Source organism: Aythya fuligula, chromosome 3 (assembly GCF_009819795.1).
Source record: "Aythya fuligula isolate bAytFul2 chromosome 3, bAytFul2.pri, whole genome shotgun sequence".
Lineage (NCBI taxonomy): Eukaryota > Metazoa > Chordata > Aves > Anseriformes > Anatidae > Aythya > Aythya fuligula.
In genome coordinates, this window is record NC_045561.1 from 24,915,616 (window position 1) to 25,163,027 (window position 247,412).

General features: G+C 39.7%; 6 protein-coding genes across 12 annotated transcripts; 4 read left to right on the forward strand and 2 right to left on the reverse strand.

The window, feature by feature from the left end:
- Positions 1–7,239: 7,239 nt before the first annotated feature.
- On the forward strand, positions 7,240–32,986 carry GPR137B (G protein-coupled receptor 137B). Its single transcript, XM_032183693.1, has 7 exons — positions 7,240–7,731; positions 16,460–16,509; positions 21,458–21,680; positions 25,395–25,544; positions 27,390–27,518; positions 30,050–30,174; positions 31,214–32,986. The coding sequence occupies exons 1-7, from the start codon at positions 7,363–7,365 to the stop codon at positions 31,323–31,325; spliced, it is 1,158 nt and encodes a 385-aa protein (XP_032039584.1). The 5' UTR covers positions 7,240–7,362; the 3' UTR covers positions 31,326–32,986.
- Positions 32,987–36,988: 4,002 nt separating this feature from the next.
- Positions 36,989–68,026, reverse strand: ERO1B (endoplasmic reticulum oxidoreductase 1 beta). Its single transcript, XM_032183760.1, has 16 exons — positions 67,940–68,026; positions 63,871–63,990; positions 60,566–60,649; positions 58,237–58,278; positions 50,838–50,920; positions 48,917–48,990; positions 46,182–46,302; positions 46,050–46,096; positions 44,941–44,952; positions 43,024–43,050; positions 42,348–42,440; positions 41,939–42,185; positions 41,179–41,248; positions 39,911–39,997; positions 38,517–38,650; positions 36,989–37,640 (listed from the first exon to the last, which is right to left on the reverse strand). The coding sequence occupies exons 1-16, from the start codon at positions 68,024–68,026 to the stop codon at positions 37,580–37,582; spliced, it is 1,389 nt and encodes a 462-aa protein (XP_032039651.1). The 3' UTR covers positions 36,989–37,579.
- Positions 68,027–76,644: 8,618 nt separating this feature from the next.
- Positions 76,645–91,891, forward strand: EDARADD (EDAR associated death domain). Its single transcript, XM_032185062.1, has 6 exons — positions 76,645–76,675; positions 80,606–80,664; positions 82,368–82,407; positions 85,445–85,533; positions 88,576–88,621; positions 91,117–91,891. The coding sequence occupies exons 1-6, from the start codon at positions 76,645–76,647 to the stop codon at positions 91,491–91,493; spliced, it is 642 nt and encodes a 213-aa protein (XP_032040953.1). The 3' UTR covers positions 91,494–91,891.
- A 3,864-nt stretch (positions 91,892–95,755) lies between these two features.
- On the forward strand, positions 95,756–108,700 carry LGALS8 (galectin 8). Of its 2 annotated transcripts, XM_032184022.1 has the most exons (10): positions 95,756–95,818; positions 98,044–98,181; positions 102,136–102,224; positions 102,947–103,157; positions 103,811–103,927; positions 105,257–105,313; positions 105,389–105,415; positions 106,425–106,513; positions 106,912–107,077; positions 107,429–108,700. In XM_032184022.1, the coding sequence occupies exons 2-10, from the start codon at positions 98,140–98,142 to the stop codon at positions 107,576–107,578; spliced, it is 948 nt and encodes a 315-aa protein (XP_032039913.1). In that variant the 5' UTR covers positions 95,756–95,818; positions 98,044–98,139; the 3' UTR covers positions 107,579–108,700. The 2 variants fall into 2 exon arrangements, with proteins under 2 accessions (XP_032039913.1, XP_032039914.1); XM_032184023.1 differs by lacking the exon at positions 105,257–105,313.
- A 26-nt stretch (positions 108,701–108,726) lies between these two features.
- Positions 108,727–148,328, reverse strand: HEATR1 (HEAT repeat containing 1). Its single transcript, XM_032184021.1, has 44 exons — positions 148,187–148,328; positions 145,851–146,067; positions 144,759–144,900; positions 144,141–144,242; positions 143,417–143,557; positions 142,727–142,938; positions 141,388–141,521; positions 140,429–140,537; positions 139,944–140,054; positions 139,389–139,506; positions 138,085–138,192; positions 137,554–137,649; positions 136,369–136,457; positions 135,847–136,058; positions 135,448–135,569; positions 134,754–134,951; positions 133,382–133,565; positions 132,939–133,087; positions 129,913–130,105; positions 129,233–129,405; positions 128,241–128,408; positions 127,106–127,348; positions 126,249–126,380; positions 125,563–125,669; positions 124,325–124,468; positions 123,416–123,534; positions 123,011–123,132; positions 121,533–121,661; positions 120,857–121,087; positions 118,796–118,922; positions 117,778–117,944; positions 117,174–117,220; positions 116,615–116,738; positions 115,563–115,703; positions 115,059–115,348; positions 114,244–114,394; positions 113,772–113,930; positions 112,869–113,003; positions 112,549–112,653; positions 112,287–112,455; positions 111,400–111,554; positions 110,886–111,044; positions 110,071–110,179; positions 108,727–109,663 (listed from the first exon to the last, which is right to left on the reverse strand). Exons 1-44 carry the CDS (start codon positions 148,326–148,328, stop codon positions 109,575–109,577), a joined length of 6,474 nt encoding a protein of 2,157 aa, XP_032039912.1. The 3' UTR covers positions 108,727–109,574.
- Positions 148,329–163,818: 15,490 nt separating this feature from the next.
- On the forward strand, positions 163,819–231,194 carry ACTN2 (actinin alpha 2). Of its 6 annotated transcripts, XM_032184722.1 has the most exons (22): positions 163,819–163,982; positions 186,017–186,131; positions 187,271–187,390; positions 193,893–193,979; positions 195,054–195,141; positions 197,179–197,257; positions 200,650–200,731; positions 202,840–202,925; positions 205,630–205,722; positions 206,791–207,021; positions 208,115–208,262; positions 209,885–210,035; positions 215,647–215,755; positions 216,583–216,723; positions 217,093–217,275; positions 219,012–219,146; positions 219,603–219,782; positions 220,729–220,875; positions 227,024–227,101; positions 228,196–228,261; positions 229,281–229,439; positions 230,848–231,194. In XM_032184722.1, the coding sequence occupies exons 1-22, from the start codon at positions 163,848–163,850 to the stop codon at positions 231,004–231,006; spliced, it is 2,772 nt and encodes a 923-aa protein (XP_032040613.1). In that variant the 5' UTR covers positions 163,819–163,847; the 3' UTR covers positions 231,007–231,194. The 6 variants fall into 6 exon arrangements, with proteins under 6 accessions (XP_032040613.1, XP_032040614.1, XP_032040618.1 ...); XM_032184723.1 differs by lacking the exon at positions 228,196–228,261; XM_032184727.1 differs by lacking the exon at positions 227,024–227,101.
- The last annotated feature ends 16,218 nt before the right edge of the window (positions 231,195–247,412 follow it).

Genomic DNA, 247,412 nt, shown 5'->3' on the forward strand with positions numbered 1-247,412 from the left:
TCAAAGTCTCCTTTTATCTTTCTTTCACTATTCTCTCTTTCCACACTTCTACAGTCCTCTGCTCTGTTCCATCCACTAAGCCAAATTTTCCAGCTGGGGCATTTGAAGTTTAATGCATTCAAAGCTCTGTCGCAGTATAAACAAACATAAACAGTCTGCACAATCGTTAAACTCATGAAGTGATCCTCTTTTCTTTTTACTGTTAAAAGCAGAAGTAGTTCCATTTAGAAACATATGATATATTCTTGACCTTTTCCCCAAACAAAAGCAACATTTTGTTAAATAAGCTACTGGTGACTATTTTTCACATATTTTAATGATGTTAAAGAGGATGAGATACAGCTCAATTTCTGCCCCTGAGTCACGGTTTATGAACACATAAATTCCTTTAGAAGTAAAAAGAACAAAAAAGGGGGTTATTTTGATCACTGCTTTGCAACAAAAAGTAAATCTGGAAAAGCTGCTGGTCTAACAGGAAGCTGCCCGTCTGAACGCAGCGAGCTTAAGGACATGAAGCTGTGTAACGTCTTCTGTCTCCTCCAGGAGAATTTTATGCAGAAAACAGACATCTTCACAGGCAATACGAAATAATAATAAAAAGAACAGATGTTCTCGAGACACGCAAAGCCAGAGGAAAGAAGAGAACTGTGATCTCTTTCTGGTCAGCCCGGCTGCTGAGGGGGGTGAGGAGAGCCCACGGGGCTCGGGCTCTGCCGTCATTTTTCAGCCCAAGCTGTGATGCTTGCCACGCAGTGCCTGAGCACAGATAAAAAAAAAATAAAATAAATAAGCACGAGAGGAATTTAAAGCCATCGATTCGCTGCTGCTGTTCCTCGTTTTCCTCTCACGGAGCGCTGCCCAGCCTCGAGCAGAGCCCGCAGCCCGGCCACGCCGCCCTGTCTCGCTGGGAGGCGCCATGGTGCCGCGGCGGTGCCCGGGCGGCGCCGCCATTTTGGTGGCGGTAGCAAAGAGGAGTCCGCTGGCTGTGTGCTCACTGCTCCCCTTCAGCCCCTTCATGTCTCCAGCTTCCCCACACACGGCCCTGCACCTGAGGCTTCTCCCTGAGCGGGTGGGCAGGGGGAGGCAGTGGCAAATGGAAGCTCAGCTGGTGGCCCAAGCTCCCTGCATTGTGGCAAATGGAAGCTCAGCTGGTGGCCCAAGCTGAGGGGTCCCAGGCTGCCTTCACCTCCCCGCTGATGGAGAGGGTGAGGGCACAGCTTGGCCGGGGGGCTGTAGGAGCCCTCCTCACATCACCCTAGCTCTCCTACATTCCTCTGCATTGAACCCCCTGAGGAGCAAATGGCCAGTGGCCTGGGCAAGCCAGCTTGTGGCAGGACGGCAATAGCACGAATGCCTACCTACAAACACGCAATACAGCACGCAAAACATACATGCATATGGAGCAAGGAGGGGTGCTGTTGGCCAAGTCCTCTGTGTTAGATGTTGAATGCGCATTTGTTGTGAAGGTCTGTTTACTCTTTGGTCTTAGCTTTGAAGTTACATTGGTCTCTCAGGTTCTTGCAGATGTCTTAAGAACAGATTCACTGGTAATCACAGAAACCTCATCCTTCAGGAATCCATCCCTGAGCGGTAGGCTTGACCTGTAGTTCAGGAGTTCGCTATAGAGCTACATCACCTTGAAATCCCAGACACGATCCTTGCTTCCAGACAGACTGGTTGCCCCTTCCTGCCCTACACATGTATAAAAAATATATATATTTTTATATCCCAGAAAGGCCAGACTGGAGTTCTGCAGGCCTCTCATCAACAAGAAAGTCTTCATCACTATTCCAAGGCCAGTGCTACAGCTGAACAGTTTCTCCTACACACATTCAGCAAGATTCAGTACCTTTTCTTCCACAGCTGGACTTAAGCTGTTTGAACTACAAGATAATCAGGGCTGAAGCAGGTGATCTCTAACATGTGGGTCTTTATTAGCTGTGAGACAGATGCTTCATATTGTCGGAGTATTAGAAGCCAAGGAAAGAAAATAAATTAATTTCCTTTACTGGTTGTGGCTAAAACCATCCCTGTTTAAATGGGCTTTCCTTCTCAAGGTTCCTATGAAGAGAAAAAACATTCCCTGCCAGGATGCGTGGTAGATGATACAAAATGGCAGACACTGGAGCAAGTGATCCTTAGCACTCAATCCACCTCCCTCTTTTTTCAGTGTACATACAGTCCCTTTTCCAGTCAGCTCATACCCAGCTGACTGAAATATCTAAGGGGATTCCCACCGAAGAGATACTCAGCTGCTTTAGTTCCTCTTGTAAGGGTTTTTTCCTGTGGGGGTGGGAAAGGGTGCACAGAATGGGATAAACCCTAAGGTAGAGGAAGCAGTGAAGGCCAGCAGAGAGGAGGGTATATACTACTTGAGCTAACGTTGATTTAAAGTATCTGTCTGAGTTATCGAGGCATCCAGGAAGCTGAAGACCATAAAGACCTATTTAAACAGTGAAAAGCAAGAAATTCTTTTCAGTGATTTATAATCTCAGATCTGCAGATTGCTGAGTCTTCTTTTAAGCTCCGAGGAACGTGCAACATGGACAGAAATTTCAGGGTTTTCAAGACTTCTTTCAAGTCTGGAATGCAGACCGCATCTTCAAGCTTGGATCTGCTCTTATTGCACATTGTGCAATGGGGAAGTCTGCAGAAGAGCCTGAAATCAGTTTATAACTATCTAATAGAGCCAAAACTTCAAAATGAAACAGACTCAGAAGCTCAGAAGTTCTCATATTTCTGGTTCACAGAATCTGTCTGCTTCCGTCTTCCACTGAGTAACATTTAATTCTAGAAAATTTTCTTCTGGTCAAGTATTGACTGAAGTTATCAAACCATTTTTTTCTTTTGAGCTACTTTTATTACTCTGTTTAGTGTGTGAGGCTGAAGTCCTACCTTTGGTAATGCATAGGCTTTACTTTATTTGAAGCCAGTGGAAGCTTTGGCTGCCTTAAGGATTATAGGTTAGGGCCCTACATTTGTACTGTTGTACGCCACTCTATGACCTAAATGAGATTAGAATAATAAATCCTGATTTATTATGAGGGCTTTATTTAGCCATGTTTTGAATATGAGGTCTGTGTCAGGATTAATAACGATATCTAGCATGCCCCAGCATGGAGAAAGCTCAACAATGAAAGGACATTTTTTCCCTTGAGAGCACCGGTTCCCAGCCCTCTATTTGCTTTTTGTCAGAGTTGCTAAATGCTGAATGGCACAGAGATGCTGGATCCCAAAGGCGGTGACGTAGGCCATGACTTGGAGATAAGCCCACAGTAAGCGAAGGACGGAAGTATCCCATCGGCAGCATTTTCCAAACCTAAGTAATCACGCTCTGCAATGCAGTAGCATTCAAAAAAGCTTCCAATGCCAGGTTTTTGGAATCCAGGGACAAATGATAAATTACATTTTCAGGATTTCCTGGTTAATTCATCCATTGTGTTGAGCAGGCTCCAGCTGAGGTACCTACCCTGGAGTTAAATCAGATTCCTGAACCTGTTACAAAGGAATGTTCATTCTTTTCAGCATCCTGGCCACCTTCTCTCATCAGGAAAGCTGGTGTCTTGTCATGATGTGCACCAAATTGCAGTGACCTTAGTATTAGACACAGAAGGTGTGTGCTTATGCAAAATAGTTAAATTTGCCCAGCCTAATAGCCACACTACTAAAGGCTTCAGAGGAATTTGCCTTTCCAAGTAGTTATTTAGCCAGAACTAGGGAAAAAATGAAGTCGGTGAACTGCAAAGATGTGGGCTGGTATTCCTGTGGGACACAGAATAAGAAAGAGGACTTTTAAGTGTTGTGGCAAATTCAGGTGAATGAAATCAACATGAAATCCACAGGATCTTTACCTTTTCTCTAAGCCCTAATACTCCCACTGTTCATCAGCTGGTTGACTGATCTTGTTCGACAGCAGGTTTCTGTCCCACTTGTTCATGGAGTAGATTCTTTATTCAGTGCTCAAGATTCAAACCACAAGAACCAGCTATTGTAAGAAACAGAATCCAAGAAATCAGGAAACCCTGAAAGGATGAAAAGCCTCTCAGTATAACTGAGGACAAACTCTCTGAACTGGTATGCTAGAGAATCAAATATGAAAACAGTTCAGGATCTAACAAAATGTAAAATTACAATTTTTATTTTTTATTTTTTGATTTCCTAGAAGTGCTCCTTTCTAAAACACTTTTAAAAGTATACACTAGATAGTGAGAGTCTTTGGGTGCAGAGCAGCACACACTGATTCATTTACAGTCTTGCCAGCAAATTCTTTAAGTTCAAGTGACATGAAAGATGAAAACCCTAGACCTCTCTGTTCAGGAGCAGGGCAGCACTTCAGCTTGAGATACTTTACGTTATCTTCTTTTGATCATTTCAGGTCAAATAGCAGTGTGACAGCCTAGCTAAGCAACTTTTGGAGCCCTCAAGTTCCACTCAAGTTTATTCCCTTGGACACTGACCCTTCGAAAGAAAACAGTAACACAAACAAATCCTCTGGAGTTTCCCAACATCCCTAGACAGCAGGAGCATGATGAAGACCAAGCAGTAGCTGAGCCGGAGATCTGCGCGGGAAGTTTGGTCTGTTCAGTTTCTCATAACACTGCGATGCAGAGTTTCCCAGCCAACCTTTGTAGACTTACTGGCCAGGCCACAAATCTGTGATGCCGTCTGTGCAACCACTGTTCTTTGCAGTCCCTCTGAACACCCGACCAAGGGAGCAGCAGCTCTCTTTGCTTTCAGCATGCTGGCCATGAGTCGTGAGCTGGCAATCATACCCACAGGGGGACTAAAGGAAAACTTTGTTGGGTAGAAATGGACTTCTGCTTCTCTGCACATTTTATAGGATATTTTGGGCACGTGGCAATTAGCAAATCCTTGTGGTTTTGCTGATGTCACATCATGGAAGCCTTCACCCTCATTTAGCAGGTTAAAGTCTTATAGCACAAGCTTGAACTGTTGTTATAAGTCACTGATAAAAAGCTATAGCGGGCTCATGGCCGACACAGGTTAGTTAGCCACAAGCATAATCAGAAAGTTTGTGCTGAGAGCAGAGAGGTGGTGTGTAACCCACTGCATTTATTATCACTGTACTCTGGCCTCTAGATAGTGTGTGTGCACTGGGGTTGTGGAGAGCAAGGAATGTATACGGCAGGCCTATTAGTGGGACTGGGAAAGGCTTGGAAGAGGTTTTCCTTGTCCTCTAGAAGGAAGCATGTATCCATCTAGGGGAGACGTTTTCCTGGTCTGGGAGACAGAGCCTTCTGTAGTATGTATTGAAATAGTTTTTATTGTACTTATTCTGTTTGCTGTACCTATTGTCTAAACTCCTGTCCAGGCCATTTATCTTACCCATCTTTGCCTAATGAATGTGATAGTCCGAGTACAGACAGCTTCGCTAACAAACTTCTTTCAGTAACTGCTCAGTTTTCTGTGTTCTACCCTGCTATTGAGTCAGGTTTATTTTTTATTTTTTCCTGGGAAATATGCAGGATCTAGGAACAGGTGCTAATTTAAAACAAAGTCTAAGTTATTTATGCTGAAGTCATAAAATTCTCCTTCCATGCAAGCTATAACATATCTCTGTATATGTATATGATTCTTAGTGTTTTGACATTTCTTATCCTCACTCCTCTTTCCCATCCCTCACTGCGTGTCTGTGTGTTTCTGTATTTAGTTCATCTGACAGAGCCACCCGGGGCTGTGCACCACCCTGCTCCCATGGGCTGCTCATCCAGCATTCCCAGAGCTGCCTGCTCCCGGTAAGCTTCTTAATGTCATGTCCAGGCACCTTAGGAGACGTGGCCTGAGTTACAGAAGCAGTGCGAACCCACAGATCTCCTCCCAGTCAATGGGAGCTGAGTTTGCTTGGCACCTTTAAAATCAAACCACTTATACATGTATTTCAGTACCCAAGCATGGATTTTGGGGCATAGTTTTAAGTGGCCGGTATGGGTATTTTTAGGGCAGGATGGGCTTCACTTAAAAAAGGCATTATCCAAATTTATATACACTGTATTTATATTAATAAGCACAATTATAATAATTGCCTTTTTCAACAAAATACTAGTTTTCAATCCCTGTTATGGCGAGGCATGAATAATTTAAATAATTGCCTTAGTTAGTACTCTGTGCCAGTATCAGCGTCGCCCTACCCTGCCCCGAACATGGTGTGAGCCTTTTCTGCGTGGACTCTTTCACTGAAGAAATCTTTTTTTAACCGGGGTTCTCCATGGGGATTGTTCCAGGTAACAAAGCAGTTCTTGCAGTCGACTTACTATAATGCTAGCACAGGACAGATCATGGCAGTGCTCCTGCTGCCGTGTGGTTATCTCTCATGAAAACTTGTTATTCACTTGTCTATGACGCTATACATGACCTAGAGATACGTTAAGCATTTCCACCAATTTCCACCATGCTGCAAAGATCTAAACCACTAAGTTTCAGTTCTCGCTTCTCACCCCATGAGTCAAACCCAGCAGGCTGCAATAGCACCTATTAATTTATAGACTTAATCCCAAGGGCACATCTGCATGCTTGGGAGAAGGCGTGTCTGGTCAGCTGTTGCCACAGCGATGGCACAAATAGGCAACAACCAAGAAGAAAAGAACCTGTAGCTGCATGTATGCTTTGGTGAATTTGGGTATTTAGGGGGTTTTATTTGTTCCCGTACACAGCATATTTGGAAGCCTTATGTGCTTTTTTTCCCTGTTCTAATTAAAAGTCTTTTGTTAGAAGAAAAATAAGATATTAGATGTGTTAGATAAGCCGTGCAAATTTTGCATTTTGCTATAAACATCAAGGTTTCTGCAATGCAGAGCTGAACTGTTAGAGGTTATTACAGTAGTTTGAATCTCATGAGGAGGTTAAGGTGCTTAAAATTATTCCTAATAAAATGCAGCTAAATTAAGTACTCGTTAAATGTGAAACAAGGCAAAAAATCCTACAAAGACAGCATGTGGCTGTCACTGGGAAAATGCTCAGTACCTGCTTCTTGCAGAAAATAGAACATTACTTAAATAATTTAAAATCCAGATTATTTTCTGTAGAAAAATAATCATCAGTAAACCACTTAAGGGCTGGTGCATTTCTTTCTTTCCTAAGGATGGTAGAGATTCGTGCACAGACATCAGCAAAGGGCAGCTTTCTGAGCTGTTCCCTGCCAATTGCTGACAAAGGCAGTCCTAATGAATCATTCTGAATTGTGATCATGTGCTACCAGCCCACAGTGAGCTGCCAAAGAGGAAGTGCAGCTTGTTTTCTTTCATTTTCTTGATTCCTATGCTGTAGGAAGATGAAAGGAGCAGGAGGAGGAGGCAGCAGCGGCAGCCAAACTTAATAAATAATTCTGACGATTCCAGATATCAAATGGAGGCCCCTGAGTGGGACCCACTGAAAAATGACACCCTTCCGCCGACCCTGACGCCAGCTGTCCCTCCGTATGTGAAGTTGGGCCTGACCATTGTATATACTGTTTTTTATTCACTTCTTTTTGTGTTCATCTACGTTCAGCTCTGGCTGGTCCTGCACTACAGGCACAAGAGGTTCAGTTACCAGACTGTCTTTCTGTTTCTGTGCTTGTTTTGGGCCTCTCTTAGGACTGTGCTCTTTTCATTTTACTTCAAAGACTTTGTCACAGCAAATTCTCTCAGCCCCTTCATCTTCTGGCTCCTCTATTGCTTCCCAGTCTGCCTCCAGTTTTTTACCCTGACCCTGATGAATCTTTACTTCACACAGGTAAGCAACAGATATTTGGTTGATTAAATATGACAGAATGATAAAGCATTGTTTTGTAAGATTTGTGCGAAAGATGTAATTTCCTAATGTGCTTTGGCAAGGCAAAAAGCAAATTTCAAGTTATTTAGCTGGGAATTTTAACTTTTGATCTCTGTGCAAGTGATCAGTTTACAGTGAGACGGGAGCCTAAAGTGATCATTTCAGGAATGGCAAATAATATATCTACTGTCCATTAAATAGGTGTCATTTGATATAAAGGTAGGAGAAAAACGTACAGGAGAGCTGGAGGGCTTGAAGGCTGGATAACCAAAATGCCGTTCTGTTATTATTCTTTATTATTGTTCTTAGTGCTGTTATTAAACCTCATAAGCCTCCTGGCTTAGCAGACCTTGATATCCGTGTGCTACCAGAATTGTAATTTGTAATTTTGCAGGCAGCCCCCCCCCCCCCCCCTCATTTTTTTCATAAGTTGATTAAAATGTTTCTCAGTGAGATTTCTGTGCTGTGTATCAACAACTGAAAGTGTAGATCGAGCCCTGCTGCCGGCTCCCATGCTTACAATGATCTGTATTACAAATAGCAGTGAGTCTGGGCCCCGGTAAGTGCTGGCTGCTGTACAGAGGTACATACACCCTCTGTTTCAAGGACACCGTGATGTAAAGGTGAATTAGCCATGTAGGGGGGTGAAGGGAACAGTCTCCCTGTATCATTAGGTTGCCTTGAGAATATGTCTGCTACAGACAGCTAGGAAGCCAGGTAAATTAGGGTGCACAGAGCTCCGTGTTGCTGCAGTTAGATTTGCTTGGAAGTATTTATGGTGAGCTTGGGTATCTGGTCACTGGGCTGCAGGACGGGATGTTGGCATGCTGAGGCACAGAAAGGCTGCTGGGCTCGCCTGAGATCTCACAAGAAGCTCGCAGGAGAGCAGGGGTTGGGATCAGTATCTCCTCAATCCCACTACCGTGCCAGGAGCAGGAAGCCCAGCCTGCCCTCAGCTGACCCTTGTCAGAGGCAGCTTTTCCAGGGCACAGGTGGCTTGGCCAGGGTAGCACCAGCCAGCCCTGGAGCACCCCCAGGCAGCGCTCAGGATGTTCTGCATGTTGCTGTGTGCCCCTCGTGGGACCAGCTCAGTGCCCGGGTTTGGATGCTTCTGTAGTGCCTGCAGTGCTTACCGGGGCTCTGTAGTGATACAGGCCTGTGAGTCCTGAACAGCCAGGCTGTCGAGATCGGGCTGCTTGTGAGAGCTGCTCTCCCAGAGCTGAAAATGTGGGGATTGGAAGCATGAAAGCTGTAAGAGGATCACTTGAGTCGCAGTGGGTATTACATACTTAGAACCACGTACACAGTTGTGCACTTAAGTTTGCTTTTCTGGATTCAGGGGCTGAAATGCCTGTAACTCGCCCGCTCGCTCCCCAGGACTTGAGATGCATTAAAGGATTACAGGAACCTTTCATCTGCATGCTGCCCAAATCTGGCTCAGGCATGTAGTGACCTATGCTTTATCCCACGGCATTTGAGAGCGGTGCAGCTCCCCAGGGGCAAACGTCCATCATCACGCAGCCCGTCACCATCACAGGACTAAACCATAGCCCTGAGTGAGGTTCTTCCCTCAGACACGCAGGTAGGGCTGCGGTGGAGGTCTGGAGGCAGACTGCAGCATCTTGGCTCTCACCCAAGAGCAGCCAAAGCTGAGGGGAGCCCAGAGCACGCACGGCGGCTGCGCTCCGTGCATAGGGTGCCAGCTCTGAGTGGCTGATTGCAGTGAGCAACCGATTCCTCTTGCCGATGGAAGAAGTGAAAAGGGAGCACACGGAATGCACGGATATGTGCTTTTAACTAATTTTTGTCAATGCTGCCTGATATTACTAAGGAGGCATGAGGCACTAGTTGGAAACACACAAAATGCTAAGGCTGTTGGTTCTGCCTTTGACACGATTTCTGCTTTGTCACCGTGAGTCCTCACAATCTTCCTCTGAGCCCCCGTATAAAAAAAAAACAGCTAATAGTTACCTGCCTTGAAGTGCTGTTGTGAAGCTTTGGAAACATTATTTGCTTTGCAGTTCGGAGTTTGTGCTATGTGTCATAATCTTTAAAGACTGTGAGCCGCTGTAGACTGGCACATTATGAGCAGCGTTGTTTGCTTTAGAGCTGGTTGCTCCCATTGAAATCTTATCTCAAATATCTCCCTAGCCAAAACAAAGCCTTAAGAAATCTAAGCACAGCCACTGTAGAGATATAATGTAGGGCACAGAATCAGTGCACATATTTTTAATTCACTGTTATTAATTCTCTATTTCTAAACATTAAAAGGTGGTTTGGCTTGAAATTCAGCATCTTCTTAAGACTGTATGTTTAATGTGCATCTAGCTTTCCACAGTAGGCAAGCAAGAACTAGTGTGAAAGGGGTGGGGAGAGAGAATTTTGTTTTCAGTAATACCTTATAACTTCACAGACCTGTTCAGAAGCAACATTTACCCTTTTTTCTCTAGAAGGAAGGAAAGAAAAGTCTGCAGCTGTGTCTTGTTGCATAAAAACCATGCTATTTAACTGATGCTTAGCTTCAAGAAAAAGAAGTGTTCTACATGTGGTATGGGGACAGGGGACAGGGAGAGACCTCATGGGTCTCAGGACTTTGCAGGTGTTTACCTGCTGCCCAGCACCCAGCATTTCTAAATGTGGCATTGCAGAGAAAACCTGGAGACGCAGAGGTGAGAAGAAAAAGTGATTCCAAAAAGATTGCAAATGCTTCTGGCCCAACAGAGAAACTCATTTGGCAAGTGCCCGAGGGCATTCTTTAGAATAATGAGCACCTTTGAACTTGACAGAAAGTTAGCCACAACTATTCTCTTTTTAATAGGTATCCCAAAGCAACGAGGACACACATTTGGACTGCTTCTTATGCCTAGGAAGACAAATAAGCCAAGATGGCGTCAGCACAGCGGGGGTTATTCCCACCCCTGGGCAGCACCATCAGCAGATACAGGGGAAGCCAATGCGCTGGGCAGGTTGCTAAACCAGGGGACCTGTAGCCAAAAGACAAGCTACAATCAAAGTAGTTTTGATTCAGAACAACTCCTGAGAGCTGAGAGCTATTCTTTGGGTTGAGAGCCAAGTTCAGGGTCCTTCGCCATGGTCTTGATGGCAGAATAAAAACGGTGCTGTAGAAAAGGCTTGTGTAATATTACCTGCGCTCAGAAATCACACACTGCAGCAAATACATGTGATTTTCTAATGAGAAACACAAATTTATTAGAATTTATTAGCTTATAATGTCTGTATTCATCCTCCTGTCTTCTAAAGGAGAGAAATACTGCTAACTACCCTCTCAGGATAACCCTCTGTCTCCTTAGAAATGATTGAAGTAAATCTCCTGTGGAGCTGAGATCCATCCCCGACCCATCAGATAGAGCTGAAGAGTGCATTTCCACCGGCAGAGACCGAAAAGCCCACGGATACATTTGCCTCACACCTGCACCTCCCACGGGTGTATTTTGGCTGCTTAATAAAGCAAAGGCTGCACATGGGCAAATACCGTATTTTCCACTTCAGCTGAATTCAGCCAGAGAGGATCCCAGGACTCGAGCACTCTTTTATTTACGTCCTGCCTGGCCAAAGCTCCCATTCTTCCCTGCCCCTGACAGGAGGAGGCTGAGATGAGTCCTCAGGCTTTACGCTCAGTGCCCTGGGCAGAAGTTTAAGGAGGCTGTGGGAAATAAAATAACAAGTTGTCTTTTTTGGTATGGAGGTGAGCAGAGAAGGGCTCGCTTCACTTTGTTCTGTTTCTTCTTTACATTTTCCTGGGGAGCAGGATACAAATGAAGGAGGCAGGCTAGCATGGAGGGTTACAGGCTCAAAACACAAGGTCAAGGTCAAAGGCTGTGAGCCATCGGTGATGCTGGAAATCCCAGTCCTCCCCTGTGGCCAGGCACACTGAGCCACTTGGTGGGCTGCGGGTTTAACCATTAGGTTGGGAACTTCTCCAGGACCTAGAGCTAGCAGGTGGTGCTGAGCTAAAGAGCTGTGGGGCTGTACAGCTGGAGGAGGGCTGGTAGCTGGATTTTCCTCTCCTTCCTCCTCCGTAACCATCTTCCCTTTTCTCTGGCACTCAGATGGAGGAGCTTACCCTGCCTCCCAGGCAGGGCTGATAACATCAGGGACTTTCAAATGAGGAGAAATTGTGCAGAGTAAGGCAGTTCGGAGAGGAGCAAGCCGTGCTGGAAGTGCCTGGCAGGGTGGGGTAAAACCTGCATGAGGCTGTCGGAGAGGCTGCCCGTATCTGTGGAACCGGGGCACGAGTTATCTGTGAGGGAAATGAAGGGGGCTTCTTATGCTCTAATTCCTCTGGACAGGACTTTGACAGTGATACCACCGGTGAGAGAACAGAGAGGGCTTTTTATTTAGTAGCAACATTTATTGTTTGATAAATATGAATACACCGTATGTTATAAAGCTTGCTATTTGCAGCATGCTTCAGATGTACACAGAGCTACAAGAGTCCAACTCGAGATGGTGAAGCGTCAGCAAATACGTTTGGCTTAAAACATTACCCTTTGGATCCGTAGGAGACAAACTGGAACTGCAGACTGGCTGGCTCTCAGCATCTGACATGGAGAACGGCGTCATTTGGTTTGGATGGTAATTGGATAGGAAAGTGCAGAGAGCTTGCTGTGGCTGCCAGCCCCACGATGGTGCCCGTCCCTTGTTTCTGCCAGCGCACCTCAGGCTGACTGGCAGGGGTCTTGTTGCTGGTGTCAGGAGGCTTTACAAAGCAGGTAGGGTTTAGGGAGTAAAGGGAGAACTTGGCATGTTTGGGGGGAGCTGATCCAAATGCAGGAACATTTAACATGAAATAATGAATAAGGAGAGAAAAAGCAAGGTGGGACTGCAAAATACACGGCAGAGGAAGGGTGTACGCACTGGCGGTGAGGGGCTCTGGGCCTGCATGAGGCTGTGGCCTATTTTCAGGGTGCAAAGAAGTTTGCACAGTGACAGAGGGAGAGAGGGGCAGCGGTGAAAAGGACTGGGAGGGGAAAGAACACGCTGTGCTCCACGTATAGTTCTTTGAAACGAGGACTGGTAAATAAAGCTGAACTTCATTCCTCTGCGGAGGGCCGGCTTGAGACATATGCAAGCACTTAGCACATACCTGAGGCTTTGTGGTGAGCTGAGGCTCCTGGAAAAGTGAACTGATCAGCCAGACCTGGAGGTATGCGGGAGGTTTGTGCCAGTGTTCCCATCAGCTCAGCTAAATCAGCGCGAACTGAGAATTGCTCCAGTGAGATTTTATTTTAGTGCTTCTTTTGTTCTGGGAGCGTGTAACTTGGCTTTGACACCTGCTTCATTGATATTTACAGGCCCAGAGCGGTTCCTGACGTTGCTTCCATTACCCATAGCTGGAACCCCCTGAAGCCTCAGCAGCCTTGCCCTGCCTGCCTGCCCAGCAGCTCCACAGAGCTCCCTGCAGCCAAGCTGCTGAGGGACTCCTGTGCCATCCCCGGCTCTGCTGCTGGGGGCTGGTAGAATGCCTTTAAGGTCAGCTGTTTACATCACTTGTTGCAACAGAGGAATTTTCCCTAGCTGTATTAAGGGCTTTTTTGGAGTCCTTTTGTACTGCTGCCCTTCTATATGCCAGACATACACCTCAGGGGAGTAGAGGAGGGAGTGTGAGAATCTCATTTGAGGTTTCCAATCCTTCAGAAAAAAAAGAAGGAGTCAAAACAAGGTATTTCTCCTTAAAAAAAAAAAAAAAAAAAAAAAAAAAAAGTGAAAGGGGAAAAAATAAGAAGGAAAAGTAGCCCTTTGGACATTGGAAAATCAGCAAGGAATTGCACTGAGTTTCCCTGGTTCCTATTTATCCTGGGGATCTCTGAAAGGCCTCTTTTTAAAAGTTTGCCTTCTGCTTGCTGCTTAGTCTGTTCATAGGAAAAGCCTGGTTTGCTCTGGTTTGCTGGAAGACTTGCTGAGATGACTCAGATACTGACTGGAAGCTTTCTCAACACTGTTGCGGGGAGGGGCCATTGAGCAACCAGTCTTTTCTTCCAGCGTGCTCTTGAGTGAAATGAGTGCTAAATGCAAAGAGCTGCACCCACACATCTGAGGTATATGCAGATCAGCTTCAGACATCCCTACTGCCACTGAACAGCCCTTTATTCACTGACAGTCATACCACTTCCAGTAAAGTTCCTCATGAAATAAAGCACCATCAGGATAAGCCAAGGTGGCAGAACGTGGCCGCCTGTGTTCCTGTTTAGCAGTGACTTTGTACGAATGCCGGTTCTTGTACTAAAGCTTTCATTCTATGTAGCATCCATTTTATGCTTAGTATCAATCTTCTTTCTTAATGGTCATTTTGCTCTGAAAGAATCCAGAAGCATTTGCCTGCTGGGACAGCTCCACCAAATGCGGGATCACAACGACACGGCTGCTCCAGCAGCCTCACACCTGGAGATGTTGCCGTGCATTTTATCGGCAGCAGGAACGCCACGCTTGGCTTTTGATAAGTTAGCCGTGGAGCCTTTGCTGAGCAGGACAGCCCTGGGCTGCTTGATGTGAAAGTAGCACTCGGTGACATTGTAGGGGTGGATGGATCCTTTCTGGGGAAGCACAGGAGATGGCATTCAGGAACTTGTGAACCTCCCATGCTTTGTGGACCCAGCACGACTCATTGCCCACCGGGAATTGTCTCGTGCAGTTCTTTGCACAGGCTCTGAACACCTCTGTTCAGTGCTCCTCCTGTCCAAATTAACGGTACAGCATGGGTGAGTAAGTACTGCTCAGCACAGCTGAGGACTGTGGAATGGCCCTAGAGACAAGTTTTTCTTGTTTAATTTCAGTGAGCTCAGGAATCTGCTCCCTCCCCACTTGCCCACGGTGTTTTCCAGAATAAACAGGGGAGGTAACATACCTAGTACAGAACACATACAGAAAGGATTTTGAACCCCAACTCTTCTCTAAAAGACTGACAGCTCCTCTCTGTGCGCCACAGGAACACAGAAATCTCACAAGCCTGTCATACCTCTCCGCTAGGTAGCAAATAGGTAAAACAACATAAAACATGTTCCTGAATTCCTGTGAGAATTGATGATCTAGGAATTTAGAGAATGAATCCCCCAAATCTTCTATAAGGGATACTGCCAGAGATGTTAACTACTTGAAAACAGTGCCAATGGTCGCGGAATATTTTTAGAGGTTTCCCTCCCCCGGCGTTTCAATTTTATTCTCAGCTGTTATTTTTCTAAGGCCTACTGAAAGGCTCAGTCCTCTCTGCTGGTTCAGCTAGTCCCAAGCAGACCGATGTGTCATAAAAATAATTTCCAAGTCAAGGCAGCTGCTTGTGGTGAATAGCAGTTAAATGACAAGTTGTTCCAGGAGCACTGGAACAAGCAAAGCCTGATTTTCTCCAGATCTGTGTCTCATGCTTGACTTTGAGCTGTGACCGGGGCTGCTTCTATGACTGGGGCACTTCTTGTGGTGCTTTGCTATGTGCAGCCTCTCGTACCTTGTGATGTGGGGTCATTAGGCAGGATTCTCCTCACATCAGATGCACTTAGAGGGTCCCTTACTTCTGTTGGGTCATTGGTTTTCAGGAGGGTGATAGAAGGATCATGTCTTTGACTCTTATTTTGCAGTCAGCTCTCTGACCAGAGTATTTTGAGATTAGTGGGGGGACAGATAAACAGCTTGACAGGCCAGACACATGCCTGTACACACACAGTGATCATGTCATTCCTGTTTCCTGGGGGAAGCATGATAATCACAGCAAATATTATGCAAGCTACACTACAGGGCATGCAAAACCAAATTAAATGGATAAGGCAGGGTGACTTGAGAAGGAATCAGTTAGGCAGCAGCCCGCAGAAAGTCATGCAGCATGATTTTTGGTAATTTCAGCAACCAGTGGGCTTCAGTGTTGGTTGCTGAGCTTAAATGAACCTTTATAAATTTTTATAAACTGAGTGTGTTTAGTAACTGTGATAGCTTACGAAAACGCAGTGGTACTTACCTAGATTTGCTTTTAATAAACAAGATACAAAATATGCTAATATATTCTTGTATAATTCCTGATGGTGGTTAAACACCTGTGACTGATACCACCTACCTACATTGTGGAAAATGTGTCAGTATTTTGTCTCTCCTGTTTCAGCAAGGTAATTGATTTGCCTGAGCTCTCTCTGTAAAAATACTTACTGCTCTGTCAGTGAGTCAGTAGAAGCCAAGTAAACCTCAGAGTAAACCAATTCCTTTGGGTCTTGATGGCATCCTTTTGTCAACGCAACGTAGATATACAACCTTACATATCTGATTTCAGGCCAGGGCACTACGGTGAGCTTTTGATATGAACAGAGCATCTGACCCCAAAAGCCAGCATGAGCTGGTGCGTGTGAGAGACGTACTGATAGGACGTGTAAGAGCCTAATAATTACTTACCTCTTTGATTATACTGGCTCTTGTATAAAAGCTGGTATAAAACCTTATTCCCAAACCAGAATAAGTAAAAATAATGGTGGATACAATTTGTGTACAAGTGCATCATAATCTCTTGCTGAGTGGTTTTAATACTTTGTTTATAGCTTGCCTGCCTCAGATAAGCCATAAATGCAAATCTATTGTGTGAAGAAACCTAGCATTACATTTCACGTGACGTGTGAGGCAGGATTCCTGTGGATTGCAGTGTTTTTCTTTACTCATGTGTATTCTAGGTCTGATGCAATATTTTTCTGCTTTGCAGGTGATTTTCAAGGCTAAATCAAAATATTCCCCAGAGCTACTGAAATACAGGTAAGAACTGTGCAAATATTTGTTATGGTAAAGAAAAGTAGCCATGTACTTTGAGAAACGCTACATCTCTGATCATTTGTGGTGCTCATATCTCTGCTACTCATATTTAAATCCCAGTGTTTACGATGATGGTTCTGAGGCCAGCTTCTTCCTCTGACTTTTCAAAGTCTGTGTCATTTCCCAACACAAGCAACGTTTTCAGCCATTCACATATTTCAAAGGCAACTATTTCAAATACAAGCAGAATACGTTGACCCTGGTGATTTGTCTACAAAATTTGTTTCGCCTATGTGTTCTTAAATAAAAGCTTTGTATGTTAGGTGAATCCAGATCCAGCACTTTGGTAAAGGTAGCAGGGTGGTGTATTCATTTTCACAGGAAAGAGTGAGACTGGTTATTTCTCAGCCCAGAAATGAGGTCAGTGGTAATAAAAGACTCCAAAGTTTCGGGAAGCTGAGACAAGTGTTATGAAGGGAAGGAGCTAGAGAGAACGGATTCAACGTGATGATGTGTTTGGGAGCTCACAGATAGCTTTCCACAACTCCATAATGTTGAGGCTATGGTAGCTCTGCATTTAGGTGGTGAGATCCGTTTGGGGTCTTGTTTGAGCAGGAGGGATTGTCAGAAGCTCCCTGAAAGCTTTCTGAAAGGCATAAATGACCAGAAAGCTGAGGAAGAGCTCAGAAAATTGATGTTCACTGTGGCAATTCCTAAAACCTTCAATCAGGGGCAATGTTGTTTAGTTAGGGTGAGAGAGCAAGAGAGGTTGTCTCCTTTCTAAACAAAGGTTTACAGTTTGAAGTCAGGATGGGAAAGCAGAGTAATTTGCAATTGAAATCTGACTCCTTATTTGCTGACTGATCAGGAGAACATGGAACTGTATCAACAGGTCAGACATTAATACTGTCCTTGCTCTGGACAGTGCATTATCTGGCTGGGTTTTGACACAGCTGGAGCAGCGATCACCCAGTGCAAGTGCATGAGAGACAGAGATGTGCAAGACATGTTTGGCAGAATGGCAGGACAACGAGAGCAGACTTGGGGTGAGCAGTGCATGGACTGGTGAGCAGTGAGGTATGAGACAGGCAAGGTGTGGATGCTGACTGAGGGATGGGGACTCCATGCTGAGGAGCAGCTGATGCAGGAACAGTGAGGGTGAGAACAGAGAAGGCTGCGTCTGTTTTGGTGGCCCCAGGAACGCTTCCAAGCTAGTGGGTCTGTGTGCATACCTTGGCTGCCTCCCAAACCTCAAGGGGCAAGAGCCAGATGCTCCCTGGTGAACGCTGCGGCATACAAATACCTACATCCCCCTTTGGGCTCTGGTTTCTGTGGGAAGGAAATCCAGGAGTATGGGCTGGCAGACAAGCACAGCACACACCAGCCAGCCCCCAGCAAGTGACAGAGCCTGTCGCTGATGGCACACATAGCCAGGAGGAGTAAGGAGGAAGGCTTTGCACAACACCTGAGCTGTAGGTTCTGCTGGTATAGGGAAACTGTGAACATGTTCCTGGCTGTCTTTAAAGGTGAGAGAGAGACTTTGAACCTTGTCTGTTACTAGTGTTTGTGGCAAGGCTTTATTCATGAAAAAAAGCACAAAAAGTTATTTCTTCAAGCAAAGGGAGCTTCTGAACTTGTGTTATTTGTTCAGTGTCCATGAAGTGACCGCATTATTGTGGGCAGTGTTTCTCATGTACAGACTGCTCTGCTCTCAACAGATCAACGCCTGCCCCGACTCTTGCCCTCTGCATTTCTAACACAGGTCACTCTTGGATCTGGTCTAGCCTTTTGCTTCTTATTCAGCCCTCTTGTTAAAGGACCACAGTAGTATCTTGTTTTAATATCTAGAGCGATTAGCATGAATGTGGTTAGCCTGTGTAAAAGAGCCAAATAAATGAAGCCGACCTCATTTCCTTTCTTATAGAGGGCAGCTGAAGTGGTGTAAATACACGCACACCTGCAGCAGAGGTCCTCTATCTTAATCATAACAGGCTAGTGAAAGACGGATGATTTGGGCCTTCATACAGGGGTGGAGTCAACAGTTACTGAATTTGATTTTTTTTTAATTTTATTTTTGACTTTTTCACATTTTTTTAATAAGTGGCAGACCATATTGCCTGATGTCATTTCTGCAGCACAGCAGGAATGGATAAGGGCAACATGCGAAAGTCAGCAGAGAGGTGGGGATGCAGTCTGTATATTGACAAAGGTCTCAGAAATCAGAATCATTTCAGATAAGGGAAAAATTGATGAAATCCTATCAGAGAGCTGTAATCTTAAGTAAATTTTACTCAGCATAGCCTTCATGATATTAGTCACTGTGGCAAAAGATCTCACGGCCAAGCCTGTACTAGCCCAGCTTTGTATTTAAACAGCCTCCTTCTGCATCTCCCTGGGCTTGGAGAGTTCTTGCAGTCCCTGGGTTTGAATGAGGCTTGCTGTGCTGTGTGTGCATGTGTTGTACACACAAACCTCAGACGCTGTATGGTTTCTGAGGAAACCACATACAGAATGTAGTAGTTTCACCCAGATTTTCTCATTAAACAAGGCAGAATTCACGGCATTCAGCTGAAATTTGGTGTTAAGCTTAAAGAAAAACTTCAGAGGTGCATCCAGCCTGACACAGAAAAAAGAGAACAACCTGACATGTGCCTTCCCTGGCCAAGCCAGATTACGCACAGCTCCGCTTTAGGGACTGGCCTCAGCATGGGGATTATGCACAACAGGCTGTTTGAACAGTTGCTGGTGTAATGTGGAAGCACCTCTCCTGTCCAGCTTTCTCTGTTCTGAAAAAAAAAAAAAAGCTTATTCTTTCCTTCTAGGTGCCCATGTAGTTGAAATGTAGGGGCGCATTCTGCCTTTAAGTGAGGCTGTAATGTTTTCTGCAGCTGCAGAGACCCTAAAACTGCCCAGAGAGACACAGCCTCCATCTCCATCAGTGCTTATTCAGAGGTTCAGCAACAATGCTTCCTTTGTCAGAACAGGCAGCCGCTTCCCCAGCCACATCATGTTAATAAGGGGGATGGAAGCTCATTATGTGAAGAGCTGCACAACTGACGGGCCATGACAGCTCACACTGGTACATATAGCAGTGTGTGGGCATGAGAGCATGACAGTGCTTTGCTGGTGGTGTTTTTTTGGCTAAAACCTGTCAAGGAGGAGCACGGTCTGGAAGCTTTGCTGTTTGTGAGCCAGCATCTGGGGCATGCAAGCTGAAGCAGAAGGTCCCTCTGACTAAGCAGAGCACAAAGACTGCACGTACTTACTGTCCCACACATAGGCAGTGTGTCAGTGCATATCTTTCCTCCTCAGCCCCAAACCCACAGATGTATCTTACTTGCGCTGCAATGGGGGAACCATACGGGTGGTGGGGGGAGCAAATAGGCTGTGGGAGGGCAAGGAAAGGAAGACACCTGACCATAACATAAAGACTTTTGGAATATTAATAAAATCTGTAAAGGTTCCACCACTTCAACCAGGAGCTGCGTTCTCCAAAGGAAGCCGTGTGAGAGAGGAGAAGCTTCAGGACTGTGAGGTTTACAGGAGCTGCCCTTGTGTATCCTAAGAGCAGAGCCCTGCCCTGGAAGATTATGAATGAGCACAATCTTCCCCCCCCAGAGGGAATTTCCATGACTGGCAAGGAAAAGACAGCAGACTAGCTCACTGCCAGATATAGCTGGGAAGAAGGGCATTGATTCATAAACACAAGCAGAGAATTACAGGCTTTCAGTTCTCCCTGTTACACATCTAAAAGGTCTCAAAGGTGTACCCTTTCCTTTCCTGCCCTCTGAAAAGAAGCCAGCTACGCTTGTGTTTTGTGGCTGGGTTGGTGCCATCCCAAAACAATATGAACATGTGAAAGAGAATTATCATCACTGGGCAAAAGTACTTTTGAACAATACAAATTTGATTCTTCAGAGACAATCTGTATGTTTGCTATCAGCCAAATTCAAGATTCTCAGCAGGCATGAAGGGCTGTGAGCAAAACCTTATGTTCTGTGACTGTAGATTATAAACCTTATCAGAAATTGCCTCGGTCAACAATGATAATGAAGTAAGCAAACACTTAAAATGGAAACATGCTTCTTTTTATTCCTTTTTTTTTTTTTTTTTTCTTTAAATGAAAAACTCTGCAGCTGTGTGTAGGAGTAAAGAGAAGCAGCCTTCCTTGACTATATGGTATACTTACACTGCAGGTATCACTGCTGGGTAGGTAGGAAAAAATACAAATGGGGAAAACCAGTCCAACTGCTAGGCTCCTGCCACATTCCTGTTCCAGCTCTGCTCCCGTGGTTGTGCAAACAAACCCTTTGCCTGGCATAGATGGCAAAATGTCAACCCATAATCGATGTGCATATTTAAATTTCTCTCAAGAGGCTTCCCATAACCAAGATATTTAGGAAAAGGGACAGAAAAAGATGCTGGGGAACCAATAACTCAGAGATTTCCTACAGTTAGACATTTCCCTAATTTAATGTGAAATCTGTCTACAAAGACTGGCAGTGATGTTTTTCACAGCAGTGATGATGTAGTAAAACCAGGATCAACACCAGCCCATTCCAACCAACTTGACCTTTTGTGAGGTTTCTCCTGTCAGCAAATAGTCAGAGGGTTTGTGCTGTATGTGAAGTGCATGCCTTAAGACGTGTATTTAAATGATTTGTAAGAACTGTGCCACTATTTCTGCTGCAAACACTTTTCCAAGTTTTGTTGCCTGACATTAGTTTCTTTACCTACTGCTTGTTCTATAACTTCAAAAAAAAAAGGTTTGAAATAAGCTGTGTTCATCTCTCCAGTGGTCTAGAGTACTTTGATTTTGCCTTGGGTGGCTGCTCACTCCGTCAGCCTGGCAGCCCAAGTGTGGCTTTCAGTGCTCAGAGTGCAACTTCCATCTCATGACTGACACTTGCTGAACAATGTCGCTAAAACTGTTTTCTCCTCACTCTCCCAGGTTGCCCCTCTACCTGGCTTCTCTTTTCATAAGTCTCCTCTTCCTCTTGGTGAATTTAACATGTGCAGTATTGGTGAGGACACAGAACTCAGAGAGAAAAGTCATTGTCTCTGTCCGGGTGGCAATTAATGACACGTTGTTTGTGCTGTGCGCTGTTTCACTCTCCATCTGCCTGTATAAGATTTCCAAGATGTCTTTAGCCAACATTTACTTGGAGTCCAAGGTAAGGTACATTTTCAGTTCCTTTTAAAGTACCTTCTGAGAGATGTGGGCAGTGCGAAGTGAAGGCACAAAACTCTGTTGATCCCCCAAGAACTAGAGGCCTTAGACTTCATAGCTTACACTTGTCCATCCTGCTCAATAAATTAATTAAATACTAAGCAAGGGTGCTTTTGGCTAACAGCAGAAACCCCAAAATACCTGTCTTTAGGACAGAGTTTATAGATCTACTGGCTGGAGTTTCTCAGATGTTCTTCAGATGGATACTGCTTTCTCCAGAACCATGTCTGACGACCACTTCATTTCTGTACTGGTACATAGAGGTACTTTAGGATCCTTCAGCTTGTCAAATTATTGATTGATTATTTTAAACGTTTAAGGTAGCAGCTTGCTGATTGTAAGTCAGAAATAGGAATATGAATCTCCCTTTATAACTTTGCATACTGTCCTACAGATAGTAAGAATGTGTTTTAGAAGACTTAATGCATTAGAAATTCATCCAGGTGGGGAGAAGGAGGAAAAATGTCCTATCACTCTGCAAAATGTTCTTTCAAGAATTTTCATTAGGTTCACAGCTTTGGTCAAAGGGCTGGTTTCATAGGTGACATCATGTGATAAAAGCTAGCAGTGTTTGTCATAAAATCAGTGATGATGTTTTGTACCTATACATAATGACACTTGTATTCACAGTACATGGTTACATCTTAAAGTAAATTAGTTTAACCACTAGAGCATTACCACAACAAACCTTCCAAAAACGTAAGTTTCAGCTGCTAGTTAGAAAATCTTACAATAAAATCCATCTCTCCATTTAGTTAATCAGATGAAAGGAACACTTTTCCTCTTTAATCAAATCTGGCGATACTGCACAACAACTGAGAGTTCATGGCTGAACAAAAGATTCAAAAACACGGCTTAGTTTGTTTTGTTTCTTTCGAGTCTGTCATTTGCTGACCAAAGGGCATGGGCAATGGATTATTTTTACTAGGAAGAAAAGTTTTTCTACTGCTGCAAATCACAGAAGCGTAAATCTCTGTAACAAAGCCGTGTTAACCTACAAGAGGCTTTGGTAGATTACTTTGTTCCGTTTCCTCCTTCTGCTGGGAACCCGATCTTCTTTACTTTAAGCTATTTCACAAAAAAAACAAACAAACTGCAGCAGTGCTGCAAAGAGGAAAAGACAGGACACTGAGCCATCAAAGTCTGAATGTTGAAATGAGAATTAAAGAGCTTTGCTCTTTTCTGCTGACCTGAGGTGGGAGTCCCTCTGGGGACCTCCAGTAGGATTTCACTGCACATATTGCAGGATACAGAAGGCTGGAGCCAGCAGTGAAAAAACATCCTGGTTTAATCTGCTACTGCTGTGCTGAAAAAACTAGCTAAAGAAGAAAAAATTGTTCTTCATGGTGATACGATAGAAGTATCATCAGAGATAATGTCTGGGGCGTGTGTAGATAGGGATTGCTACCAGCAGCCTTTTATTTGTATCTCCCTTCTGCCTTCCGACCAGGGGTGAAATTGCTGGTGGAGATGCTGCATCCACCTTCCTGATGTGGCATGGGGACGGACCTGGCTCTCCGGCCACAGGTCGGGCAGCAGCAGGGAGGTGTGCGGCCCCGCCGTGAGGTGCGAGGGGCTGACTTGGGACAGTTCTGTGCTGGCCAGAGGCTTCCTGTGCTGGGGCACTGCCAGCCTGGGGCTGCCCCCTCTTCTACAGAGACACCTTCTGGCTCTGCTCCTATCTCTGCAATCTCCCTTCCCCAAGCCACCACACGTGACTGGCAGGGAGAACAGGACAATTTGATCCCCTTCTTTGCACTTGGTGGCAGAGTTTGCTAAAGCTGCAGCACATTCAGCTCTTAAAGAAAGCAAAGTTATTTAAGAACGACAGCCCTGTGGGGAAACTGGTACAGGGAAATGCCAACCCCATTCTGCTCTTCACTTCTGTTTTTGAACGCTGCCACTGAAGGGGCTGAGGTACTGAGGTACGTGCCCCTCGGCTCGCTCACCCTCGGTTTCCATGGCAGCGCCGCTGCTCGTGCAGGAGGAGAACAGAGAAGTGCCCAGCAAACATTTCCTCTTTCTGGCATTTCCTGCTCGCTCGTCTCGCCACAGCTTTCACCGCCTTGTGCCGGGTGCCCGGGTCCCGTTCCCACACAGAGCAGGCTCCCGGCTCGCCCCCGACATGGCTGCAGGTTGTGGCCTGGTCGGCAGCGTTTGGAGCGGGAAGTCAGTCAGAGAGACTGGCCGCGCTGGGGATTTTGTAACACCCCTGAGCTTGACTGGTCTCTGAATCGGTGTTTTTTGCTGGGAAAACACACAAGCTCGTTTCCTGCAGGCTTTTCTGACAAGTCCCTGAGCTCCTTTTAATTGACTCTCCTCAGGGATGACCCAGGCCAAGGAGCTTGGCTGGCAGAGCCGCAGGACAGCAGCTGCCAGCACAGCACAGAGGGGCCCTGAAGCTCAGGGATTCAGGACGTGGTGACTCGGTGACTTTTCTGATGCTCCAGCAGCTGGTTGTGTTATCTCTGTGCTCTCCGGTGCTCTGCTCCTGGGCTGCAGGTGTGGAAGCAGAGTTTGGGTGGAGGGGACAGGGTGCAGGCCCGCCTGTCCCTGCACTGCCGCGAGGGGTCCTGTGATGGGAGGAGCAGCTTCCCTCTTGGCTCATCTGTCCCAGATGGATTAGAGGAGCCCATCTGCATGGTGTGGGTCTCTGCCAGGAGAGGGAGGGCAGGGCTAGTGAAGCAAATGGCTGCAAGGTGTTTTGCTCCCCTGCAGCATGGTTCTCTATAGCATTCCTCTTTCGGCTGTGAAAAGCAGTATTGCAGAGCTGACTGCACAGAATTTACATCGAGTTTCTTCCTTCAGAGGCAGTCCCCTTTTGGTACATCTGCTGCCTCCACACTCAGTCTCACACTGCTCCCTGTAGCCATGGCTCCTTGATTCCTACCTTTGGAAGTTGGTGCTGCTGCAGCAACTCCTGTGCTGCTCCCTCAGCCCCCTGCATCAAGTGGCCGGGATGTCATGTCACACTTTTTCCTCACACTGGATGAGGCTCTGTCCCCTTCTCCAACCATTTCCTTCTCTAGGACTCAGGAGCTATCTCAAATCCACACTTGCAGTCTCATTGCTTCCCTTGTGCCAGTGTCCCACTCCCAGCTTGCCCTGCCATGTTCACTCTGCCTGTAGGCTGTGCTTCCTCGTTGTCTCCTCCATGTTGACTTTAGGTAAGGCAGGATGTTCTGTTCCTCTGTGGGCTGTATTTTACTGCTGACTCCTATGATCTGCTCAGTACTTGGAAGGGAAAATAGGTGCACAGCAAGCAGTTATAAAAAGATGTAAGGTTGCATCATACTAGTAGTCAGCACCTGATATAGGATGCTCAATAGCTAGTGCACAGCTGGAAGCTGAATTCTCCTGCTCCATCTGATATCAAGTGTTGTTCTCATGTACTGTCATTGCTGTGAAAATAGTACTTGTACAACAGTCACAGGAGTTAGTCACAGCCCATCTTGGCAGGGGCTGGAATTGCTACCATTCCCTGGAAACCACCATGCTGGTAAAATATAGGAATACACATCGTATAGGATGTGCTGATGAAAGAAGGAAAGTCAATCTCCTTAGGCAAAGTAGTGTGACAACCCCCTGAAGTCCATGCAAAGCGATGTTCTTGTCAACTTCCCATACAAATAATAACCTATGTTTAATTCTCTTCCAGGGCTCATCTGTGTGTCAGGTGACAAGTATAGGAGTGACTGTTATACTACTTTATACCTCACGAGCCTGTTACAATTTGTTCATCTTATCATTTTCCCAAACCAAGAAAGTCAATTCTTTTGATTATGATTGGTACAACGTATCAGATCAGGCAAGTATGAAAATATTTGCTAATGAGAAAAACTCATTCTGCATGTGACGGCTGATTTCCTAAATGATATGGCAAGAGGCAATAATATATTAAAATTCTATTGCTTTTTTTTTCTTTTATTTGATGCACTAGAATTGTTTTGCTCTAGGAATATGAAGAAAGGAGGGAAAAAAACAGCACTGAAAGAAAAACTTAATTAAATTATCCTTTTATATCGTGTATTTTATTTACTTTGATTTTATTAAAAAAAATCATTTTATTAAAAAAAACACAGGTGTTTTGTTCATTAGAAAGAAAGTACTGTGGTTACAGGAGAAAAATAGTGCTTGATTCCACTGAAATGCCAAGTTCTAAAGTAATTGTCAATTCTCCCATTGCCTTCTAGTGCTGTGGAGTTATTTACCATAATTCTGTCAGTAGCATGATACCGTCTGTAGTTTTAGGTTCAGACTATGATTCCTTTCAACTTTTAATTAAGACAACGATTAAATGACAATTCAGGTTGAAAACTAGGAGTGGTAAAAACACTGAAGGAAATAAGCAGGTGATTCTTTGAATTTTGTGAAATGTGGGCATCCAATTCCTTTCTCTACTCTGAAGCATGTAGGTAGGTCCCAGTAGTTTTCCAGCTCTGTCAAGGCTCAGCAAAATGGAAGGCCTGGGTCTGGACCATGACTAAATATTTTTTGGCCCCAAAATCCCAGACACATGACGCTGCCCCACCACCCCAGCAAGCACTTGCTGAGCAGAAGCCGTGTTCCCAGACATGCAAGCACCTCATAGTACCAGGCTAGGCTAGCAAACCTGGAGCCATTATCATTTTTTTGTTGAGTAGTAGATAAAATTGTAAATAAGATGTAGGTAAACAGCAGGGGAAGATTGCCCAGAGGTTCTCATTAAGAGTTATTTGAGCAGGGTTTGTCAGGGGATCACTAATCTCCCCTGCTGCTGTGTGGTTAAGAGGAGAGCAGCTAGGTGGTACCACTCTGTGTAATTAGAAGACACAAGTTTCAGATGGAAGGGCACTAGGCTGTGATTCACCTCCTGAATCCAACTTTTACTCCCCTGTCACTGGGGCCTGCAGCAGATGCTGCTGACCCCTTGCAAGGACGGGAAATCTATGGCCAGAGTATTGGGTCCAGTTTCCCACCTGGAGGCCGTGGTTGGTGCTAGGGAGCTGAGTGAAATGCTTTAGGCTTGTGGCACTGCCTCAGCTCACCTGTCACAAACATTACCCTTATTTCTTCTGTAGAAAACACACAAAAAGACAAGATTTGCCCTCTGCAGCTGTGGTGAACAGTGGAATTAAATCTAGAGAGGAGTTCAAAGCTAATGCTAGAGTAACTGCACGGTTATTCAAGCTAAAAACATGCACCAATTTGAGGGGATCCAAGCATGAATTTTAAAGGTCACATTGCCAGCAATGCCCTTGAAGACCTGGGCATTGAGTGTTCCTTCATGTGTTATTCTCAGCTGGGAAAGGACTAGTTTCTCATTATGTCAGTTTTATCCCTTTCTTCCCAGTCTAAGAGCCTAGCCTGGCAAGCGGCCACTGAACTTTGATTTTCCTGAAGCAAAGATAGAGGCATGAGAAAGAGAGAGGAGAGGAGGTAGAAGGAAAGGGAAAGCATGTACCCGGCAACATAGAATATTGATTTTTTTTTTTCTTTTTAATATGCCTTTAATAATTAACCAGGTTAATCCAGCTTTACTGGATATAGTTTCTGGCCATGTTGTTCAGCCACTTAAGTATAGGTCTTCATAAGAAGACATGTTGCCTCTTGTACCTTCTAAGCAAGCCGCAGTTTTTGTTTGTGAACATTTTTCTCTTTGACTTTTCAACAGGCAGATCTGAAATGTCAGCTGGGAGATGCAGGTTACATAGTGTTTGGAGTGATCCTTTTCATCTGGGAGCTCTTGCCTACTTCCTTGGTGGTGTATTTCTTCCGTGTCCGAAACCCTACAAAAGATCTAGTGAGTGAAATCTGTTAATACATTTGATAGCATGATGTCCTGGCAGGTGTGGAGGGCTCAGTTTCTGAAGGAACTTTTGCTTCTTTATGTTTTGACTTATCTTTTTCAAGGTGTCCTCAGCAGAATAAAAGCAACTCAAGCTTACCACTTTGTTATGCTAAAGTTTCATGAGAAAATCTCATCATATTTACCAAGAAGAAAGGATATTTCTTGGGCAATTTACCTTAAGAAACAGTAGTCTTAAATTTAGGGACATGTTCCTTTTGGGTTGATATGGCACCATACTAGAGTCAGTGAAAAAGAAGTCGGCTTGTTATTCAAACCTGGTATCTTTCATTACACAGTAAAAGTCATTCTCTGCTAACTGTTCAATGGCATATATGAAATATATTGAACTCTTCAAGCTTTGTGCCTGCTGAATTGTTTCCATGTCAAAAGCCAATAGCCACAGTAAGCGCTACTACCATTTTTGTTTGCTATTTCAGCAGAGCAGGGAATAAGGTGTGAGTTGTAAGGGTAACCCCCTCTAAGTACTCTTAATGTCTAGGCAATTAATAGATGGACTATCATTTAATAGCTGTAGGCAGCATTCCCAGGTTAGTGTAGGATATGCTGGCTGACAGGTACATGGGGAATATCAGCCTTGGACTAGGATCACTAAGGTAATGTTTCTATAGGGCCAATCCAGTCAGCTACCCCAAGGAAGACATAAATGGTAAATTCACATATAAGAGAAGCAATTCATATGTTTTTTTGTTTGTTTGTTTGTTTTTGTGTTGTGTTTTTTTAGAGGACACCATGATTTTTATCCGCACACACAGATTTCAGAGATAATAATAATGCCAAACTGAGCGAGGAAGTAATGAACCTCCACTTAAATAAAACTCTTCTTAGTGTTCATCTGCGATACTGATTTCCTGCTAGAAACCTACCAGTTAGCCAGTGCGTACATCACCAAAAAAAAAGGAAAAAAAAAAAAAAAGGAAAAGATCGGATCAACTCCTGCTTAGGAGTCAGCCAGGATAACTGCAAAGAAAAGAAATTAAATGTTTTAGTTTTGCTGTTGCTCTTCTACAAAGTGACTAGAGAAAGAACTGCAAATGATGTTAGAAAGAAAAACCGAAGAGGCTGTGTAGCAAGGCAAGACTGAACTTCAATGCAAATATGCCACAAGAGGGAGACCAAGGGCCACAGGACTTTAGTCTAAAGTGGTCAGTAGACTATTAGAGCAATAAAGTATTAGAAAATGGTCCTTGGCAGAAAATACTTGCCCAGAAAGCATGGGATTGGAATTAAAACAAACCCTCTTTTTTTTTATGTTAAAAACATAAATCTTAACAACTTCGATTTATCAGAAATCCAAAATGTACTTTATTTGTGATAAGGAAACTTGCCAATGAACGGTTGTGGTTTGTTTTTTACACTTCATTCAGGACTTCAGAAACAAAAAGCTTGAGTGAAGGCAGCCTGCCTTCAGCATTGCTCAAATGTAAAGCTCCGTGTGACTGATCCAGCCTGGATCACGCAAGTTGCCTGCGTGCTTTGGTGCTGCCATGGGGTAACTGCAGTGCTTGGTCCTCTGCCTTGCTGTAGCTTCAGCAAGACCAATGTTGGAAATGGAGAAATGACAGAAATTGACCTATTTTTAGTTCATTTATATTGAAATTATTTAACATCTAAAATACACTGGGAGGTTAAACTGCTCTCCTATTGAAGGCCAAGGAGAAGACATCATCCTGGCTTATCCATGGGTGCAAGGAGTCCTGTTCCCTGGAGAGACAAGCAGTGGATGAGTCAAAGAGGCTCAGCTGGGTCCTAGATGTCCCTACACACTGGCTTCAGAATCATATGGACCTTTCGAATCTCGTGCACTTTCCATTTTGATTCATAGGGAAATAAAGGCAAAGTGTTTTGTAAATGAGGGTGTTACAGGTACACCCCATTCCCTATTTTAGTGAGGGACATTTCCTTGGACTTTGGTCCTCACAGCACTGAGTAGATACTGACATTGCTGAGGACAGTCCCAGGGAGCCTTTCAGCTGTGGTTTCATGAAGCAGGGTGCCAAGGTTCAGTGTGATCAGTTCCTGAGGCAAGGGAGGGAACTGCAGGCGGAGGGTTACAAACAGGGACAGGGGCTACAACCAAATCTCCTCAGATTCTTTAACGTCCTGCGGTTCCTCAGCTGCCTTCCTACTGCTCACTTCAAGCCAACTGGCTAAAAGCATAAAGCATCCAGGACAGAAAATTCAGCTGACAGGCTGAACACATCCTGAAGGGTAGTTTCAGAAATGGGTCATATCTGTTAGCTGCAAGGCAGGAAGAGGAAAAACTGTTAAGATCACAAGACTATCACTATGGTAGTAGAGAAAAATACAGAAAATATGAAAATATTTCTATTGTCTACAGCAAACTGAAAATTACCTATTTTATCTTGGAAGCCGGGAAGTAAATTTCCAGTGGCACCTTCTAGAAGAGAGGCAGCAAGCAGTTTATGTGTTGTACTGACTGAGGTTTGTTTCCCTTCCTTCAGGCCAATGCAGGAATGGTCCCAAGCCATGGCTTCAATCCCAGATCTTATTTCTTTGACAACCCTCGCAGATATGACAGCGATGATGATCTGGCGTGGAATATTGCACCACAGGGAGCCCAGGGCAGGTAAGATACAACAGGTAGTAGCTGGATTCCCATAGCAGAAACAGCTGGAGGAGAAGGAAGCCACACACTGCAGAATAACGTAGATTGTCAAGCTCCAATTGTTGCTTAAATGATAAGGGGCAGGGAGGAAGCAAAGGGGAAAGCTGATGTGGCAGCACTGAATGACTGTAGGGATCCAAGGGCCCCACAGAGACTACAAGGACACAAGAGGTGTGTCCTTGTGTAAGTGTGTCCAAGTGCAAGGCGCTGCACCTGGGTTGGGGCAACCCCAGACAGGAGCACAGACTGGGAGAACTCATTGAGAGCAGTCCTGCAGACTTGCAGGTTCTGGTGGATGAAAAGCTTGACATCAGCCAGCAGCGTGTGCCTGTAGCCCAGAAGGCCAACCGTGTCGGGGGCTGCATCAAAAGCAGGGTGGCCAGCAGGGCGCGGGAGGTGATCGTCCTCTTCTGCTCTGCCCTCATGAGGCCCCACCTGGAGCACTGCGTGCAGCTCTGGGGTGCCCAGCGCAGGAAGGACAGTGATCTGTTAGAGAAAGTCCAGAGGAGGCCACAAGGCTGGAGCGCCTCTCTGATGAAGAAAGGCTGAGTTGGGGTTGTTTAGCCTCACGCTACTCATGGGAGTAAAGCCAGTACGCCAGAGCTGCTGCCCAAATCCAGGCCCCTTGTGCACAGACACAGGAGGTTTAGCTCTGTCACTGACAGTCCATAGCAGCGATAGGACTCAGCATGGAGTAGAAGCACTAACAGCACAGCACTAAGATTGTCAACCATGCTCTGGATTAGCAAAGCAGAAAAGGTAGAGTCTTCAGTGAAATAGAAGAATCAAGAAACAGGTAATGAGTCAAGAATGCTTGGGCTGAAACATTTGCCAGATAAGAAACAAACTGCAGCCTGAAGTCACAGCCTAAATGGCTGTGGTTTTATTTTGCACTTCAGTGTGAGAAGTGCACCCGTGGAACTGCATTTTGCACAAAGTAACTAGCCAGGCATTTACACAACCACCCTGCCAGTCACTAATTCCTGTTTTCTTTTTTAAGCTTCTCTCCAGACTACTATGACTGGGGCCATCAGAACAACAGCTTCATGGCTTACATCGGATCCCTCCAGCAAGAGGCAGCATTGGACACAGAGCGGCCAAGCCCCATATAACTTCAGTCACCTACAGCATTCCAGGACATTCCAATATTAAAACAGATGTTCTGAAAAACAAAGCTTAGCAATTCTTCGTCACGCTTTGGTTTTTAGAAGTGTTCTATGCACAGATAAATGAAGAACTTGTCTTTGCCACAAGCTTTTCACAGGTTAAGGAAAAGTGTAAGCTAATGATTTAGACTTTGAAGACTGTTTAATTAATGCCTTGTTCTAAGCCATGATATTTTTGGCTTTGAATAGAGTTGTTAGGGTATAATTTAATCATTTTATGCTCATTTTAAAGGAGCAAATTTCATGAAGGTAAACGGCAATTATTTTTTAAGTATTTTTATTTTTACACTGTATTAGGTTAGAAATATGTGATTATGATGAATATACTGTAAACACATGAAAAGGTTGCTCAAACGCATGACAGTAGGGATTCTTACATGCACGTAACAGCCTGTAAGGGAAAAATGTCAACTCCATTAAATATTGTCTTTTCAAGTTATTACTACATTCTTGGAGCACAATTTACTCTGCATCATCACTGCTTACTCAATGTGGCAAGATAGTTGGAGGCTAATAATATTTATGCACTAGTTATGATCTCAAAACACGGCATTCCTCTAAAAATAGAGAAATTGTATCTTAGCAGCCATAGAAACAGTCTTAGAATGGAAGAGAGAGTCATCTGCTCTGGTTTGGGCATTTTGAACTGTGAAACAGGCTGAACACCTCTAAGTCCGAAAAGTTAAAGCTATGTGATCATTTTTGTCAATCCTTTCTAGGTACTTTATGTAGAAAAGTGATTCAAATGCCTAGTCAATGAGCAGAGAGATGGATACATGTAGTATTCCTTATTTTAATATGGTAAGTCTAGTCCTCCTCCTGTCTTCTAGATAGGAAGAGTTATCACTGGTTTGATAAAACATGTTATTTATAAGGCATCGATCTGAACTCTGTGGTATTGTTAGATACGATTTTTGTTCCGTTGGAGAAAGGAGCACTGCAAGGTGCACTGACATCCTGAAGCTCATGGCCCTGTTAGAAAGCAGCTTGAGAGACTACCTGAAAATCTGGAACAAAGCTGCCAGTAGCAGCAGCTAGGGGAAGGAGAAATTAACCACAAACATAGCAAACCTATAGCACAAGTCTTACCCACAAAGGGGAGATAATAGAAATTTTAGGGAAAACCAGAAGGCACAATATAATCAGCTGCAGTACCAACATTGAACTGCTGTTTTATAAACTTTAAATGAGGTAATGCTAGTCTTTAGCGCATTTCCTGACTGAAAATGTTCATAAAGATTAAATGCTAATTTTTTAATACTCTGAACAAAGAATTTTACACAGAAGTGTAAGATTCTGCTCCCAAGATGACTGGGAAAGGGAAAAAATCCTTCCAAAGAAATCCAGGCTTGAGTTGAAGCCTCTGAATTCAAAGCCAGGAAGTTTCTATCAAGCACCCTTCGCTTCAACGCAGTGCTCAGCCCCACAGGGCACCTCCCCTCCTGTGAGGGCACTCTGCCTCACCTGCCCCAGCATCTGCAGGGACATTGATCTGAAGTCATGTCTCAAACCAAAAACACAACCACCACCTCTGTGCTACAGTTGCTGTCAATGAATTAATCCTGCATTGGTTTATTAAAGGACAAAACAGCTGTTCTTAAAGCATATATGGTGCCTGCCTTCTCTCTGAGACAAACAGTAAACTGCTCTGCTGGTGGACAAGCAGGTACCACTTCCCACTGCAGTATCTCTTCCAGGTTGGTGTGAGCACATTCTTACTGTCTTACTGTTTTCACCTGGGAATCATAAGCACTCCTGGTTACATTAAAACTTTAAATTTCTCCAAAGGTGGTTGTTATGTCAGATTGGAATGGGAACCCTGTGGAGTTCTATCATGTTGGAACAAAACTACTTGAAAGTCTTTCTAAGTGTGAAGAAAATCTGCAGGATTTGCATTTTCTTCACAGCAGATACAGCTGCTCTGCAAAAATTTAATTAGGAGAATTCTGCCCTTAAAACAAGCTTAATCCCTATGTGGCTGTATGTATAAAACGTGGAATTACAAGTTACTATAGCCACAGTAACAAATGAAATACTCTCAAATACAACAGATTTAGATGAAAATTTCAGAGGTCAGTAACTAAGTCACTGAATTATCATTGGTATAACAGGTACTTACCCAGGTCAACCAAAGACAAAATGGGTATATATATCAACAACCAAATAGGTAGTAATGTAATTTGTTAAATACATGCATGGAATGAAACGAAGCTGAGGAAGCCTTCTAGGGGTAATAATTTCATGTGAAGAGCCCCACTGTGTTAACAGCCATAAAAAAAGTAATTATAGAAGTTTTTACAAGCTATGTTGAGAAAGGGACAGGACAGACTGAACTTCCTTTCAAAATAAGCTTTTTGCCTCTTAATACAGTGGGACTTAGCCAGTGGCTAAATTTAGCCATATTCATACAGAGACATTTTAATTCTGCCACACGGATTTCTGATGCACTGGTGTATGGCAGTGCACTGTCAATAGCACCAGATATGCAACAGCCTTCCTATGAAAATCCAGAAGTTACATTTAACTTTTAAACTGAATTAGTGATAATGGAATCTTGCTCATCATCTTATGCTTAAATGACTGACACAAACAATTTACACTGCATGATTTCTAAAGTGTAGTTGAAAAAATTGCATTCACAAAAAATATAGCAGAAAATACTTTAATTTGTATTTTATAGATTCAAACATAGCAAAGATTCAGAAGTGTTTAGGTCTCAGTAAGCAGTTCCAACATGGATTTTGATTTTAATAAATATTACATTTTAATAGGCTAGATATAGGAAGGAATTGTAAAGTGATGAATTGCCAGATTGCTAGTTTATAAACGTAAGCATCTAGATTATTTACAACATATTACAGGTAATTTCCCAGGAAAGCACAAAGCAAGGTCATATAAAGGTGACCCAATCATCAAAATACAACTCTAGAAAGTGTGGCACAGTTTTTCATGCATATACAATGACATATAGCACAAATCACCAGCTGAAGTAGTAACACACTTATTATTCCAGCTCACATAATCTGTATACTTCACTGTTTTAAAACTGCATTCTCATCTTCCTTCTCTGGCACTTAGGGGCAAGTTGTTCAGCAACAGTGCCCTACGTGTTGCCTATGCAGTTTGGACCAAGTCTTTTAACGTTTCACTCAAGTCCTCATGACTTCAGAATGATGAAACATTCGTCTTTGTCATCTTGCTACCTCTGTGATTACAATCATTGTGTCATTTGTACAAGGAAGCGTAATTTAACTCTGAAATGAATGGCAGACAATGTTGACAAGCTGATCTCCAATAGGCTGGAATTTAAAATAGTTTACAGCTCAGGGACAGTGTAACTAACCTTATTCTTTAGTATAAAAACAGATCTGTAATTTTCTGAAACTTAATTTAACATATAAAGACCTATGTCATCCAACTCACGTGGCAAAACCTCATAGGCAGCATAGTCACAGAATGTACATCAAATACTGTAAAAAAAGGTGACAGGAAACTTGTTTCAACTAGATTTGTAACAGGAAAAGATCTTGTATTTCTACAACAGTGAAGTGAAATGCCTTCCGTATTTGATCACCAAGTGCAATGTACCTTCAAATGCAACAGAACCTCTCTGTACACAGAACTACCTGGTTCAGTTGCACTCCTGTTTTTATCATGACAAAAAGGAAGAGAAGAAAAACTTCCCATCTCTTAGTCCTCACCCAATGGTAAGAACCTTGCTGGATTATGCCAATGAAATCTTTACAGAGCAGATGGGCAGGATCTGTATGTCTGAATCTCTCACCTGTCCCATAAACAAGTGCATGACACTAGCATGTGATGCTGCTTCAGTGTCCATGGATTTTAGCCAGGCACAGGTGGAAGAAAAGAATAAACTGCATCCCCAGAAGGTTGGAAGCAATTCACTTTCCCCAAAAAGCAAGGTGAAGGGGAAAGGAAAAACTGTTCTAGACTCATGTCCTTCCTGGTGTGTTGTAGACTTTTTTTTAGCTAGAAAATCCTGCCTAAAGCTTTAGGCACTATGATATATATTACAGTTAAACTTAGCTGTAAAGGATTCTTCACACGAGTGAGCCTACAGGTTCTAGCCCTTGCAGGTCAACCCGAAATGGAAGAAATAAATGACCAGCTGAAAAAAATACATTCCTTCAATATATATATGTAACTCAGAAGACTTCGATACTCAGGGCATACATAACTCGTTTGACCAAACATGGCTGTTCACATTAAAGCAAAGACCTAGATTTTCATTTCAGTTGAATAAAGAAAAGAAACTCCAGGGTGCAAATTATGGTATCCTAGAGTATACAGATACTACAGATACCAACCTTAGAAAAGGTCAGGCAAATCCACCTGGAAATCAGCTGCTCTCCTCCTCTAACCAGAAAGGCAGCCCATGGTGACTTGCTCAGACATGGGTGCCCACAAAAGCACGAGAGGCTGCTGGGTCAGAACATAACGTCCCCAGGCTGGCGTTACCTTTCTCTAACACCACACTGATTTTATCTACTGGCTTATATAGGAACTACAGACTGGGCAGTTGCCAATTTGTGCAACTACCAATTTTTTTTTCTTTCATTTAGCTTAACCCAGTTTGACTCAAGAGGGTTTACTTTCTCAGGAAATGGTACTCTTATAATAAGTGCCAGCAAAATAGTCTCTCATTTCCAGCCTGGTAGAAATTTGAGGCTTGTCTAGAAATGAAGGACAGAGTATATTCCATCTTCCAGGAAAATCTCTGCTGTAAAGGACCACATTATGGAAGCCAGTATTGTTACAATAAATTATATAAACAGGTCACTGAAGATCTGGTAGAGTGAAAAATGTTTAAGAGCACTTAATTTGCTGATTTTTTTTTTTTTTTTAAATAACAAAAAAAGGTATCTACACTGTACCAGCACTTCCTACATTCGTAACTCCTAACTATACTTTGAAATACGCTGGCTTTAAAAAAACAAAATTACTTCATTTTAAATTTAAACCAACATTTGGTTACTACTAATCAGTAGTACTGCTTCTGAATTATGTCTTGGTCAATGATAAATTATCATTGACATTTGTGGACTGCGATTACACAAGTAATTTCATATTTTATGAAAGTTACATTATTAACATACCCGTTTTATTATGCTGAATATCCTTTTTAAGAAGGTACAGTTAGGGATTGCATAGATAGAGTATGTGATATTAAATGTCAGTATGATTATGAATTTTAAAAAGCCTTTTTTTTTTTTTTTAAAGTGACTATAAAAAAGTTTCTTCTTTTTGCACTGACCTTTTAATACACCACTAAAACATAAACCATTACAAGCAGATCTAATTCCACTGCTCAAAGAGCAAGATGTGCTATTTTTAATAACTTAGACATTAAAAGGACAATTTCTGGAGACTGAATTTGTGATTACCATCCAGAAGATAAAATGGACTAGATGCAAACCTGACTGACAGACTAGCAATGCTCCACTAGCCATCTCTCCATGCCCTTCCCTCTCACCCCTGAAGTGCATGTAGGTAGCAAAGGGGCTGAAGAAGAGTCACTTACAACTGTGCTGTATCAGAGAGAAGGTGGTCATTTAAAAAAAAAAAAAAAAGAATTTATGAAAAGCAGCATGTAAAGAAAAAAAAAAAACATTGATATCAGTATATTACAAAGGAGCTTGGTACAAAGTAAAATTTTCTGTTCAGTAAATTACCTATTTTTAAAAGTTTCATAGTTACAGTAAAACAACAGAACTCAACAAGAGCCCTATTTCCTTTTCTGGTTTTACTTTTAGACAGCCAGAATCAGCATACTCAGTCCTCAGAACTTACTGAAGCTCAGTACTGGGGAGAGGTGAGGGGTGAACCACCTCACTTAGGACAGGCCAAGTCAGGATCGAGGTACCTGTGTTTTCATATAAAACAACTGTCTCAAAGACAAGAAAATAAAGAAAATTTATGATGTGTCAGTACAATAGAACTGTGAGCAGAGAACTTAAAAAAATTAAACAGATTGGCATAATTTACACATTTAAAAACTATATACTTCATTCATAAATATCTTTTCTAATCAACAACCATTCCTAGTTTAAACATAAATATTCAAGTTGGTATTTGATTTTACTTTTCATCAGTTCATACGAGTCCTGTAAGGATCAGTTCCTTCTGCTCAATGCAGTCCTGTAAATGGTCTTCACTAATGGTTTGTGCAAAGGCCTTCATTACCTAGTTCGTTGCAATAAAACTTTAAAATTCTGCAACTCTTTTATACTTGTGGAAAGCCTGCAAAACAAAACAAAAAAAAAACCACCAAGTGTTAGTAGGTCAACTGTGACAAGAAGTGCAAACCACTGTCTTCCGTGGGAGCTTTTTTTTCCCAATAGAAAAAGCACCACACAATTCTGTTCCAGATGTTAACACTTACGATACTACTTTCCCCTCGAGAGATCTACTATTAGTCTCTCCATTACATTTAACATGTTACAGGGATTAAAGTTTGGACATATTTTAAATAGTCCTGATTTTATTCAAGATCTAACCAGAGGTAATATAAAGTGAATTCTTTTAAACAGGAATAATTATGTTCAAGATCAGATGAATTAGCATGATGCACATGACAAATTCTACAAGTCTTTTAAAGCTGTTAAGTTTTACTTCACCATTTGAAGAGGTAAAGTTTTTGTTGTTCCCTCCAAAATAAATCAACATTAAGTTTTAACAAAAACAATTACATCACACCCCAAAATCCCAAAGCATAAGGGCTAAATGACAGCATTGAAGAAAAAAGAAACCCTCAAATATTTATACCTGAAAAGGAGGAAAAATATTTAAAACAGAAATATAAAGTATACTTCTAGAAGAGCTGTAGTTATTGTTCAAGAAGCAGGAGACAGTCTAATGCTTAAGATTGTTTAAGAGCCTTATGGAATTCATGAGATTTGAGATACAGGCTGAGTTGGGTCCCAAAACAAAATAACAACCAAGGTTAATAATCAGTACCCCACACTCTGTTTGATGGTACTGAGTTTATCAGTATCACTCACTGAGAATAATTCAACCTTTAAGAGCTACATCTACATGCCTTTTCTACAGACCTTGAGTGTTGACACTGAAATTTTACTTAAAAAAATAAAAAATACACAAATTACAAAACCTTACCTTCCAAAGGCATTTACAAGAGCAACTATTTCTTGACGCGTGAGTTGAAAACCTTTTGACGGGCTATTCTCAGGAAGGTTCTGTATTTCTTTCTCAGAAAATAAAATCTTCAGAGCAGTTCCTAAGCCTTGAGTCTACAAGAAAATCCAAATGTTTTAATGCCAATAAGGTCACTCTTTTCAACTTAGAAAACCATTAAAATGTTAACTACCGTTGCACCCAAAACGTAGTACTAATTATTTTATACTGACACTGTCTCAACACAAATAGCTATATACAATCCAGGACACCAATGCAAACACATACCATCAACTGCACACCAAGTTCATTCACTTATTTAAGAATATTTGTTTCCTCAGGTATACTAACTCTAAATCCTTATGGTTTTAACCTCTTCCTTTCCCATCTCTTTTCTTCCTAGCCACACCAGAGGCATACAAAACCATGACTGTCACAACACCTCCATCCCTTCCCCACTGTATTAGATGCCTCACTGTTGTGGGATCTGTCAGATCAGGCTTCCCCTTTCCTTCTCTTCCTCCCTCTTCCAGGTCAAGCTAGGTTTTTGTAATGAGGTGTCACTTTTTTTTTTTTTTTTTTTTACTTCCTCCATCTCCAGTCCCAGTGGCAGACATTCTATGTGTTGGGTGGTTTTTTTTTGTTGTTGTTGTTTTTTTTTTTTGATATAAAATTGGGTCTGAAACTGTATCAGAAGCAGCTAATCTTGTTCCCCCTTTTAATCAGGTTGAGGAAATGACTGGATTTTGACAGTGGTTGAGATTGGCTACAAGGAAAAGGAAATCCATCCCTCTTTCATTTTGCACGAGAAGAAAAAGTGGTAATAGATCAGAAGTATCAACTGGTAGAGAATAGGCAGAACTCCAGAAATTTAGCAGAGACCACCACATTTTCTGTGCTAGGAAATTATAAGAGAACTGAACCCTAATATACTTAATGTTATACAACATTACCATATAGTAGGCACCCGGAATTACCAACTGTTCTCAGACTACAGTTAATATTACCCTTAAGGGTTAAAAACTTGTTCTCAATAAAATAAAGACACGTCTCCAGAAACAGACTGGTTTTCAGTTGTCAGCTTTACTGTGCATCTTGCAGTATTTTATAGCGGTGAAAATCTGAATTACTTGTTTTTCTTATGCCTCAATTTATGGAGTTAAAGCTCATTAAGCAAGTGGAGTATTTCCATTACGGCTTCCCACAGGTGATTCTACAAGATTTTGCATTGAATTATCTGCTCTAAACCAAAAAGTAATGTTTGAGAATACAGACAGCTGTTGACTAAAATTAAATGATATTCAACAAAAACATCAAAAACAACGTATGTTTATTTTTTAATATAGAGGTAAGGATATCAAGGACCTAAACTGTACCTGCAGTTTGCCCCACAGCCTGCATTTATCACATCCAACACAATCCATTATGCGGGATATGTTCTTGAAATGCAATCTGAACTCTTCCTAGCAGTTAAAAACAAAGTTTAAAAAGGTTAATTTAAAGTATCTCTTAGCTTTACAAAGAGTCATTTATTACCACTAGAATATCAATCCTCTGCTACTAAAATTGAACAAACTCACTACCATACAGGGTCAGGTTATAATAAACGTCCACATATACCCAGAGTTTTGTTTCCAAGCATTTGCTAATAGTTGATGCCTTGAAAAACAAAAATATAGGACATGCAGAATAGCGCTGGAAACAGTGTACGGAACATAATCAACTTGCTCAAAAGTTTCTGAGCTGTAAGTATTGTGTGTGTCAATGTCCAATTTTAATTCCATTAAGTTATTCAAACCCTTTTTGAACCAACCTACATTTTGGACAACAAGGCAAAAAAATGACAATTCACAAAAGGCATTTCCTACTCAAAACTACAGGCAGATTGTTGCTTTGCAGCTTCAGTCAGGGTGGAAGCAATTACAGTACAGAACTAATTAATGTTACCTAATGGTACCTAATGTTACCTTTTCTGACATTTAAGGTCAGAAAAACACTAGCAGGGCTGATAAACTACTGGTACCACCTTTCAAAAAGCATTCTTCCTAATACTGATCATAAAAAAAAAATCCAATGCTACTACTGAAATAAGTATTTGAATACTTACTAATATTTTTTAACAGACCTTTATTGCTATTAGCCACACTCCAGTTGTGGAGTTCCAGCACATAATCTGAATAACACTGATATTTTCTAGATAGTAACAGCATTTGCATTAGGATCTTGTGTCAGAGAACTATACTTTTGTAATGTTAAGTTCATATTCTAATTCACCAAAATGTGCATAGATTACCCACCTGTTTTTTTTGTTTTGTTTTTTACCTAACATCACTTTATTATTGGAGGGAATGCCTATGTGAAGCTGACACTCTATTTAAATAACTATTTGCTTGCATTACTAATACCATATCAACTCATTTACCTCACAGCACAGTCCCATTTCATCTGCTTGACTTGGAATAACACCTTGAATTCATTTATTGTAAAGGAGATTAAGAAGCCTCAGTTACAATTCTGTAAGATGTCATCCCTGTCTTCTCTAGTCTACCTGCCATAAGCATGCTGCTGAGAGAGGTTTTTCTAAAATAACGCAACATAATTCCAAAATGGATATTTTGGATGTTTATTAGAGAAGCAGCTTCACCTTTAATGACTTGGCTCCTTTTTTATCTCCAGCAAACATGGACTTTTCATCAAAGTGCATATGGAAGGACCTAATAAAGACAAAATACAAAGAACTCAACAACCCCAGTGTGAAATACAGTGTACCGTCAATACAGCGTAATGTACGTTACAGTGTAAAATGCTTTCCTGAGTTCCTACTTGTTCCATTTCAAAGATATCCTTCAAATGGTTGCTATTCAAAAATTTACTAAACAGTATTGACTTTACCATTCAATCACTATAGCCTGAAAACTGTTCCAATTTTCTGGAGAATGTTCTTGATCTCCATTGATCAGGACTTCTTTCTAATACAAATTGAGATTGTCTTACTATTTGCCTTTCAGTTGATCAGTTGTCTGACCACATCTCAAATACCCAACATGACTATGACTGTGACTAGAGGCAACAGATGAAGCCATGCAGCACACAACTGACCACAAAAAATAGTGAGAAGATAAGCAAAGGAATTGGACTAGAGAGCCTTACAGGACCACCAGAAGGAAGAAGGATAAGCATATGAAAAACACGGGATTAGTCACTAAAACATTAAAAGAATATATGTAGCATTTTCCTTTTCAAAACAGATCATGCATCTTACACTGAAGAATCAGAAAAAAGCCACAAATGGGGAGTAGCTAAGGGTGGTGATTTTCTCCACCCCATTTTAAAGAAGTCATCTATTCTCAGTGGAGAGCATAACTAAGAATTTCAAGGTACTGATAAAAAACCTCATGCCTTACTTTGTATCCCTGAAGATTTCTAGTAAGAGAGCTTTAGATTCAGCATCCTCATGGCCGTTCCCAGTGTAAAGGTCAACAACTGAACGCTCAAAGTACGGTGCAACCTTTGATAAAGCACGTAGCTCTATCAAATACAAGAAATATAAATTTTTAAGCCTTCTTGGTCCTTCTCCTTTTGTTTCAATAGGGTCAAAGCGGCGAGTGAACTCTTTCACATTCGGTCCCCAGCTAGGCTTCCCCCACGTTTCTACATAGAAGAAAAAAGGAGGGATGGAGCTTAAGATCATATTTGGAAAATAGAACAAAACAGACAAGAACCAAGTATACACAAAATTATTTCAGAAAGAAAATAAATACAGGATACAGACGTAGTATTCCATTCATCAACTTTACCCAGTCTTAAAATTACCTTCAAGAAGATAATTGGCACACAGATGCAAGTTGATGCTAGCATGAAGCCCAGAAATGAGTTTATAGAACACTCTTTTCTCAAGGCAAAGACCTGTTGAGGAAAAAGAGAAAAGCAAATCCCAAACTAAGTACTGGAAATGATGTATTAAAATTAATGTATCTTGACATGCCTCAGTGACATGCCTTCACCATTTAACTTTAAAGAGTTACAGTCACAGCACTTTATCATTATTTCTATCAGTACATCTAGTAAGTACCTATATCCATCATAGGGAAAGTACACCTCTTATTTTTGTACATAAAGTACCACCAAGAATGACATTTAACATTTATTTGATGTTTGTGTTCTAATAAATGCAGTCAAATAACCATCTGGTCAATTAGCACAGATAAATTGGCACGCAGAAGTAAGATGCTTATATTGTTTGAACAATAGATTTGAAATAGTCTTTAATTTTGACAGTCTGGAAACCAGACCTATACTGTGACCCATCCTAGACAGAATTAAATCTATCATTGAATCAGAGATGTGTTCTTTCAGGAGGAAATCAAAACCACAACGCTTCATGGCACTGGGAAACAGTTACACTATGAACAAGATTTGGAGAGTAAAAATTCTAATGCTTTATTTCTAGTGAATTTAAATTATATTAACCCCATCCCACGAGGATTACCTTCTAGCCATGTGTAGAAAGATTCTCCTGTAAATAGATAATATATAGTTAAATTAAGAGTATTATTTTTTATCATTACAGTACCTTTACATTACTATGTGTACTAATATTAGCTATCATCTGGACATAAAGCTAAATAATTTAACTATTAAAGTGAGAATAAGCACCAAAATGGCTAAACTTTGAGGTTAGTTTAAATCTGTTGGGGTCAGAATAAGAGAAATACAAGAATAAGTGTAACTAAGGTACTAGTGAGGGCATTCAACAGCAAGTATAAGCACAATTATATGCACTAGTGGTTGAAGATATGATGAAAGCGTATAATTGAGCAAATAAGAGTATCTGTGGAAAGGCATCTAGTTTACATTCCCTGCATCCATCTATGATCGTGTATTTTTAAGTCACTAAGAACATTTCCAAGAGCAAAGAAACTACTAAATCTTGGTTTCCAACAGACACCAGCCTAGATTCCCTAGGTTTAGCAGAATGGGTAAGGGTCCTAAGTCAAATACCTCACTACCAAACTTACTGTTGGTTATACCAGTTCTTTACTAGACATACTCTTAGACTAAACCTACAAAGACATTATGCTACTACTGAGTTTCAGTAGATGCAGCTTCATGTCAGTAACAGTACCCTTTATGCACTACTTTTCTGCTTTGGACATGGTTAATGACAACCAAAGGCAATCAATCCCTGTGCTCATATTCAAGCAGAGAAACACTTAAGACAAAGGTATGGAATTCTGTCATCTCACAAGACATCTAATCAATCTGTCAAACTTTGTACAAATAGTAACACAAGCTCTAAAGCCTTGCAATTTTAGAAAAAAGATCTGATGAGCAAATCCAGCTGAAAAATTTAAATTAGCACAAAAAGCAACTGTATACTAATTGATAAGCATTACCATCAAGGTAGTGCTTTAAAGCACTATCAGCCTTTTAACACTTAATAGAAACAGTGAACATTACTCATTCCATCAGACAGAAGTAAAACGTTCATTACTACCTCTAAACAATGATTCTCTGGAAAGTCACTATCAAAAGCAGAAGAAAACCCTGTAGTGATTTCACAATGACTTCCTACAAATCCTTCTCTGTTATGCGCAATAAGTAATTAATTCATGTCTTTGAAACATAAGGTGGGGGAAAATATCCTACCTACTTCTTTAATCCTAACCCATAAAGCATCTTCTCTATAAGCATTACTTGTATGGACACAAAAGAGAGCTTCTTTGGTTCAACAGGTCACAGGAAATCACTAGTAATTGGCATATAAACAAGACACCAGAACAGTTTTCTGCTTTTATATTATTGCCTCTATTAATTAGCTTTCTTTTTAACTAGCTTTTTTTTTTTTTTTTTTTTAAACTAGCACTTCCATCTTTCCTCCGCATCATAACTGGTAACCTTTACCTTAACTGCTACTGCCTGAAGGTTTCCAGTAGGATTAGAGCTTTTTACCTGAGAGATCTGAGTAACCAAAAAGAGTATCTCACTGTAAACAGACCAAGTGCTTTATCGCCTCAGCTTCTCCCCATCTTCCTGGCAAAAAAGCAAATGAACTCCTGTCCATCTTCTTTTAGGGGATCTGATATCAATATCAATAGGGCTCTTCTGGAGGAGACCCAAGAATCCTTTATACATCTCCACTTATCTTGCAAACAGTATTATCACAACAACCGTTAGAAAGATAAGAACCAATAACACAACTCGATTTTGTTCCTATTCACCCCTTCTCCTACTTGACCTGAAGGAATTGTCCCAATAAAAACATTTTCTGAATAACTGATTCTCTTCATAAAAACAAAATGTCCCTGGCCTCTAATACTACAGCACTAATGCAAATAAATCAAAAGTTCACAACTGTACAATGCTTGCTTAATTGTTGCAAGTCAAGCAAAATAAGATGACTTACCATCATCTCCTCCTGGAGGGGTAGAGGTGGAAGAAATAAAAATCCATGAGCATTAAAAACATCATTTCCACAGCAAAGCAGTAATGAAACACAGGCTTTACTATAAAAACTGAAAAAGTGCAAGAAACTTATTTAATCTCCCAGAAAGCATCATCTACTTTCCATCCTCTTCTTCCTCCTCAAGACAACCTGAGACTAGACACTTTATAATAAAGAGAGTCACTAAATTTAAACACTTAGTACCAGTTGATTTATACGTTCCTGAAGGCCATTTTTAAGCTTCAGACAGACAGTAGTCTTGTTCTTCAGTTCACATTATTCAAGGATCTGACCACTGCTCTTCTACCAAAAATTCTAATCTATGAGTTAAGCTACTCTTTCAATCTTTCAATTCTTTTTAGTTGTATATACCACTAATGTATTACCTCACTATTTGTGATTACCAAAATTCCTTTTGAGCTTCTAATATCTGGTAGGGGGACAGGGGAAAGCCGATTCACTTAGAACATACTGTTATAGTTCTCAGTTTTAGTTTGAAAATATAAAACTCAAGTATTTGGCATATTTTTAAAAAACCAAATACCTGAGCCTTCCTAAGTATCCACTCTTTCTTAAGACAATGCAATCATTTGCACACTTTTAATAGACTTTGTTTATAGAAAACATACAGCTACATTATACTAGGATGACTATGAGTTAAAGGGATTAAATTAAATACTCTAGGAAAAAAAGACAAGGAAAAAAACAGTTGTGGTGAAAGTTGTGTTGAATTCAAAGCCCTTCCCACCTACACTAGAAAGTCACTACTGCGACTTCTCTATTGAATAGCTTTAGATATACTTGAATTGTCAAGTCTGCTCCCCTGACGATAAGCCTGTTGCTTAATAAGCCCTATGATATTGGCTGTGCTTTCAAATGCTTCAAAGTAAGTGCATATGTAATCAAGTATCACAAACCTAAGTCTAGATATTCAAAGTTGACAACTGCCTCTACACAGGAAATTTAAAAATCAGAAAGCACACCTAAAGACTGAAGACTATTATTTTTATCACTTATACTGCAGTCACTATGTTAAAAATCACATTAAAAATAAAATAGAAAAAACCCACCCCTACTAGGTGCCAGTGGATTTAAAGGGCGATAGACAGATCGAGGCCTAGAAAATAAATTAGAAAGCACAAAATCAGTTTTAAGCTAAATTGAAGCACAGGTATAAGAATAGGCTTCTCCCTCCTGATTACTTGAAGCAGTTTTCTTCATAGATGCTGTTCCACACTCTCCAAGCAGAGGGCCCTTTGTAGCCAGTGTAACGTTCTGGGTTCAGCAGCAAATCCACGTACTGTGCATCTGGAGACCTCTCATCTAAATAAGAATATGTAACAAAAGGTTTCCAACTGATCATTTTAAAAATACTTAAATAAAAAGCCACAGGACTACATATAAATAAGAGGTCTACTATTATTTCTCCAGCTGGATTCTAAATGCTATGTACACAGAAATATAGCAATATACTCACTAAGCAGAAAACCCCAAAGAACAGAATCTATTCCACAGTCTCTTATGCCACCAAAATTTCCACAATGTCTGAATACTTTTAAGTAGCTTCTTCAACTCTGCCATAAACACTTCTCCTGCAGTGTGTTCTCCTGACATATACTTGGACATAAACAGTGTTTTGTTTTAAACAGGCTTCAAACTCAGGATTTAATCATTCAGCAGTATTCAGTGCAAAGAAGGGGAGAGAAGAGTTGCTTTTTCGAAATGGGTATGCTGCTGAGGGAGCTCCTTAATACCTGGAAGATTTATTTATTAGCTAAATCACTTATTCCTCACATAAGCTTGTATGCTGGCGCAAAGTACGAATCCTAGTGCTTAATTGAACAAACTCAGCATACCCCAGAACACAGAGTTGGTTACAACACAAAACAGTATTTAAACAGCATTTCAACAAGTTGCATTCTCATCTCTCATCTCGCTTCAAATTCTGGCAACACACCCAAAGTAAATAGCTAAACAACACTCTTTCTGCTTGAAAACTCTATTTATATAGTGTAAGAATAATAAACTGGACTAAGTTTTCCAATTACACTCAGTAAAAAGCAGGAAGCGCTCCCTCTCCTTCTCTTTGAAATTCCAGGTCAATAACAAATCATGCTTAAGACCTGCATACAATGCAAGGCAGAAGTCCGTAGACTTATTTATGGGAATAGCCCAAGCAGTGCAACTGAGCATTTCCTCAGATGTTGAAAAAAAAGACAAAGAAAGAATGGAAACTGCTCTGAAGAGATGATTCCACACGAGCAGTTAAGCATCACTTCAGCAGTAGCAGCAAAAACAAAGAAAAGAGACAGACAAGAACACAGTGAGTGCCAGATGGAATAACGTCAAATTACAACTTGATTTCTTTGACAACATGGCTAACCCAAGCAGTTCCTACACTTCCTGGTCACTTCAGCTCTCTGCTTTGTTCTCATTATCCACATACAACTGAGTCTGTGGGGCAGCACAACAGAAAGATAGAAAACTGACCTAGATTAAGCATTTTTTTTTCCAGCTAGATCACCTCCCTTATCTACTCGATCATTAAACCCAACAAAACATTAGTAAGAAGTAAAACTGAAGATACAGCTTTGTGCTACAGCTGAATGAATTAAGGGCTCTGATGTCACCAGGAAGAGAGGTAATGAAGAAAAAAACAGTTTCTCCCTCCTCCCTGTCACTCCCAGTGCAGTTATCCTCTCTCTCACCTCTCCCTGCACCAGCTCAGGGACTCATCTAACAAGCCAGTTCACCCCAGCAGTCTGGGAGATGGAAGGGAGATGTCAGCTTTCCTGGTATTCAACTAAATTGCAATCAGCTTACCATGCAGTGAGAAGCATGCCACAGCCACTGCAAAAAAGGCACTGGAAGCACGCAGTTGAGGGTAGCACATCATCTTTCAGAAGGACACAAAGTAGGGAGATGGTACCAGAACTACTTAAGCTAATATTACTTCTAAAAGAAATGCTCCTTAACTATACCTTTCCCAACTGAGTCCTCTTAAAAATATGAGTGTGCAGCCTGAAGACAGTAGGGATTGCACAGCTTATTGCTTAAGCAGCAGCATATTGCACAGAACAGCTCAGATCTACAGTAACGCTCACCAAGTATTACAGAAACAGAAAATTTTCATACAGAAAATTGCACATATAAGATGCAGTACTAGTGCTCAAAGAACCGCAACTGGTAAGTCCACTACAGCTACTTTCTCAGGTAACACCAGGTTTTAATCTAAAGGTAGATTAAAATGTCTTGCACAATACCTTGCGTCTTAACAACATAGAAAACTTACTAAGGTATTTAATAAAAATGCTTTTAGCAGCCTTCCTTGAACATGACAATTTATCTGTTTATGTGTTTATCTGAAAAATACTCCTTTAAGCTTTGAACATTACATGCAAATAAAAGGACTCATGTGGAGCAGAGGGAAGACAATTTAGAATCCTAATGTGTTAACAAAGTCTTTACAAATAAGGGTGAATTTAGTGCAGAAATTGTTTGAAACAGCAAGGCTGGAAGGACATTATCAGCCCAAGCATAGATGACAGAACAGTAGCAAAAATAATATGGCAGTAAGAAGCTGAATCAAGTGCAAGTATTTGTCTTAGATTTGTGCCAGATACTTCTCCTGTATAAGCATCTTTTTTTTTTTTTTTTTTTTTTTATAAAAAGGCAAAATCCCTCCCATTTAAGTTGTTTATTTCTGTAAAAGTCTCTTGTCCATTTAGTAGCAGGAGGTAACAATAAATGTAGACTACTAAGTGCTCCTTGTACAAACTGCATTCTCTGTGTGTAAGATGGTATGAACTGTCACATGCCTGCTTACCACAAAATTAAAACCTTTAAAAAATGGTTATTGGTAGAGCAGCTATAATATTCTGTGTTGTTAAGAGACAGTAAATAAAACAAACACTCTGAAAAAGCTTAAATATTTTACCATCAAGTTCACAAAAATGATCCTGTGAATCATCGTATCTTGCCCAGTCAATGAAAGCCTCCTTACTTTGGTTACTGAGGGGAAGAAAATACATTTGGTTTTAAACTTTTAAATAAACAAGGACAACAAGAGCTACTCAAAGACACAATCAACACAGTAATTAACTTGGAATTGAAATCCAAATTACTTTATCTGGCACACTAGAATATATGGCATTACCATTAGCTGCACAGAGGAATCAACTTTTAAAAGTCAATTTTATGTCAGATACCAAGACAGATTTCACCATCATTATTTGAACAAACTACACAGGCAGTGACTTCGCTCCCTTCAGTAAAAACTTGGTAAAATAATTCCATACCACATTTTTAACACTTTCTCAAGTACTTCAACAGCTGTCAGTTCAGGAAAAAAAGATGATCTTATTTTCTTAATCCGTACTTCCAGAGCAGTCTACAATACTTAACCTTGCTTCTGAGTAGGAGGCTGGACTTCTAAAGGCCTGTTCCAGGCTAAACTACTTTAAGAATGATGTAAGTCTTTTAAACAACATTACTCTGCTCACCCTAGCAATTTGAAGTACTTTGAAGTTCTCTCACTATGAAACACAAACAGTGCCACAAGCTGAATGTTTCCTTCTACACATATGTGCAGCACAGGACTACCAATGCCACACTACTGACAGTAAAATGTAAGCAACATTAAAACGGGAAGTCTGCTCCAGTAAAGTCCCTGGAAAAAATGAAAACAACCTATTTCATTTGGCCAGATTAGTACTAGCTCAATTCTACAGATGCAAACCTTTAACTAGATACATGTTTAACCTTCTGCCAACTCAAAACTTAAAACTTCCCCGATGTCCTTCTCCAGTAACTATGGGCACACAAGATTTGATAGCCACAGGAAACACAGTTTATAAAGGAAAATAACCCTCGACCATGAGCATTTTGCACTTCTAGGTATAGAATTGGGAGGTTTGCCTACAAAACAAAAACTCTTCCTTCACTTGGAGGATCCTTTATCTGACCTCTGCCAGCTTTAATCAACTGCCCTAATCTGATACAAGGCCTTCTCTTTAGCTTTCTGTACACGTACTCATCCTCATTCTTTCATCCTACAGAAGTGGAAGAGTGTTAATGGCTTACTTCCCCCAAAACACCTGGACAAATGCTCTACCCAGTTTGGTTTAAGATACTACGTATCAAGCAGCAGCATTTGCCTCCCCCCTCTTCAAATTGCAGTCCCATTTTGTTTCTAGGCAGGGAAGTCTCTACATTTTCATCAGGTAGAACTGCTGAAATCTATGGCCAAAGGTGCCACACCTTTCCAACAACAGTGAAAAACTGATTTTTCTATTGCTACTTCTTAAATGTGAGGCATCTAATCAACTGCAAGTTTTTCTAAGTGCGGTTCTCCTCTTTCTTACGTAGGGGCAACACTGTCCTGCAGAGTTCTTCCCACCCAAGCATGACTGTGCCATGCAATAAGCAAGATCAGGGAATTGATGGAAGCTAAAAATAACTTTGCCAACAGAAATAACTCGCAAGCTCCCTGATCTGGTTCACTGAATGATCACAAACAGACATGTCAGTGTAACACAGGGACAGAGCAGGTCAGAACTCCTTAATTCATCACAGTCATCAAGAACAAAGACGGTTGATACTTGTAAAATGCAGAAAAAATACATTCATTTGCAAACTTTCTTCATCTTTTGATGCTGCAAGATTTCAAATAAAATCATAGTATACTTTAAAAAAAAAAGTAACGAGCCTACTTAACACTTTTACCTTCAGATGTTCTTGCATCATTTCACATTTACTTTTTAATGGGCTATGGAAGAATGAAGAACAAAAACAAGGCAGACAAAAAGGAACACCCCTTTGTTACTATTTTTATACTACTGTTGTAAATCACAGCATACCTTAAGGTACTGTTAACTGCTCCCAGTTTGTTAGCTTGCTCACAGTCTTCCAATTCTTTGGAATGATTTGCTGCTTTTGAGTACTGTAAGAAAGGTTACATTCAACATATAAGTGAACTAAAATTTATTGATAGCAGGTGATGTGAGAAGTATTTCTAAGCTTAGCATTGAATCTGACAGTATCAGGGAAAAATCCTTATATTCTGGAAGTGGCAAGTAACTGTGGAACACTTTCTCCTCCCCCCCCCCCCCCAACTTATTTTTGTCAGTCTATTTTCACCCTGTACTTTCAACTGCCACAGAAAATTCAGGTAAATGTGTCGGATTTTTTTTTTTCTAAATAGAGTTCTGAAATATTTCTGATACTTGTTTACATTCTTGCAAACTGACTTTGGAATACAAGCAATGGGATAGCTGTAAACTTAACTTGGGGTATGATTATGCTTGCTAAACACAAGGTTTGTCCATCATTCCTGTGGGAAAGTTTATCAGTTTTGGCCGCTTTCCCCATCATGTTTTATTTAATCTTATTCACTAGAATGATTTAGATAACACATAGGTCTGGAAGCGAGGTCTTTTGATCTGGACTCAAACTGGTTGTTTCAAAGCTAAGACTGAAGTCTTTAAGCTGAATGCCAATTCTAAGCTGCCTTTTTTTTTTTTTTTTTTTTTTTTTAACATAATCCAGTGAAATAGGAGCTGTTTTCCTTATCGTTCTGCTAATAGAAGAATTAAATTAAATTCCCTTATTCTACAGTAATATATAGATGTCACCAGGAAATCTGTTAGCTTCTCAGCTTATAGCTCAAAAAACCCTTCTAACTGTTTTACAACATAATACAGTATCAGCACCCTCCTAAAAGATAAACAAACCCAATTTCCTCTTTTGTTTGTTTTGCAGACTGAGCCTTTGGTTTACACAGATTTTTACCTTATCACAGCCTTTAAGAAATATGGAAAGTGATTTGATGTTAGGCAACTGTTATCTTTTTGTAAAGCTGAACTGCTGGCTTCTCTTACTCTGGGGCATATACTTACTGGCAGGAAGGATTACTATCCAAAATAAAACCAGAAATTAAAGACTTCAGTCAACCCTTCAGCAACAGCAAACAATAATTGTAATAACAGAAGTTTTAAAGAAAGAGGATAGCTTCTTTTTTTCTTTTTTTTTTTTTTGAGGATGGATTTGTGGTCAAGATGTCATACTCCAGTTATTTCCCACGCATATTTAGAAAAGCTGCAGGATTTTTTATTTATTTATTTATTTTTTACCTGCAATGCGTATACCATGGTATTTCTCAAAAAAAAAAAATTAAAATTGTTTAGACAAATAGGCAAGACAACTTTAAAATTACACTTGCTACCCCTTGAAACCGTCACTACCCCTAAAAACGCTAATCACAGAAATTCAACACTGGCAAGGTCTTCACACTACATTTTGTACTTAGTGATAAAAGGATTTATTCAACTCTAAATGAGTTAACATTTTACAAAACTTAAACTAAAATATTTAATAGGCTATACACAATAGAAAAGTCTTTTACTATGCTGTTTTTCTTCTTAAGCTGGTCATAGTTTTTATCTTTGAATACAGTGGTAATTCTGCCCAACGCAACTGGAATGCTGTTACTGAAGAGAAGCCTGAAAGGGTTGTTAAGTGCCCTTTTTCCTTGAGGGCTCTGTACATGGATAACATAAATGCCCGTCTTCCAGGTTCAAGGCTTGTGTCATCTGAAGGAAGAGTTAACTCCTCCCTTCCAAAAAGGGAGTATTTGTCAAATACAAAGGCACATGGGAATAAACAGGTAGCCTCCTCCAAAAAGGCTGAGCTATCTGTGATCCATGTTCCAGATTTGGCAAGGCACACCTGCATAACCTTGCCTCAAACTTTTGAGTAAATGGTGAAGTTTGTGAGAAAGCCATAAGTAAATGTGTAGACTGGAGCCAAGCAACATGAAAGTAAGACTGCCAACAGAGGTAAGATCCTTGAGATGTGGATATGCAGCAGCTCATGGATTTAAGAGCAAAAGCTCTTGAATCACTTGACAAGGTATGAAATCATTATTGAAAACATCAGAATATTGCAACTGAGCACCCCACACCAAGAAGGAAGGGAGGTTAGCACCTCCCCACCTGACAGCTACCAGGCAAGCAGAACTTATTAGATACCTCATCACACCAATATTAATGCTTAGCCTAAAAGCTTGCTAGTCCAAACTAGCTATTGTGCACATTAGCCAGTTACTTTCATGTCTATACAGCTTGCAGTCCCTCTGCACACTCCAGAAGTTGTCTACAACAACCACCGAAAGAAGGATTATAAAAAACCTTGCATGTGATGCCCTGTGTTATCCACTAAGGACAGAAGGCTTACTTTGAGGAACGAGATGAAAGCCTACCGACAACATTCATTTTACAGAGTGTTTTTACAGGTTTCATATTAGCTCTCACATCAAGCAACCACGTGGTCCAACAGAGCAAAACAAACCTATACATTTGTTGTAGGACAGATGACTAACAGGCCCTTCCACTCACTTGTACATATGGAAAAGGAGTCCAAGTACACACACAAAAATGAATGATGTTATGAAAATCTGTTGCAATGAAATTCAGAGGAATGCAGTGGGTTGACACTGGCCAGCAACTAAGCATCCACTGGTCACTTGCTCACTGCCCCTCTCCCTTCCCCTGCCAAGATGGGGAAGAAAGAGTTGGATGAGCAAAGATGTGGACTAGTGGCTTGAGATAAAGGCAGATTACAGAGGGATAGAGCAGAAAACAAATAAATACAAAGTCATGCAAAGGCAGTTTACTTGCCAACTCCAAGAAACAGACCGAAGCCCAGTCAGAAACAGGTCTTTTGGACAGTCTGCCTGCGTACCCGAACTATGTCATACTGAGCATGTTGTTTATCTCTTTGGTTAGTTCAGGTCAGCCATCCCAGCTGCATCCCCTCCCAGCCTCTTGGCCACCCCTAACCTGTTCTCCTGGGGGACAGACAGAAAAGCAAAGTGATAAACAGGGAAGATCTCAATGGCCTGCAAGCACTGATCAGCAATAGCTAAAAAACTGTTTTGTTATCCACACAGCTTTAGTCATGAATCCAAAATAGAGCACCATATGTACTGCTATGAAATAAGTTACAAACCGCAAAACCTACTGAATACCAAAGTAGTGAAGGAGACTAAGAAGTCATTTAGACATTGTTAGGGAACTTGCCCACATGTATTTATACTAGACAGAGTTTCTTGCTCAATTTTCTTGAGTTTGCTAGGTGTGAGGCTCATTCTTTCACATCAACGGTTGTTAAATGGAAAAATGTTAACAGAGAATACACCTGACCTAGAATGAACGAAACAGATACTGCTGATGAAATAACACTGAGATGAACGTTCAAGTCTGAAGCGTTTCCAGGCTTCACAATTCTCCAGTGCTTAAAAACAACAGATATGCAACCTCCTTTGCTCTTAGACCAAAGACCCACCGCTGGCCAGAGCTGAGCTAGTGAGTGACACTGGTTGGGCCTCTCTGAATGCAGATTTAAGGGGAAAAACAACCGCTTTGCAACAGCAGCTGGGAGAGTGAAGAGTGAGAAGCAGCCCTGCAGACCCCCAGGTCAGTGCAGAAGGAGGGCAGGAGGTGCTGCAGGCAGGCAGCTGCAGTTCCCCTGTGGCCTGTGGAGAGGCCCCTGGTAGAGCAGGCTGTCCCCCTGCAGCCCACGGGTCCCACATGGAGCAGATCTCCACACTGCAGCTCCCCCATGGGTAGAGGAGCCCCCAGTGGAGCTGGATGTGGCCTGGAGGAGGCTGCGGCCCATGGAGAGCCCCCGCAGGAGCAGGCCCTGGGCTGGAGCTGCAGCCTGTGGAGAGGAGCCTGTGGCAGAGCAGCTCATGCCTGAAGGACTGCACCCTGTGGTACGGACTCATGCTACAGTGGTTTTTGAAGAACTGCAGCTAACAGGAAGCCCACATACGATCAGTTCAGGAAGGAGGGCATCCTGTAGAAGGGATCCCATACTGGAGTGGGGGCAGAGAGTGAGGAGGAAGGAGCAGCAACAACCAAGTGTTATGGATTGTCTGCAACCCTCACTCCCCCGTGCAGCTCAGGCAGAGGAACAAAACATTTTTAGTTTACATTTAGTTCTCACTCATCTGTTATCAATTGGCAATAAACTGATCTTCCCCAAGTTGAGCCTGTCTTGCCCAAAATGGTAGTTCTCCTGGGATTTCCCTACCTTTATCAAGAAAAAATAAAGAGACTGGTTGAGATAGTTTCTTGCCCTGTCCTCTGAAGAACAGGAACACAACAGCGGTATGCTGGTGCTTAGCTACCTACCGGTGTTATGCCACCAGCCTACTACCCAAAAATGTTTTCACTATTCAACTGAAGTAAAACTATAGAAAGTGAAACTACTTTGTGACTTTCCAGCACCATCTGAAGCTTACATTGGTGCCAATAATTTAAGAAGAGATTCTCTGTTGCTAACTGGACTTCTGTGAAGATGCTATACCAGCGTAACGCTGGTCTTTGTGCCTAGCTGATCTTCCAAATGCAGAACTGTTCTCCCCGCAGTAATTAAGAAACCACAAAATAAAAACAGAAGAACAAAAAAACCCCGGACTAACCACCAACAAAAAACCCTTGGCAAAAAAAACTTCTGCCTAGAACAAGGCAAAAAGCCACAGAAGTGTGAGATACAGCTACAAGTTTAGCAGCTCCTCTACGTTAGGAGAAATGCACAATAGGAAACTGTGCAGAAGCCCAGCACTGAAGTCACAGAAGACTTCTCCACAGAATTCTACCCTGGGTTTATCTATCCAAGAGTATAACTTGCATTATTTAAAGATGTCTTCAGATGGTTTCACCTTTCTAAGGCACATCAGGACAAAAGAGAGGAATTGGACAAGTATGTCCCCCGAGGAAAACCACTTTCTTTAAAATAGTGTTTTAAGGATAATCTACAAGACACAGGACTTTCTCAAATGGACCAAGCCAGTATTTGTATAGTCCTTGAAAGAAGTTATCCATACCAAGATGAGTTTGATGCTTCCTTAAAAGGGATATTAAAGGAGATTGTACAGGAGATTCCCAATTTTTAATTGGCTTGAGGAAGGAATTTTAACTTAACCAAAAGATGTATGAAAATGGCATAAGATTTCTGCCAGTCCTGGTGTCATCTTTCCTGCAGACAAGTAGCAGATGTAAACCCCTTGGTTCTACTACTGATTAAAGTGGCAGAATTGCCATACTTCCAGTACTGTAGCTGCTTGTAACAGCCTGCAAGGCAATTCAGATGAAACAACTGTAGCACATATACCAGCAAATGATAGCTCCCTGAAGAAGTTTTCACTCTTCCTTTATTGTAGAGAAAAAAGTGGCTGATGTTTCCTTAAGTCCAACTCAACATCATTATGTGAAGTAGTATCTTAAGACCACCATTACTCTTCAGTTACTAATTAACATCTTAATTATGGCTCTCAGGATTAATCAGAAGGCTCAAACATGTACTTAAAGAATCTTTAAAGACTAAGTTTTAGAAGAGATGAAGTTAAAATGCCTGTAAGAGTCATTACGATATTTCAGTAGTCAGTTTCTTTACTTGGAAGAAAAGAAACTTTACTTTCTTACATTTGGAAAAGATCAGAGTCAATGAAAAGACTTGCCAGCTAAAACTCTAGGTCTTCTATCCAGAGAAAGTACTAAAGTTTTCCCAGTACAACTACTGCATATGCTGAAACACATTCAGTCATGTCAAAGAGCCGGGAGTTTTTCTCTGGCCACCGGAAGCCTTTAAGAGAATGGGCACACTTCAGAGCGAGCTTGCCACTAGATACATGTAAACAGGAAATGAGACTTCCTCTTGAGCTAAAGCTTGGACAGACTTGTTACACTGATCAAGACACAAATTACTCCATGATAGCTCTCAGCTACCTTTGGTGATCTTTTGTGGAATACAGTTTAAACCTAATACCAACCATCATTTATGATATTGTAAGTTACACTGAGGTGAAATACACAGTAACTATGGCTGGCTGTCCAGTGAGGTGAAAAGTGCTGGGAAGGATGGAGACAGAGTTAAGCAAGAATAAGTATGAACCTACAACAGAGCCATGGCACTATCCTGGTTTTGGATGGAATAGAGTTAGTTTTCCTCCTAGTAGCTGGCATAGTGCTATGCTTTGGATTTAGGGTAAGAATAATGCTGATAACACAGTGAAGTTTTAGTTGTTGCAGAGCAGTGATTACAGTAAGGCAAGGACTTTTCAGCTTCTCACTGCCCTGCCAGCAAGGAGGCTGTGGGTGCATGAGGAGCTGGGAGGAGACAGAACCAGGACAGCTGACCCAACCCAGACAAAGGGATATCCCATAGCATGGTGTCATGCTGAGCAATTAATATGGGGTGGCAAGGACTGCTGCTTGGGAACAGGCTGGGCATCAGTCAGCAGGTGGCAAGCAATCACATTGGGCATTACTTGCTTTGTACATTATCATCATCAGCATCCTCCTCCTCTTCCTTTTCTGTCCTATTAGTGTCTCATCTCAACCCTTGAGGTTTTACTTTTTTTCCTCTCCTGATTCTCTCCCCATCCCATCAGAGGTGAGTGGGGTGAGGCAACAGCTGTGTGGTGCTTAGCTGCCAGCGGGGTTAAACCACACCAGGCACTCAACAGTAAGATCTCTTATTTGGGCCTCATAGATACTCTTATCCAATCAACTGCTAAAACCTTTTTTCTTGGCACTGTGTTTGGGATTTGGGAATGGGAGTTTTGTCTTTCTGCTCTGACCTCTCTTCTAGGTGTATATACCTCTTTCACTTTCTTGGCTGTGCTAAGATCACTTGATGGCCTGCGAAGGTTGGTTTGGACAAAAGCAAAAACCAACAGCACAGACTGACTACTTAAGCTGGCACAGATGACTTAAGCCTACATCAACTTAAGGCTCATGAGCTGTTCAAGATTAGATGCATCAAAACTACATATAAATGTTCACCTTTTTTAAAATATTACAGGTAGTGTTTAGATATGATTCTTACAAAAAGACTGCATTGCTATTCATCTCAGCTTATAGCTTCACAGAGGGTGGCCTATACTCAGGAAGGAGCACAGAATTTTGTATCAGGCATTTGGTGGCCATGCGTCGCTGTCCCTGGTCATTCACTGATTCTGTCTGTACCGAGTCTCAAGCTGTTAAAGACTCAGAACGGCGCAACGGTACCAGCAACATCAGGAACACTGTTACTCGTACAACAGAAAATGCAAAGCTGCACACAGGAACTGTTATGTTAACAGTTGCATCATGACGCCAAGACTGAAGATTTGCAATAAAAAGCCAAACATCTACTGTAATGTTAATATTACAACAAATGAGATGGAACTTAGAAAAATAAAGGACTACTTACCTTATTAGAGCTCCCAGCTTTAATTCCAACAGGTATTTTACTCTAAAAACAAAGATAATTCAGTTTTTATACTGCTCCTAGAAACAATCATGCTTGATATAGAAATATTTAATTCCTAGATTTACAGGAGGCCAAACCATACTTGTTTTACATAATTAGATTGTTCCTTTCCTTCCTTGGATTTATTCAAAACAGTACTACATCTTTGACAGACTTAAGAGTTATTTATGTTAGTGGTAAAATGATTAAGACCTTAGACTACTTTGATTATATTTATTCTTTCAAAATAGTTTTGTCACCCTTTTACTTAAATTTAACTAGATTTGTTAGTAAAAATTCTGAACTAATATGAATTTTGTTAGCTGGTGACTGATTATAAGTATAGATCAGCCTTATAAACGAGCCTTGGTATAGTTAAAGAATCAGTATATACTTCAGAATAGTTAAAAGTCTGCCAAAAACAATTTGACATTTCTCACAAGTCAAGGACAGACTACCTTTTGACTGAAGATGCATGATTTCCAAACAGGCTAAGAACCAACCCTTGTCTCTTATGCCTTCTGAAAACGCAAGGCGTACATTATATACCTGCCCCAATCAATAATTTGGGTGACAACAGAGTGCCAACTACTGTAGGCTCTAGTCTCAGACGTGAAATGTCAAAAAAGTGACATTAAACATTAGAAGTGACTTGCAGTTTATGAAATCATGCAGTTCTACCACTTATTGCTTTGCATCACTGCTCACTGAATGCATGTTGTAAGTCACTGCATAGAAGACATGGTAAATCCAAGGAAACAAAGACCTCAATACTACAAATATATTGTTGGGACTTGGTATACATAAGAACCTTAATCACACCTACCCCCAGTCTCTAAATATTAGAAAATGAGATGACTACCTCTAGGAATCATTTTCTCTCCCCCCAGGTAAGTTACCTATTTCACAGCTGTGTTTATTTTGAAAGAATTAATGTATCAGTGACAGATTTTGTCTAAGATACTCTTGATTTTATCAGAGAGCTGAATCAAGCTACACATGGATGGGAATACATCGCTATAATTGCTGACATACTAATAATTATTATAGCACTTCACTTAGAATCACAGAACCATAGAATATCCTGAGTTGGAAGGGACCCTTAAGGATCATCAAGTCCAACTCTTGACACCGCACAGGTCTACCCAAAAGTTCAGACCATGTGCCTAAGTTCACAGTCCAATCTCTTCTTAAATTCAGACAGGCTCGGTGCAGTGACCACTTCCCTGGGGAGCCTGTTCCAGTGTGCAACCACCCTCTCTGTGAAGAACCCCCTCCTGACGTCCAGCCTAAATTTCCCCTGCCTCAGCTTAACCCCGTTCCCGCGGGTCCTGTCACTAGTGTTAATGGAGAAAAGGTCTCCTGCCTCTCGACACCCCCTTCCAAGGAAGTTGTAGACTGTGATGAGGTCTCCCCTCAGCCTCCTCTTCTCCAGGCTGAACAGGCCCAGTGACCTCAGCCGTTCCTCGTACGTCTTCCCCTCCAGGCCTTTCACCATCTTCGTAGCCCTCCTCTGGACACTTTCCAACAGTTTCATGTCCTTTTTATACTGTGGTGCCCAGAACTGCACACAGTACTCGAGGTGAGGCCGCACCAGCGCAGAGTAGAGCGGGACAATCACCTCCCTTGACCTACTAGCGATGCCGTGCTTGATGCACCCCAGGACACGGTTGGCCCTCCTGGCTGCCAGGGCACACTGCTGGCTCATATTCAACTTGCTGTCTACCACGACCCCCAGATCCCTCTCTTCTAGGCTGCCCTCCAGCGTCTCATCGCCCAGTCTGTACATGCAGCCAGGGTTTCCCCGTCCCAGGTGCAGGACCCGGCACTTGCTCTTATTGAACTTCATGCGGTTGGTGATCGCCCAGCTCTCCAACCTGTCCAGATCCCTCTGCAAGGCCTTTACGCCCTCATTTGAGTCCACAACTCCTCCAAGTTTGGTGTCATCAGCAAACTTGCTCAAAATACCCTCTATTCCTACATCCAGATCGTTTATAAAAATATTGAAAAGTACCGGCCCTAAAATGGTCCTAATGGCCCTAAAAGCACTTACATTCAGTGCTACCATTTCCTCGAGGACATTATACAGCCTGGCTGGAAAATAGATTTATTCTAAATGAGAGGAAATAATAGAACCGTATCTACTTACCATTAGAACTATAAAGTATGTTATTACAAAGATCTTAAGTTTACTATAGTGGAAAAGTAGAGCATACAGCATTACTCACTGAAAATAAGGAAACTGCTTAGTCAAATGACCCTTTCCTATTTTATGTTATTTGATCCATACCTCAGGACAAGGCTCTACATGACAATCTTTGATAGAACAATGGCCATCGTCAGCCCAGAATGGGCACGGTCTCTTCAGATTGACCTAAACACACAAAAAACAAAAGGTTACAATCAGTATTATTTAAAGCAAATTTTAAAACAGAGAACTCCCACTATCAAGTCCTTTCAAATTAAAAAAGATATAAAGAAAACGGTTAAATTTAGTACTGACATATAAAAACATACGTTGAACTACTCTCCCTCAGAGCTGAAGCTTGGTGCATTGGAGTTGTTAATAATGGTACCAAGTGGACACAAACACAGAATAGTAAAGCCCAAATTAAATCTGTCAGTTAATGTAACTTAAAAAAGCAGTAAACAAAATGCTAAAAAGAAGGCAAACCAGACACATACAGCTATAAAATGGCTGCACTTAGTTGTATTTGTACTAAACTGATCAAGGAAATATATTTCATGGAAGACAGGAACTAGTACAGAAGTTTATGGTTTAAATTAAATGCTTGGAGGATTTCAGATTCCAAGCAGTAAAAAATGGACAAATCACTACTACACTTCATTGCTCTAGTCAAGGAATAATGGGTATCAAAATATTAATGGACTTAAAGAGCTGATGTTGTACAAGTATAAATAACTAAGAGAAACCACTTCAGAAACATTACCAGCAAATCCAGTCATGTTTTCTTGTCAATGCTCCTATTTGTTATTAAATGGCAGAATAACACACATACTAGAATCTACTACATAGCAAGAGACTCAAACACTTTGCGATTACATTTCATGCTGATTGCCAATATGAAAGTCAGTTCAAAAAAAAGTTTTATTTTGCATTAGCCACACACACACACACACGGTAACACACACTTGGACCTCATTGTTCCTACACTGAAGACTACATACTTAAAGTTTTCTTGCACGATCAACCAGAAACACTGTGGAAATACACCATCTTTGAAATCTAAAATTACAAGTAAAATACAACACAATTATCCTCAGAAGCTATCAACATTTTTGGATAAAAATGAAGACACACTTTTACAACTCTCAAAGTAAAACTATTGTTTCTCAGTTTTCCTTTAGCAAAGTCTGTACTAGTTTCCTTCAGTTTATAAGTATTATTCAAAGACATTAAACTGAAGTCACTACTTATATCAAATAACCTGCTTAAATGATTGGAGGTTATTACTTTATATTTGAAACTTTTGAGTCCACAGTTGGACACAGCAAGAGTTCTAATAAAATGCACTGTAAAATTAAGCCTAATACTCCAAGGACAGCATCAAGTCCTTGAACAATTTCAACACAAACTTAAGATTTAAAAACATGCTCACAATTATTATTTAGGTCTATACATCTTAAGCCAGAAAACTAATCCACATGCTAGCTCACAAGAAAAGACTTATACAAGATGTACATCAAATGGAGTCGTACACTGTAACAGCATTCCTGTTGTATCTCATCACTACCACCCCAGTAAGAGCTGCTACACAAAACATGCCCTCACACCAATTTCTACCAAAAAAGCACACCCAAACCAGCTAATACTGTTAGGATACAACCTTCTTCAAAGTAAACCCTAACACACTTAAGCAGCCACGAGGGCCGGTGTGCAGTCCACCCATTGCTACACAATATTTACTAATTCTAGAGAAGAATTTGTCAGAAAATCAAGCTGAATAAATTGGAAAGTTTTTTATCTGTTCCCTTCTGAATAAGCAGCAGGTTTTTTGTCCCTGCACAGAATCAAGGAAGTGCTATGGAGTCAGTGCATAATCGGTATTGATTAAAGTACAAAGACTGTACAACCTCAGTTGGGCTCACAAGTGTGCTTTGTGTGTGAGCACAGATACTGCTTAGTTACTTGGACCTTGCATCTTCCTGTTAGCAATAACAGCAATGCAAAAAAAACTTCAACTCCTGACTATCCCCCAGCTCTATAGGTTAACACACTGCATTTTGCTGTCTCAGTTCTCTACCCACTGGAAGAATACACGTATCCACTGAGGGTGAATTAATAATACAGATTCCAAAATAATTTGTATTGGTTTGGTTCCTGTCATGCAGGAAAATTGTAAGCATTAACTACTGTTTGTACACTCAAGCATACAGTCATTTGGATGAAATCAAAACTGTATGAAAGATGAGGTAGGATTATAACAAACTGTGATCCGCAGACTCCTATTAAAATTAAGATAAAACCTCAATTTGCAGGACGAAATTACTATTGTATAGTTTGTACAAAACCTTGTATACATGCTAGCCCTCTCTTTGAGTTCAATCTTCCTGTTGCCTCTAGAGAAACTAATGAACAGAACCAAGTGATATTCGCCCTCAGGTCGCACATACCTTGCTTCTCCTGAAAACTCAAGTTAGAACTGCGTCATGTAGCAGGAGGAAATTCAGGATGAAGTTACATATTATTGCTTGCTCAGACTACACAGGGAAGACTCTAGTGCTTCTCCTGTCTCACATTTATAACCCCACCTTAAATTAACTTAAATATTTGTCTGATACCAGACCAAGTAAATAACTTACTGCATCCTGAAAACAAAAAACCAAAAAACAAACAAAAAAAAATCCTGAAAAATTGACCAGGTTAAAGGGAAGCACTGGCATAACACACAGTCAGACAAGGCCAAGATATAAAAGCAAAGGAACAGAGATGGCCTGCTCTGAAGAGGAATCTTTTTTTTTTTTCTCTCCAGTGGCAGGTAACCATCTGATAAGCTCACACAAAATGTAACCTCATTTTCAAGCTAAACATATCTGAAAATAAGAGTCTTATTTCACTCAGAGTCTAACAGAGAGAAAACAATTGTTGAAGGACGTGAGTGGTATCACAGACCATTTGAAAAGTATTTGTTCCTCTTTTTCAAATAAATAAAAGCTCTCTAGATGGCAAACACTGACATCAGAACTAAGCTGGTAAGAAAAAGAAATAATTGTAATATTTTAATTTCCAATTATACAAGTTACTTCGAAGACAAGTGCTGCATGCTGTCAAAAAGCTACTAATATACAACCCTTTCCCAGATGTAGCCGTCCAAAGACATTGCCTTGAAAATTACCACTTACACGCTGAATGAAAGCAGTAGATTTGCTGTCACGGACTCCAGGATTAACAGAGCAAACACAGGACCTCCTACCAGTATAAATTCCAGGGACTGAAAGCCTGCTATAACCAAATGAAAGAACTCTACATTTCTAAAAGACAACTTAATGCAGCCAAGTTGGTTTGCTCAGTAATCTTCCCTGTATTTTATGGATTTCATTTAAATTATTCAGGAAAAAAGTCACTAATTGTACCTTGTAATATCTGAAGTAATCACGTTCTTGCAGTTTCTGTATTTTGGGGAAGATCTTGAACGTATTGAAGTCATCGATGCTTTCTATATCACATAAGCAATCATCTAGGACTCCTGTGAGCTATAAAAAAAACCAAACATTGTATTGTTTTTTAATCAAGAAATGCAGCATTAACTGTGGAAAAATCCTCTAAAAAAGATAAGTCAAAAGAAATAGCAGCAAAATGAAATTCCATAACAAAAAATGTATTTCTCATTATGTAACATACTTTACACACCCAAAATTGGGAAATAACAGACCTTTGCACTTTTTAGCTTAAGTCCACCTTCAAACACAACTCTGAATCAATGTTAGACTACCATTTCCAGCCCTGAAATTTGTTTTTACAGATTCAACGTATAGAACGTTCTGCAGAACAAACAGCAAGATTTTCCAAACTACAAATACACGTTATCTTAGCACAGAATTGCAAACCAAGTATTCAACTAATGAGCATGCAACAGAAGAATTCCCCCAAAAACACAACTATGCACTGTTATCCTATTTTTTTCATTTCTTCTTAAAAGTACAAAAAATTCTAGATAGTTTCTTTAGCAGTATGGGAGAAAGAGGCATCGGTACTTTTCTGCCTAAGAAGTTAGTAACTTCACAGTTAAATTCTACAAACAAATGCAGGTGTCTGCACTTGTTTTTCCTAATATTACAAGGCTGTAAACCTATTGTGAAATTAAGCCTGAACTTCCCAGGCTCCATCCCTCCTGTGCCAGGACCACAAGCTTGCTGGCACTGAACTAGCCCAAGACTGTCCCTGCAAGAAAGCGTGCACAAGTGCCGAGGCAGCCCAAGCGCTGCCAGCACAGGAGAGGAAGTAGCAGTGCACAAGTAGCCAAGAGAGGCCCCAACAACTGAGCAGACTAAGCTATGGCAACAGTTTTGCTAAGACCCTGACAGCACCTTAACGAGAGACGAGAACAGTGAAAACGTGATTCTGTGAACATTTGTGACATAAATTGAATGAAATCTCAACTACTCCTCAGCTTCTTCACCAAATAGAAGCACCCTTGAAAGGCCTTTCAAGCTTATGTTTGAAGGCTTTAGTCCATATCTAAATGGATGGAATCAAGCACTGCTGCTAACTACTATTATTCTTCAGCCAGATGTGAAATTTGTCAGCATAACTGATGGCCTAGAAAGCAAATAAAATAGGAAAGCTCGCATATTTTGTATCTTGTGTAGGCTTAGAACTTCTCAGTACTAAAAGGCTGCGTGCGAAAGGAGAAGAAAAATATTGTGTTTTTTTCTCCATAGATTTCACAGCTAGATGAGATGAGGTTATGAAATCTTCTAATCTGTTTTATGCATGATAAATCACTCCACTACTTTACAGCAACGATACCGTTATATAACCAAGCTTGATATAAAAAAAAGTCACCAGAAATCACACTGTAGGCTTCCGCTCTTATGAAGAAGAAAGGAAGCCCAGGAAGTGGACTCCTCACCACCCAAGAGAATACAGCGAGGTTATGGCAATAAAGCATTTTAGTAGGAAATTCCCCTTACATAGATCTTACTTTCCCTGACACACTAAATAGGCTGTCGCAATTCTGCAGGGTAGTTATGGTAATGAAGTAAAACACAATTAAGGGAAGCAACTTCACCCTAAAGTCTTCCATGCTGTTACACTTGCTTTTGTTAATGTTATTTAACTTCAAACCTGGGCAAACAGCTCTGGAAGACTGTATTCATTAACAGGCTTTTAAAAAGCCTAAAGACCTCACAACCCACATGACTGCCAAGTTCTAAGCAAGAATACAGAAGTTATTATCAACATTTACAGAAGTAAAACATCCATGCACTTTAAATTTATGATTTCATTGCAAAACTCAAGTTTTTGTATCAATCACACATAGAGAAAGTAACACCTTACCACTAACAAACAGTTCGCACATTCTGCTAAAATACAAAAAGGCAGAAAGGTAACTCAACATTTTGCTCACATATTATTCAACTATATAACAGAGTAGCTACGTAAAGAACAGTAACGTATTAAGATGAAAGCAGAGTGAGGAGGAGCTGAGAAATTTTCTTTGGACTTAAAGATGAAGAGTAGGAAATAATTCTGATGCTTGCCTCCCACTGCTTATAAAAATATTTAGACCATCTTTGCAAAACCAAAAATGCCGCTCTGGGGGAAAGCGATCCAAATCAACAAGCTGTACTTACAAGCAGTATCAAATACCCACGGAAAATAAAGCTGCAGTCCTTTATTTAACCAAGATAACAAACTAATTGAAGTTACACCTTTGCCAGGTGTCTCTGATAACACTTTCATTCTAGGAACACCTTTCACAATGTAGTGCATTTTACTCAGAAAAATAAGCAGTGCCAAAAATAATCTACCCCCCAAACTAGAACAGGGCTCAAATTTTTTAAGAGAAAAACTAATATAGGGTAGCAAGAGCAAGCAAGCAAAACTCTCAATTTCATTCTCATAAGCTTTACAAAACTGAAGCAGTTGGCTCCCTGAATACATAAAACTGGAAAAAAAAAAAAAAAAAAGATGTTTCCTTGGAAGGCACGTTCTAAAATTAAACAATGCTGTATCTGTACCAAAATACAATTTATGAAGTCCTTTGACAGCCCATATGAAAAGCCAATACTGCACAGGAGCAGCGTCAGTTCATGGCATGCTAACTCCAGCCGCCCTTGTCATTAGTGCCAGTAAAGTCTTCAGTGCTTAATGACAGACCGCTAAGAAAATGCATGAAACTGCTCTGTTTGTCAGCACCCGGATCCCCCAGTGAATTTTCAATGTGAAGATATGAAAATAAGGACAACATATTTCACAGTTAACACTACCTATTGAACGACCTACTTTGCTATCCACGCCACTCATTTTTTGCCTTTTTGAGCTGAGCTGCACTAGTTAACTTAAACCACAAATACACAGCCAAACTCTACTATAAGTTAGCACAACTTCTGAACTGTACTAGAAGTTACCACCACCAAGTATCAGGCTTCCTTTTCATTTGTCAATTACTTTGAACTTTACGATAAACTCTAGGAGCATTAGTCTAACATAAGTGTGATCAAAGTCAGACACAGACTAGTTTCTATTCCTTATTCCCAATATGCTTATCAAAGCATTCCCATGTATCATTAAACTTAGTTTAGTTTTTGTACAAGTATCAGCTGTGTTGGACATGTCAAACTGCTCCAAGATAAACTAAGCTTTCACACAAAAAGGTCGGCGTTTAACCTGAATCAATTTCTCCTTATGAAAGGCCGGCAAAGAAGTGTACTCAGCACTTCAACGTTATCAGCAACCCGAACAAGTGCATATACTAACAAGCAGCATATTTACACCAACCACCTTATTAGTGCTATCAGGTTGCTGCACTTTAATTGCTCCAACAATTAGAAGACCACCAGGGACACCGCTTTGCTCCTCAACGTTTCACTCCGCCAGAGCTGCAGAACAAGAGAAGAACTGCAGGTAACACAACCCCAAGGGCTAATGGGCAGCTTATCTTTCCTCGGGGCAAGTCGAGCCGTGGCTGTTTAAGCTCTCAGCACAGGGTAATAACAGTCCTACAAACAGCCACCCCTCTGCCAAGGGCTGCGAGAAAGCCACGACAGCCTAACACCTGCGTTAGGAGCTCCAGTTCAGCCAGCGTCTCGTTATGCTGGGATAACTGTTAGGCAAGGGTTTTTTTTCTGAAGCCTCGGACAGCTTCAGGTTATAACCCCAAACCGTGGGGTTCCTGAGCTCGGTTACTCCCCGCCTCGGGCCGTCAGCCTCCACCCCGCACATCAACTTCAGAAGACGCAATAAAAACAACACCCGGGGGCCGCAGGGGCGCTCCGCTCCACGTGCTCACCGCGACGCCCGGGGCCGAGCCGCAGCCCCCCCTCCCCTCCCCTCCCCTCCCTCCCCGACACGGGGCTGCCGCTCCCCGCCGGCTGCCTGAGGACGGCGCTGCCCGGAGGCCGCGGGCCGTGCCCGAGCCCCCGCCGCCGATCGCCCCCCCCCCCCCGGCCGCCCCGCTCCCCCCGCCGCGGCTCCCACCTGGGCCTCCGCCGCGAGGACGCAGCCGAGCGCCGCCAGCAGCCGCAGCGCCGCCCCGCTCCGCCCGGCCCCGCCGCCGCTGCTCATGCTGCTCCCGCCGCTCCGCCCGGCCGCACGAAGCGGGCGAGGCTCGGCGAAGCGGCGGCGGCGTCTCCGTCTCCGTCTCCTCCTCCTCCCTGCCCGGAGCCGTCGGGCGGGGGCGCCGCGCTCGCCTCAGCCCGAGCGCGCGCCGTCCCCTCGCGCAGCACCCGCCGCCCGCGCGGCCGCCCGGCTGCCAGCCCGCCGCGCCGCACGCCGGGACATGTAGTCTGCGCGCGCGCGGCGCCCTCCCGCTGGTACTCCTCCTCCTCCTGCTGCTGCTCCTACTGGTGCTGCTGCTGCCCCTCCTCCCGTCGCAGTCCAATGGGAGCGGACCACGCGCGCCTCCAAAACAAGCGGCGGGCGGGCGGGCGCCGGCTGCTGCTGCTGCGGCCGCGGCCGCTCCTACTGCGTGTGTGTGTGAGGGGGGCGCAGGCGGCGGTTGGCGGCCGTTAGCGGCTCCCTAGCCCCGGCCGCTGCGTGGCAGGAGGTGGCGGCCCGGCCAGGGGCAGCCCGCTCGCCTGGCGCCTCGCAGGTGAACGGGGGCGAGTGATCAGGAGCGGGGCTTTATTTATTTATTTATTTATTTATTTATTCATTTATTTTTCCTCAGGTTAAGCCGTTTCTCTGAGCGGGGCTTCTGAATAAGAAGCCGTTTGTATTACGAAGTAGGGAATATTTATATTCCCTCCTGGAAGTCGGGAAATAAGAGTTTATTTACCTTACCTCGTCTCATTTTCTTATCTGTAGCTAATGAAAAAGCTTTGCGGTAGTCATTCACTGGCTTCAATGTCTTTTTAATTTCAGTTGTAGACAAAAACAGAAGCGTAGGCACAGGCTCCTGTGTAGGAAGTGGAAGCCCACAGGACCTTCCAGGTGTAGGTTCACCTCACAGCTGGGCTAAGGAAATCCTGAGTGGCCTCAAGAGGCAGTCCTCCAACTCCCTCTCTTCCTTGTTCCCCATCCCATAGCAATCCTGAAGCTGCATGGTAAATCAATTCACAAGGTACTTGAACTGTTTTATTTATTTATTTTTCAGGGATAGTTTTCTGCCAGAGCAGCCCGCTGGGCTGACACACGCTATGGCTGCTCCATCACTCAGTCTGATCAGGGGAAGAGGCCAGGTCACGCATCCAGAGAGGAAGAGAGGGTAGGACCATCCCTTCCAGTGTCTGCTTACTGATAGATCAGCTAATTCTATTTTATTATTTATTAAGTATTTACTGGTTCCTTAGGGCATACTGGTTGGCAGCTGAGAGGTTGAAAGCTATTATATTGCATCAGTTGAATTTGTGAAGCTTTTCCAATAGGTATGGGAACTGATCTAAAACTTACTGCTGCTTCTTTTCAGTTCCTTTTAAGTGCTTTTTTGAAAAAAAAAAAAAAAAAAAAGCTCAGAAACAATCAACCTTTGGTTCCCAACAGTTATCTGCATGGCTGTAGTTGACTTGCAGGCTTGCAAAAGTTTGTATTTTTGTGGAGAAACATGAGTATTCCCCTGATTTCATGTGCAAGGTTGCTGGAACTAGGATTCTATTTTTCATCCATCCGTTAACCCAGGTTTGTCTCATATTCGCTCTATTAAAGGATAATATTCCTTTACTGGAGTATGGAGACAAGCACTAAGGTCAGGGAAACTATTTTTGTGAGCAAGTTTTTAAATTGGCTGTGGTTATTTACATTTAATTACAAATTCAAAATAGTTTTCCATTATCTTTATCCTTAAGTACCAGTATGTCATGGTTTTTTGCATTGCTGAAAATGGGTTGAAAAGGTGAAGGTCTGATAGTTACGAATTCCAGAGAACGTGAAATGAAGTAGGCAGTAGTTTTATAGTTTGGTCACTGAGACAAGATGTAACATACAATTTGGAAAGGATAAAATTATAATCTCTGTCTACTTTCAGCAACAGTGACCAATATATTTGCTAGATATTTGAGAAAAAATGGCGGAAGAGCTAATGCTGATGTTTACGTGGCCACAACTGGCTCACACTGTTGCTATTCCATGACTTATTGCAAGTAGTTTGTATTTCTCGCAAAGGTACGGTTTCTGTTTGGTAGATCCAGGTGAATTTACTGTATAGGCTTTCATTTTATAGGTTTTATAGGCACAATTTTAATAAGTAATAAAACAGAAAAAAAACACACATTAGAAGTACAAAGTGCTTGCAACTGCCACACACCTGCACTATATATAGGACTATGCAAATTAGATGTAAACTCCTGTATTTTCCAAGTTCACTCAGTTGTTAGTTCAGAACATTTTATGTGAGTTACTGAAAATACTTTATTTCTTCACCTCCAACAGTCTAATCCTGCTTGTGTTGAAAGTTGGTAACAGTTTAGTTTTTGACTGCAGTATCAGCAGTATAAAGCGTGGGCCGTAGAAGTGTACAAAGAGTAATTGTAAGACAAAAACAAAATGAATTCCTTACAGAGTAATTTTAAGACAAAAAAAAAAACTTATTTGCATATGTATTTACTGTATCAGCTGAATTTTGCTTACTACTATTTTCTAAACTCTAGCGTATATTCTTTTGTTTTTGTGTTGATTTCAACCTTTGAATGTTATTTTGGTAGAGTAATGAAGCATGGAAAAAAAAATCCTAACAGAATTTTTTTGTGAAATCAGTTTCAGGAAACATCTGCAGGAGAAATGGTATTATGATTGCAAACAATGTTACAAAACTGGGCATATGTGCTAAGCTCCTTTCCTTTAAAGAAACTTGCCATGATGTTACAGTATTTTAGTAGGGGCTGAGAACAGGCCTTGCTGGGGAGACGGTTGATCATGCCTTCTATCCAAATAGCTTATAGCATGCTGGGTTCATGGAGAGAGTCTGGACTATATATTTAATTTTTCAAGGCACATGTGTGTTGCTTAGCATAAGAACAAGCATCTTCTGTGATTTCGCAACATGCATTGCTGGTAAAAATGTTTTCTTTGCAAGCTCTACTATTTTCTTTCTGTCTGCGAAAAATACAGGAACTGAAAACGTTACTCTGTAGTAGTAAATAAGAGTTAAATAACATACATCAGTCACCTCTTCTCCATCACAACACAGTTCTCTAGAGCGGACAGAGATCTGGGTACACAGAGAGAGAGTAACAGGAAGCCTTATAATGGATGCAACAGATCTGCAATTACACGGCCTACCTGGCCAAGCTTGCTTATGGTTTTCAGGGAGGGCACAGTGGGAACTGGTACTGATGAAGTTCTGCCACTTTTTTTCTGCTAGTTCACTTGGTCCCTTTTGGTCAGATTTTATTTGCCTGAATTGAGCTCATGCACTCTGGTTGTACACAGAATTTGTGTGTGGTCATCTGCCATGTAAAAGCATATCTTAGAAATTATTAGACTTAAGTGAGCGAACAGGCACATTTCACCTTATGAGAAGCTGGGTAAATCACAGCTGCTTTGCCAAGTACATGAACTAGATTTCAGTAACCTGACACATGGCTTTCTGGAATTTTTTTGCCCTTGAAACTTTTGCCTTTACTTATTTATTTTTCCAAATTAACATTTGAATGACTCATTTCTAAAATTAGCAAAAGTAAACCAGAGGAATCAATACGTCACAAATTCCTATTCACGTCTGGCAAACACCAGCAGTGAGAGCGCAGTGTCTGTTGGGCAATGGAGTATCTTACGGTAGGCTAACTATGAAGATCTGAGGATACAGTAAGGCAACAACTTCTGGTAAAACATCTGATGTAAGTACAAAAAGCAGACAAGATGTGGGGCGTGTGAGTTCTGTGGTCCATTAGGACCACTACAGCTGTACACCTGAAAACCTGTTTTTTTTCCAGCTGTGTCATTAAGCCTACTACAAGTTTTTATATCTCTTTGCAGAGAAGATGCAGATTCCCCATCCCTGGAGGTGTTCAAGGCCAGGCTGGATGAGGCTTTGGGTAACCTGGTCTGGTGGGAGGTGTCCCTTCCCATGACAGGGGCTGGAACCAGGTGGTCTTTAAGGTCCCTTCCAACCCAAACCATTCTGTGATTCTGTATCCTGTTCACACCTACTGGTGTCTGTTGTTGCAAATAATTTTTCAAAGTACCCATGGATGTCTAAATAAACAAGAGAAATGACTACAGCCTGTAAATGGATGAAACAGTGTAGGTCCAATGTAATACAGTGATAAAAAGGGAAATTCCTAATATAAAAATAGCATACAGCAGTATCTTCACAATAAGTATAAGAAAAGGGGAAAAAATAATTAAATAAAAATAAAAAATAGCAAAATATAAAAGGGAGCATGCTTAAAAGAAGGTTTTTGTAGGTGATGGAAAAATTAACTACACATCTTAGCTATGCACCTGTACCTTGATTCCTATGCTTCCTATGAATGTATTACTGCTGAATGCTTACAAAGTGCTTTTTGTCATGTATGACAGCATCACCACAGTCAAAATTGTAGATGTAAAGTAGTCTCTGGTGGCTTACTGTCATTCCTGTAGCACCTGTCATTTCTGAAGAAGGAGTATTAAAGAGATGACTCTACTATGTCAAACTTCTGAATATAGCAGGTGCAGATGAATGTAAGTAATCTGGTTTCCAAAAACACCCCAAGATTTATGTACTTTGTGTCCCTGCTTATCTGTCAACAAACCTGATGGTGAGGCATGGGTGTCAACTCAATTATTGTATGTTCCATAAAAACGGAGCAGCCAGGCAGGAAGCTCATGCCCCTTCAGAGGGGGTAAACTGCAGCCTAAGCCAGTCATATTATGCTCACTTTCAATATTTTCATCCAGAGAAAGCAAAGTTTGACTGTTTCTGTGGCTCGTGTTTGACTTGGATGCAGCACAGCCTCCGGAGTGGTGGGAACATTCCTGTATTGTGCAGGCCTGTAAGGCAAACAGATTATCTGTAGGCTTACATAAGGTGGTCTAGGTACGTCATTCCTTATCTTCTCTCCATATACTGCTGTTGCTGTCAAGTAAATGTCTAAATTGTAACATTCCTGTGCAACTGTAAAAGAACAGACCAATACAATCACTGGCAAAGGAAGTAATTTTAACTTTTTAGCTGCTGGTTAATTATTCCTACTCCAAAACAGCCTGAGAATTTTAACAAACTGGTCTAGCAACGTATTGAAGCTGCTGACAATTGAAAGTTATAGAGGGATACCTGGGAAAGAAAATACCAGGATACGTTTCCTAACTCTACTGAAATATGCTAGAGCTGACAAATTTATGTTGAAACAGAAGTATGCTACTTAATAAAAACTCCCTTAAAGATTATTGACATGTACAAAGCAAATGAAGAAGAGTAAAGAAGGTTGCCTCACAGTACTGGCAGGCCCACAGCTAACATCATTAGCAATTATTAGCAATATACTAATTATTAGCAATCCCTCTCAGTGAGGGGAAGATTATCATTTCATTATGTTAGTGATGTGGCAAAGCAAAACAAAACAAAACAAAAAAACCATTGAGGATCAGTTAGAATTTTTTTTTTAACATTTTCGGGGGGGAGGAGTTCGCAGTAATATTTTACTGGACAGGGATATATTCTCCATGGGTGGAAAAAAAATTTCATTGCAATCTTGTGCTCAGAAGACAAGAAACCCCTTTGTGAATGTGAGTTGTTATTTCAAACACTAAGCGAACTGGCAATCTGTTAGATTACCAGATGATTTGAAGACCTTTGGGAAAAGTTTTGTCCTCATCAAAGTTTTGTTTGCTTTAGGGCTGGGGAAGGGATGAGAGGCATGTGTAGCCTTGGTTTGTAAAAACAATTTAGTAATATTCATTTCATATTTGAGTGTAAATTTACAAAACCCTGAACTCTTTACGTTATCGTTAATTGCACTGAATTTAGCAGCTTACAGGGTTGCAGCAAGATAAGATATAGGTTGTCCTTAATAAAAAAAAAAAAATGGTTAGAGAGCTAATTCGCTGTTTTAGAGAATGCTATTGCTTATAGTTATCTTACTGTTTTTTTTTTTTTTTTTTTTTTTTTGTGTGTGTGTGATATGGCTGTATTTGTTTTTTAAAAATAGTTTCTGTTTTTCTTGACTGGTCATTTAGTTAAGTAGCAAAGATCTTTGTGTATCTCATTAAAGTATGATACAAGAACAGGCATGTAACAGCCAAATGAATCTGTACTGTTGACAGTGCATTAGAGATATTTACTTGTAATTGCAGAATCTTCCTTAAGTAGTAAGTAAAAAATGTTAAATTATGATTAGGTTTTGAGGCAGTAATGTTGTCTAGAATATTGGCCTCTATTACCATATTCCATTATTTTCAAGAGTGCTTTACAAATAACTTTAAAAAAAATCTAATTGAAAAGCTAATCTGATTTACGGATACACTTAAAAAAATCAAACAACAACAAACACATGATTTTTAACAGCATTAGACAGTTTTGACTGCTTGTACAGGTGTTTTTCTTATAGAATTATTGTTATTGTTTAATAAAATCATTCCTGAATACTAATGTGGGAAGATTTCAGGGTGTAAGTTATAACTATATGTGCCACGTTGTTGGTAAAACCTGGCTTAGCACCTCACACCAATCATTAACACGTTTCCCTAGTTTACAGCTGCCTATGTAACAACACTACCCTAGGGATATTTTGAAGGATGTTAATGGATACATTTTTATATAGTTTATACACACATTCCTGGATTGTGTTAGTAGTCACAGAGCATATCTGCTTCTGGGGTTAAGACCAGAGGTCTTCAAACAGCACACAGCGACAATATATATATATGCAGGTCATCAGGGCAGATATGGCACTCATTTTGTTGAGGCCTAAGCTTGACAAGTTTAAAACCCAGAGAATTCTTAGCTCTGCTGTGGATTTGTCATTGCTTACAATTTCAGGAGCGGCTCCAATTGTTACTCCAGCATTTCTGCAGATCTCTGTTGGTAGGCACACTTTTTCTGCTCAGTGTCAAACTAATTATCCATCACCAAAAACATTGCCTCTCTAAGGAAATCCAGGGCGACATACAGAATCAGCAATTTTATTTCTAATTAGGCTCAGGGATACTCTTTCAACATAAGAAATGCCTCCCTTTGGGAATGAGTTTCAGTATTAACATAGCAGTCAGTCAATCCGTACAGTGAACAGCCAAACTTAAATGCTAGACCTAAAACAAAAGTTTCTCTGGTGTCTTTTTTACCTATTATGAATGACAGAATTGTCAGTGATCTGTTAGCTCTACTTTGCAAATTAGGGTATCTATATGCAGAGAAAGATTTGTATGCGTTTGCATATGTGTAAGACTCAAAGGCAAAAACTCCATTTATGTCAGGCCATAAAAGTTATCCTCACAAAAACTTCTTTCCTGAGAATTCACGATTTCACAATTAACAGAATTATTGAAAACAAAAATTCCAGGTATTAGCAAAAATCCAGAGAGCAGAATGAGCTGCTGTTTTAATTTATATTCTGAATATAAGAGCAACTTAATCATTATCACTTTTTTTTTTTTTTTTTTTTTTTGAGTTGTAAAATGCATGAGATAGAAAATGAACTGTGCAGGAACACTCAATTTGCAATGCTTTCCTGACCAAGGCTACTTGTAGTTCCTCCAGCATGAGCTGGTTGCCAGAGGTGAAATTCTGCTCTATTGACGCTGCACCTTGAGTACTGTGTTCAGTTTTGGCCCCTCACTACATGAAGAACATTGAGGCCCTGGAGAATGTCCAGAAAAGAGCAACAAAACTGGTGAAGGGCCTGGAGCACAAGTCCTGTGAGGAGCGGCTGAGGGAATGGGGGGGTGTTTAGTCTGGAGAAGAGAAGGCTCAGGGCAGACCTCATTGCTCTCTGCAGGTACCTGAAAGGAAGGTGTGAGGAGCTGGGGGCAGGCCTCCTCTCACAGGTAACTAGTGATAGGACTAGAGGGAATGGCCTCAAGTTGCACCAGGGGAGGTTCAGGTTGGCAATGAGGAGACATTTCTCCTCAGAAAGAGCAGCCAGGCACTGGGACGGGTTGCCCAGGGAGGTGGTGGAGTCACCGTGCCTGGGGGTGTTCAAGGAAAGGCTGGACATGGTGCTTGGGGACATGGTTAGTGGGATGGTATTGGTGGTGGGGTGATGGTGGGACCAGGTGAGCTTGGAGGGCTTTTCCAACCCTGATGGTTCTGTGATTCACCTGTGAAGTGACCTCACTGATGACAGGAAGGTAGCTAAGATGCACATGTAGCCTGCATAATGACATGCTGACCGATTTGGTCAGATTTGCTGGTTTATTTTGTGTGTATTGTACAGTATTGAACTACCTGATCTTTCTTACTTAGAACCTAATTTTATGCATGGGCCCCACTTAAGCAATTTGTATTACTGTAAGCGTAGGGAAGCCCTAAGCGAGAGAATGTGGCGGCGGTGGGGACCTAAACCGCTGCCATCAAAGCACTGGGCATCAGCCGGGTGTCGGAGGCGCCCGTGGTGCAAGAGGCCGGCCTCCGGCTGCCCGCCACACCCGGCGCGCTCTGCGCCGGGGCTCCTCGGCCCCGTCCCGGCGAGCCGGGGTCTCCCCGCTCCTCCTCCGAGCGCCTCCCGGGCCGCCCGGCGCCTACCTGCGGCAGGAAGGGGGCGGCGCGGCGCGGGGCGGCGGTTCCGGGCACGTCGGCGGGCGCCGCTCGCTCCTCGTGCTGCGCCCCCATGGCCGCGCCGCGGGACCCGCTGCCCCCGGGTGAGCAGCGACGGCGCGGACGGGACGGGAGCGGGGCGGGCTGGGGCGGGCGGCGGCGGCCCCCCCGCGGCCGCTCCCTGCCCCTGCGGCCGCTCGGGGTCGCCGCGGGCGCTGCGGGCCGCGGAGCGAGGCTCGGGCCGTGCGGTGCCGTGCCCCGAGCCGGGCACCGCCGCGCTCCGCAGCCCCGAGGGGAGCCCGGCCCGGCGGGGATTGAAAAAGCAAAAAGTCGAGGGGCTGTCGGCTGCTCCCTTCCCCCCACGCACGCTCATTAAGCTCGGGAATAATTTCTCATGGGCCGCGCTGGTGTGATTTAGTGCAACTTGTCTTGTCAAGCCTGCGCCGGCGTTTAGGGTGTTAGTCGGGCTTGCTAGCAGCGCCTTAAAAAGCCTTTCTTTATCTTTCTCTCTCTCTTTTTTTTTTTTTTTTTTGAGATCCCAAAGTGGGTGGTTAGCAAGGCAACACTTCTTAACTTGCATGGCTAATGGCACTTGCAACTTCGGAGTGCCTTCTCTCAGGTGTCTCATGCCTTTTCTCAGGCCTGCCCGTTTTAACTTACCTGTCCGCTCATGCAGCAACAGAGTTTTGAGTAGTTACGGGTAAACAAAAACGCTCAAGCTTACAAGCTTGCTGCACACACTTTAGATTTTTTTCAGAGAACTGAATATTCTAATACGACTTGCTGTCTTTCCTCTTCTTACTCAAATCTGAAATTAATGTGCTTGCTGTCAAAACGCGGTTGTTGATTTGTGTTTAATCAAAGGGCTCATCTCAAGCTGGGGTGATTGCTTTGTTTGAGTTGTACTTCAGACATGTGTGTCCTGTGTTGGTGTGGAAGAAATCTTCCATGGGTATGGTTGGCTCACAGAACGAAGGTAGGCCTTAAGTTCTTTGCTCGCTGCTGGTGGTGTCCAGGTTATGTTGCAGGGAAAAAAACGTAGCGGGGAAATGTTGTATCCACTATGTGGTGCTTTGTGAGCCTCCTTCTGCTTAAAGGTCAGAATTCTAGGGTCTCAGAAACTTGCCTTCAGGCTTCCTTCCCATGTGCAGACAAAGAGCAGACATAGGGTTGGAAATTTGCAGGTGTGTGAATAAAACTGACACGCTGTTCACACCACTCTCAGTGCACAGCGCTGCGTCCCTGTTAGGGTAGCAGTACTGAACAAACCGTGCTGACGGGCACAAGCTGGCTGCTCCCGTTGTAGGCTGCTTGCGCTGGACAGGCTCGGGCAGAAGAGCCCCAACAGCTGCTGGGCAGCTGGCATCAGGTGCTGGGAGCAACCACTGAACCTGACCTGTGTGCATCTGGGTTGATTTACGTGTGAATTGTGGGGAGGTAAATGCACACCAGTGGCTGAATGCTGTCAGCGGGGAGAATGGTGATAGTGATTTTTTTGAAGGATCCCAGAAAATGACGTTAAGTTGTCAAGGTAACTGAAATCAGGTGGCCTGCTGATATAGTCAGCTGATATCTTTATTTCTTGTCAGCCTTTCAACATGCAAAACCATGGATATTTTACATTCGAGATAAACAGAGAACTTTCCTCCCTGCTGTTCTGTGCACCTGCATCTAGCTGTATGAAATGAGTTGCAGGCTACCGTTGGAGATAAGTGTGGGAAGGAGAGAGGGGACACGGCATTTTAATTGCCTTATTCAGAATTAAACATTAAGTCTGTGGTTCTCTAATTATCCACCAACTACCAGTGGTCAACAAGACCGTGGTGACTCACCTGCAGCCAGCATACAGAGCATTTATTCATAGGTACAAATCCTCATATGTGTTCATGCCACCTGTAGAAAATGTTGGAAACTGGTAGTGCTCTGCAACCTAAAAAAAAAAAACAGGGAACTTAGAGTTCTTCATAAAGAGCTAGAAAAACAAGAGGGAAGGAATTGAGTCATAGGGAAAGCAATACAGTTTTTAAAATATTTTCCAAGATGGATAAGCAAGAAAGGTGCAAGTCAGTATTGCACTTGGTGTGTTTCTGAGTGAGACCTAGGAAGCAGGAGTCAGTTAAAGGCACCACCCAGCACCTTACCACCTCTTGTAGGGTCACCCTGGGGTCTGCCAGGGCCTCATTCCAAATCCCTGTATTCTCAGACCTTCACCCATTCGCTCGGTGCTTCCCTCTGAATCGTGGAAAGTAATATTTAGTGGTGTTGCAGTCTACCTTGGCTGTATCTCAGAGGTGCAATGGCAGATAGGGAAGGAAGCTTTCTGTAGTTACAGGAGCCACTGAGGTTCACCAGGGCATTGACCTTTCGGGGAGTCTGCTTCCATCTACATTAAGGTTCCCCTTAAATTATGAGGGCAAAAGAAAGTGTTTTTTGATTGTAGGCTTTTTTTTTTTTTCTTTTTAATTTCATCCAAAAACTTGTAAGGAATAGCTAGCTGTGAGGCCTCCAGAGTAAACTGATGATAAGGGACTTGTTGGGTCTTCACAGACAGTAGAAGGAACAGTGAGACTTTGGATGTCTTTGGCTTTGCTTGGCTCTCCATGCCCCCATGCCTTTTTCCATTCTCCTTTTCAGGGTGGGTCTCTCAGCTGTTCTCTTTTCCTCAGCTTCCTCCGCAGCTCCCCAGCACACAGTTCCTACCTGAATCCTCTGCTTTTGGCCCAACTCCAGCAGCACCTTACTCCAGCTTATTGTCAGACTCCTGTCCCCGTCTGACTCTCACCCTCCCTACATTCAACGTGGGAAGCTTACGGCTGTTTGTGCTGGCCCCTGCTATCAGGGCAGGCTTCATGCAGAACGACGTGTTAATGCCATGCTGCTGGAGCAGGGACTTAATCCCTAACAGGGCATGTGTGACAGCAGTATGGCATTTTGGGTTGGTTTGGTTTCCTCTTCTGCACGTGTTTTGCATGCTAAACTTTGTGCTGCAGCGTGCTTATAGATTTAATAGATGCCTTTTAAAAATGCCTTTTAAAAATGTTTAACGCATGTTTGTACAGAGGATGTGCTCCAGACTTGTAGAACTGCTAAATTTGAGTTAAAGTAGGGTCTGTGTAACTTCAGTGCTATTTGGGGGCTCAGTGTTTATACTGTGCATTTTAATTTCTGTGTTTGTGAGCTGAAAAAGATAATCACTGAATGTTGATCTAAAACACATCTTTCTGGTTGAGGCTGAAAGCATTGTGGTGAGTATAGGAGTGAGAGTGACAAAAATGGAGTGAAAATCCTATTACATCACTTAAAATGCTTTTCATAGTTTTTGAAAACATGATACTTAGCAACAGAACAGATCTTCTGTGAGGGAAGGAGATGAAGGTGCTAAATGAAGGAGTGCTGTTGTGAATCCTGGCTTGTGTATGAGATTTGTTTCAGGTTCTCTCTGATTTTGGTCACTATATCACTATTATTTGTCAATTTAGACATCAGCGTAGAGGGGTTGACAGTTAATGATTCACCTGCAAGTGCTTTGAAGATTTATTTTTATATGTTTTTGATGTTAATATAATTGAAGTTTATGATTCAATTGTATAAAAATAATTGATGTTTACCTCAAATGGGGCAGTGGATATGTTTACTGTTTGAATTATCCCTTTAAGGAAAAAAATGGAGTGCTGCCACTTGGAGAATGAAACTTACCTTTTAGCAGATTTGTTGGGTTTAACTCTTTACTGCTGAATTGCCTTGTGAATTACTTATTTATTTTTACTAAAAATAATTTGGAATTTTCATTTCAGTCTATCTTTTGTTAGCTTTGAGTTGGATTTCCCTGTTGCACGTAGTTTCTCATCCCTGTGCTAGTGTGTGTGATGTTTTCTACCTTGTCATGTTTTCTTGTGTAAATGAAGCTTGACATAATGCATGTAATGGCAGTGTAGCTATGCTTTGCTTTGGTCAGACAAATAAGCAAAATATGAATTTCCAGACAGAAATATTTTGAGGATTATGCATTGATAAATCTTACTTATTTCCAGCAGATCACGGAGCAAAAGAGCCAGTAGAGGATACAGATCCAAGCACTCTTTCCATAACAATGGTATGTGTTTCTGCTCTAACAAAGTTAAAATCATTATAGTTCTCTACAGTTTTGCAATACAGAAATTAGTAAAATATTTAAGAAACTCTAACCATGTGTGTAAATATATATAGGGTTTTGCTTACCTGTATAATTGTGTTAACTTACTAACCCTGTACATTTAAAATGTGAATTAAAAAAATGGGAATAGGTGTATGAGCTGAGTTTGGTGGTATGAGCTGAGCTGTCCATTGGTTAGCCTTTAGAGAGGCTATGACTACCATTTTTTTTCATTTAATAAAAGAAGAGAAAGATTGGTGCTGACCTTCTTCTGTCTATATGGATTGGAAGAAAACCCAGCTAAGGTTTAAAATGTAAATTGTATTAAGCTATTATTTCTTCCTGTACCTATTTTGTCTGATGAGTTCAGGTGATGGAAAGATTAAACCAAAAGCTGGTGCCTTAGAGCAGACATGGGTAAATCTAGGGAGAGACCAAACAGTGCTCTCTAGTGCTTGCTCACAGAGTAACACCATTTATGGCAAACCTTTGTCGTATTATAAGCTGTCGTTCCAGCAATATTATGCTGGAACAAGGACTACATCAGGTAAAGGGAATATGAAATTCTGAAAAGTTTTGTAAGAGGAGTTCTTTCTGAAGTTGCTATGGATTACTTCCTCTGAGTAACAGTGCTGTGTACCCAAGAGAAGACTGTTCTCTAATGGAATTATATAAACAGATTCAAATGTTCTGGTTTATTTTATGGATGATGACTGAACAAGCTATTGCTTTCCCTTGGTGCTTTCTTCTCATTTTGAAGCTTTTCAGCAGGGAATCAGCAAGAAACTTCGAAAATTTCACTGGTGCTTTAAATGCTGGTCCTTCCCTGGGATCCATTATTGCAGTCTGTGTGCATGGATGTGTATTAGCAGGCTTTTGCAAAATATACAGGCTTTTGTGACCGGTTTTGTGGGTTGACTAAGTTAGAAGCTGTTTTTTTTATTTTATTTTATTTTTGTTAAGGGGAATATTTAAAAGGTGGGGAAAAGTTTGAAAACAGATGAAAGTTTGTTTATCCTTACCCCCTTAAATTAATATGTCTTTAATCTGAATGCTTGGTTATCAACTTCTATGAAATGTTTCACCTATTTTTATGTAAAGATAGGGGTCACAGGGAAGGAGGTGGATTTTAGGCTTAGTAGCAAGTTATAACAGATGCCTGGAAATCAGTAGCTATCTCCTTAGACTCAGAAACAATAGTTTTCTTTTGCATCTTAATCATCTTTTTAATTTTAGAGCAGAAGGGAATGAGATTCTTTTTCCTTCAGTGCAGTAACATTTTAATAGAGGTTTATGTCTGTTAAAGAGCTTTTGAAATAGTCTCTGTTACTCCTCATTTGCATTTTTTTTTCTAGATTGCTATCTTGCTGTTTAAATGCAAAATTCCTTTTCCAATCTCTGCTTCTTCACTGAACTGTAATACCTTTAAAAATACTGTAGCGAACCTGAAAGCTATTACTTTTACTTTTGCATGCAGTAATCAGTAGCAGTGGTAGTATCTCAATTTCTGCATAAGAAGCACATTACTCTATCTGACTGTAGATAGATCAGCTAGTAGCAATTTTAGAGATACAACTATAATTATGCAGTTTTTATACGCTGTTTCTCCAGCAGAATTACATTCAAGATAACAAACATTTGTGTCTCTTGTCTTTTTGTGACAGACTGAAAAGTATCCCGTCCAAGACACAGGAGTACCTAAAGGTAATCAGTGTGAATTTTGTCTTTTAGGTTATGTGTCGTAGATCTGTGTTGTTATACACACTAACATCATCAGTGTTATCCAGAGGATTGAAATACTCTTATTTTTTCCTAGACGTTTATATTCTAAATGTAATGTGTCATCTTCTATATTTTAAGATTACCGGGGTATATATTACAGGTTCTGAATTTTTCTGCCCCAGTTTGGTTGTGATCTAAAAGTCACAACTATCTTAAGAAGATAGGGACTCAACATGCAAGGAAAATATAGTGGTGCCACCAAAAACACGGTGTTCAGAGAACAGAGGGTAGAGATACAACAATGTTAAAACATGGCTTTGAAGAGATTACCAGTGCTTTCAGATTATTGGAAATGTAATCCAGAAATACCTTGGAGTTCTCTTGCTTCCAATTGCATCCCCAGCCCTATAACCAGTTAACTCTTTATGCCACTTTTTACCTTGAGCAGCAGGTATGAATACCATCCAGTCTGGAACCTTCACGTCCTGTGCAGGTTCTGTATCGCACTCAAGTCAAATACTTTAGACTGTGTCAATATCCCTTTTATAGATTCCTTGACACGTGTTGTTTTTTGTTATCCCTGTCTTTGCCATTGGCTGGATTGCATTTAATTATTACTGTGCAGCTGAAGTGTTCTGCACACTGCATTGCACAGCACGTCTGTGCTGGGGCAGACACAAGAAACAAGGCAGAAGCTAGTCACAATGGAAACTGCTGGGAAGCGTGGGCAATATACCACTGGGGTTAAAGAAAGGTTAGAAGGTTATTTTGGGGGCTTAAGGGAGCCAGTCAGAGAAAATGAGCATCTTCTCAAAGTGCTCAGTGGAGAAGTAGAATGTGGGATGAAAACTAATTTGAAATTATAAACTACTTCCTGTTTAATTACAGTTAGCTGGTTTGTTCCTTCAAAACGGTTCACTAACATTAAAGAAATTTCTCTGTAATCTTCTTTTCCATGACATATTCTTAATTCCACCATGACATTAGGTCCCCCTGAGAATTAATTAGATAAATTCCTAAATTTCTAATATTGCCATGCTTGTTTAAAATCCAACATTGTGTGTTGTGAATGCATCTAATTTAAAAAGGAAAGCTGAAAGGGAGTGGAGACTTCAGTGCTTTTTGTAGGAAGGAGGTGGACTTGGTGTATTTATAGTTTTTTAATTTACACTCTTGCCAAGTGTAAAGAGATGTAAATACTAACATAGCTTAAATAGATGTGAGTACTAATATAGCTTGATATTTCCTCTTTAGAGTAGGAAGTGTTAAAAATATCTCTTAATACTCTGTTCATTTCCAGAATCTATTTTTTCTTAATTATTTTTTTCTTGACTTTATTTTTCAAAGTATGTCTTCTTTACCATGAATTTTGAAACTTGTATGACAGTGCTATATAGTAGTATAAGTGATACCTTCTCAGTTTGCTCAATGAGAAAGTATTTTCATAACTATTTCTATAAAAATAAAGACTGAGAAATATGAGCCTGTGTGCTAAAAAATATCACAGATGTGCAGGCTTGATTCTGTGTAACACAAAATTCTGTTTGCTTCAGATTTAATGGTTGAATAAACAGTACGTTGGCCTTGAGGAATGGGGGGGACGGTTTTGTTCCTTTTTTACTCAGTCAAGGGACCATTTGGGGACCAAACTTACCCAAGGTCTTAGCACCCTCTACTGATGATGAATTAAAGGTGAGTTGAGTGGCCTTCTCATCTTGCAGAATTAGGCTTAATGTTTATGTTATGCTTTGACTATAATTCTTCTTCCACTCAAATCCTGAACAAATTCAGCACGTAGTGTTTCTACACAAACAAAGTGGAATTTTGATGCCAATAGTTAGCTTTTTCAACCAGACTTCTGGGGAATTTTGTTCGTTGTCTCTAGACCTATGGTTGTGAAGAAAAAAGGTGGTGCTTATTAAACATTTACCCTGCTGGCAGTGGAATGCTATTTGGCTTTTAATTTCAACAGTCTTATAAAAGAAAAAAAAAAAAGAGGAGAACCAGTGTTTCTTTTTTTTTTTTTTTCCTCACAAGTGTAAGGTTGACTTCTTTGATTCAGATGAATTTCTTGAGTGAGATAAGGAAATGCGTCTTCTTTCTGTTACCTGACAATTCATAAAAGTAATAGCAGTACTTCCATGAGATCACACCTCTTAAACAGCAAGAAGAAATGTACTACAGATGCAGTCTCCACCATGGAGTGTTCAGATATGTGTAGAATATAACCTCTTTCAAGCTCCTCTTAATGGTTAGTCAGCACCTGACCCATGGGATTTGTGCGGATGGTTTGATAACGAGGCCCTTATTAATCACGCAGAGTGAAAGTATATGTTTTCATGAGGTTCACAGAAGGTTTATGCATCCCTTGTATCCCATTTTGAGGGCTGAAATGAAACTTGAAAGGTAATCAGTTTGTGTAGTATTGAGGAATGTTGTGTTTTTCAATGGACTACCAAGGCAGGTGATAAATGCACTTTGAAACAGATTATTTTAGTGTTTCAGGAAACTCCTGTGTTGTAGGGATAAGTAGGATGAGCCTAATTCACAAAGGGGCAGAAGAAAAAATACACATTTATGTAGTACATATTTCAACAGTGATCATTACACTGGTGATGAGAAAAGCAAAGCAAAAAGGATTATACTGACTTGGAAGTCTTCTTAAGTCTGCTATGATGTATCGGCTCAGTTAATATTCTCTTGGTACTATTCCTGGTCAGCTTTCTGAAAGAATATAACTCTTGCCTCAAAAACAGTATGGCGATTGTTTTTTAAGCACTAATACACTAATATTTGATCTCTGCAAGGGTTGTTTTTCTTCACACAGTCATGGACTGCGTGACTCTTGTGGTCACTGCCATTTTACTGGTTTGGGCTTTTTGATCCTGCATCTCCTAGTGATTGATCATGATGTGGAATTAAATTTTGTACGCTGGACACCTATAATGAGTGTTTGATAATCTTACTATTTAAGTTTGTATTTGGTTGGAAGACCAGTTTTTCACAATCTTTGTCTTAGATGAGGAATACCTCACAGATCAAGTGACACTGGAAATCGCATCTGTGAACATCAGGAGTCTTACATCAGATACTGGCCTAGTCCAACAGGTAAGAAAAAATGATATATGTATGTAAACTAAGTTATTGCTGTTAATTAAATGTTAACAAATGAATATGTTTTCAGACTGTATGTGGAGCGCATGGAATTACTCAGTAAAATTGACCAGAAATAGGCTTCTTTTTCCGGAGTTCAATGAAACGAGCTTTTGAGGAGAAAAGTAAAAGAAAGGCTAAATAATTATTAATGTTTGCTTTGTAGTTTAACTAGGCTTTCATTAGCATATAGATGCTCTGAAGAAGAGCCAATGCAGAGTCAAGGCTTTGTCTTGCATGCTCTCCCTCTTCCCTGCTGAAAATAGAGCCAGAGCAGAGAATAAGTAAAGGAAGATGAATCCTGGGTTTTGGACTCCTTGTGTCTTGTCCTAGGGAGGCATTTGATTGTTCTGCTCTGACTTTGGGACACTGCTCTATCCGTAGTGGAAATAACCTCCATCGAGTGTAAAGTCTTACGTTGCCATAGGGTAGGCAGTGCTGAGTGACCCCCATGGTTACCGTGATGCTCCATGGTTACCATCTTTCAGGTGAATGTTATTTGCTGAATTTCAAATTGATTCTCTTTGGGTTGAGCAGAAAACTTGGAGAAGAGAAATGAATGAGCAATGCCCAGCGAGAACAAGAATTAAAAGGAGTTCCTTATGCCAGAGTCCCAGCTGACTTTCATCAAACAAACATGGGTTTGGTATGCATTTCACAGATGATGGAGGTAACTGTTTCATTCCCATCATCAAGAAGAGAGCATTTGTTGCCCACTTAGAGTTACTATAAAGATAATTCAGCATACTAGGCTATTAGTAGTTCTACAGAGCTGGAAAAAATTCTGCTTACCTTCAGACTGTACATAGGCTTATAGCTTTCATTAAACCTGTAGAAGTTGATTGAGTTTTAATTGTAGGCAAAAAATACTCTTGCCTAATACTTTCATTTTATGGACAGTGACAATACATTGTCGTATTGCAATTATATTACAAGATAATAATCATGAGTAAACCTGAGTGCATTTGGCTTGACAAAAGTGGATAGTAACTGATCAGTACAAATACCAATTTTGGAAACATAAGAATGGCACAGGTAAGTATCCAAAGTATTTCTTTGTACTTGCTGCAGTACTAGCCACTCCTGTTATTTTTGTCATGAGACATGAGTATAATGGCATCTCCAAGAGGCATTTAGGTATTAGCTTTCACCATGAACTTGGAACCTGCATGAATTCATAGTCTGGAAAAAGTTATTGAAGCTCAGAACAGCAACTGAGCTATTGTAAACTAAGTGAAAAATACCTACCACTTTTCCTTTTTTTTTTTTTTTTTTTTTTTTCCCTTTGATTTTGTTTGTTCCTCTTTAAACAGAGAGCTGAGAAGGCTGATCTGTGATGGGCAACTGCTTGTTCTCCCAGTAACTTACCTTTATGGGGATTTGCTCCTCAAGACTCAATACTGTTCTACTTTTAAAGAATTAGAGGAAATGGAGACAATGGCTATAATTAGGATTTTTGTATCAAATTTTTCTTGAACTTTGGGTGCTCACGTGGCAAAAAGGCCAAGATCATGAATTTAAAAACCTCTGTCCATGGAAAGCTTACGTGGTGTCACTGGAAAAGCAAACTTCTAGAAGATAATGGCAAGGATGATGCTGTTGCAAGCGACATGTGCAACCTCAGATCTCTTCTAAGCAGAAATCAGTCATTGTGGGATGATTTGATGTTGCACGCATGTCCTTGCAGTTTCCAGGGAAGAGAAATGCTGAAAACAACATGCACGTTTTTCCTTTCCTGACAAAGTCTTTAAATATTTTGGGGATAACGTGCCTTCTTGATCATTGGATTCTGTATATATGTATGTTTCTCTACATCAGCTGAAATGACCTATATTCTTAGTGGATTTCTTAGTACAGAAGATTTAGTAGGTAGGAATAGACTGGTGTTACACAGTGGTCTTGTGTTTGCATGCACAGCTTGCAAAACACTAAGAAGCTTGCTGTGATAGTTTTGAAAGAATGATGCAATACAAAAATCAAAATGCTTTATTGCAGTTATCTAAGGGGAAAATCCCCTTCTGCTTTCATCTTTAAATCCTCAATAGAAGAAAGCTATTTCATCTGGTTCCACACCCGCATAGTTTAAGTACGGGCAGCTGCAGTTTCCTGCAGTCCTAGGATCAAGGTGCTGGCCTTCCAGTTTTTAGATGTTGGTTTCTATATAGAAGAATTGAAGTGTTAAAACATGTGTTGCAGTCTCAAGCTGCTGAGTATTTTTGCTGTGTTTAATTTGTGGACAAAAAGCCCCTGAGGGAATGTTTGCTTCAAACAAGAGGATGGTTAGATGTGAGCCAGCAGAAATGTTCAAGCCCACCTGCTGTCCAGAAAAAATTTCTATATATGTAAAGAAGTTTGTTAAAGAGCTTCTCCACTTATACTAGATCAATGAAGCATTCCCTCACTGTTGCATGTTACAGGCAAAGGTCTCAGGTTTCTTGTTATAAAACTTTTAAATCTTTTTAATCAAACTACATTAATTATTGAACAGCTTTGTACGTATGTCAGCAAAAAAAAAAAAAAAAAGCTATTTTTCAAGTGTACAGTATTAGTTGTATTTCATAACTGTGTGCAGCAAGGTCACCTTGTAAGAATTGGTAAGTGCCCAGACTATAATTTTTCAAACAGCAAGGGCTGTAATTGGTGTTGAGTTAACAACAGTCAAATAAGGAAAACTAAACAAAGGTGAAAAATGTGGACAGGAGGAAAGAGGGAGTAGGAGCATATTGTTCAAAAGATGTAACCCCATAGCATATGATTAATAAGGATGACATTCTTCAGTAGATAAAACAATCCAGGCTGTTTTGTGAGACAAAATCATAAAAATGCTGCCTGAAAAGTCTGCAGATTGTCTGTAATTTCTCATACCAGATATGTTCCCTGTCTGACAGGTAGCTTGGGATTCTTCTAAGTAATCTCCTGCCACTTATAAATTAGCCAAATAGTTATCCTGATGTTCAAATATGTTGTTTTGATTTATATTTATTCTCTGCTTTGTAGCCAGAAAACAAAGACACGCAAAACCATACTGATGAATCCCTTTCAGGTAATATATCAGCTTTACTTTTCTACATATTTTATTCCTATATTTTCTTTGAGAGGACTTTATTAAAAACTGCTATTCATCATAACCTAGAACTTCCTGGATAATCAATGCTTGTGCTCATTTCATTACCAGTGTCATTTACATCTACCTCTGTTTTAAAGGTGGTGGTGATCAGTAATGCAAACCATACAAAATATGTAAGTTAGGCTGTCCAACTGCATCTAGTACATCCACTTTGGAAAGAAATCTGTAAACAGCTATTTGGAGAGAGCAGAAGCTGGCTGTGGGGGCTTATCCCACAGGGGTTTCAGCTCAGCTGGAGGCAGACTGAGGGGTGGTGGCCAATATACGCCCCAGTTGATTTAACAGCGAAGAACTGTAAATCAACATTTGGTTAAGAAGGTTCTCGTGTCATGTAACATTAAGATAATGGAATTAGGTAGGTAGGTCATCATTTTAACCAAATGCAAAGCATTTTAGAAAACCAGGATTCTGTATAGCCCTATTGATAATCTAGTACAGCAAGTACCAGAAGCAGGTATCTACAAGAAGCAGGTTGGTTTAATTTTGTTTACCTATAGTTGAGCCCTTTGCTTTCTTTACCCTTTCTTCCTTTCTTCTGTTGGAGGATAAAACATACTCTGGCATCCTTGCAAAGCAAAATAAAATGAAATTAGACAGGGCGTTCTCCTGCCCTTTGAGCTCAGCCAGAACTTTGGATTACATTCATTTTGCCTCGTTGGTGTAAGTAAATCCTGCTATGAGTGAAGTGAGCAAGTTTTGTCTCACTTCAGCAAGAGTTTAGAGTGCACAAGAAGAGCAGAATGCCTAATATATACATTTCTTAGAGGACAGCTGTGAGGCCTGTGAGCAAAGATGTTACCAGAACACGCTTCCCTTTAAAAGGGAATCTAAGCGTTTGTATGAAGTTATTTGTCTGCAGCAGTGTTGTTGCGGCATGTCCTAACTTGTTGAAAACTTAAGAAGTTTTCTTTGGCCTACTTCAGAAAGCAAGCTGATGAGCAGCATTACAAAAATAACAGTAGCCTGTTCTTCCCTTAGAAACAAACAAACAAACAAAGTGCACGCAGAAGCTGCATTCAGCTCAGTTGCTTTCATCAGCACCAGTATTCGGCATAAAAAGTCACTTTCTGAAGGTCTTTCTGGAATTTACACACAATCTTACAATAATTACTGCAAATGGAAAAAAAAAAAAAGTTAATAACATATGCTGTTATCTGTAAGAGTAGGCAGCACTGACTGCCAGGTTTGCCCTTTCCTAGGGATACAGTTCAGGTCCCTTGAACTGGCACTGATCCAGCACTTCTACATCAGAGTCACTGATTTATTTATTCACAGTCATTTGACACCAAAACACTCTGATTGTTTCTAACCAATCTTTTCATTTATATCAGTTTTATTGTTGGAGCTTTCCTTTTTCAGAGAGTTTCATCCTAAGTAAGATTATACTTACTTCCCTATTTCATGCTCTACAACGAGGCCAGAGGGCAAAAGTTTTAGGAAGTGCTTCTAGGCTGCATCCATTATCCATTACTTTTTGGACAAATCAAATTCTCCCTGCCTTCAAAAAGTGCTGTTTAGTGTCATATCTGCAGCCGAAATGCTGAAACAACGCCCTAGACTTACTGCAGTGCTAAAGGTGTTAGTATTTAACTGGAACCATAGCTAGAACTGTTTTCTATATGCTTTTACAGGTTATTAATACATAATACATAGTACAGTCTGATGGTACGGCATTGTTCTTGGCACTGGGCAGATACTGTGTGGAGGAAACCTCTAAATGGCAGTTTTTGATATTTCATGTAGAGTTTGGAACATATCACCACCTACTTCCAGCAACTCGATAATCTTATTTTTCTACATGTGGAGGAGTATGCTCTTTACTTCCTTCTATAATGTACATTTAAAATAGGCTTGCTTGATATAACAGGGGCAACTTTTATTCTAAGAGCCCTTGCGAAACAAAGGAAAACAAAATACTTCTACTTTGTAGTCATGTAAAGATTCTCCTGGTGTACATATTTCATATTGTTATGAAAGCAGCAGCTCAGAAATGCAAAACCTTTGCCTTGATCCTGCAACATATCTATACAAGATGTAATGTGCACATGCTCCTTTTGGTGATGTATGTAGTAGGGGTTATGGCAGATTGAAGGATGCAAGGTAGTTCCCAAAAAAGAAAAATGGAATATCCCAGCTTACGCTAGAAGGAACTGCACATCTTTTCTGTAAGAGGATAAATATGATGCTTCCAAAAATAATGTCCTTTTGATTATAGCCCATGAACGTAGCCAAGAGAAGTTTTAGAAAGTTAATTTCGTAAGGAAGGGCATTAATATGCCACTATTCTGACTTTTTCAGAAATGATTCTGTGAAACGTAATGCTCTTCAAACATTTGTGCTTTTACATTTGTTCTTGGTAAAACCACAGCAACAAATCCTAACTTCTCTTCACATAATGGTTTTAACTGCAGATCTCAAGAAAAGCTGCAAAGAAAATGGCACCTGCTCCTTGTGCTTATTTCGTGCACCAACCATCAGCGACATGCTCAATGATGAGGACTTGTTGTACACAGTGAGGCTAAAGCTGGATCCCTGCCATCCAACTGTGAAAAACTGGAGAAACTTAGCAAGCAAGTGGGGGATGACTTATGATGAATTGTGTTTCCTTGAACAGAAGCCCCAGAGTCCTACCCTGGAGTTCTTGCTACGGAATAGCGACAGGACTGTGGAGCAGCTGATTGAGCTCTGTAAATTTTATAAGAGAATTGATGTTGTGAAAGTGCTGCTGAAATGGGTGGAGGAGGAATGGCCCAAGCGAGGAAACAGAAGTTACCAGAATGACTTGTAGGTCAAAGAAGGTTTAGTCACTGCTTGTGAAATGTTGGGACTAGCTGCCACCAGTAGATGGGAAGCTTCCCTTGTGAGAGAGAGGCAGAAACTGCATGGACAGTTTGTATACCGTGTAAGCTTTATGTACTGTATACACATATGTATGGTCTGTGCCCTCAGGGCTGCAAAGATAACCTTTCAGAAGTGGATGGAATAATGCAGGTTGTGTTCTTGAGTCTGCAAATGCTTCCTAAGGAACAGAAGAATGAAAAACCTAGACCACCAGTTTTACTGCAGCAGTTGCAAACCATGTCAGTTGTGTGTTGTTGCTACTGGGGAAGCCCCAATTAGAAGGCAAGTCTGCCTTTCTGGCAGCCCTTCCACAACTTTTGTGTGTTTTACCTGTTAGAAGATGAGAGGGTGTTTTTTTTTTTTTTTTTTCCTGTTGTTCTTTTTTTTGTTCTTTTTTTTTGTTGTTCTTTTCTTCTTTTTTTTTTTCCCTCTTTTTTTAAGCGTTATGACACTGTTTTTGGCACAGGAACACTTTAGTGTTCCAAGTAGCAGTTTGGATTTGCATATTTGAATTAATTCAATGTTTGAACATCACATTCAGGTGGTAAAATTAAGTTTTGGATCTCTTTTACGAACAAGACTAGACATTGAAGTAAATGTATACTCATACATTATAGGGCGTATATTTGCTATGAGAAATGCGATTCAGAGAGACTTTCCAGACCATAAATTTAGGGATTAAAAAACACAAACAACAACCACAGAAGAAGAAGAAAACAAAACATAATTAAAATATTTGACATTTAAAATTAGTTTTCATAGTTTTGAAGAAACTTCGAGTATTCTTATCTGTTTGTCTCAGATGTCTCTCCTTTTGCAGTGTGAGGTGACAGCAAATGCCTCACCAACAGCATATCCTTAGTTTTGAATATAACTTTTCTGTTTTTGAACTGTGGTTTCTTCAGAGTCCTCCTGTGGGCTGACCTACTTTCTGTCCTATACCAAAGTAGTTGCACACTTGCATGAACCTAGCACAAGTTTATGTACTGATTAAAGCCACTCTAGTGGGAAATTGACAGGTGGATTCACCTACAGCCTATGTGGATGGTTATTAAAGCACTCTATGGGTTTAGACTGATGTATCTCAAGGGATTTTGATACTCTGAATTACACTGTTTACATTCAAAATATTTTTAGAAACTGTTTGTCTTCCTACTGTTCTTCTGTTTTCTAATGTCTTTTTTTTTTTTTTAAAAAAAAAAAAACTCCTGAAAAATCAGTTATATCATAGGTTGTATAAAGTAGACAATACTAATATTTTCATAGGTGTAGATACCAAAGCAATGGTGAACAGTGTTTCAAGATGTTGGGCAAAACTAGAATGAGGTACAGGTTGATGCACTGCTTACTTCTCTCAAGTAGAAACGACCAATTAAGAATTGGTAGCAAAGCCGAGGGAAGTCTAAGTAAGGTTGCATTCTGAGTTTCTATAAGAGAGTGAAAAGGGACCTCTGCTAATATTATACTGTAGATACTGAGGGATGTGGTTACAGCAGAGCTAAATGTAAAGACTAACATTTTCAATTTCAGGCGCTAGTGCTGGGGATGATACAAATTAGCTTTACTGCAATGAGTTCAAGAAACTGAAGGTGTAGTTTCAAAGTGAAATAAGTGCCCTAAATTTGAGATTTGATTATTTATTATTATTTTTTAAACCTTGTAGAAGACTGTAGTTTTATCAACTTTTTAAAATCTTCCCTCAGAAAAGCTGCAGCTCTTCAGAACAGTAAGTTTTCTAGTCATATTTTAAGGCGGAAGTTGTATTGCTCATTCACGTAGGAGCTGCAGTTCAAATGTCTCACGTTCCTCTTCTGTGAACAGAGGTTTCCTGATAGAGGTCTGTGAACTCAAACTTTTGTATCTCGTTTTCTATCTTTAGTTAGGGGCTTTAGAATCAGCTTTGAGGGGTGCTGCTGTGGCTGGGCTCTCTGCTATTTTCAGCTCATATAGCGGCATCCACTGTGTACGTGCAAATAGCTCATGTGCAGCTTGTCCAGCATAATCCCCATAGCTTGGGCCTACCACATGGATGATTGAGGATCATGTGTCTGTGTGTTAAGTTGTTCTTCTGAGTGATGAGTGCTGGTATGTGTGCCAACAGCTTTTCTCTACTGTAACACACCATAGCTGTACGTGTGTGGTGGTGCACTATGCTTTGCTGTGGTAAATCCAGTACAGCAAGAAGCCTGGCTGGAGCCCTCACATGACGACTCACAATGGGAACACAAAACAATGCAGTGGCATTTCTGAATCAAAAAGTCCTGCTGAAATACCCCTTTTCCTGTTTTCTGGCTAAGATTTTTAAGGTTTTGAAGAAACACTGTTGTTTAATGGAAAAGAATTCTTATCCCCTGAAGCTCTTGAAAAATCAATATCAGTTCCAATGATTCATCATAAAAACAAAGCTGCTTTTGAGAGTTCATATGTGGTTTCCATGTAAATTCAGCACTGAAGGTTGAAAATGTTAGCCTTAATCTTCATTATACACTGGATTACTAATTTGTATACTTGAAATATTTTTTTCCTTTTTGTATGGCATGAGTTGAGGTGTACACTTTTTTTTTTTTTTTTTTAGTTTTGTTTCTATTTACAAGATACCGGGTTCTGAGTGTTCAATTTAAGTATTCTTATATCTTCTGATTTAATGTACACTATATTTAGAAGAAATACAGATTATCCATTTTCAATTTTATTGTATTTGTTTTTATTCCTTGCAGCTAGGAAAACAGCTGTTTTCCTTCTCACCAGCCACCTTGGAACTACTTAGAACAACTACCTTAACTAACTATCTACTACTTAGAACAACTAATTGTCAATTAGTTGTGCTGTATAAGAATATCTCATATGCAAGATCCATAGCTTCTTACAGCACCAATGATTGCAGCAGATAGTGCTGTTGAAGAAAGGAAGATGCACTTATTTTTCATATGGGAAAAAGAAGAATATATTGTGATAAGACGATGAACAAGGCCATTTATCTAGAAAACTCGTAATAGAGTTACGAACTACAGAGAGGTGTAGAACCTACACTGGGTGGACTCTTCCTGAGTTAATAATTAATCTGATAACAAAGGTTAGAGAATCACGTGGACATTGTAAAAGCTCTGCTAGACTATCAGTTTTGTTCCATTATATTTCTTCTATTCCCACGTTAGACCTGCTGTTCTTTCAGGGATTGCAATTTTTTGGCTGCCATCTCTGTGCCTGCAGGATAATCAGTGGACTTTTCCACCCATTTTAGCTTCATGAAGATGTCCAAACTATACTATAGTCCTTAGTTTCTGCAGCTTTATCTAAGAGATAGCTTACTGACTGTTCTTCAGCAGCATTGCAGGAGCATTTAGTTTTGCTGTGAGGCCAACTATATATGGGGCATCCCTGAAAAATCGGACTGGCAGTATCCAGCTGCCTTTTATGGGTTTGGGGCTGTCCTTTGGAAGCCTACTATAAAGGGCAGGGTAGTCAGTGTGGCCCAGGGCGCTTGCATGGAAGTATTTGTACAGAAACTCAAAACTCGCTTATTCCTGAAGCGCTACTGAGCAGCAGAGCTGCAGCTCAGGCTGGGAACTGAGTGCCAGAGACCTTTTCCCTGTCTGGGGCTGACTGCCTCCCACAGATGCAAGTCAAGCTGTAAGCAAGTGGAAAAAATGTAAATTGGGCCTTATGGTAGTGTACCTGAGGGTAACACTATTGACGTGTGGTCAGACAGAGTTGAAAGTTAACAGCAGAGTTGTGTAAGGAAGGTCAAAGCAAATTCATGGCGTTTATACTAATTTAGAGATCAGCCTACTACTGTATTTTTTTTACAGCATATCATGGCCTTCCGCCCTTGAAGGAGAAGTGAATAGTTATTCACAACATTTCAGATATCTTGTAAGTCGTCAGTTCAGGACAGTAATAACAGCAGGCTTTTTGCTAGCTATTGCAGCTGCTAGTTCTCGGTCTTCTCTCGGAGCCCCGTGTGACTGAAAGGCACCTTTCCCCAAGCCATCTTTTACGCGAGCCCTTTATGAACGAGTCCTTCACATCTTGACAGCCCGGTGTGCCCTCCCAGCAGGTGGCTGTGCTGCGGCACGGCTGTCGTGCCCGAGCACCCTCCTGACCGCCGCCCTCAGAGCCGCCCCCGCCCCGCCGCGGCCGGGCGCTGGGAGCGGGCGGAAGGCGTTGAAGCCGTTGGGCCGGGCCGCGGGGCGGTGACGCCGGGGGGCGGGCGCGAAATGGCGGCCGCGGCCGGTGGCAGCGCGGCGGCGTCAGCTCGCTGCTAGGCGCCGGGTGAGTCGGGAGCCAGGGGTGGGCTGAGGGCTGGGGGTCCCCACGCGTCTGTCCGTCTGTTTGTCCGTCTGTCCGGCCGTGGTGGGGGGGACGGGGCTCGCCGGGGCGCCCCGAGGCGGTAGCGGCCGGGGTTTGGGGTTGGGGTGCCGGGGAGGCGGCTGCCGGTCGCCCCGCGGCTCCGGGGGCTGCAGCCCGGGGACGGCGGCGCGGCTGGGCTGGGTTTCGCTGCCTGCAGGCACCCGGCGGTGCCCTGCTCGCTTCTTTGCCCCCTCCCCGCCGGAAGCCATGTCTGCCGTAGGACGGGATCCAGCCCCAGTTACCAAGTCCCCACGGACTTCTCTAGAGGAAGGCGTTTTCTGTGGGTCATAGAGCCATAGCGTAATAGCTGCCGCCCTTGCTGTTTCCTTTTTTTTTTTTTTTTTTTTTTTTTCTTTCCTTTTCCTGAACTGTGCAGTGTGAGATATCAGGGCAGTAATACATAGCTGTTTCGATTCTGAACGCGTAGTTGAGGAACCATATCTTAGTGTTGCAGACTTAAAATTTGGCATCATAGAATTATAGAATACCCGAGTGGGAAGGGACCCACAAGGATCATCGAGTCCAACTCCTGGATCCCCAAAGGACAGCCCAAAAAATCAGACCCCCTCACATTCGCTGACAGCGGTTCTGCGACAGAAAGTTACAGCAGAGCCCTGTGCTTCCTTACCCAAAACCTGCGTGGCCAAACACAGCCTGACTCGCAGCTTCCCCTCATTACTGCGACCCTTTCCATAAAACATACAAACAAATCGCTTTGCCACAGTGCCCCTGGTCTGCCAGGAGCAACAAGGGTGGGCAGAAGAGCTCAGGCGTGTGCTGCTAGATCCTAGATATGGTCCTGTCCCATACCCTCGTTTGGTAAGGTGCCGATCTCAGTCACGCACCAGGGGAAGCTTGGTAAGCAGGCTGCAGGGCACAGGTCTGTAGGTCTGGGTTTTGTTTCTTTGGTCTGCTATTAGACTTGTCAATGCTGTAGTCAGAATTCTTGCTTATTGTGATCTTGAGTTCCTAATTTTAAAAATGAAAGTACTGGAAGTTGCCTGCTTTGGCACGTTCCTGTTGTGAATTGACAATGGTATCCCATGGGGCACATCAAAAGGTGCAAAACATTTGCATGGTGTACGCTGGGCGTATAACACCTTGTGTTTTCCTAAATGCACTCTAGACCCTCATCATAAGGAGAATTACTGGCCCACGTCGCCCACAGGACTAGCCAGATGTTGCAGTGGTCTGCGCTGCTGAATCATTGCAGAAGGTTCATCCCAGGTCTCTGTGGAATAGAGCACAGACTTTTTATTTACTTTTTATGTGGCTAGCAATTTTCACACAATGACAATACTAAAAACATCTCCTTTGTCTTTTTTTTTTTTGCCTGCCACTTTTCACCACCCAGTTGGCTTGCTACCATAAGGTATTTCTCCAGAATATGCAAGAAATAATTGCCTAGCAGTTTTGGAATTGGCCCATGAATTTTGGTCACTTCGTTAGAAGACTTGATGAAGAAATTACAGTGTAGCTGGATATACTCATAAAATGTTTTTTTTTTTTTTTTTTCTTTTTTTTCCTTTTAGTTCTGTGCATTTAATGCAGGTTTTGTAGACTTCTGTAGTTATTTGTGGAGTTCAGGGATTGTGTGTGTTGGAGGAAGAAGCAGAAAACACTCTGTGCTTCCCTGCTGTGTCTTTGGCTGGTATCCCTTATCTGTATGTAAGATAAAACTGGAAAAAGCAAGTTCAGCCACTAGGGCTGGTTGCCCTTGAGCAACCTGGGAATAGCACAGGAATTGGTAAAAGAAAGAGAAATGGCTGTTTACTTCAGGAAAATGTGTTTGTGCTTTGTGTCTTTTCGCAGTCTACAGGCAGGTGTCAGCTGCAAATGGACAGTTGACGGTCACCGAGTTATCAGTGTTGCCCTGTGCAATAATGGTATTTACGTGGGATTCTGCCTCAATATACATGACCAGGAAGCATCTGATAAAAACGTGTATTTATGTGCACTGTCCCTTCCTAGGGTAGCATGTTTTGTCTTTAACCAAGCTTCTAACTTTGATATTTGGAAACTACATCAAATTTCTTGGAAATACAGTTGCATTTTTTCTTATAGATTTTAACATTATACCTTGGAGGGTTTTACTTCCTGTAGTGTCACTTTGTTTCTTTCTAATTAAAAGTTTTGGCTTTTCAAAGGGATTCCTGCTTTGGTGCAGCCAGATCAGCGGACCTCTAAATACGCTCTGACAGTGATCGCCACAGGACTGACAGACTTAAACTGGAGGAGGGAAGATGATGTCCTTGGATGGGCCGCAGAAGACAATCATTAACCCGGTAACTCTGCAACTATGTCAACAACTTCTCCCTCAGGAAATAGGATTTTGCTGTTTTATGCCAGTAGTTAGCAAACACTCCTGCTCTTTTGTACAGTGAGGTGTGTTACTGAGAGCTGTTGGTGTTGCTCAGGTATTTGAGGAAGAACCTCAGGGACGGCTCTGATATTCTCTCGTATTTCTCTAGTATCCTCATGCTCTGGGACAGTGGCATCAAGCCAGCATACTTTTCACTGTGTCTTTAAAAATGTAGTTCTTTTGAGTCTACAGGAGATAGCATTTTAACGTTCTGTCAGAAATACCAAAGTCTGCAAAGAATCTCTGTGGAGAGTACTGTACCACACACCTGCACAGAACTTCCATGTCTGTTATAGCTTGTCATTGATACAGTCCAGTGCCTTCAGAGTGTCTGATTGTTCGGTCCTGCTGCTTGCTTGTTGCTAGCAAAGTGGACAGACTTAACGGATGATGGGGGAGTAGATTCAGCCTTCCTTACAAGAATCACACAATCATTTATGTTGTAAAAGGTCATCATCAAGTCCAGCAGTAATCCAGTTTGGAGAGGAAGGAAGGCTGTGTGGAGATGAACTAGAAGCTGGAAGGACTGAATTGCAAAAGCAAGGGGAGGATGGAAGTTACAGATGGGGATTTTGGTGGAGGTGGAAAGGAGGTGTGAAGAGGAGGTTTAGGAGATGTATAGGTGAAATTCTCAGTGTAAGGAAAAGAGGAAGACTTCATCAGAACTGGATGCCTGCAAGGGGACTGATGAGTGTGATGGGTAACAAGACCAGGCTGGAGAATTCAGAGGGATAAAACTAGGGCTTAGTGGTCAAGAGCCTAGGATGGAAATAAGAGTGATCATTTTGCATTGGAATGTGGAGACAGAGGTGGGACAGATTGTGTAGATGATCTCCGGACAGCCTTTGGGCAAGGTCCTGAGCAGCCCTCTCTAGCTGACCTTGCTTTGAGGAAGGCGTTGAGCTAGAGACACCAAGGTGTCTCCAAACCTCCTCTGCTTCTTCTGAACAAGCTGAAGGGAAAGAAGTAGGAAGGGGTTTGTAGTGCAAGCGGGGAGATGAACAAAATGGACTGTGCCCGTGACAGCAAACTTGAAACAGGACCTAATTGTCTGTTCTTCATATATGGGTCATACTACTTTGCTGTTTGTACAAAGTCTCTTTAACTGGCTGGTTCTGTCACTGATGGACTGTGTGAGCTGTTGCATGTGTGATGCTCACTGAGCTCTAGCTTCAGACGTGCTGTTTGGCTGAATGTGTACCTGTGTGAAGCCACCAGATGCGCTTAGTAGCGCTGTGACTATTTCACTGTTTGAACAAATCATTCCTTAAGTTGCAAAACTGAAGAGCTTTTTTAATGAATTCTTATCTTAGGCATATTTCTTCACTAATGGACTGTTTTGAATCATCCAGAAAATCCTGCTTTCCCCTTTATGCCTTTTACTCAACCCTGTTGCAATAACAGGTAAAGAAGTTTGACAGGACCTAAACCCCTTCACATTCCAGCTTGCAGTCAGATATCAGAGGGGCTGGGGATGGCTGGGCTTAGATTCTGAGTGATGCCCAATTCAGCACTATAAGCCTGGTGACATTCAGTATGCTGAATTACCATGATCGTGGATGCCAAAATAGCACGATACACCTTCAGTCTGGTAGATTAATGACTGGTGGCATTTATTGAAGCAACAGAAGTACAGGTTCTTTTGGATTGCAGGTGATAAATACACAGTTTGCAAAGCACATGCAAATACCAAGGATGTGAGTAACGCAACCAACTACATATAAGGTAACTTGTGAAACAACTCCATAGGGAGTGTTAGGTTATCTGGGGAAGCACTGGGTATAACCGAGGGTATTACCAACTAGGCATCCCTGCAGGGTAGGGAAGAGAGGTTCAGCCCATCAACTGATCCCAGAGGTCAGCGATGTCCTCCTGACTTGTCTGTGATGCTGTCTTCCCTAACATTGTTCCTCTCAAGCCATTTTTATGCCATTTTCTTACTTGTAGGTGGAGCTTGAGTGACTCTAGTCACATGTGTCTACATTGTGATTGCTATAAAATTTTCTCTTTTGCTTTAATGTTATAGTCTTAGGGAAATTCAGAGCATATACTTAGCGAGAGGTGGTTGCACCTTGGAGGCAGGTAACCTTTGGGATGGAGGTGTGTTTTGGCACTATAATGGGATTATAATGAGCAAAGGTCACCCAGAGGACATGAATTGGTTATCAGTTTGACTGGGGGTTGGACATGTAACCTATTAGTTCCATCGTACCATCCAGTTCCCCCTCCCTGTGGTGATAGCAGAGAGCCTGGCCGTGGTGTCTTTCTTCACTCTGCTCTAGCCTCCATGCTGTTTCTCTCAGAGTCAGCACGCCAAGCTCCCCTGGCATTGCCAATACCTAAGGTTGCAGGCTGTGTTGCCAGGGGGAGCATCATGGAACAGATTCCTTGCATATCTGCTGCACCCCACCCTGGAATTTTCCTCAGTGCTGAACCTTCTCTTAGGATGTGGACACACAGTCTCAACAAGTCACCTTCAGCAATTATTCCACAAATCCATCTGGCAAGAAATGTGATGCCCTGTGTGATGGGACAGCTGTCAGCTACCCAGCGAGGTGGATGAAAGTTGTGTTATCTGTAATCTGTTGTTTCGTTTATGAAAACTGGCAGATTTTGGAAGCAACTTGATCTTTGAGACATCCCAAACTGTGTTGATGTTGTCCAGTTGGCTTCAAAGGAAACTTCGGGAGGTTTGTAAGAACGCTGGGGTGATGATAGATCCTTTGGTATTGCAGGCATTGCTCTTAACAGGTGAGGAAAAATTGGCAAGAATCTTGAGACATGAAGAAATGACAGGCATGTCCTATGATGACAGAACCTCGTTAAGCCTGTAGTATTACACCCAGGAACTGCTCTATTATGGCCATGCAGATTCCATGTCTGAGCTTCTCAAGAATGGGTGGTCAACATTCTTTTCTATTAAATGCATCCTTTTGGATGGAAAGAATGCAGTCTTAGATCTTTCCTCTCAGAAAAGTCTCCTGTCATCTTCCACGGTTTTCTGTTATGGTGCTCCCTTTCCTCCCATAAATTCTGGGTGCTCCAGCTGGTGGTCAAGGTAGGGCTCCCGTCAGCATGTCTAAACCTTCGCTGTGGAGCCATTTTGGGGTGTTTGAGGCTTTTATTTCAGCTGACGTGTCCCCATAACTGGTTTAACAACTACTACCATGTTGCCATTTCAGTTCAGCATAATGTACATGTGTGACCTTCCCAAGCTATTGATAAGGATGAGGAAATAGGGTAGGCTTTGAGATAGATTGTGTGCTGCTGGTATCCTAAAGACTATGACCCCTGAGCAGAGTTAGTTCAGTGCACCTTGCTGTTCCCAGCTCATTAGGATATTTTGTAGTGTATGTTGTGCTGTTCGTATTCAGATGCAACTCTGCTCTCTGCCATAGTTGCCTTTTTTTTTTTTTTTTCCCCATCGCTGTTTTTCACAAGGGAGTAAGAATGAGCGAAAAGACAGCTGCTCTAGTCTGGTGTTAAAATCTAGTGGAAGGTTCCTCCAGCTACCAGCAAAGGGCTGACTGTTGTCATTCCCTTGGCAATGACCTGGTTTGAAGTGAATCTCCTTTTATTAAAAATGAGGCAATAAAATATTGTCATTATTCTTTTTAGAGCTAGAATGAAGGCTGTAACTATTTATTTTATTTTTATCTGAGAAGCTTGGTCTGCAATGATGAAAATCTGTTTTCTATCTTTCTGTTGTGGCAGGTATGTAATGCATTTCCAGCGTTTCTTTTAAATGAGGTGCTGGTTGTCTTTCTTTTAATATGCTAGTGCACCACTTAATTGAGTATTAGAATATGATTTTAAAAGCTATATATTTTGCCTCCATCACAAAATGTTATTTCTATCTTTTTTTTCCTTCTTCCAGGTCATTCCGTATGTTGGGACAATTCTTGGTGGCCTCGTACCTGGAGAGCTGATTGTGATACATGGGAGCGTTCCTGATGATGCAGACAGGTAGTGACTACAGTATCACTTCTTGAAATGTCACCAGGTGAACAAGCATGTAATGAACAAACTGTTTCTAGGGAACCTATTTGGGATAGTAAACAAAGGCTTCACTTAAATCCTTGTGATTGTGTCACGGTGAATACAGCGAATTAAGTGATTAATGAAAGTTCTGTGATGAACACTGGAGGATAAACTGATTTTTGCTTTCTGCTGATCCTCTTTCCTCTGTTTTTGCTTTGCCTGCTTTGGCATTTTTTCCCTGTCATAGCATATATCTGTTTATCTGAGGAGGTTACCTGAGACTAACAAAAGTGATAACTAAATGTCTCCCTTGAAGGAATTAGCTTACACCTGGGGTGAGGAGGTGTGAACTAGTGCTCACACCAAGTATGTAGTTTCTGTTCTCTGACTTCCTGACGTGGCCCAAGGTGCATTCAGTTATTCTGCTGAAGAAGATGGGAGGGAAGGTGGTGAAGGTAGTAGGTGAGGAGCTCAGGTGATATGATTGATAAGCATTGAGTAAATGCTTAAATACTGTAATTCATTGCAAATTGTGAAAACTTTTCATAAATACACAGAAGTTGGATGAATATATTTTTTTCCTTATCCAATAGCTCATTCCATCTGCATGTTCTGGGGTTCAGCAGTAAAACACAAGTGTATTGAACTTGTAGGTCATTTCTTGACAGACTGAGCTGAGTGTGGTTTGTCTTATTTTTTATGTTTAGGTTCCAGGTGGATTTACAGTGTGGCAGTAGTATAAAGCCTCGAGCTGATGTGGCCTTTCATTTCAACCCTCGCTTCAAAAGGTCTGGCTGCATTGTTTGCAACACACTGGAGAGGGAAAAATGGGGCTGGGAAGAGATCACCTATGAGATGCCTTTTGAAAAAGGGAAGTCATTTGAGGTTGCCATCATGATTTTAAAGGATAAATTCCAGGTGAGTTTGCGTTGTTCAACTCAAGGGGCCTTATTGGCCAGTTGTCAGACCAATAAATGTGAGGCATTTTGCATACATACAGTATAATTGGAAGTCGTGGTTTCTGTTTTGTAGGTACAGTCTGATTACACAAAAGATTACAAGCTTTTTTTAAATAGGTGATAAGCAGATCAGACCTCTCATTTTGCATGGTTCCCTTCAAAGCCGCATGAGTAGACAAGTAACTGTCTGGCACAGCTAATGGCTATTCCACCTTCCCATACTTACCTGCAAGGGCTGACCATAACAGTAAACCTGTTTTGTGAGTAGTGTAGGACAGTATTTCCTCCCTCTTGGAGGAAACAAGTGCGATGTAGTTCTCTTGCTCTGTTAGACTGCAATAACAGATTCTGTTAGGTTGGTAAAACCACATTCATAAGCGGTCAGAGAATAAAAACAAAGGGTGTGAAAGGTAAATAAATCAAATAAATCTCCCTCACAGTAATGGAAAGAAGCTGATTCATACATGTAGATGATCTGAACTTAGTTGCTCTGAAGTTTCCAGGACATTCCCAGCTCCTGTAACAAAGCACCGTAAACCAGCTGCATGCATACAGTTTGATACATGGATGGTGTTTAATGTCATTTTCCTATTTTTTTCCCTGTCCCTTTAGGTGACTGTAAACAAGAAGCACTTGCTGCTCTACAATCACAGAATTAGCCTTCAAAGAATAGATACTCTGGGAATATATGGCAAAGTGCACATCAAAAGTATAGAGTTTGTTTCTAATGTAAGTTTTATAGACAGCTGACTGTCAAGATTCCATTTCTTTGTCTTACTAAACTACAATTAAAAAAAAAAAAGGCATCTACACAGTCTAACTTCGGTAACAAGGCACTTCCTCCCCGCTCCTTCCTCTCAGCTCCTAACTCTGCTGGAGAAAGTAAACCAATAGAGAGGAATTGAACAGTTTGTTTTCTCCCCATGCAGAGGGTGAGAGCCTTCTGATGTGAAAGGGTGAGAGAGCAGAAACAGAAGGTGGTAAATAACCAGGGAGGTACAGAACGTAAAAGACTTGTCCCTTCGCTTGTCCCTTGACTCTTCTTCCTTCCTGCCAGTCACTGAGGCAGCCTACCTGCTTCTGTGCAATATTCTGTCTCCTCTGCTCAGTCATCACTATGCTGTGGGCAAAGCTCAGGTCTCTTGCTGCTAAATATCAGGTTTGACTCAGAGCAGCAGACTAATAAACTGTTTTGAAGGAAGGTGGAGATCTGGGCCTGGACTAAATAGGGTCCAAGCTTTAAAGATGTGTCTACTCGCTGATTGCTTGTAAAGCATGTGTACAGACTTTTTTTATGGGCCCTGTCACTTGGCCTTGGATATGTTGCTGCAGGAATGGTGCTTCAAAGCTATCTGAATCCTGTTGTGGAGGACTGACTTCAGGAATTGCTTGGGGGCAAGGAGGTGCCATAGGTTGATTTCTGTCCCAAGCACAAAACAAAGGAGACTTGCTTTAGTCTCTGGTTGCAGATGCTGAATCCTCTGGGGAAGAAAGGAGGGGAGTAGGGTGGTTGTTTCTTTTTTGTCTTTACTTCCAGTGTGTACTCTTCTGAGGAGGAAGAGGGAGGTTATATTGAAATAAACAAGATGAAGATACAGTCTGCCAGAGCGAGGCAGGAATTTTATCTGCGCATGGCCATGTTGTTCATACGATACACAGCAGGAAGGGACAGCTGCCTAGAATCCTAAGGCCCCCCTCTGCCCCATCTCTGGGTGACCTGCCCTGCTGATGCTCTTACCCTGGTGAGGAAAGCTGAGTGGATATCCTCAGATGCTAAGGGTTAAGAGTGCTCCAACTGTAAGATAAAGATTCAAACTGTAATGAGGTAGTGTTTGGAAAACTCAATTTGTCTTTCAGCAATTGATTTTCAGGACTTTTCCTTGGTTTGTAGGGGTTTGGCTGTCTTTTTCGTCACCATAGCCCTAGGTTTCCATGTTAACAATTTAAACTTCAAAGCAGCACAGATCTGTTACATTTCTAACACACCTTTATGTTCTGTGGTGCTAGCAATGACATCTAAATATCTCTTTATATCTCTAAATATCTCTTTTTCTGCAGTCTGTACAAGGCTCACAGCCATCATCTCTAGGAATAACAAAGATAAGCACAGAAAATGTACGTATGTTTGTAGAAGACTGAGTCTCCCGGTTGTCTGAAAAACTAGTTAATTAGGTTTGTTTTCTTTTCTAGGGGGAGATGCCAGATGGTTCACAATTTGTAAGTATCTCGAGTAGACTTACAGCAAATGTGGAAAAAAAAAGAAATAAAAACTTCTCAGTTATTGAGGAAAAAATATGCACAGTACATAGGACTTGAGAATCTACTGGGAAATGATCAGCAGTGAGGTTTTATAGAGATCAATCCTCTTTCTTGCTGCTAGTAAACATGAGGCTATTTGTTAAGGGATACAGAAAACCCAAAGAGATAAACACGGCATCCACAGCCATGAACAGAGGAATAAAAAGTGGGGTACCTGAAGCTTTAAAGGACCAAATCACATCAAAATAAGATGTGATGCTTATTTGTTCAAATACGCATGCTTAGTTTTCATGACTTTACCTGCAAAACAAGCTTGTGTTAAAAGCATTCTGCAGTTGTATTAAGCCAGGTGGCCTTACGTTAATGGGTGTATCTTAGAACTTGTCTGGCTATATCTTCCTCATGGTGATGGAGCCATGCTTACACTGCGTGTACTTAATCTAGTGTGAGTCTTATTTTTTAAAGCATAACAAGCTATCGGAGAGGAGAGTTCAGTGTGTCTGTACCTGAACGACTGTGTGATGCAAATTTAAATCAGTGCAGAGTTTCATGCTGCTTATTATACATTTACTCAAACCAGTTGGCAACTCTCAAATGCATTAAGTTGTACAGTGGAGTGTCTGGTGCCAGATCAAGCTTAGGTTTCCTCAAGACACTTTTTTGGTGCTTACAAGTGGCATGACTCTGGATTAAGGCATGTATAGTAGCAGAAATAGCAGTAAATAATGCTTATTTTGAACCCAAGTTTCTAGTTAAAAAAAAAATAAAAATGACATCGATACGTTCATCTCCATATAACTTTTTCACTACAGTTTCAGTATCCCAGATTGTATTAGTAGAAAAAAGCTGAGCTGTGAGTGCAAACTGGAAACTGTAGGCCAAATTTCTTCTTGCCATAGTAAAGCTCAGCTTGTATGTTGAAAAAAGTAAGTCACAGTCAAGTTTTTCACTGCTGATGAACTTCCAGGGTGTTCCTTACATTGGGAAACTTGATTCTGCACTTCGTCCGGGATGCACCATTGCTATTAAAGGAGAAATGAATAAAAACCCAAAGAGGTAAGTGTTAGTGATTTTTTATTATTTTGTTTTGTTTTATTTTGCTATTAACTGAGCTGCTTTTGAGAATTTGTAGGCTTTTCCATTGCCTCAGTGTATCCTTACTCGCAACTTTGCATCTGGAATCATCTGAAGCTAGTGTGGTTTTCTTAGGAACCCGCAGGATGTTGTTTTAGAAAGGGCTGTTCTTTTGAACAGCTCCACTGAGAAAAATCAAGGTAAAACCTGATTGTCTTTCCTGCTTAATCTGCATCCTTCACAAGGTTGCATGTCTGTTCTGGATTTCCATTGTGCATGGCATGCAAGCACAATTGGCTAAAGTCTTGGTAAATAGCACGGAATACTTGATCATGTTTATAAACTGTTGGTGTAGTAAAGTTTTAAAAAATATCTTCCAGCTTTGCAATAAATCTGAAATCAAGTGAGTCAAAGGACATAGCACTGCATCTGAATCCCCGAATGAAGAATAAAGTTTTTGTGAGAAACTCTTACCTTCGTGACAGCTGGGGAGAAGAAGAAAGGGAAGTTACCAATTTCCCTTTCAGTCCAGGGATGTACTTTGAGGTAAGATGAACTGAAACACAGCATCAGACTTAGAATTCTGCCAAAATAAGAGTTTGTGTTAGCGCTTAAATGTTATGCTGCTAATACTGTTTAAGTAAGAGTGCTGTTCTTGCATTTCCAATTTTTGAGAATGTTAGGGTTAAATAGGACCATAGGAAGCAAAGATCTGACTTGGTTTTAATGACAGCCGTCTATTCCTGTTTTCTTATAAGTAGTTGCAAGATTTCAGCGTAGGACGAAGTTCCACATTTTTTTAAAACGCTCCTTTTGCACGAAGGACTTTTTGTAACAGAAGCAGGGCTCACCCAAGTTCAAGCTAGGAACTTAACTGTTCCTCTTCTCTTTTTTCAGCTGATCATATTCTGTGATGCCCACCAGTTCAAAGTTGCTGTTAATGGTGTTCACATTCTGGAATACAAGCATCGTTTTAAACAACTGGAAAAGATCGACCTGCTGGAAGTCACAGGAGATGTTCAATTGTTAGATGTGAGGAGCTGGTAGTTCTAATTAGTACTAAAAGGATTAAATATATTCCAGTGACAGCTTTTCTGTCAAGTACAAACTGGTGCTGACTCATGCTGAGCCTGCCTTTATCTATGTGGGCTTCTGTATCAGTCTCTCTTGAGTTGGGTGAGTTCCAGAGCTGCTGTGAGAATAACTAACTTCTCCAATAGTTTACAGTATCCTGGCAAGTTAAATCAGTGTGCTCAGATAAATCACGTGTATTACTGAACTTAGCAATATGAAAATACTGCATCATACTGTCTTAACAATTGTGCTCAGTATGATTAACTACTACTAGTCATTCCTTAATAACATACATTCAGTAAAGTAGAAACTAGAGTTTAGTAGGATATGAAGATATGATTATCCACCCCTAAAGGGATATTGATCAGTCATAGAAAATAGAATTATGAAGTACTCTGTTCTGCTTCTTAATTTATATTAGTGATAATAACCTTTTTAACAGGGCTGGATTAAGCAGACAGTTGAGCCATCAGTTCTCACGAAAGGCAAGGAGGAAATTGATTAGGCTGCTGCTGCAGTCGTACCTTCTGTGACACTCACAGTTATGTCAACTCCTGCTTATAGATGGCTTAAATCAAACATTTGGCAGCATTTCTAGCTTTTAGTTCTCCAAAGTAAAACAAATGGAAGTGATTTAGCTAGTTCTGATTGGGAGAACTTTTGAAAGTTTATTTGATCTGAACTGGCTCCCAGCTGTGATGAGATTGCTCAGGGACTGAAGCAGATGTATCTGGCTTTCGTTTTAAAACATGTGAACCCAGGTATTCCAGGCACGGTTTCAGCTGAGCTGAGACTTGGCTTCTGGTCAGTAGAATAGTGAATGAGTTGTTTTCTGGTCTTGTATTCAAATGCTATTTGAAAAAAGTTGTTTCTATTCCATCAGTTTTCTTTACAACTGTCAGTCTTAATTTTTATGTACTTTTTTAAAAAATAAGTTGCTACTGGCTGTTACTACATGCCCAAGGGCTGTTCCTATTTACCTTAACAGCTGCTAAAAGAGCAAAGCAGTTTCAAGGATAAGATGTACCCTAAAAGCCTGTTTAACTACCATGTTAAACGTATAAAAAGCATAAATAAACATGTTTATGAACCATGCTTTTCTCTAAGTGTAGCTAAGTTGCTTTTTTTTGGCCTATTTTGTTTCATCGTACTTGCAGGATAGTAAGTATCTCCAAGCTGAACCTGATTAGAGGACCATTTCCCCATTAAGGAGTTAGTGAACTGCAGTTAAGCCAGGTAGGCCTAGGCCTTGCCGGTGCCACACGTACGGCACAGCCTTCAGGCTGCTGTTGTGCTGTGCATATCCCCTAGCGATAAATGCAGTTGGCTGATTCTTTTTAACAGAGGAGCCTGGAGGCAGCTCCTACTTCGTTATGGCAGTTTTACCACCTGGGCATCCTTGCCTTTACCTAAAAGCTGAGCAAGGTGTTCTCATGTGGACATTGTTATTGTTTGACCTGAATATAGTTGTCTTCTTTCTAGACTATCTTGTAGCTACTTCCTTTTCAGAATCTTTAATGACTTCATTTCTCACGTGCATAAAAATAACAGAAAAGCACATTCTCAGGATTGCTGTGCATGCGTCCAGTAAGTATCACGTTTATGTTGTAGCAGCACACCCTCTATACTAAGACAGGAACTGCAGAAACCCAGCACAGCGGGGTTTGTGGGCAGTCTTTCATGTTGTCACTCTGTGCTCAGCTATCAGAACTTGAATTTAGCTCGCTTCATTTGTAATGTTCAGAGAAAAGCAAGTTAAGGAAAGTTTTATGCCATCAAGTGATGGCATAAAATGAACCCCAGTTTCCAGCCGATCCAGAAATGATAAAGCCAGATTTATACAATATTTTTAATAAAAAAAATTAAGATCTTAAATCTGATAAAAATTAGTATGACAATTTGCCTGTAATGCATGGCATGGGTGTAGTTAAAACAATTCAGACAACATGTGAGAACAAAGGGGATAAACTTAGAAGTAGCTTTGGAGTGGTTCTCCCAAAATGACTTCCAGTTGCTGAATTGTTTTCTGACACTGTTGTTCAACTTCTTCACATTCATCTAGAAAAAGAAACAAAGCAGGAAGTAAATAAATAGTTATTACAAAGATATCCTCAAGGCTGGAACTGTCTTCAAATGCCAGGTATGAAATTACTGTTCAAAAATCCTTTGTCATCAACTCAGGACTTACGCAAGTTATTTATACTGTACCACTGATCTAAAATACGCAGCCTGGGAGGGTGCGCACAGGATGGAACAATGAAGAAGCTACCGTCATTTAGGTGAACATTAGGAGGGTTTTGGATACAACCCATTTCAGTTTCCATCCTGCACAGCTGAAGCTATCATATATGAATTCTTATTATTTACAGCAATTATATCGTCTGAATCTTTGAATTATGTGGCCTTTGTTCTTTTAGCTTATAGGCATTTGTCTGCCTTCACTAAGACCATTTTAAGAGTATTACCTTCCATAAGCTCAGCTAAGAATGGAATAGATTCTGGTAGCAGGACCAGGTAGTTCTCCTTGAGTTTCTCTGCAACTTCTAGCAAAGCAAGCAGAGCTGCAAAGCGGACCTAAAACAAAAGAAGAAAAACAAATCTCCTAAAACACGCGTAACTTTTAAACTAGCTTTCCTTACTGAAGCAAAGTGTTCAGGGGGATTTTTTTTTTTTTTTTTTTTTTTTTTACTTGTACTGGGTTAAGTCCTGCTGAAACAGTGGAACAGAGTGGCATTGGAAAGGGAATTTAAAGACTGTTCTATCAGCTAACTGCTAGCAACATAACCTGCTTCTTGCAACTACCTTTTTATTTTACTCTATCTTAATCCAGATATTAAGTTACTTTAAAAATATACTCCCCCTGAATACTTGTAACCAGTCAAATAGGTCATGACAAAGCTCTATACATTAAACAGGTCTGAAAGTTGATAAGTAACTATCTTACACTTTCTAAAGCACCCTTTTCTTTACGTACAAACAGGTTAGCTCCTATTCAAACAAATACCAAATCTAAAACAAACAAACAAACGAAAAAATAAAATCAACAGTATGGAAGACATCTACTTGTAGAAAATTAATGGCTTAGAGGAAAAACAGACGGATGCATTGCATGCATCTTGGGAACTTGGTGGTAGAGTAGTAAAACATCAGTGGTCTAGTATCCTAACTTTAGAAGCTAGTATTTTAACAGTGAGTTAGCTAATCCACTTCTATTTTTGGGACACTTAACATTTTCTAATGCAACAAAGAAAAAACAGTTCAGATTGTATTAACTCCCAACCTTAGAAGAGGTATGCCTCATTTTCAGCAGGATGTGGTAATTCAGTGGTTTCCAAAGAGAATCATCTGCCATTGCCACTGAAAACTGCGCTAGGCAGGGTACCAGGTGTGCTGTCACTCTTTCCTGGAACTTCTCATCTCCTCCAAGCATATTTTCTAGCTGTGGAAACAAAATGCTTGTCAGACAGATCCAGGATCAGATAAACCCAGCTAAAAATGCTGCTTCTAGCATAGGCTTTCAGGTACTCAGGAGATGGGTCAAAGATCATTAGCGGGAGGGCAGTGGTCTGCACGAGTTGAGTAATGTGCATGAACCTTGTGGAGTAAAGAAGTTTAGAAAGATGATAAAAGAATCAGTAAACTAAAGCGTCAGGTGAAGCAGTTAATACTGTCTGTAGCTGAAAGAATGAATTAATTCTCCCCTTTCTGTGAAAGGAGAGGATTGATAGTTTTAAAAGAAATCCTCATATGGAAAAAATATTTGATATGAATTGCTTTTCTATGTTTGTCAATACCTGATCAACCAGAGGCATCATCAAGGTTTCTGCTCTTTCCTTACTCAGGAACTTCTGGGTGTCATACAGGAAGAGCTTATGCAGACAGTCCATGGTAAACTGCAACAGTAAGCAGCTCTTTTCGGTGCTGTTCTCAGAATCAAAGAAAGCTTCATCTATATATCAATACAGGAGGGAAAACACAAAGTTTACAAAAATGGGAAATACTCAACTTCTCTACAAGCTAGAAATGCTGTTAGTTGTGAATACAGCTGAGGGATGTACTGCACATCAATTATGTAGTTGTCAGTCAGAGTAATAAAGTAGATGCTGTATGTTATCTGACTTTTAGCTAATGCCCTAGCCGGTCCGCTGCTGCAATTCACAATCAGCTGGGGATAAAAGGGAATAGTCACAGGCTATCAGAAAGTTCATCGCTATCCCTGTGGCTATGAAGAATTTGTGCAGCTCACTACAAATACAATAGGGAAGTAGTTCCCATACAAAAGAAATAGTATCTGTTTTTGCCAAGAAAGCACAGTCTGAATGCATCAGGTAGTAGTAGGTTGGCACATCAGGTAAGTCAGTGAATGGAAAAAATATGTAAGGACAGGCAACTGCCAGAAGCAAGTCACCTTCTTTCCACACAATTTCAGTCTCATGGAACTCACAAGGACTGACACTGGAAGTTTTCATGTGGTCTCAGCTTTGTACTGGCAGTCCAGAGCCTATGGATGGAAATTATCCCTTGATTCCATCAGAATAAGAAAGATGTCTTATTTATGAGAGAAAGAAGAGAGAGAGCAGTGAGGGGTATGTGCTGTGAAATACATTGCTGTAAGATGAAACTTTCAGCAGTTGTAATTAGCCTGTCAACGTTTCTCTGTAGTTAGTAACTTAAAACTTACCAGTTTTTGAAACATTGAGCTGGTTCAGTGTTTCAGCAAACGGCTTCACTAAGTGACCAGCAAACAGGGTGAAGAGACCCTTGAGCTTGTCTGCAATGCAATCTGCTAACCGATGGAATGTCAGGAGCCTATCTTTTAGGGTACTCTCTGTTTTGGACCAATCAAAGAGCTGAAAGTGAAATGCAAATTAGCTTATTCCTGTGTGTGCGCACTGGAGAATACAAAGATGCTGGTGCAGATGAATTACCATTAAATTCCTTACCTTGAAGAAGAGGGGTCTGAAGGAAGCCTCAGAAAGTTTCATAACCATACTTATTAGACAGTCAATAATGTATGTCTCTGTCTTACCAACTTCCTCCAAATCATCCTGTAAAAATTAAAAAACATGATTCTAAATTTGAAATGTAAGAATCTGAACTTCCAAAGCAAGTTTTAGTTCTCTCTGTTTCAGGCTAAGTACCTAACCATAATATTTTCTAACCCCTTGAACAATTTCAGAACAGAATATTTGATACCCAAAAAATAACTGATAGAATTAGCATGAGAAATTGAGCTGCCTGTTTGTTCCCCTAAACACGCTACCTGGGCATGCTCTGTGCGGAAGTCCAGGGCTGTCATGAAAAATGCTGTCAGCTCAGACTGATGGGAGATGAGGTGATCCTTCTCCATAACGACAATGTGCTCCTTCAGGATGTTCATCAGGGGACCCACACAGTTCTGCCAGAACAAAAGCAAAGCAAGACAAAGACAACTGTGACACTGACAGTAACTGAGAAACTTGACAAGGGAACCTGATTTTGCACTTCTCACATTTACTCGTGAAAATACTAGAGAATAACTGAACTTTTTTGCTGTACGTTTTCCTGACTCACTTTTGCAGTATAAAAGAAAAGAGATAATTTAAGATTGTACTGGTCATGGCTGGGATGGAGTTAATGGACAGCAGTCCATATGATGCTGTGTTTTAGATTTGTGATCAAAAAAGTGTTGATAATGCACCAGTGTTTTAGCTGTTGCTAAACAGTGACTGTACAGTGTCAAGATGTTCTCTGTTTCTCACTCCGCTGCCCTAGTAAATAGGGTGGAGGTGGGCAAGAGGCTGGGAGGGGACACAGCTGGGTCAGTTGACCCAAACTGACCAACACAGTATTTCGTACCATGTAACATCACGCTCAGCAATAAAACGAGGGGAGAGTTTCTCCAAGGCAGCCATTTCTTGGAGACTGACCAGACATCTGTCTGCTGGGGGCAAGTGACTGTTTCTGTACTACTTTTTTTTTCTTCCTTCTCTATTAACCTCCTTTATTTTTTTATTTTTAACCCCCCTTTTTTTTTTTTTCTTCTCACTTTCAATTTTTTCCCCCATCCCACAACAGGAAGGTGAGCAAGTGACTGGTTGGGGGCTTACCTGCCAGACAGGGTCAACCCACCACAAAAGAAAAGCGTATTTGTAGTTACAATGCAAATGAATGAAAGAATTCTCACCTTTCGGTTATTTGCCACTTCACTGTAGCACTTAGTAACTGCAGGCACGAGTATTCTGGGAGCAAGCTTTGTAGCTAGGATACTTTTCAATGATGTTACACGTACACTTATCTGGGAAGAAGGACCAAATTCAACCACAATCCTCTCCAGGCGGACAACCTATCAGGAAATCCAGAAAAAAATGAAGTTCTTTAAGTTGTTTTAGTTGCCTAACTCAAGAATTATTATTATTACTATTATAAATTTTATAATAGTTGTCTGTTACAAATGTCAGACTGGAATTTTGCTGTATGTACCACTTGGGACACATTACAGTAGGATGTCTGTGTGCAGAGCTTCACTGTCTTCAGAAGACCAAACCCTGAAAAAACGCCCACATCAGTGGCAGAAGATCAGAATTGCCCTACTAGGGCTGTTGCACTGGGCAGATTCTGTAGGAGTCCTTCATATCTGCAGGAGTCAGATGGCTCACCTGCAGCAAACAATCCATGAGATAAGGACTAAGGAAGTGTGGTAATGTTTCTGCAACCTTCAGCAGAGCAGTCACGGCACTTAACAAGTAAATCTCATTGGAGATGAGCTCCTTCTTATTTTTTAAAGTCTTCAATAGTGCTGGCATCAGCCTGTGAATAAGCAAGCAAAAATACGGAGAGGTGAAACCACTGATTATTTGGAGGAACATTTCGAGTCACATAAAATCCTGCCTTTAGGCCTGCAGGGACTATTTTCACATGAATTTTTACATGTGTACTTGGGAAAACTCAGTATTCTGGGCTTTTCTGCTGTATTTTTTTTCCAGGGATAATGAAGAACAGATTTAGATGAAATATTTAATGACGATGAGAAATTTATATTTGTAATTAGATAAAACAGTCTTAAAAGCAACAGGTTAGATACATGAATTCTTCCTGAATAGGCAGAATAAAAGAATGCAACACGCGGTGTTTCCCACTGCACTGGTTCTCATGTTTTTAACTACAACCTACTCTACAGTAAAAAGAAAAAAAGTCTGACTTTCTATAGCCATAAGGACTGCATCTCCCTTCAGGGCAGCACACAGTTCTATAATGACCTGTACCAATTATAAAAGTCTCCTGCAATTTGCCGACTAGCTTCTCAGTTCTGTAGCACTTGAAGCACTACAAACACCTCGATTCTTGTCTACACACAAAAAAAAATGGTCAGACTGTCCACTTAGCCTTCATCAGCATTCCTTCTTTCAGTAATGCCTTTCATTATAATTACTTTCTCCTGCTGCTGATTCTATCAAAAAGAATCCAACAATACCTTGGGAGCTGAGGGATTGTTTGGGCCTTCAGCGTACAGGTGACCTCAGCTATGCAGAGGAAAGCACTTCCCATCACATTCTTTTCCTCCTTCTCTGAAGAAATCAGATCAATGGCAGTTTTCAAAACAGGTATAAATGGCATGGGATTTTCTGTGCCAAAACCTTTGCAGAGTAGTTTGAGGCTGAACAAAGCAGTTTGCCTGTTGATGGCTTGCTCCTCCTCCTCTTCCTTTCTTTTGCACTGCACAATTGCGATGAGCTCAGGAACTAGCTCCAAGAGCTGCCGGATCTGGGAGGACAAAAGAACAAACGCTTGAAGGACACAATTAGAAACCCAGACTCTGCAAGGTAACTGGGCAGGCAGCCTACATCTAACCACCCCTCTCAAAAGCTGCCTGACAGAGGACACTGATACTTGACATTCCTACACAGAGCAAACCACTTCTACATCACTCTCTCTCTTTATTTCTGCTAAAGAACGGAGTTTAATGACTTAGCCTCACCTGGCTCTTCTGCCACCTTGTGCGCTGCTGTACCTTATTGTTCAAAAGGTCCATTGCCTTACGTCTCACAGATGGCAGCTGATTTGTCATGAGTCCCCTAATTACAGGGATGAAGGTTTCTGTTGGCAGTAAGGCGTTGACCTGCAAGAGATCACAAATAAAACAACACCATAAAGGCTTAACACCACCATAAAACACAGCATTAACAACACCATAAAGACAGGCAGAATTCGTCTCAGCTTTCCCCACGGGTTTCAGGATCAAAGAAGAGAGGATAGGCCAGCCATGCTGTATCTGAGGCAGGCAAAAAAATCCAAAGGAGGTTCCAGTTATAGTACTTAATGTATGTTTGCTGGCTGCTAACCAACCAATACCCACTAGTTTCAATATTTTCTCAGCAATTTCATTTTTCTCATGCCTACACTGGTTAGTTATCCTTCCTTCCCTTAAAATACTTATAATGGTGCCTTGTGCAAAAACAACATGAAAACTGGAATGTGCTTCACAGGCAAAAGAAATAATACCACCTGTTCATACAAAGACTGAAAAGACTTATGATTCACAGCACCACTGATGTTACTAGACAGTCAATCCAATTCCACAAGTACACTTCTGATCAGAAAAAGATCAGAAAGAAAATCATAACAATTTTTCTCCATCTAAATTCCACATAGAAATACATAGCAGCTCCATAAGCATTAGTGAACTCATAAAATGATTTAACATGGAGTAATGCTGCCAAAAGCCACTGTTCTCCACCACATGGTTACTGAAACAACTGCTTCCAGCCAGCAGAACACACACTAGAGGAAAAAAGCATTCCAGACTTTTTTTTTCTGCTTGTTCTGTCTAAGCTGTTAGATGTAGTTGTTGAAAGTGCTAGAAGAACTCAAACAATGAGGCAGCAGGTAAAGAATAATTAATAAAGATTAATTAATCAATAAAGATTAATTCAGAAAAAAAAATAAATCCTACATTGGTTATTAATTGCATTAATAAATAAAGCAGGAATGTCCCACTGTTAACAAGAGTGCCAATGAGACGAGACCTACTTTATCCATCATTTCATAGGACTTGCCAAGAAGAACCCTCCAAAATTTGGCTGTTGGCTTGTCTGCATTTCCTTCCACTGAGGATGCCACAGTGTTTATATAGTGAAGAACATCTTCTAGTAGCCTAGACAGGAAGCAAGAATCTTTTAGTAAGTAACAATGACACTAAAGTAGTCAACTTGGTTCCTACAATGCATAGCATTTCACAAACAAAACGGCAACAAAAAAGGAAAATGAAACACCTACTAGAGAGACTATATATATACATATATATATGTACACATACGCATATATATATATTTCCCTACGATTGAAGCAATATATTTTGCTAAAAAATCTAGAATAATTTTAAAGATTTCATCCTAACAGCAACATATTTATGACCAAGTAAAAAAAGTAACTTGTGTATAATAAATACTGCTCATTGCTGAGGATATTAAAAGTATCCTTGGAAAACATTTGGGAAAAAAAATACTCTGATGGGACTACACTTACAAAAAAAACATTCCCCGGTTACAATAAAGGCTAGAAATAGGAGTGGAGCAGATATAAAGCATACCTCTGTTCCAACTTCTGTAGCTCTTCTGTTTCTTCACATTCAACTATCTGGTTTAGAAAGAGAATAAAAATGCTAACTGTGAAAATTTTCAGTTCCTCACATTTTCAATTTAGCATTGTTATAGAAGAATATCTGAGACCCTTATGCAGTACAGTCACAGTAGCAAACAAACATTTCATGTTGGTAGATGATGTTCAGTCAAAATACTGGAAACCACTTCCAGCTAGATCCACAGCCAGATTTTTAACATTAATATATATATTTTTTGGAGTTAATAGTATGAGTCTCACTCCAAACTTGGATTATACAAACTGAGTGAAATCCCAGACTCCATAAAGCCAGTGGGAATTCACTGGGGCCTGAATTTCTCTTTTTAACCTAATCATCAATTGCACAAACTGAGTCTATCTGGAAAGGCACTATTATAAAATAATGAACATTACTGGAAGGCTTCAAAGCTGTGTAAATAAAGGTGTCAGCAAGATATACTGGATGGCACATTCTTTCATCCTCTTTGAGTATAAAATCATACTAAAAAGCAAATTAAACCTCATCTATTACATACGGCACAGTTACTTAATCAGATCAGTTTAAGTGTAATTACCTTTTTCACCAAACTCTGAGAAGTTAAAAGTTGTGACATGAAGGAGACTGACAAGAACTTGAAATGTCGAAGTTGTTTGCCTGAGTGAGACTCCACATTAAAAAGCTGCCCATCCTGATTTTTCAGCTTTGTCTTGCATGTTCTTGATTTTTTTGGGCCAGGATCATCTGTTGAAAACATTCCCAAAACAAATTTGCAGACATGAAAATAAGACATTTGATTTCTGATTACAGAAAAAGTGTAATTACAGTCAAGTGGCTATTGAGGACAATCATTCTGCTGTATCCAAAATAATGTCAAAGTTCCAAAAAAAACAACCAAAAAAACCACAAAGATAATTTTTCTGTTTCAATAGCCTCAAAAACAGCAGTGCCATTTCACTGCCCTTGCTTCTGATCTGTTTTTATGTTAAGGATCTTCATGAAGCTAAAGCTATAGCACACTGGCTACAAACATGAAAGACTTGAGAGGAAGGACCACAGACACTGTGTGACATACTTGGAAAAAGTGCTTTCACTGTCACTACCAGGCCCTTCCTGGCTAAGAAAATTTATTTGAACATCAAATCCACCTAGTCCTTTCTTGAAAAGAAACAACCAGCCACACCCTCCCTCTCAATGCTCTTTGAAATAACAGACTGGAAAAGTATTAAAACATATTAATTAGTTAATGCTTCACTACATTGTAGAAGAAAAAAAAAAGAAACCTTAAAAAACAAAAGCAAACAAAGTACAAACAACTCCCCCAACAGATAGTCCCTGTCATCTCATCTGCTATGAGTAACAGCTATTTATTTCAATTAAATGATTCAATGGACCTTCTAAATGAGGAGTGCTGTTTGATTCTAAGCACTCCAATCTATAATTAATGTACATCAAAAAAGAAGTAATCACATATCTTAACCATTTTATAAAAGGCAGGGAGGAATAAATCATTAGGGCAATTCTGTATCCCCCAGTTTCTATCTAGAGGAGTAAAGGGAGGTTCATGTACTTTTGCTGTTCTGTTTTGCAGTTACCTTCTTTGTTCTCTGGCAGCTCTGTCAAGTAGTGGATTATTTTCATCATGCTCTGGAACTGTGAATGTATATTAAATTCGCAACAGATGGAAATCCAAAATTCTGTGTCTGCTTCCAGCACAGCATCCTGTTTATAGTTTAAAAGGAGAGAAACGTTTATTTCAAGAATTAAAATAAGACCTCAAACTCCTCAGTCAGTTTGTGAACATGCCATGGGGAGCTGCATACTGCCAGGGTTAGCACTGGGGCAACAGCAGCAAGCCTCAGAGAGAATCTAAGAGTTCCTGAGGGTGGGGAGAGAAAATATCATCTCACTCCATCTACTAAACAGCATCAGGAATAACCTCACCTTCTGGCATAGGCTATTTGCCCTAAACCTCAGCTAGTGAGGTAATGGTGAAATAATCCACATTTCATTAGGGGTGTCTCTAGCCATTTCATACCCTGATGAAAAGAATAACTCAAGATATCCTACAGGACAGCCAGGACTGGCACACCTGAGTAGTATCCCATACTACTCAGATATTTTGTCAAATAAGACAAAAGTAAGAGTGCTCAGAAATACTTATCCGTATAATGAAATTAGCTCTTTCCCACATTTTTAGCAGCTTTCATACATTTAACATAAAAAATGTCCTCTAATCAATCAGAAAAGGAGTAATTTGTGAAGAGTATGGGGGGTTATCTTTCCATACATAGAATCATTCAAGTTGGAAAAGACCTCTAAGATCATCTAGTCCAACCTTTAACCTAGTACTGACAAGTCCACCAGTAAGCCATGCTACTAAGTTCTACATCTACACGTTCCTTGAAGACTTCTGGGGATGGTGGCTCAACCAATTCCCTAGGCAGCCTGTTCCAATGCTGCACAACCCTTTCAGTAAAGAAATTTTTCCTAATATCCAACCTAAACCTCCCCTGGTGCAACTTGAGGCCATTGCCCCTCATCTTATCAAGTGGTGAAAATGATATATACCACCTAAACTTTAAATCACATCCAAACTTTAGACAGACATACAAAAGTAAAATGGATCCAAAGTCAAAGGGCTTCCAGCAGAAACATCAGAGAACTGCCTGGCAGCTAACTTAGAAGACTGGAGCCACCTAGAAACAGCGTAGCATTTGGGGCTCAACCTCACAAAACGGCATTACATGTCAATTCTGATTGTAATGAGAAATCATTATATACAGGAATACTCACAAAGAAAGGCCATGAATGATTTTAGACTTGACTGAAAGCCTGTAACTAGAAAATGAAGCCCAATGAAGAAGCAAGGCGCCTCAGCTGCTAGGAGGCTGCTCCAGGCTCCTGGCCAGGGTGAAACCCGTCTGTTACTCACTGCTGCAAGGAGGCTGCATGGGACATGCTTGCCTTCTGGCCCAGAACTGTGCCCCCATGACTGCTGTTTGGCAAGAGGGCTGAACCTAAACTGCTGCTTTCCTTGGATCTGCTCTGGCGCTTGTCCAAAGGCACAGCCCTAAACCAACCAAAGCCTCCAGCTCACCATGCTGACTCAGTTGACCACAGGGCTCCTAGTGCTTTACAAGGCAGGCATAGAAACACTGATTTCTGCACCTCGAGCAAGAGATTATAGCAAAGACCATATCTTCTCACCTGTGTTCTTTTAGTAATCCCTTTTGTTTTACCTATAAGCAATGTTTTCACCTAATGCCAGGGCCTGCCAACACTAAAGCAGCAACAGCTTCTACGTATTTTGGGCATAAGAGAATTCTTACCTTGATAGTTGGAAGACCAAAATTATGTTTCAACACAGTTAAATGTTTTTTAAAGAACTACATCATTTGACTATCAGCTTTTCAAGTCAAGTACTGCTGTACAATATGATCTGACAGTATGTCCAGGCTCAAGGACAAAAATATTTCGTATCTGCCATGCAAAATGTAGTCAACATCACCACCAGGTTCTGCTAAAGTACAAGCTCAGAGCTCACTATTTCTTTTAGAGTAAAATAAGGCCTTATCTTGCACCTTCTTAAAGGAATGACTACGAACAGAAAGGAGATCAGTCTTTGAGGAAAAGGTCAACCCCACTAGTCTAACCTTGTCTGTGCTTGATGTTGCAGTCACAGTTTTGGTGACGTACTGCTCAAATAGCAGCACCAGGAGAACCCAGAGGAACCTGTCTCCTCCCACTGTAGTTATCAGCTGGGTCAGGATGGGCAGGCGGCGGTGCTCCGGCACATGGGGCAAGGCATCCACAAACACACGAATGATTTTTATCACCACCTCTTCCACACTTCCTGAGGACTCTGACAAGTCGCTGTCTTCAGCCTATTTAAGTACAGGTACAGCAGTTCAAACAGATTATCACAAACAAGTTCTTTCCTGTAAATCCAGCAGGTGAGAGAAAGTGCTGTTTGTCTGATACCAGTATTGCCACAAGTATAAACTGAAAGAAATTTTGTTATAGTATTGAACTTGCCTGCTGTCTCTATGGTAAAAAACTAGAACACAAAGTATGTTTTAGATCCGCTTTAGGTACAACTGTGGTACTATTTTCCTAAACCTTTTACGAAGTGCAGTTGCTTGTACGATTAAAAAAGCAATAGTTTTGATAAATTCAGTTGATTGGATGAGTAGTTTGTTAACATATTTATTATATATCATTTATTATCTAGCTACTTAAAAGTAATCTTAGAATTGGATACAAACATATTCTATTACCAATATTCCAAACCATTTATTCTACTGCTTTTCATTGTATAGACAAATTTACCTGTATAAGAGCAGGAATAACCATCTGCACTGTCTTATTTATTACTTGAAATGTGTAAGTATCATCCAGACGCAAGACGTTTGCTCCCATGAATGTAAAAATGGGCATAATGTTATGGAGAACTTTATCCTGGAATAAAAAGACAGATGAGATTAGTTTGTTTTTTAAACAGAGTTGCACAGTACATTGTACCTTAAGGCATCTACTCACTACCACAAACATCACTAGATTCCTATATAAGAAAATGAGAATCATTGCTATGTTCCCAAAATTGCCACTAAACTTATTTTTAACATATCAAGTAGTCTTAAGGGACACTATATGTTATTGTTACAGTTCTAAATACTACTTAGAGAACGAGATTGACTTCCAAGCAAATAACTGAAGAGTGGAAACTGACAGTTGAGTTTCATCATATGCTCTGCATTCTTCAACCCAGTGCTACAGTAGTATGACAAGCAAAACCAGCCTTCAGGAGATTTCCAGCTCTTACACAGCCCCCCTCCTTTATATTTCTGAAACATGTACAGTGATACAATAGAAAGCAGCAGTACTGATATTAACATTTCGGCCTTTTTTTGGCTAGATTGTAATCACAATATTACTTCGAGAGTGCTGAATTAGTGGTGTCACTTGGCTCAAGAATTAGATTCCTAGATTTTGTCCCAGATATGGCTACGTTTGTCATTTAGGTTTAGTGACCTAAAGCAGCGTTATAGATATAAAGAGAAAGATAAGACTTTTACCAAATATTTGTCTTTATACTGAAATTGAAAACCCTGTCACAGTGAATATTAATGTGTAATAAAAGCTTAGCTCTACAGTAGGTGATAGTAGTAAGATGGTGACAAAGAAAAATAATCACCAAAATAAAAAAAACGAACTCAAACCCTCCAAAAGTTTGTCAAGAACATCTCTTTTGACTCTGGGGGAAAAAGTAGCACTCCAAATGTGTGGAGAAAGCACTCAGGTAAAGATAAAGATGCAAATTGAGTTTGATACATTTGTGTACATTTTGCTGCTTTCACAATTCCAGAGCAAAAGAATTGTACTTCAAAGAGTACTGTCAAATTTCAATCCATAGAAGAGAAGACCTGCTTATGGTCAATTAAAATCAGAGCAAACCTGATTGCATCATCAACTACATTTCTCATTGTATGAGATACAAACTTGTAAGAATACATATATTACTGGGTTGGATGCTCTCTCCTTCATAGAAAAGGAAGAGAAAGAAGAAACAATGTACCAGAACAGAGAATTTAAAGGTGAGGCAGAGCTGTTGTTAGAAAGCTCTTTCCATTTCTAACCCTCTTCGTTGCAAATCATAAATGATACATGACCAAACTATCAATACAGAGGTTTGTTTTAAAACAAAGTAGAAGACCCTAAAACATCAGAGAACTTGTAAATTTTGCCTCTTGCTCCTTTTAGGAAAGTTCTTCCAATAGAAAAACTCTGTATCTTCAGGTACTACTTACAGGAAACATGCCAGCAACGGCACCAAGGAGAAGCAGTGCATGATGATGTGTCTGGGGCATTTTAGATACCCTGATGCACTGAACTATCAGTTCCACATTGAATTTTTCTTTATCAAGGACATCTGCAAGCAAAAAAAAGTTAATTAATATATACCCTAATGGTAAATTATGCAGGAATAAACTTGAGTACACTCAAGCAATGGCTTCAATTTGCAGACCATACCTAAAGGATCTAACAAAAAAAAACAAAACACACAAACAACAACAAAATCCCACAATTAGTAGGACGAGCTTGTATACATTACAGGGTAAGCTATCTCTCTTCAACACAATGCAGACTCAAAAAAGAAAAAAGCTAGAGACTGTACTGGTGAGAGTACCAAGAAATAAGTCTGCAATTTTTACCTGCTGGTACTTTGCTACCATCTGAAGACAATTTCTGACAGACGTTTAGCAGGCAGCTGAGGATCAACTGCTTTGTATATTCCATATTTTCTTCTTCCGATGCCTGAGGTTCCAGACACCTATACATTCAGGAAGAAATTGAAGAGAGATTGAAAAAGAAGGTAAGTGCTTTCATTTATAAGTCTCTCTTCTTTTTTGGTTTCAAACACATCAGCTTGTCTAATAAAAGACATTTATCAAAGTGCTATAAGGAGTATCAGATGATAGCCTGACATACGATTGCCAGTCTACACAAAGACATAAGCAAAAACAAACAAACAAACAACACACAAAACAACCTTTAGTAACTGCCTGAATATAGGGTTGACATGAAGAGCAATACTTCTCTCAGGTTCCACTGGTTGAAGGCAGTTCTACAATGTTTTGGGAGGAATTTTAAAGCTCAAGGTATTTTATAATAGTTCTGCAAAAGGTAAGTCCTGTCATTTGTGTCAGTTTTACCACAGGTGTCATCCTTCTTAACACTCCCAAGAACCTGAGAAACAAAGTCTTCACATAAAAAGCTAGATAACAGATAACCATCTCAAGGAGCTCACCACATTGTTTTACCTCCCATTCCCTTCCTATTTATATCTGATATAAATCTATTTATATCAGATTTATATAAATCTATTTATATCAGATTTATAAACCTGATATAAATAGATATATATATATATGATATATATCTGATTTACCTAAAAGAAGTAGAAGAAGTAAAGGAAAAAAAAAAAAAAAAAAACACAAAAAAAAACAAGCTACAGAACCTGGAAATGAAGCAGAGAGAAAGCAGCCCACATTTTAATGCTTTACAATATCTGATGCAGAAGAGCATGCTCAAAGACTCATGTTTTAGAGAGGCAAAATTACCGGCTCAGCAGGTTAAAAAGTGCAGGCACAAGTGCCTGTGGACGTTTCAGTTTCTTCTTATGCTGCAGTAATTCCAGAATGAGCATAACCCTCTGCCAGCTGAAGTGGCTCATTTCTGGTGCCAATTCTGCATCTTGTGGCTTTCTAGAAAGGTAAGACAGGACATATAATCAGGATATACGATCAGGATATACAATTGCAAATAAAATACTACAGTAAATATTACAGTGTTTCAGGGAACAGATATGTAAGTAAAAAAGAAAAGTATTTCTTTCAAATAATATCCTTTACTGCTTCTCCTGGGAGGTGGCAATATGTGGACTTTTGATTGAAACAGCAAAACATTTTAAACAATTAAATTAAAACCAGACTGAACTCGAAAAAATAAGCAAGCATAGCACAACTTCTGTGTATACGAAGTCTACATGATGAAGCAGACTGCTGTGAGGAAAAAAATAAATGACTATTATTAAATAATTGCCAAAATTCTGATCTGCTTGTCATTCAGGAAACTTGCACCTTCTGAACTACTATTTGTCTAACCACTGAGTATGAGTGCAATGGACACGTATCTATGTACGTGTGTACATAAACTCTGATGGATCAATCTAATGAGTCAAGATCATTAAAAAATGTCAAGTGAACTAAAGCAAGTTCTTATGTATGTTCTTACATAAGAACTGTTATTCTAGGTCATGCCAAGAAAACCAACCCAAAATCCTGTTTCAACAGTGTCCAACAGCTGATGATTAAAAAAAAAAAAAAAAAAAAGTACAGTGTACGGAACAGCTTCTTCCTTATGAGAACAGGAAGAAGAAACAAGATGAAGACTTGAAAATTTGGTTGTATTTCCATTTTAACTAAAAGAAAATACCTTATTGCAGCTGACTAACAGCAACACTTGGAAGTACATCGTTAGGTTAGCCATGTGTACAGTAAGCTGTCCATACGATTTTTTTTTTTTTTTTTTTTTTTACCAATAAAGTTTAATACCTACAAAACCAAAAGCCAACATCAGAAGTTCTACAAGAGGATTTTTTTTTTTTAATTAGGACTAATCTGTTCTAAAACAGCAACATGGGTTGGTTTTCTGCTGCTGAAAATAGCTCAGAGTTATTTTAACACACAGAAAATTAAGAAAAAGATAGTCGTGCTTTCAATACCAATTATGAAATGTACTAAATGAAAGGTGTTTTCAAACTGTACAGAAAATATTTTTATATTTCTAGTTATTTTACTTCTGTTGCTGCATTTTCTGCCTTCTAGTTTGCTGAACGGTGGTCAGATTTCTGGTTTTCTCAGGTGGCTCGAGTTCTGTGACAATCTGCTCAGCACACACCGAAATCTGAAACAAAAAACAATACTTCAATTACACATGAACAATGTGTCACGCCACACATCTATGACCCCTCCAGCTGTTTGTTTTTTTTGAACACATCCCTTTCATGCACATATGGGTGTACAATCCATCTATTTAAGTCTTATCAGCTTAATTTCTGAATGCCTGTCCTAAATGTAGTTCTTGCAGCAAATAAAATGAGGAAGTGATTTCAAGTGCAAGTAAAATAATAAATTGCTATATGACAGCTACAATGAATGTATTTCAGGAAAAGTCTTCTAATAACAGTTTAAAAAACAAAACAAAACCAGTTTTTACCCAGAAAATTGAAACCAATGTAGCAGAAAGAAGTGACTTTTACTGAATTCATTAACAGAATAACAAATAACTGATGCATGGCTTCTACAGAAACACCTTCTTTTAGAAGGTGCAGTCATTTAACTTTTTATGCCACTAACGCAACTATATGACAAATAGTTTCTAATTCCTTACATACAAACAACGAACATAAATAATCAGTGTAGCAGCATGCTACCACTGCAAAACATTTGAACATATTTCTGTGTTCTGGAGTTTGCCACTTACCCCTTTAAACACACTGCTAATTGTCTGAGCACAAAGTGGGTTCTTACAGTTTAGCAGTAAGTCAAACAATACTTTTAATAGCTTCTGTTGCACCATCCCGTCTGACACAGCTGCAAAGAATGGTTTAGTAATCTACAAAGGGGAAAAAGAAAGGAGAGAGATGTTTACTCTAAGAAAGTAACAAAATCACAAGAAATTGACATTGGGTATATGTCAGATTATGTATGACACACCCAGACAAACATACAAATGTATATGAACATACATAGTAAAAATGTACATACTAACTAGCTATTTGGATACAGCTAAAATCCTTAGATACAAAGCACATACTTCTGAAATAGCCATCAGACATATTGGTTCCTAAAATTTTTCTAAATGCCTTGCCTGATGGTGAGAACATACCTCCTGTTGCTAGACTTCTATTTATTTATTCATTTTTAAAGTATTGGACTATTAGAAAGCATGAATTTGTAGCCTCCTGCAAATGAGACTATTTGTCACCTACTGTATTTTCTTAACATATTTTCCTCAGAAGAAAAGCAGAAAATAAAGATCCTGAACAACTAACAAAGAAAAGAACAGTGGAACAGCAGTACCTGCAGGCAATCACACAGGTATCTACCTGCATGCAAATACAATGATAAGAAGCAAGCAGTGACTTCTCCTTCTGTGAAGTTTAAGAAGTTTAAGAGAGCTTTGCAGCCTGTTTAGCTGTTTCAAAGATTCTGTGGAGACCTTGAAAAATTGTAATGAAAGAAAAGGCAAAAACTACGGACTCCTTGCATACACAATTCTACACACTGCTATTTGCTGTAAGCACAAAAGCAAATTAAAAATCTTTTAGAAAACCATACCTGCCCAAGTGCTGTAATTTGGAAAGGTGGAATTTCTTCATAGATTTTCTTGGCAGCATGTAGACTTTTAATAAATAAATCCAAACTCTGCTGATTCTTGCACAAGAGGGTTGCTGAATGTTCATTAAACTTCCCAAGTATGAGATGCAGGAAAACAGCTTCATCTTTTAACATTGTCTCAGGTTCCTTCGAGACCTTCTCAAGCAACCGGTCTAGTGCAGGCAAGAGGTGAGAAAGAATTATCTGCAAACAGAGAAAATTTGTAAGAACAGTTTGCTTTTTATTCATTCTTGTTTTAACAAGCTTCCAGTAGTGCAGCTTCATTTTACTGCAACATCTGTTCCCTCTCTAGTACCACATTTCCTACTGTACTTTATGCAACAGCTATTAAAGAAGAAAAATACAAGACTTACTGTCATGTTACCACAAGTACCTCCTCATCAGCTACTGTTCTATTTCTCCTTTGATGGGTAGGTAGTATTTCATGTTTTTAAAGTAAGGAAGGCTTTTTTTTTTTTTTTTTTTTTTTTTTTTTTAATTATTTATGACTACTGTCTCCTACAAAACCTGAGCACGGGGCAAGAACACTCATCCTCTATACAACGAACAATCCTTTCAAGAAACATACAACTGAAAAAAAAACACAAAAACTCGTAACTTCATTCATTTTTTGAACAATAAACTCTTGTATTTTCCATCACTCAGAGAATAGGAATTCTGAGTATACTAGGATAAAATGAGGTTAGTATGTACACATAAAACTACTTAAATAAATAGTACTTCCTATTATGTTACAATTCTGTACAGAAAACTCTATTCACAGATACCTAGCCAAGACAATCAATTTCTTCTGGAAGAACCTTCTTCTGAAGCTTTTCAGTAACCTTAAGGAGTTTCCTTAACAACTCCAGCACAGTATCCCATACATTCCTGGATGGAGTATGAAAATATTTTGTGTTTCATTAAATCATATTTTGCAGCATGACTGCTTACTATCGAAGTGTCAACTTAATGCTTAACAATCTATAAATTATGAAGTTACTTAACAGCATTACTATTAAATGACATGATTTCTGCTTTTCATTTAAGTGCAATACTGACAGAACAAGTGTAAAACTATAATGGCTGGACTCACCTCACCATGGACTTCGTGAAGAATTTTCATTAAGCTTCTTGCGACATATGATGGGCAAAGAGGGTTTTGTACACAATCGAGTATGCTTTCCAAAGCTTCTGACATTTTTTTCTTCTGGGATTTCTGTTTTGGTTGTGTCTCAAGCTCCTCAAATAGGGTTGCCATGATCTAGTTCAGTAACAAAGTGAAAATAAAGTTCTTTCCCTACAGTAAAAGTGCCTTAAAACAACATTTATTCACTGCTTTTGTAATAATGCAATCCAGATATAAACTGAATTGTTTACCTGCAAATAAACCATGAGTTGGTATCTCAATTTGCTGTGGGTATACTCTGTTCCATCATCCAGATCATTAATGATGGCACTGAACAGTACTGGCCCCAGTATTGACAGCTGGGGAATCCTGCTAGGGACCTGCCTCCCAGGGCACATTGTGCCACAGATCACAACATCCCATGCTGGCTGTTCAGCCATTTTTCAGTGTACCTCCCTTGTCTATGAGAATGTTACGTGGGACAGTGTCAAAAGCCTTTCTAAAGTCAAGGTAAACATCCACTGTTTTCCCTTTGTCTACAAAGCTCTTCTCTTTATCATAAAAGGCTATCAGGTTGGTCAAACACGACTTCCCCCTTCATAAATCAATGCTTGCTCCTCCCCATCACCTTCCTAGGGACTGATGTGAGGCTGACCATTCTGTAGTTTTCTGCCTCATCCTTCTCACACTTCCTGAAGATAGAAGTGATATTTGCTTGCTTTCAGGTTTGGGGAACATCTCCCAATTGCTGTGACCTTTTTTTTTTCTTCTTATGATAATTAAGAATGGCCTTGCAGTGCCATGAGCCAGCTCCCTCAGCATTGTGGGTCAACCCGTCTGGCCCCATGGACATAAGCATGTCCGGTTTATTTAAGTACTCCCTAACCCAATTACCTTACATCACAGCTCACAGCAGCTAACAGAACTTGTATCAAAGCACACCTTAACAGCACAAATACCTGTGTTATGTATGTAGGGTCAGATATGATCTCTTCTGTCTTTTGCACCAGATGCTGAAAAATAGGGTGAAATAAAGACTCCTTCACCCTGCTCAAGGAGTGGAAGCAATTGAGAGCAGCCCTTCGAACTTCGCTCACAGGACTACCCAAATTAACGAGCAGAGATATCACCACTGTAAAAAGAGTGAGGGAAAAGAGGAAAAGACAGCAGAATTCCATGGTCAGAATTTTACTGTATCTGTCCTGAGGAGGCATCAAAATTAATTTAGAATTTAAAAGTCATCTCTTTTCACTATAAACATCTAGACTACACAAAGACAACACGAACCTCACATATTCGTGGCTCTGAATTCCTTCACTGTTGCCCTTCCACATGTTTATAATGCACAGAAAGAAAGATGCTATAACTGACTTATTCAGCATAGGACCTTGGTTTTTAAAACCTTTAAGATTTAAAAAAAATAAAAAAAAGTACAACAATAAAAGCTGTTTCAACTGCTTCCAAAATTGGGCTACCAACTGCAGCAGTGAATCAGCAAGAAGATCTATCTCAGCCTAGTACAGCTAAACATAAATTATTAGAGATAACCCTCCACGGTATGAAATAGAGAAAAATGATACGAAATTAAAACATACTGTCATTAAGCCTCAAGTTAAGAGATGAATAGATTCTATTTCACCTGGAGATGGTGGTGATAGTAGCTGTTTCTTCTTTTGGTATGTCTGAGATACAAGCACTGCATAGCCAATATATAAAGCTCGAGTCTGCAGCATTGCATTGACTTCATAATTCAGATGATTTGAAAGGTTAAAGCTGTAAGTCCATAAAATTGAAAAGAATTTGAAGAGAACTTCTGAATCCTTTACATGTACCTTACATGTAAATAAAAGAGAAAAAGAAAAAAAGAACAGTTGGTCAGGACAGCCTTGATTTGGCAAACCACTACTCACATCAGATAAACCACCCAAACCGAAGAAGCACACAGGAGAAAACTAGAGTCAGAAACAGTGTTCTTTTGGGAAGAAAACGTTACCGAGCTTATTCTGATGACAATACTTGCATACATAAAAAAAGTCCATGTGTTTCTCGACAAACTGCTTATTTAGTTGAACAGACAACACATAATCTATAGGTACACAAATAAAGTATATGTTTCCTTCATTGCAGACCAAATCCACATCCGTATGAACATTTTTATAATGTGTTAACTGAGCATGAAAATGGTTATATGCAAAATAGAGCAAAATTAAGAACTTTCATCTTCTCTTTTGAGTGGCAGTCATGTTTATATTACAGAATCACAGAATCACAGAATTTCTAGGTTGGAAGAGACCTCAAGATCATCGAGTCCAACCTCTGACCTAACACTAGCAGTCCCCACTAAACCATATCCCTAAGCTCTCCATCTAAACGTCTTTTGAAGACTTCCAGGGATGGTGACTCCACCACTTCCCTGGGCAGCCTGTTCCAATGCCTCACAACACTTTCAGTAAAGAAGTTCTTCCTAACATCTAACCTAAAACTCCCCTGGCTCAACTTAAGCCCATTCCCCCTCGTCCTGTCACCAGGCACGTGGGAGAACAGACCAACCCCCACCTCGCTACAGCCTCCCTTGAGGTACCTATAGAGAGCGATAAGGTCGCCCCTGAGCCTCCTCTTCTCCAGGCTGAACAAGCCCAGCTCCCTCAGCCGCTCCTCGTAGGACTTCTTCTCCAGGCCCCTCACCAGCTTCGTCGCCCTTCTCTGCACCCGCTCGAGCACCTCCATGTCCTTCTTGTAGCGAGGGGCCCAAAACTGAACACAGTACTCGAGGTGCGGCCTCACCAGAGCTGAGTACAGGGGGACGATCACCTCCCTAGTCCTGCTGGTCACACTGTTCCTGATACAAGCCAGGATGCTGTTGGCCTTCTTGGCCACCTGAGCACACTGCTGGCTCATATTCAGCCGACTATCCACCATCACTCCCAGGTCCTTCTCTGCCTGGCAGCTCTCCAACCATTCCTCTCCCAGTCTGTAGCTCTGCTTGGGGTTATTGCGCCCCAGGTGCAGGACCCGACACTTGGCCTTGTTGAACTTCATGCAGTTGACCTCAGCCCATCGGTGCAGCCTATCCAGATCCTCCTGCAGAGCTTTCCTACCCTCGAGCAGATCGACACACGCACCTAACTTGGTGTCATCTGTGAACTTACTGAGGGTGCACTCGATGCCCTCATCCAGATCATCGATGAAGATATTAAAGAGGACCGGCCCCAGCACCGAGCCCTGGGGGACGCCACTAGTGACTGGCCTCCAACTGGACTTGGCTCCATTCACCACGACTCTTTGGGCCCGGCTATCCAGCCAGTTTCTAACCCAACGAAGCGTGCACCAGTCCAAGCCTAGGGCAGCCAGTTTCTTGAGGAGAATGCTGTGGGAGACGGTGTCAAAAGCCTTGCTGAAGTCAAGGTAGACCACATCCACAGCCTTTCCCTCGTCTTAGAAGTGCTCTAAGGAAGTAATGCCTGTTTTTTTCATCACTTGTATAAACTGAAAGATTTTTCAGAATTCTATCAGCTACTGTCTTAGGACTGAGCATTTAACTTCACTGTGTGGCACAGCTTTCTGTGTTGAATATTCACACTAAATGTTATTTTTAGAATTTGTCCTGGATTTGATGTATAGACATTACAATAATAGAGCACAAACCAAAATAAACAAACCCTGAATCATACACGGATCACTGACCATCTCAGATACAGGCCAGATAATCTCCCCAGTCCTGTCTCCATCCCCCTACCTCTTCAACAAGTAGTTGCTCCACAAGATTCAATTCAGTTTTTCACACATCTACATCCAATTATCTCAGCCTTGCTCCTGTCTGAAGTTCAACGAGGATAATTTCTAATATTGAAGCAGTTACATTATCTTCTAATAGTCTCCCAAATCAATTAACAATCACTTATTTACCATACACTCTGGCAATAGGTAGCACTTTTTCTGTCTGTAAAATGCTCTTTGGAATCCTAAGAGATCTCTATTCATCAAACAGGAGTGCCCACTCAGCATCCTGAAGACTGAACATAGCTTGCAGGAACAAATGATAGAGCTTATGATATACTCTAGCCTACTCTCTTTTCTAGGATTCCACCAAGATCTAGCTTCTAGTTATACTAACTACTCTGGAGCAGGCAAAAATAATTAATAATTCTTATCTTTTTCAAACTATCCACCCTCAAAATCAGAGGTAAGCAGTACTTCAGAAGTGAAAGAAGCAAATTATTACTAAAAATACTAAAGACATCACTAACCTCATCCCACAAACTTTCTGTAGTCTCTCCTACCATCTTTTCATTCATCTCCCTTCTAAACATGCACTGTGTTCCAGAAGTTCTTTAATTTTTTAATCTTAAAAGCTAACAAATTTCAGAGTAACCATTTGCTTTGCTCTCAGGTAGTACCAGAAGCTCTAGCTTTGCCTCAACTTTTATTGATTTGCCTCAACATTTATTGATTTTTACTCTAGTTTCCTACCACATTCAGTTAAGGTCAACTAACCAGTTGAAGCTTAAACTCATGTTTGCTCATAGCACTAGCAGAGGCACAAGCAGTATTCCATGATCAATACTCAGTTTTTCTCACCTTTCTCTAAAATTTTGTATTTCTGCATAACATTTGATGAATAGTAACTCAGAACAATAATTAAGAAAATAAGTATGAAAATAATACCTTAAGTAAGAGATTCATCAATGCTCTGTACTGAACAACATTGCCTCCCTCACTAGCTCCACAGACAAGAAGGTCAAATAGCCCCAAAAGGAGGTGCAGGTAGTTTTGGCTATCTTGATTCAAAGATTCAGGATTCCACCAAGTTTGTTCTAAGAAAAAAAAAGTTATAAATCAGTCACAGTGGATACATATGAAAAACTTCAGGAACAAAAAGAAAATAAACACCTTTATTTGAAGTAAGACAATACATTTTACTGATTTCATGGTCACAAGACATCTTTACAGATCTCCACACAATATCAACAGTGGAAGAAGATTAGGACAGCAAGGTTTGCTTGTTTCCAAAAACCTCTAAAGCATGCAAACCAACACACAAAAACTCCCCGCTTTCCTTAACTTCAAATTGTTGTATAATAGATTAAACTCAAAACATTAACACCCACCTTTTGGAAAGGATGGAGGAGGTTTTAGGTGATGAATAAAACTTTTCAATAAAAACACAAACATAGCAGACTCCTCTGCATCAACAGTCTGGTCATTATCGAGCTTTTCTATATATGCAGTTAACAAGTCCATTGGCACCAAACTTCCCTGTGTTGTTTCAATAGACCAATTTGAGGGAGTTTCCTGTGAACAAAAATTTATTGAAACATACAGTGTCATAATCTCATCCAACTGAAGACAGAATCTAGCACTAAAGTTCAGCGATTTTACATTCCTAACCTCAAAACAGGTATCATTATGAAGTGAATTACAATTCTCATTTTACATTTAAACTTGCATCTGCAGTTTAAAAATTTCTAATTGCTCTTAAAGCCATGATTAAGAGTATACATAAGCAAAGTAACAAAAGGGTACAATAAAATTCCACCTAAAATATTTCTTCAAAGAGATGAAGAGTTAGAGCATTCTGTGGACGTTCAGTTTCATCCTTTCATCTAGCTCTGTTTGGGAAACATAATCCATATCTTTCAGATACTTTTATAAATAAAAACCCTTTGATGGAATCATCTGAAGTAAGAATAGACAATTACCATGTATTGCTACAGATGTATGCAAGGAAGTGCACACAAGTAAATACAGCCCTGCTCACCTAGGTTTCTTACACAAGAAAAAAAACGAACTCTTAACATTGTTAAATAAATAAACAACAATAAGAACAACAAACCTATATGGGAAATATGCTTAAAAATAAAGCAAAACAATAAAAGCAGAAAGATGCAGAAATACTCTTCTGAACATCATTCCTGCCTGATGGCTCCTCCTTGTACCTGTGTCATCTCCCAACAAATGTCAATACAACTGCTTATGGAGCTGTGCAATATACCAAGGAGCAACACTTTCAATATTGTTCCAAAGACTTGCATGAAGCTGAAATTAATATAAGCTCTTTTTTATACTTAGCTGTATGTCCTTCTTTCCCATATTGAACAAGTCACCAAACTTTTTACTCAACAACTGAAAAATTTGGCATTCCTAAGCTCAACAATAACACATGATGCCACAAGGTAGCTGGCAAAAATGCCCCAAACTTGGTGCCAAGCTCAAAGTACTGACACACTGAATTACTTGGTGGGATGTTAGGCTAAAGCACTGCAGTTCTTAATTTTTTTTAACATGGACTCACCAAAGCGGTAAAATAAAAGAGAAATTCTTAGCGGCAACTTTGATTACTGTTGCCAACTACGCAGCTTTGAAAAGAAACAAAGGTAAGATTTTCAGTCCTCCTCAAGGCTTGTAAGCTGCCTGTTCCTCTGATGGAAGACATTTCTCCATTACAAAGAAATTGCCCTCTCCTAACTGTTTACATCTCACCTCTGCAGGATGACAAGATTTGAGATTTCGTATTTTTTCATCCAAGAATCGGAAGACTCTGATAGCCACTGAAAAATAACATTCCTTCATCTGTGAACCGCAGCAGCACTGAACAAGCACGGAACCAATTATATGAGCAGTTACTTTCTGTTTCACGTTGTCAGATTCTGTTTCAGCAACAAGTATCAGATCATCAACCTTGGAAATGGAAGGGCATGAAAAACAACAAAAAGTCTGTGAGATAGTGAGACTTAGCTATGACTATATAGCGTTTCATTTGCATGTCTAATTAAATCCTTATTACCTGCTATCATTGGTAACACATTACTGTCTGCTATAATGGTACCCTTTGGAACCTAGGAACACACACGCATCTGTGTCTATGAACTATCCATAGGTACTTTTATTTATTTTATTTTTTTTTGTTTCAGGAAACCTAAAATTCCTGCAATTTGGTTACACCAATAATTTCTACAAATAGGTAATGGCTTCACTTCTTCTTTTCCTTATATTAAAACAGAAATGTCTTTTATTTCTCTTGTACTGTTTTTTTTTTTCTTAGATGCAATATGCATACTTTCCGTAGCAGCTTGGTAATGACATAACAATACTATGAACAACACATATGAAGTTCAACATCTTTTCTACTAATTACCACTTGGAAATTAAGGTTAGAGAAACATGGCGCACATACTGTTTGCAATAATAGGGAAGGGTCCCCTGAAGTCATGTTTTTAGAAAACAACAGAATCATTTCCTTGTTGATTGCTCCAATCAGTTCTGCAGGCTTGCTAGATTTAATTGCTGCTTGAAGAGCTATTCCAATGGAAAAAAAAAAAAAAAAAAAAAGAGTAAATCAGAGAACACAGGTATACAAATCTCACTGGCTGCTCAGTAATATTTATAAACAGTCGGTAAAATACTATACAACTTTATTCTTTCAAAGAGCTTTTTAAACAATTTTATTTGCGCTCTTAGTATAATAGCTTATTAATGACAGCCACTCTCTCAATTACTGTTAAGGTTCAGTAAGCATGAAGTGCTACATTGTCATAACTTAATGTCATCAAATTAGGTACAATTAATACATTACCTTCTGGCCAGCCTTTCAGTAAAGGGTGTAAGGAGCAGAGACCAGATTCTGACAGACAAATGGCCATTTTCCATTCTGAAGATTTTGAATTGGCATTAGTGATTACCATAAACGGTAACAACTGCATTACCACTTCATCCAGTAGTTCCTTTTTCTCTTTCAAAATCTCCTCTTTGACTAAAATCTCTACTGCTCGCTCCAGAACCTTGTACCTAAAAAAGAAAAAAAGTGATCTTGATAAATCATTGCTCTAGCATGTCTGCTACATGTCTTTGTTTTTTTCTCCATTTTCCATGGTTTACTTTTTCCCCTCCAGAATTCAAGTAGCATTGAGAACAAATAGGGAACTCACTGGAAATGGTACACAAATAATGAAAATTTCTCCTATAACTCAGCATATATATACAACCTAAGAAAAAGTATTTAAAGTGAAAAAATAGTTTTTGAAATATTATTGGGAGTTACTTTTGAATTTCATTTATGCAGAGAAAAAGTAGTCTGAAAAAAAAGACAGAAACATACCACTTTCCATCCTTTGAAAGATCAGCTCTCTGGAAAATATTCAAAAGACTTGATACCACCACTTCTGGATTGACTTGTTTCCTGAAAATCTGGAAAGTAATCAAGAGAGAGAAATGTAAGTATAATAAGATAAAAAAAATAAATTACTCTTCACAGTGGAAAATGTATTTATCATATCAAGAAGAAACATGGATCAAACAACACTAATTGAACTCTTAATAATAACTAAATAATCATCATTTTGTTGATGATTACACAATAAAAATATCATTGGGGTAAACAAATGTTATAAGACTGCCCAGTGTGCTCCCTTGAAATCTAATGTACAAACAATTTATTGAATGCAGAAATACTTTGTAAAATTGATAAACACACAAAAAGCAAAACACTTGGTAATTGAGTAACAATTGCTTTCACTTTATGCAGCATCTGTATTACAAAAATAAAAGGCACATCAACAAAAGACACTGAAGTTTAAAGATAATCACTCAAATGCTTCGATTGCTATCTTTTAGTGATTGAGAATGAATGAACACACAAGACCAATTATATTACTGCTAATAATATTCTCCACTACTACTAGCAGAAGCAATGAAGACAGACCGTTACCCTAGTTGGAAACAATCAGTACAATGCATACCAGAGTCCCATCCAATAAACCCGAGCTGGCGTTTAGAACTTGGCTACTATGAACTGATCAAATGACTCCCATATGGAAAAACTCAGCTGAGCACTTCTCACTAGTGTAATGACTTGTCATTGCACCATTTTCCACACAAAAGGCAGATGACATGGCTATCATTTTTACAGAGATATATACAGGATAATCAGAAGGCACACTTTATAATCAAAGCTTAAAATATGCTTTAGTATCTACTAAACAACATATAAATAAAATCAGGCTAACTACAGACACTTTGGGAAAGATGAGGAAACAGAAAGTTGCAGTAGAGGGGTACCTGTGACAGGTAAACAATAGCCTCCTAATTTGTGCTACTTCATCCTGTTAAAGGACAAAAGCCAACAAAACCATACAACAAAGAGAGGAGTACAAGAAGAACAATAAAGGACAAAAGCTATATACCAAAGAGATAAATAGAAAAGCAATTAAAAAGAATACATTCCAGACACATATTCAGAACCAGATAAAAACCTCACCTGACTTATCAAAAGAAATACACCTACCTCCAAAGCACTGAAAGCAGACATCACAACATCTCTGTTGTCATCCTTGAGGCGCTCAAAAATTGATTCTTCTATGAAAGACTGATCAAAGCCTTCCTGAAGAAAATCAGAGAAAAAAGAAACAGAACAAAAAAAAAAAAAAAAAAAAAAAAAAAAGGTTTTTAGCACAATTTATAGGCTATAATGAAATATTTGAATCCTAGTACAAGTGGTAAAATTATTGAAATTGAACCACAATAATAACAGTCTAACTTTCAACAATAAAAGTAAAAATAAAAATAACCATTAACCTAGATTTGGTTTTAGTCTACAAGCAGCTTAGTAAAAAAGAACTACATCCAGACTCCAGAACAAGGGACAATGCTGCAATGCTGACAGGAACCTCCTGAAATCACCATGAAAAACTGTCAAAATGACATTTCTGAATAGTTTTACGTATCACTTATCTTCAACTGATATTTCTGTCAAACAACTTTTAGAAGATTTCATACGCTAAGTACATTCTGTAAGTGAGAGATTCAGGACACAAACCTTTGATGTTTTGATAACATCTTTCAAATGCTGAAGAGCCAGGACTCGCACAGCTGGCTGAGGATGATTCAAACTAAGCAGAAGGGAGGTATCAGAGTCTTCCAGAAACTGAAATACAGATTTCAGAGTCACTCACCACATGTTAAAAATACTTTAAGTATATGTCAGGGTACTGGAAGAGATTCTTTCAGCATTTTTTCAGATGAGAAACCTTGACCAAAAAAGTGTCAACAGCAGGACAAAGATGTTGTATAACAGTTTCAAATTTGTTCTTCCTCACTTTGGCAGACAGTTTTTGGAACACGACTTGAAAAGTACAGTAAAGCACAGATACTTTTCCGTCCTAGAAAAACGTTACACTTATCTAAGGATTCTGAGAAAGCTCTGGTGACAATGTCAATGTGACAGACCATAGATAGAAACTGTTAAAAAGGTACCCCTGCCAGTACAATTGCCTGCACTTATCTTTTGAACGTTAAAGGCTAGAAGAAAGTCACATGGCTTCATTCTGCATGACTTTTTTCTGTTTCTCTCTTAACCCACTTGCTACTCAGTCACAGAATCCATGCCTTCAGGAAATCAGTACAAAAATTCACAAAGTTCTTCATTATATAGGTTACCATCTTTTCCTAAGTGATTTCAGTCTCTCTCACAATACTAACCACCTCTTAGTGATATAAAATAACTCAAAAAATCCTTAAACTAATTTGTTGCACTAGTGCTTATTCTGTTTCTCTGAGTTTGACTTACTCTTCAGAAACTGCGCAGAACTCTGAACACTATATTCTTCCACCTTACTGACTGTAAGCATTCATAAAAACAACACAACAACCTTCTCTTAACTCTGTTAATGTTTGTCAGCTTACCCCAAACAGACTTGCATGGCACTGACAAGCTCTTTAAGTAAGATCAGACCTTGATGGGCAGCACCACATTGTTATCAAACAGTACACTCTGTGCACTGGCCACGTTCATAAGGAAAAAAGTTACCATAAGAGCAATCAGGTGCAGGTGGAAGTGCGTAAATTTTAATGATGAGAAAAACTCACACCCGTGACTGCTCATAATAAACATGAACTTAAAAGATCTGATAGCTTCTGGTTTTATCACATTTTTGATCAACTCATCATTGCACTTAAGTGTTTTTTTTTTTGCTTTTTTTTTTTTTTGGGGGGGGGAGGAGGGGGTGGACAGGTGGAGGAGGTAGAGGGAGAGGAAGGAACAGAGAGCAGACCTTTGGCACATCAACCTTCTGTTAGTATAACCAGGTAAGAACTAGGATCAGGAATTAAGCTTCCACCTACCTTGTATTTGCCACAGCTTTGTGACAGAGAAATAAATTGATGAAAAAGATTTTGGTCAGCCTGATCTGTAGCACCTTCCAGATGCTCCTCCAACACAGCATCTAATGCTTTAGGATACCTGCCAACAGACAAAACTCCAACATTTTCCACAGAGCATTATAGAAGAGCAAGTATTTCCGAGAGAAATACAAGGAAATACAAGGAAGCTGAATGCACTTTTCTGAACCAGCTATTTTAAGAAGCTTTGCAAAGGCAATCAGTCTTTATGTCTTAACTCAGATGACATGCAGCCCACTAGGGTAAATAATGAGCAGAAAAGGTAACGTCAAACAGCAAGAAGCCATGCAAAGCCAGTAGGCCTGTGCCCAGGTATGACAGTGTTGACAAAACAAAGTTAGATCAGCAAAATAAAATTTAGACAAAAATTAAGAGTCAGTTACTTCTACTGTATTTTTTCAGCAAGATTATTGTGGTTATGACACGCAATAAACCAAGATCATAGCTGACCTTATCAGCCTACAGGCTGTATATATGTCATAGGAAAATGGAACTTACTTTCTCTCAAGAAGTCTGATAAGAGGAAGCAGCTTTTGACTGATTGCATCCATTTTGGTGGGATTAGATTCAATCTCTGAACCATAGGAGATAAACCCTTCAAGAAATTTGCTAAAATTACAAATAAAAGAAAAAGCCACCATTTTTAGGTCAAACCAGTTTTCATAAATGTTATAAAACATACTGCTGAACAGGATAGAATTAATATGCATTACTTATTGCAGATTTGCTCCTGGCCTTATGTTTCACTCTGTCCCATAAATATTCCCACAAGTGCTAAAATCGTGACTCTTTCGGATTAGTGAACATTTCAGTTTCAATACCTAAGTTTGGAGTTAATTTGTAAACCCAAATAAACATGACACTAAAAGGGATGCTCATATAATGGTAACAGCATTGTCAGGATTGTCAGCAATTCATTGTTATTAAACCAGAAATGACTGAAGTACTGCAGAAAAAACAAAAACAGATCTATGTTAACTCACGAAGCCAATAGGTGATCTAAATCTTTTTCCAGTGGTATACTCTGAAGAATAGCTTCAAGATGTCTGATGTAAATATGATCATCTCTCTCCTCAGATTCTTCTTGTTCCTCTAAGAAGAATGAGTAATAATAGCAGATGAACAATAGCTTGAACATAACCTCCCCATCCTGACTAAAACTAGTAGCTGGTACAGGCAGCATCATCTGATGAGCCAAGCACACAACTTGAAGACAACAATGTTCACTGATAACTCACATACACTCTCAGTGTGCTTCTAGCAATGCATTACACCAACGTCACTGAAGTGCCAAAGGCTGCATTGCTGTCAATAAACTCAAGTATGCTATGGAGTGTTCCAGATCTGCTACCAAACCTATGCCAGCAACTTGCTAGAGCACTCCTTGGTGTCAATCTCGACGCTTTCAACTAAAGAGCTTTCCCAACCATGATTTGGCAGTTAAAACAGTCCACAGCACAAGCAGACTTGATGGTACAGACACATACCAGTCATACCTTGCATACCAGTCAGCCTTGTTATCCACGAACATTTCCAGGCACATTTAATTTACTGGGTAAACACAGATCTCTACCACTTAAACTATATATGCATTACATGTAATCTACCTAAAATTGATTTATGTATGGACTCAAATCATGGACTTTGCAATATTACAGTACTTCTCTAAGAGTAAGAAATGTAGTATATCAAAATTAAGTTACTGCTGCATATTGAAAATCAACATCTAAATCAAAGTGACATAGGTATAACAATGCCTAAAATAGCATCCTCCATAGAACATTGAAAAACAAAAAGCAACACACACTGAAGCTCAACCACATCTTCATGTGTATTGGTACAGTTTTAAGAGCAGAAACAAAATGAAAACAGCACAGCTAAGACATTTAGCATAGCTCTCTGTCTATAAGACTCAAAGTTTTAAATATATGTGCCAACTTACCTGCATCATATTTCATGATACTGCAAACAAGGTGAGGCAACAAGTAACGCAGAAGAGGAGAGATATCATAGCCTTCTGAAAGGCCTTGCAAAAGCGTTACCAGTTCTGGGTTGTCGCACAGATAATTAAACGGCCTGCACAACAGGACAGGGAAAAAAAAGGAACAAAAAAACCAAATGTAAGCTCATCTGGGTTACCAATACTTGCAAAATATCCTAAGGATTCAATTTTCAGTACTGGGTAACAGCCTCAATATAAGTAAATGCTGCAAAGACTGAAAGGATACCACTTTCTTGTTGCCAGTTTTACTGGCGCATTTAACGCCCAAGAAGAAAACAGAGCTGCCAGTCACACTGAGCACAGCTGCTGCAAAGGCACAGTGAATATCTTTATGCTTTTGAGAAGTTGGTTGTATGAGATAAAGTAATTGTATGGATTGCATGAAGAGAGATCCTCACATTGCATAGAGTGAAAAGAAGGGAAGAGAAGTACAAGCTTAATGACAGGAGATCCTCAGAGAGAAGTAAATTGCTTCCTACTAATAAGTTCCTCTCATCTTGTCTCCCTTTATATCCACCTGCCTGGATGCAGCATGATACAAGAAGCATGCCTGTTCTTAGCTTCCTGCACCTTTGTTTTTAACCTGTTTTCCTCTTCAAAGACTGCTTCCAAATATCTGGAAGGTAATTGCTGTGTTTATCCCAGCAGAGACTTATTCTACTGGAATACCCATGTTAATTTTTCTACCAGGAACCAAACTCCTTGTAGCATGCAGGATTCCAATCACCATGTTCAGCTGCATGCAACAGCACTAACTGTTGCGGGGCAAACAAGACTGAAAGAAATGAAATACCACATGGACATCCAGAAGAATACAAGACTTCTAGGACCAAAGCAGTAGTGCTATAGAAGCACTTCAGCTGTAAAATGATATGAACTTAAAAGTTCTTCCATGGAAGGGGCAAAACTACTTTTTTTCCAAGCTCTTTAAATAACCCCAAATTTGCACTACAATTATTATGCTAATTTCTTTTCCAAGACTCCCACCTTCAAGGAAGTCTCTTTCTGACAGGCTTCAGTTTTGCACATGGACAGCAATCCCTTACTGAGGGAAGTGGCAGGAGGGGGACCAAATGACAAACTCATACGACTGAGACTCCTCAGCTGTAGCGGCCACAAAAATTTTCAAAGCAAGCCAAATAAACCTCTGAACCCTTTGACACACTATCAACAATTCTGATAGGGAGGTTTCCTTTTAATGAGAAGGATGAAAACATTCATACTATCAAAGTGCAGCTTGAGCTTTTAAAAGGAGGAAACTCAGTTCATGTAGACTTACTTTTTCCCAAGATTGTCTCCTTCCTGAGTTTGTAGAAGTAGGTTCAAACATGCTACCCCTTCCCTGGCTAATGAGGGCACTTTAGATAACGTTTTGCTTATCTGCAACATCAAGGAATGCACCAAGGAGATCTCCACTGTCACTTTCACTGTCATCTGGCAGATTATCATGTATGTTGCAGCTCTGTAGTCCTGTATAGAGGATTTCAAGCCCTAGTAAAAGAGAAAAAGTTGTAATTTTGACACATGCAAATTTTTTTTTTTAAAAAAAAAAGGTAAATTAACATACATATCATTTTCATCTTGACATCCATGCAATTACACCAGCTTTTTCTCGAGGTGTTAAGTTCTCTGCTTTTTAACAGAGCAGCGATCCCACATGCTGGCGCAAATAGGTAATATTAAAGCAGGTTGATTACTCTAACTCCATTTCCTCATTGTTTAGCACACTAAGTTTCTAAACCAAAGAGGCTCAGTCAAATTGTGTATCTATTTCTCACAGTTTCATTCTTCATGCAGAGCAGGAAATAAAGTTCTTAAAAGTGCTCTTTAAAGGAATGAGAAAGCATTATTAGTCATGGACCTTCATGTGCCTAACGCTTCAAACCCTCCCAACAGTTAGCTGCAGAAAGCATGATGGCAGAACACAGTACAGTTCATCACACAAGTAGGAAAATAAAACTTCAGGTACCTTTTGGATGTAAGGGAGCAGCATGGAGACTATGCTGTCTGTTATATTCTCTGCGGCTCCAAGAGCTGATACAATGGTGGAAGCATAAAATGCAAGAAGAACTCTCAATTGAGCAGAGTTGCCAGGTAACTCGGAGAAGACCTGGATAAGAGAAGATGAAGTTGTTGAGATATCAGAAAAAGTGGAAACACTCATATCGTTTCCCAAAAAAGAGTATGATCTCAGAAATCCAGCATGCAAGTTCCACTAACTCCTGTTGATGCAACCAAAGGCATCACTTCCCCCAGCAGAAAACTTTGCCAGTTTACTGTCCCCTTCCCCTTTTAAATTCTCATTAATATTTGAAATCATACATTTAAAACATCCATGACAATCCCCAAAAGAGATATCAAAATTCAAAGTTACAAACCAGTAGGACAAATGAGTTTATAAAAGCAATTAAGACAATGAAGTACTTTTAAACAGCACAGTATCTTTAAGTAATACAGTAGTGCCAAACTGTTTTGTCCTGGCTTAGTGGTTCTCTGCTACTTCTCACCTGAATTTTTACAAATTGTAATCTATGTAAATAATAAGACATGTTCATATGGCTTGCCAGTAAATGAGTCCTTTTACTATATGATATATGAATCAAAATATTAGTAAATGGCATAATACTGTACATAAACAAAGATGGGAACAAACAAGTGACAACACACTAACGTTCTAGAATGAAAAAAACAACCTTCACTGATTTTGCCACCAGTCTACAGATGAAATCCATGAAATCCAGGTCTTTGTAGCAGTGTGTAATGAGAGTACCCCTTGCCAGCGGGACGCCAGGTTTCTTTCCATGATAAAGAGAGTAAAATTAGCACACTCTAGGATAAAGCAAAGCTCCCAAAGTAAATATTAGCATTTACCTCTTTAAATTAAGCCTACCAATTGGTTAACACCATTGAAATTGAAAATAAGTAATAGAAACCCATACACCTCTCTGGAATTTTTACATTAAGACAGATGCTGAATAGCATTACGTATAATGTATATTCAAATAAACAAATATTTTAGTAATTGACATACTTCCTAGCAGTTGCAAATACTTAGACCTTAAAAGCACACACTAACTTCGTCAAAACAAAAGTAATTATGATTGAAGCTTTTTATCATTGTATTTAAAGAAAGATAGCAGAAACAACAGGTGGGAGTTCAAGCTCCATTCTTGCAATTAGATATTTCTGTACAATCCTACAAGCAACCACACAAACAGGTGGACCATATTCAGAGATCTACTAACAGAGTCAGGATATTATTAATAAAGTTCCTCATGTTGCTCCCAACTTGCATCTTTTAAGTACTTTACCCTTATTGGATCCAGCCAGTGCCATTTATGAGTTGGGCTTTTTATATTTAAAAGCTGAATAACTCTCACAAATAGTTTAGTCTCATGATATGGCAGAACACAACCAATCAAACTATCTTGATTGTAGAGGTGGATGTGAAATCTAAATAGAAACAAATAAATACATACAGTTAAAAATTTACTTGAAGGTCAAAACAAAGACTCAGCCATGTTCTTCTCAGAACACCTGGTTTGCTTCCTTTTAAGCAAGACCAGAGAAGACTATCACACTGAGGCAGACATATGGTCCGCTTCCCATCCAGAATCCAAAAAAAGGCCACTAGCCATATGTAGGAAGACAGGAAAGAAACAATTTTTTACCTCTCTCTCAATGATTTTAGGTCCCTAGTTGACATAAACTAGAACTTTAGTTTCTTTTGTACAGACTGTTAATATGAAATCAAAATCTACAATAATGTAGTACAAATTTCTGTACAATATATTAAAAAGAAATCACGATTAAAATGTATCAACAGCAACTGCCCACTCACTGTTTCATGATATGAAACATTACACTTTCTGTATCTGGATAGGTCAATTTATATAAGGACGAGAGCACTTATTGAAAATACTTGGTTCATTTTTTCTTCACACCTTCTTACATTACCTTGTAATAAGGCTACTTAGCTCTTGATATAAAACAAGGGCATGTTTTACAGTTCACAGTTTATATTGACAGTTTGCTATTTTACACAGCACATTATCTCAAAACATATTACAGAAAAGCCTCTCTAGGTCCTCTGTAAGATGGTTAGAGCTGTACAAATTTAGTGAAATCCTGGTAAACAAATATTTATACAGATCATCATGGTATACTGAAAATTTTCAGGGAAATTTCTCAAAAGACCAAAATATAATTGGCACATATAATGCACAGCCCCATAAAATCTAAGCCCAAATTGATATCTTTATAAATATAAATATATAATTTTAACCTTTCAACCTTTGTTCCAGAAAGATGTGGTATAATTATAAAAATTATTCTTATAAGGAAAGAAATTTCTTGCATTTCTAGAAACCTTATCTATACATGTATGATATTCAGTGGATTACCTGTGAATAAGCCATTCAAGGCACTTCTGTGCTGGCTTAAGCATAAAGTAGGGGGACAGGTGAATGAGGAACAATGAAATATTCTGATTCAGCTGCTGATTTACTGCTTTACTCTGAACACTGCGTTCCAGGCCTTTGGACATGGGACTAAACAAGCTGGATTGGAACACTTCAAAAGAAGGGTCAATCCCCATCAACTCTTCTAATCCAGTGCATCCTGCAGGGAAAAAAAAAAATGCTTTAAATGCAACAGCTGTAATTACCAGTCCTATCCAGCTACGTCCTCACTGGCACTGGGTACAATTTTGAGCTCTTCACTTAAAGGAAAACATTGATGTACAAATGTGAATCCAGCAGAGGACCGTGACGATGGTCTGGGGACTAAAAAATGACATACAAAGTAAAGGCTGAGAACTGGGTTGAAATGAGATGAGATCACCAAAAGGAAATCTTACTGCTGTCAGCTTCTACTTAATGGCATAGCATAGGTTATCAAGGAGATGGAGCCAGACTCTGAGATGCACAATGGAAGGACAGAATAGGATGACAGTTATTCCAATTGGAAGGGACCTACGAAGATCATTGAGGTCAGTAGTCTGACTACTTTGAGGATAACTAAGAATTAAAACTTTTCATTAGGACTGCTATCCTCTTAAATAAGGAAAGGTATCAACCACCTCGTTAGAGTCTGTTCCAGTGTCTAACTACTCACTTGAAAGAAATTCAGATTGGAGGGAACAGATGCATGCTGGAACACAGGAAATTCCACGTCAATATACGGATTTTTTTTTTTTTTTTTTTTAACACAGTGATGGTCAAACACAGATCAGAGGTCCAACACTGGATCAGAGTCCACAGTACCTCTATCCTCAAACTCAGTCAAACATAAGCCTGAGCTAATTGACCCTCTGATCAGTCAGACTAGTAGCAGATGACGTTCAGAGGTCCCTTCCAGGCAAAACTAGTCTATGATTTTTATATATCTGAAGTAAGCAAAGGTACTTCTTTGAATAAATTAAAATACAATATTCCATACAGAATGATAAGAATTGTTTCATTATTTTACATGAGTTTATACAGATTGAAGGCTATGCAAAAAGCACATTCTTGGGTAAATATATATTCAAAAATGGGAACTGATGCGCATAAGGGGCCTGACATGTGCCAACACAGAAAAGGCTTTTTCTATTTTCCATTATTTGTGGTCATAATGTTACCAAAGAGTAGGGTGTCAGTACATTTTCATGAAATCCTAGATTAATTCAGGTTGCAAGGGACCTTGGGAGATCTCTAGTCTAAGGCCCTGCTCAAAGCAATACTAGCTCCCATATCAGTCCAGGTAGCCCATGGAATTATCCAGTTGTGGTTTTCAGAAGGATGGATGGCAGTCTCCTGTTAAACTGCTTGATGTGATGAAAAGGCTTTTCGATACACCCACGCTGAATCTCTGCTGTTTTAACTTACACTTACTGTCTCCTGTTCTCCTGCCATGCATTTCTCTGAAGAACATGACCCATCTTATTAACATCTCCTCATAAGTATTTGCAGGCTGCTAGCAGACCCATGAAAGTCTTCTCTTCTCTACAATTAAGCCAGATTATCCTTCCTCCCCTTTTCAGGCAAGTTCTCCAGCCCTTTAGTACCTTGTGTCCTCTGCAATGAACTCACCCCAGTTTGACGAACATCTTATGCTGGGGATGGAGGCAAAACTGGACAGTCTTCTAGAAGTCACCTATCAAGCACTGAGTGAAGAGGGATATCATGCCCCTCAAGCCACCAGGTGTACCTGTGACAGCACAGCTCGGAATGCTGCTGGCCATCTTTTCCAGCAAGACACAGCTTGCTGCCCCCCAGCACTCCCCTGGGTCCTGCTGCAGGATACCTGAGCCGGATCACCCAACCAGTTTTTCACCCATGTAGCTGCCTCCTGTACAGACTGGAATGTCTGAAACTAGTCACAGAAATGTTGTGGGAGACAGCGTGAAAAGCCTTGCTAAGGCTAGATAAATGGCGAGCACCGCTCACTCCTTGCTGTACCAGGCAGGCGTGACTGATCTGCGGTAACACCACGCTGACTGTCCCCAGTCACCTCACGGGCCCTGAGATGTGCTCCAGCGTGACCCATCCCGCAATTCTGCTGCTAACCGGAGGATCACAGAACCATTACGGTTGGAAAAGCCCCTCAAGACCACCTGGTCCAAGCATCCCCCTACGCTGCCTACCTGAGCTACACCCTGAGTGACTCCTTTGGCCCCTCCGTGGCTAAGGACACGCCCTCCCCGCCCGTCCGGATAACCGATTTTTAACGCGCCAGCCGCGCGAAGCCCCCAGCTCACCGATGGCGAAGAAGGTGTCCCTGTCGACGGCAGCCGCCTCCTTGCAGTCGAACAGCAGCGACGCCGCCTCGGCGCGGCTCAGGAGGCTGGGGTCGCTCTGCGGCAGGGCGAGCCGCCGCAGCTGCTCGGCCAGGGACGTCATGGCTCGGCCGCTCCCCTCCGCGGACACCTAACGGGAGGCAACGGCGGCAGGCCGCGGCTCACACCGGCCCCGTAACGGCCCCGTAACGGCCGCCGGGCCGCGGTTACCATGGAGACGCCGCCCCCCTCCCCCCCCCCCAGCCCGGTCCCGCCGCCCCGCGCCCACCTGGCCGCGCGCCGGGCCCCCACGTGCGCCGCACCGCGCGCCGCTAACCCGGAAACAGCGGCGGCAGCGGAAGAGGAAGCCCCGCCTCCCGCCGGCCGGGCCACGCCCCTCGCCCGTCTGCCCGCCCGCGGGAGGGGTGGAGTGACCCCGCCCCCTGCGCGTGCCGGGAGCTGCCGTTGGCGGCCGTTGGAGGCGCGTGCGCGTGACTAACGGCAGCGTGCGGTGGCTGTGAGGGGTAGAGGGGGTCTTGCTGGCCAGTGTGGGTGTGAAGCTCTTTGGGCAGGGCTGATATGCCCTCGCTGTAACGGTGCGCAGAGCTGGGGTTGTTCTATATCCAGGTTCTAAGCCTGAGCTTTTAAAAGGTGCTGAAAGCTCCTTTGATGCATGTGGGTGAGGTCCCAGAGCAGAACCCCAGGGTAACGTAGGCTGGAGGGGCTCTCTGAAAATCACCTGGTCTAGCCCCAGAGCAGGGCCAGCTCAAGGCAAGCTGGAATGGAGCAAGTTGGCATTGGAATGGGTTGCCCAGGGAGGTGGTGGAGTCACCATCCTGGAGGTGTTCAAGGAAAGGTTGGACCTGGCACTGAGGGACATGGTTTAGTGAGTGACATTGGTGGTAGGGTGAAGTCCGGACCAGATGATCGTGAAGGTCTTTTCCAACAGTAATGATTCTGTGATTCCATCAGTTGCTCAGAGGTTTGTCTGGCCAGATTTGGTGCATCTGTGAGGGTGGAAGTTCCATACGTTTGGCTGCCTTCAGGTTACAAACAAATTCCTAAGATTAAAGAGTATGGTGTCACCCACCTGTTTGCATTTAGGGCCATGGTGTTTTGCACCTTGAAGCAAGTGAACGAAGCCAGAAAGAGAATGTAGGTTTTGGCGATCCAGGAGCAACCTGGAAAAAAGCAGAAATAAAACTAATTTCAGTTAATATGAGCTGATGGGCAAGATGTCAAATATAACAATTCCACCACCAGATATGTACAATTATTCCATATATTGTCAAGAAGCTTTATAGCTACAACAGAAATAACAAATTTGTTTCCAGTAAAACCGCCTTGTTTGGCAGTGATTTAGCGTGCAGTAGAAATACAAAATAAAATGGATGTAGATTTAGTTTTGCAGAGAATTATTTATGTGCTTAAATTTATCCATTACAAGTGTCTACTGATTTCAGCAAGACAGTATGCTTTTATTAAATTAAATGTATGCACACCTTTGTAGGAGCGGGAGCAGGGAGAGGAAACAAAGTAGGATATCTGGTTTTGTGCCTGGTTATATTTACTGGTGCTTTGTCAGTGAGAGTGTATTAACTACATATTTTTGTGTTACTTCTGACGGTATTTGGTTGTAAAGATAATTGCTTAGCTGTTAAAGGTTGATACCACCACAATTAAAATAGTGTTAAGGTATTTGGAGGATTTTACTGATTTAGAGGATTACTACTATTTTTCTGATTGTTCTAATGCCTAGATTCTGACCATCTAGCAAATGAGCTTGCTACGGGTGAAGCAAACCAAGGTGCCAATTTATTGCACTTGTTCAAATTCCCCATGACTTTTGTGCATCTTTTTCCTTCATGAAGCCTTTTGCAACCTTATTTTTAGTATAGTTCAAACTGCTATAAATATTCATGTTTCTATATCTAAAAATATCAAATGTTATTAAAATATGTAGACTTTCCAAAGGCCAGAAACCAGTTTCTAAAAAAAGTACTATATTATAGTTACCTAATTAAAATCAGTCGTTATATAGCAAAATAATTGCTAATAACTCTCTAGCCAGAGAGATAAACTGGAAGTTGAAAATACTGAACTGTGTTCAGGTTTCCAGAATTCCTATCCCACTGAATTCTCCTTGTAGAGAGCTGCAAAAAGTATCTTTCTAGAGAAGGAAAAATACTTGGTTTTGATTTAATTTCAAAAACCTGTTCCATAGGAAAAATACAAGAACAGAATGCCTGTTAAGAGCTATGCTTAGCTAGCACTGTAATTCCTCAGTGGTGAAGCTGACTATCTCAGAGACTTGTTCCAATTTCTATTTATGTGCATTAAGCTCTGGAGATGTACACTGAACTGCAAAGTGATGCTTTTCTGAACTTCAAATCAAGCCTGTTTCATCCAGTCCCTTCAGATTCCCAGTGCCTGCATTGTCACATTGCTACTCTGTGTAGGTGGAATTCTTGTGGCCATACTGCAGCTAGGGTTGTCTCTGTTGATGGTTGCTTTTAAACCGAGTTTGACACACGTTGGATTGTCTGCTGAAGATTTATCAGTCTTAGAATGTGAATTTTCACATACTAATTTATATTTGGAAAAAAAATGATGGAGAGAGAGCTATATCGACCTCAGTAAGTAATGCAGCCCAGTAGGAAGAAATTTGTGGAAAGAAATAGTGCTGAGGAACTTCTGTGCACACTATATACATTTCAGAGGTTTTACGCCGACTGGATCTTGTTCTGCCCTGTAGGCTAACTTCCTGCTAGGTGCGCTCCTAGAATGCATCGGCTGGTTTGGTTTCTTATGTAGGCCACAGGCAGGGAGGAGTTTGAGCTAAAGTGGAGAAGAGAATCACTTCTGATACAAAACAAGAACTGTTCAGTAGAATACAATAGTAACGTATCAAAATGAAGGTCAGGAATTGAGTATCGCCTGTACAGTTGACATGCAAAGTTATGGGCTTGGCCAGTGTTTGTATTATTCTCAAGAGTTTATTAATTCATTTCCTAAGATGATTCTTTTTCCTTCTTACACCACCTCCTGTAATCTGATGATCCACCATGATTTTGGATCATTTATTAAAACAGTTTTGAAGGAGTTGGAAGAGAGCCACTGTTCATCCACTTTGTTATTGCTTGCTAATAGTCTTGGTAAGTTTACTGACATTTCCCCATGCCATTGGTAATAGGGAATGTGAAAATACTTGACATCCAAAATACAATCTGATTACAACATGATGAAGTAATATTAAAACTTTTCTAGAGTAGTCACAGGAGTCTTTAATGTCCTTACAGTAAGTATCAAGTTCTCCAGCTTTTGAAGCAGAAGTAGGTGTTAACAAATGTGTGTGGTTAGTGGGGGTATATGTATGCAGAGCTGTAAATGAATCCATATTCTAGAAGTGGATTGGACGTTTTCTAAGCCAATGTAAGCTTGTTGTCAGGAGATGCCTTTTGTTTTGCTGTGGGTTTCAGGAGGTGTGCTAATGTTCTGTAATTTTGGAGGCTGTGCAGTTAAATTTGCTACTCTGAGCCAATGTACATCTTTGTTCTTAATTCATATACATATCTGCTCCTTTTTGGAGATTATCATTTATAGGCAGGTATCTGTGGTCTCTGATTTTATGGAGTTCCTGTAATTGTCAGGAAGAAGGGAAGAACAGTGCTTTATTGTATACTTTAGGGATCTAGTAACTTATTTTTCTCTATTTTAATTTCTTTCTGCTCTCTGTAAAAATGCAGCAGTCACCCTTTGCATCTGGACTTTGTTATGCAATGATCAGACAGTGCCTTTGTGCAGCGTATACCTTGATAGGCCTTGAGTCCGTTGTTCTCTTGGCTTGGCTTTTGTTAGAAACAGAGATTGGAGTTACTGTACCATCTAGGAATGCAAATACATAAAACTAGAAAGTTGAGATTTATCTTCCCTATCTTCTACTCCTCAGCTACAGACTTACCTTTTATGCTTACTTTAGGGAAACTCAGGAGTAACTCATGAGGACAGTGGAGTTCTACAGGAGTGCAGCTGGTGGAACTGGAGGCAGAAACAAGCATAATTCAATGGTGCTTGAGGTTGCAGAAAATGGCAGTACTAATAGGTGAAACAGGACTGAAAGGAAAATAATTTTTCAGTTGAACTGAATGGCTGGGAGAAACTTGCTTGCTAGGCACTATATCAAGCACATCATCGACTTACTGACCACTGTGGCAGTCAGTATCATGTTTCCCTGGCTTTTCTTGGAAAATCTATTGCAGCTTCCCCCAGCCATAAATTCTCATGTGTAGCTGCATTCCAGATCTAAAAATAAATAGAAACCCTCTGGATGGGGTGGAGAAGGGGCTATTTTGGAGACTTTACTGTATTAAAGGTTTTATGACACGGTACTACAAACTCCGTGCTTCTAATCAAAAATTATTGTAAAGGAAGCTTTTAAATATTTATTCTAGAGAAGAAGAAATAAACCATAAATAAATAATAATAATAAAAAAAAGGTGCTTCGGCTAGGCACATGCAGAGAAAGCATTGGCTTGAAAACAGTAGGCAAGGGCTGTCTTCATAACTCTGTATTCCTACATGATAGGCCTAGTTTATTCCTAAAACATCAGGGATAGTAGAGATAACAAAAAAAAAAGGAAAAATCAGTTCTTCTATTGCTGAACTACAGGTGGATTATTATATTTTTGATATTTGTGTATTGTAAAAAAATCAGAAAGTTGGATTTCAATGAACGCTCAATTGTTGCAGTGAAAAATAGGCAACTGCCTCTCATGATTGCTGTGACTATGATAGTTCTTTGTGATGATTTGTTATTTATTAGGCTGAGAAAAGGTATTCTTTGTGTGTACATTAGCTGCTTACTGTTATGAAAAGATGCCTTTGCTAGACAATCTATGGAGAGAGTAGGTGCCATGGAGCTACTCTGTGGTACTTGTGAGTTGTGGTGTTTAATGTGTCAGGAAAACTTGGTAATGGGAGTGTGGTTTTTTGGGACTTGGATGTAATAGGCAATAAGGGGACTGCTGTGTACTAGACGTGCCTCATCTTTCATAGCAGGGCTATAAATGATGAAAGAGAAACTTAACTGAAGGTTGAAAGAAGGAAAATGTGATCGATAAGAAGCATGCTTCTTAATGCAGTGTGCTTTTCTTACTGCAGTATGCTGTCTTGCTACCTCCTCTCTCTGTTGCCTCTGTTATTCAAGCAAATGGCAAGTGTAGGAATAACAGCAGATCTCATATGGTGCAGCTACCCATTCCTGACCTGCAGCTGTTCAAATTGCTATTTACTTGGCAGGCCAGCCAGTTGCTGTTCTTTTGGTTGTGTGGTTTTATTTTTTTTTAAATGCTGAGATGAATCACATCTTTCTCCCTGAAGGAGAAATAGTGTTGTTCCTGTCCAGACACACTAAATACCTTTAAGCCTGTTGTCAGGCTGGCCCTTGAAGCTAGTGCCACTTTCATTTCTTCATTTACCTCAGTCACTGCCAGTCATGCCTTTTTCATACCTGGTGGAATATGTGGTTTAAACTAGAATGAGCTTGCAATTTTAGATGATAATGTCAAAAGCCAATATGATTCACATTCAATGGCAGAAGGTGGAAGATAAATCTGCTGATTTTGCTGTGTGCTTATATTCAATTACATGTTTTTTATTTATTTTCTAAAATTTATTTTACATGTCTTTACATAGGAATGAATTACGTGTTCATGTAATGCCTAGCTCAGTGGCATTATGAACACTGGGAACAACTGAACAACTTCCTTTAAACATATGCATGCATATATGTATTAGAGAGATTAATACTATAATATCTAAAGAATATTAAAAAGTGTGTTCTTGTGATACTGCATTATACAAAGTATATCACAATCACACACACAAAAAAAAAACTTAAAATTTCATTGTGTTTCAGTACAGTTTTAAAAGATGTTTGGGTTTTATATTTGCTTTCATTGTGCCTTGGAAACTGTTCATGCTATTATGTGCTTTGGGGATCCCTGGTGGAGAGAAAACTAACTGTTCTTTGAAGAAATAGTGCATTTGATTTAGGTGGCAAGGGCATGCAACTGAGTTTTACTGATAAGCCTAGATTTCTAAATCTGGGAACTTGCTAGAGATGCCATGTTGTCAGACCTAAAATAGTGGCCTTGCTGTCTTGAGATGATGTAAAGCCTTGGTGCTCCCTTCCACAAAATAGACTTGACAAATGGAAATGTTCTTGATAACAGCTAGTAACTGTTACTGGTGGAAGGTTATGTCAGTGTTTTCTCCAGTGCGTTTCTTGCTCTCTAGCATTCTGCATGTATTGTGTATTCCACTGAAGAGAGCTCTTTGCAGAGGAACTACTTGAGAGAGACTTGGAGATCCAGTGACATCAGAGGTGATTCCTTGGACACACTGAGAGGAGGGTACTATTTCTGCAGAAAGCTTGAGAGGCACTTAGGGGGTAGGAAGACAGCCTGGCATTGAGCATCTAGTGAAGGGGAGTGTGTGGCTCTGAGAATCGGGTGATTCTGACACTGTTGCTGATACACCTCTTTGAATTAAGCCTGGCAACCAGAGACAAAGCAGTTCCTGCTGTGATGCTCTCAAATACTGTATAGAAGAGGTTCCACTTCAGAATCTTACCTTCATGCTTTACCTGTGATAGGACCCTTTTGGTTTGTAATACCTACTAATTGCAACAGTTCAGTGATGTATGTGCCTTGCTTCAGTCTATAGAGGGGGAGCAAAGCATTTTAAACCATTTATGACTAATTTCAACTTCCAAATGTGTCTATTCTGTCTGTGTCAATGTAAAAGATTTCAAGACTGTTGTGTGTGAATCCACAACAGACAGGTCTAAGATGCAAAGAAACAGAACAACTCTTGTTGTTGGCCTGTTGTAGTAAATCTGGATTAACTTCCCCTGCCTTTGGGGAATGTAAACAGAAAGCTTTTACCTTTTAGTGTGTGGAACATAAACTTTCTTGAGCAGAAGCTGTAATGGTCTTATTATTGTTAAGGTGCACTGGAAACCTTTATTACTTTTGTTAACATTTTGTATGAGCTGTCTTCCAATTCAGAATTTATTTTTAATTTCTTAATTTATAAAGTATTTATAATCAGTTATAGAACAGATGTCTTAAAACAAACTAACAAAAATAAATAAGATTACAAGTCAATTAATTGTGGGCTATGGCAGAATTGAAGTTTTCTAAGCAATCTTAATTCATCCACTTTGTAAGTTTCACAATGCAAGCTTTAATTGCATAGTCACAAACTCCTTTTCTCCAGAAATACTGCTTTGTTTACTGTGTTGCATAAGCAGAGTTCCACAGCATTATGATTTCTCTTTTTTTATTCAGTAGAGGTCTGTTGCATGCAGTTGAAGCATGTTTCCCAAATATAAAATAAATTATTTTCATCTCTGGTTATCACTGTATTTCTACTTTCAGTATTCCAAATCCATAGGGTATTCAATTTTCATATGTATCCTTACACTTTATTGTTATCATTATTGGTCTACAGAAAGAAAAGTGAGGTACATGCTCCCAGTTGTAGAGTCTTACATTTGCCTGATATTTCCATTATGCATTGTTTTAAACATTTTCTCCTGCAATTGAAAGTGCATTCTATGACTCCTGACTTCCACTACTTACCAGTACAAAATCAGCCCCTGGGTTTACAGGGCTTGTTTTGTCCCACCAGTCTCATTTTCCATAGATCATCTGTGTAGCAGGGTGACCTATGAAGGAGGTGTAAGGGGGGTTGCTGAGCCATGAGGAATGAATGAAAAAGTTTCTTGGTGTTCTAGAAGCTCATTCACGACTCAGTGGTTTCCCCTACAGAAGCCCGAGGTATATTTGAATACATCCATTTCATGGATGAACTTTGATCCATGCAGTTCAATCCATCCATGAACTGCAAAATCAGCTTTTTGCTGAATGCTTTCATCAGGGGTAAAGAGGCCAGAGGAAGATGTGTTCAGCCTTTCTCAACTAAAACAATGTATTTCAGAGTTCGTACTACAAATACATGTGGAGACTTACAGCCTATAGGGATCATCTTTGTTCTAGTTTCTGACTCTGCCTGTATTAACTATTATCATATGAACTGGGAAAATACCCAGAACAGCATCTGAGTTGGGAAAAAAAGCAGTTTCAGTTCAGTTAAGAAATTCAGGAAGTTAACAGCTATTTTAGATCTAACTACAGGGCACAACAGAGATCTAGATCACATATTACCACAACTCTGCTACATTTATCCTATAAATGAACTGTCTTCAAAGTGAAGAAGCATGCAAATACTTTTTCTTTACAAACGGTGGCCTGAAGTTTCACAGGGAGAGAGATGAGCCAATGAAGAAACAAGTGACTCATCCTCATCCAGACATTGAGAATAGACAAGAGTCATCAGCATGAGTGGATTGCTGCTGGTAGATTTCAAGAACAACCAGTCTTGAACTGGAAAGTATGTTGTCCAAAACTGATACCCATTGCTCCTGAGATGAGAATATGGCCAAAGTTAGTGAGAGAGATCATAGCTGGAAAAAGAACAATTGTCTTCGGAACAGGAATTGGAAAACACAGGCCTTGCTTTAACGTCAGGCACAGCAGGAACACTGCTCATTTTCTCCGTGCTGATTCTTAATATACCTTAAGCGTCAGAGAAAAGCTTTGTTGGACAGGATGCCAGGACAAGAGTTCTGGAAAAGAAAAACTTGCACAATGTGTGTTGCAAAAAGACTGTGTTGTCTCTGTTTGACAGTAATTCAGGTTAAGCCCAATGTTGCCTTATACAGGGCTGAATTTGCCCCTTTTACTGATCTTTGTGTCACTCCTGTAGAATGAACAATAAGTAGTTAGTACTAATTTTTACAGACTAGCAATTTGTTCAAACAAGTTGTCTTCTTGAGTGTATTATTTTAATTTCATAGATGTTAATAAAATTATGTCGGTGTATCTGGAAGGAGAAATGAGGGCACAGAGAATGCAACTTCTCTAAGGTCATTCAGTGAATCTGTACAAATGCTGAGATTAGAACACAGCAATGTTTGATATCTAGTGCCCATATCCTGTGCCCATAATCTCTACCTCATACCTCAGTGATTTAAAACCTGCCAGATCTTCTCTGTGCCCCCTAGATAACTGTTGTCTGGAAACTCTGACTTAGTTAACAGCCTTTGTTTTTAGATAAATAAAGGCATGTTGTCTCTGTATTCCTTATCTCATGCATACATCTGTGTTCTCCTTTCTTACTGTGACCAAAACTATTGCTGAATAATGTTACATTTACAAAAAAGATAAAAAAATGTCTGAAGTAAATCAGTCCTGGGTCACACAGGCTGACTAATGTTTTTTTTTTTTTTTTTTTTTTTTTTTTTTTTTTTTTTTTGAGCTGGTTCTATTCATGAAGTACAAACTGTGTAGCCAGTTGCAGGCTTTAGCATTGCCTTAGGCCCCCAGTTTCTTCCTTGCTTTGTATCTTTGTGTGGTAAGGCTAAGCCAACATAAAACAGGAGCACAGCCAGGGTTCTCAGAACACATGACGGCTCTTCTGAAGGTTTGTAATAGGCCATGCTATACTCACAGTCCTGCTCCTTACACTCTCATCACTGAACCATTTTTAAAATCCTGGCTCTGTCTCACCATTTTTTCCAATCCTATGCCAGCACTATTTGTAGTTTCCCCACCTGTTACCGTGTGTATTACGTTGTAACTGCATATTGCTCTACAACTTCAGTCTGCTAACAGGCTGACTGCAGTGTGCTTATAAATTGCCATATACATTTCCCAGTTTTTCATATGATGTTACATTTTTTAATCTTTGCAAACAGTCTGTCAAAACTTCTGATTTTGTTTAGCTCACGATTTATTCTGTTTCTGTGAGTTGCACCTATTCAGACAAGAACCATTAAACAACAGAGGTGTCCTCAAGAAGCAAGCTGAAATGATTAGGAAGTTGAGGTATCATGTTGTTTTCTGAAGTATTTAATAGAGATGTGTGGGAATTTAAGCGCTGAGGGCTCTTATTCTCAAAAGGTGTGATCTTGAGTAAGTGCAGTGTGGCAGCAGCCATTGCTAGAGGGTTTGCCCACTGCCCTGCTGTATCTTTCTGTGCTCACATCTGAGTTTATGACTGCTATTATGTAGCACGTATTACTACATACTAGTGCAGTGATACTGTGGCAGAGACCAGATTTTAAATGTTTCCTGCTTACCTAGTGTTTCCTGAGAACCAGGACCACCTGCTCTGCAGACTACAAGGCTGCAGGCATGGCTCTAGGAATGATAGGGACATCCCCTCCAGAGTATGAGGGACCCTGAATGCCTGAGCAAGCCTGGCGTACTAGTATACCACCAGGCATGTTTGCAGGCTACACACAGACCTGTGAGACAGAGATGGAGCTGGAGTAGGTAAAGCACGCTGTAATTTTAATTGTTCTGTGGGCTGATCAGGGCTTTTAGAGATAGAAGGCCTCTGCTCCAAACAATCTCTGTTCTAGGTGGACATTGAAAACCAAAGGAAACTTTGACTATGTTTTAGAGATGGAAGGGTGCAGCACAATAAGCTTGTTTCTCTTTATATCACTGAGAACAGTCTAATGGGTCAACACCTAGCTTTTTAGGAAAAATTTACTTGAAGTGACTTGCTGAAGGTTACATAGGGCATCTTCAGTTGGTGTGGATCACCCAGTGTCTCAGCCCCGTGATTTTCCTTCTGCACAAAGGGTTGGCAACAGCCAGTGATCTCAGTGTAGTCAGCATTTTCTCCATAGTCCTGAAGCCCAAGCTATGCTTTGGTAGTATTTGTCTGTCCTATAAATGCTTCTTGCTACACTTCATCCACGGCTGAATTTCAGGGGCAGAGTAAGTTGTTTCTATATATAGTTGATGAAGCACGTTGAGATCTTTTGACGACGGCAGTTGTTTCTATGAAGTCAGCAATGCATTTTTTTTCTCTTTCTCCATTTGTGTTTCCAAACCGGTCACTTGAAGGAGCATACTTTTAAAATACATATATATGGTACATACTTACTGTTTGTATAGTTAATATTGGATTTTTTCAGAGTCAAAGCCTGTGTCTCTTGGTGCAAGATGTGGGAGAGCTGTGTTCACAGTGCTGCTTTGCCTTAACTCAGGCAGAATCAGAATTTTGGTTCCTGTATGTATGTTTCTTTGCTCTCTTCCCTCCCTTCCTTCCGTATGTGTTCATTCCAGGAATAGGAAGTGAATTTAAATTAAATATGTAAAGACACATGAATGAACAGTAAATTTTTTTTTTTTTTTTTTTTTTTTTCTGAAATGAAAGAGGCTTGTGTTTATTGCAATGGAGAAAAAAAGTCTTGTTTCTCCCAAACTCCCATAAATAAACACATCTTATAACACTTGTCCTTTTCTGTTTAGATTTATTTGGGAAATTCATACATCATTTTTAACAGAATCCAATATTTTGGCCCAATCTTGATGGTCTGTAGTTCATTTTCTGGTTAAGCTTTAAAGTAGTGGATACCTGCTGCAAGCAAAGTGATGTTCTGAGAGAGTTATGGCATGCTTTGAAAATAAAAGGGCTTTTTGATCCCTCTTAAGCTTCTGTTAGCAGTTTAAGTAAGTGAACAGTCACTTTGAATTTTTTGGTTTCATTGACTTCTTCCCTGAAAAATCATCCTACTGTTCTTTTTCACAGATAAACAAGCTGTGCATATGGAAAGGTGATTGCTTAAAGTCTTCTGATTTATGGAGCTCTCATAAGGTCCTTTATTTTCCTGTGGCCTTTCTGAGACAATTTTGGCAGATGGTGGTCTGTTGTGTTCCTATACAGAAATGTTAAAAGTGAAGACTAATGGTGATCACTTCCACATCAGCTGATTATTTCACAGATGATTATTTAAGTAGAGAAATCTGGCTTATTTCTTATTCTAAATCTCCAAGTTCAAATAGAAGAATAATCTGGAAAAACATCACTGAAATTTTCAGCATTTTTGAAGTTCTATTAAAAAGTTGGATTTTCTGAGAGTTTAAGAGGGAAGAATAAGAAATAGGTCAAAGGAATTGGAAGTCTGATGAACACTGAAGATATGGAGGGGTGATTTCTTGAAAGAATGATATGACAGGTTTTTGGGGAGCAAATGGATGTTAAAAATAAACCATGAGATAATTTCTATTTAATTAAAAAAGGTGATAAAGGGTGACACAGAAGTGAGAACCGTGCTAACTAAAGGTAGTTAGAAAAGCCCTGTGTTTCTCAAGGAGCTTAAAGTAATATGTGCCAGGAGGCTTTTGCTTAGATTATATTAGTTTCAAAGATCCTTGGTAAGCTGGAACTGTGATAAGAAATACTGAATGAGTTCACTCACAGACCTGCTGCTCCTATTTGTAAAGTTCTGGCTTTCTTGGTGCTCCTCTTATGTGGAAAGTGCAAATCATATCTTGTGGTCATGGTATTGTTTGGGGGGTAAGCATTCTCCTGGGTAAGCCTTTACTGGCATTTATGTTAGCATGAACTACAATTGCATACCTCTTGTCAAATAAAAGATAAAAAGTTGACTATTCTGCACTATTTCTTTTGATCTTCCAGAACCACATTATTTTTTTTAATATGTTTGGAAAATGTGAATATTCTTTTTGTCTTAACATATTGTAAATAGTGTTATTTCTTGCTCAAATACACCTGTGTGATCTCAAGTGCCACATCAGCTTAAAGTTCTATATGTATGTGGGTCACCTTGTTTCTTCCTCTTTCTCTTCTTAGGACTTCTGCTCAGCTTGTATATTTCTGTTTTCGTTTTATTTCCTCTCTTCTTAAGGATACACAGTTTCTAGCTGTGCTACTCTGCCAGCTTTAGTGGGGTTAGTCTTAACCTACCTCTGATGTGGGAATAAGCTGATTGAGCACACTGCTGCCCCTCCATGTCTGCTTGACTCATACTGCTCTGCTGGGCTCAGCTTTCCTTTTCTCTAGGTGATCTGGAAGAGTCAGCTCTCTTTGCACTTCAGATTTGTCGTCACAATTCCATTTTGGCTCTCTTTCCACTATAGCCCTCCATTCATATGCTTCTCATTACCATCTGCACAGTTCGTTTATAAAATTAAATTAAAGTAGTAAACAAAATACCAGATACTCCTCCTAATGCTTCATCTATAAATATCTTCCCTGCCTACTCATGCTGTCTGATTAAGGGTCAGTAAGCAGTTATTTAGAGAACCTAAAACAGGTCAGATACCATCAAAATAGACAGTTCTTTTAAAATCAGGATGTTACATTTAGCTTCCTGTTTAACAGTTAAAATGCTCATCTCTCTCAAAATGCACATTGGTAAGGTTGAAGCCCATTATTTTGACATTTTCAATATGAAAAAATGTTAACTTCTTTCATTCTGAAATATTTTTTCATCTAAATTGAACTAACATAACATAAAAAGTGGATTTTGAAATATTTGCCCCTCACATAAAAATTTGAGTTTATTCCTGTTTGGAATCAACTTGAGGGTTTTATTTATTTATTTATTTGTTTGTTTGTTTATTTATTTATTTAGCGTTCTCTTAGAATATCATAGAGATTCTGTGGTTCTGTGTGTTAGTTCCTTGGAACAATGATGACATTTTGGTCAGCTTTGTTATTAAAGTGCTAAGTTTACTTAATTACATGAAACACGAAAAAATGGACATAATGTTTCAGCAGTGACCAGCTATGTTTTGAGCAAATTCAGTTATAATTTAAGAAAAAAAAAAATACATCCTTCTTTCAAAATCTTAGAAAATGAGGGTAGATTTTCCTTTGATTTACAGAAATCTAGACATGGATCTGATTCCAGCATTAATCTGCAGTGTCATCAGATATTGTCATCACAATGCCTCAGTTTTTATTTCATGACCCAGGCACTCTGGACCGTGTTATATGACGAGGGCCAGCAAATGAATAAAACACACAAATTACATCAGCATAGGCATAATGTGTTCCTCCATACACTTTTTTTTTTTTAATGTAATCACTATTTTAGACATGGGCTGAGAGTTTCCTAAGAAAGTGTTCATCTGTGCTCAGCATTCATCACCGTTTGTATCATTTTAAATGGAAATACTATAGCAACCCTGAGAATATTTGTATTGAGCAGGTGAAAAGCGTGTATTTCTGATTTTGCTTCTTAGACCTGGATTTTTATTTTTAGACTATTTATCTTGTGGTAGGTCGATCAAATTTAGGAAGTTAAGCTTGATTTGACTGCATGAAACATTTGTGCTAGAAACCTCTTCTGAATTCAAATTTTCCATCCTCGTGTTACATTTATGATTTTTTTTTGAACTGATGGGTAGATATGAACAGTTTGTATGTATGGTCATCTATATTTCATGGACTTGCAGGATAGAAGGCAACTTGGCAGAAAGCAGAGCTTTAAATAGTAGTAGAGAGTGTAGGACATAGGCTCTCTAGCTGTTACTTATCCTGATTATTCATTCACATTGGTTTAGGCACCTGTAGTTGCCTTTATTGAACACAGTTCTCTCTTGTGTCTGGCTTTGGCATGGCTTCTGAAAGCTCAGCTTTGGTGAGCATTTTTTCTTTGTAAGGTTGAAATTGTATCCGGTATGGACACCCATAGGGAGGATGACCTTGGCCGATGGGTGCAGGCATTACTGACAACCTAGCTGAACACAATAAACTTGCCAGTTCCTCGGGAAACATTGTCACTAGGACAACTGACATAAAATGACACAGGAGATAGGGAATATGGTTGCCAATATGCCTGATCCCAGTGCTATCTTGTCAGATTTCACTTTGTGCAAAGCACAGGTGTGTGGTTGCTGTCAAACTTTTTAAAGTCACTGTTTCTGCAGACCTTGCTGTGCCCTTATACGTGTCTGCTTTTGAGGTGCACCAGGCATGTCCTGGACAAAAAAAAAAAAAAAAAAAAAAGAAGCCACGTTGCTTTTCTCAGTTGTGATGCATACTTTCTCCTTGAACTCCAGACCTGATCTCCAATGCCATTGTCTCATCGCCCGGGTGTCCTCTTCTGCGTTGGCTCTGGTGCCCATAATCTGAAGAGGACAGTGACAAGTGACTGAAGGGTCGCCACGGACGGATGACAAACCACGTTGTGCTACATTAACAAACCATACGCGAGCCTGGAGAAATACAAGTAAGTAGATTTTAAAAAACTCTCCTTAGGCAGACGGGCGGGCGGTATCTTTTTGGTCAGAGCGGTTGCGCTGGCGAGCTCCCCGGCCCGCCCTCCCCTCTCGCTGCCCCCTCGGCGCCTGCGGGAGGGAGGGGGGCAGCCGGCGGGGCCACGTGACAGCCCCGCGGCGATAATAACCCGCGGCCATGGGCAGCGCCGGGCTTCTCCGGGGGGTCAGCCGCAGGGAGCTGCAGCAGCACAGAGAGCGAGCGAGGGAGGGAAGGGAAGGAAGGGAAGGGAAGGAGGAGAGGGAGACAGAGGGAAGGAAGAAAGGGCACCACCGGTCAGTGCCTACCTGGCAGTTTCAGCCTCTGCTCTCGGCAAGACTCATCGCTATTCACACCCTGTCTCCTTGGAAAAGAAAAAGAAAAAAAATTCAACACTGCTACCTACAACCCATCAGCGACTAAACTAAACTTTAATATATCTGTATTTAACTGTAGTAGAAGCCACAGCAGTTGAAGCTGATCCCTGGGTAGAATGAACAGCATGAACCAGATAGAAACAAACATGCAGTATACCTACAACTATGAAGAAGATGAGTACATGACCCAAGAAGAAGAATGGGACAGGGACCTGCTCCTGGACCCAGCATGGGAGAAACAGCAAAGGAAGGTCTGGAAATAAAGTCATGTGTGTCTGTATATGTGCATCTCTGTGGAATTATGGCCTCTCATGTAGCCATGCTACATTTGGAATTGCAGGGTTGTGCAGTAAGGGCTTCTTATTTTAGAAGAGAGTGTGTATTTTCCATTGTATAAAGCATATATGTTATATATTATATCATATTTTGAGGAAAAAGCACACCATTTTTGGATTCTGAATTGAAACGTGTAAGATGACACTGATTAACAAGAGTCAGATGTGTCTTTTTAACATTGTACTAGCAATATTTTGTCAGTACCTCTACATTTACATATTAGTTGTTGATAGAGATTCCAGTGATTTTTAACTGCACTTCCTGGGTCTTCCTTTCAGAAAGCAGTTTCTGAATTGATGTATGTGCCTGAGTGCTTCTCAAAAAGTGTAAATTGCAATTGTAGCCAGGGTGCTTCGTGAAATTGTTAAAATTTGTGCAAAAAGAAGTTTTCTTGCAGTATTTCTGAGAGAGACTGAGAGATCGCTTTCAAAACCATGATCTGGCTGCTCAGCTCCTATTAGAACTTACTGTTGAATGCAACTGACTGATCTTACAAAGAAGATATTGCCTAGAAATTTATTCAGGATAGGTATGGATAAGTGTATTTAATGAGCTAGGTTAATCACATGCCATTCACTGTCTGGGTGAAAAACAGATCTGTAAACTCCTTGGAATACATTGTTGTAGAGGAAATACTTCTCATCTTTTAGGTATAGGAAAACTATTATGTCACCAAGCACTACCTATGCCCTATTTCTGAGCTATTTCTGAGCATAGGCACAGATTATAACTCTTATCAATATACTTGTCAATGATTTGGTACTCTAGTAATTTCTGAAAGATCTAATTTCAGAAGACTGAGTTTTAAACAGCACGTGGAAGAGAGATGTGAAATACAATAAAGGATTTAGTACTTCCTAATGTAAAAGGTGATGTTGAAGTCACAGTTGACAGATCTGGGATTAAAAGGTTATCCGCTGGTTGCAAGAAAGAAAAAAAGGGAGGGAGAGAACGAAACAGAGCTCTAAACTAAGGTGGTATGTGTTTTTGCTATAGGTGAGCAGCTCACTCCAAAAATTCAAGTAGAAGTTAAAAAGTTCTGTGGAATTTGGTTACAGTAATATTTAGCCCATGTCAAATCCAGAAATCAAGAAAATACAGTTGCAAAAAATATATTTGAAGACAATATGGCCCACTGTTACAGTCATGGATTCTATATGACCATAGAAGTAAGAGCTGTTAGAATTGTTGGTTGCCAATGTGTTTGCTTTTCCATTAAAATTAGCAGAGCCAATATTTTCCTCTCAGCGTTCACTTGTAGCTTTCCTCCTGCTTTGAGTTTGTGCATTTCATTTTCCTGTATTCACACCTATTAAGATTCTGGTGTACAAGTATAGTGTGAAAAGTTCAGGGTTAGGTTGAAGTTCATTTTTCTTGATCTACCAGCTGCTGCAACTCCTCACCAATTATTATACATCAATAGTGATGTCCATTTTACTTTTACACTCTTTAGATGGTGAATTTGTATTTATTTTGATATTTTATAAATGAGGATGAAAGTGATGTCAGTTTTAATCTTTTGAAATTGCTCAGCAGTAACGCATTGTGATTACATATAATGAGGATTCAATTGTCCAGCGTTTCAGAAAACGCTGCATTTTCAAACTAAATAATGGACAGGTTACAGGGTAGTCAGTATTCTAATGTAATTTTCCTAGAATGCAGATAAATAATAAGAGAATTTGAATTCTGTAGGCTTTCTTTTGTTTGCAGTAAATCTCTTGACTTTTACAGAAGAGCAGGGAGTAGTTGATATAAGACCCTACTGCAAAGTCTTTGTCTCCATTTCTCCAAACACAGTGCTTCAGCAGAAAGTATCCTTTCCCCATTGACAAATGAAAGCTTTCCTTCATAGAATAGAGAGATAGGTAGTGCCTTTGCTGCTTTATGTTGCTTGTCCCCAGTGCTTGTTTTTAATAATTGTTGCCACGTATAAGTAAAATTTAGGAGGGGGATCCTCATTCCTTGCCTTGGAAAGGAGTCTGAATTTACTATGATGTGAAAAATAAGTAGTCTTATGTAAAGGTCCTGATAAACTTTTTAAGATTTCAAGGCTTCTTTTTCTAAAGACAGTTGCAGGAATTACGTTCTTTATTATCTTGTTTATTGGGAAAAGATTGCAGATACATGGGCACTGATCTCTGTTCAAACTGGTAATATAATATAGAAAAGTGATCTCAGTGGAGCCCTGGCAGTTGGCAGTGTATATTTTCTATTAGACAGTCTTGGAACACACCAAAAATAAATGCCATTGTTTCTATTGTGGGCTGCCCTCTCCAGACTTGCCATTTCAGTGATATGCCTGGTATGAGATCTGTCAACAGATGCTGGTAACACATGATGACGTCCATAGGATTACAATGGATGTGACACCTAATTATAACCATGGTTCATAGAGTATTATGGTCTGCTGTAATCCAGTCTCCTTGGTGGCTGCAGGTGTCAGAATAAATATGAAGTATACTTATATGAAAGAAGGCTCACTAGTAGCTTAGCTTTGTCTCTCTGAATGTTAACACCAAATAAAATACTTTGGTTAGGGTAATAATTAGCCCGTGTCAAATCGAGAAATGAAGATAATACAGCAATTTGACCATTTGCTGCATTAGACACTATTACTAAAAACTTAAGATCATATGGTTGGAAACTTCAGATAGCAAATTTTAAAGAAAGACTAAACAAAAAAAATAGTTTGTCTTCATTGTATTTTGGATGGATGTGCTACCTTCAGTAGGAACTAACTAGAGAACTACAGCCTTTTGAGCATGTGGATGGAAACCATGAGACTGGAAACTTCTGAAGCCTACTGCTTGACCCAGTACACTTCCATTGGCCACATGTGCATAAACAGCAGTTGAAAGATCTTTGCCAGTGGCCCCTTGTTTCTTCAGTACTACACAGAAATCAGAAAGTTAAGTCTGACTGGCCAGAGGTGGTGGGATGGTCTTCTTGACTCTGTAACCTTAGACTAAGTCAGTTAACCTCCTTACACCTTTTTAACCAGTTTTCTTACTGGTTAAAAAAAGAGGGCAAGAGTAGTGATTTCTAAACAACTGATAGAAGTAGTTGGCTTTATGGTATGTCAGAGTGGTCTTTCAGTCCCCACTGTGCTGGACTGGAATTAAAAAAATAATGTTATTTCCTCGTGGAAGACTTAAAATATGTTATTTCTTCTCTCCATGTTATATTTCTCTCTTACCTTGCAAAAAAAAAAAAAAAAAAAATTTGACAAATTCTGCAAACCTTTTAATTGTCACTAACCTGTATTTCAGTATAACTTTAACATAGGGAAATACAATATCCCTTAGCTTTGGAAACCTAGAACAACTGTACTTAAAATGCAAATATACTGTATTGTTTGCAGCATGTCTGAGCTGCCAACTAGCGAGTGGTTGTTAAACAGTACTTTTTCTTTCATTTACGTTTTCAGTGTGACCTATAAGGATTTACCTGCTTTACCTCCTTTGGCTGGCAATACAACTCCTGTTGTCCTTGAAAATAAAACACCAACTCCCCCCCAAAAAACACACCAAAAAACCCCACTATATATATAGATATATGTATACATTTAGAAGCCACAACTATGGCAAATTCATTGGAAGAAGAGACCCAGGACTATGTATTATGGACAAAATGCTTCTTTTCCTTGTGTTGGCACAACTTCATTAAGTTCAGCTGATTAGAGAGGTTCACTGTAGCCTCAAAGAGAAATTGACCTTGTGTTCAGTCTGACTTCAGTGTCTATAAATAGAGTTACAGTCAGTGTCCCGGATTCACTCTGAAGTCTGTGTGGTCTTCTATGGATGGAATCTAAATATGTTTCTTATCAGAAACCTCTTCCTGAAGGAAAGTGTACTGGTGAATGAGAAGACAGATAACTAGTAGAGGCAAATGTCTTCATTCTTCATACAGGAATAGGAGAGAAATGATCAAGCTTGAATGAATGAAAAAGAAATGTGAGGCATAAAAACATTGGCAGGAGAGGCTGGATGCCACCAGGAAAGTTCAGTACTCTAGAACCACTCCTCATGGATTTACAGGCTCGGGGCTGAAATAATTGCCATGGAGAATATGGCAATATCTACAGTGTGTAGAGGGTAATCCAGCCTGGATTTTTTTTTTTTTTTTTTTTACAGAATTTCTAGGTTGGAAGAGACCTCAAGATCATCGAGTCCAACCTCTGACCTAACGCTAGCAGTCCCCACTAAACCATATCCCTAAGCTCTCCATCTAAACCTCTTTTGAAGACTTCCAGGGATGGTGACTCCACCACTTCCCTGGGCAGCCTGTTCCAATGCCTCACAACCCTTTCAGTAAAGAAGTTCTTCCTAACATCTAACCTAAAACTCCCCTGGCGCAAAATTCTATTTTTAGATTCTATGGAAATAATCAGTGGTGTGTTTTTTTTTTTTTTTTTTTTTTTTTCAGACTGTACTAAATTCTTTCCTCAAATAATTAGCCTTGGGATTGAAGCTTCATAGCACATAGAGACATAGTCCATCTTTTGAGTTTTTTTCAGTGAGGTGGCACTTTTTACCTGTGTGGAATCCCAGTTGAATATTTCTTAGGAAGATTGGGACACTGGATTGAGTAGCTTCAGAGCTAATTTCAGCTGGAGATTTCATTTGTTTGGAAGAAAATCTACCATGTACTGGTGTTGGAAGCAGAGTTTTATTTTGTGGATAAAAGACGATATGCTGAGTCCAATCCTGCAGTTCTTTGCTTTCCTTACCTTTTTTCCACAGAATTAACATGATGTAGGTGTCTTACAATTTCTGCAGGTTGAAATGCAGAACTTTCTATTGATACTTAAAGTTAGAATAGCAAACAATTTTGCCTTTTTAGACTCTACTTTATTTTTTCTTAGTATTCAGTCAGCATTTTAGCTGTCTTCTATAGAAGTACGAAGTGCTTTCAAATGCTATTTGCCAGTATAGGTGCAGAGTGTATGCCTTTTGATAACACTATTTCAGCACTCCAAGGCCAAATGCTTCTCCTCCATTTGCATCAAGAACTTTCTTTTTAAACGAGTGCCCAAAACTCTAATATTAAGAACACACACGTGCACAAAACATTTGTTGTCTCCTTTTAAATCCTGGGTGCTCTTTAAATGACCTTCTCAGTGGTAGATGGCCCCATATAGGGTCTGACTCACAACTTGGTAGTCAATGGACAGACTCCATTTTTGCTATCAGTGTGTCTTCATTTTTTTAGCATATCCTACGGTTATAATTGCCCACAATATTTGGCACTGATGCAACAGAAGGATACAAATTTTCAGTGTTTCTAGTCCTATGGAGAGTTGCAATGAGGGTACACGGACTCTGTAGAAATATAGGATGAGTTTACCCCTTGCTCTGTGTGATTGGCCTCTTAGAGATTAGTGCTATTTAAAATAGTAACATGTTAAATTCCTCTTGCTGATGTTACTTGCATGGAATGGTGTTTGAGAAGAACATGCTGAAAGGATAGTGGAATGATCATATTTTGTCAAGGTGCTTCATATTCAATCTTGCAAACTATCAATGAAGCATGCAGCTGAGAGGGACCTGAATAAGGTGGTGCTTATATATGGAGGAAAATGCAAGTAAAGCTATTCTGAAATTCACATATTAAGAAATGATTATGGAGGTAGATTTTTAGAATGGGAAGGGTTTCTTTATCAATACCAAATGTGAGGAATCAAAGTATTACTCTATTTTTTTCTGTTTAAACTCAAACAGCCTCCTCAGTGTTGACACCCATTTGTCTATATCTGCCAGAAACAGAACTATATGGTTCTGAAAAGAAGTCGTAGAAGAACAGAACCACAGAATGGTTTGAGTTGGAAGGGATCTTAAAGATCACCTGGTTCCAACCTTGTGCCATGGGCAGGGACACCTCCCACCAGAGCAGGTTGCCCAAAGCACCAGTCAATCTGGCCTTAAACACTTCCAGGGATGGGGCACACAGAGCTTCTCTGGGCAGCCTGTTCCAGGGCCTTACCACCCTCATAGTAAAGAATTTATTCCTAATGTCTAATCTAAATCTACCCTTTTTCATTTTGAAGCCATTCCCCCTTGTCCTATCTCTACGGTCCCTGGTCCTTCTCCATCTTTATTGTAGGTGAGGGCTTTTATAAGGTCTCCCCAAAGCCTTCTCTTCTCTAGGCTGAGCAACCCCAACTCTTTTCCTGTCTGATAAGAAACATTTTTTAACATGAAACAAATCCTACCACCTTCCTACATACACTCAGATATGCAGCGCAGCTTCCCCTGAAATTTGTATGGTGAAATGTCTGCCGATACCCTAATCCTATTAGTAAGACAATAAGGATTGGAAGAAAGTGTGGATCTAAGTGGGTTTCCATAAGCTGCAACCAAGGTGCTTAAGGGCTAGAGGAAAGCTGCGTGTTAAGCGGTGGACTTTGCAATAATCTCTTGGAGGAGGAAGGTCTGCATCTTTTGCTCTGGATCTGTGTTTGGGTCATTGGAGAGCTGTGTAGAGAGATACGGGAGGCATTTGCTAGGAAGACACTGAGGGTTCTCAGCCTTCAAACTAAGACAGCTTTGCAAGCTGAACTTTGTCTGCTGTTTGCCAATGGGGCAACACAGTTCAAAATCCTCCACCAGAACATATCGTCTGTCTTACAAGTAAGACAAAGGGGTTTCATCACAGTAATGGAAAAATCAGGTACCAAATGCCTAACGTAAATTTAATCACTGTTGCACAAATTCAGACCTGTGTACTGATGTTTAGGTAGTCATTTCTGTATTGCACTGATTTAATTTCACTGAAGCTGAACAACAGGATTTTCTTTACTTGTGAGAACTATATAGATATTGGTAGTGTTTCAGAAATCATACTACAGAGCCTGCTCATGGGAGAATGCATTTGATTACGCATCTAAATGCAGGTGGACATTATCGGTGACATTTCACTTGTGAAAGTGATATAGAATTAGGTAAGAATTTTGTGCTGCTTAGCTTTGTCCAAGTAAAAAGAGGTCCCACCTGAACGTTATTTTATGTACTTGCAAGCAAACAAATATAAAAGCGTTTATATAGTTGGCAAAGTTGAGTCATTTTGGATAGTTTTACTGCTGAATAAAATATTTTCTGAGCTCTTAATGCCCAGATGAACAATGTGTAACTGACGTGCTGTTCCTCTGTTGTGAGTAGTGAAATATTGCTGAGTGAATACATCTTACATGGCTATATATTTTTCCTCTCAGCTGATACCAGTAGGAAAATGTACTTACATTGGGCACTCCATTTCACTCTCATAACAGTGTGTGACATATGTCCTTGTAATATTACTGGATTTGGTGGATTTAAATATATCACGTGTTGAGAGACTGAAGCATGGAGGTGATCATAATCTTCACCAGTGCTATACAATGCTCTTTTTTCTATCTAATAAAATTAGACATATCTTTAAAGAATAGAAGTCAGCTCTTTCCACATCATTTAACCTGCAAATACAATGTAATGATAATCCTCTGTGACTGTTTCCGTATGTGTTCTTTAGGAGCTCTTCCTGCAGGCACTACAAGTACCTCTTCAATACAAACTGAGATAGCGTGGTCCTCGTAATCCTCAAACCACTGGTGTGAGAGGATAACAGGGCAGGTGCTATTGCAATAACGATTTTCCTCTGTTATTGTAAATGCTGGAACAAAAGTAGAGGTGGAAGACTTTGAAATACAATGTTCACCTTTTATGAAGTGCTTACTTGAAATAGTAGCTTGTAGAAATACGTTTCATTCTTCAGAGGGCCTATCCAGGGGGAAGCAGAAGCTACCAGTTGTCTACCTAATGATGTTTATTTTGTTTTTACATTTGGACCTTGAATTCCCACACATGTACCCAGGTGACAAAAGTAGTCCTGATTTTATGTTCTTAGTGCAAAAATGGGTGCTGCCACTCCCAGTTTTCCCTGCTTCTGAGTTATAAGGGCATATCGCTTGGTCCATATATCTCCAAAATAAGGTTGTGTTACTTGTGTGGAGGCTTTAAAGAAGTAAAGTATTAAGTGTTAATTGTACCATGTGTGAATAAGATATTCTGTTTACTTCAAATGCTTCTTCCCACCTGCTCTTAACTGTCAGAATCTCTTCAACTTGAAATGTAATACCCGTTGTGTTTCTTTCTTTAAAAAAACAAACACATCAAACAAACAAACAAAACCCACAGAAACTGTAAGCAAAAGCAGTCCAGCCATCCATTACATTGATAACAACTAGCAGAACCTAACTCAGAGCACGTGGCTTCTACTCTGAACTGCTTCCTAGAACATTGTTGCTCCTCTCCACTACCATAGCAGGAGCCTGCAGAAAGTGACTACCCTAGTCTAAAAATAACACCCGTGATTACTCCTTAAGCATCTAAGGAAACGCTCATATTTTTATAGGTGTTGGACACCCAGGCATTTCCAATGACGTTAGAAGGAACTGCAGTCTTATTTTGCACCTCTGAAAGTCATTCCACTATTTTGGCACTCCCAGAAAGGCTTAGCCTTAAGGGATTTATTTTTTTTTTAAACTCACATGTAATCTCGGTTGCAAATTTGCTTTTCACTGCAGCAAGAATTACGACATTGCATGCATGCATATGAGACTAAAAGAAAACTGGTACTCTGTTGCATTAAATGCAAATAAAAAATTACATAAATGATTGTGTAGCTTTGGGGTGTTGTTTCACCTAAATGGGGTTCTTTAGTTTACGAACAATATCTGTAGTCCAAATCTGTTTCCAGCTGTACTCTGGGGTGTAGTTCCACCATGCATTTTCTTTGGTGAAGCATCTGTCCACCCTTGACACTACTCTTTTCTGTGGACTTAGTCTCTTCTGTTTGTTGGTGCAATGATCTTCTATATTCTGCTATATCATTGAAATAATTTGAAGTAACCCTATTCCCCTGGTTCTCACCACTTCTTAAAGACAAATCATTTCAGTAATGTAGTTTGCAGGGAAGCCTCACAAGCAGTTATAGCCATACATGTATATACATGTATTATGTATCATGCACATATCGTGTAGCTGGCATAGGTATTAAAAAACAAACTAATCACTATGTGAGGCTGAAGGTTGCTTGCTTTCCTGTAGCCTGGGACCTTCACTTCCATGACCAAGCACAAGTCCCAATGTGGTTCTAGTGTCTAGTAACTTGGCACACAGGCTAGAGAGGAGCTTTTCGTTGTGTAATTGGGAATTAAAGCACAAGGTTTTTCTTCCTCTGTAAGAGCGTCAACTGAGACTTTAGTGTAGGCTAAAAGTGAAATTCAATCTGGTGGTCTTCAAATCTGCCACATAAGACAGTGCAGAGACATAATTTACTGTGTAAATATCTTGGGGTCTGACTGTGACTTTTCGCCATCCTATTTTGGTGTCAGGGCCTTAAAACAAAGATGTGTGTGCAATTGAAAACCTTTCAGAATCTGTTTTAATTTCATCAAAAATACAGAAGACATTTTTATGTTTACGGAAATGCTCTAAAGAAAGCTGATTAATTGTATAAGAACATACTTTCATCCCCCTCAAATTGACTGTGTTGACCAATTTATGATGGATTTATTTATGATTTACTTACTCACCTGGCAATGTGGTATATAATTAATGGATAAAGATAGCATAGTGAAGGAAATCAACAGAGAAAGCAAGGGAAAGACATTTGGAAATCCAGTCAACTAAATCCTGGATTAGCCTACTTTAATTAATCCTTCTATTTCCAGAGGACATATCTTTACTTCCTTCCATACTATAATGTGAGAATGTTTCTTTCATCTCATTCTAGATTGCATTTGATCATTTAAATATGTGTCTACTGAAATAAAAATGTTAGCCAGCACTATCTGTGATAGTTCAGGAAATCTTTAAGAAACTGAGAGGACTATAGGGCACAGATGGTAGAAGAAGGACCTGAGACTTGAATGGAGAATAGGAAATACAGTCTCATAAGAAGGTTCGTTTGCATTGATAGGGCAGTGGTGATGTGTTTTCATTGCTTAATATACTTCAGAGAAAGCTTCAAGCAATATAAAAGGCGTGTGCTTCGCCTGTAGTTTTGTCCTTTGCAGATCCATCACAGTAGTTGTGACGCTTTTTGGATTACCTATATTCCATTTTCTAAATTTGCCAGTAGTGGCAAATGTAACAGAGATTATGCTTTTATTCTCTGATAGCAAAGATGCGGCCAGTCATACAGTTGGAAAAAGAATATAGAGGGAGATAAACCCCAGAAAATTGGCTGTCTTCAACCTTTTTATCATTGCTGAAACACTTCCCTTCAAGCCTGTTGGCATTTTCACTGTGAATTCCTTTTCTCCTGATGGACAGCAGTTTTGGAGATATAAATATATATTTTTATATAAATTCAAAGTTGCAATCTTTATTACATGGGTGATAGTCTATCAAAGCTTTTATAAAACAAAATGGTACAATATTTCTTTGCTGCACTCAACATGTTGCAGTGTACTGAGAGATATAGTGCTTTGACAGTTGATTCTGAACTGGTTTGTTTGGAGCTATGGGTTGCAAAGAGCTTCATGGTGTAAAGCACTTTGTGATCACAAGTACTGTGTAAGATACTAGCTAGTATAGCTGCACTACTCCAACTTGCAATGTAGAATTACTTGTTTTTATAGTGTAAATTCAAGCTCTGCAAAGTGCAGTGTATTGGAACAGGGACTGGCTTGCATGCTCTAAGGTTAGACTACAATATTACAGAAAAATACTGTCCTCAGGTTCAGCTGGGATTGTGAACGCTCCTGGTCAGGCTGAGTGTGAGTACCGTGTCTCTATCAAGGCGTAGATCTTTGTGGGTTCTCTATTTCTGCTAATTTCATTAGGGGACATTTTGAGATGAAAAATGTGGCAGTGTTGCATATAAAAAAAATCTACCATGCTTTGTTGATTATTAAATGCTAGAACAGTATGGCCTACTGAAAGAGATCATGCACGTAATTTTTTTTCTCCAATGGGAATACAATATCAATATATGAAAAAAAAGTAAAAGCCACTAGCCAAAAGTAGATTATACAAAAATTTCCACTTGTGCTGTTCCATTAGTCCTTTTGTGCCTTTTTGTCTTGCTTTACTCTTGCTTAATTCTGTGGTTCAGAATGTGCTTGCTTCACAGCTATTATTTCAATGGGATTTGATTTTTGAGGCTTGTGAAGTAAAAGTTCTTTCACTTACTACAGTATTTTAAATTTTCAAAATATACGTAGGACTGTAAGACATTGCACGACCAGTATTAGGGGTGAACAGAGCCCTCTTAATGCTGCAATTGGAACTCTCAGTCTGTGGGGATGTTTACATTTTACCTTTACTGTCATGTAAGGATATTGGACAGAGGCATACAGAGGTTTGACTACTTGAAAGAAGTTGTACGAAAAGCTTTGGATGAACAAGGACTGAAACGCTGAATTTTTCAGTGTCTTTACTCACTGACTTTCATTTCACTCTCATTAGAGAAAGCAACTTAATATGGGAACAGTGTAACTCAGATATCTGTTAGTAATTTGAGAACTTCACAGATCATACCCTTTATTTTCTATTCTGTAGTGCTAATCTTGTACCTCGAACATTTTAATGCATCAAATAATGGTATGTAATCCAAAAAATACTGAGGTATTAATTCCAGTTGACAAGGGTCAACAGGAGATATTATCTTATACTAACAAAGCTGTTGCTTTACATAGAAGGCAGAGAGAACAGAGTCATTAGGAAAGTAGTATGTAACTGTAAATTACATGATACGTATTGTTAATGAAGTAGGAGGGAAGATGGAAAGCTAAGATCATTGCAAAACAGAAAGGGATTTGCTCCCTCTTACACTATCTAGCAAGAATAAATTATATAAAGCTGCTATAGGACAGTAGAATGTGACTTGTGGACAAAGGCTTATCAAAGAGGGTGTCACCTGAATAGAATTTGTGACCATCTTTTTTTTTTTTTTAAAGATTCATGCATATGATGTGAATAAACAAACTGAACTGCAAAAACAGTTATTCCCCTCCAAGAGAAAGCTGCCTGCAAAACCCCTGCCCTTTGTCACTACTTAGCAAGGTGGTGAAAACATTAATTAAAAGTCTTTCAGTATTGCAAAGCTGTCTACATACAATATTCTATTAGCTCCTATACCCTAACACATGATGAAAAATAGTCTTGTCCTGAAGATGGACTTTTAATTTATTGGTTGCAATTGCATGGCTGGGGGGAACCTTTCACTTTTAGGTCACTATTTTGAAATCAGGCCAGGTGAATAAGTGACAAGGTTGCTAACACATGCATAGTGTCTATGAGATGAGTTGTAATCCCAGTTTAGCTCTCAAGCAGACAGGTGTCCCCATCACTTATACCACCAGAAATGGCAGCTTCATCGGGGATGTCCAAAACTGGTCTTATTAGTGAGAGACTGGGGCAGTGACTTTTCGTTCTAGAGGTGAAAGCTAAAACAATTTCTATTTGTAAAAATGAGTTCTCGAATTGCATCTTTGAGGTTATTCACAGTCATTGCTATTCTTAACGGTTTCCTGGACGTTTTATTTTCTCCATACCTAAACGGCTGGTACATTTCATAATTCACTATGAGTTTAAGGAGGGAAAAATAACTGGCATGCAACTAGATTTACAGTAGCAGGTAATTAGTTTATGCAAAACAGCTGGCTTTGATTTTTTTTTTAATATATAATTAAATTTGGATGACTGAGAACAGATGCTGAAGTTGTTGGTAAATATTTTGTGTTGTTCTCCATGTGTTCATGGTAGGTTCTGATCTTGCTTAACTCACAGTTGTTTACAAGATATTTGTAGCTTTTTCAACTTTCTAAATTTTCTATTATTTCTTTATTGGACTTTTTTTTTCAGGGTAGTATTTGAGCACCTCAAAAACTACAGTGAATTTTCCCCACAATAGTGTTGTGGGATATGGAGTGTATATCATTCGAATTACCCTTGAATACAGATGTGGGATACTTAAAAGTACCCAGGTATGGCTAACATCTGTTCCTATTGTTGTTAAGTGGCCTTTGGTCCTACATGAGGAATCACGTATCATAAAATGCTTTCTATTTAGACCAATACATGTTTTTAAAAATTCCTGTCTTAAATAACTTAAAGGGTGTGGCAAGGTTGGGAAGAAAGCACAAATGTCAAAATATCTTCCCCAGGATTATAGTACGGATCTTGAGAAATATATGTACACATTTGCAATGACATAGAACATGCCATTGCATCCACTTTCATTTTAATTTGCATTCTGTTTAACTTTCCGTGAACACTCTCCTGCCTACTAAATTTGAATCTACTTTCTTGCTATCCTGTTACATTTCTTCAGCTCTGTTTCTTTATTATCCTCTGTCTTCATCCTTCTCCTGTCTTTTCCTCTAATATCCCTGGCAAAGCTTCCCTAGTGTTCTATTTCTCTTTCCTAAGGGAAATTATGGGGTCATAAAGTAGGAGAGGGAAGGGAGGATCATGGCAGAAAGAACACCCTGACAGAAAAGAGGTTTACAGCTAACTGTCAGATCTTCTGCTGAATGAGTTATGTTGCAGTCTTTGGGTAATATGCATATATAAGTTTTAGGGCCTCTCTACCACAGAATCTGGAAGGAAAAATAGTCTTGCCAATTATTTCTTTTCCAGGCTGTAGTGTACATGTCAGTTACGATGGGAATCTTCCATGAACACCATAGAAAATATGACTGGGAGAATTTGGGAAGGCATTTAGTCCATTCTTTCACTTTCAGACAGAAGCAAATATGCTCATACTGTTCTTGACATGTTTATTCAACTTGTTCTTGTTGATCTCCAAGAAGAAGGATTACATGTTTCCCCAGCCAATCTCTTCCAGTGCTTTACTGCTCATAGAGTTAAAAAGTGATCTAAATGTTCCTCATTCTTGTTTAAGCTCATAGCTCCTTGCTACCTTCAGTGAACGTAGAGAACTGATCTTCTATCTGTTGTGATTTTGTAAATGGTTGAGACAAGCATTAGTCTCATTACAAACTTATCATGATTAAACTGTCCCAATGGTTCTATATTTCTCATATGTTAAGCTTTCTAGAATTTGATGACTTTCATGACTGTTTGGTGGCTTCTCTCCAACTGGTCCATGTTCTTCTTGAGTTTTGTGCCCAAAAGAGGGGACAGTATTCTAGCTAATCCCTCTCCAGCACTGAACAGAGTGGAAGAAATACTGCAGATATCAAAAGAATCATAGAATCATTTAGGTTGGGAACCTAAATACATATAAACCTAAATATAATATATTGATACATCATTCCCCTGTTTAGACATTCCAGTATTGCATTTGCCTTTTGTAACATTGTGACACTTTTGAATCGGGTCTGGTAGTGATCCGCTTTTATTCCCAGATCATTTTCTTCAATGTTACTGTCCTGCCAGTAGTTCTCCATCCTGGTTTTTGCACTTATTTATTACTGGAGGACTACTTCAGACCTCTTGTTAATCTGCATCCAGCTTTCTTCAAGTCATGTCATGTATTTGTTGATTAGTTTGAACTGTAGTCGTGTCGTAAGGCATGCTAACAGACCCAGCATTTTGCTGTCATATTCAAACATCATAAGCATACGCTCTCTACTGTCATCTAAATGAGCAAATAAAGCCAATTAATAGTGAGCCATTACTCACCACTAGTAGTAGTAAACTTCTCTCAGACTCGCTAAAAATAAAAATACACAAGTGGGCAACTCTATGGTGTTGTGTGTAGTTTGAAAAGTCACATGCTTGGAACATTTAGGTGCCTGCTGCTGTAAAACTTAAATAAATGGTTTCATCAACAGCAATTAAAAAGGAAGGAGCTTCCTGCAGGAAATAGAGCATCAGTAGCATTATACCAATGGTCTGGTGAAATCATGAATTCTCTGAAGACTTATCTGAATTCTCATGTTTAAGACTAATGTTTCTGTCTCGCATGTTAAGGCTTATGTGCCTCAAAGCTCTGTCTTTTCCAGCCATCTCAGGTAATCTAGTGAAGATATTTTCTGCCCGTTCCTATTAAACCTTGGAATATTTTAGCTGTTTTGCCTCCTGCAGAGGCCTCATGAAACCTCGTCTTCTTTACTTTCATCCTTCCTGGTTTTCCATTCAGAAAAAAGGATGATATGAGAACAGTGCATGCAGCGACCCATACTGAATTTCCCTTACATCTTGTACCTCATGAGTTTTCTTCTGTTTGTACCACTGGGGCAATTTAACCTTTCTCTGTTGTCCCCTCTGCAAGAAAGATGTAGTATCTATTTGTAACAAAAAGTTCAATCTTAACGTTTCTCAAGGTTCAGCCTTGTCAAATTATTCTTGAAGGGATATTTACTTGCTCTGTTTGTTTATTTGTTTTTATTTTTTAATAACAAGCACTGTAAAACAGACATGCAGTCATTCAGTGCTGGGAGGGGGTCACATATTTTACAGGAAACCCTAGACTCACACAGGATTAGGCCACCTGCTTTGTAAGGACTGAGGTTTCCCCAGGCTGTTCCATGCAAACAAAATGCTGAAGAATACCCTCATGTCTTGCGCTGTCTTCTGTGTGATGAAGGCATCCCTTTGACAATGTCTGCTATGAATGAGAAAATCAAGGAGCTGGGGTGATGTCCCTTTTAGTATCTGGAGCTGATCCACTGGTAGTGGAGAGTACACCAGCATATCATCTCTGGTGCCATCTGTTCAGCTGTACAAAGGGAGGTGCTGAAGCAGGGAGGGCTTTCCCCAACTTCAGGTTTGGGCGCCTAGTGGTGGAGCTTCTACTAACTTCCTTTGTGAAATGGCTCCATGATATGCTCTCTGTTGTTTCTGGGAATTTGGCTATGACATACCACCTATGGTTTGAGGGTTTCCTTTTAATGAACTTTTGGAACATGCTAAACATTTCCGCCACCTTATCCTTGATGTTGTTCTTCACTGTACTTCATTTAGGTTGTTGCTGTGCTCTGGTGTGTTTAGTGCTAAAACCACACTTTACCTACCAAGAGTACCATGATTGACAAGTTTGGTGAACCACCTCTCCTGTTGTAGTCACTGGTTATTTTACTAACATGCAATGATGCATTTGGGCTTCTGTTGCAGTGGGAAATAAAAATAAGGGGACAGTTAATAGTAATTCAAACCAAGAAAGATGTAAGATTTTATTTTCAGTTCATAAAAATATGCTTGTGCACTAAATATAAATAGCGCAGCTGTTCTAGATGTTTTAGGAACATAAAGCAGATGCCATATGTAGTCATCGGTTTACATCAAGCCGGTGTATCAAGGCTGTATGATTTTCTGCTGTTTTGCACCTTCATTCTCCTCTTTTGGGAACAGAATTAAATAGTTAACAGAATGAGGGCCAGCACAGACTATCTCAAGCCCAGGGATCCCTGATCCTGAAGTCATTAGAATGCCGTGTGGACACAGGAGCTAGGAGATCATGTTGCAGGATCATGACTTACATTTTAAAACATGGGTGACAGACAGATGGGCAGTTCTTCAAGGGGAAACCTCAGTCTTGTCTGAGGGAATGTTCTGACAGAGCTCTCTTTAACACCCTTGCCATGTACTCAGAGGACAGTAATGTTCCATATAACTACAGGGTGAATCACTGCATCCCATTTAGGCTGGAAGTAATGAAGCCCCCCAGCTAGTGCAAGAAGAGAGGAAAAATACTCTAGGACAAGGGCTGTAGAAAAGAGTTTTAAGAAGCAACCCTATTAGACTGAGATAATACAGGACAGCACACATACGCACGTATATACACACAGATATATTGAATGCTTACAATTGAAATTAATTTTTGCCAGATGTGGTCTTCTGCTTTGGGTATTAGAATTTAAGGTTCCCTTAAAATGAGTCGTGCTTCTTCTTTATTTAACAGATACAGGAATTATTACGTTTCCCGTTGATTCAGTATTTTTCAGAAGTTTCATATGTTGGAATTTTCTATATATTCTTATGGAGGTGTTGCAGAAAGGCTAGACACACAAAACCCAAATGACTTATTCAGGCCGGTAGCCTTTCTGGTAGGGGTCAGACAAGCAGACATGAAGAAATCATTATTAGTTTTAAAACGTGTAAATATTAGAGCAGACAAATTTATTTGAGTTAGAAAGAGTGAAAGGTAGTATTAAGCTTTGTTATGAGATGTGTGTACTAAATATGACATGAGCCTCCAACACTTTTTTTTGGGCCAGATTCACTAAGCGATTTCTCTTTTGAGTGCAAGTAAATAAATCTTCCTTAACTTGTAGAGGGTACCTCCTGTGCACATCCTCGTGAAAATTATATGGTTGTTTTGGTGATGTACATTTTAGACTCACTGTCAGTGCTGAGCTAGAAATTTACCTTTTACTTTCACCATATGCTGTCTTATGCACCACTCATGGGTAACAGTACTGGAGAGGGTGGTAAATAGTGCTGGCTCAATATTCTTTATCCAATAATCAATATTCTTTATTTAGTAATCTTTATCACCGGCACATATGAAACTTGTAATAGTATCTTCCTGATTTCCTGGCTTTGAAGCAGTATCAAAAGAGTAATTGCCATTATGCCCACATAGAAAGCACATGGACTTTCTCAGTAGTGTAGGACTGTTGAGCTTTCAGAGGTATCACTTTTTCTGTCAAAGCATGTCCTTCATTGTACATGTATAGCAATAGTTGTATTGCAGAGCAGGCATGCCCTGTTATTTCTTGTCATTAGCTGCAGCCAACTGATAGTTAATTAAGGCTATCTTGGGACATCTTAGGATCCATCAAGGACAATCAATTGTCCTTGATTACAATTCTAGTTGTCAAGGGCTTGTAAAATTAAGTGTCCTGAGGAAATTAACAGGTAAGTTTGTTTTTCTCAAATACATTCTTACAGTCAGAGTTCTATGAATCCAGATTATGGAGAACATGATATTGGTGGTTCACAGGGAGGATAGTTGGGCATAGAACATAAACTGTACTCCCTTTTCTGGAGTTAGGTTTTCCAAAATATACCCATGACAGAGTTATAGTGCATTAAGAGAAATGTACCCGGGGGACTGCACATTATTTGACTTCCTGCCTCCCTACCTCTGATGCATTTATCCAAGAATGTCAGCCAAATTTCTCTAGTAGTAATAGATGTGGAGAGGTTTTGTTTATTTGTTGTGTCTTTTGTAGAGTCACCTATGGTAAATAAATTCTAAAAAGAAATGTCTAGCTTTCTAGGTACTTATCACTCTTGGTATTCAACTTGGTGCCTTCAGTCCTGCCTTATTTCTCTGAGCAATCTGATACTCTGAAATGTGCTGTACAGTTCACCAGAAAAAGGAATTTGCTTTGTCTAAGTCATTTAATAGCTTTTAAATCCCAGTGGATTACAAATTTACATGGTACTATATGCTGGCTGTATCTTGATCTCCAGAACTTACACGTGCTTTGAATTGTTTCATAATGACTATTAATAGAAATGTTAGTTAAAACCAAGCAGTGAGAATTTAGGCTTTGAACAAGTGGTATCACAATGAGAATGGAAGGATGAGGTGTTAAATAAAATGTGAGTTGTGGAAAGTGTTAAAATTTACAAGTGAAATTTTGCATTAGCTTTAACGTATCAGTGAGTCCACTGAAACAAATAGTAAACAATTCCTTAAGTAGTATTCCTATAACCATGTTTAGTCCTAGGAAAGTAAGCCAATTTGGAAGGCCCCAAACTATGAAGCTACATTCGGAGGAATACGTCCTGCAGTTACACTTTGTGTGAGGCACAAGACAGCTCTCAGAAAGTGATAGCAGCATTTCATGAACAGAAGTGCACTGGTAAAACAGAAAACCAGGAGAAACTGTCTTTTAGATAGAAGATCTAGATCTCTTATTCTACATATAGAAGACAAAATTTAGACTAACTAAACACAAGAAGTCTAAATAAAGAATCCATGTAGAGTAGAGTGCTTCAGCAGAACTTAATTTTCCTCATGAATGGAGGCATGGCAGGTAACTCCAAGTTTATCAGTCAGAATGCTGCAGTTCAAATGGTAAACGCCAATATTGGTGGAAATAATTGTAAATAACCTGCTGATATAAAAAGGCAGCCCATAAATCAAGTGACTGACATCAAACTTTTTAGAGATTAACTTGACTCAGCAATAGTAGCATCTTATTTGTATCATAGCAACGTTGGTTGCTTAGTGTCTTCATAAAATTAACAATATTGAGGAAAGAAGGTGCGCAGATCAGAAGAGAAGAGGTGTTATCTGGCGATTAGAGAGCAGCACTGAGTGCTGGAACATCAAGGATGTTTTTAGTTTTTCCACCAAGATTCAGTGAGCTTTTGTAACTCTCTTTGTCTCTCAGCAAATTCAGTGCCATAAAAATGTCTGTTTTCAAGAGAGAGTATTTAAATTATGGGAAAACCTTGGGATTTTTGTATAAAACTTGTGTTCTGTATCTATCAGTGCGGAATCCAGGAAGTTGAATTGTCTGCTATAGTAGCAAAGTACAAAGTAGCAAAAGACTGCAGTGAGATTAGAGGTGGACAAGATTCTACTTTGCTTTTATGCATGTATTTATATATCCGTATATGAGCTAAGAATTGCCTGATTCCATTTCTTCTTAAGAAAATGTGAATTAAGTCTTTCACAGTAGGAATCAGATTCATATTTTAAGACCACTTAACTGGTGGGATCATTGCCTTAAACTCTGAATGAAATGAAAAACAGGGAAAACTCATTTACTTGAGTGGTACAAGTTCAAAATGTTCACTATAAATGTCTCAAAGAAGAGATGGAAATGTCTGTGGTTTTCTTCCAAATTCCCCATTCAGTTTAGCATCGTGTGCTTGGAACGGTTCTACAAATGGCAATAGCATCTGCGGATAAGTGCATGTCCATCACTTAAGCAATTCATGAAAGGCTCATTCATTTACTGGTTCAGCTTTCTAATATTTATTGCCAAATTATTGTTTAAAGCTCATGTACATTTGCCCTTGAGTGCTTTCAGCTTTTTCACATATTACAATAATATTGTTCCTTCAAAGAATGCTTGTTATAATTTATAGTATTTGCAAATGACTTAGGGTGTTAAGCCTTTTAGATACATATCAGTAGAACAAGATACAGCTCAAGGCAGACAAATTAGTCTTAGAAACTAGATCCTAGCCCTATAATGATCCAAACTGAATACCATCCTAAGACTCCATCATATCCAGCCCTGAGGGTGGAAGTTCCTAGTGTCTGTTGTGCCTGTTGTGATGCATAACATGCTTCAGTTTCAGGTCTCCCATGAGTTCAGGGAAGCTAGTTATTTTAAAATGAGCTATGTTTTTTCTTCCAGAATGACTGCTTTTCAAGCTAACATCCCTTTATTAAAACAGTTTTATTTGCAGAGATGCTGCAGCTGAACTTATCTATGTCTGCACACAGAGCTACTTTCTTATGCCACTGCCTGCAACTCATCCTCTGCAGGTCAACAGGACCACTGCTTAGAACCACTTCCAGTAGTCTTCTCTCTCCTCCTTTTTTCAGTATCTAGAATTTGCTATTTCACTGCACAATTTCACCAGATCCATAGAGCTTCTTCTTTCTTTCAGTTGGACAGGAAAAGTTGATAAAAAAACAAAGTTCAATGAAGTTAAAAAGAAAGTGAAAGTTTGCTGCTGTTTTCTAGGACGAGAGGAAGTGCTTCTTTCAACTTTTAGCTTCTGATAAATACACTTATTTTTCTGCACCAACCATGACAATCAATTCTTTCCCTCCTGCAGTTAGTGTTCATTCTTCTGTCATGGTGATCCCAAAAGGCTTACTGGGGATATTTTGAAATGGCACTCTGCAGCCACACCTCTGTTACGATTGGCCACGTCCCCAGGATATTTAGTATGCCCTGTATTATGCCCATAACTCAGTGCCACACAAAGTGACCATATTTTCCATCACACTGGGGGAAAAAAATCTGCATTTTGGTCACAACTGATCCTCTAAGTGGCATAAAGATAAGGATACTGAAGAAAAAAATATTCAGAGATGAAGCTGCAGGTACCAGAATAATTCAAATGTCCTGCAAGCTATTCTTTATCACTTCAGGAGCTCTGAGACAAAAGACCAGCAAGATGCAGGAATTCTTTACATAAATTGAATCAAAGCCTACAACAATCAAAATGTTATTCTCCGACAGAATGTTGCATTTTTAAGAATAGACCATGTCTGAAAATTCAACCTGTATCTTCTGAAAGTATGAAATTTGTCCAATGTTTACATGACATAGATCCAAGAAAAGTTTATGCCTTCATCTGTTGTCCTTTCCTGTTCTAATACTGAGAGATCAAAAGTTAAATAATCTAAGCAGCAGGGGAGAAAAAAGAAGGCCAAAGGAAATTTTACAATGAAAATGAGGATTTAGGATATATTTTAGTTGTTAAACTTGTTACTTTAAAAGATCTTAAAACTATTACACATTTGAAATAGCAAAAGAAAGGGAATTCTAAATATCTGACAGTTTTAAGTATCTGAAGTCTAACACTAAAATGTGTGGCCTTATTTTATACCTAGAGTTAAATACCTAGTAAATATGAACTTGCTTTATATATCTTAACACTCACTGAAAAGCAAGGAGAATTTTTCAGAAGGTTGAGGTATAACAAATATTTGAAAACAGATGAATTTTAACTACTAAATTTTATAATGATCCCTGTTATGATTTCATTCATGCAAAAGTTTATGTGCATATGATCTCTATAGAGCAATGAATTTTCTTCTGCTTTTCATCTTTACAAGTAAAAGCAGACTTGGTTGTTCTCCACTGGGAGAGAAATGCTCATGGTTGCATTTATGACCATTTTTACCCTATGAACTTAAGTATCTTCATCTGTCTGTTTCAAAAAAGAACATCCACATTTGTTAGGCAGCTGTGGCAGTCACTGATGCAGCATTTGCTCAGATGGCTTAGAAGTTTTTTGGGGAAAAAGCCATGTTGATAAGTTTGTTTGTTTAATTGCTATTACAGACATTTACAGCGTGGTGCAATTCCCACCTCAGGAAAGCAGGCACACAGATTGAGAACATTGAGGAGGACTTCAGGAATGGCCTCAAACTGATGCTGCTCTTGGAAGTTATCTCAGGTTTGTTAAAGTTTGCTATGTATTTACAGCATGCTAACTGAAACATTCTTAAAAGAACAGTATTTGTTAACAATTTATAATAGTGAACATAAATTATAAGTGGGTTTAAAAATGAGAGATGAGACACACTAAAACAAAAGGGAGTAAAAAAAAATAACTCTGCTTTTTCCTTATCTACAAAGTTTTCTGCTCTAGGGTTCTGTGCTCGTGTTCTAGGGCTTCACAGTGTATCAGTGTATCACTTATATCACAGTGCTGTTGGACCAACCATAAACTGTGAGGACCTAGTCTCAGTCCTCTAACAAGTAAAATAGGTTACAGATCTACTTTATTTCACTTTTTGTATAAAAGTTTTGATTTACTTTTTTTTTCTCTGTTGTTCAGAGGGGCAGTCCCCAAAGTACACCCCAAATGCCCCTGAATGGGAAGGGGCACTCAAGCATTCAGCTCAAGTTTTAGACACAAAATAAAGGTGAAAAAGGGAAAAAAGATTTCTTATGGAGAACAGTTTGCATTTTTCCAGGAGATTTCAGTAGGGAAGAATATCTTAAAAAGATGATTTTTCATGGAATGGAGAGTATGTTTCCTGAAATTATTCTTTTTCATAATCATTTGAGAAGGTAAATTCATCCAAACGCATCAGCCTTTGCTCTGAAATTAGCTGTTCTGCTGTACTGAATAAGGTGTTAAAAGCCATCGGTCTCGGTCAGATTTGGAAGGATGCTGTGGCTGATCTGCTGGATATTATCCAGCTTCTCATTACAGTTCAGCAGGTAATGGTGATGAGAATATCCCAGCTTCTTAATATTCAGGTACTCTAAAGTGGACAATAGCAGTGAACCAGAAGTCTAGAACCAGGAAGCACTCACGTATCTTCCAGTTATTTAGGCCACGCATAAAAATTTTACTCTGGTTTTACTATTTTATCAGAAAGATGTAAGTAAGGTGCTTTGATATTTGAATTTTCCCTTCAGGGTTTCGTTCAAAGCCATTTGACATTCTTTCAGAAAAATACCTGCTAAAATAAATGCTAACTTTTAGACAGTGTACAGGGCACATTCACTCTTGAGTTATGATCACTTGAGTATGTGTAGTCAAGTGTATAAAACAATAAACACAATAAATTTGTTATCCTGTAGGGGAAAGACTACCGAAACCGGACAGAGGGAAGATGCGCTTCCATAAAATTGCTAACGTCAACAAAGCTCTGGATTATATCGCTAGCAAAGGAGTGAAACTGGTGTCAATTGGTGCAGAAGGTATGTATCAGAGCTTATTACAACGTACCCTCAGAGATGGTACACCTGACTTAAGTTCCAGGTATTAAAAATAAATGTTAGAAATGAGGTTGGATTCTAGGGTATGCTTTATCCAATCTGGGATCTTTTTTTTACCTTTAAGAGATATTTTTCAGACAAGATGAAGGCTGATATCACTGCCAGGTGGCTTGGACCTACCTCCATTTTGTTATGAGACTGACTGCGCATGGCAGCTGTGCTTCTAACATTCAGATGCAGAGTTAAGGGAGTGATCAAAAGAAATTATGCCAGCTGGGGAGAGACTGAACACATGAAGAAAGTGGGTTGGGATGTTATTTAATAAGGTTATTGCTTTGTTGTTGTTGTTCAGTTTTTCAGGCAGTAAAATAAAAACATGTATTTGGCTAATTAAATGCTGATAAATGTAGACTGAGCAAAAGAAAGGCTCTCACTGCAAGTAAACCTATGTTTCCCATGAGATTCAAATGATGGTATAAACAGAACAAAAGTCTGTCTAGAACTATCTCATTTATTGAGATATTTGTACAATGCTTTGAACATCCATTGCAATACAAAGGAGTGATGGGGCTAGCACAATATTCAACTACTGTTGACTTCATAGACTTCATAGCTTCAATGATTTTCTGTCCATTCTGGGGGCAACCTCTTATGTGACCTTAGAGCAAAACACTGGCTGTAACCTCAGTATCACAGTGAGAAGCATGAGCTGTGTTCTATTCACATTTCTAGGCCTTTTTAGATAAATTTATGAGCCTTTTCTTCCTGCTGTCTGATTTCCCCAGGCTTATTCTGGCTTTCAAACCTTCATCTCAGGAAGCTGATTGTAACTGTGGCTGGAGGAGTGTTTATTAGATGGGATAGGGGTATCTGTAGAAATAATGGAAAAAAAAAAACATCACTGTGTGGTGATTCTACAGCAGTTTAACCTAGTCTAGTTGCTTCCTCAAGTATCATTCACCAAATACATTATGGCTCTAGATCTAGAACTCCAAAAGAAATCAGTGTTCTCTGGGCAGAACATGTTTGGACTCACTCTTAATTCATATGAGACTGAAGTGGGTGGGCCATCTGAGTCCAAATCCATCCATCTATCTATAGGCACATAACAGGGACTTTTTTTTTTTTTTTTTTTTTTGGAATATATCATTAGTGGGTGTTATGGTTTAAACCCTGTAGGTAGCCAAGCCCCACAGTCATTCACTCCCAACTAGTGGGATGGGAAAGGGAATAAAAAAGATAACAGTGAGAAAATTTGTGAGGTGCGATAAAGACAGTTTAAAAGGTAAAGTAAAAGCTGCATGTGAAAGCAAAGCAAAACAAGGAATTTGTTCCCTAATTCCCATTGGCAGGCAGATGTTTAGCCATTTCTAGGAAATCAGGACTTCATCACTCATAACAGTTAGTTGGAAAGACAAGCACCATAACTCTGAATGTCCTCCCTTCCTCTGCTTTTCCTCCTAGCTTTTATTGCTGAGCATGATACCATATGGTATAGAATATCCCTTTGATCAGTTGGGGTCAGCTGTCCTGGCTGTGTCTCCTCCTAGCTTCTTGTGTATCCTCAGCCTACTTGCTTCCTGGGCAGTATGAGGATCAGAGAAGACCTTGATTCTGTGTAAGCGCTGATCTGCAACAACTAAAACATCAGTGTGTTATTAACGCTATTTTCATCACAAATCCAGAAAATTGACTGTGTCCCAACAGAAATTAGTACAGGGGAGGGGAGATAAGGTGAGTCCCAAAGGCACTTCAGATCTCAGAAGAGCTCTACTGAGTCTCAGAGTTCCCTGCCCCTCCATCAGTTGTACAGGCAATGAGGGGCAGCTGGGCCCTTTGCTCAATTAAATGAAGCAGGTTGGAAAAATATGCCACTGCCCTGAAACTCTCTGCAATTAAAGGGTATTCTGAGAGCGACATGTCATTAGGCAGACAGCAGAGGGTACTGGAGAGACAGTTTGTGTGTGGAAATGAAGATCAAACATACGGGAGTCTGTCTGATAGCTGGTGCAGAAATACTGAGAGTACACAGTCTTGAGCAAATGAATGGTAGTTACTGTGCTGTCATGCTGGGACTCCAACCCTTTCTGTCAGAAAACAAGAGTGTAGCAAAAGGAGGATCTTGTGGGACAGAGAGGTCATTCTTTCTGATCTCAATTTGCACAATGGGCAAGTGTTTTCACTCCTAGGTTCCTCAGGCAAGGTTGGAGCATTTAAGCTGAGATACAACAGGTCATACCTGCTGCTGAAAGGAGCAGGCCAACCCTCTGCACTTCCATCTCCCTCATTTTGCTCTGTTTATTGCTGTTTGTCACTGGCAGGGCATTCAGAGTAGAGGGCAGCTTGTGAGCACTTCCTGTATCATCTGAAGGCAAAACACCTGGGGTATCTCAGATCAGTCATTAAAACAGTTCAAGCTAACTCTGCTGCTCCCCTTGGCAGCAACTGCAGTGAACTTAGATGCTCTGTCAAATTAAGTAATTCTCTCTGGAAGGGAGGCAGTGACAAGAGGCGGTAACCTATTACAGGTGCTCAGCCTGTTGCTGGAAGGTGATGCCCATCCATGCCCTCAATATTGCGTGCTGCATATAACAACAGGCCATAGTAAGTGAGAAGATTAAGGGGTGTTCTTGGCTGGGCTGCAGGCTTTTATTGCCTGTTTCTGGAATTATTGATCTGTAAAATGAGGGGATTAGGAGTAAACCTTCCTTCATTAGCATTTAAAAAATATTTTAAAATCTTGGATGGAAGCACAGTTGAAAATACCCAGTTACTATCATAGTTTACAAGCATAGAGGAACCTGTCATTGTAAGACATAGCACTATCTCAAGTATGGCTACTAACACACATTAGATTACATCCATGTGGGCAGGAGCAGATAGATTCGTGTGCCTTCCCCTCCTACTCTAAACAGGCTGAACAGAAGTCCAGCTATGCCCAGACATGCTTAGTGCCCTGTTAAGTTTACCACGTTCCCTCTATTACAGTTATCTAAGGCACAATGCTGTGCTGATGCAGCGATGTAATATTACTTTAACTGGATATAATTTCACAGTGTAGGACCTCTGGCACCAGTACCTGTTTAAAAAGTCCCTGTGCCCCTTTGTCCTGCATACCTCCTCCCACACTTCTCAGCCCTACCCTACCACCACTTGGGCTGACAACTGTTATTGTAGCAGTCCTGGGGCCTGGAACAGTAACCTGATACGGATTTAAAACAGGCTTCACCTCTTCTTAATTTTGTTGCATTTTTCAGCATTATTGACTGGATAGTCATTATCATATGAAGATGGAAATATATGCCAGTAAGGAGGGAGAGCGCAGGCTTCCTAAGACTGTATTGTTATCAACATTCTTAACCCCTTAACTTTCTGTCTATATGTGTTAGAATGGGCCATGTGGGCTTTTTTGCACCCATCTGTTTTGGCATTCTCTGAGTTACATGGGTACTTGGAATACTTTTTAATTTGCAAAGCATGAAAGTTTTGTATCTAAACCTGGTCAAGATCACGTGTTGTTATCTAAAATACTGTGTGGTGAAGAGCATGTAGTCTCAAAGGGTCCGACTGCCATTTAAAATGGGGCCTCAAAACAAAGATGAAATAGTGATTCCTGGGGGACATCAGCACAAAGTTCAATTTAATATTTTTAAGGCACCAGTAATGTTCTTTACAAGCCATTGTTAGTGTTCTGAAGGCTGACTTCCTTGGGTAGTTTGTGAAATGGACAGGGAGAGGTGACCACCTTTAACTGTGATATTGAGCAGAAGCCCAATTTAACTACATCGCGCTCCATTGGTGATAGAAATGGGGCTAGAGAGTCAAGAAGCTAAAGCTAAAGACATGAAAGTAATCCTTATGAGCCATTCATAGTCCACGAGTTAGATGTTTTCCAAATAAAAAAATTAAAATGCAATGACTCCATTTGCAAGGTAATTGCATCCTGAACGCAAAGAGCTAAGATATGGAATACCATAAAAGTTAAATATGCTGTGAGGAGGAAACAGTTCTGGCTTGCTTTTTTGGGGAGGGGGAGAGATACTGAAGACCAAATGATCTGTAAATCTGCTTCAAAAAGGTTAGAACAAATAAATAAATAAAGTACACCCTAACAGCAAAGAAGAATTTAAAAAAAAAATAAAATCACAATCAAAACACTGGGACCTTGCCACATTTCTTTTCTTAGTTTTATCCCTTGGCAGTTTTTTGTTGTGTCATCTTTGTCCTCTTCTCTTCTTTCCTGTTTTCATAGGTCAGTTGTAGCTTTGTCTATGTGACATGTAGGAGCTATACATGTATTTCTGCTAGATCAAACAGGCAATGTGAAGAAAATAATCAAGAAATCTTCTATTGGCCTGTAGAGGAAAATCATAGGAATGAATCAGGAATTTTTCACCACTGATATTTTTCAGCATTTAGAAACTTTGTTTTCCTTCTGTTTAGATATTTTTCCTTGTCTTCTATACTTTTTTTTTTTGTATCTTATTTTAGCGGTAGATGATGACAGATCAAAACTGGCAAAGAGCTTGAAAACTCTCTTCATGCACAACATTGAAAGTTCCCTCTCTTGTTTTTTTTACTGTGTGTATGTAAATTTGGATATGTATATCAAAACAACAATGTAGTGATTATGCAAATCCATGAATTGATTGTCTGACAATCAGCAATGCCTACTGAGTATTTAAATTCATCTATTTTACATTTCAAAAAATTCTTCTGTACTGTATATACTTATGAGACATCTACAGCTGATCAAAATGCAATGAAATACATGACTGTGAAGATGAGAAGGGAAAGAAGTAGCTACATGCCCTAATTGCCACTTGGTGGTCTTTGGCTGAAAAATGTAAGTTGTGGGATTTAAAGACACTTCAGGTATTTCAGGGCAAATGAGATAGTAATAATGCATGGAAGACAAAGTGAGGTAAGAATTATGTAAAATGGATGTAGAATACAAAGGGGAATGCAGAAAAATAGCCATTCATCTATAAAGCTGGGTTATCACACTAACAAAGTTAGTATAGAGTAGCAATGGGTGAGATACCTCCTACCACACTTGTTAATTCCATAGGTTCAAATGACAACTTGTGTCGCATACTACTGCAAATTAGCATGTATCTCAAGTCCTGGGGCTAGCAGCTGCCTTGTTCTGTAAAAGTTGCCCCTGGATTCAGGCAACTTTAAAGTAGCAGAGTGAATCCATTTCCTGCTGGCACCTCCTTTGGCATTTGATGTTAAATTGAGGAAATTCTTTCTGCTCCCTCCCTTTCTGTTCTCCCCAGGAGAACACCAGTGGGCCCACAGGCAGCCACAGCTGCTTCATTTCTTGAGGGGGGCTGGAGGTGACTTTCAAGTGGGAGAGCAGCTGGTGCCTTCCCTGTCCCGCTGCTCATTTGGTGTGAGGTGACTGGAAAGGCAGCCTGCAGTTCCCCTCTCTCATCCTCCCACCTCCTCCCCTTCTAGTGCTGGACCTTCTTTATAGTCTTACTATGTTCTTCTGAATCTCTCACCATGCTTTGCAGATTGTTTTAACATTATCACAACACCCAAGTCCTCTGGCAGTACATTTTCTGGTGTTGAAGCGGTATCACTGCTAGTATTACAGACAATGTAGGAGCACTGGATTGGCTTTGGAAGAGGCTTGCCTGTATATGTGAAGTATATGGCACTTTGTGTTGTACGTAGACTCAAGCAGTCTTGAAATGAATTGAAAACCCAGAGGTGAAAAACCTCGTTCTGTATTAATGATGCATGAACATGCACAGGCATCAAAGCTGTAGGACATGTACAACCTCTTGGTCATGTTTTTGAACTGCTTGGCAGGAAGCCATGTTGCTTAGTCTCAGGAAGTGCTGTGTCTTGAGCTGTTCTTCATATCTAGCCCATGTTGGCATCAAGTGTAGAACTCTCAAAAGGGAGAAGGGACTTTTGAATTTTGTTTTATTTTAAAAAAAGAAGAAATAAAAAAATAATCTGTTGTAGATTTCCAAGTCATTTAAAAATTCCTACATCTCCTTGATAAATTCTCAATTCCAACTTAAAACTGCTAATATCCTGTAGTTTCTTACAATTTAGTATAAAAGCATTTTTTCCCCAATCCTTTCATATTTGGGAGCAGCAAGGCTGATATTATTCAAACTTTAAATATATAGTTTCCCTCAGGCAATGTCAACAAAAGTCAGTCCAGAAGGTAAATTTTTGAGACAGTTAACAACTAGCTGGAGAATAGCCTTTTAGCATGGAAGAGCTAAACAGACCTTAATCTCAGTAATCTTCAGTTCTACTGCCTGGGTAGCAGAAGCATCCATTTGTTGAAAAATGAACCCAAGTAAACTCTGTGTAAATAACGAATTATTGTAAATAACAAGTTATTGTAGAAATGTAATGTATTTATTAGATATGATGTATTATTTATACAAATATATGGTTAGAATGTGTTTTCTGTTTTCTCTTAAAAATACTGTTATGTATTTTTTCACCTTAGAAATTGTTGATGGCAATGTGAAAATGACACTGGGTATGATCTGGACTATCATCCTTCGCTTTGCTATTCAGGATATTTCAGTGGAAGGTAAGAGTAATTCAACTATGTTAGGTAATTAAGAAATTTGTTTAAAGACGTTTTTATGTAGATTGTATACAAGTGAGATGAATGTATTAAGTAATTTTTTCACAGAAAGCAATACTGCAAGTTCCCTACCTTGTGCCAAAATCCATTTCTGGAGGGAAAATCTAATTCCTGACAGAGACCTCAAGCCAGCTTTATAAACGGAGAAGTTCCAGGCATGTCCTTCAGTTATAGAGATAGAAACATGTCTATGTTCCTGAGTATCAGTAGCCTGAAACTATGATGTACCCTGTATGGTTGTCCTATTTCCAACATACTTTTCTAGTCTTTCCGTTTCTATCCTTCTTCCTAAATATTATCTGTTTACATGCCTCTTCTTTCTATCACTTCTCTTTTCTCACTGCTTCAGATTTTTTTTCCTTAATTTTCACTTGGATACTGGCTCCAAAAAGTGCATTGCAGTTACAATACTCTTTAAATCTAGTCTGGGCTGAGAAAAGTCTAGAATTCTAGAAACTAATCTCAATTTGCAACAACAATAGAGCCAATTCAAGATTTTCAGGCTGTCCTGCCCATAATCTGTGAAACATTAACTGTGGACCTAGTGGTTTGGTCTTTTTGATCTTTTCAGTCCTTTACTTAGGCACTCAGATGCCTACAGGGTGCAAATAATGAAGGCATTTCTTCAGCATTTATACCTCCCAATAAGCAAATGGACTGAGACCACAAGTGTATTCCATGTAAGCACCAACAAAATCTTTTATGTTTAGTTCTGTTTCATTTGTATTCAGTATTATTCCCCAAGTATACATTCTGTTGTCCCACTAATGTAATTTCTTAAACTTCTAATGTCCCAGATAAAAATGTGCAGAATGGAACTACATCTGAGTTGTTCCAGTTGAGCTGATGTCCGTGTCCTAATGGAGCCCCATTACTTCACTTTCATGGCTATCTTTTAGGATTAAATGTTAGCTTATGCTAACCAGTTTCAGATGGCTGACCACATTTAAGATGACAAGAAAAGAATTACTTGAGCACTTATAACATTTTTCTTTTTAACTCCCTGGTGTCTTACAGAGACCTCTGCCAAGGAAGGCCTGCTGCTGTGGTGTCAAAGAAAAACTGCTCCTTACAGAAATGTGAACATTCAGAATTTCCATCTTAGGTAAACTTCCATTATTTCACAGGGTAGAAGCTTTCTAAAGTATGTTAGGTCAAAATTTTTCCCACAGTTGTGTAGGTAGATTTGACAGCAGAATTTCCCTCTTCACTGCTAACCTAGGCTTTTTTCAAATTCTTATGATCTGTCTTCAGAGTCTTCCTTTGGTTAGTCTTCTGCATTATTTACCATTGTTTACGTAGTTGCTACTTAAAAGAAAAAAATCGCTACTCCACACAGAATTAACATATAATCCCATTAGAGGTCCTTGGTATATGGGGATACCTAAGCATAGGGACTTGGCAAAAAATTGCTTTCAGTTGAGAGGCACTGTAGTTATAGACTGTTCTTGGCAAAATACCAATGTGTTAAGCTTGCAGATATCTCACTATGATGAATCAGTCTTTATTATTTTGTAACATAATTATAAATAAAGAGCCAAAAATATACTCAGTACACCACAGTAGCACTTTAAACATGCTCATTTTCAGAATCAGGATCATTACCTAAGGTGGAAAATTTAGTGAAGCTCTTGCCCTGTGGTTCTGTGCCTTTAGTAAGACCTATAAAGGATGCTCTAGGCCATATGCAGGCTGCCTGCTTTTGGCATTTCTCCCAGCTAGTTCCTATAGCTCTGCGGGTGATCAATCTCATTAAACTACATGACTTGCCATTTGCACTGTTCAGCCATGGGATTTTGCCTTCCCTGAAGCCCTTGTAGTACTTACAGGAGCTCTGTATTGCAATGTTTTGATGTTCTGAATTCATTCTTTATGTGAAACACCTAAAGCACATATAGCGGTAGAGAAGATGCAGTTCACACATACAGATAAAAAGAACTGTTTGACTTACGGTCTCTTTATTGCCTTTAAGTGAGCTGAAGTTTGTAATGTGTTACTTTCCTTAAATATAGCATATATATAGTGTAGCTGGTGTATTTCAGGACAGGTTTATATGGACACAGGGAATATCATAAATCTCAGTGTCAGAATTTTAATGTTTATCAATACATATGCTGGTTCTGATACATGGTATGGAAAAAAACATCTTGAACAGAAATACTTTGATTGATGTTAGGGTTTATTGGCTTTTATAGATCTACTTTAAAATGGGCTGTCTAGACCATTTTAGTCTATACCTTATGGAAAATGCTTCTTACTATTTTGGTGTTCATTTTGATTCAGTTTTACATTCTGAATGAATATTATACAATATATATAAATTCTGCTCAGTTACATTTTTTATTGGAGATGGTTTTGTTATTTGAATGATTTACCCAGACATCTCAATGACAGGGATTCTAACAGTCTAACACCCTTATTATCATACAATTACTGCCAAGGATATGACCTCAAACCCAGTGATCTGTTTGCATAAAGTATCTTTAAGAATAATTGCTTCTGGATGAAAGGAACCTATCATAATCTTTTCAAATAGATGACATTCACAGATCCATTCGTTTCCTTTTCTTGCCTTGAAAGGTAGAAGACAAGAAGTCACACTCAAGTGTCAGAGCTCAGGTCTGACCTGTCATATGTATGAAGTGTTCTAAGTAAACTAAGCTGATTTGTGACTTCATACTTCTATGAGCATGATGTAGTTGTGTCATTAGAATTGTCTGAAATAACAAAGAAAAAGTCAATTACTTAAGTAAATTCAAGTATTGCAGGCTTATTCTTTTATTTTTTTTTTTCACAAACGTGGTTTGATAGGAAATCATGCACTTTCTTGAATGTATGATTCAAGCTATCCTGGAGCATTGCACAAATGAAGCAATTCAAATCAGGGTTTGTTGTACATCATGTACATTGCCTAGAAAGTATTATGGAATCCTTAAACGTGTATGTACCTTAGAATAAGTTACATATTACAGGAGAAAGAGTATAGTAACAAAAGCTTAGAAGGATGAAAGTTGACAGAACATAATTATCAGGATTTAACACGAGGGTTCCTGCTTGATTTTAAGCCTTGAGCAAGAACCAAACTATAAAATGCCATGACTTTATTAATGACTTCTTTTCCATTCTATTTTTTGTTGTAAAGCTGGAAAGATGGCCTTGGATTATGTGCACTTATCCACAGACACCGACCTGATCTTATTGACTACTCCAAGCTAAATAAGGTCATCAGTCTGGATGGTACAGCATGCTGTCCTGCAGTGATTTGGTCCACTTGTGGTTTGCTTAGCATGTTTTCTATAAGACAAGCTGAGGAGTGCATACTAATTCTAACAGGCTTTCTGTGCTCCCTCCAGAACATGTTATGTGGAGGAAAGGATCCTGTGACCGCCCTGTGTCCTTCTTTCCTTCCTACTACAATGTCTTAAGCATTTAATTGCAAATAACCCATTCCTCAGCAGCCAGGCAGTTGATGAAGTCTTTTATGCTGCACAATATGGATGTAAAATCAGATGCAATGGAATTCTCCATTCACAAATGATACATAGACATAAAATGGTCCATCCTGTTTTATATCTGGTGTAAAGGATTACATAGACTGCAGAACAGTAAACAATGACAAGATTATTAATCCTAATATTTTTTAGAACAAAGACTGTCCTTGGTAATTAGGACTATATAATTATTAGGCTTACATAGAAAATATTTACCAATTCTTACTTTGGTATTTCATTGTATTTCTACCTATACTTGCAGTCAAGTGCCAATCAAATTGATATCCTAACTTCCTTAGGTAGCACCACATGGGGATTACAAAACCATTTTTGTACCTGGTAAAATGTATGTGTTCTAAAAGATAACCGCTGCTTGGATTTCAGGGAAAGTAATGCGGAACATGTAATAATCTTAGAATTTCTGTGTACTGTTAACTGTTACTGAAGAATAAAACCTGGAAAGAAAGTGGAATGTTTCATCTCTCTCTCAACACATGCATACCGTGCATTTTTTATTCCTCTGGAATGAATGTATCTTGAGGTCTCTCATAAACCCCAGTGAAACTTAATCATGTAACCATGGTTTTAATTTGTTGAGTGACAACTTTTCATTGATGAGAGAGATTGGTAAATCATGGACAGTATTTTCCATTCCATTCCCCTCCATTACAAATTGATTTTACTAGTGGAATCAGCTGTTATCAAAAAGCCTGTGGTGAAGGAAAAGATGACAGAATGAAATGAGAAAATTTGAAACCTTTGCTTTGTTAAATTTATACTGGAGACCCCCAAGTTGTGATGAAAACTAAATGAACTTATTCCTAAACCAACTAATTTAGGCTGTTGTTAAGACATCTGCAGATATGAACAAAAGGACAAAATATGAACTGTCAACACCAGGTTATTCTCTATATACATCCTTTCCTATGGATGAACGGATTCACGGAATAACTAACATACCTGTCTGTGTGCTCAAGTATGGCCCAAACAGAAGTTAGTCTAATTGAGTTTGCACTTTGAAAAGTGGCACACTAATAAAATATATATATACGTGTATATATACTCTCACACACACACAAAAAAAAAACCCTTCATGGTATAACCAGTCTATACATGAGCACTAAGAGAAGGGAATAGCACGTAAGCAGATCTGCTTCAGCATTACTATTTCCCTCTTAGAGTTTTCCAAAATAGAACAGGTCAGGTTTCAAATTGAGGCTGAGCTGTGGCACGTAAAGCACATGTAGAAAAGTCTTAAAATAGATCATGCTTTTCTGACCTGTCTGTGTTTGATTGACTATTCATTTTGGTTACATTAACAGCTGTCTTGGTGTCTTGTTTCTTGATTTCTTATCTCATGCATGGTGTCTTTTCTTTTTCTCACCAATGTGCTCTGTGTGAATTTGTAGCTGGAAAGATGGCCTTGCTTTCAGCGCCCTTATTCATAGACACAGGCCTGATCTTCTTGACTATGACAAGTTAGATGAGGTATTTCTCTAGCTGTAGCAGACATTTTTAGTTACTGTGGCTTGTAGTTTTGTTTAAAAAGACGGGTGATGGGGATCTCCAGAAGATGTTGTAAATAATGCCTATTTAAATACTGATTTAAATAAAATCCTTTACCAGTGGAGCACTGTTACTTATGGGCTTAGTACCAAGCAAACAAATAGGAAGTCCACATCACTCATTTGTAAGCAAAGTGATTTAACCAAGTCACTAGATCTTGCTTAAATTTAGTATATTTTTCTCCCATTTAATTTAAGTAGGATGTGTACACATCTAAATTTACTAAATGTGTACACATTTAGTAAATGTTATATTACACATGGTGTAATGGTAGCAAAAATAAATTAATGGATTTTAGGTATTGTCCACATTTTAAGTTCCTCTTAATGTCAACAATGCACAAAACTGCTAAATGATGATGAAGTGAGAACTTAAGTTTAGAGACTTTGTATTCTATTTTAACCAAATTGTAAGGGTATTAATACTTATGATACCTTACCTATATATGCATGTGGAGAACAGTCTTCTGTGAAACTTAAGTACTTGCTCTCATTCCGTAGTAAGTAATCTTACTAAGTTCATTTCAAAGTAACAAAAGAAGCATGTCTGAGACAATGAGCATGTCGGAGCATGTCTTTGCATTCAAACAGAAGCCCTGGAAGTTCCCTCGAGAAAACCTGGTAACTTTTTTCAGTCCCCTCTTGCTTCTCCAACTTTTCTCTTCTACCCTGTTTTCGTGGGCAGTCTCTGTATGCATTGGCTTTGTTCGTGATGGCTACCATCATTTAGCAGTTTGTTAATACTTGAAAATAAGAAGCATTAATGGCACAAACAGCCATTTCCCATAGGGCGTTTTCATTGCAAGCTGATATTAGAAGGCTGATTTAAGAGCAGCCCTAATCTGATGTGGTCTTCCATTGTCAGCAACAGCTGTCTGTGGCATATGAAATGAAATATGTGCTCTTTGTCTGATTTTTGTGTACTGCTGCCTTTTTTTTTTTCCTTCAAAACACAAAATCCAAAATCTCAAAACAAGAGGAAACTCTTAATTTTCACCAGCTCTAAATTTCACCAAACAGAAGTCTTACATATTTGGCTCTCCAAGTCAAAAGTGAGAGGTTTTGAGCCTTCTGGTTAACTGTGCCTGTGCTTTTCTCTCCTCATGCATTCACCCAACAAACAGAGAACTTGTTAGCTCAGTGAATTCATATCACTGTAATATAAGGTTTACTAAGTATAAAAGTGTGCAGGACTAACTTTGTGATGAATGGTCTATAGCCTACTGAATCAGTGGCCTTGACTGTATGTATTACTGCAGTACTTCATTCAGAATTAGCCTTTTATGAGTGTACGCTGCATATTTTATCTATGTTCCCTTCCCCCCACCCCCCGAATGTGTTTACAGCAGAGTCCTAGTGGCTTATTGTTTTTATTTGAAAGTAGAGCACTAGGTATACCAAAAGTTCACATACCCCACTGCTATTTGAAGAACAGTAGTTGTGACTCCAGTTTATAGTTGGGAAAATCAGAGTAAGTTTTAGTGTACCTACTGTAGTAGTCTTGCTTCAAAGAAAAAAATATATTTTTGACTAGTAATATTTTCTTCTTTAATTCAGGATGACCCCATAGGAAATATCAACCTTGCCATGGAAATTGCTGAAAAACATTTGGATATCCCAAAGATGTTGGATGCAGAAGGTGAGAGTCATATTATACTGAAGTTTGTATCACTCATCATCAGGAGACAGTAAAAATTCTGTTGTTTTGTGTCTAGCAAATTTTCGGCATTCCTTCCACATGAATCGTCATGGAGTAACTTCTTTCCACTTTGTTTTTAAACAAATTTTTCCTTCTTGTTTCCCATGTATTGGATAATTCTGCTCTATCTTCATTCCTTATTCTTTGTTACTGTTCGTATTTGCTATCACTTTTGGATGATATTCAACCTTATCACATGGCCCCAGTGTGACAACTGAAGTTCAAATAGATGATTGAAAGATAATCTTTGCCTATAAGAAGTTAAAAATTAAGTTTAATAAAGTAAAATACATCTGTTAGCAGCTTAAAACATGTTCACTTTTTTAAATGTTAAATGTTAAAATGAGAGGGCCAGAAAGAAATAGAGGTACAATTCAAAATACGCTACTAATAACATGCTGTTTATGAAAGAGCTAGGTTGAGGGAAGCATTTTGTTTGTTTAATTATAAGCCTTTTTCAGGGATCCATTTTAACAAATGATTTCGTGTTTGGTTTTTCCAATAATCTTCAGAATCTGTTCACAAATCATAAGGAAATATTTCTTCAAGATAACCAACCTTTTGTACAATAGGCAGAACTGATGCCAAAATAATGGAATTTACATACCCTAGTTCAAGGTATTCTTCTCCACATATACAGACTCAGGTCTGGTGGCACGTCAGTAGAGCAATGGCTATCCAAAGCATGCAAACGCATCTCGTCCACTTCCCTTGAAGTCTTTGGTAGGAAGGTTAGACCAATACAGGATGATTTTGAAAATCCAAGTTGTATCCTCTTAATTGAATGTTTTACTTGGTTTCACCTTCATGTTTCAAAACTAACTGTTTCAATTTTTTGAATTGCAATTACCCTTTCAAGCACCATTTAATTATCTTACTATGAAACATTGTGCAAGGAATAAACAGAGATGCTTTCTCCTCACTATTGAACATACATCGTTCTTCTTTCACTCATTTTTCTCTTCATATACCACGTAAGAAACCTCCCCCCTGCCGTAAGATTTCCTGCATATTCTAGCCCTCATCTTTCTATTCTCGTCTTAGCAGGAGAAGGGGGAATGAAATCTTGCTTCTTCTAACACACTCTGTATATTTGCCATCACTTTTTTTTTTCTTGTGTTTTCAGTGGAAATGCCAAGTTTTGTTCAGAACTATGTGATGGAGATTCAAAATCAGTAAATATATCAGTCCTGAAGTTAGAAAATCTCTCTTTTAATATTAAAAGTCATCATCTAATTCCCAGGTCTTTTCACACCAATATCTTCCCACTCCCATGTTGGCAGGCATCTTTGTAGCTTGCACTAGCGTTATTCATCACTCAACCATGACTGCTGTGAAAACAACTTTTTCTGCTTTTGTCTGTCAAGTATCCAGAAAGATCTGTTCACAACAATACACTTGCACTTCAATCATACCCTCTCTTTACTTTTAATCTTTCCTGCTGTAGTAGGGTCAAAGTTATCAGTCAGTCAAGTCAAATTGTTCTGTGATTTCTACTATTAACAAAATGGACTGGCTCAGGGATTGCAGAACTGTTACTGTCCAAACTATTCTTAGCACAAAATGTATTTCTGGACTACAGGAGTTCTACAGTTTTCCAGTATTCATCAGTACTCTGACAATCAAAAGGACCTTCTGCTAATATAAGCAGTATATACTCTTACTTTGTGATTGTCAGTGGCTGTGTTTAACTCGGATTGATTGTAGTGATTTAGATGAAGTTGTTCTGGACTAACAGTAAAACTGAACCCAGTAGATCTGCCAGCCGCACCATCAGCTCTGGAAGTCTCTACCAACTAGAACATGGTAATACCTTTCTGTACAGTCTCCATCTTCAGATGTTTTACCATTTTGGGAGACTATTATCTTCTCCATTTTTGATTCCTAAAGCTTATGTATCTTTGCACTGATACCAGTAAACAGATGCAAACTGAATGGTGGTATATTTATTTTTAATCCTTGCAGCACTGAGGTGACATCATCAGCATAAACTGATGGAAGTACCTTATGAGAATTGCTGAGCAGTAAACCCTCTTCTCTCTACACAGATGTAGTAAACACAACCAGACCTGATGAAAGAACCATTATGACTTATGTTTCCTGTTACTACCATGCATTTGCTGGTGCTCAGAAGGTGAGGTTGTAGATGGATCAGATCTCATCTTTCACCTTCTGTGTTGTTGTTTCTTTCAGCAGTTTTTCCTCTTCTCTTTTCCTCACTAGTTACTAGAACAGCATCTTAGAGCTGAGCTCATTTTCTGTTGGCTGATTTTCTCTTTGAGGCACTGTCTTTGTAGAGCCAGTAGTAGTAGTCTTTCCACTTGTTTTGTAGAAGCAAAACTTCCTGTCTCATCTTTGTGTGTGTTTAGTAATAATATCCAGTAGGTTTTTGACAACTGGTTACTGATCTTGTTAGGACATTATTGAATGTCCTTTGATTGAACTTTTGTGCATTGATTAGAAGCACCTTTAAAATGCAAGATGAAATCTAGCTCACAGTGAAAAAGCAGTTTTAATAGCATAATACCATCTTTTTCTCCCTGCTGGATATTATTCCTGTTACAGTTGTCAAAATTGTCAAAACAGATGCTCAGAAAATGAATCCTTCTCTTATGCTTTCAGGATTGTTTTTTTAAAATGTTAAATGCTTAATGGTAAGTACAATCAGTGACATACAACATTTCTACTGTGCAAAGCAGGAAAATACACAGACATCTCAAAAGAGCTCTGAAATCACGTTCTAATGAAAAGAAGTAATAGTAGAAAAAGCAAGGCAAATCATAGAAATGGACATACTTTAGGCATTAGTAATATAAAGATTAATGATATATAATGTTAAAATTTAAAATTGATACATGTGCAACTTCCAGAGAATCTCCTCAGATCAAAATCTAGCCTGCCATTCTTGTGTGTTAATCAAAAAAAAAAAAAAAAAAAGTGCCTTTCGTGTCTGTTAATCAAAAAAAATGAATTCTAAATCATCAGAGATTTGCACGCTAGTTCTTATACAGGTAGTCTGTTTAAAACTAAAGTAATTCTCTTCATGACAGTGCAAGATCAGACTTATTAAAAAAAAAAATCACATCTTTGTAAGAGCTTATGTTGAATTTCTAGTGTATGGATTTTTTTTTTTCTGTCAGCACCCATCAATCTAACACTATTTATTTCAGCTTTGTATAGTTCCTAGAGTACAGAGACAAGAAAACATGGACAAAAAACCAATCGCAGTGACAACTATGTTGTGCTTTTATTTATTTATCCTATTTTCTACTCCTCGTATCTCTTTTTTTTTTTGTTTTCATTTCTCCCCAACCTTGTAGATATTGTGAACACTCCCAAACCTGATGAGAGAGCTATCATGACATATGTGTCCTGCTTCTACCATGCTTTTGCTGGAGCAGAGCAGGTATTAATCAACTGTCCCTTCAGGTTGCTGTGTTTTTGATTGTTTCACATTTCTGCTAGTTTATATTACAAAACAAGCAAACACTAATTTAGTACTTTGCTGTTTTAATTAACAATTGCAAGTATTACTTGAGTACTAATACTTGTTTTTAATCAACACTTGAACCTATTTTAGTTAAATGTTGTAGCAAATTGAACTTGTTTATTCTAATAGGTCTTCATGATTCTAATGTTGGGTGTCTATTATGCGATTGTAAAGACTATTTCAGAAAAAATGTATTTGAAGATATTGTGAAAAAGAATTGTTTGTTGCTATAACAACACCTTATGCTTTTGCTGCATAAAAGAACGATGACTTTTGGAGATTGAGGCTATTCTAGACTTACTAATTCTGACTGGCAATTTAGGGCTGGATTTTTAAAGTTGCTTAAAGATGTAGAGAGGCACAGAAGTCGTCCAAAGTAGTATTTGCACCTGGTTCCCACAGAAACCAGCAGAATTATTTGTGGATCAAAATATTAGTATAAGAGGCAAGAACATCAGCAGGATGGTATTCTCACAAACAAGGCACTTTCTACTGCTCTGCTTCTTACATTTCAAGCCTCCAAATGGACACAACCCAGCTTTTGTGGGGAAGAAAAAATGTCTTAAAGTAGTTGATTTTTCCTTCATCCTCAGAATTCAATTTTCCTTCCCACCTAGTAGGCCCCATGCAGCTTATCACAACACAGCTATGCTGTTTTGCACTCTTCCTTCTGGGTGTGCATGTTTTGCTATTAATGCAAAAGAGGGAGTTCCAAATACTATTTGTAACATGAATTTTTAGTTGACTGGTTGTATTTCAGACTCACATTTGTAGGGACATATAAACCTATCATGTCAAACTATTAATATCAATTTTAAACATGCAGAGCTACAGTGCTTTCACAAATAAGTTTGACGGGATCCAAGAAAAGATTTGCTATGAGTGTTTAAGCTGTATATATTTTCAAGAATATGTGTGCATGTGATGTGCAGATATAGATAGTTCAGGACCATACTCCTGAATCACAGGAGTATCTTCAGAGTGTGGCTAACAAACCTAATACCTTTTGAGCATGATTAGAAGAATTAACCTAATAAGATAACTTTAAGAATGGTATAAATTGCTTTTGAGAATAAAAGATTTATGAGAAAACTATAATGGCATTGTGAAATTACCCCTTGTAAGGTTTAATTGTTTGACAAAATGACTTCTGTGCCAATCTATGCCTCACTGAGGCCATTGGAATCTGTGAGAACAGGAGGGTAAAGGTGTACCTAGGAGCACAAATCAACAACTATAAAACAACATGACTTTTATTTGCAGCAGACACATTCTCTTTCTTTCTCCAAACTTGTACCTTTCTCAGAATGTTTATGAGTACATCCTGTTTATTTGCTCTGTTTTATAGGCTGAGACTGCAGCAAACCGGATCTGTAAGGTGCTTGCCGTGAATCAAGAAAATGAGAGGTTGATGGAAGAGTATGAGAGACTAGCAAGTGAGGTAAAGACTGCTTTGTCTGTAACTTGGCAATAATTTTATTCATGAAATACTGAAAGCTGAAAGGTTCAGGTCACTCCTTTGCCACAGACTTACTGTATTACCTCTAGCAAGTCATTCACTCTTGTTACTGTGCCCAGAAGGGGGTGTTCTGAGGACTTTTCATCAGTCTGCCTTAGAACTAGACTTGCTGTCTCTGTAATCTCTAAGGGTAGCTCATTCTTGACCACATATAGAAAACACAGGATCCTCTTATTCTGAACAAGCCTGCTGAATGTGTGCTGAAAGCTGCGTTTGGACAGGGTGTCTCAGGGTATTCACAAAGTACCCGTGAACACAGGTAGCAGATTAATAAAGAAAGGGGCACACTGCTTGCATTGTTCCTGACTATTACCAGAAATTTGTTGTTTTTTCAAAACATAGGTGAGATGGCTTTGCTTCACAAAGTATACTGCAGACTTTTTGAATCAGGTCTTCCTTATCTTTTCTTGGTATATGGCGAATTTGTTGAGTCAAAAGTGCAGATATTTAATGTGCACGTGAAAGCCTCTTTGTCTTTATAAATGCACAACCTGCAAAACATACTGAGATTGTAGACACAAAGACAGTAGTGCTGGATTGGTACTAACGGAATTCTGTGTAAAGATTTTTATATGACCTGAGTTGCTGGACTGGCATCCATCCTAATCTCCATTCTCAACTGTGACTACTTGAGACATCAAGACCAATTAATACCTTTTTGAAAGTGGCCAGGGATATTGGCTAACATGGGTCATAATTAGCTAGAGTCACCTTACATGCATGTTCTTATTTGTAAAAATCAGGGTATTTCCAGGAATATTTATAATATCTGAGAAAATTAGGTTTGGAGTTTGTTTTGTTTTTAAGAAGTTATCTCACAATATTGTTCAGTTTTGCAAACCTTGTGACTTGCCATTAAGGCACTGATACCAACTGAACCCAAGAATAATAAGATGGAGCAAACACAATTGGGATTTGTGCATTCAATTTTATCTTGTTTTGGTTGCTCTTCCATTACCTTTATTTCAATTGTTTGTGTTGGTTTGAAAGCTTTTAGAATGGATTCGCCGGACAATTCCTTGGCTGGAAAACAGGACCCCAGAAAAAACAATGCAGGCAATGCAGAAGAAATTAGAAGATTTCCGGGACTACCGCCGCAAACACAAACCTCCCAAAGTCCAAGAGAAATGTCAACTGGAGATCAACTTCAACACCCTGCAGACAAAATTGAGAATCAGCAATCGACCAGCTTTCATGCCATCAGAGGGAAAAATGGTTTCAGTAAGTAAAAAAGGCATTGATATTCCATTCTCCTTTTTATCAATATTCTCACAAAAATTTCAATATGAAGGTTGAATTGCTATTTTAAGTCATCCTCAGAAACTTCAGTTTATTCCACTTTCTCAATATCAAACCACTCTTTAACACATTCCCTTTCATTCTGAAATCATCCTTTCCCTTAAGTATGCTCCTCCTCACTCTTTGAAGACTTATGCTGGTAGCAAATTGTCTTGAGACAAGGAGCAATACAGAGCTTTCTTTGGGAATATTTGTTTACTTAAACAAAACACACACTGGTTTCACAGATATTTTTCTTATGAGACTTACAGAAACAGCTATTGCTCAATAAACATTTCAGATTTTTTATACTTTTAAAAATTCAATTTTATATTTTTCTAATGCCTGTGAAGACAAGAATAGTCTGACTGTGGGTCAGAATTTTTCCTGTGGAATACAGCAAACCTGTTCATGTACTGTGTTCTAACACTGTGTTTTGGTTGGTCAGATTCAATAAACAGATGTTGCATGACCTGCAAAGATTGACTGCCATTGTCCACACCCCTTACTCAGAAAATAAGGGGCCTGTCACTTCAGTTTCCTACTCATGCCTTCGGATTTCTAAGAAAGCTCACAGAACTTTGTGCACCACAGAAAATGAAACGAATTTGTATTCCAAATAAAATATGCATCAAATCCTCATGATACTAATTGTTTTGTTATTGTCGGCTTCTGAGAGCAAAGCACATTTATTTTGATAACAGATTAGGTACCTCATAAAAGGACAAGTACTTTGTAAAATGGAAGGTAAAAGCAATGTGTCACAAAGACAAACAGTTATACTTGAAAGCCATTCATATAGAGGGTCCTTCCATGAACCTACTTGACCAGGATGCTTTGTGAGGAGCAGTTGTTTGGAAAACCTGATTTCCAGAGCTGCCTGACAACTAATATTTTCTATGATTCCGTGATTTGGCAAAATCTGGACATAGAAACTTCTCTTTTTGGAGCAAAATTGTGAGCGAATCAGAAATCTGGAAATTTGTTTAGAAAGATAATAGTTTCATTCTATCTCTCTCATGTATTCTCTGTACAGGATATTGCCGGCGCTTGGCAGAGACTTGAACAAGCTGAGAAAGGCTATGAAGAGTGGCTGCTGAATGAAATACGAAGACTGGAAAGACTTGAACACTTGGCTGAGAAATTTAGACAGAAGGCTTCCACTCATGAACAATGGGCATATGGTGGGCAGATATGGTTTTTAACATTTTTGATATTTTAATGTTCAAGGTTGAACTGTCAATGCTGGATATTTGCCAGCTAAAAACTGGCATAAGTTTTTGTGTTTTAAGTTTTTTATAAGTTTTAGTTTAGAAAACTAAAATAATAACAGATAAAATTTCAGGTTGTGTTACATTCAGTCATGGTCCTAACTTGTAGGCATGTTGCTAATGAAATGTGAATATAAAAATCATGTTATTTTCCACCAAGGTAATCAGTCAAACTTAACAAAAATATCCAGAGTTGAATCAAGGCCGGAACTGTTAATGCATTCCTTTGTATTTGTGCACCAGTGATTCAGTCAGGATTGCAGTGAAGACAAAAATTCAGTTTTCCAGTTTAAGCTCAAAAATAAATTGGTATCTATGGCTTGTTAAATGTGAAATTATTAAGAGTTATTATGAGTTGGTCATCATTTGACCGTCATGATGGTTTTGAATAGCCCACATGAACTACATGATAATGGACTCATTTTTGCTTTGTTCCATACCCCAGATTACACCCTGTTTATAGTTCTGTTTTTTAACGGTAGCCTAATGTTACGTGTAGTTGTAACAGCTACAGGACCATGTATTTTACAACACCCTTGTAAAGCTCTGTGAAAGCCATTACACGTAGATATACTCTACCATCCTGTTGTTTGCCCTGACAACAGTTTTCCTGCTTCTGCCATGCTTCTGACTTCTTCCAGCCGGAATCTTTTCACACACACTGTGAAAGTAAAGCAGAGTCCATCCAATAACACAGTTGCTGGAAGCATACACAACAGTGTCTGCTACCAAGCAGATACTAGAAAGGAAACTACAGTGCTTGTCAGCCCTGAGAGCCTATTTTCTGATCATCTACTCATGGTGACATGTTATGGTTGTTATACAGGGAAAACTTCACATAAGCTGGTATGTAGCATGTGAAACAGGAGCTCCTTCTGGCTCTAGAATCTGCAGAGATGTGTAATTTTGTGTGGTGAGCTACAATTGTAGAGGCTGTATAGATTCAGTTGTCTAATCCAGGAGCTACTGGAGACCAGTATTTCAGTTTTTCTAGCTTTTTGTAACTAGGCTGGCATTTTCCATTTAAAATTCAATAATTGATTTGAAAGACAGCCACACATCTTAATTTTGGTTGGAAAGTGCTGAAACAAATAATGCATTGAAAGCAGAACACAAAAAAGAATAACATTTCATTGGTAAGAGTGAAGCTGAACATAGCAGTGTGATTTTTGGTTTTATAGGTCAGTAACGTGCTTTAAAAGACTGTTTTTGTTTTTTTTTTTTTTTGCTAATATACCATTTTATGACAGTTTCTTGAGTAATGTAATACTAACTATTTTAGATAAGTATAATCATCCTGTGCAAGAATCAAGGAATTACTGAGAGATCTTTAAAAATATTAATTCCTAATTAACACCATTCTGCTGAAGAGTTGCCACTCATTTCTGTTGGGCTGGGATTTCATCTTATTCATGTAATTTTGATGATTCTCAGTGAAAAAAGTTGACTAAATTTGCAACTGTTTTAACAGTTTATAATTCTTTCAGAAAAACAAAACAAAACAAAAACACTAATATTTTAATTTTCTCTTTCAGGCAAAGAGCAGATCTTACTTCAGAAGGATTATGAATCTGCTTCTCTGACAGAAGTCCGTGCCATGTTAAGGAAACATGAAGCTTTTGAGAGTGATTTGGCTGCTCACCAGGACAGGGTGGAACAGATCGCTGCCATTGCCCAGGAGCTGAAGTATGTTCCATTTAAAGGCTTGCAGCTGCTGACATTTAACTTTGCGATAAACTCTTTCCAATGAATTTGATAGTGTCATAGGTACCAACGTAAGAATTCCAGAGATAGCTTCATAAGTATATTATCTGTGCCGGTCCCTGAGACCTTTCCCTCATCTCTCCCGTACCCCCAGCCAAATATAGATATTCAACTGACTAAAGTATTTGAAAACAGTCATTTTCAAATTGACTTAACAGTAATTTTTTAGCATCAGCTCTGCTGATGAGTCCATTGTGTGTTGATGGGAATGCTGGAGGTGTCTATTTTGCAGTTCATATGGTTTGCTGAGAGGTCCTGGTTGAGTTTTTTAGCTTAGAAAATAATTTTATTTTACCTAAATTACCAATCAGGCATCTTCATGTTGAGATCTGATATTTTCCCATAGGTATATCAGTCCTTTAAAAAGGCTTCACATCCCTAAATTATCTTTTATATACCAGTAGTAGTGGGTCATACACTGAATTTTCTGAAGATTCATTATTCTAGTATACTCCAGCATCATACAAGCAACCAAGCACACAACCTCTTCTGTACAAGTGTAGTTTTCACCCACAGTTCCAGCAGCTTAGCTACAGGACCAATACTTGCACACTCAGCATACTATGTCCCAAGAAAACATAAAGCTGAGAACAACACATTTAATTATTGTTGACATCAGCTAGGTAGGCCAGGGGCCTGCCTGACAGACACCCTTATGGCAACAGAAGTCTTGAATGTTGGTGTAGTTACTCTGGTTAGACTCCATCTTTACTGGTAGAGTTTGCTTTTCTTTGCGGGAAGGCTGTTAATTCACCTAAGTGAAGCAGTTTTGTCAGCAAAGATCTGCCCATACTGACAGTACTGTAATGTTATATACAGATGTCCCTGTTCTGGTAAAGTCATTTTGGTGTATACACCAACATGTGTATGTTTGATTTTTATGATCTTACGCAGTTAATTGCAGTGGTTTTGTACTGTAAAACAGTGGCACTACTCCTGATTTCAGCGTTTGGCACATAATTAAATTCATTGCTCACCCACAGTATAAATCTGCAAAGCCAACGGGAACAAATGTGCGTTAGCTGTTGAAAGAGGAGCCAGCATCAAAATTCCCAGATTCCTGCCCTTGGCTTCAAGCCTCCAAGTTTCAGTTTCTCGACTTCTTGAACAGGCAAAACATCTACTACTCAAAAAGCAAGTGTTAAAAGCATGTCCTCTTTTTACTTTCTAAAGGACCGTAACTCATAAACAGCTCTGCATTCATTAACAATTAAAAAATCGAAGTGCTATCTAAAAATGTAGTTCATACCTGGTAGCAGCAGCACTTTCACTAAATGCATAATTAAAATGGATTTAGAGGAAAAAAAAAAGCTATTTTTCAAGATTGTTTAAGGGAGGAAAAATAAGTACAGGGGATAGAGGAAAAGCTGTCTTTTAGTATGTAAGAAGTCTGAAAAACGCAGAAGATGCTGATTTCACTGAGTATGTCAGTTTATGAAACACCTTCTGACATGCCCTGATCTCTGTTGTAGTTATTTGTTCTTTCTATACTACAGAATTTAATATCCTTCTGCACTGGAGAAATGCCTAATCATTGTTAATTCAGCATCAACTTTGCAAGTGTTAAGAAACCTTGGGAATGTAGTATACATAGCACAGCATCTGCTTACTAGCATTTTGAACCCTGTGTCCTTTACCTCTGTTGAGGCCAGTGAACACTGTATCCTGTCTATTTTAGGGTTGTCTCCTCTCAGTTGTTTCAGTAATTTGCTGTGTGAAGTTAAACAAGATATTTGTGGCCTGGACGGCAAAGGTGCTGAAAACCCATTGCTTTTAGAGATGCTCTACTTGGACTTCTCCTGTTATCTGTACAATGGGGCTATCAGTGCCTGTTTTTTCACTGAGACTCAGCGGCTCAGTAAGTCTTAGTGCTTCTGGAGAGCAGTGCATGAAAGGTTACAAATGTCACATTTTATTATTAGCTGCAAGCAAATGGGAAGCTTCTGTTTAAATGTTGATTTTAAGTATTTATCCATAGTTCTTCAGACAGCCATTGAAACGAAGGAGCAAAACACTTTTTTCTTTCTCCAGTCATATTTTTTCATTGAAAGATTAAGCAGTGTTTGAATGCTAAGAAACATTCATTGGCACATGATCCAAAGCTTATTGAAGTCAATGTGGGTATCTTTTTTTTTTGTTGTTGTTCACTGGATCCACTGATGAGGAATCCTCATCATCCGTGTCTAAATTTCAAGTCAGGACACCTCCATGTTTTGTTTTAGACATCTCATAGCTGTCTAAAATTGCTATTTCCAAGTAGAACAATTGCTGTGTGACCTTGAACTGTACCAGTTACAGTTTCCTGTCCGGTATTTTCTGTGGCAGAAACAAAGTCCACCATGAGCTAAAGTTGCTAAAAGATTGTTGATTGGTGTGATAAAGCATTTGTGTCTATACAAGCAGGAGATTGCAGCCAGGAAGCTGCTGCAGGACTGTTGTATTCTAGACTGTATAGACATGGAAATCCCTGGCAGTGAAGCATGACAAGAGTTGGTTGGCACTCAGTACGAAACTGGAAAAAGAGTCAGGGATTTCTAAAATGGGATTTCCCATTTATGACATAACGAATGCTAAACAGAACTGGAGTGAGCTATAATACAAAGTGCTGAATTCACTTATGGTCCTGTGTGCTTGTTTCAACATTTTCAGTCATCAAGATAAAATTTTAGGAATGCAGTTTCTTGCATATCCAGGACTTCTAGTATAGCAACTTATTTTCAGCCAAGAAGACCACTGTCTGGAGTGCATACTGATTTGGAGTGTCTTTTTGCTTCTGGAAACCTGGGCTCAAATTGTGCTTACGTACATGATTAACATGAGCCTGGTTCTAAAGCAGTGCTAAAGCGTGTTGCTCAGCAGGTTATTTTTGTGACACTATCACTATTCCTGAAGTGAGCTCATACATAAACGCTTCTCTGGATCAGGACAAAATCTGACTAAATTTTTAATTCTTTAAATATAAGACTTAATTAGTTGTAAGATAAATAAGAACAGCTTCAGGATTTTTAAATTCCAAACACTGTAGATTTCAAATTACTGAACAAATAGAAATGACCATTTTCAGTAGTTCTGTAACACATGCAGCAGTGCTTTGTTTATGGTTGATAAGCAAAACTTCTTTTTACAGAATATGAAATCCAGTCTCTTTATACCTTCGGTATTGAAAGAGACACAAAAATTAACATGAAAAGAAATGGAAGCCTGTGTCATATTTCCATGTAAACAATCTTCTATAAGTTATTTCTACCTCTGCTCCTGCTTCAAACAGAACAGTGTTTTTTGATGCATATAATAATACACTTATTGGAAGTAAACTACAGCATGCCCAGAAAGGCAGTGGAGCTAAACTGACTAATGCCATTCAGTGGCATTACGTAGCTTATGATTTTTTTTTTTTACCCGCTGGTGCCCTTTTTAAAAGTTGTTTTGATAATGTTATTCTCCTACCTATTTGTCCACAGCACATATCCCAGGAAGAAATAGGATAGCAGAGATCTTATGGGGAATGACTGAACCTCCCTGGCAGAGCTGGTGGAGGAACGTTGCACATTACCTTCCAGGACTTTGAACAGAGCTGGTACAATCAGTCCCTCACTTGCATGGAAGGACACCTGCCCTTATCCTAATCGACAAAAGGAGTTAAGTGATCCATTGAAGCAAAAATAAAACTTGCTGTACTCTCAGTAATGTGACTGGGAGTATCAAGAAAAACATCCTGTCCGTATTCTGGTATATTAGGTTAAGTATGCCAGAAGAGACCAGAATACAAATCTCCACATCCCATCCACTTAGTGCGCTACCGATGAGCTCACAGTTCACACAGGAATATCATCTAATAGTCTCAATACTCTATAATGCAAAAAAATTAGGTCCAGCCAAAAAGTCTTAGCAATAAATATGTCTTAGCCTGTTTCATCCAAATCTCCATGCACCTGACTTAAAATTTCTTAACTAATAGATGGCTTTTGTTGCATCCCTTGAAGGCTAACAAAAAGGCTTGCTCCAAAGGAAGAAAGAATCAAGTTTTCAAATTAAGGAGTTATTGTGTTTTATGGTTTTCTGGCAGCTTTCTCCTTATACATAACACTTCTTTTACTTTACAATTTTAGTTTTTCTTCTTCTTCTTTCCTTGTCTTTTTTTTTTTTTTTTTTTTTTGTTATGGCATTTTATTTTTACTTGTTTTACCATTTCTTAGTTTCAATGGTCAATTGATAGCAGCACATGTGAAGCCTCTTTTAAACAGAATGGTTTAGATATTTCTCAGCTTTATCCCTAAGCATATTGTTCCTACTGAGCTTAGAGGAGGAAGGATGTGTGCTGGCCCTGGCCTCCAGTGTATCTTCACAGAGGAAAACTACCTCTGTTCTCATTTTGTCCTCTGTGATTCCCAAAGTTACTGGAGGGAAGTGATCTGTACATTCCTCTTGCCAATTGCCTAGAGAAAGATGTTCAAAAGGAGGGAACAAATTATATCTGCATTTAATGTCTTGTTCAAGCCTCAGAGTAAATCTTAGCTTCATATTGCCATGCTGTCACATAATCACAATCTCTGCAATGCTCACTACTGTGCAAAATGTCCTCAAGGAGCAGCCAAGAGCTAAATTCAGTGAATGATGATAGGCTGATAAAAGTGAACTTCTGAAGTGCCAAACACATGCATTTTATTATGACTGCAGCAGAACCAAGGGGATTATCTGTCATTGAGATCCAAAACTCAGTTTGAAACAGACTCGGTGCAGAATCTCAGGACAGGGCTTAAAAAGTTACTCCAGTCAGTATTGTAAGTCATTTTCTGTCAGGATAATACAAGCATATTAAACTGGTGAAAGAGCAATGCTAACTGCTACATTCCTTTTGGGTGAACTGATTTGCACTGCTGGTACACCTGTGTCTGGATATTTCTGTGTTCTGAACAATCCATTTCTAGGGTGTAACTCTGTAAGGAGTTTCTGGAGAGAAGGATGAAAACTGTTCTCAGTGCCCCATGTCTGGGTAGCCCATGTTAGAGACGGATTATGCCTTGGACGCAACCTGAAATCTGTTTCTCAGTTAAATTATTTCACAGTGTATTAGTATGGATTTTTTTCAGATGAAACTAATGTATTTGAGGCCATTTAGCTTAACACCATTCCAATCTTCAGGAACTTGATAAAGTTCCTGAAACGTATCAAGGAACTTGATGAAGCCTCAGTCTGAAACATTCTGGTCTTCAGGAGATCAAGGTGCTTGTGCAACAAGAAAAGCTGAAACAATGATCGTTACAAACCTTAATTGTCTTTAATACCTGGACATCACAAATGGATAATGGATTTTTCTAACAACAAAGGAAGTCAATCCTGTTTCCATGCTGTGCTTCTTGAAATACTGAATGTGTAGAACACGCTTGTCTATACTGCATCAGTTGCTTACCTGGAGGAGAAATATTGCAAAAAAAAGAGGGTTAAATTACTGAGGGCCAGTGGAAGACTGCACATTGCAACTGCTCCTGTCTCTCAGAAAGTTACACAGACTTTTGTCTTCATTCTTTCTTAGTGAACTGGACTACCATGATGCTGCAAGTGTCAATGATCGATGCCAAAAGATATGTGACCAATGGGACAGCTTGGGAACACTTACTCAGAAACGGAGAGAGGCACTGGAGGTAAGCCAAATAACGATTAGGAGTTCAGCTGAGGGAGTGGGGGAAGGAACCATTTGTTTGTGACCTGGACATAGTACCATTGAGCATCCATTTTGTAATCCAAACAGCAGTAAACCCTTTCATCAGATCTCCATTTCAATTTGCTGTGGTTTCATTTTCAAATAAATTTGAATTGCTCAGACCATATCTGACAGTGCTTAGCTGACAAGGACAGTTCTAAAGCAGCAACAAATGGCATGTCGTTTATAGTACCGCTCTTTGGGAATTTGATGTCCAGCAAGGATAATAAAACACATTAGGCGCTTACCTTTTCATGCTTGTCGGAGCTTCATCAGGTGAGACATGGGATAGTCGTCAGCACTCAGTGAATTTTTTGGTAGTGGGTATTTGAAAGCACTGAGATATACATGTATTTCCAAAGCCTTTTTGCTTAAGAAAAGGGTAGTCACACATATGCATGGAAAGGTGGAAAACCTATGTCTAACTCTTTCTTTCTATATTTACAAGAAATTACTAAAGCAAGATCAGCAGATTTTAATGGATTTGCAGATAGAGTCCAGTAACAAAATACTTAAAATAGTAGTGGTGGGAAAAAACAAGTCATCTAATGTTACTCTTGAAAGGCATACATCCCTTTTTAATGTTTGATATGAAAAGTATCTTTAATGTAATTAGTTCTATTACTTTCAAATAGGTGGTGAAATCAGTCAACGATATAATCGATTGCTTTTGAAAAGATGAGACATGACTTTGCGAGTGTGTGTGTGTGTGTAGAGTTAGGTCTTGGCTCTAGTAACAAAGGAATGTATCTTTCCCAACCTATACAGAGGACGGAGAAATTGCTTGAAACAATTGATCAGCTTCACCTGGAGTTTGCCAAAAGAGCTGCTCCTTTCAACAACTGGATGGAAGGTGCTATGGAAGACCTACAGGACATGTTTATTGTTCATAGCATAGAGGAAATACAGGTAAATGATTGACTAGTTTGTGGCTTACAGTCATAGGAAAGGCAGGAAAGGAAGTTTTTCTTTCTTGGAGAGTAGAACAAAAATATTCTGTCTGGACATTTTCTTTGTGATAGGCGACATCTGCTGTACTATAAGTTCTTTCTTGATTGGTATGAAAGTACTCTTGAGATCATGAAAGAAACAATAGTCTTGATAAAGTCAATGAAGGCTTTTTCATGAATGTATCTACACGTATTATGTATCTACAGATACATGCAGACAGGGTGTTTGGGAGTTGGAAGAAGAGCTGTGCTTATTTACAGCAGATCCTCCTGATGTTGGAAGAAACATTACTGTTTTCATGCTCTCCCTCTCTGTTTCTGATTTTAGAGTTTAATCTCTGCACATGATCAATTTAAAGCTACTTTGCCAGAGGCAGATGGTGAAAGACAGGCCATACTGTCAATCCAGAATGAAGTTGAAAAAGTTATTCAGAGTTACAGCATGAGAATAAGTGCAAGCAATCCTTACAGCACTGTTACTGTGGAAGAGATTCGTACCAAGTGGGAAAAGGTAATGTATGCTAAATGCATAAAGGACATTGTAACATAGTATTTTGGTTTATGAATACTGAGAATATTCAGAGAACTTAACAATAGATCTGTATTTTTTTTTTCTAGCTCATCAGATGCCAGAATGAGCCAATCACTGGTTAAAAACTGGTGGAACTGGCACAAATTAAAAATCTCTTCATAAATGTATTTAATAATATGGAGAGGAGAAAGAGGTGGTAGCATAAAATTAGGTTATCTAATACACTAGGAGCATATTAAATGCAATTAAACACAATTTGCATCTATTAGATACAGTAAAATGAATAGATTGTTTGAAAAGCTGATGTTGAGATGGAAGAAGTAGTAGAAGGTTATGTTAGCTTTCATAATATAAAATATTTCACTGATTTTGTGTTAATTATGACACAGAATTACAGTTCTTTTCTTCAATCATATGGGCATATAGTTACACTGAGAACAAGAGCCCAGCTCTGGAGACCATTTCTACTCTAAGTCAACAGCAGAACTTTAAGAGGTTTCATTTTGAAATTGTCACAGTCTGGATCTGTATTTAAATAAACACCTTTTTCTGTGATCAGTAATGTTAATGAAGCTGTCTTTCTATAAATTGTATCCTATACCTCACTCCTCCTCTGGTGCCACTTATATTTTCCTACTGGCATGTGACTATTCATATTCTCTGTGTCCCTCTACTATGCCCTTTTAATTACTACTTTAATTACTACTCTACTCTAAAATTCTTTGGAACTTTCTACAGTATCTTATGCTCTCTCATGTTTGGTAGGCTCACTTCACAGTATCCCCTGCTCCCATCACTCAGTTTTACCTATGACTTATTTTGGCTTCTTGGTGAGGCAAGAAAAGCACATGTTGCTTTTACAGAGCTGGTGGCTGGCCAGTGTGTGCCCTCCAGAAGAACAGAAATTGCATTTCATTTTCTCAGTATAAGCAGTGTCTTTTCTATTCAGCTCCTGCTTCTCACAAAAGTTGTAAATCTAGCCTCTTTGGGACCATGTTCTGTCCAGTTAGATTGAAATTGGCTGTTACCTTAAAAACACTGGAGAGGGATTAAAGAGAGGCTCTTAGAGCAATCACTTAAGCTTTATTTTCTTTGGAATAAAGTCAAATAATATGCTGAAGGTGAATGAATGTTTAGAATATATGAATTTACCAATTACGTAAGCTTACATGGACAAGGACACAGTCTCAGTGGGTTATAAAAAAAACAGAGGTATTGACCAAATTCAGAATGTCCCTGTGAAATCCAGTATAAGCCAAAAAAGCATTTGCAGTGTATTAGATGCCTTCAGGTATACATGAGGGACAGAGCATGTGTTGTGCTAACCTATCCTAATGGCTCTGCTTGAATGAAATATTTTTCACTGATTATTCTTAGAGCTATTACATAGAAATTGAATAGTACCTCTGTTTACAGAAAAAATCAAAATAACCGCTCTAGTAACAGTTCAAGTTAAATGATCACCTTGAACTTGAATCCAGTCAGAGGTGAGAATTTCTTCTCCCTGTGTGCTAGTCTCTCTGGTCAGGCCGCCCAAGACCATAGTAGCAATTTCTTATATTAGCACAGAATGGGTAAATAGAACAGTAATCATTTTTCTGGCTTATCCTGATACCAACCTTCAGACTAATAAGAAAATTAATAACTGTGAGCTCATTTGTTTTAAAAGGATTCAATCATGCCTACTCACACTTAGTGCTTTCCCATTCTAACAGGTGAAGCAGCTGGTGCCTCAGAGGGATCAATCCTTGCAGGAGGAATTAGCCCGCCAGCATGCCAACGAGCGCCTGCGTCGCCAGTTTGCTGCTCAGGCCAATGTCATTGGGCCATGGATCCAGACCAAGATGGAGGTGAGCATCAGATGCTCATGCAAAAGCTGATGAATGAAGTGTTATATCATTTATTGTCTTTGTTGTATGCACAGGACATCAGCAATCTCCATGACAGTTTACCAGCATGAACAATTTAGCACCTGTTAAGATGGTTTTTAATAGCGTAAGGTTGTACAAGTGGTATCCTAATGGTTAGTAGGACATGTAGCTTTGAAAAATTTATCACTTATCAACTATTTTGCTTCTGCTCTTAAAAGAAAGATAGTGGGATCACTGGAACTTCAGTACTGATTTCAGAAATAAATGTAGCACATTTTAGAAGAAAAAGTAAAGTTTGTCATCTTTGTATGAAGGTTTTATTACTATTGCTTCTTAGTCTGATAATATTACATACTTAGGTGAATGTGAGTCAAATCAGAAAATCTGAAACTTATATTTTGTGGGGTGGGGGGGTGTCTCTCTTTCTTTTGACAGGAAATTGCCCGCAGCTCTATTGAAATGACAGGGCCTTTGGAGGACCAGATGAATCAGCTGAAGCAATATGAGCAAAATATCATTAATTATAAACACAACATTGACAAACTGGAAGGAGATCATCAGCTTATACAAGAAGCCTTGGTGTTTGACAATAAGCACACCAACTATACTATGGAGGTAGGCATTTACTCCATTTTGTACTTGTTAGTTCATTTTGGCCTCTTCTATCATATAACTGCCTTCCCTGATTTGAAGAGACTACAATGGAGGATGGAATTTGGCAGACTTTCTGATGATCTTATTAGACTTATTTTAAAAAAACGCTGTTTTTTTGTCACTTGCCCATACTAGGCTGAGAATGGCCTAGTGCTGTGTGAGAGCTGTTTCCATGACTGAGGCATAAGATATTTCCAAGAACCCTTCCTAGGCCTAAGAAAGGTGAAACATAAAGGCTTATTGGCTTGATTTCTCTTCTAAGTTAATGTAAGCAAAAAGTTAAAAATTAAAATTTAGCTCATCATGACTTGTTTTGTTTTTCTTCAGATAAACACCAGAAGGTTTTTTGTTGTAGTTTTTACATTTTGTTTTTCTATGACAAAGCAATGTTTCTCTTTATGACAAACTCATGAAGGGTTTGAGAATTTACAGATTGTCAGTGAAGGTCCCAGTGCTGATGATGTGTAGGATGACACGTGTTGAACACATGAGAGACTCCTCGGTTTTAAAGAAAACTTTTGATATTTGTAAAGTGACCTGTGAGTTTACTAATTTACAGAATGTAGTAATATAGCTGAAACTGGTAATACTGGAAACAGTGTTGTTTGAATACCTACCTCTGACCAACTCAGGTTATGGAAAATAGCAAAGTCCAAGTCTTGTAGTCCAGAATAAACGCACTTTTAGTAAAGAAGTACCTATTTAGAAACCAGTTCCATATTTTCTTGAAGACCATTTTTATTTTTAATGGTCCTTGGTCATAATGTACAGTTAGTGGTATGGAAAAGGTATCACAGAAATATTTAGAGCTGTTTTTTTTTGTTGTTTTGTTTTGCTTACTGTACTTTTCATAGCATTAGAAAAATATATATTATTCTTTAATAAACCAGTGTTTTCTCTATTGTAGCACATCCGTGTTGGATGGGAGCTCCTACTTACCACCATTGCTCGAACTATCAATGAGGTTGAGACTCAGATCCTCACAAGAGATGCCAAGGGTATCACCCAAGAACAAATGAATGACTTCAGAGCATCATTCAATCATTTTGACAGGGTACAGTACTCCTGCTTTTTCTCATTTAGCAATAGTCATTGTTCCCAAAAGCAAGTTTCTTTCCATTCCATATGTAAGCCTCTTAAAAATCTGCGAACTCAGTAAAAGTAGTTTTTTATTTAAAAAAAAAAAAAACAGATTTTTTTTTTTTTTTTAAAAAAACAGCAGTAAAGATCAGTTAACAAATAATTTACAGCCTTATGAAATTATAGCATTGTACAGACACTTTAAAGATTGATTTATACTCTTTAAATGTAATGCAAAATTATAGTTCTGGTAGTATTGTTGAGGATCCATTCAAATAACAGGCAAGACTGGATGCACTGTTATGGAAAATAATGTGCCCTTTTATTTTAAGGCAGTGCAGCACATTGTATGCACTTGCCATTGGCTTCCACCTCATTAAATATAGCTGTAATCTTGATTACAGTATGTTTTTTTCTTTGAATTGCAATTTGTCACCATAGAAGTGTATTTGTGGGGAATACAGTTAGGGCACAGATAGCTGTCAAAGAAAACCCTTTATTTTCCTGGCTGTAAGTGGGAAGTAAGAGGCTGTGCATTTCATTTATTTAATCAGAGGTGAATAAGAAAGTAGGAATTAAGACACTTCTGTGAAGAAACTTAGCTCCTTCCATGATTTATGTAGTACTCATGGATAGAGGATTAAAAAGATCTACTTATAGAAACAGTAGCAATATACATGCAGACAGGGTTCTCACATTCCTGGTTGGAGAACCATCTGTACATGAATTAGCTCTGCTGGGTCTCTACTCACAGGTACCCACCTTCAAAACTGAATTCACATTTCAAATTCTGAAAAAAAAAGATTACCGCAGTGCAGGACTAGGCTGTTGTCTTTATCTCAATATAAATTCCTGTAGTTATCAGACTCTGCTTATCCCCTAATTTATATTCTATTATTTTGTGTGTCAGCTCTTTCAAATTATTTCAGGCTCTAGCAAAGTGCTACTTGATTTTCACTAACTTCTTGTTTGTCCAGCTCTATCCAGAATGGTTACCCATACCTGGAATTATACTTCATGTGTATTGGATGCTGACAGTTACAGTTTGCTAAGTATTCTTTAGAATATACTTAACTGTTTAGGATGAAAAGCAGAATTCCCAAGCCTCTGCTTTTTGAAGGAACACACAAGTATAGAAAAGGCTAGCTACACAGGAATCAGGAAGAGATTTTATGGAAAATGTTACTTTCCGTATAATGTTATTCTACTGCAGTGTAATTCCTTTTTGTATTTGCTGAGGAAGCAGAAGATACCACTACAGAAGCAGAGAGAACTTCCTTGGCTTGGGAAGTAGCATACTAAATGGCTTTCCCAATGCAGAAGAGCAGATGATTGAGCAGTTAGAGCTATTAAAAGCGAATTTATCTAGGCTTGGATAAATTACATGGAAGTATTTCAGAGTATTTAAGATACGACAGCTTCCTAAAGATAAGGAAGTGAGGTGACTGAATCCTAGTATATGTTACACTGGATAGCCATTTCTAGCATTCTTATATCTTTGTAGTTCATAGGTAAGTTGTCTGCCATGCTGGCAGCAAGGCTGGTTCAGTCAATGAGGAGCCACTCTTGGCGTCTCTTGGTGCCCCAGAAGGTCTTGAAGGAAGAAGCTAATTCCTACATCAACCAGCCCTAGTGTTAGGGATCTTCAGGCTTTGCAGAAATAGAAGGACTTTGAGATACCAAAGAGTCCAATAGAGCAAAGGCATTGGAAGGGCCTGTGTATCACATAGCCACAGGCAGGCTGGAGATGGGCCATGACAATAACGTACAACACAGAAGGGCCTCTCAGCTCCTAGATCATTGCCTACCCATGTCTGCCCACTTCTTTAGGTTGTAATGAGTGCTCCTTCTATATAATGCATAGTATATAATGCAGTATATAATGCAGTGCTCCTTCTGCCCTTGCTTCTGTTGCAGCTGAGTCAGAAGTGCAAGATTCTCCAGTAGCTTCTAGGGCCTCAACATCCTGGGCCTGGACTGCAAGTTTAGCTGCACACCCTATCTGTCCCAATATCAGATATAATTCAAAGGCCTTAAAAATAGGCCTGGAAGGATCACATTAAGAGAAAAACAATTTTGCAAATACCCCCTTTAGCACACTCCTTCCATCAGAGATGGGAAATCAGTCCAGGAGGACTTCAGTATAGTCACAGTACAGCAATTACATTCTTAGAAGCACAATGCAAGTTTAAGAAAGGAAAACAGTAAGATCTAAAACCACTCAGCCCTCAAGCCAGGCTTTCTGCAGGGGACAGATAGCAGAAACACTGATAAAAGAAAAGCTTATGCTGATTAAATTACACTGTAATTTAAAGGGCAGATGCGACTTGATCTACACAGACTAGGAGACATTGAACAAAAATGTTTGAGAGAGGCAGGCTTGTTTTTCATGTTTATATCTTCCCTGTCCTTGCACACTTGAATGTTTAGCATCAGTGAACAAAGACAACCCAGGGTGCTTCAGGGATGCTTCTGGCTACACTAAATAATGAAGACTCTAAATTTGAAATTTAGATAGAGAGGGCAGTAATGTATTCTTTTATGGTCTTGATTATCTTAAATAGAAATGAAGAGGAAACTGGATCATCTGAACATAGGCACTAACATAAAAGTACTGACTTCTTCATGTAAGAAGGAAAAAATCATTTAGCAATATATGTAATAATTCTGTTGCTCATAGGAGCATTTCTGAATGCCTGACATAGTTTAAAAAATACACTGGAAGAATTAGTCTGCAATTCACAGTGATGAATAGCCAAAAAAGATTTGAAAAATTAATGCTGCCCTTGACCAGTAGGCTTTAAATGCATAAGCACAACAGAATCATTTATGCCTGCTATAGCTCTGACTTCTGTGGTATTTCTTCAGTTTAAGAAACATCTTAATGTTGAACTCTTAGGGTATGTTGAGGATGTCAGTAGAGTACTAATGTGCAGAGTAGCTCCCTTCTCCATTTTAAAGAATGTGTCTTGGTACACATAAACCTAACAACTTTCTTCCACTCCAGGAAGAATATATATGTGCATGTGTGTATACACACACACACACACACACATAAACACACATACATAAAAATATAGTTTGTAATCAATTATGAGGCTTAATTCTACCATTGTTAGGTCTTTGAAAGAGAGCTAAGTTATTATTTTAAATGGCTTCTCCACCTTGAATATTTGAAAGAAAACTATTCCGTACTTTCCAAGCTTTTGTTTGAGGCTACATGCCTCAGACTCCCAAATTGCACTGAGTAAGTGGATATAAGTGCATATAAAAATTACAAGGGTGGGAAGAGTTTGCATTTTTTTCAGTGCATCCACCAGCACATTCGTGCTAACACAAAAAGCATTACAAGTCATCTTTATTAAAGGGAGGTGGTAAATACACTATTTCTTTTGGGGCAAGGGGCAGCCTGCCAGGGGCTTCTCTTCCCAACAGACATGTATGCATGCTGGTACCCAAGACATTATTCCTGAGGATGTTGCTCCTTACCCACTATTCCTTGCTGGAGGCTATGCCTGAAGGCACAGCCTAGTTGTAGGTATAAATGTAAATCTTTAGCAAAGCTGGTATATTTCCTTCCTCACTGTGATTGCATAGAGGAAAAAAGAGAAAATGGGACACCATGTCTGAATCATAGCAGTTTAGAAGTGTTTAAAATGGTGAATAGCTGCATTATGGTATGCAGGCAAATTGGGACATTGACATAGACATGTTGCCAGTCACTGGTTTTCAAATCTTTTCATACAGATTCCTTTTTCAGATTCAGTATATTTAGTACATTCTAAGTAAGATCATGAAGTATGGGATAAAAGATCTGCAGCTGCTTTGCAAGCGATATCCTACTGGCTGTTAATGTATGCTATTGTTGATTTTTGTGCAAACTACAGGTTTTAACAAGGAGCTCTGCATGCAGAACAAGAGCATCCTGCCATGATATATTTCACTAACAGAAAAACAACAGCACCCTAGTAAATGAACCCTATGATCAGGTCAGTTAGCACTCAGGAAACCAAGGCACATATTTGAGAATGTATTTCTTTGACTCAGAAGCACACTTTTTTATATAAGGCCACATAAAGGTCATATAGGGGAAGGAAAAGTTTTCTGGAGGCTAATAATGAAGGTTTCAGTGTTTTACTTCATGTCTGTAGGAAAAGATAAATGAGCCAATTATTTATATGCTTAAAAAAACTAATTTCAGTGCTGGTGTGTAAACAATGCAAAGAACCATTTTCCACTGAGCAAGCCATTATATGGATTTGATTTATGACTTAATTGCAAAATATCGTTGTATCTGATGCAACTCCAGTATTTGGCAAAGATTTTTTTTTTTATGCTGTAGATGATAAAGATTAAAATAAATTAGCTACAAGAAAGTGAGAGCCTGCACACGGCATGACTACTTCTATTGGGGAATCCCAAAGGCAGATGCTGTATGTGAGCTTCAGTGCAACTATCGCATTCCTAGAGAAAATGGTTGCTTTGGTAGATATGCTAGCCTCCCTTTCACTCCTGGCTGCCCTCTTCTACTTGTTGCATGACTACAGCTGCCATGTATGGCTGGTTAGGATGCTTACACATACAGTGAACACCCCCAGTGTACTTAAATATCTAATATTCCCCTACCAAATCCTGTGGGGGGGGGAGAGGAAGAGGAACAGGAGTTGGCTCTTAGTCCCCATTTTTATATCATTTTGTTTGTAGTTACACAGTAATTTCTATGGCTTTAGAAAGAAGATAAAATGAGCTGACTTCACTCCTGGTGTGACTTGCTCCCATTGCCTGTCCTCAGGATGGGTTTGCAGAGTTTCAAGTCAGCATAGATTAACATTTTCAGCAAATGATAAAACAAGCCATTTTGAATGCTTTATAGCACGAATCATCCCATAAAATAGAGATGTTAAAAGAAAAATCACTGTGGTTGTGGCTTTCAACTAAATGCTGTTCCAAATGTGTAGCTTTGCTTTATCTCTCATCACTGACTTCTCACTGTTATTTTTCATCTTCCCTTCGTGGAGCTGGTGGGGATTGATGTAGAGGGAGTCAGTATAATCACAGCATGATATGTCAAAAATGCATGGTGTCATGAAGTTAACCATCACTTAATCCTATTCATTGGTTAAATAAGCTCAGTGCATTTGTTAAAACTCTTAAAATTTCAGTTATGCATAACTACACAGAAATTTTCAAAAGTAAGTTATTCATCCACCAGGCAAACCCACTCCCTGTAAAAAGCAGACAGAAAACCTTGGATCTTCTGCAAACTGTCAATCTGTCAAATGAATAAAGGCAAAATTTTTCAGCTTGGGAACATCTTTGTAGTTATATACATGGTAACTCAATCTGAAGTACATGGCAGATAGGGCACATTTCGTATGAGCAACAAGAGAAGAACCAGTCTGTTTTTAAGAATTAGTGTAAATTTCTTGACCTGCAAAATAGAAAAATTAATTGGTTCAAAGCAATGATGGAATTTGTGGTGATGGAAGTAGGAGCTAGAATTATATTTGTTATATTAATTTTTATATATAGATCTGTATAGATCTGTATACTGTACAGATCATTAAAGAACAGAAAATAAGATGTATCATTTCTTTGGGATCTAGGGAAAAGTCAATTGTTTTGTAGTTCTCTCTTTCATTTGAAACACATGTTCAGTTGTTACGTAATATTATCAGATCAAGAGAGAAGTAACAGTGATTGCGCAGGGAAAAAGTGTTTGAACAGATTCAGTGATCTGTTTACTGAATCTTGAATACACTGTTGTACAGCAATGTAAAAAGGAGATAGCAAATGGTAGTACAATATAATGGTAGTACAATAGAATGAAAACCATCGTATCAGCATAAATGTTAAAAAGCGCCTGTTCACAAATTTGTGAACAATGTAGTTGAAATAAGGACCTCTTGTACCAAGTGAAAAACTAAAGCATGAAACTAAAAACGTTGTACACATTTTAGGTAATTAATTGCAATAAGTTGACATTATGTTTCCATGAATTTATATAAACATATGGTTATTCATAAAAGAGTAGAATGTTCTTTACTAACCAACTAACCTGATCTGTGATTTTTTCCTTTTTCCTTTCACCTTCCAAATGCATGACCTTGATGGGATGCTAGGATGAATCTGGCAATCTACACTCTGATGAATTTAAAGCCTGCCTCATCAGTCTAGGACAGGTTGGAAATGATCTGCAGGTAGAGGAAACTGATATTGTTTTGTTTTCAGATAGGCCAATATAATAATTGCCAATTTTGGAGTTAAACACCAGTGTATTCAGCACAATGCTGTAAAAAGATTCTGCCCCTGGGAAGGCAGCTGGATTAGAAGGACTCTCAGCATACCTTGGAACCACATTTCTTGGACTCTGCATTCTGCATTCAAAGATTTTTCAGGTTGCTTCTTTCACTTGATGAGACAACTGTGGGAAACTTCTATGCTTCTTGCACCCAGACTTCTCATTTTCCTTTCCTCAGACTCAACACAAGCTCTCTACTGCTCTCTCCTTATTTAGAATGATCAGTCTTCTCACAGCCACTGTATTATACCACAAAACAGAGGACAAATTTCTTTACCTTATTACTGTCATGCCATTTACTGTTTATTTACCTCTGAGCCAGGAATGACACATGTTGTTGCCTGTAAAATAAGCAACCTCCTTCTATACAAGGTCTTCCAGTGACTTTCTTCTAAGTTTTGTAAGTGCCGTCCTTTAAGTCAGTGCGCTCATCTCTTTGTTGTAGTATAGAGCTTGAAGAGTAGTCGGAAGACAGAAAATCCATGTGTTTATTTCCTATATATCAGCAGGCAGCTCTTATCATGTACCTTGGAGGTGGAGTGTTTTAAATAGTCAGTGATACTCTATTTTGTCTGTTTTTAACAACACTTCTAGTCACTACACTGTCCTTTGCAGAGAACTGAAAAGACTTTGTGTATCAGGGAGGCAGCTTGTGCATCTCCTCATTTTGACTAGTTTAGTAACAAACTTTTCTCCTTGCTCTTTTCTTTGTCTTCTCTGGTTGTCTCCTCTGTATTTTTGACCTCTCCCTTCTCTCTCCCCTGACCTTTCACCTTGTGATGAAAATGTCTGTTTCCTGTGTGTAATATGTTAGCTACTTCTTCCTCCTCTAAAACTGCTGATGATTCTGGTGATCTGCTTGGGCAATATCAATGAATACTGTTCATACACTGGATCCAATTTCCCAATGGTCTATACTCATCATCACTGAAAATGACCTTGGATGCTTCACACCTTCCCTTCCTATGTTCCTTACATTGTTTTGGTCAATAGAGGAAGAATGGACTGATGGACCACGATGATTTCAGAGCTTGCCTGATATCAATGGGTTATGATTTGGTATGAATTTTACGAAACAATGGCAATTGATTTTGCTTACAGCTTGTGACATTAACCCAGCAACACTAAACCTTATTTAGACTGGCAGAATACTAATAATGTAATTTACACTAGAGATATTAGTTCCTTGTTTGTTTGCTTTTTCTGTGTTTTCAAATGGTTAAAAAGGAAGTTAAAAGTAAAACTAGGCACTTGAGAACCATATTCTATGGTCAGCTGTATTGCTCTTTGAATTATAAGGAAATTTTCAAAGTTGAATTTAACAGTCATTAAATCTTTATTTTTTCTTTCTTTTCTATGTAAAATTAAATTTTTTATCTGCATGAGGAAGGACAAGTTTGATGTTTTTCACTTCTTATTATTCTCATGAACTAGGTTTGGGTGTTGCACTCTTTGCCCTCATTTTTCAAAAAAAAAAACCAAAAAATCCCCTCATCCATACATACCAGTTCATTCTTTTTAGGGGGGGGGGGGGGGGGGGGGGAGAAATCAGCCAAAGTTGAACTCTCCTGTATTTGGCATGACATTTTTAGAATTTTTTCCCTCAGTTCTTTGTTTAGTGAGTCTGCGTGTACCTTCTTGGGGTATTTTTCCACGTTCCTGTGCAGTACCTAAATTATCATGGGGTTATTATTGGTTTTAGGAGGTGGTGAAAAATGAAGGGTTAAAACAAGGTTAACAGGCACTGAGAGAGAATGGCACAGGGGGGAAGTTACAGAAAGCTAATTTAAAGGTATGTGCTGTGTATTTAGGACAAAGAATATCTTTTTCAGAGGCACCATGGCTGTTCTACAAAAGAGAGGTAGTCATTTAAGATCCCAGATTTCACTGACTGTGACATTTGTGTTCCTAAGTCAGTAAAATGCTTTAAAGACTATGACCACTGGTCCCTACTGGGCATGTGGACATGGGCTTCATGGGATTTCAGAGACTGATATTACAGTGACCTTTTTGTTTTTTTTTTTTTTTTTTTTTTTTTTTTTTTTTTTTATTATTATTTTTTTTTAATTCTCTGAAAGGGTGAAGCTGAGTTTGCCCGGATCATGTCTCTGGTTGACCCCAATGGACAAGGAACTGTTACTTTCCAATCCTTCATTGACTTCATGACCAGAGAAACAGCAGATACAGACACAGCTGAGCAAGTGATAGCTTCCTTCAGAATCCTGGCTTCAGATAAGGTCAGTCATTGTGCTTCTGGCTGTAAGGATTAAATAGCTCTCCTGTTTAGCTCTTATTTACTGAAAGTCTTATACAAGCTTTTCAGTAATTATGAAGCTTTGTTTTGGGTTCATAAGAGTTCAGAGAAGGCACTTGCCTTTTTTCTCGTATGGAACCAACACTCTTAGCTGAAATGTGTGCAGAATTCAAGGCTTGTATTGTCACACAGAGATAACAAAAATAGACATCTTAGAGAATGAAATCTTAGGCAAACAGTTTGTCCATATAATGGTTATATTGTACATCAAGCTGTTTCCACACAGCAGCCTTCATTAAAGGGGAACTCATTCTGCCTTTCATGATGTTGCCTGGATGTTTCAGTGCAGAATTTGGCCCTCTGGAACACAGCCTGGGTCAATTGCACAAGCTTACACCCAGTTGTGAGCCAGGTTGTGACCTGACATCTCATGCAACAAGGTGATGCAATGTGGCATTGCCCCATCCTAGGAGGAAGCTTCCTCTGTTCCTCCACGGGTACATGGAGGAGGCTCCTGAGTTTGGAATGCTCTCCTCCCAACAGCCAGATCCACTGCTGAGTGAGCTGTGTTAAGAAGATGAAAGGGAGGACAATGGCAACACAGTAGCCTCTGGAGGAGTCAGGGCCTCATCTGCCAGGAAACCAATCCTGTGCTATTGAGAAAGAAGAGATCACAGCAGTATGGGTCTATTTGCCCAAGCTCGCTCTATTGATTTTCTCATTCTGACTGTTTGTATTGATTTTGTGATCTCAGTTATTAAGGACCACATTCTGAACTCAGGACATGTTTGCAGTAGTCATCACAGTTACTGTGGACCTCATTTTGAATTCCAGACGTGTTCTCAGTAGGAATTCATGTGGAAGATGAAAGCCAAGGTCTCAGGAAAATACAATTTTCTTTATGTTGCTATTTTAAACAATGCTAAGTCTATTAGTGTTTTCAGAGTGTATTCTTCATATCATAAATGCAAGCCATTAATAGCAATAGTGCATCTTTCATTATAAATATATTAGGGTGTTGAAGCTACCAGGATCTAGCTGACAGTGTGTCTGCCCTGTCACTGCAGAAGGGGCAGTGAGGCACTCTAGGGATACTGAACTAGCTACCCATGGATGAACTCCTGTAGCAGTAGCCGTCTACCCACTGCTGCACAGTGATCCATTGCTAACGCACACAGGTACATATCCTGAGACTGGATTTTAACCTAATCAGTTTGTTGGTGTAGGATTATCTCCTTCATTATTAAGGGTGGAGTTTATCAAGGGGAACGTTTGTTTTCAGGAAAATGAGCAGGACATCCAAGTGTATTAGCTGCAGTTACAGAAAATGAATGTATTTTATGTCTTTGAAGAATACATACTGAATTTGTCAATCATTTCCCCCCTCACAGCCTTACATCCTCGCAGATGAGTTACGTCGAGAGCTGCCTCCTGAGCAGGCTCAGTACTGCATCAAGAGAATGCCTCCATACACTGGCCCAGGTTCTGTTCCTGGGGCTCTGGATTACACCTCATTTTCATCAGCACTGTATGGAGAAAGTGACCTCTGATTCTGTAATTGGCTGTATTCATAGCAAACACAAAAAATACCCACCTGATTGCCCAGATTGCTTCTCAAAAGGTTTGACAAGCTGATTTAAAAATGAGTTTTACAAATGCAGTAGGTATCTTCAGTGTAAAGTGCTATTACTAAAGCAACTAGTGTATATTAATGTGTGCAGCACGCTAGATTACTGCATTGTTGGTTTTAGGTTGTCTGTCCTATACAATGCAAGAAAATATTAAAAAAAAAAAAAAAAAAAGGCAAGATACTGACTTTGGAAATATCCCTTAAGAAGATAGAATGTAAGGCCTAAGAACATTGAAACTTCCAATTATTTAGACTCACAAAATATTTCTCCATTTTCAGAATGTTTCAATGCCCTTTGTGCTTCTTTTACGATGTTCATAAAACTATGTTAAAGTCATGCTTTTTTTCTTTCATAGAGCAATGTTATTTTCCTCTTATGATTTCTGATTTTATATGCTTCTGCTGGTGAAATTTAATAACATATTAAAATGAAGTTTTTCAGGGAAGAAATATATAAAAGAAGTAAACTACTTAATTACTAAAACAATCCGGAATGCTATGTCTTTGTCTCTTAGAGATGGTTTTCCAATATCACAAAGAATTGTAAATGTAGGGGAAAAAAAGCTGATTAAATTGCAGGTTTAGAGTTATGTTAGCAGTACTTTGAAGCCTTTAACTTTTACAGATGAGGGAGTACAACTTTTATAATCAGAAATAACAAGGAAGCTAATTTTATGTGAGCTGTTTTGTTTTGAAACCCTCTTTCTTGTCTGTGTTGGACAATGTTTGTTTCTCAGTATAAGAAAGCCAGTCCCTTGTTATATTAGTGGGTAACATTCATCTCCATCCTGAATAATGCAAAATCCCATCTGAGCAAATGTAGCATGGTTGTCTTGCAGCTTTAACTGTTCAGTGCTCAAATTACAATTTGTCTTGACTTCTGCTGGTTCACAGGCAGTTTGGTCTGTATTATGCTCTTGGGAACTGTTTGTTCTACTGTTTTTTTTTTTTTCCATCTTGAGAAATAAAATAAAAAAGCAGTAACTTTTTTACTTGAGCCTACTGTCACTGAGGAAATGCAATGTAATCAAAGAAAACCATTTACAAATGGTGAAGTGAGCTCTGCAGCCCAGTGCTATTAAAGCAATGATGTGCCTATTAAATAAAGTCTGCTTTTCAAAACCTTATGAGACTTCTGTCATTGACAATCATCTAGTGTTTCCCTCTAAGAATTTGAAATACATCTGAACATTAAAGGAGGTTTGTCTACAGAAAGTTCAAAAAATGTCATGCGTTTCTGTACATTATGTTTGCATGAACAACAGGTGCTGTGTGCTGGAGGGACAGCTCACGCCTCATGAAGCGACGTGGAGCTCAGAGTGAATGGTACAGTGTTTCCACTCGAGTCACCTGGCACATGTCCAGAGCGTATTAGACTCTTAGTTTAGATTGTTTTCAATGAGATGTGGACACTAATACTTTTGAAAATGTTGGCCTTAACCTTTCTGTATCTCTCTTTTTCCTCTTATACAAAAAAGCAGGTGTTAAGTACACAATAACGCTTTCATTGGCCTTTGCTTCCTGCAAGGTAAGGTGCGTGTGGTGTGAGCAATTTCAAAACAATCCTAGAGGAGATGGGCAACAAATAACTCTTCTCCCCCACCTTGTGTACCAATTTCACTTCCAGCCAAATGACTGCTGGGCAGGCTGAATCCTATTAAATAAATCTCTATATCTCTCATTGTTACAGTTTAATGCAACCAGAAGAAAGACATTGAACTTGCAAGCAGAGCACAAAAGCAAAATCTCAGTGCTACAGGCGAGATTATGCTAAAAATTGGCACAAAGGCAGTTTACATTTCACAATCCTTTTGGGTGCCATTTATGGTCTCTATCTGCTAAATTTTACTGGTAGGAGTCTGATTGTGATATCCTTCCTATTTCTGATAATATAAAAAAGACTTTGAAACTCATCCTTTAGCTAAATGTTCTGTTGATCAAAGTGGGTGAGAGATAATGTTCTTAGCACCATGAGAAGAAGAATTCTGTAAAGTACTTTTTCCATTCCCATATCAGGTTTCTAATTTCTAGAGCAAACAAAACCAGTGGCAGACATCTGAAAGGATTAATTACCCATCCGTACTTGCCTAAAATGTTATTTCATATTTAATAATTTATTTCATGTAAAAATAAAAACAAAAAACAATCAAGTTCTTTCTGCCAGCATCACCTATTTCTAGGGTAACTAGGTAAATAAATAAACTGCGTTATTTTATCCTGAAGCAGTCTTTAAAGGTCTTTAAAATATTCTGTGATCAAATTGTAGGGCACTGGGCATGCTAGAGACATTTCCTTTTCCTCTAAAGCTCAATTTTTAGTAACTGGCACTTGCATTTTTTCTGTATAATCAGTCTGTTCACATTGGAAATCAGTGGTTTCGATTATGTTTTCTGTCTACACCATTCTGGCAGCGAACTAGTTTTTTTATGACAACATGTAGTAGTAATTGGGCCCAAGGTAATGAATACACCAGTCATGGGTGTCAGATCAAGGTTCAATAGGAGAAGGTACAGCATTATTTTGACAATCATGTGAATGAAGGTTATAGGATAAGGTAAAATTCAGAAAGAAAATAAGGTTTTAAGTTGCTTTAATGACTGTAAAACTGAAGTCTTGTGTGACTTCAGATAGATACAACAGATTTTTGAAAATCTTCCTGCCAGAATTATCTTGATTTTCCAGTGATCATCTTCAGTCAGTTTTTCTGTTCTTCACAAAGGTGCTGATGCAGGTTGAGAACAGTGTTGTCAGCTCTGTGCTATCTTCATATCTCCTTTCTTCATAAATAGAGTTTCCAGAAGTTTATTTCTTACCTACTGGCCACAAAAGGCTTAAATGAGAGAAGCAGCTAGTGGCTTGTATTTCCATCAGAACATACTCCATTCGTGGAGAAGGCCATACTCTTTCATTCAGGTTGTTCCTGGTGTCTGTAGAAGTTATCCGAAACAGTAGCATTCTTGACAAAGGAGGAAAATACTTTATATTAGCAGTTGGATTTGGATGGTAAGCACGGGTGTTTTTTTGTTGTTGTTGTTGTTTGTTTGTTCAGCTTAAATGAATTGTAGTTTGGAGTAATTCTGTAAGGCAGTAGTTGCTTGATAGTTGCTAGTACGTGAACAGTGCCTTACAAGCATGCCTCCAACATTGATAGTAGTGTCAGTATTTTTTGCTGTGCTTTTACAAACATCTCTAATAATACTTAGATGAGAGTTAATTACTAATTAATTACTTAGCTATCAGGTGACACTGCTTTGAAGGACATTCATGGCTTAACTTTGCCAAATCCAAATCCTCATCTTCTTCAGTGGGACTGTACATCTTGGTGCAGGATGGAGTTCTAGACTTTGAAGACAGGAACACACCTGAGGTCATTCTTCAAAAGAAGTAAGGAACAAAGTCAATGAAGGTTCGATATAGACACTGAATGCTGGGAATCATCTGTATGACAAATACTTAGAAATAAGGATGAGCTCAGTCAGACAAGAAGGCATGTGTATCATTTCCATATCTTAAGCACATAGTAAGAATGATTAAATAAAAGATCTGGCTCTCAGGTTGTGTTCTAATAGAAAATGACTTTGAAGCAGCTGTAAGTTTGCCACAGTAAAAGTTCAGTACAATATGCCTTGGCTTTGAATTCCTGATTAACATATTTCTAACCAGGGAAAACTAATCAGCAGTCTGGACAATTGTATTTTGTCAGATTTTATATATGAAAAATCTTCCCATTGGCTACTTCTGGAGAGAGTGCCAGAGGAGGTAGTGCTGTTGTGGTATGAACATGTCAGGACATTGCACAAAAAGCACCCCAAAAACTCAGAAACAGAAAAATATCCCCTGAGATGCCAAAAATACTCAAATATGCAAAACCTACTATAATTTTACAGTATGACCATTGCTAGTGTTGCTTTAACCTTACTGGTCTCTAAGCTGTTTCTCTCTTTGTAAACATTCACTAGGTTTCAGAATAACTGAAATATCTGTTCCTTCCCTGTGCCCTCTTCCTCAGGTTTTATGTTTAACAACCTGTGCGCTTGCTTGCTTGTGTGTCAGTCTACCTTCTGCTTCATGAAGAAATTTATCTGTGGAGCTGCTACATCGGGGTAGTCTGTGCCACAGACAGCTGTTGGCATATTCTGATAGGAATCGACTTGTTTCAGACCAAATATTTTAATATAGAAAAGCTGATTGTCCTAAACTGGATTTCATTTTATTTTGCTCTCTCTTTTTAAAACATGTGATTCCTTTCTAATTTTAAGCCAAGGTGTGGGCTGCCACCACAAAGGACAAGTCAATCTCCACTTTTTCCATGATCCTATTTATTTATAAATAGAACAGTTCCCTGTTCTGGTTACTGTGCTGGCTGGGAATATATTCAGTGTACTAAGAAGGAGAGATTATCCCTTCCAACAGCAGTCTGTATTTACATTATCTTGAAGTGATTGTAGTCCTGTGGAATTAGGGACCCAACCACATGCTTTCACTAGAAGTTCTTTATTATTCCAACAAATGAATGTTTATGTGCACACAGCAAATATTGATACAGTACTAGGAATACCACTCATTTCCCTCATAAAGCAGGATAACTACATTAACAGACAAGTCCAGTCATTTCCACATGTGAGCTTGACTAGGATTTCATATTCCAATCTTCAAAATAAATTGCCAATTTGCTAGGCTTTTGGAAATTTCATTAGCATCTGTAGTAGTGTGTTGCATAAACTTGATTATTAGTGTATTACTTCAATTACTTGGAAATGAAATATATTAGATGACTGTCCTGAGGCTATTTTAACACCCCTCCATCCCTCATCTGCTTACTCTTCTCTGTTTTGTTTTAAAAACCTGGCTGTTCTATCTGGCCCCAATTCATGGAAACTTTCTTCCCTACAAGATATCTTTTAATGCTTAAATTGAAAGATGCTCTCAAGTGCTTTCCTCAGAAGGCGTGGTTCTCAAATGTGCTTTCCTGAGCTTCAGCCTTCAAACTGAGTAAATGCTCCTTGTGTCAGGAGCTCAGGTATAGAAGAACTCTAGTGGCACCACAGTCAGGGTGTCCTCTCTCAGGTTTTCGCTAGTCTGCTGGCAAGAACACAGGAAAAAAATGTTTGCATAAATTGCCAGCAAGTCTTGCCTTGGCTGGAACTTAGCCATTAATATAGCCAGATCAAATTAATACCATTAAAAAACAACCAACCAAACCCAAACCAATCAAACATAGCATGACTGTATCAAACATCTTGTTCAGACTATTATCCTGGCTCCATCAGTTACCGATAGCAGGCACAATGGAAGTGTGTAGAAGCAAGGCAGCCCAGTGTGCCCAGAGCACTCTCCCAGCTGCCAGTAATTTGTGGGTCAGGAACTTGTGGAACAGTGCACACTGATGGCAAAGATTTATTCTGGTTTTCTGCTATAGTAGTATCTTCTCTGAGAACTCTTCTATACTTTCACTCAGGAGGACCTGCTATTCCTATAAATTCTCAGCAGGCTATTGGATATGTTTCTTTAGGAAAAAAAAAAAAAAAAAAGGAGTAAAGGTTTACTGTTTGTGCTTTTATCTTTTTACAAACTCTTTCTCAAAGTCTTTGCTTTCACTTATCTCATTATGTTTATCCTGTCAGAATTTATAATCCTGTTTTCTTCACGTAATCCAAGAGAGAGGAAATCCTATCTCCTGTGAGATAAAACCCACCACCATCACCATCAAAAAACACAGAAACCTAGCCCAGTCAAGCCTGATTATTTAACTGAAAACCAGATACCCCATGGTGACTGGTGTATGCCTGCGTAACCATCCTGAATAGGTGTGACAGACACAGTGCTGTCAGACATGAAATGCCTGAGGTCCTATCTACTGACACTGTGATTAAACCAAAGATACAGAATTTAATATCATGCAGCATGTTGCATAACAGTCTTGCTGTTGGTTGTTCATCTTCTAGAGACAACAGTCTGTGGCAGTTATAACTTTTAGCTTTGTTGTTTACTAACTGAAGGTGACAAAGCCTAATTTCCACAGCAAGCTGGAGAGCACCTGTAAAGGCCAGAAAACAGTCCAGCCGCTTGGAAACGAAATCCGTGTAATTATCTGAAGTGACTTGTGGAGGAAGTGGCTGAAACATTAATAGTTATATATATATATGTATGTATATATAAATGTACAGGTATTGTTATGTTATTTAGCATGTATTATATTTCTTTTTTTTTTTTTTTTTTCCATTTTTCATTTGAATATAGTTGCACATGCATTTGTAAGAAGTTAAACTTGTACTTGTGGAAAACACAAATGTAAACAGAAATTAATGAAAAAACATTTTTTATAGTTTTCATTCTTCCCCATAATGATCTACATTTCTGTCATCCACCCCCACTGGCCTTGTGAACACTCCAAATTAAATATATTGGTTATGCTTATGTCAGACATTTTCTTCCATCAATAATAAGAAACTTGCTTTTTCATTTTATTTCAGAAAGAGCAATTAAAAACATTCCTTTATGACTGATCCCAGCTGACTGCCCTTTGGCTCTTCTTATTTGGGAGCTTGGGCTTTTCATAAGAAACATTGCTTCTCCAAGCCAGACCAAGAACATGGATGGCCCAGTGTCTATTTGCAGAGGACAATTGACTGGGATAGCTATAGAGGAATAGATATTCTGCCAGCATCCTTTTGAATAGCTCCTCATGTCAACACCTAACTCAGAGTAATTTCCACTTTCTATATGGTGGCATTTAACTGCTGTGTTACTCTACAGACAGGATTGTCCTTATCAGAGGCCAGTTGTTTGCCTTTTCTGAAAAGGCATCATTCTTCCTGCAAGCTTTTACTGTCTATTTGCAGAGAGCTTTCCTTTCTAACCCAGCCACCAGACTTTTTCTGAACACCCTTTCCCCGCTTCCAACAGCTGTCCTTTAGAGCTTAAATGTTCCTGACTGGAGACATTAACTTAAATCTAGTTTAATGATCTCAAGGTTTCCTTGAATCTGATTTTGAAGGGAGGCACTTTATTTCTACTTGATCAGAACACAGCCATTCTTGTTTTGTTCCAAGGCAATAAATGAGGTAATATTCCCTTTGGTTTTATAAAGTATCTTTAGGTTTATCTGCTACTGCTGTACTCTCTAAATTACACCCTTCAATGGCCAGGAATGTCAGTATGCCTTGCCAGCCACCAGCTATAGATGGAAAGACATTAGTGCACTGTGTGGAAAATGAAGGCATGAGCCAGAAACTATTCCACCAGCACTTTCTGACACCAAAATCCAGGTGCTTGCAGGTAGTTTAGCCCTCCACAGCAAAGAGGGGAGAGGAGAATTGAGCCTGATTCATGCTACCTGCCAGTTTGTACCCTCCTTATACCTTGCTGATGGCTCTACATGCTCCCAATATACTTGCCTGTATACAAGTAGAAGTGCATACAGAAGGGAGAATGGGAGGGAAATACAAAATATTTTCACACAGAATCACAGAATCACAGAATTTTCTAGGTTGGAAGAGACCTCAAGGTCATCGAGTCCAACCTCCAACCTAACTCTAACAGCCCTCCACTAAACCATATCCCTAAGCTCTACATCTAAACGTCTTTTGAAGACTTCCAAGGATGGTGACTCCACCACTTCCCTGGGCAGCCTGTTCCAATGCCTCACAACCCTTTCAGTGAAGAAGTTCTTCCTAACATCCAGCCTAAAACTCCCCTGGCTCAACTTAAACCCATTCCCCCTCGTCCTGTCACCAGGCACGTGGGAGAACAGGCCAACCCCCACCTCGCTACAGCCTCCCTTGAGGTACCTAAAAAGAGCGATAAGGTCGCCCCTGAGCCTCCTCTTCTCCAGGCTGAACAAGCCCAGCTCCCTCAGCCGCTCCTCGTAGGACTTGTTCTCCAGGCCCCTCACCAGCTTCGTCGCCCTTCTCTGCACCCGCTCAAGCACCTCGATGTCCTTCTTGTAGCGAGGGGCCCAAAACTGAACACATTACTCGAGGTGCGGCCTCACCAGAGCTGAGTACAGGGGGACGATCACCTCCCTAGCCCTGCTGGCCACACTGTTCCTAATACAAGCCAGGATGCCGTTGGCCTTCTTGGCCACCTGAGCACACTGCTGGCTCATATTCAGCCGACTGTCCACCATCACTCCCAGGTCCTTCTCTGCCTGGCAGCTTTCCAACCATTCCTCTCCCAGCCTGTAGCTCTGCCTGAGGTTATTGCGCCCCAGGTGCAGGACCCGGCACTTGGCCTTGTTAAACTTCATGCAGTTGACCTCAGCCCATCGGTCCAGCCTATCCAGATCCTCCTGCAGAGCTTTCCTACCCTCAAGCAGATCGACACACGCACCGAACTTGGTGTCATCTGCGAACTTACTGAGGGTGCACTCGATGCCCTCGTCCAGATCATCGATGAAGATATTAAAGAGGACCGGCCCCAGCACCGAGCCCTGGGGGACGCCACTAGTGACTGGCCTCCAACTGGACTTGGCTCCATTCACCACGACTCTTTGGGCCCGGCTATCCAGCCAGTTTCTAACCCAACGAAGCGTGCGCCAGTCCAAGCCAAGAGCAGCCAGTTTCTTGAGGAGAATGCTGTGGGAGACGGTGTCAAAAGCCTTGCTGAAGTCAAGGTAGACCACATCCACAGCCTTTCCCTCATCCACCCAGCGCGTCACTCTGTCATAGAAGGAGATCAGGTTCGTCAGGCATGACCTGCCTTTCATAAAGCCATGCTGACTGGGCCTGATCGCCTGCTTCCCCTTCAAGTGCTGCATGATGACTCTCAGGAGGATCTGCTCCATGAGCTTTCCTGGCACTGAGGTCAAACTGACAGGCCTGTAGTTTCCCGGGTCAGCCCTCCGGCCCTTCTTGTAGATGGGCGTCACGTTTGCTAGCCGCCAGTCGATTGGGACCTACTTTCTCTTGTAGTCCTCTGATGGTACTTACGAGCTCAAGTCATCAACAGCAACTCTATTACACGGGGTGCTGTACAGTGTATAAAGACTGCTCCTAATCTAAAGACCAGTCGGGAAATGTACAAAGGAAATGCTAGATGGGATGTCACAGTGCTAACAGAGACTTATGAGGAGTTGTCAGGGGACCTTAGGCTGCTTAATACATTGAAGTCTTTTCAAGTGTTAAAATGCATAAGTAAATCTTCTAGTTTTACCAGACAAAAAGAAATATCAAGAAAAAAAAAAAAATCAAAGGCAATTATTGTAGACCACAGGCCACAGAAAAAAAACTTTTACAGCCACATGGAAAACTAGCCAGAGAACAAGACCTGACTGATGTACATAACCACCAGGTGTAAATATTAGGCCTTTAGGGTGACAAGTGTATGTGCTTGGCTGCTCCCTCACACCTGTTTTAATGTAAATTCATATCACCAATCAAATAACAAAGGAATGTCTTGCCCTAGAGCAGTGTTCCCTGTCAGTGTCTCTTGTTCATGCTGTGGTTACTGCTTGCAGATGCAAGAGGCTTCTTGTTTCTCACAATTTAATTTTTGAAGCTTGGATTCAATTTAGAACAAATGTTACCAGTGAGTATTCCTTCATTTCTTTCATTTATGATTTTGATTTTTAAAATATATATTTATTCATTGTTGGTATTTCCAGCAAAAGCAGTTCTTTAGAATGGTTCATATTTCTAGAACTGGTTTCTTAAACTTGTTTTCTAGCTCATGTCTGGGACTCAAATCCTTGTCACTCATCTTCCTGATCCTGACTTCATGAGCATCCTGCTCTCCTCTCTGTTTCTGCCCTCCTACCTAGAGTTAATTGAACACATGGGATGAGCAGGGATAGCATTGCCTCAAACCACTTTGATGTAAGAGGATATCCTGATCCCCTGTAGAAAGGGTAAAGCAAATGTCACTGTTATGTCTGTGATCATAAGCAGTTTTCACAAAGGGATAAAATGTTGAAACCTAACAAATTAGACTTCAAAACAATTGAATAAACTGTGCAGTTTCAAAGTCCTTTAAAGAGAATTGACTACAAACGTGCTTTTTTAACAGTTGATAACATGCAGGATTGTTTGTCTGCTTAAGTCAGAGGAAGCCAAGTAGGGCACTGGTCTTTCAAAGTATTTTACACAGGATTCCCTTGCAGAAAATATTTAAAAGCTTGATGTTCAATGAAAGAAAACTACATTAATAGAGGTTGTGCTCTCACTCAAATGGAGTAATGACTGAGAGCTGGGAGCACTTCCTAATGCTCTGTAATGCCACTCATATCTTTCATGGCATGCAGATGTCCCTTCTTTCTGTCCCACCATGCTTTGTCTGCTCTACCAGTGCAGGATGCACATGGCCGCGTTACTTGGCTGTTATTGTTCCATTGTCATTCCTATCGGCCAAACTTTCCCATGTTGTCTTTCCTACATGGCCAAACTTTCCCACAGTCCCCCTTATTAGAAGCATTTTCAATGATCTCAAGCTGTTGAACACAAACTACCGCGCTTGTCAGGTTGAGTGTGATCCCATCTATGGTGCACAGGCAGCAGAGTATACCTAGGGCTTGTGCTTAGCCTCCCTCCAGTGCTTGGGCCTCTATGTCCATGCTAGTCTGTTTGACCCTAAATACATTAGCAGGCTCCAGCTGCCCTGAACAGCCACACCTCAGGCTTCTACCTCCTGCCTGCTGGAGGTAAATACATGCCCTGAGCATGTATTTAAGCTCAGGTCCTCATCCTTGCTCCTTGCTTAATCCATGTTGTGTGTATGCCATGTCTTGTTTGTCTTTGAGACTTCCTGGCTTGACCTCGGCCCTGTCTCATGACTACAGACTGGCACTCTCGTGCTCACTGGATTGTTGGCTGAACCTGCTAGGGTCACTGGACCTGCTTCTTTTTTGTTTGGGTACTGCAGGACCTTGTCCTTGCCTGTGAGGTTACAGCTCCTGCTTGCCTTGCCCTCACCCTTGGCTCCTGGCTTGCCTCCCCTGACAGAGCAGCCTGCTTGCCTGTTCCCTGACACTCACTTGCTTTCTACTCATGCACCTTGTCACAGAGCTACCTGACAGCCTGCATCTGCTCAGCAATTAACCCTTGTAACCTGCTCCATTTTCTGTGACCACTTCAGTGCAGCACAGGGAAGCAGCACAGCGAGTGCCTGCTCCCTCGGACGTGATGCGAACTGGACATTGGAGCACACAGGACTTTAGTTAACCTCTGCTGGCTGCCACCTGCAACTGTGACTGCAGCTTCTGTCTACAGCTGAACCTACCCTGGCGCCAAGTCCTTGAAGTCCCCCTTCACAGGGTGAGTCCTGCAGCCCAGACTGGCTCCTGAGATATTCTCTGTCTGTTCAGTGGAAGGCTTCATAAATTGCTTGTGCTAGCCATGTAGCTTGAGGGTGTCTGGCAATGTTGGGAGGAAGCTCTGTTAGGAAGTAAGGGAACAGCAATTACCTTCAGAAACCCATTTCCATGAGCAGCCCAGAACGATCCAGGGCAGGTCTCATCCTGCACTGGGCAGGGCCAGTGCAGTTCTGACTTCGCCAGGCCATGCTAATGGGGAAAAAGAAGCTGAGAATCTCACACTCATCCACAGCAAAATGCTTTCTAACTCTCCGAGCTCAATGATCAGCAGGTGACGCATCTAGTTGCATGTGACCCGAAGTACACGCTGGCCCTTTCCCTCCATCCTTCATCCTGGCAAGGGGCAGCTGGTAAGCCTGCAGTGGTTCTGTCTCTCTCTTCTATTGACCTGATGTGGATGTCTGAAAGGTGCATACTGAAGCTTTTAAGATAGCTGCAAAATTTCATAATCATATGAAACCTGTACCAAGTTGAAAGCAGTCAACACAGCCTGGCACAGCAGCATGGAAAATCTGTAAGGCTACACCCCTATTAAATTCCCAGTCCTCTTCATGCCTCCATTTCAGCCCTTTTAGGCATTTATATACTTCCTGATCAACTCAGATTCTGTAAAGAGATGTAAAGATTATATTCAATTCAGTTCAATTCAGAATGCTAGTTTCTTCAGAGTGATGGAGACTTTGCGCTTTTCTTAAAGTAGTGAAGTCCAAAATCTGTCCTATGGTAAGCAGAACAAATGTGTTGATATTCCTCTAAACTGCATAAATTTAATAGGCATTTGGAGTGTGCACAGAATTGGTCTTGAAACAATCAGCTTTCTTTTCATTTCTGGTAATATTTTGATCCTGCAGTAGGAATGTTAACATCAGAACTTGACCTAAATGCAGCAAATCATTTATATTTGGGCCATTAAAGTCACTAAGTTGTGGGGACTAGGAAATTAATTATTAAATTGAAATTGTAATTATTGAGCACAGAGGAGATTCCAAAAATAAAAAACAACTCTAGTGTAACTTAGTCATCCAAAATAGGGCATGAATCCAGCAGCAGCAAAATAGCAAAAGTCTTAAGTAACTTTACAGAATAGAGTGCCAAGAGCTGTGCTCTGAAATCAGATTAAGTTGTTTTTGCTTTCTGAATTCTGCATGTTGGTTTGAATGCTTCACTTGGATATAATCCTGTGAAGCATGACTGTTCTTTATTAACAGAAATAATCCCACTTTTTAAAATGAGAATTAATTATGTGAATAGCTCATTGGAGCTACAGGTCATAGGAATAAAGGCAGATAATGTAGGAATGAAAGGCATATTTTTTAATGAATATTGTAGAGGTATCTAAAATACATGCTCAAATACTAAAAGAGCATGCTGAGAATCAGTGTTTGATCTTACCAACACACAAGGTAAGTATAAAATTTGAAAATCTGTGCGTAAGTAGAATAACAAACTGGTGAATCAGATCCTTGGCACTGGAGGAAAAAAAAAAAAAAAAAAGCTTTGTTTCAAACACTGCTTGTTTCTAAAAGATCAGTAAGAGTTTAGCTGTGTGCAGGATGAGGTTGGGAAAATGGTAATTTGAAAATACCTTCAAGTATACTGGAAATACCAAAACTTGACCTGACTTAAAGATTTTATTTTTATTAAGGATACATGTATATCTATATAAGAATATAAGAATAAGAATATAAAGAATATAAGAATAATAATAAAGAATATAAGAATAGTATAAGAATATAAAGGATTTTGGTAGGGATATTGAATTTTGAGCTCAATCCTGTTGCAATCAGGAAGATGTTAGCTTAATTGAAGTACTAGTTCTAACAACTGTGAGAAACCAGGATGCTCAGCACACTGACAGATGCTTGCATGTATGATACTGTGTGTGAAAACAGATGCTTAAAGAGTGCTACCTCCCAACAGCGTTACCTTTTTTCTACCGTTGGTGTCAAGATGGCATAGGAAGCAATTTTTGTGAAAAACCATGATGCAATACAACTTTGTAATCGTAACTTCAAGTCTTTTCCATTTAGTTAATCATTGATATGTGTGAAAATATTTCCTTTCATGCAGATAGGTGCTGGGATGGCTAGGAGAGTATTTTGGCTTTTTAATACTGGTAACATGGAGATTTTGAATGTACTTGCCAGACTGGAAAAGTGATGTTTCAGGTATCAGCATGCTCTCAGAAGACACTACAAAGGCCGTGATTATATGATATTACTACTTGCTCTAGGACCCTGACCTATGGCTTCAAAATTTTTTCTGACGATTTATGAATCTTACTGATTGTCAAAATACATCAACCTCTCAAACTCTTCTAACTGTTATGTATTTTTATGTATTATGCTGATGTATTTGAGTCTTATTCATTACCTGGATTTTCTATGTGACCACTACACACGTGACAATGTTTCCCCATTTGAAAAAAAGTATTCTACAGACTATCCATAGAAGTTGCTTACTTTACGGTAGCACGCTATTTTTGGAGGACATACACTGTATTTTGTATTTATACGCTGAAAGTTCATCCCAATAAATCAGGCAAACTAGGGCTTTGGTGCAGAACTGACTTCAGGTAAAATATTTGAGAACGTAAGCACTTTTATAAACCAAACATTTAATGTTATATCTAGTTTTTGCTATTCTTAAATTTGCAAAATGACACTCGCAATACATAATGGCTAGGATTATGGTTGCCCCTGCACTCCTTAGATCACATCTGGTGAACAAGCAGCTTCCTAAACCAGTGTATAGGTTACCACCAAATACTACAAGTCTCAATAAATTCAGAAGAAGACACAGAATTTAGGTTTCATTTGACCACCCACAGAGCTCCTGGCCAGCTCCCAAAAAGAGTGTACTGGAATAGGATGCGAGGTTTCTCAGACATGGGAATGATGGCACCTTGATGTTCTCCTCTCCTTTATGCCATCATTCCAGTGACTAAATTGCTCTTGGTGTTACTCTCAATGTAAGAAAGGGAACAGTATTTTGACAGCCTAATTCAACAAAATAAGAACACTCCATAAGACAAAGGAAAAGCACTCTTCAAGCTTAAGGGCATTCTTACTGCAAGTTTTTGAAGGTTTCCTGCAAACACACTGCGTATTAGAACTTCTCACAGAAATAGCTGAGAAAAATCTTTGTAACTGCAGGTGTGCAGGTACAGACACATGCAGGTACTTCACATTGATGGGTACAGTAATCATTGAAATGAAGCTGAGAAAAGGGACACAAAATATCCTAACAAACGCTGCAAATCATATTAAGGCTAAAGTTCCTTGTTACTGCTCCTTTGTTGGGCAATCTGGCTCGGTAATCACTGCCCTTGGCCACTCACTGCTCTTCCCTCAAGCCTCTGGAGAATATCTTGCCTTGGTTGTGTTCGCTCAGTTGTCTGTGTTGCTCAGGCTTCGAAAACAAATTAAAAACAATCTGAGGCTGTGGTGCTGCTGCCCTCTCTTCCTGCTACTGACCTTACATCAGCTCTGGAGGCCATACAGCTGCAGACAAATTGGACCAGAGAACTGTTTTTACTGAAAAATGACCTTTAAGGAAGAATTCTGGGTGAGGGCTAGAGCCTGCACAGGAACAGGGATGGAAATATGAGGATGGAGCAGGGTGGAATTTGGGACCGCCTCTTCACAGCAGTGCACTGTCCAACTGGCTCCAACTGGTTGTGAATCTGCAGAGTAAACGGGATAATGTGAAATGATCCTTTTCAGAAGCACCTTCAAACCTTCAGCTTCTTTTTTTCCACTGACCTACTTTGCAGCGCAGTTACACAAACAACTGCATCAGCACACGCAAGGACGTGCTGATCTGTGGTGCAAAGATCTGTCGCCACAAAGCAGCTGTGGAGACAGTGAGCTTTTTAACCTGAATTGTTGCCAGAGAAAAAATTCATAGCTTTGTACGGCATGATAAAAAGGCTGGAAGTTGTAGAAAGTTGAAAAGGAAATGCACAGCACTGATATCCCTTAACGAATGGTTCTTAAAATGTTGCCCATCTCTAAAATACATGCAAATTCGGTGTTAAAGTGATAAAATTAACCAGTCTCTAGGACTAAATGACTTTTGCATATGTTTAGTGTATTCTACCTTTCATGTTAGGCTTTCAGAGTGTGTAAGTTTCCAGATCATTAACAACATATACTCGAATTTTGGGAAATATTTTTGCAGCAAGAGCTTGTGCTGACCACTGGAACAGTGCACCAAGAGGCCAGCTCTGGTCTCCACTGACATCTTGCATTCAAAACCAGAGCATGGCCTCTGCAACAGAAGTTGGATTACTCTGGTTGATTTGTAGGCTGTATTTCTTCTGAAGCTGAATTAGACATATCATTTAATCATAAAATACATTTTATATATACTTGCATCAGTATCAGCTGAAGTGAGAGTTGATTATAGCTTTCTAGATCGCAGTGGACTCAAAGGGGTTGTAACCAACTACTTTTCTGTCTCAAAACAAAATTCAAGAGTAAACATTTAGCCTAGAGGATTCATCTACAGTAATGGCTCTTAATTAATTTTGAGTTCCCTTAAAATTTCCAGTGAAAATGCAGGGTCCATTGTAAGTATGGCACGCTTAGCAACATACTCTCAGCTAATAAAAGGCTTCAAAATTATTACATGTAACTAAGGCTCAGATGCCTGAAGGAGGGAAGCAAATTCAGTTCTTTCCAGTAACACAGAATTAAGTGTCCTGTGCATCTTCACATAGTATCTGAAGTCCTGGGGGGAGTGGCTGAGGGAACTGGGGTTGTTTAGTCTGGAGGAGGCTCAGGGGAGGCTGAATGGCTCTGTGCAACTGCCTGAAAGGAAGGTGTGAGGAGCTGGGGGCCTTCCTGTTCTCACAGGTAACCAGTGATAGGACTAGAGAGAATGGCCTCGAGTCGCACCAGGGGAGGTTCGGGTTGGCAATGAGGAGACATTTCTCCTCAGAAAGAGCAGCCAGGCACTGGGACGGGTTGCCCAGGGAGGTGGTGGTGTCACCGTCCCTGGGGGTGTTCAAGGAA

Excerpts from the sequence above, each read along its gene's own strand:
- HEATR1 (XM_032184021.1), bottom strand. The coding sequence starts at position 148,328 with ATGACGTCCCTGGCCGAGCAGCTGCGGCGGCTCGCCCTGCCGCAGAGC. Across the intron at positions 135,570-135,846 it reads ACTGAAAGGCTGGCCAGAAG|CTCTTCAAGCAGCAATTAAA; the intron begins GTAATGTATTAA and ends CCATTGGAATAG. Across the intron at positions 116,739-117,173 it reads CTACAGAAGTTGGAACAGAG|GCTACTAGAAGATGTTCTTC; the intron begins GTATGCTTTATA and ends CTTCCTGTCTAG.
- ACTN2 (XM_032184722.1), top strand. The coding sequence starts at position 163,848 with ATGAACAGCATGAACCAGATAGAAACAAACATGCAGTATACCTACAAC. Across the intron at positions 193,980-195,053 it reads TCAGGATATTTCAGTGGAAG|AGACCTCTGCCAAGGAAGGC; the intron begins GTAAGAGTAATT and ends GGTGTCTTACAG. Across the intron at positions 210,036-215,646 it reads GCCATTGCCCAGGAGCTGAA|TGAACTGGACTACCATGATG; the intron begins GTATGTTCCATT and ends ATTCTTTCTTAG.
- LGALS8 (XM_032184022.1), top strand. The coding sequence starts at position 98,140 with ATGATGTCCTTGGATGGGCCGCAGAAGACAATCATTAACCCG. Across the intron at positions 102,225-102,946 it reads GTTCCTGATGATGCAGACAG|GTTCCAGGTGGATTTACAGT; the intron begins GTAGTGACTACA and ends TTTTATGTTTAG. Across the intron at positions 103,158-103,810 it reads TTTTAAAGGATAAATTCCAG|GTGACTGTAAACAAGAAGCA; the intron begins GTGAGTTTGCGT and ends CTGTCCCTTTAG.
- GPR137B (XM_032183693.1), top strand. The coding sequence starts at position 7,363 with ATGGAGGCCCCTGAGTGGGACCCACTGAAAAATGACACCCTTCCGCCG. Across the intron at positions 7,732-16,459 it reads TGAATCTTTACTTCACACAG|GTGATTTTCAAGGCTAAATC; the intron begins GTAAGCAACAGA and ends TCTGCTTTGCAG. Across the intron at positions 27,519-30,049 it reads GAAACCCTACAAAAGATCTA|GCCAATGCAGGAATGGTCCC; the intron begins GTGAGTGAAATC and ends CCCTTCCTTCAG.
- EDARADD (XM_032185062.1), top strand. The coding sequence starts at position 76,645 with ATGGCCGCGCCGCGGGACCCGCTGCCCCCGG. Across the intron at positions 82,408-85,444 it reads AGACACAGGAGTACCTAAAG|ATGAGGAATACCTCACAGAT; the intron begins GTAATCAGTGTG and ends TCTTTGTCTTAG. Across the intron at positions 85,534-88,575 it reads ATACTGGCCTAGTCCAACAG|CCAGAAAACAAAGACACGCA; the intron begins GTAAGAAAAAAT and ends TCTGCTTTGTAG.
- ERO1B (XM_032183760.1), bottom strand. The coding sequence starts at position 68,026 with ATGAGCAGCGGCGGCGGGGCCGGGCGGAGCGGGGCGGCGCTGCGGCTG. Across the intron at positions 63,991-67,939 it reads TCCTCGCGGCGGAGGCCCAG|CTCACAGGAGTCCTAGATGA; the intron begins GTGGGAGCCGCG and ends TTTTTTTTATAG. Across the intron at positions 38,651-39,910 it reads GGCTGTGGGGCAAACTGCAG|ACTCAAGGCTTAGGAACTGC; the intron begins GTACAGTTTAGG and ends ATTTTCTTGTAG.